Source organism: Saccostrea cucullata, unplaced genomic scaffold (assembly GCF_032062105.1).
Source record: "Saccostrea cucullata isolate Sc308-1 unplaced genomic scaffold, CSIRO_AGI_Scuc_v1 ctg758, whole genome shotgun sequence".
Lineage (NCBI taxonomy): Eukaryota > Metazoa > Mollusca > Bivalvia > Ostreida > Ostreidae > Saccostrea > Saccostrea cuccullata.
In genome coordinates, this window is record NW_026929349.1 from 1 (window position 1) to 288,358 (window position 288,358).

General features: G+C 33.2%; 13 protein-coding genes across 20 annotated transcripts; 4 read left to right on the forward strand and 9 right to left on the reverse strand.

Moving 5' to 3' along the window:
• Positions 1 to 6,304: 6,304 nt before the first annotated feature.
• LOC134280562 (uncharacterized) lies at positions 6,305 to 8,066 on the forward strand. The gene is made up of 4 exons (XM_062763003.1): positions 6,305 to 6,528; positions 6,680 to 6,931; positions 7,058 to 7,637; positions 7,804 to 8,066. Exons 1-3 carry the CDS (start codon positions 6,365 to 6,367, stop codon positions 7,629 to 7,631), a joined length of 990 nt encoding a protein of 329 aa, XP_062618987.1. The 5' UTR covers positions 6,305 to 6,364; the 3' UTR covers positions 7,632 to 7,637; positions 7,804 to 8,066.
• Positions 8,067 to 17,116: 9,050 nt separating this feature from the next.
• On the forward strand, positions 17,117 to 24,529 carry LOC134280569 (histone deacetylase 3-like). The gene is made up of 13 exons (XM_062763011.1): positions 17,117 to 17,233; positions 18,529 to 18,611; positions 18,871 to 19,013; positions 19,756 to 19,837; positions 19,994 to 20,106; positions 20,411 to 20,544; positions 20,815 to 20,895; positions 21,142 to 21,215; positions 21,710 to 21,774; positions 22,146 to 22,294; positions 22,839 to 22,918; positions 23,371 to 23,531; positions 23,949 to 24,529. Exons 1-13 carry the CDS (start codon positions 17,164 to 17,166, stop codon positions 24,016 to 24,018), a joined length of 1,305 nt encoding a protein of 434 aa, XP_062618995.1. The 5' UTR covers positions 17,117 to 17,163; the 3' UTR covers positions 24,019 to 24,529.
• A 1,348-nt stretch (positions 24,530 to 25,877) lies between these two features.
• Positions 25,878 to 64,789, reverse strand: LOC134280570 (spermatogenesis-associated protein 1-like). Of its 8 annotated transcripts, XM_062763012.1 has the most exons (16): positions 64,613 to 64,789; positions 54,767 to 54,873; positions 52,976 to 53,093; positions 47,585 to 47,638; positions 44,705 to 44,807; positions 42,573 to 42,710; positions 41,124 to 41,571; positions 40,628 to 40,889; positions 39,468 to 39,533; positions 38,596 to 39,219; positions 36,570 to 36,666; positions 35,497 to 35,622; positions 33,675 to 33,695; positions 31,826 to 32,004; positions 29,434 to 29,532; positions 25,878 to 27,173 (listed from the first exon to the last, which is right to left on the reverse strand). In XM_062763012.1, the coding sequence occupies exons 1-16, from the start codon at positions 64,679 to 64,681 to the stop codon at positions 27,024 to 27,026; spliced, it is 2,661 nt and encodes an 886-aa protein (XP_062618996.1). In that variant the 5' UTR covers positions 64,682 to 64,789; the 3' UTR covers positions 25,878 to 27,023. The 8 variants fall into 8 exon arrangements, with proteins under 8 accessions (XP_062618996.1, XP_062619001.1, XP_062618999.1 ...); XM_062763017.1 differs by lacking the exon at positions 42,573 to 42,710 and having other exon boundaries at positions 41,124 to 41,244; XM_062763015.1 differs by lacking the exon at positions 42,573 to 42,710.
• Positions 36,820 to 38,580, reverse strand: LOC134280572 (uncharacterized). The gene has a single exon (XM_062763021.1). It carries the CDS (start codon positions 38,065 to 38,067, stop codon positions 37,207 to 37,209), a length of 861 nt encoding a protein of 286 aa, XP_062619005.1. The 5' UTR covers positions 38,068 to 38,580; the 3' UTR covers positions 36,820 to 37,206.
• Positions 64,790 to 73,803: 9,014 nt separating the features above from the next.
• Positions 73,804 to 126,498, reverse strand: LOC134280563 (visual pigment-like receptor peropsin). Its single transcript, XM_062763004.1, has 6 exons — positions 126,236 to 126,498; positions 118,359 to 118,521; positions 88,551 to 88,678; positions 87,210 to 87,306; positions 77,380 to 77,602; positions 73,804 to 75,076 (listed from the first exon to the last, which is right to left on the reverse strand). Exons 1-6 carry the CDS (start codon positions 126,357 to 126,359, stop codon positions 74,807 to 74,809), a joined length of 1,005 nt encoding a protein of 334 aa, XP_062618988.1. The 5' UTR covers positions 126,360 to 126,498; the 3' UTR covers positions 73,804 to 74,806.
• A 13,191-nt stretch (positions 126,499 to 139,689) lies between these two features.
• LOC134280574 (ubiquitin-conjugating enzyme E2-17 kDa-like) lies at positions 139,690 to 144,369 on the forward strand. The gene is made up of 6 exons (XM_062763023.1): positions 139,690 to 139,854; positions 140,541 to 140,607; positions 141,450 to 141,481; positions 142,198 to 142,275; positions 142,663 to 142,768; positions 143,647 to 144,369. Exons 1-6 carry the CDS (start codon positions 139,831 to 139,833, stop codon positions 143,784 to 143,786), a joined length of 447 nt encoding a protein of 148 aa, XP_062619007.1. The 5' UTR covers positions 139,690 to 139,830; the 3' UTR covers positions 143,787 to 144,369.
• Positions 144,370 to 144,960: 591 nt separating this feature from the next.
• Positions 144,961 to 153,251, reverse strand: LOC134280573 (uncharacterized). The gene is made up of 4 exons (XM_062763022.1): positions 153,004 to 153,251; positions 147,881 to 148,080; positions 147,372 to 147,564; positions 144,961 to 147,017 (listed from the first exon to the last, which is right to left on the reverse strand). The coding sequence occupies exons 1-4, from the start codon at positions 153,224 to 153,226 to the stop codon at positions 145,132 to 145,134; spliced, it is 2,502 nt and encodes an 833-aa protein (XP_062619006.1). The 5' UTR covers positions 153,227 to 153,251; the 3' UTR covers positions 144,961 to 145,131.
• An 89-nt stretch (positions 153,252 to 153,340) lies between these two features.
• Positions 153,341 to 157,190, reverse strand: LOC134280575 (calcium-regulated heat stable protein 1-like). Its single transcript, XM_062763024.1, has 3 exons — positions 157,060 to 157,190; positions 156,693 to 156,815; positions 153,341 to 156,437 (listed from the first exon to the last, which is right to left on the reverse strand). Exons 1-3 carry the CDS (start codon positions 157,188 to 157,190, stop codon positions 156,263 to 156,265), a joined length of 429 nt encoding a protein of 142 aa, XP_062619008.1. The 3' UTR covers positions 153,341 to 156,262.
• Positions 157,191 to 165,084: 7,894 nt separating this feature from the next.
• On the forward strand, positions 165,085 to 180,278 carry LOC134280565 (uncharacterized). The gene is made up of 24 exons (XM_062763006.1): positions 165,085 to 165,106; positions 167,205 to 167,801; positions 167,952 to 170,989; positions 171,462 to 171,503; positions 171,628 to 171,759; positions 171,838 to 171,931; positions 172,031 to 172,437; positions 172,531 to 172,756; positions 172,954 to 173,045; positions 173,127 to 173,277; positions 173,595 to 173,951; positions 174,063 to 174,181; positions 174,304 to 174,534; positions 174,912 to 175,082; positions 175,246 to 175,406; positions 175,604 to 175,934; positions 176,017 to 176,407; positions 176,536 to 176,675; positions 176,800 to 176,938; positions 177,285 to 177,523; positions 177,641 to 177,818; positions 178,068 to 178,504; positions 178,913 to 179,171; positions 179,385 to 180,278. The coding sequence occupies exons 1-24, from the start codon at positions 165,085 to 165,087 to the stop codon at positions 179,903 to 179,905; spliced, it is 8,475 nt and encodes a 2,824-aa protein (XP_062618990.1). The 3' UTR covers positions 179,906 to 180,278.
• A 1,444-nt stretch (positions 180,279 to 181,722) lies between these two features.
• On the reverse strand, positions 181,723 to 198,530 carry LOC134280576 (polycystin-1-related protein-like). The gene is made up of 28 exons (XM_062763025.1): positions 198,412 to 198,530; positions 198,016 to 198,141; positions 197,600 to 197,727; positions 197,302 to 197,512; positions 197,037 to 197,183; positions 196,719 to 196,929; positions 194,021 to 196,633; positions 193,753 to 193,922; positions 193,494 to 193,664; positions 192,952 to 193,379; positions 192,459 to 192,809; positions 192,229 to 192,357; positions 191,873 to 191,975; positions 191,501 to 191,730; positions 190,987 to 191,226; positions 190,409 to 190,892; positions 190,013 to 190,176; positions 189,475 to 189,708; positions 188,313 to 188,486; positions 187,815 to 187,975; positions 186,789 to 187,647; positions 186,503 to 186,641; positions 186,062 to 186,288; positions 185,795 to 185,969; positions 184,665 to 185,345; positions 183,971 to 184,531; positions 183,250 to 183,745; positions 181,723 to 182,136 (listed from the first exon to the last, which is right to left on the reverse strand). The coding sequence occupies exons 1-27, from the start codon at positions 198,431 to 198,433 to the stop codon at positions 183,528 to 183,530; spliced, it is 9,357 nt and encodes a 3,118-aa protein (XP_062619009.1). The 5' UTR covers positions 198,434 to 198,530; the 3' UTR covers positions 181,723 to 182,136; positions 183,250 to 183,527.
• A 3,864-nt stretch (positions 198,531 to 202,394) lies between these two features.
• LOC134280566 (mucin-2-like) lies at positions 202,395 to 213,460 on the reverse strand. Its single transcript, XM_062763008.1, has 8 exons — positions 209,535 to 213,460; positions 208,243 to 209,432; positions 207,428 to 208,006; positions 204,161 to 206,998; positions 203,552 to 203,964; positions 203,275 to 203,342; positions 203,044 to 203,189; positions 202,395 to 202,516 (listed from the first exon to the last, which is right to left on the reverse strand). Exons 1-8 carry the CDS (start codon positions 213,458 to 213,460, stop codon positions 202,395 to 202,397), a joined length of 9,282 nt encoding a protein of 3,093 aa, XP_062618992.1.
• Positions 213,461 to 233,714: 20,254 nt separating this feature from the next.
• Positions 233,715 to 234,461, reverse strand: LOC134280567 (uncharacterized protein K02A2.6-like). The gene has a single exon (XM_062763009.1). It carries the CDS (start codon positions 234,459 to 234,461, stop codon positions 233,715 to 233,717), a length of 747 nt encoding a protein of 248 aa, XP_062618993.1.
• Positions 234,462 to 240,103: 5,642 nt separating this feature from the next.
• LOC134280568 (uncharacterized) lies at positions 240,104 to 248,347 on the reverse strand. The gene has a single exon (XM_062763010.1). It carries the CDS (start codon positions 248,345 to 248,347, stop codon positions 240,104 to 240,106), a length of 8,244 nt encoding a protein of 2,747 aa, XP_062618994.1.
• Between the last annotated feature and the right edge of the window lie 40,011 nt (positions 248,348 to 288,358).

Sequence of the window (288,358 nt, forward strand, 5' to 3'; positions counted from 1 at the left end):
CTTCCCCTGCCAGTACATAGCCTCTCCACAACAAGTCCTACGCGATGCCTCCACGTGGAAGCAGACGGATACTGGGCACTTTTTGTCCCAGGCTAAGTTCGCAAGGGTGTCTCAAAAGTCTTGGCTAGCACCTCACCTCAGAGAGTTGCCCACGTGGCACAGTGGTTAAAATCACAAATCAAGGAGTTGATCCTTATATCGGGAGTTCAAATCCCAATGTGGCACATGGAGACCAGTCCTTTGGATGAGACCATATAAACCAAGGTCCCGTGCCGCAGTAGGTGCTGGCATGAAAAAGATCCCTCCTTGCTCATTGGCCCTGATTAATGAGTTTAGTACAAAATTTGCAGCTTAATCTCCAACAGCAAGTGGTGGTATCTCCATATGAGTGAAAAATTCTCTAGAGGGACATTAAATACTGTATACAGGGAAATTTTCGCCCCCATTTTATTTTCGCCCCTTTCGCCCTTACCTCATTTGGGCGAATTTAAAATGGGGCGAAATGAAATTATACAGTATAATTTCTTTAATAAAACTATGATTGGGCGAATTCAAAATGGGGCAAAATTGTTTGCAAGTGTGAAAGGACGTAAATTAAATGGGGCGAAAATAACCCTGTATACAGTAATAAAACAATCAATCATCTTGGAAAGAAAACTGTTACATGTATTAGTCATTTTTTTTGTAGTGGTAGATAAAACTTTGTACCAAATTTCATTTAATAATATTTTTAAAAATTTGTCTTTTTTTACTTAAAAGATTCTTCAACTACAGCACTAATGGCAATTATTCCTGTAAGCTTAAGAGCATGTGAGCATGGTCTGAATAATTAATGCAAAGTGGCTGTATTTCAAATAAATGTAATATAAGACATGTGCCTTGGTTTACAATGGATCTTGGGGTAAAAATGTTCAATGATACATTCAACTGCATGTTCATTATTGATTAATGTATAATTGTTATTATTAGTTTTAGTTGTTATTAATATGAGTATTAAGCATGTGTCTAATGTGTTTTGTTGTATTTTGCAAAAAACAAAACAAAACTGGATCATGTTAAGTATGTTGCTGCAAAACTCCCCACCAAGACCTCATCTCTGCGCAAACGTGTATGAAAAGGTTTACTTCTGGAAGTGACATATAAGACCCCAGATGATTTTTGCCTGGAATAATTATCAGCAGGGGAATATAACTGAGGCGTACGTACTTTGAGAGAGATTCTGGGCATCAGTGCCTGTCACTAAATTTATTAGGCTTTTCCAGGGACCTATATGTCCCTGGCTTTCCCGTACGAAATTCAGAGACGTATTACGCCTGGATTTTTTGCAAATCCTGGCGTACAAGAGACGTATTCTTAAAAATACGGTTCATTTTCAGGCGTACACGTATTTTTGCCAGAAATACGTCTCCTTTTTTCCAGGCGTAAATTCTAAATCCGGGCGTATTTTCTACTTAGTCTCTTTGGCACATGGAAATTAAAACTTAGAAAATTTCAAAAGGCGTATTTTTTAAAATTCGGGTGGATTTTTCAACTTAGCCAAAAAAACTTAGTCAACTCATTCTCTTTTTTTTAAAGTATTGAGTTGCATAAGAAACATTTTTATTATATTATATAACTTAAACCAAAAAAAAACCCAAAGTATTGCATGATTGTATACATTTAAAAATATTGCATTTAGTTTGTTGCATTAAATATCAAAGCAATTATTTTTCATATATTAAACTGATTTTTTCTTTTGGAACTTTTTTTTTAGAACATTATCCCATGGACCTAAAATTTTGTCATTCCCATTTTTTTTAAAAATTGATATTATTTTTCTTAACACAAATGATTTCTATAACTGTAAAGTAGATAGTATATTCTTTGAACTTCATGATTAATTGTTTAGTCAGGCTATAAACATACATGTTATTACCATTAAATGTTTTTCTTATAAAATGATTTATATTTGGTACTCTTTACCCGTACGAAAGTTCGAGGCAGAATAGGCACGGCTTGGGCACGGCTAAGACACGGAATCCGCACGGGTTTTTAAAAAGCCGCACGGGTTCTGCATGTCCAAGACACGGACACGGCTTCCGTGTCTGAAAGTGAGGAATCCTCACGCGCAGAAACCTGTGTGGAGGCACGGAATCCGTGTCCCAGGGAGACGGTTTTTAACTAAGGCGGGTTTTGGTTCAAACTATTTATTTATATCTCACGGCTTTTTACTGAGCATGCTCAATCATAACTTCCTTTATTTGAATTTTAAATTGGAGGGATTCATGGTCATGAGCTAAGTCAATGTGTCTTTTTGCTCTATTTAAAGGATATTTAACTAATAGATGTCAGTTGGAATTGTATTTATGTCAGTCTGGGATAATTTATTCACTTTTGAACTAAATGCAGTAAGTGTAATCTAGAATAAATAAGTCAATTTTTCAATTTTCATGATCTTCCTGTACTGCGATGTTAACAATGAACATGATGAAATAGTTTAGGTTTATTTGAATGACTTTAGTTGGACTTTCACTAATCCTTTATAGTATATATTTTATGTGACATCACTGTGCTAGTGAAAGTTTTATTTAAATTAAATTCTTTCTCAGATTGTGCAAATTTAGCTAGTAGATTAAATTATAATTGAATATTGTACATTATCATTAAAATCTTATTAAAAACTAGCATGGATTGTAACTGATAAAGTTAATCTTTAACAGAAAGTAAATGGACACATTCATGTAAGATTTTTAACTTTTGAAATTCTAAAACTAAGCAAATAATGTAGAGCAATGTGAAGTTAATTTGGTTTCAGTCACCATTTTGGCATCCACAGTCTCTAAAGGCCATGACCTAGATCTAAACAAATGCACAGATCCCGTGACTCCTTATATGGTATACGACACGTTTTTTTTGACACGGGTTTCCTAAAACCCGTGTCTCCATATATGGAAAAGGACACGGGTTTCAGACACGGGTTTACAGAATCCGTGAGTCCATATATGGAAACTAGCACGGCTTTCTGACACGGGTTTTGTAAAACCGTGTGATCTCATTTAAATATTTCGGCCAATATCCCGTGCCGTGTCCGTGCCTCGACCACTTTTAGGCACGGCTTTCCATACATACTTTACATAGGAGCACGGAATGCTAAAGCACGGGTTTTTGGAGACGGAATCCGTGCCTGAGCCGTGTCTAAGCCGCCCGGACTGTTCGTACGGGTAGATACTCTGTTACATTACCATCAACTTTCACTTCCCTAGCCTAACCTGCTGGGATTGTGCTAATTCACTTACAGATGTGTTGAGCATGTTTAGGAACGACTTATCTGTGATGTTGTAAACCTAAGAACGGCTTATCAATTTATATCCGGTTTGTGTACAGCAGTTCTATTTCCCACCCCAGTATCTTTTTAATTCATATAATGAATACACCTTGTTTATACATTGATGAAATTTTATTTTTATGTTCTAGCTGTAAACAAAACAGCATTTTTCTTCAAAATTACAAATTGTACTGAGTAGAACTTCCAGAAGTCATAAAAGAGTTTAGCTAACTAGGGGGTTGTAAATAACAGCATCTGCATCCAAGTATTTGCGCCAATTTTAAACCACCAGGCAGGTCATGCCAAGAACAATGAGATTAGAGAAAGCCACAACAAAGCACAGATGGTGTAGAAGAGGTAAATATTTTGAAAACATAGCTTAACATTGAAACTTTTTTATCTATGAAAATAAAAAGACAGCTGCATTTGCTTTTGATTTGCAGAGCCAGATGTTAATGATTGAAAATTGGGTCAGTAGTATTTTGAATTACATAAATTATTCTTTTTCCAGAAAATGATTTACATCTAAATCCTTATCACAGTTGGAAAATTGATTGAATGATGAAATGGTCATAAGAGGAGGAGAAAAGATCTTGCAGTATTAAGAGTTGACCAGCAGCATAGCTTTCCATAAATGCAATAATGCCAGTGAACTGTAGCCATTGGAAGATTGCATCAGGAAGAAGATGACTGTTTGCAATGCCAGTTATAAAGCATTCAAACTTCTTTTTGTGAATATTTCAATCTATGAAAATGTGATTGGGAAATGTGATGTGAAACGTGAATGACAGAATTGCTCGTGATTTGCATCTTTTATGCCAATTTAGGAGTAAAAAGAATGGCAGGAGTACTCGGCATGATTCTCAAAACTGTGATTCACTGTGATTATTGGAATGTTTCAACTGTTTATTATAAAACTCAGCCTTGGATGTTAAAATGCTGTGAAACGGTTAATATATTCTAACATGTAACTGTGCTTTGAAAAAGTAAATGTAAGATTATGATTTTAAATTTTAATGACAATCCTTTAATTACTAATGAATCTCATTTACATTTTATCACACTGAAAAATATTAAGAAAATAAAAGTGATGTATGCTTAGCTTAATTTGTCTAATCTTTTTTAGCATATGTCTAGTCAAAAATCTTTGTACTAAAGTTGATTGTACATTTATATTCATGCTATAGTTGTAGCTCCCATTGCTGTAATATAATTAATATTTAATTCAAATCTATTTAAAGCAGGCGTATTTTTTTGTACGGGCGTATTCTTTTATACGGGCGTATTTATTTTGCAGGCGTATTTTTAAGGGTATGCTTGAAATCTAGGCGTACTTCTATTTTTAAAATTTCTAGACGTATTTTGAATTTCCAGGCGTACTCATTTGCATATTTCGGCCAAAAATACGTGAGGATTACGCCTCGTGTACGCCTGTATTTTACATTATACGCCTGGTTTTATATATTCATTTCAATAGAGATTTCCACAAGGATTTTTAGATTAAAATACGCCTGGATTTTTTTAAAAATACGTGACTTAAATTTCGTACGGGTTTTCAATTACCACTAAGGGTTTGATGTTAAATACGTCAGATAATTCATTGCCGAAACATGTTTAGAGCAGGTCCGAGGTATCTAATTGTTAATTTGTAAGCAATAAGCTTTTACCAAGTGCTTCTTCACTTTCAGTAAAAATCCAGTGGTTTTAAAATTTAGCAATGATGTTAAATTTATTTACCATGTAGTTGTGGACACTTAGTTAAATTACATACAAGTAAAAAATTTTAATTAAAATAAAAAGTGGAATATACCCCATCCCCCTTCTAAATCTTAACCTGAGTTCTTCTCCAAGCTAGCTGCATGAGCAACATAAAAAAGATAGTTATACTTGTAGCATTTTTCTTGTAGAAATATAATTTATTTATATAGATGCGCAAAAATGCACACACAAAAATTCATACCGTTCGTTTGGTTGATGGTGCAGAAAGATGAAGGTACGAGTATGTTGAAATTGCTCTGATATCTTGTTTGAAATTTAAAATTTATTCAAATAAGATTTATCTTCTTTCAATAACTGTTTAGTATCTTATATTTAAATATTTAATTCATAGTGTGACAAGTGTATTTGAATATTTAACCTATATGTTTTAAGTGAAACCTACTTGTATTTATTTTTTCCTCTCATTTTAGTTGATGTTCCTACCATCCCCCTGCCTGAGAGAGACTCACATGAAGAACCTGGATCTGATGAGGTTAATGTTTTTAAAACTTTATTAAATTCATCTCAGTCATATAATCAAAAGGCACATGTTTCCTTCATTACATATATATATATGAATATTAAAACTATTTGTTTTAAGTGAAACCTACTTGGATTTATTTTCCTCATTTTAGTAAAAATATATGTCGAATATTCAGTTTTTAAGTATACATACATTCAATAGTGAGAGACTCAAGTTTTATTTGAAATTGAATCTAGGAATAAAATTTGATGTGTGTGTGAAAAGTGTAACTATTATAAAATATTATTCTTTGATCATGCAATTAGTGTTATTATAACAGTGCTGAGTACTTACAATCAGCTTGTATTGTTGTAAGACACAGACTTGTGTTCTGTATATTATATATTAAAAATATATCAGGACATTAATTGGCTAAAATTTTATTTATTTGAATTTTTAATTTTTCTTCAGCAGATATTTGTTTAGCGTGATATATTAAATTTGTAGGAGTAATTTGTGTAGACTTTGGTAAGAAGATCAATTTATCTAGAACATACTTAAGAATCTTCTGAATTTTCAAAAACAATTTTTATTACATTTTGGATGTATACTTTTAATTTATTCTGTAAAATTTTAAAAATATAATTACTTTGCATTTACAAAACTCTGCCTGAAATTTTATTCCAAAACAATAACATAAAACATATTTTGACAGGAGAGGAACATATATATTTTACAGCAAAATGGGGCCGAATATTCGAATATCAACAACAATTCCTGGATACACAAAAGTGCTTGCGTTGGCCGACTTTTTGGTGACACTAAGAGACAAGGCCACAATGACCACAGCACAAGTTCAGCAACTGAAAGAACTGTGGTCAGCACTTTCGGAGTATGACAGGAAGAGGACAGTTTTCCCACCTCGGTTCTCTAAAGATCCAGTACAGGGAAGATTCAGACACAAACAGAAGAAAGTTGCTCCAGGAGTAAAGAGTATTGAGAGGTAAAAATCACACATTTATTAAGATATCTGTACCTTCATTTATATAGTGTGTTGATACATTAGAACTTGTAATTAAAAAAAATAAGGCAATTATGTAAACTTTTATTAAATGCACCTGGTCTGTGTGTACTAAACAATGAATTCTTTTAAGGGTGATTCTGGGCCCAAATCAAAGTCCTGCCCAGTGGCCAAACTGCAATCGCTACACTGAGGCAACTGTGGAAAAATTGCTCCAGATTTACCCAAGTGACCAGAGAAGAGATGGCAAGGTGGTTTTCACAAAATGGAATGCAGTCCTTGGGGCCTACCACAACATTAGGAAGACCATTTTGAATAACCACCTAGCAATGGAGTCAACAGATATCCAGCTTCCTCTCCTTAACAAAAAGACACTTCAGCAGTGGTAAGTTGGGGTCTTTCTTTTCAATACACTAACAGAAGTGAATCATAAGTTAGAGAAATACATTAACATTGAATTTAAAACATATTCAATTTGTGGCACTTGAATGCAAAATTTATATTTTTCCAGGTTCAATGAGAAGAGTAAGGAACAAGACAAGAAGGTCCTTCTCCAGGGACTTGTGCTGCCTACACCTACTATGACTGTTGCTAGGGCACCAGAGGCAGTTTCTAAACCCATGTCTCTACCTTCAGGCAGTACAGAACCATTCTCATTCCATGACCCACCTTCAACAATTGGCATGGCTAAATTGAAGAGCAGACCAAGGAAACCAGCTTCCACATTCACTCCTTCAGTGGCTCCTATTCTCCCTCATCCTACTCCTAGCAACCCTGGGATCACCTTTCAGTTGGTGATCCATAGTGGTAACTCTACAGTTTTGCTTCCATCCAGCCATATTCCATACTCTACAGAGCAGTACAGGAAAAGGAAACAGGAGCAGGAAGAGCTAGGAAGGCCAAAGAGGAAGTATGTAAGAACAACCACTGCAGTCAAGTGTGGAAAATGTGGTGAAGACAGGACCCTGCCAAACCATCAGCAGTACATGGGGTACCGATACTGTGCCAAGAAGGATGAAGTGTCTTTTAAAGATTGGAGAGAAAAGTTGCAGAAGAGTGGAGCAGCAAGAAAGAAGAAGACCTGAATATGAGTAGGTTTTTTTAATGTAAAAAGAATATTTGCACTTTTCTATTCCTTCCTTTTTGTATTTTGGAAATTTAAGTGAAAAAGAATCATATTTATAGTGTATGATAGGTGGTTGAAAATTTCATCTCAATTTGCAATTTAAAATGATATGAACTATTTTGAACTTACAGTAAAGAACAACATTGGACAGAAATACATGTATCGCAGAAAGGATTTACATTTGGTGGCCAAAAGTAGTATCCCAACTTAAACTCATGATGATTTGGACTATTTTGGACTTGTGCTTCATAAATTCTTGGGAATTCCTGGACTTAACATAAATGGTAAATTTGGTTAAAGTTTAACATGGTTTCACTTTACATTATTTTTGGACATATACTTTCAATTCTGAGGATATACAAAAAGGATCTACATTTGGTTACCATAAGGAAGTTTTTTTTTCAACCTATAATGATTTGGACTACCCCTTGTTATTCGGGACTTCCTGCAAAATACTTTGGATTCACAAAGGACAGGTAATATTTAACTTATGGCCAAACATGGGCCCCAAGCTGTTTTTTCTTTGCTTCTATTATTTACCATATTTTGAATTTCAAACAACATAATTTTTAGACTAACTTTTGAATTTACCATATTGTAAAACTTGTAATGAACAAAGAGTCTTTAATTTCGATTTCATCAAGGGTCACAACAAATTTGGGTAATTGTGTGAAACATGTTAAAATACTTGGAAAGTACAAGTAGTAAAGACTGTAAAGTAGCTATAAATGGTAAAAGTGTAGTTTGGCAGAAAAACTATTGTAAAAGTAGTAAGAATGAAAATAATGAGCATTTTAACAAAGTTTCATAGGATTGAGTGTCTTATTGTTCAATTACATTTAAATTCAAGTACCAAAAAGTCACTCTAAATAGAATTTTTGATACATATTTTAACACTTCTTTTAAGAATTTTTTTTAAATTTGCCATATTGTGAATTATTAAAGTAAAAGTTTTATATCTTAAGTTTCAATTTATAAAAGATTTTGGTACAGATCATTGTTTATATAAATTAAATTTTTAATATCAATTTAATATAATAATCATGATAATTAACTACAAATACATGTAATGTTTTCTTTCTTAAAAAAGAAATCCTCTCAACTTAAAAAGGTTACGATAAAATTTGGGACCCATTTTTGGCCATAAACTTCAAACAACTAAAAATTTTTAATGCTGCCTAATGTGTTGGCCACATTAGAAGGTTCCAAGCCCTTGCAAAAGCAGAGGAAAAATTTTTAGAATGCACTTTTGATTTAAACAACAACTTCATTGAAGAAAAAAGTATACATATTGGAGTTTTTGATCAAGAAATACTATAGTTGCACAAAGCTTTTGTAGTTCAATGGTAGAATACTTTCTTTAGACAGAAGGAGGTCCAAGTTCGAATCTTGGCAAAAGCCGCAACTTGGTAGAAAACTGGATAAAACTTCAATTTTCTTAATTTTTAGCAAATAATTATCATGTATGCTTTATTTTATTTCCATATGAAGTTAAACTTGATAAGTCTATCCTGCATATTGGTCGACGGGTGTACCCCTTTCCTTTTTTTCTCCTCCTTCCCTCTCTCTTTTTTCCTTTTTTTTCTTCCCCTTTCTTTTTCTTTTTTGGTTTGCAGGTGGTAAACTCATGGTTAGTGGGCTTAGCGCAGTAGGTAGAGTGCTCACTCCGTGATCGGGAGGTCGTGAGTTCGCATCTCGGCCGCGACCGACCTAGTCGTTAAAATGGGTAGCAACTGTTCCTTCGCCATGCGCTCGTCACTTTGAAGTGAGAGTTGTGGGTCCTTCGAATGAAACCTTAAAAACCGAAGCCCCGTGTCAGCGGCAGGCGTTGGCACGATAAAGATCCCTCACTGCTCAATGGCCCTGAGTGCCGAGTAAAGGTCAAAATTTGAAGCCCTTCACCGGCATACAGTGACGTCTCCATATAAGTGAAAAATTCTCAAGAGGGACGTTAAACAATATAGAATCAATCACAAAAATTCATTTTATTATTCTGTTATTTCAGGAAGAGTGAGATTATTTGATCTTGAATCCTTCTTTTGGTCAACACTAGTGTGTACAAAACAATGGAAGGAATTTAGGAACCCCATTTATTTTACAGAAAATTTAGAATCAAGAAAGTTTGAAGTGCTTATCTCTGAAGCAGCACACAGTTCAGATCATTTCAAAGCACTGATTAAAACACATTCAAGCTAGCAATGTTTTTGCTACACATTTTTAAAATCAAAAATCATTTTAAATATCCAAATTATATCAGGGTATGGGGTTGCCCATTCGGACACATGGGTTTCTCTACGGGTCTTCCTCCCTCACTGACCCCCTCCCACCCCCCCCCCACCCCCCACCCCTCCGCTTTTTTCTTCATTAGCTATTTTATGTATATGTATATGTATGTATATATCCCTTTTGTTCTAACCCACAACCCAAGAAATCACAACATCTTTAAAACTGCCAAACAATTTTTCCCTATTATTCAACAATCAGAAACATTAAGGGACCTTATTAAACCAGAGGATATACTACACAGCAGGCGTCAACCTCCCAATTTGAAAAAGATTCTTACCACTGCCAAATTTACATCGAACCCCGAGAAACCGATGGTTTCTAAGTGCGAGGATCCACGATGCGGAACCTGTCAATTTTTAAAAACCGGCCAAACCATTATTTTTAAAAACGGAATGAAGTTTGACGTTAAATCTTCTATGACGTGTAAATCTAAAAACCTTATATACTGTATGACGTGTCCTACATGTGAGGAAAATTATATAGGACAAACCGGAACCAAATTAGCCGATCGTGTTCGCGTGCACAAACAACAGATTAAGGATCCGACCATACGAAACACGCAATGTAGTGAACACTTTGATTCTTGTGGCAAAGGACATTTTTATATATTTCCTTTTTACAAAATAAAAGAGGAAAATGAACAATTACGGAAAGCCAAAGAACAATATTTTATAAATCTGTTTAAACCAAAATTGAACTGCTAAAAGGAATTTATATCAAATTATTTTATTATGTACATTTTATATAAAATGTCTCCATTATTGTACATTTATAATAGGCGCTTAACTTTGATCAGATGAACTGTAAAACTTTATCTGTGCGCCTCATTGAACTGTGATTATTATTACGTCACAATCATTATGTATAACGTTGCCTACATAACGTCACGAGAATGACGTCATAATGTAACTTGTTTACAATTTCAAATCTACTGATGAGCCCGCATGGGGCGAAAGCGCTTTAGATAAAAGTTTGAGTTTATCATTTGAATTTGGATTTTATTTTATCCCTATACCAAGGAAAAATAATTTTTTGAATATATATATATATATATATATATATATATATATATATATATATATTTGTTATACCCTTATAAATATCCTTCTATATATTTATTACTAATAAAAAGTCCAACAAAAGAAATGTTTATTACGTCGGTCTAACAATTTCACTATTGACCGGTCTTACATAAGAATTGTTAGACCGCAACGTCACTTGTCTGTTACGTCACAATTAATAATCATCGTTCAATATCGGCGACGCGAAAATAGCCGAAGTTAGGAGCTATTTTAAAAGAGTTGTTGCTAACAGCAAGGTAAGGTAAAAGGGAAGAGTATGTTTTGTGATGTATAATTTTTGTGATATAATAGATTTATAATTGATTTTGTTCTTTCTCAGCTTGATGTTTTATATTTACTGAAGAAGCCATAATTTTCCATATAAAATAATTGATAGTAAAGCGTGTATTGATAAAATTGATCAATCTTAAGTGAGCAGTGAAGGGTATAACAAAACAGTTATAGACTGGGATTCGGGCAACATATGATTTGTTGGACCTGAAGATGAAAATGTTGCCCTTGGCCTGCGGCCTCGGGCAACATTTTCACCTTCAGGTCCAACAAATCATATGTTGCCCTCATACCCAGTCAATAACTGTATAATATATATATATATATATATATATATATATATATATATATATATATATATATATATATATTAGAAAAAAATTGACAAGGCAACTATGTTAGTAAAACGTAAGCGCTTTCTTCATTATTTCTTCAGACGTTTTACATTTGAAAACAATTCAAAAATGTGACGTAATAACGTTACCTGTTGATAACGTCAACAACAATTCAATGACGTCACAATGCTTACGTTTTACTAACATAGTTGCCTTGTCAATTTTTTTCTAATATTAATTACCGGACACTGTGATATTTCTTTCATTTTTGGATATATATATATATATATATATATATATATATATATATATATCTCAGTGTTAAAAAACAGTGGAAATGGGACGTATTTGTGATGAAATAATGGCATCTTTTAAAAATCTTCTCGAGAACCACAGGGCTGGGAAAGATGAGACTCAAGTGAAAGCATCCTCAGTTAGTGTAGATTCAAGTTTGTTCAAATCATGATCCCCAGGAGTAGGATAGGACCAAAATGTGGGATCAAAGTTTAATATAGGGAAACATTGGAAAAATCTTTAAAAACTTTCTTCTCAAGAACAACTGGGCCAGGTGAAAGATGAAACTCAAGACGAAGCATCCTCGGCCCCCCCCCCCCAAAAAAAAAAGCTACATGCCCTCTTAGCGGACCTCTAACTTTGAGAGAATTTTGTTCTCTATTGAGAGTGGTTATTCCTTTTTGCTATTTACATGACAACAGTGTAATTCATAGTGCAATTATATCTTCAGAAATCACTTTCTTGTCTAACGATTAAAATGTATGAAAAACTTCAGTCAGCATTCGACTTAATGATAATTGAATTGTATTTGCTGACAAGATCATTATATTGACTATAGAAATAAAGAATTGAGAACTTGAAATGAGACTGCTGATATTCTTGTTTCTTCAACTTGTTTGTTAAAAAATGTGAGAAATGCTGTTTATTTACAATATGTTATGCTTGTAATGGGACTTAGTCTGGGCCCCATCCTTGATAGCTGCCAGTCTGTTAGTTTATTTAAAAAATTGTTGACAGAGTAGGCCCAGCTGGGAAATAAAAATTTGGGAAAAAGTTGGTACAATTTTAATTTTCTTAAATAATTTTTTATTGCTTGTCAAGTCTAAGTTTACACTTCACAATCTAAAGTTTAAATTTAAATATTTAAGCTATATATGGCGTATCTGAGCTAAAAAACAAAAATACGAGATTAAGCGTAGATTTACATGATATTTGGTATTTATGTTCAATTAATTTATTTTGCACACTTAATTATCCCCACGTTTCTATTAATTAAATTGACTTTAAACTGTATCTGATATTTATTTCCGACTTATTTTGATCCTAGTTGGAAATGAAATGGTTAATGTTTTAAATCTGTGCTATCTATGAAACAAGCGCAATTGAGGAAAGTCCTATCTTAATATGAAGCGTACGTAAAAAAAAAACAAACAAACAAATCGAAAGATCTTTTTAATTAGGGCCCCGCTTGGTGGGCGCTCTATAGTGATCAGTCTGTCCGTCCGTCCGGCTGTCCGTCCGTCCGAGATCTCTTGTCTGGAGCATATCTTCTCTCTCCTTGGCCCAATCTGGCTCATACTTCACCCGCAGAGTGCCTTTGGGTAACCGCTGTGCAGTGACCTTGAACCATGTTTCTAGGTCAAAGGTCAAGGTCATAGCAGACTTATATGTAAAATCCTTGTCCAGAGCATATCTTCTCTCTCCTTGGCCCAATGTGGCTCATACTTCACCCGCAGAGTGCCTTTGGGTAACCGCTGTGCAGTGACCTTGAACCATGTTTCTAGGTCAAAGGTCAAGGTCATAGCAGAATTTTATAAAAATCCTTGTTCGGAGCTAATCTCTCTCCTTGGCCCAAACTGGCTATTACTTCACTCACAGAGTTCCACTGGTCAATGGATGTGCAGTGACCTTCGTCAAAGTTTCTAGGTCATGGTCACAATTACCCTTTCTGTTTAGAATCTTTGTTTGGTGCATAATTTTTTCCCTTTAATTCCAGTAAATTTATATAACTGGGGATACAAGATAACTTCCATATATATCTGTAAATTCGCAATATCCTTGAAGTTGTACTAAATGACTTTTACTGTATTATTTTACTGTATTTTACTGTATTACACAAATGTTCCTCTTCAAAATAAACACTTTTAAACTACCTTACATTTTCATGTTCATTGTTGAAAGCAGGGCCCTTTGAGATGGCCACCATCTCTATATTATATCTAGTTTTAGTTAGTCTGAACTTATCAAAAATACTCCATTTATCACTTTCACACTTTGATTCAAACAGTCAAATTTTAAATAAATAAAACTTTTTACATTTTGAGAGTTTTTTTTTAGAATTAGAACTACTTCAAATATCCAAATTATCAAAAATGCCAAACCCGGTTTGAATTTTTTAAAACCATGTCACAAACGCTTTTGTTCACGCAAAAGAGTTTTGTTTTGCTGCAATAATGTAGCCTCCTCCTTTTTTTCGGAGAGGCCTACTCCAGAAAATATAAGATATGATGAAAATCGGAGAAAGCTACATCAATGCAGCTAAACTTTTTTATTTATTTAGAATATTGAATTAAATTGAAACAGGCAAAGTTTAAAATTCAAATAAGGTTTGGAAATTGAGAGCTAGTTTGGATATTTGAAGTAAAATTCTAAAATTAAAAGTGTTTTAATTATTTGAAATTTGAATCAAAATTCTAAATTTCAATAAATCAAAAACTTCTTGAACTTAAGAAGTTTAAGAGGCCATTAATTGTGGCCAAGCATTTACAGACTATATTGATTTCTTTAATTAGAAGTAAGAGCTCCATATAAAGATATACTAAAATGTTCATATTTTAAAACTAAAATGTGTGAATTTTTTTCTTTGCCAAATGATAGTTGACAGCTTAATTAGGATACCATTTCAAAAAAGATATATCTGATGGTTAGTTTAAAAATGAAATAAAAAGTGAGCTTGCTCATATCCAACGCCCCCCCCCCCCCAAAAAAAAAAACAAAACTTGAAGTGCTGAAATTGCTGAGAAAAATAAAGGAATCCCAATATCCTGGTAATATGCACATCTACACATTGTGTATTAAATATCTGCAAAGTTTGACGCAATTCTGTGCAGCGGTTTATGAGAAGTTGCGCTGACAATCTGTTCATTTCTATATTCAAGATATGGCCAAAAATATTCAAGTTGAAAAGTGCCGCAGAAAGTTCCAGAAAAATAATGGAATCGGAATTTCCGGGTAATTTGCAAATTAAACACTGTGTACTAAATATCTCCAAAGTTTGAGCAAATTCTGTGCAGAATTTGGCTGACAATCTGACAATCTGTTCATCTCTATATTAAGATATGGCGAAAAATCTAAGTTGAAAAGTGAGGAAATTCCAAAAAAAAAATTCAGAATCGGAATTTCTTGGTAATATGCACATCTACACATTGTGTTACTTTTAGCGAAATTCTGTGCAGCGGTTTAAGAGGAGTTGCGCTGACAAACTGTTCATCTCTATATTCAAGGTATGGCCAAAAAGCTAAGTTGAAAAGTGCGGAAATTCCAGGGAAAAAAAATTAAAGAATCGGGATTTCCCGGTAATATGCACATCTACACATTAATGTGTCCTAAATAACTGCAAAGTTTGACGAAATTCTGTGCTGCGGTTTATGCGCTGACAAACTGTTTATCTCTTATTCAAGGTATGGCCAAAATGCTAAGTTAAAAAGTGCGAAAATTACCATAAAAAATAAAGGAATTGGAATTTTCTGGTAATATGCACATCAACACAGTGTGTCCTAAATATCTGCAAAGTTTTACCAAATTCTGTGTAGTGGTTTATGGGGAGTTGCGCTGATAAACTTTTTATCTTGATATTCAATAAATGGCTAAAAATCTAAGTGTAAAAGTGTGGAAATTCCCGGAAAAAGTAATTAAAGGAATCCGTTCAATTTCCTGGTAATATGTAAATCTGCGCATTGTGTCCTAAATATCTACAAAGTTTGATCAAATTCTGTGCAGCGGTTTATGAGGAGTTGCGCTGAAAAAACAAAAAACAGGAATGACGAACTGACTGACGGATGTATGGAGGATGGGTCAAAAACATTATATACCTCCCGCAACTTGTTGCGTGGGGTATAAAGAGCAAAAGATGTTCATATGGTACTAATCGAATGTTAAGTGTAAACTTTCTGAACAACTGATATATTAAAAACTCTTTTGTGAATTATATATGGATATTAGAGTAAACTGTAATATTTTGAAACACTTAAGATTTTATAAAAACACTGTGAATATGTTTATATATGGAAATGATGCAGTGTTAAATGATATGGCAAAATTTTCTTTTTTAGCTTTTAAAGAGAGGAAAAAGTTCATTGAGAATTTAATACGTGATAATATATAAGCATAGTTTATATTTTTTCCATAATGTATATTTAAAATGAAATTGTAAATTTTTTGTAAAAATTTTTATAAATACAATAAATATCTTGATCTTATTAAAAACTCGAGAGTTTAAAATGCACAAATCATTTTTGAAAATTTAAATTTTAAATAAAAGGGGTAAAATATCTAAAATGTGACATTTTTAGAATTTTTAAAATTAAGATTAATTAATTTTTGTTTGAACTAAAATATTGAATTTCAATAAATAAAAATCAGTTCTAGTTTTTGAAATTTAGAATATGAATTAAAAAATGCCAAAACTCGAAATCATTACAGTAACTTGAATTCGGATTTTGAAAACATAAACATGATCATCTTCCCAAGTCCAGAGTTTCTGGTCCGCTCCGCTTCACATAATTTATGTGGAGCGGAGCGGATCAGAAACTCTGGACTTGGGAAGATGAAACATGATGAACTCTTAGGTCATTCAATTCAATCGGGTTAGGCCTTCCTCTCCACATGGCATTGAGACAAATCCACAGCACACATTTGAACTTGAATATTTAATATTTATCCCATAAAACACATATTAAAAGAATTACATTATTTGTTAAATATTACCTATAGATTGCAAGTAGAATATTAATGAAATAATCATGATAATTATTTATATTTTTAACTTCATCAAAATTCATAATCCAGATTATTTCTTTATCATATTTCATACTTGAAAAACTCAACAAAATCATTTGTTTTTTTTTTATTTTATTTTTTCATATTCATATTCTTCCTATAAACATCAAAATTGTGATTTATAAATGAGCGTGTTGTTGTTTACAACACAAGTCAGCCAGAGTTATCGTTCTTGTCGTAGGTCCGTCTAAGAGAAGAAATAGTTCCCCTTATCGAGCTTAAAAAAATACACCCTATAAATTCTTTTTATAAAACTTTTTGTGTATGTTATATATTTAGGACATGCTAAATCAGAGTATCACATCAGTTTTGCTGTATATATCCCACATTTTTGTATGTCTTCTCTAGGCCTTCAATTACCTGTAGGTCTTCAATTAGGCAGACCGGTTCGGGGAGATAATATAGACTTTTAACAAAAAAGCTTTCTCGGGTTTTCGTAAAGAAAATGTCAACAGACTCCCCTCCCAAAACTGTGGCTTATTTCCTTGATCCAGATGTTGGAAACTTTCATTATGGTAACAAAGACTTTAGAATTTCAAGAGTTGCTGCTTTTTTAATTACACAACACATCCTAAATTCTATTTTAAAAGGACGCATCTGGGTTTCAGATGTTAAGAATATTTCATGGGTTTGCACTGAGTACGAGGCAAGCAGGCTTAAAAATTTATACGTTATATTTAGATTATTAAATTGCAAAACCTTGATTATATTTCTTATAGCGTAAATGATTTTTACAGTGTCAAAATTTTGACATTTAAGGCAGATATGATACTGGAAAGTTGCATTACCAAAAGCAACATAGGTGTAGCTGAAATATGGTAATTTAGAATAAACATTATGAGATAAAGGAGGCCAGTGGCAGAAAAACAATGCTTCCCAGCCCACAATAGCCAGTATAAAAAGTTAAAGTTGGTTGATTAACGGTAGCCAGATAGCTCAGTTGGTAGAGCACCTGACCTGATTCTCAGGGGGCCTGGGTTTGAATCCCGGTTTGGTCCGCTGCAATTTCTCATCTACCATTAGAGTTAGAATTATTTAACTGACTTCACTACAGCTAGAATGCCTACCATATTCTGTACTTGTAATTTTGCCAAATATAATTGCAAAATCGCATGGAAACGATTTTAAAGAACAGAAAAGGATTTCCACTGAAAATAACTACAAAATTAATTAAAACAAACCTGTTTGAGGTTGTGTTTGTCTTTTAACCTATTATAAAGATGAAAATTCAACTCATTTTCTCAATTTTTTGTGGCTTCAAATTTACATACCATGTTGACTGGTATAACTCTCAATTGTTCACAGAGATGTACTGAATTAGAGTTATCTCCCATTTATTGTTAACTACATTGCCAATACACTATACACAATCTCTGAGTGGAAAAGCTGACTTACACCATGAAATGATATGAGCCAATCCCTGGCAGAGAGCAAATTTAAAAATGAATTGATTTAAAACTACAATTCCAGTGTTTAGATATTGCAGTGAATGAATAGAATTGTTTGAATTTCAATACCTAAAAAGATTACGATATTTTTCCGATGTACTTTTAGAAACAGGTTTTTATCCAGTCAAAATCCAGGAACATATTCTGACAGAGGCAATGTAGCAAACTAATTAATAAACAAAGCCTGATTGATTCTAAAACAAGTAAAATTCCAATTGAAAAGCGATCCAAAAGATAGGATTGAAGTAAGTTGTCTTTGAGTAAAAGTAAGAGAGTAGTGAAAGTTGAGGGTGTAGAAATAAGAAGGCCTTTAAATTGCCAGTATGTCACCTTTACTAATCCTTTCCCCTCTTTTTTTGTAGGGCCAGGGCATCCCATGAAGCCACATCGCATTGCTCTCACACACTGCCTAGTCTTGCATTATAACCTCCATGAGAAAATGGAAGTGAGTATTCTAAGAACTGAATGTAAACATATATTAAAACTTTTTAGATATTCTTATTAAAGTAAGAAGAATTCTAAGAGTTAAGGCTAAATTGAGTAAAACATTTAGAGTTTTTGGTAAACTTTACTGGACTGAGTTAAATATTTCATCTTGGCATTAACTTTTACCGGTACTCTAAATGCTTGACTTGGAGAAACTCGGAGAGTATCAGATGAATTATATATTGGAGATACTAATTCAAGGACAAATGTTCTAACAGATATACAGACCCTACAGAGCCTCGGCACATGATATGTGTAGATTTCATTCGGAGGAATACATTGATTTCCTACAAAGGGTGGCACCAAACAATGTCAGCAATTTTCAAAAACAACTCAGCATGTTCAATGTCGGGGATGACTGGTGAGTATTTATTGATACCTCTGCTATTATCTTTACACTAAAATAGAATAACTTAATTTTGTTTATATTCTCGCCTCTCATTTGTTGATTTCCAAAAAGGAATGCAGAACATTTTGTACAATCTTTGACGACCAGCTTAAAACATGCAATCCCCTCATTTCCAGTCCTCGGAATCAATGGAAAATTCAAGATTTAATAACTGTATCTTTAACTTCAAACACTTACTCGATCTTACCTCATGTAAACACACAACATGGCTGCTAGATCTATGTATCAGTTATTACCTCCCCTCGTTTCACATCGCTTCCGTTACTAAGGTTGTATTATTGCGCGGTAAATTTGAACTCGTAAAAAACAACACAATTTTACATCCAAAGTTGTTTAATTATTTTAAAATTAAATTATAAGGAATGAAATTCTTGGCCAAATTAAGTATAATCTGGTTTGGGTCAGTTTACGCTTTTTTATAATACGCTTGGCGGGTTATAAAGCGTAAACTGACCCAAACCAGATTATACTCGATAATTTGGCCAAAAATTAGAGTCATTCCTTAATTAACTAGGTCATGTTTATAAGTATGGGAATCAGGGACGAAAAATCTGGAATCACATTTAAAGTTAAAGGCCCTAAAAAAGATTTGAACAAAGAAAAGAATTGAGATGTTAATTAACAAAAATTCCTTTTAGTTATGTAGATACTAGTCCTTATGTATTCTTTACATCAAATTTATTTTCATTTTCAGTCCAGTGTTTGAAGGCCTGTATGATTTTTGCTCCATGTACACTGGGGCATCGTTAGAGGGTGCAGTCAAACTGAACAACAAAGTAAGCTACAAATAACAGCCAGTCAGCCCTCAAATTAGCATAAAGATGATTAATAAAATATTTTACATTTGTAGAAGTAATCAATGATATTTTCTTTTTGTTTTATATTTATGCTGGTTTGTCATTTGCTATGGAATTCATGCATTGTTTTTTCAGCATTGTGACATAGCTGTTAATTGGTCCGGAGGACTTCATCATGCCAAAAAGTTTGAGGCCTCTGGTTTCTGTTATGTGAATGACATTGTCATTGCAATATTAGAGCTTCTAAAGTAAGCATTTGACTTTCGTTGGAAAGTAAAAGTCAGGAATTTTGCTTTTGGTATACATGATTCTTTTAAGGTTTTATACGTTTGGTAGTACATTGACATAGTTTCAGAGAGGTTGCTTCCCTTGTGAAATTAAATACTTAAATGGTTTTCATAAACCATAATAATGATAAATGATTTAGATATCATGATTTACAAAATGCACCTTTTATTTAATCTAAATAATATTAAGTTATTTGTATCCCTTTTAGTCTATCATTAACATTTTAGGAATTTAAATTCACAATTTTTAAAACTCTCTCATAAGGTACCATCCTCGTGTTCTGTATATTGACATTGATATTCACCATGGAGATGGAGTACAGGAAGCCTTCTACCTGACAGACCGAGTCATGACAGTATCATTTCATAAATACGGAAATTACTTCTTCCCTGGCACAGGTAAAGGATCAGTTCTAAGGTTTTAACTGTCAAAAATAACAAGGAAAAGTCTTGAGAGTGAAATCAAATCAATATCCAGTATAAGATCTAATTAAAATTAGCCCTTTCATCTTGCTGCTTATATTTGTACTGTTACTGGAGAAAAATTAATAAATAAACAAGAGTGTGATGGAAGGGCTGTGATAAATTGGAGAAAATGTAAATTTTGAAGTACTGTAGTATAAATGTAAAGAGCAGAATAGATAAGTAATATGTAATGATGATTTGTAGGTGATATGTATGAGATTGGAGCAGAGAGTGGTAGACATTACTCTGTTAATGTGCCATTGAAGGAGGGGATAGATGACCAAAGTATGTACAATGAAATAAAACATCATGCTTTTTAAAACAGTTAATGTTTATCACAAATAATGTTGAAACCGTAAACACATTAGTTGAATAAAGTAATTTTACAAGATTTATTTTAATTTGATTTCATTTTAAACTGTTACAAGTATTAAATGGGAAAGACATGAATCTTCAAAACAGTTTCTTATGAGCTGACTTTCAAACATAAGTATTAGTTGTTGATTATATTTAACTTCATGTTTTCTGCAGCATACATTCAGTTGTTCCAGCAAGTAATTAAATCTGTAATGGACTTCTATCAGCCTACCTGTGTTGTCTTGCAAGTAAGATTGCTTTATCTCACATTGAGAGAGAATTTTTTTTTTGCTTAAAGAATTAGTCTTAAGAATTTTTCCAAAACTGTTAAGGCCATGCAAAGTTAATTACTTGGTTCTCAGGCCTTTTTTCAAGAAATATGATGAGGGAGGGAGGCATTTTTTTTCCCTTTTTTATTGCCCCCAAAACATGATGAGGTGATGAGGCAGCTTTTTACATTGTACAAAACCTCAAAAAATGATGAGGGAGGTGATTTGGTGTTTATATTTTATTGATTTAGCAATAAAAAGGGTCAATGAGGCACCCTTGGAAGAGATGAGGGAGGGCCTGAGAACCAAGAAATTAATTTTTTTTGCCTAAAATGATTGGCTGAATAGTGAATACACATTTATGTTACTTATTGAAATTTTCATGCATCCAACTTTATCAAATAATGGGTATAAATGAAGATCTTATTGTCAGTTTTTTCTAGTATAACTGATGAACTTGCATTCCATTCTAGTGTGGAGCTGACTCCCTGGGTAGTGATCGGTTAGGCTGTTTCAACTTGAGTATTAAAGGCCATGGGTAAGAATAACTTTCTGTAATACTTGTACTTGCGTAAAGTTAAATGCTATATACTTTCTGAATTTAAAAGTTAATTACAAAATTTTGATGATTTTAATTTCTGATAACCAACGATTACTCATGATTGCATTTATTGCTGATTTGTAAAATTCAAATCCATCTGTGACTAAAATTTTGTGACTGAGAAAACTTTCTTCTTTTAAAAATACACAATTGCGTAAATGGTTCATGGCAAGAAATATTTGTGTATAATAAAAAGAACTTCATAGATATTTCAAACTTTCAAAAATAATAAGGCCTGTTTGAGAAATGAATGTTCTCATTTGCTCTTATCCAGTGAGAATGTTTAAATCATGTGCGTTTATTTTTAGTGAATGTGTAAGAATTGTGAAGGAGTTCAACATCCCCATGCTGGTCCTGGGAGGAGGGGGTTACACCAAGAGAAATGTGGCTCGGTGCTGGACCCACGAGACTGCAGTGTTACTAAACGAGGAACTGAATAATGAAATTCCATATAATGGTATGTTGTTGATCTGATGGGATACCGTATAGCTGGTTATTTTAGTGGGATACTAATTTTGGCTTATTTTCGCATTTCGATGGTAGCCTGCTAAAATTATAATTGCTGAAATAGTCAGTACTCTTCTTGGTGTTCATCTGCAAAGAGCTGAATCACTGTCCGCTGAAGTAAATTATTCCAAAATTATTGGCATACCTTTTAGCAAGCAAAACGCCAAATTTTACACCTGCCAAGAAAACCTGCTATACCGTAATGGAGGAATTACTGTTAAATGTTTAATGTATCAAGTACATACTATATATGTTGAATTTATGAAGAAATATGTGCACATAGCTGTGAGAGAAACTTTTTTTGTGTGTATAAGGAAGAAACCTTTCTCATAATGCATAAAATATGCTTGCATGTCAACTTTTGTAAAGTAAAAAGTTATCTCCAAAAAACCTAAGGTTTGAACTAAGAAATACATTTACATTTTTGTAATTAACTAAATTATAGAAACTTATCCCTTATACTTGTATGTTATTATATTTTTTAATATTTTCAGATTATATTCAGTATTTTGCCCCTGATTTCACTCTTCATCCTGATGTATCAATAAAACAAGAGAATCTCAACACAAAACAGGTACATTTTTAATAGTCATTCATGATAAGGTTTACAGGGCATGCATGTATGTCAAATGAATATTATTTTTGTTTCCCTGGAAACATTTTTGTAATTTTCATATGGATTTTCATTATCTCAAATACCATGGATATGTTGAAGTGAGTTGGAAGGCCTAATTCACCATGTTTTTTAACCTAGATATTTCAAATCCTCAAAGTTTTTAGTTTGAGATAACGAGGTTTGACTGAAATTAAAAAATATTAGGTAATGTACTGTAACTCAAACTTCTACAGCGAAATCAACTCACATTTACCTGTAAAATCTTTTGATACACCTGAGTAACCTCGTGACCTAGATTTAAACCTAATTTGATACTTGTTAGACCAAATTGAATACCCTATTGAGCTATCCAGCCAGCTATTGAAAACTTTACTGGTATTTTGTAATTGGCTGTAATTCCTCATTAACAGTATCTGGACAATGTGAAGATAACAGTAAATGAACACCTAAGGAACTTGATCAACTCTCCGAGTGTCCAGATGCAGGACATCCCTCCGGATCTCCTCAGTCTTGAGAACACAGAGGAACACGATCCAGATATCCGGAATCACCAGGATCAGACAGACAAAAGGTCAGGAACAGTATAGAAAAGTTTTCATGATTTCATCTTTGCAAGCCAAAGGTTTTTCAGTGTGCTTTGCTTCCCACAAAACTTCACAGCAAATTACACAGCTAAAACTGGCTGATATGCTGTTTCTAACAAGCTTGATCCTCGGAACCAATATGAAGACTGTTTTGATGTTGCATTACATCATTTCTAACAATAACAGACAAACAGTCATCTATAAATGTATTATCTACCCTATGTTCTTGTACACTAAACACAGATTAAATTATATTACTTTAATTCTCTCCATTTTTGAAATCTGTGTGCTTTTGTTTACATCACCGTTTCTCATTTTTAATGGATAGCAAATTAATTTCCTGTACATCTCTTAAAAATTCATTTGAGGACTTAATTTTTTTTCTTTTTCCATTTTTTTTTTAGAATCGAAGCTAATAATGAATATTTTGATGGAGACCAGGACAACGACAAAGATGGCTTCCTGGATGTCTGACAAACCGTTGATATCTGAGAGACGTCAGATATCTAGAGACACTAAGGCAGCAGGAAGAATCTAGATGTAGATCACATGTCATCTGCCAACAAATACTGACAGGCAATTGAAAGGAACAGATTGCAGTGAAATGTTGGTTTTATTGTTGTGAACGGTTGGGTGTGTCATGGATGAATTTAAGACTAAAGTCTTGTCCGAGAATTCTCTAAGGAATGAAAGGACCATTGATCGGAGATGCAACTTTTTGTCACAAAGAATACTAGTAAATTAATTTATCATATGTGAAACTGTTAGCAGTAAATCATGTCATCATGTTCATACATGTATTATTTTTATGTGCACTTATATATATTGTCATAATTGTCTTGAATATGATGTAAGATTTTTATTTTGTTGTACTTGTCTTATTGAAGCAATTTTTATGTTGCAAAAGAGATTTAAATTTTTATGGAATTGTTATGGATCAGGTCATAAATCAGTTGATTCAGTTCAAGTACATGTAATAAATGTCTAAAATCTCAGCTTTTTTCCCATCATTTACTTGGTATGTGGATGTGAGAAAGATGCATATTCATTATTGCTAAGTCCTATTCCTTTGAACTGAAATGAGCAACAGTTTTGTTTAATTTTCACATATATGTGGCATTTATACCAAATTCCATAGTTTTCATAAATTTTGAGGAAATCTTGGCAACATCTCAGTACATATGAAAAATACACATTCCCAGTAATTAAAAATGAATGGAACAAGAGTTATGTCCCATCTGCTTGTGCTAGGAATAGTCAAAAAAAGAGTTGCTTTTCTTTCAACGTGTAAAATCCAACCACTTAGATGCAACAAACTTTTTGTGTTGCTATAATGTATAGGGGGCTTGCCAAGTTCAAACCAAAAATATTTTTCTTGTGTATTTTAACATGTATTTCTTTAAATCATCGCCGAAGTCCAGTTTGTTCATACAAGGGATATAATGAAATTCTTTTCCCACAGCAACCAAACCAAGATGTTGCATGTACTTCAAAGTTTGATTGCAATTTTGAAGGTCCATTTTGGTCTTTCTCCATATCTGATGTAAGAGTTCTTCAGAAAGATAACCACTTTTATCGTAAATCTGTTTAAAAATATTTTGATGTCTGAAGTGGTGAAAAAGTGACTTTAAAATCAAGAATTTCAGTATTTTTGCTGCCACAAAGCTGCAGAAGTGTATCTCTCTGGAAAAAAATGAAAGACTGGAAAGCTACCCATAGAGAAAAAAATCATGAAACCAAAAAATCTGACAGTTAATACTTATAATTATTTACATGCTCTTGATTCCGCAAATCAATATGCTACAAATCCCACTTCTGTCTCTTCTTAGCCCGCCCAGCACACCTAATCGATGAAACAATAGATTTATGTAGAAATGAGGCGTTGTAAATATATGCTGATCTACAGTAATTGTCATCTGCATGAAGCACATTGGAATGAATTATCTTGCCACCTAAATTGGCAGTATTTAAACAGGTGAAATATTTAATGGTCCCAATTTCATTTCAGGCCAAGGTTATTAAACCTTTGGTTTTGGGAATGTTTTCTTGTGGAAATACTAAAAGAATACACAGTTTATAATATTATAAGATAGCATTTAGAATATATGGAGAAAAAAATTCTGACTCAAGCACAATTTTTGTGTTCTCTGAGTGGCACTGTAACTCTCTGGTCAGTAAATATATTTTTTGAGCTACAGCTCAAGTTTTTCATCTAGGTGCCACGAATCATGCAATTGTTCATGTTTAGTATCATTGTCCTTCTTCCCATCCATTCAAGAAAAAGTACACAACTTTAATCAATAAAAGATTTATTCAATATGACAAAAGACTGGATTCATTTTGCCAAATACTGTCATTCAAAACATAGAATATAGAATAGGATGGAATTGTAAATAAATAATCTTTGTAGAAGACGGAATACAAGAAAATACTGATGTACAGAATAAAGCATTTATAATAAAATACAACACAAGGCATACAAAGTGATCTGTATAGATTTTATGATTTATGTATGTTCCTGGTCATTAAAAGGTTTGGAATTAAAATACATAACAAAAGAAAATTGAATGTATAAAATTTTAAAAAGATATACTAAAATGATCTCACTAGATGTAAACAAATAGAAGTTTGGTAAACTTGTATGCAATGGTTATAAATATATGAATAATAGGAAAGAAAAATCTTGATTATTTGTAACAACACAAAAAAATAACATCACAATCTTTCAAAACATGCAAGATTAAAGAAATGAAGAATCACAGTTTATGATGAAATATCACAGATCAACAAACAATACATACAAATAAATCAGTGAAAAAAAAAATAAACAAATTATAGCACAACAGAAACATTGATTACTTCACTGTTATACTACCAAACTAATGGAATTCTAGGACAAATTTAAGAGACACAGACTCTGAAGAATTAAAAAAAAAAAATTTCATCCAAATGTTGAATTGCACATTTTTTCTCATCCATATACTCAAAATGTGTGAGAGAATTCTGATAGAAGCACATATTTCTCCTTTATAAATATCTAATGAAAGACAAAAACTGAGGCAAATTAAGATAATTGAATCTGAAAAAAAGTAATAAACGCAAGTCTGTCTTTTAAATATGTAAGGCAGAGCGTTTTTTTAAAAGCTTAAACCCAGAATGCATGAAGTCTAGAAACCCTTTTAAACCCATTCCAGCATTTACAAATCTCAATATATATTTATCCATCTCTATATTCATTAAAAATATTTCATATAACAACTGCATACATCTTGTATACATGTACTACAAAATTTGGATAGCTTAATCTAACAGACCCTATGTATGAATATACAGTATATGACCTTCATTATAAATGATGGCATAATAAAAGAACCTTAACTAAAATTAACTTTGCTATTTATAAAGCTGAACATGTACATGTATTCTTTTTTACAATAATATCAATATATTAAGATATAATTTACGTCAACAAGAAATTGCTACGAATACGATGACGTCAGAAGGCGGGAATCGTGCGTGGTGGGGGTCAGTTTAGCCAACTGCTCTTTTCGACTCAGGGTCAGTTGAATTTTCTGTTGGGTCAGCTCTGCCCGCAGGGCCCGAAGTTCTGTCTCTGCCTGGTTGCGTAGCTGTAAAAATTTGTCAAAGAGAAAATGCACAAATTTAATCAATTATCCCACTACATCTAGATCTAATAGGTACAATTCTTAAATTGTATGTAAACTGAATTTTTTTAGTGACTGAGTGTCTTTAATGTTATGAATCATGAAAAAATCTAAAATTTGTGTTGAATTCAAAGAAACAGAAGGGAAAAAGGTGTATCTATGGCATTATACAGACTTGCTTGCATATCTTTACTAGATCCCTTTTTTTTTTCACTTCCACCCCCCTTTTTTCTGGAATAAAATTTCAAACTTCTGGCATGATCTTAATTTTTAAATCTAAAATTAATGGAAGTAAAAATTACTGGAAGTAAAAATACCTGATATTGTACACAAGGAAATTTTTCTTCACATTTTATTCTCATCTGTATGCATTTATCTTTGTATAATTATTCATTTTTATTTAAATAATATGCATTAATTCCCATTTACCCTGTAATTTTTTTTAACATGCAGGCAGATAAAATATTGTGTTCATGTTTATTTTCAAATGATCAAACAGAATTTATGACTTTATTATTAAATTTCTCACCATGCATACCTCATTAAAATTTATTGTGTATTTTTATCCAACAGCTTCAACAAAATGTGTTTAATTTATTCAATTGTCGATGTTCAAATGATAAAGAAATTTAACAATCTTTCCATCATGCTAGCTAGCAATAAATCCATAACTGAATTTCCAATTCCAATTTTACAGCCTCCTGGTTAAGTATTAATATTTCATCTTCTTTGCATGTTGTCATAAATTTACAATAAAATACACAAACTACCAACATGACAGACTGAGCTAAAGTATATGTCACCTGACCTTGAAAAAATTATTCATAATGTGAATGCAGTGGCTGGAATTTTGAACAAAATCTGAAAAATATTTGCACTGATATGCCAAAAATTACTGCAGCAAGCTGTATATCTGAAGATTAATATTAGTAAAAGCAAACAAAAAAGTAAAAATTGAAGTATATCTACCATATGATTATAACATTTTCCCTCATTTACCAAACCTAATTACAGGTATGTTACTGGAAAAACATAATCCCAACAATTTTCCAAAATTCTAATGGTTGAATCAGTGTAATGGTATTGTTTATAAGGTATTATGTAGAGTTATTGTCATCAAACAGAAATACTTGTTTTATTATTTCTGAACTCTCTACAAGAAGTTTAGAAACATTTGGGACATAGAACACCACTCCACTATATACACGTATTCATGAATGCCAAAAAGAAAATTCCACAAAACTACTTAATAAAATAAACGTGTATGACTTGAACCAAAAATAAAATCTCAGCCTGAATGTACTTAGAAGAAAAGAAAAAGTTAAAAAGACCAAAAAACGAAAGGAGAAAACAGAATTTCTAGTGATACACGGGATTTTCTTTTCTAACCTCTAGATATTAATATATTTGGTCTCCAGGGTTTTCTTCAATGGTGCGTAACTCTCTATTGTGTCTTTGCTGATAAAAAAGGGAAAATTCAGAACTTAAAAATTTTGAAATTTTACTCTTGTTTTTCTGTACTTATTTTTTGGATGGTATTATCCTAATGTATATCATGTTAGTGTGATTAATGAAACAAACACAAGTGAAATTGAATGGTAGAAACATTGTAAAAAAAAAATGTAAAAATTAAGAGGAAATACAATAGTGATAAACAAATTTTCTACTTCTGTTGTGTAACTAGCTGATATTAATCACAATGAATGTTTCATTTTTAGGACTTTTATTGTTTGAATTAGAAGACTGTGACAAAAATACAACTTTCACACTAGAACATCACAAATGTGTACATTTACAATGTTAAATATTGCCCCTCATTTTATACCTGACAACAAGAGCACAAGACAACATTGAAAGTGAACATGTTACAACATACAACATTTGGGTTCTATTTCACAAAAGAACATATGACAAGTCCAAAAAAATTTTCCTATTTCATAAATTTCACCAAATCCATCTTAAAAAAATATATTAAATAATCAACACGTTTTCTTTTTGGTCTTGTATATAAGTTCTTTGTAAAACAAAACCCAGGTATATTTACAGCATGCAGCAATAAAATGATGATACACGAATAAATGGGGATATAATTTAAGCCATAGATATAGAAATTCTAAAACTGGCTTCTTAGTTTTTTCCAAATTAAAGGAATGTAACTGAGGAAAGAAAAAAGGAAAGGTTGATAAATTCAGTGCCAGTGAATGGGGCGAGTCAGGTGACATACCTTCATCTCAGCTGTCAATTTCATCTTGGCATTCTCGAGTCGCCGCCTCATGTCGTCAATTTCATGAGTCAATCTCGTAGCTTGTATTTTATAATTATTCTGTAAAATACAAAAAAGTCGATAAGAAATACATTCTTTTATTTTTTTTTACTTCAAGTCAATAACAGTTTCAATCAATGATAAAATGACACATAAAAAACATTATTAGTAAATGAACAACAAATTAATAAACAAGCAAGAAAAATTTATCGTAGAACACTTCAAGAATATTTATATAACAGCTAGGAATAAAATTGGAGTTCTATTTTATTTGTGATTTATAAACATCTCATATAAAAACTCAAGAGAACCCACAAAGGAATTTTCCCCCACTTAAAGAAAACAAGAACATGTGGATAAATGTTTTACATTTAATAACTAATGATTAATGGCTGTCAATAAGTTTAAAAGTTTCTACAAGTGACCCTTGGATTCTCAAACACTAATACATCAAATAGAAAGAGATTTGTCAATGTGCATGTGTCCCTCAATCGTATGGAATCGAGTCTCAACTATAACTGATTTTTGTCTCAAGATTTGTCTCAAAGTTAGGCTGTCGTTCGAGGAATGTTTGAGAGACCAAAAATAGCTGTTTACAATAGAAACTGGTAGTAACTTCAAGAAAGTAATCAAAACTGACTGTCTTCCAATTATACAATACATTCAGCACAGTATGATAATTATTTGGAATTCCACAAATTTGATATCAAATTTTGTGTAGAGAATTTAATATTAAAGAAATGTTCTCAAATTATATAAAAACAATGCATAATAAAAAAAACTTGGCACTATGATATGCATCACATGGGAGATAAAGGGTATAAACATGGAGTCTATTGAACCCCATCCCCCTATAGGCCTAACCAAACAACTCAAAAAAATATATATGTATTCATAAATGGATTAATGTTGAAAATAATTGAAGTTCAAAAACTGTCTACAAGCGAAGTTTGAAAACATAAATTGTCACCTACCTACAAAATTTAAATCAAAATAAAAAAAAAAAATTCCCAATTGAAATGCAAGAAATTATGTAATTACAATTTCTGTGATGTAATTTTAGTACTGGGTCCTAATTCCAGTGCACTCTTCCCTTTTGTTTTTAAAATTTAAATGTACTTCAATGTCAAAATTCCGACCGAAGATTAGGGTCATTTTATTCTTTGGTCAGAATAATCTCTTGGTTTAAAAGTCTAATTTTAAACTCTTTAACCACTCTTAGATGTTCTGTTATTTAACAGGTCGTTACTTAGCTAACAGCATCTAGTTTTTGCATAGTGAAATATTGATTAAAAACAAATTGCTTTGACTAAAAGGTAAATTTTAATCATGTTATGTAAATGCGGAGTATTTGACAAGCAAACGCTAAACAAATTCACATATTAAAATTTTAGTGACTTTTCATGGGTGCTTGGCAAACTACTTATACACAATGAAATTTTCCAAACAAAATAAAAATTTACCAAAACCTGCTTTTTAAGTCAGACAAATACAAACTTTTTGAAAGACTTAAAAATATACAGTAAAACTCAGTTAGTACGAACACGGATATTGCGAATTCATGGATATAGTGAAATTATCTTAGATCCCCAGTTATATAAATTTAAAATATCGGATATGACTTTTTTAAAGACTTAAAAATATACATATATTAAAATTATCCAATACGTCATAGTATACAAGTACATGTATTCCAAACATACTTCTAAAATGCCCCCACCCTCATAAATCTGGATGAAAATCACACACCACTTTTAAAATATCCCTATACATGTACATAGCTTTAGTAGTAGTAATTAGGCCCTCTTCCATGCCTGAAAGGTTCAAATCGAACACTTTTACCAGAATTAGCCGGGGAGCGGTAATTTGCCCCACCGGTGGGGGAACCACTTTTTGGTGTAGAATACTCTGACCCTGACAAGATAGAAGGGGGTTGATATGAGCCAGGACGATTCCCCCTTCCATTTGGAGACCCAGCCTTTCCTGTAGAATACCCATAACCCGATTTTGAGGGAGGTTGGTATGAGTAGGGCCTATAAGCTGAATTGACAGGGCTATGATAGGCATTACCCTGATTGTAATAACTAGAGGGACGACTCGACTTTTTAGATTGGGGGGAGATGGGAGGGAGTTTAGGGCTCCCCATTTTCGGAGGAACTACTTGTCCATTGTAATAATTATTAGCATGATATAGTCTGTATTCCTGATAATACTCGGTGGTATTATTCGGCAATGCTCTCTGATACCCTTGTCTGATTAAGCTTTCCTCATAATTCTGATTGTACACGGGTTCTGGCTCTGCATTTCTATAAGGAGCAGAATAAAACTGTCCGGGTACTTGCTTGTCACCAACCTTTTGGGAAGGTTTTAAATCGCCCAGTCGGGTGGATTTCTCCTTAGAAGGTCCTTCCAACGTGTTCATTAATTTCCTATGAATGATGTCTAGTTCATGTCGTAATCTGTTGCACTGCTCTTCTAAGGGTGGCGTCTTTTTCTTTTCTTCGAAATAACGCTTCTTCCATAAATCCCTGGCTACAAGAAAAACAGAACGAGGAATTGAAATGAAATAGACATCAATAAGGATTATACTGCAAAGGTGTAAGAACTTTTGATACATAAATAATCATTTTGTATCCCTCTTACAATTGGGCATGTATTTCCTTTGTTCATTGTGCTCATAATAACAGGTTTAAGATGTAGCTATATTTTGTTCCCTTATCAGACGGATGGATTACTGATTTGTGATACAGGGTTGATCTAAAGCTTTGTGCGGCTCATCTTTGACAAAAAAATGTTAAATCTTGGATACGATCTGTTTCGTCTATCTTTCATGTTTTCAATTTCCTTTCAGGATTTAAAAACTATTCTCAACTTTTTCTATCTATATCATAATCTCTTGAACAATTTCTAATTTTTCATACATTTGACTTGATTTTTTTTTTCTTTCAAAGCCAGTCTATATCCGATCAATCTACCCTTAACACTGCACTTAAAAATCTACCTCAATCAAAAGTGCACATTATTTTACTAGCACATTCTTTGGTGGCCGTGGTGTTTGTGTTTCAAGAACAATTTACAGTTAATACTTATATAATGGGGGTAAAGTTAGAAGCAGCAATATATAATGCATGCATTCTGCTTTAAGACAGTTGTAACTCTACCATCAAAAATGCAGGCCAAAGATTCAATAAATGTATGCAAAAAGTAGGTTGAAGTTTAAGACTATTGATTCTTCAAAGAAATCTCCTTCTTGAATTAAGCAGGCTGAATTCAAATGATCTACACATGCATTTAATGCATAAAAGAAAAGATATTTTTACTGAAATTAGCTGAATATTTTTATTTTGGATTAGAACTGATTAGTTCAATTTTTCTATAAGCATACAACATTCACTTTGAAATATGCCAGAAGGAAAAAGATTGCAATTATCTAGTAAATGATCTCAAAACCTTTAAATATCACATACAGTAATGCTGGTTCCAGAAATGGATACATTGCATTTTAAATTTATTGTAATGATATAGACTGAACATTTCATATACTAATGGAATTATTAATTATTAAAAAATATCTAAAATTGTTTACATTTGCATTAGTATGTGTCTGACTGCACACAATTCAAATTTCAAATTAAAAATATTTCCTTTGGGTGAAAATTGATTGCACAATATGATACTCTCAGTTCCACATTGCTTCAAATGATTAGTCTAAATGGGTTGCTGTTCAATAACCAATTTAATTATCATTAAAGTTTAATATTGTGTAACTACTGACAATTCAATACTGATCCCATAGAGATATAGATATTAAACTGAGTGAAATTAATTCTCAAGAGAATATGGACAATTTGAAATGCTAATTGCTATTTAAAACTACAAAAAACATCAATATTTTAACCAAAAAACAACACACTCAGAGCAGAAAATGAAATGGAAATATAAAAAGATCACTTTCCTTTTTTAAAACACACCTTGAAATTTTCAGAAAATTGAGGTAAAGCTAGAATTCTTTGTTTCATTGTTGACTTCTCATATTCCACACAGTGCCTTATTACTTGATGTCTGGTTATAATTCATCAAATGTTACCAAACTTGGAATATTGGTTTCATTGCAGTGTGTGAGATATTAGTACTTATAAGTGTACAATATGAGAAGTTAATATTTTTGTTGCTGACATTTCATGCAGAGGATTTAACCTTACCCTCAATAATATTCATCTTGTCTGCAATTTGTTAAAGAAAAGAAGATAAAAAAAATTATTGGCTATTTCAAACTGACCAATCCACTTATTACTTTAGGAATGAAATCTCAGGTAGACATAATGAAATATTTACTTATGAAGAGCAAGGGATGTTCTACATGTTATATTTATTATATTATACTGAATGTTTTATACAAATACATATGTCCAGTAAACGCATTTTTTGGAAAACCACCCGTCGTCAAGCAATGTTGACTGTTCTTGGACATTGAAGATTCAACTAATTTACATGAAAGTATAATATAATGAAATATTAACTTGTGAAGAGCCAAGGGATTCTCTATACTTCCTGTTTAGTAAATTTGTATAACAAGAGGCCCTTAAGCCTTGAAGATCACCCGAGTAATATGAGTTCTAACACAGTTGCATCTGTGACTTTTTGGATCCATGTGATATTTATTTGATAGTTTACAACAACTCATTCATTAATCTCAATTATTTTTATGATAAAATGCATTTTCATAGATATAACTGCTTAATTTGTTAATAAACAATTTGCATACTGAATGTTTTGGGATAGTCAAGAAAAAAATTGTATGAAGATGGTTTTAAAATGGTTTTACCCCCTCCCCAAATATCAGTATATATTTAAAATATAATCAGAATTTGTTTTTCCTTTTGATAGATTCTATAAACCATCATTGTTTGAAACTGCTCCACCTATTCAAGGAAAGTTGTAAAATAATGTTTAAAACTTAAGAACACATAATTTGTGATAAAAGATGGGAACAGATTGATAACAATATTAATGTGGGTTACTGCAATAAAAAAAAGCATCAATGAATCATGATTTATGATTAATCCTCAGAAAGTCTGCATATATGTAGGTAGTAAAAAGAAGTACATCTACATGTAATCCCCAATTTAGCCTCTTGAACACTCAAATTATATTAAGTGTTTCTGAGTGCCAGGTGCCATTAATATAAATCTAAAATTGACTGCCATATTTGAAACGTAAATCTGTCTTACATTCATGGAACACTAGAATTTATTACAATGTACACACAATAAAAAAATTTAGATTACAGAGAAAATATTTATCTTTATTGCATGATACCTGACTCAAAAGCATATAGTACATGTACATATAATTATACAGGTAGCTTTTTACTTTTACTTTAAAATTTTTGTATTTGTGTATTAACTCTTTAAACAAGATATTTTACCATTTACAGTTAGATAAACAGAGTTAGTTTTCAATTATTTTTTTTAACCTTTTCACTGTTAACTAAAAATATCCTGATCTATAATTGCCAAGTTTGATATTGGATTTCTGTTAATTCAATATTAAACCTCTCCAAATCACTCAGCATAAAAACTTCTTCCTAGCAACAAATCATTTGTACATATTCAGCCTGCAAATATGGTACACCCAGAAATAAACAAGGCTTTGGACACTCAGTACACACTTAATCAGCAGATGTTGGCATGTTAACGACCAAAAACAATTGTTGTTACCTTGACAACCAAGCAAAGATTTCTTTGTCAATTACAAAAGCACACAAAAGGATTTCTGGGTAGGGATGGTGATAATTATTTAAACGTATTTAAACCAAAAATAAGTAAGGATAATGAAACATATACTACATGCAGCAAATCAAATGTGAAATTCTCAGTATTTTTTTTCCTTCAAAGAACTGAAAGTAAACTTAGGGAAAGGAGGCAACTTATAATTTACGAATTGGTAAATTTACACAAGGATTACAAAGCTAGCAATTTCACGAATACAGCTTTAGCATTATTTGATTTCTGTCATTCTTACCATGATTTCGCCGGTTTTGAGTTTTTGTCTGCATTAACTTGGCCTTTTTTACTAGTTCTTCTCTTTGTTTTTCAACTGCTCTCCTAGCTTCACGGGCTGCTTCTAATTCTTTCAATAGACGCTCCTCTGCAAATAATATTCAAGAGATTTTCTATTAAAGAGTATGAAAAATTATCTCAAATATTATTCCTGAAAATGAAACTGAATATGTGCAGGTTGTAATTGCAGTATGCACTTATAGCATGCAAAACTCATCCTGAACATAAAAAAACCATGCCCCATGCAGATTGAAAAGTGATGTCTATTTCTATGTTTACATAAAAGTAAGTATTAGATTAAAAAAAGTGATACCAAATATTCTGGGAAAAAAATTATACCACTGAGATGAAACAAATTCAAAGTGGCATATGTTTTAAATATTTATTTAATCTGAACATAATTTTTTTTCTACACTCTTTATTTAAGAGACAAAAACATATCATACTACATTGGACATTTTAGTTAATGAAATAGTTCTGAAAGACTAAATTGGTTTCTGCAAGAATAAATCTTCTGAATGGATTATCTTCTAGAAAAATTCAATTAAAGGAACTCAAGGAAGAAATTTACTGCAATCCTATGTTTGTCAATAAAGTTTCATCAATACAAGGCCCAAATTTATGTTCCAATGAGGAATTTACATGGGAGATTTAAATATAAGAACATATTTGCAACAAACAGGATAACAATGCATATTTATGGATTTATGGGTCAAGCTAGAGTTTCCTAAATTCATTTGATTCTGTTATCCTTAGACCTGTACAATTTAGTTCCTTGCACACTGGCTTTAACTTACAAATCTAATTTTGTGTACACATTGGACTAAGTGTGTGCAACCAAAACCAATGGTTTACGGAACCTCTTCCCAAAAGCATAAATTTCTCACTTATTTCTTTCTTTGTTTCTTGTTTAGAAAAGGATTTCTTGGAAACAATAACCACTGGAGACTCTACAAAAAGGTTCACATTGTCAAAGATACTTTTGACTGAAACCAATTTTCTCAACAAATTTTGGTATTCAACAAGGTGACCTACTTTCAGCTTTTTTGTTTTGCTTTGATGATTCTGTTTCATGGCCCTGACTTGAATCATTTATCTGAAGTGGAGGTGGTGAAGGGAATCTGTTCAGATCCTGAAAAAGAAAAAAAAATGAAATAATTAGCTGATATTCAATTAAACTCAAAACAGATTAAAAATTAAATAAAACATAAATATCTTTAATAAAAAATGCATACATAAACTAGTTAAATATTTATCTTGTTTTGTATCACTAATCCAATTTGATTTTATATTTAAGTTGTACACAATAGTGGAAAATACTCTCATATCATTCATTAAGTGCTTCTGTGATTCTGTTAATATAATGAACCATATGAGCATTAATGAAGTTGAATCTTGCTTTTCATGACATTTGTTGTTTTAATCACTGCAGTGGTACATATACAGACACACAATCCAAATTTGGGTGAATAAATATAAACCAATGTTAACTCTGAAAGAAATGTTTTAATGCACACCTTATGCTGAAAAGAACTGGTTAAATATTGTAATTTTTTTTTACATCACAGGAAATCACATTTCAAAAGTCATGCAAATTAAAACAAGTCACAGGTGATAACTCTGCAATGGTTTCCCAGTTCTGTGCTATTAGTCAGGACATTTTGTGCATTTTTCAGATTAAAACCTTAGGCTTCTTGAGTCTGTTATTGGAATCTGTTTTCTCATCAGCTCCAGTGTCACTGACATCCCCTTGGTAGCCACTGTTAACATTGGAAATCAGAGTGTCTGCCTCTGACTTCTCAAAGGAGGACTCAGTGCCAATCTTACTCCTCAGAACTTCTCCAGCCTCACTTCCACGATATGTTGACTTGGCAGGGTTTTCCACAGCTGCTCTCTCTGTTTCCTTTGCACTAGTGGATTCTGTGACAATCTCTAATTCAGGGTGTGTTGATCCACTTTTGACTCCATTTGCTGAATTTCTAGGTTCTTTTACATGATCTGACAGCTGGGCAGAAGATTGCAACCCTTTTCCCTCACTGGCTTCTGCTACAGTCTCTGTGATTATATTTGGAGTGTCTCTCTGATCAGATCTATTGTTATTAGTATTGAGGTCCTCTTTTTTATCCTCAGGCCTTCCTTTATCAGACCAGGACACTTCCTTTTTCTTCCCAGCAGACGACCTCTTCCCACGTCTCTCTGTATCTTCCTCTCTCACACTCTGGATCACAGAATTTCCATTCACCAGGGATGACCTCCTTTCACTGTTCTTCCCATTATTCTCAGTTTTATAATTACTATGACTATTGGTTTCCTCTCTACCAACAACTGATTTTCTGTCATTTTCAGCAAAGGTTTTGTGATTTTCAACAGACCTTCTGTCATTTTTGGAATTCTCAGGATTAACAAATGTCCTATCATTAACAGGAGGGCGGCTCCTGTGACTGGTTGCATCAGAGAGGTAGCCATCACTGCGAAAACTTCTCACACTTCTTGCATCCCAGTCATGGTCACTATGGTAACCATTATCACCCATCTTCAGTCTGTTTCTACGGTAACTTTCTTCCTCTATCGTTCGATTGGATGAGCCACTGTTGACCTTTACTATGACCCTTGGAGTTAACTTGCCATGAATTTCATCATTTATTTGAACCACTACATTAGAGTCTTTGAGAACAGGCTTGGTTCCCTCTCTTGGAAAATCATTTATGTGAGAAATTCTCCCAAAATTTTCTTCATATTGTGATAAAGGTGTATCGTCTATTTGGTTCCTGGCATCCTAAAGCATGATATTGTAAGCATTACATACTGTAGCTTTATATCATTTCAAGCCTCATCTCTGCATCTAATTAACATATTACACACTTTATTACATATGATACATGCATATTCATGCTGTTATACATAGAAAATATTGCAGTCTGTTTATTTTCAAAAATCATTCACACCTTTTTACATTAAAGAGGTATCCATGCATATTTATAGTTACAAATGTAGAATTTGCATGAATTGCAAAGAAAAGCAATAACATCTACGCATGCAATAAGTAAATCCCGTTTGTTACCGTTTCAGGAATTTTCAATCTGTCCTGACTGTAATTCATTGAATTTCCAGAATTTTGGGGATCCTTCTTTCTACCCTTATTATTGTAAGAATTTCCAAAATCTTTGTCAGTACCCCCAGGAACTTTCATTCTGTCTTTATGACTATGAACTGAATTATCGCTATATGGTTGACTATGATCGCTATGATAATTTTCTGAATCCTGATTAATCCCAGGATATCTATCTTGCTCTCTGTTAAAATTTCCTGAATTCGGATTTACCGAATGGTTTCCCCCTTTCCCTCTGTTGTAATTACCAGAATTCTGATTAATCAAAGGATTCCCTCTTTGCTCTCGATTGTAATTTTCTGAATTTTGATTAATTGAAGTATCTCCCCATTGTTCTCTGTTATAATTATCTGAATAATTTTGATCTCTTGTAGGGTTTCCCCTTTGATCTCTGCTATAATTTTCCGAATTCCGATCTCTCCGTTGATCTCTGCTATAATTTTCTGAATTATGATCTCTCCGTTGATCTCTATTGTAATTTTCTGAATTCCGATTTATCGAAGGATTTCCCCGTTTATTGGAATTCAATGAATTTTCAGTAAAAGCAGATGATGGACTCTGTTGATACTGTTTTCCCTAGAGTGGTATTAAAAACATTCACTTGTTACTACTGGAACTCCTCTCTCTAAGTTCAATATGTGTCAACAAGCATCATTAAATTCTATATAATTTAATTTAAAATTCTGACATCTAAATCAATGGTTATAAGCACTACATTATTGTCACCTGGTCAGAATTTCAATCAAATGACAGACACTTGATTATTTACAAATTAATGATTATTAATTTTCACATCAAACTCTGCATGCAATTGTTTGCTTTACCCGTGTTGTTGTTCTCGACCCTTCATTACTAGCGATGGGCGTATTTTCCGAACTAACTGTGGAAACCTGGGATATTGAAATTTTAGATGCAAGATTACACACAGATTATGGCATAATGAATTTGAGTTTTGAGACAATATGTTTTAACTATCATGACTACTGGTATGATAGGCCAATATTTAATGAACTAAGGTGCCTTTATGGTAAGACAAAAGATTTTTTCCACCATGTTAAATGACAATGGCCTTGAAAGTCTGCCGTATTGGATATTCAGGAGAGTATAGAATTGCCATGCCATGAATGGTTGTAGCATTGATATTAAACAAAATCTTCATTGAAAAGATTAATGTCCATATATTACAGCAGCGTTGTATGGGGCCTTACAATTAAATTGATGTTCATCAATAAGTATTTCCTCATAGTCAGACATAAAGAATATCCTGTTGCATTAAATGATAAGAAAAGGCACTTTAAAGTTTCTCTTATCCTTCAGATAAAGTGATTTCAGTCCAAAATCAAATGAAATAGGCACAAACTTTTACTCAATTTTAAGATACATGCGTCATTTTGTCAATAATTGGAAACCTAATGCCTGAGTGTCATACGAAAAAAATTGCTTGTCATTTCTGTAAAATAACTGTATCAGTCTGTGTCATGATGACAAAATATTTCCAAATGATGACAAAAAAATCTGCAAATTAAGTAGTTATCCAAATTATGTTCTACTGATGGACGACCTAACCACTGGGGAAATACCCTGTATAAGAAATCAATACCAAGATTACCAGGTAATTTTGGACACATCAAGGAGTTTACCAAGGTAGAATGGACTTTTTCTCTGAAAAATGCGATGGCATGATTGCATTCCAATTGACATATATCAACGAGCTTGAAATATTCTTTTTTTTTTAGGTTGATGCTGGAATTTCAAATTGATTATTGGGAAGTCACCTTTTTAACATTAATCTCAATGTTTCCAAGCCTTCGATTTTATCTGCCATTACCTGAACATTGGAGAAAATGATGGCACAATAAACAGTATTTCACTTTTTGCCATCCATGTTCAAAGACATTAGCATTTCCTTTAGATGAGAATGTGTCATTGGCCATTATAAAAATCCTACATCATCATTCCAATAAATCAAATCTTTCCTGCTCACCTCATCAGAACCTGTTAACTGTTGCTTTGGTATTCTATCCCTCTCTTCCTCCAGGCGATGCCTTTCTTCCTCTTCTCTTCTCCTCTCCTCTTCTTCCCTCCGCCTTCGTTCTTCCTCTTCTCGACGCCTTCGCTCCTCGTCCTCCCGACGTCTTCGCTCCCAGTCATCATCATTCTGATCCCCGTTTCTCTGGTGATCATCTTCGTTGTTAGGGTGAAGACGCTGATGAAGGTCATCTCTTCTGTCTTCTTCATGTTTCCTTCTACAAACAACCAGAAGACAAATTTCAACACATGTACTAATATATTTAATTTTTTTTTTTTGGCAATTTAACGTAATCAATGCAAATTATCCTTCAGATTTCCATTTTTCAGTATATTCTTTGAAAACGAAATAAAAAGATGGAGCCAGTCAAATGGAAACATTTAAAAATATTTATTGTCTCACAGAGAATGATACATGTAGAAGAAGCCATTAAGACAAAACATCCAATCACCTGTCTAAGGCATCAAAGTGGTCAACCGGTGAGTTGACGTTGATCCCTGAATCTTCGTTGGTGTGGTTGGTATAGGTTCCTGATGCTGGTTCCCGACTCTGGTCCGCTCGCTTTCTGTGATCTGTGGGAGTAGTGGAATACCTAGGAGGAGCCCGATGGGACTCGTCCCTGGGGGTTTGATTACGGGGGGTATGTTCCCTAGAGACCTTGGGGCGGGGAGGGGTTCTTGGCACGTTTTGGGGAGGGGGTGGGGTGTGCTTGTCTCTATTGGAGCCCCAGGAATCAGTTAATCGTTGGCTTTCTGCCTTTATGTCACCATTGTGATTGTATTCGACCCTGCGTGAGGGGCTGCGGCCTGACCTGATTTTGGGGAGGGGGGAGTAGTGGTATGGGGATGACTGATTATGCCTATGTTTAGATTTGTTGCCGGAGCGCCGCTCATCTTCACCTGTTGATAAGATATGGAGAGAAAAAACACAAATGTAACATCTACGGTGCAAAAGTTTACAGACTGGCAGAACACTGTATAAGGATATCAGCAACTATTTTCTATCTCATTTAAATTTCAAACACCTTGTATCATATTTTTTGCAAACATTTTGACCCAATTTTTTCGTAAATATAAGTTCAAACATTCATTCCTTTCTTCAGTCCATTTTACAGATACATATATACAGTAAAACCTGTCTAATATGAACAGCAATGGTTCCAGAGATATTAGCTGGACAAAACATTATGGATAAGACAATAATTTAAACAAAGAGTCTAGAAATTTACATCATAATAGGCAAGATTTCTGAATACACTGTACATAACATTTGGATTTGACAAGATTTACTGTATGACCAACAGATATTTATCAGAAAAATTTTAGTTCAATTCAGATAATTTGTAAGGTAGTTCTTGAATATCAGTTTCAAATGCTTTAATTTACATCCCCAATTAGCAATGTTCTTCATCTTTAACTTGCAAAAATTTGAAGTTAATAAGAATTTGTTGCTTTTCATAGATGATCTCATATTAATCCCTTTCTATTATTTCAAAGTTGCTGATATACTTTTACAACATAAGAATCATCAACAAAAAAATGAACAGTCAGACATTCCAACATCAAATGAATTCATCTCCAAGATAATACAGGGCTAGCAGATTTAAGACAAATTAAAACAGAGAGAAAAAAAATCAATTTCAAGAACAAATAAAAAATCTATACACTGAAAGCTTTTTTAAAAAGAAAAATTTCCACCTTGCATCTTGAAGATTCTTCATAAAATGTGGATCAATATATTAAAATCAATGTAATGTCAGATCAGAAATTATTTTTTAAACTTTGAAGAATGAAATATCAAACTAAACGAAATTTCCGTATAATAAATGAAAAGTTTAATGTTAAAAGAAGCAAACAAAATATGAAGCCTGTGCAAACTGGTTGACAAAGGAAATATGTACATATTTCTTGAGAGTTCATTTTCATCCTCCTTTGGGTCTCATCTTTTCTGAACTTTGCAGGTCGACTTTTCTCTTTTTTCGTTAAAATGGCCTTGGCCGAATCTTTTGGCTTGATTGCCTTTTTTACTTGTGAAATTTCTGGATAATCCAAAATTTGTAATTTGAATTATAATAAATTGAAGAGCAATTAACTTCTTTGTAATTAAAGTTTAAAATAAACATGAATATTTCAAGAACACATGTAGCATGCAATGGTGTAACAAAGCAAACTTTGTGTAAAAGTATCATTAATTATTCAACACAACACATAGTAACGGTGCCCACAATTAGGAATTTATTTCTTAATTATATTTTAGTGTAGAATGTTTTGGGGGACGAAAATAGAAAACAGGAGCAAGTTATGAATTTCTAATCTTTTTTTTTTTTTTTTTTTAAAAAGAATATGTTGTGAAGTTTTATGGGATTGCAAAGACTTTTTCCCAGTCAATTCTATGGGGGTGGGAAATGTTGTTTGCAAATAGGGCAGCTAAGGGACTATACATAGAAGTTTAATTTCCTTAATGAAATTATTCAAATTAGTACATCAGGTGAAAGATTTAGACTCCATCATGTTAATTATAAATTGATTTTGTAAAATTAACATGGAAATTCCATTAGCAGCAGGTTAGATTACAAAACCAGGAATCATATTCTAGCTAGCTTTTCCTGATCTTGTTGTTATTAAAAGGAAATATTGCTTTAAAGAATGGCAGATCCTTTGACAAAATCTCTTTTTTTTTTTTCTTTTAATTTTGTTTAACACACCCAACATTCCTTAGACCTGGTATCAGTAAAGCTTTTAAAAAATAAAGCACCATAAAGCTTGAAAAGACAGCCAATACTTGTATACTATTTTATGTAATTTTCAATAAATATTTCTAAAAATTTTCCAACATTACATGTGAGGTATATAATCTAGTTTATTTAAATACTCTTCTGAATATAAATTATGACAGATATATATAATATATATTTCTGATCATTGTAAAAATCAGTGCAAAATTAAGAAAAGTACTCAGTGCAGTTAAATAATAGTCTACGTGATGGACTCAGGGGAAAAAAAATTTAAAGTTGAAAATTCTTGTGATTGAAGAGTCTTTAAAAACAAGAAAATACCATTAAACATATTTTTCTTAGAAATTCAATTAAAGAATTGAGAATGTTGTCATGCCCTCTGCCACCATATATAGAGTAACCATTGACAACCATCACCATAGAAACTATTGAAATAAAAGGTTCTCAGACTGCCATGCCCCATAAAGTTTAGAGATGCAGAGCTACTTACAAGAAATTTATTTTTAAGGCCGCAAGTTCCCAAATGCTTCACCATGATGATGTTTATATGCATAATCAAAATGACATAAAATTAAACAAACATGGGAGGCAAATAAATGAAATTCATTAAAACAATGAACAATATCCATATGTGTTTGTCTTGAACCCAATGATCATTCAAACATGTACATGTATTAAAATGGTTTAACTCCAGGTTTTGTAAAAGAATCTGCCAAAGATATAACATTTCCTTTCAAACATTTTACTTTTAATTAGATTTTCAAATTTTTAAATTACACAAAATACAAGATATATACATGTATATACAATTTATGTTTATGTGTATAGCAAACATATCTATGTAATGCTCAAAACCCCTCTAACCAACTAGGCCTAAAACCATACCATTACACACAAACTTAGAATGCATAAACTAGCACACTTATAAACTGCCCTTGGAACACAATCTAATTGCCCATACCCAGGGGTAGGAAGGAATGCACATGCAGTGTTCAAGTGAAGGTGAGCAATTAAAAACATTTCAAAATAATTATATCAAAAATATATAATTAATAATAATTAATTCTACATCATTTCTAAAATATCAACAGCAAACGCTTGGTTAAAATATTAATATGAATGCAGTCATTATAATTTGAATAATTTGCAAAAAATGCCAATCAAAACGTTAAATTTTACTATAAACTGTTCATTGGAATATGTCTGTTAATTTGTGAACCTTTATATGAAAATCTTTGGATAGTACTGTCTTAGTGATATACGTACAGTGTATATTATGAAATGATTACGTTTCTTACTTTCTGGGTTTTGGGAGAAGGGTGATTGTGGCCGCGTCGACGTCCGACTGCTCTCGCGGTCATCTGGACTGACCTCTAATAAATACAACTCAGGGGCATAGGCCTGAAACAGTACAGCAGAGAATGACAAGATGGTGTGATGATAGAGTTGATATGATAGTGAAGAGGTGATGTTCACTATTACTTTATTGTGCTATTATGTCATCATCATCGCATTGTTGTATCACTGCTTCATCTTTAAATCCATATTGCATGTCATGTCATGGCAATATCATGCCTTTGACCCTTTATCGATAATCAATGTTCGACTATGCAATATTAAAATAAACTATATTGCCCTACCAAGATTTCAGAGAGATGGAAAATAATAATATAAAATTTTCTAGAGATTTCTCTTGAATTCAACAAAATTAATAAAATTTGCTTGTAGCATGCATGAAGTCTGAGCACAAAATGTCTAATTTCTTTTACGATAACTTTTTTCAAGAATTACCATCCATTATTCAGATAAGTAATAAACTGGAAACACCTTATAGAGCACAGCTAATTTAGTTAATTACATTCCCTACCTATACCCTGCCTTAAGTAAATTACATTTTGCTGAAAGGTAGTGCTAAAGATTTTTGAATACCATCAAGGTTTACACGTCTACAAGAAATTCTGAGCATTGCATGCCAGCATCTCACAAATTAAAAAATAAAAAAAATCTACATCTTAATTTCAGCTCTCTTAAAGCCTACAAAAGGAAATAAAGTATTAATCAAATCTCAATAAGATAAAATGGAAAACATCATTTATAAAGTAATAAAGCCTCAAAACATTTGCTCCGTAAATTAACAGGGGACATTACTCTTCCTGTCGCTATTTTATTTCCATTTATCAGGAAATAATGCACTTCCCAAAAATATCAAAGCTATCTTTAGACACAGATTTTTCTTTCCTGACAAGAAATGACCTTGCTGATTTTAGCAAAAGGTTAGCAAGTACTGTAGAACTTAAGAAATATTGAATATTCTATCAAAAAGATCAAGTGAGATTTAAAATGTAAAACTCGAAAACCCTGTGTGGTTAGAAGTCAAATATCTCTGTGTTGTTTTAAATCTGGACGGTTTATTCATTACAAAATATGCTTTACATCTACTTCCCTCAATTCTAAAAAAATACATTCTACAATGATAGCTAGAATTTACTTTAATCCTAAACCATAATATCTATTATCTAGGAATAGGGAGTTAAAAACTTCTGTTTGAAGTTTTAAATTCATTTTTAAATTCATTAAAAAGGATATTCGAATATAAATTCATCATAGTATACAAGCATCAAAAAGAAAAAAATATCTGGCAAAAACTGAAGTTTTATCAGAAATTGAATCAAATTCTAGTCTTTTTGGATTTAAGGTGTGAAAAATGTCTATTAAAATAATATAAATTCTTTAATTGACATTTAAAGGTATAACACGTCCATTTGGAATTAGTTTGTATTGTTGTACACATTTTTGTTTATGTATACATTTAAAGTCATTATCAGGAAATTAATTAGCCAAAAGTAATTGCTTTTAATGTTTTTCCATTAGATAATTATTATGTGTGGTATAAACAGGGTTATCATACTTAAATGGTAAGATGATTAATTTAGTAATGGAACTTTTGGGGGGAATTTTTTTAATTACAAGAAAACTCTTCAGACATTTTAAAATTATTTTAAGAATATGATTAAAGTGCATTTACAAAACTGTACATGAAATTTTATTCCAAAATAATGACATAAAACGTATATACTGCTTCACAAAAGAGTGAAGATATATACATGTTATAATGCAATTAAGATGTAACCAATTTGAATATATTGAAACCTAATCGAATATCAATAATTGACAATTTTGACATCCCTAATTAAAAAGGCAATGATATTTATCATATATGCTAATCAAAGTACCTTTTGGGTGAAAAAAAAACTTTTTGAATTTAATTAATATCTTTAGGGTTATGAAATAAACATTTAAAGATCACAGCTGATTGCACTGTGTAAAATGTTCAGATAACTGAAGTCATGCACTTGCTGTACCATAAAAACAAAAACATGCATCCCATATATGCTAGAATTAGTTTAAATTGCTTTTCAACTAATAAAGAAAAAAATCAAAGACACTAAGCACGTTTATTGAACTACCTGTTCAAAGCTCAAATAATTTCACACAATTTTAATGAGCACCAATTTGCTTGAAACCTAATTACTTGGCAACATCCAATATTTTTATTATTGCTAATCAATTTCTTAATTTTTACATCGCTTGATGAATTGAGGTTTTACGTAATGCTAATTTAGTACTAGAAATTTCAAAGATCTACACTGTTCTAGTGAGGCAAAATGACTGAATTGTCAAACAGGCAGACAAACAGACAGGATCATACAAAGAGATGATGGCATTTATCAACACAATAAATTTAGCATTAAATTAATATATTAAGTGATCACTTGTTCAATTTCCAAATTTTAAATATCTTTAAATTTTCTTTCTTTTTAAACCCATTGAACTACCCAGGCTAATGTGCTTGTCTTAGATTTCCAACTGATGGCAAAATTAACTTATTGAGAAATACTGGAATGCTCAAAATGAAGAAAATTATTTACAAATGTGGTAAACTTAAATACTTGAGTAAGCTTTTGGCCAACTTGCCATCTCTATCTTAGAGGTGGAAGAAAACTAATGTTTATATTGGGCTTTACATTAGGTTCTTAATTACAATCAACAACTACTTAGTAGATTTGGATCTATATATAATATATGGAATAAAAGAAGTCTTTGCCCTTAAATTGCCTTGTCCTTTTTTCAGGTGTCTTTACATTGCGTTAATTCATACTTTCTAGATCTTTGCTTACCTGAGGTGGAATAAAATGCTTTGCTTTTAACTGGTATTCTTGCTTTTGTTTTAACTGGAAAGAAGAAAGGATAATGATAATTAAAACATGGTATAAAACATCTTTTGCATAGCAAAATACTGAATCAAGAATAATACAATACCATATAATCCCTATTAACCGCCCCGTGCGCTTATAAAATTGCAAAAAGGGGGCGGTTATTTTGGTATTCTCTTTACAATATTTAATGTCATATTTTAACTTCAGAAAATCTTTTGAAAAAAAAAATAAATTCAAAGAACCACTTAAATAATATCTAACTTTACTGTAAGTGAAGATAATCCACCCAAATTATGCTAAATGATTCATTTTCCACCAAGAAATGAGATAATTATAGAGAAGTTTCATTATCACTATCTTAAAATTTTGGCAGACTTTTGATACGATTCTAGATGATTTTAATCACTGTACAGGGGGCCCTTATTTCCTGAAAATTGAAAAAGACCTTTTTTTTTAAAAGGGGCGCTTATAGGGACAGGGGCGGTTAATAGGGATTATACGGTAGTGAAAATATACTATTCATTTTGGTAGTATCTTGGATATATCTATCACTGAGAAGGTCAAGACATCCAAAAATTAATGCAATACAGTTAAACTTGGATATCTCAAACATTGCTAACTCAAATACCATGGGTAAGTTGAAGTGATCTGTAACTCCCAAATACCCTTTCTTTAATATATATTTTTACTTCAAATCTCAAATAATTGGATATCTCAAATATATTTCTTGGCCCCACCAATTCAGGGAGAATGATGTTTGACTGTACATCATGGTAAATGCATAGGAAGAATTTCTTGGCTTTGAACATAGGTCAAAACAATGCAGTATTGACTCTGTTTCATAATATGGCAATCTATTTCCAATCACTTCCTCTGTAGTAAACTTCTGTGTGATAACCATGACACAATAATTGTGTTCTATCAGAAATCTAACCCCTTATGCCACGTCTGCCAAAGTCAACAAATAAATCTCCAATGACGTCATATATAGACAAGTCAAACTCACACTTTATATACACTATCTTGTCAAAGCAACTAGAATTGATTTGATATTTTTTGTAGTTGCAGTGCAGTCATTTAGCAAACTTTATTGAAAATGTGTCAATTTTCTTCAAACTCTTATGTAACTGCTAATATCCTTTGAAGGGCCTGTTTGGTCCTTTTGAGAGAATGTTTGGAAAAGAACTTGAGAATTGAGCAAACTAAGCTTCATTTATAGAAGGGGAACCAATTTTATATCCAAATATGAATCCTTGCCAAATCAGAGCCTCTTAATGCATGTATCAAAGCCTTTTATAGGAGTTCTTGCCAAGGTTAAAATGTAATATATTACAACAGGGAAAAAAGTCTTCTACACAGTGTATTCAAGAAATCATAAAAAAGTTTAATGTGGCAAACATAAAAGTTTCTCATACATCACATTTAAATGCACCGTCAGGGACCAAATTTAATTTCTATAGATTAGTAAAGCCACATTGCATTAGTGAGTATGTTAAAAAATAATTTATGTTCAGACCTATACCTTTTAACAGATTGATTTTTTCAACCCTTACATGTCTTTACACTGTGAAATATCACATAAAAATCAGTTTTATCTTTGAAATATAATGGACCCTAACCAGTCATTTCAACTTTCCTGTAGTTAATACACACTATAGTTCGCAATGGGTGGATCACAAGGGAGGTATTCATGCAGCAAATGAAAGTCTGTCTGACAAAATGGATCATTGAGCCAGACACAATGTTTGGGTAGGCATTGTGTTCAACTGATAATACTTTTTTAAAACTTGCAATGGCTTTTGTATATAAAAACCTATCATAATTGCTGATCTTTCCAAAGCACTGTCATGCAAACAAGGGTAGATTTGTAGAAACAATGAGGTACTTAAATTACAGTGCGTTTCATCAAAATTTGCAACTTCAAGTCTGAACTTGATTCCTTTTTTTTCCACTGTACATGTTCTTTGACATTTTGATTTGTTACTTTTAACCTTTTTGCAATGCAAAAAAAACTTACAGCTGCAACAAAGTTTACAAAATTATTCTTAAAAACTTCTCCATTTATGTACATCAATCCCTAATTGTTACCCGAATGGTATTTTTTTTTTTTTCCTTCAATGCATGGCGAGCTACCTTCAATTCATATTACAATGCAATATCATCTGGCTCTTGCCCTATGTTACTGGGATAAAGTGGTATAATGCTTATTAGATAAAATAAATAGCGACTAGACATTTAATTATCGATTTAATAACACTTATTCATACGCAAAGCTTAGAAGATAAATATTAAAGATTTCAATGACAATAAAGACACCTTCACGATCCATTCAATATTTACATACAAACGGCAAGCACTATCAAAAAAGGGCAATTCGATATTTTTTGCTATTCAGTGATATTTGGGAAGTATCGTTGTTCCACTTAATTATATATATGTACCTATAAGTAAGGACCATTACCTAGATTCCTGGCAGGCTTAGTAATTAGAAAATGGCTATTTTTTATCTGAACAGACCGAAGGTTTTTGAGGTTTCTAAATACAGAGGCATACACCACTGTTTACGAAATTGACCAGCTTACTGGTGACCAATATATCTGTTTACCATTTATAAATTAAGTTTGGAAGTTTGAATTGTTTTTTTTGATTGTATTTTTGATTTGTTTGTATTAATACCAAATTAATAAATACTTTAGTTATATGGATGGTGGATCTAAAATATCACAAAGCATCAAGTTTGAAGAATGTAAAAATATTTAAAAGATTGCATTCATGCTTTATAATGGACGGGTCTTAATTTATAATGCAACCTATAGAAGAATGAAATGTTTGGATAACAAAAATCATTTCCTCAATAAAATTTATGTGTCATTATGCATAGTTTGTCATTCAGCCTAAAGATTTTTAGCAAAATCATCTTCAAACATGGATATTAAAACAGTGTAAAACAATAATTATTTTCTCTCTCAATGTACACAGCTAAAACATACTGCTAGAAGGAGATTTTCAGCAAATTTAGAAACATATTATGCTATAAATGACAAAAAACATGAAACCTACTGATCAAATTCCTATAAAACTCTGCCCAGAATTTCATTAATTGAATGACCAAGGGTGCATACCTTTTGATATACAACAGTGTGTCTTCTACAAGAGATAAATGATCAAAGTGGCAGACAGGTCAACCAATATATATATTGCATAAAGAGAAAGGATCAACCCAATGCATTGTGACACACTATAGGAACAGAGATCAAACCGCAAAGGTGGGTGGTTTGGGGGAATTATCATAGAATTTCTACGAATTCCATTACACCTGTGCAAATAATACCCTTTTTTATTCCAATCATCTGCTTGTCTACTTTCTGACATGAAATCATTAAATCAAACTGAGATCAATCATAGCCTCACTGTTTCAATTATAGAAAAAAAAGCTAAATTCAATATCAAAATTTTTACCATGTGAATTTATCATCATAACTAATGCAAGTTTATGTAGCCCCCAAAACATCAGGCTCTTGAGCTTTAGGTAACACAAGTGTTAAACAAACAAAGAACACCCAACTAAAGTGTATGACCCTACTGTAAATGAACAAGTTTACACATCGAACACTCCCATATTGATAAGCCCTCCAAAAACTAAATTAGACCTCTACAATTTTATACCCATATCTATATTCTTGCGTACAGTCGACAAATCATATCTGTTTAAAACATTGCTTGTAAGGTCTGTCTGTGACTAAACATTTAACAGGGTATCTAGAGGCATTAGTTCATAAAAACACCATCATTATCTTGCTTTGCTTAACATAAAATCTATCTTTAGAAGAAACAAGACAATTGACCAAAGTTTATCTTTAAAACTTTAGGCTGAAATACAGCCCACTTGTCTAGGTGTGTGTGTAAAGTGAGCATATATAAATATTTTCCTAACACTTTCTTGATGCAGTTTGAAAAATCACATGTTCCTTTCAAACTAACACTAAATTAGTTAGTGTGAATGTTTGAAAGGAATATGTAAAGAGAGATTTTTCACTGCATATGTGTGCAAAAATTAAATGCTATACATTTCAGCTAATTTATATACCTATAATCTCTGAATGCTCTCTAATTGGTAAATAAATCTGAACTATCTATAAACTTGACTTTTCTAGAACAACCTAAGAGATATTGAAGAAATGTGAAAACATGAAAATTGCCCCAAAAGTGATTTCCATGAAAACATTCTTATTTATAGATGCATAGACAATGTGAATTTATTGCACCAAGATCTTCAAAGAAATTTTGTAGAGGGCCTAACCAAATCAAGGCTTTGTAGTGACACAATATCCAGTATCAAAACATAAATCATTCAGTCTAATTACTAACAAAATATTTAACTGACCTCTTTCAATTACTACAAACTTAAAATTGAGAAGTTGGAAGCAGAGCTTGTGACCCCCTTCTGTGATCTCAAGTAGACACAGAAAGAATTTTATTAACAACCAAACACTGCACAATAGGTTAACCCTATGGCAGCGTGCCTCCCGTTAAGGGGGGTGTTGGTGTTACAATTTCAAAACGGTGCCTAGTACAACCCGTGACCGGGTGTTGACAATCTGAGAGATGACATTCTTTGTTTCCGTTTAATTTGATCCACTAGAGGCGGAATACATCTTCTAGTTGGAACAATGCTTCTCTCATTCCTAGTGCTCAAGATATTTGATCTGCAAGAGCACCTCGGTTTGATGATATCTATGTTTTTTGTAGTATACTGCCCATTAAAATTGTAATTTACCTTCAATATCTGCAAGACTCAAACGATACTTGAACTTCGATGTATTCCCATTCGTGATTTAATTTGTCAAAGAAAATTGAAAATCAACTGATTTTAATTTGTTTGCAGGCCAGAATTGGAAGAATTAGCTTTGGCATTAACAGTTCTGAATGCGGTCTTTAAACAATTTGCCTATAAAATTAGCATTCGTTCTCAGTTTGGCAATAAAAAATCCATTTCTTAGTTTAATTGTCTGCAAACATTTAAAGCCTCCACAATGATCAACCTTTGAATCAAACAAGGTTCAAAGAACAGATTTTTCCTGTACACCCAAAACAAACAATCGCAATACTAAAACCATCCTTTTCACTTGCACTTTAAATGTAATAACTGTACTTTTGAGAAATCGTTGTAAACATTGTTCGTGGGGGAAGGAAAAGTATGACTTAGAGGAAACTAACGACTTACCCTGGTGATAATGCGACCTACACTTTTGAGGAGGAGGGAGGGGGGGGGGAGGAAACGGACGACTTACCCTGGTGATACTGCGACCCACACTTTTGAGGAGGGGGGAGAGGAGGAAACGGACGACTTACCCTGGTGATGCTGCGACCCACACTCTTGAGGAACACAAAATCTCGGGGGAGCATCTCCACCCCCACCTGCTGCTCCAGCTCATCCCGGAGATCGTACAACACACGCTCAGGATGTACCCTGTAATAGACCATCTGATGCTCAGAATTCATAAACATTCTTAGAGGTTAACAGATATCTTATATTTTAAATTATGAAAAATGAATCAAGGAAACTGTGGCCATCCAGTCTTCTAAAGTTATAAGGCTTTCAAAATCCTTGGTATGAACATAGCTCTTAAAGACCCAATTTTTTTACCGTACGGTTACCTGAGGAGGGGGAGTGGTCCAAGTAACAGTGGTGTTATTTACCTGGAGACCCCCAATACCCAAGATGTCAAAAATCTGTGTATACGTAGCATTACACAGGAAGTCTGTGTCTGGTGATCAGGGTCAACATTCCATGTTTCGTGTCTAAATTTGAGTGAAACTACTTGAAATAATTGAAATATTTCAATAGAAAATTTATTTATAAATACTTTCAGCGATATCTAATGAAGAAAAAAGATTATAAAGAAATATCGTTTTTATATTTAAAAAAATGACAAATTAAAGAAAAGAACACAGAGTAAAACTACAAAGTAAATATATCTTTTTTTTAATTAAACTTGTGTAAATATCAAAATTTAAAAAAATAAAATAAAATATTCCATTCATAGGTAGGCCTATCCGTCGTGTGAACATGTACAATGTACCGTACCGCGATAGGAATATTGCCTACGTTCTGAAGTGTCGAAAATATTCACCATTTCCGGGTGTTCTTGTGTTTAAAATTTTTTAATTGTTTGCAAGATTTCTTTTAAGAATTGATCTTTGGCTGTATATATTCACTTTTTAATTTCGAATATTGGGTATTGACTGCAGATGTTAGGAAATTCGAACTAAAAGTTACAATCTCGAAACTCCTACAGCTGTTTCTGACATTTCAGAACTTTACAACGGAACATGGTATAGATTGTATTCATATATGCGCAGATAAAACATGGGATAAATGAATTTTTTATCCGTGCCGTTTGTGCTAAATATCTTTTCTTATTTATCATATTCCAATTTTAATCGGCAAATAGCGTTTCTGTGCACGGACTGGTCTAAATTCTACAACAGATATCTTGGACGACATAAAGTACAATATAGCCGTTGAGATTAAAAGCAAATATTTTAAGAAGTCATGTTTTAATTATCTACTCTCAACTGTTTTTAAAATAAAATTTTACCAAGATTCTTCTTTTAACCCCCCGTGTATACAAGGCGGCTACATGAAAGTGTTTGACGCGTGACCAGGCAATCGTTTTCAAAGGACAGAAACTCAGACTATCAGGAAGCACGGGTAGCTGCCCTGTCAATCAAATCAGAAGCTATTGTTTTTTTAATGATTGACAGGCGGTAAATTATTGATCTTGAACCAGGTAAATTTTGGGGGCGTTAACATAAAATTGGGTGTTTAACACAAAACAACATATGGTCAAACCTCACTGTTTTGAACACAACAGGACCCTAAAAAACTCAGGGAGTAAAATACTTAAAGAAAAAGCCGATGGGACTTCCTAATCTTTTCAGTATATCTATGAATTTCGAGATATTAGTGTTGAGGATAATGAAGTTCAACTGTACTAGCAAAATGAAACAGGGTAAAGACATCAAAACAACAACTATCTGCAGTATCCTGGATGCATGGAAATATTACAGTAGGCCGCTTTCGGTGTTACATGTTACTTGTGTCTGAACAAGAAGTTAAAATGTACATGTAAAGCTCACCTGATAATTCCTGCTGAGATCGTCTCTGTTACATTCTGATTTAAAAAGTTGTTATATCTTTCTCTCCATATCTCTGGTGGTACTATATATACATGGAGATCTACAAGCTGCAAAACAAAACAAAAATTCAATTTATACAATCCTTAGAAATAAATGCTTTTTTATGCCATAAATCACATTTAGCATTAACTTACATACCCTTGGGTGGCCAAGATGCTGAACTGGTAAGTTAAACAGCTTTTGCAAGATCACAATCATTATAAAAGAAATTCCAAGATGATGGAATAGTTATAATTAATTAAAATACATGCACATGTATCTGAAAAACCACCTCATCATGATCTTAATACTTATTTGCCATGTCTCTGCTCAAAACTTGAGAGAAAAAAAGTAATGCAAAAATGAATTGAAAATTCTTTTGAAAAATTCAGAAATATAAACTTGTTGTTTATCTGATGACAGTATGCAGTACCATACTTTTAAACTCAGAATTAGGTTACAATGTAGCAGCAAAAAAGGTCTCACAACAAAATACGAGATATGACAAGGTTTTTGTAGAGTGCGATGGTCTCAATTCCAATATAGCTTCCCATGTTCTCCAAAGGATTAATTATTTAAGTAAAAGTTTCTCACTTAATGAATTATGTTCATTAAAAAGTCTCCTAATAAAAGATTAAATATGAAATGGAACTTTTTTAAAAATCAAGTTGATTGTGTAGGTTTTAGTTAAGGTCATGCAAACCACATCAGAGTAGAGTTTCTTGAGTAGAGGGACTCAACTAAATATTAATTAAAAAATTGTTTCTGGTACAGAACTACAAAACAATTTCAACTTTAAAAAAAATGTGGTCAAGAGCTGTATATATTTTATTGGGTAATTCATTGATAAATAAGGTAACATAAAGTAAATCGGAAATAACAATACAAATTGCAACTTCTAGTTCAATTCTCATCCATATATTAATATCGTTGATAAAATTAATCTAACAGAAATAGTTATTTTCTTTCAGGTCTCATGTTTAAAACACCAGTCTAAAGGAGATCTATAAAACCAAATACTCAAATTACATTTAACAGGTTCTAAAAACCTTCAAGAAATTTTGGGTATAAAGTATTTGCATGTGGAAATTTAAATACTAGGTTAGGTTCTATGTGTAAATGAAGATTATCAAACAAAGTGTAACTATTTAAATAAAACAGGTGGGCTTCACTGTTGGTTTCCAAGTTACTTTATTTACAAAATAAACAATGGGTAAATAATCATTCAGAAGTTTTAATTTGGCAACTACCTACAGAATGATTAATTTTTTTAATGTCCTAATTGAATCTGAAGCTATAAAGTGAGAATCAACATCTGATCATATAGAGGGGTACCAAAAAAGAACTATTGGGTTAATTCTGTCAATTTTCCCCCCTGATTCTAAAACTGCTAGTTTCAAGCATAAGAGAAAGAATAATGTATATGCCCAGTTTATCATGGTACATGTGTAATTTATTTGATGTTTAACCTGTGTTAATCCAGTGAAATTTAAATGACGTGAATAAATACGTAAGCCTCTAAGTCTATTAGACCCTTAATCTGCATTTATACAAAAAGCTCTGATGTAACAAGTCTAGAAAAATTCTGAAATCATGAAGAAGTCATTTTGAGGAGTATATCACATGCTAGTGTTGTGGATAAATACAAGAGGCCCACGGGCCTTATAGGTCACCTGAGCATTTATGCAACAACTTTCCAGTTATTGAATTTGATTCCTGTTTTAAGCCAGATGCTATATGGCATTCACAATTTTGAAAGAGGCACCATTGATCATCATAACAATAGACTTAGCAGTTGCTTAGCTTGGTTACTGAATACCCATACGCAGGGTAGGGGGAACAAAAATGCATTCCAACTAATCAGTAATATTCAGCAATAAGCAGTACTGCCCCTAACACTGTGACATAAATCCCTGACCCTAGGTCCACATATTACACAAATTTTAAAAAGGCACCCTTAAAATTGCCTATCAAAAAATAAATAAATGTTTTATAAATACGAAGGAGCAGATTTCAAACAATTAATTCATTTTCAGTATATAAGTCTGAGAGCCCCCCACCCCCCATCCTTGACCCTGGGGCCTTGAAATTCACAATTCTGCAAGATTAGGGCCCTTGCTCATCATAACTATATAGGTAGTACATCTGCTTCATACCCAGAGACAGAGAAGAAAATTTTCAAAGATTTAACGTATTTTCACTATATAATCAATAGAGCCCTGCCCTAACACCAGAATCCCTGACCCTGGGGCCATAAAGTTCATAATTTTAGAAGAGGCATTCTTGCTCATCATAACTATTTTCTTAGTATATTTAATTCTTAGGAGCAGAGAAGAAGATTTTCAAAGAATTCATGTATTTTCAATATATAATCAAACGAGACCTGCCCTAACACCAGAACCCCTGACCCTGGGACCATAAAATTCACAATTTTGGTTGAGGCACTCTTGCTCATCATAACTATGCACTTATTTAATTTATTCAATACCTAGGAGCAGAGAAGAAGATTTTCAAAGAATTCATGTATTTTCACTACATAATCAATAGAGCCCCCCCCCCCCACCCCACACCAGAACCCTTGACCCTGGGGCCATAAAATTCACAATTTTGGTAGAGGCACTCTTGCTCATCATAACAATGCACTTAGTTAGTTTATTTAATACCTAGGAGCAGAGAAGAAGATTTTCAAAGAATTCATGTATTTTCACTATATAATCCATGGAGCCCCCCCCCCCACCTCCCCAACACCAGAACCCTTGACCCTGGGGCCATAAAATTCACAATTTTGGTAGAGGCACTCTTGCTCATCATAACTATGCACTTAGTTAGTTTATTTAATACCTAGGGGCAGAGAAGAAGATTTTCAAAGAAATCATGTATTTTCACTATATATAATCAATAGAGCCCCACCCTAACACCAGAACCCCTGACCCTGGGGCCATAAAATTCACAATTTTGGTAGAGGCACTCTTGCTTATCATAACTATGTACTTAGTTGGTTTATTTAATACCCAGGAGCAGAGAAGAAGATTTTCAAAGAAATAATGCATTTTTACTATATACTTATTTAGCCCCGCCCTAGCACTAGAACCCCTGACCCCAGGGCCATGAATTTCACAATTTCTGTAGAGGACTTAATGCTGATTACAATCATGCAAACAGTTTGACTGCTTGATGTCCAGGAGTAAAGAAGAAGATTTTTAAAGATTGCATTAATTTTAGTGGTTTTGGCCCCATCCCTCAGGCCCCAGGGGGGCAGGGATCATGAAATTCAAAATTTTTGTTCCCCTTCACCCATAGATGCTTTGTGCCAAATTTGGTTGAAATTGGTTCAGTGGTTGCAGAGAAGAAGCTGAAAATGTTCAAATGTTAACACACGATGGACGACGCACGACGACGGACGAAAACGGATAGCAATAGGTCACCTGAGTTTACTCAGGTGACCTAAAAACTTGGACTCAAAAGACATCATGCTAATCTGAAGTCTTCAAGTGCTTCAATCTAAGTTATAATAAAGGTGTGGAGAATATGTGTATGTTGATCATTATAAAAATCATTGAATGACTAAAGGCCTTGAAAATTTCTATAAACAAAATTAATGGACCAATCAACCTACATAGCTAATGTCTATATAAATGATAAATTGCTCTAAAGAGAATTTATCCTTTCTAAAGAGTCCAGTTGATGTTCTAATGTTTACCCAGAAATTAAGACTAATCTTTGGCCACTATTGACTTCTTCTGAATGTTTAATCATATCTTGAGGTATATATAAAAGTCTACTAAGAATGTTTGGACAAAATTTTTGTTCAATGGCTTAAGAACCTCAATCTGGACAAGGGCCTTGCTATTCCAGGACTATTCCTGACCAGGGAGACGGCCTTAAGATTACCTACTCAAGAATCATCTCTAGATAGATCCTGTATCTGTTCTCAGTACTGTCAAAAAGGCATCTTTATTCATTAATCATTACAAAATGACGGGGAATTTGGATTTTGAAAAGTTAATCACTAAATGTATTGAACATGTCTTCCCTGTCAAAGGTGTATACCCGAGTCTCTAGTTAATAACCAAAATTTATAAACAAATGCTTCAGGACTGATCTGCCAGATTTAGGGAAGGAACATGTATACCCAAAAATCTTAATCCTCATAGAAAACATCAAAAGTACTCCAAGAAATATTTCCTGAAATTGCTTTTAGTATACAAGTACCTCTGTTGACGAAGGTCTTTTGAATGTTTTATATCTTTCCATCAAACTCATGTTGGATATGACTTTCTTCCGAGACAATTATTTTTCCTTTTTCAAATTATCCTCGAATAATCTCCAAAGAACAAAAATCCCTTTTTTCACACTTATCCTTAACCTTTAGTGGCAAAAATGAGCACACATAGTATTTCCTTTAAATCCATACCAGGAATAAGGAATATATCACTTATCCGAAGTTAACACCTATAAAATCAGCAAGTACACACAGTTAAACTAGCCCTGGAATACAAAAGGCTTATGGTCTTTCCTTAATGGGTCTTGGTTGCTTGCTTTGCCCCACAATCATTGAATATAAAAATTTGATAGCTTTCCTTGTCTTAAAATACTTCTACACTGGAAATAGTGCCGGGGATATAAACAATGTTTGTATAAAAACACACATAATCCTGGATTCAGTTACGACTTTGTCAGATTCCAATACAGCATTTGCTTGTCCGTAGAAATTGAGCTTAGGATATATTGAAAAAAATTCCTCTCCTCCCTTGTATGTCTTATTCAATAAATTCCTGCTGGAACATTCCCCTGGCAAGCGAAAGCAAGCGCTTATTGATACAAAATCACCATTCACCTAAGGTATAGATTGCAATGTTTGTTTTTAGTTATATATGGGTGGATAAATGAAGAAAAAAAATCCAATGCTGTTAAACAGTTTGCTACTGGTGATAGTAATACTTCCACCCTTTTTCAAAAGAGAGTGAATGGTACCATTAGTCGAGATGGATAATCTGTTGGTTTAAAAATTCAAAACATACACTGGGTGCAAAAAGCAATGTGTAATTGAAGTATTGACAACTATATTGCTAATATTAAATAGTTACACAATTATAGATTTAATCCTCAAGATCAATATGAAGAATTTTTTTTAATGAGACAATGACTGACTGATTAAACATTCAACAGACCTGGCTCATTAAATATCGTATGAATAGAGAGATTAAGGATTTATCCTGTGCCAAACCTGTGAGGTTGTTTTGATTTTTAGGGATGAGTTCAAAAAACTTATTTGCTTCTAAAAGCACTCAGCATAATTTCTAATGGAAAAATGTATTTTGATGGTTATTTCAATACCTTAACACACAAATGTACAAGCACTGTGTCCTCAATTAATGAATACAGTAAATCTCATAGGACAAAAATTTCCACTCAGGGGACTTATTTTTCCAGAGAAAAACCCCATGGGCATAAAAACATTGTTGAAGAATATTATTTCAAATTAAACCCCCCCCCCCCAAGTCACTGAACCTTAATATCTGGATTTTCTGTGGGACTCGCAGAAAATTTTGATGCATGTGAGGATTCATTTAGATTGGAGGTTATATCATGAGGGAAAGTAGTTGGAACTTCATGCTCACTTCAAAAATTCAAAATACCAATTTTCAAGATACCAAAGTACAATTGTAATTTTCTTTTTTCCAGTGTATCTGTACAAAATTTTGAGGCTGAAGAGGCACAGAACACTACAGATTATTACAAAAAGGGCTTCCAGCTTCTGCAACTCTCTAATGGGAAGTTAATGGCTTGTTATTACTCCCCCTCAAAATAGGGTGAGTAATACTGAGCCATCAACTTCTCAATAAAGAATAGGATTCTGCATACCACAAATACAGATATGGAATCTGCATAGTCTGGAAGCATTTTATATAATCTGCATTTATTATCATTTGATTCTATTGCAGATGCACTATATAATTTCAAACATTTGAAAATTCAAAAAAAAAACAATTCATTGAACCATATTAAGTTTGTCTTTATTTTAATTTCATTTTGGCACTTAGGTACATGTACGATACCTTCAGAAGATAAAATCTCTAAAGATCCTGACCTATAGATATATTGATAAATTAATGCAAAGATCCTGTGACTCCATATGTGGTATGTCGCATCAAAGGTCCCAAGGGCTTCACTTTAATAATTATAGTTTCTGTATTTATTTCTTTGCACTCAAAGCTTTTTGTTCCATGCAATACATGCTGTTGTCAATATGTTAACTTTTTCCCCTAATGCTGGGTGCCTAGCTCATGCTCTTTGCAATCTTTTAAAATAAAAAAACTTCCCATAGGCCATAATAAAGATATTCCTAGATTCTCATCCCCGCCCGCCCCGATTTTATACCCCCGCCTCGATTTTTTTTATTTCTGTTTTTCTTCGTCTTAATTCTGATCGGGATCGGTATTCATCTACCATTCTACTTTCGTTTTAAATCCTGCGAAAGTCGACATGATTTTGACAGCTGAAAAGATGGTAACTGCTGTAATGCATGCGTATATATTTTAAACAAGGGTCATTGGTTGAAAAAGATTGGTGATGATGTGAAGGAAGAGATAATTGAACCTTTACTATGACTTTTATTCGGGGTATTGTAGATAAAATTACAACGATTTACCTGAGGTCAATAATCAATCTGCAAAATTGAAAAAATAAAAAATGTAAAATAAAAGCCGCCCGCCCGCCTCGATTTTTAAAAAAATTCGGATGAGAATCTAGCAATTTATTTATTATGGCCATACCATGATACTCTTTACATTATTCCTTTACATTCCCCCCCCCCCCTCCCAACAACCACCAAACACATTTCAATCATTGTGGGGTCAAGCTGCTGTATCATTGCCTATTTATTCCTTTGATAAAACTTAACAAACAAAAATATTTAAATACGCTTCTAATTTCAACAACGTTTTGTTTTACTCTAATGCACACCTCTGAGGCTTTAGATTAGAAAAGTTCACATATATAGTCTTCCCTCTGTGCATTCATTGAATTTCAACTGAGAGTCCAAAAAATCCCTTATATAAACTATAAAGGTGTAGAATAAAAAGGAAAATAAAAGGACCATAAAATTCTATATTTACTCAAAGAATTAAAAAATTGGAGCGATGAAGTGTGTCTTTTTTTTTTTTCAAAGCCAAAAAAATCTATGGACTTCTGTATGTCTTGATGACCACTTGAACTGATCCGAAAATTAGAATTTAAAGGTATACCAGTAAAATGTTTATCGGTTGCCATGGAACTTATGGCCAAAGGAGGACTCAGTCACCTTTTAAAGCAATTTACTTAATGTGGTATATGAAGTATTTTACTTTGTAAATGAGGCATACTAATTCCAGACACCCTTCACAGTGAAGTTAGTTGATGGTATCTGAAAATTAATCCTTCCCTCAAGGTCTTTTAAAGATTGCTTTTATTGAATTTTCAAACATCTGACAGTAATCTGTATGAATTTTAATTTTTTTTTTCCAAATAAAGGATACAAGTTTCTAATGGAACCATACACTGCTTATGATATCTGATTTCACAAGATTATGTATGTATGTCAAACAAATGAGATCTATATATCATATATATAAATCAAAGATTAAATTACATTGAAAATGTGAAGTTAAAAGCAAATAAGATTAACCTCATGGTCAAAAAATGAAACAGCAAGAAAATGAAAAGAAGCAAGTTCCTTCTGTATAAATTTGAAGCTTTGAGTAGGCTTCCTAAAATGGCATCTAATATGTACTTTATTTTGAACCAACAATTCCAACAGACAATTAACTTAACACTGAAAAAAGTTCTCCATGTGTCTGCAGAACTTCCTGGCAACCTTGGAAGTTAGAAAGCGGTAAATTATCTTTGAAATTCCACATTAAGTTAAAGGCAAAGATCAAAAATATTTATTGGGCATAAAATGACCATAAAATATTTTTTTAGTAAATTTAAGACACTAGATGCTGGCTTTGATCCCACATAGCCTGTGCACAGAAATTTACCTAAATCAAACTAACTTTGATTTCCACTGATCAATAATAACTTTATTAATCTAAAATCTCTCCCTTTCATGGGGTCCATGTTGGTCTATTAAATTTTCCAATAATTTATAATACTGCATCTTGTAATTTGAACATTTCTCATAATTGCTAACTTTAATCATCAGATTTTAAATCATGCACCCAAAAGTTGCAGAGAGAAATAACTTTTTTTAATGATTCATCACTGTTTTTGTAACATCATTATTTCTGAAATCATTTATAATTATAGACAAAAAATTGGAATTTAAATTAACAGTTATTGCAGTGAAACATCTGAACATTAATAAAAATGTTTATGTAAAAGTATTATACAAGACAAAATCAGAATTTTATAAATTAATAGAACAATTTATCATAGAGATTAATATCCTATTCCCTTCCAAGTAACTGAATATTTTTCATCACTTATATATACCGCTAAGCTGTTGACAGACAAATTAAAATGACAAATTACACTCTATATAAGCAAACTGTCCTTTCCTCACACCTAGAGATAGAGGAGAGACACTTGAAAATGATCCAGAGACCACCAGAGTCTATAAAATTAGTACAAATCTTAGCAGTGCACCACGGGAGTTTGCTTTGTTATTAAACCATATGAAGATTTGTTTAATTTCAAATAAAAGAAAATGCAGTTGAAATTTGGTACCTTGAACATCGATTTCTCAAGTACATGTACCAGTTATATGTCAAAGTGAGTTGGAAATCCTAATTTTACTTTTCTTCATGGGTTTGAACCTTAGTATCTGAGATCCTTGGGTATTGCTTGAAACTTTGGGGAGGGAGGGGAGGGGGTCCCATTGAGTTAGAGATAATGATAGAAGCTTGACTTTTGATGAATACAGAAATATGATAAATGGGATTACAGAATTAGATTAGCTGAAGATTTGTTTAATTTTGGGAAAAAATACATACAAATGTATAATAATAAATACAGAAACAAATATACTATATTATGCCTGTATGCTTTTACAGTCAACCAATGTAACAAAAAATTGTACAGACTTGAATGTTGACTTTGATATTTACTTCTTTTTAAAGATACAATAAAATATTGGGGTCTTAGACAGCTTTATTTGAAGGGAAATATTTGTTTTTGTCATTAATATAAAATTTATAAGTACAAATACATTTTTGATTCTTATAAAATGATGATCTGACAATATCAACATAATCAGGAACATAGCAATAGATCTCTGTCGATATCAGATTATCATTTTTAATATCAGAAAATTTTATCTGAAGATCGTTTGTAAATATGATGTCCTTCATAGTTTCCCATGCATGTTTGAACAAACATAAAATAATCTTCTAAGGAAAATTTTTACCACTACCAGGACAAATTTAATTAATACTGTATTATACGTATTTTTAAGGTTTTTGTTAATTTAAAATCCAAAATAGACTATAGAAACAATTCGTGTGCATTCTTACGCGACAAGCTGTTTTTTATTTAAAGCTTCTGTCAGGGACATTCATGTAACTAAGAATATAAACTGTGGTTTAAAAACGTGCATTTGAATATTTTTCTGAAGTAAATATATCTTTTAAAGATAAATAAAGAATATTTTCCTACACATATTTATTTACACGCTTTTCAACAACTTATAAATGGAACAATCAAATAATATGTATTCATTTAGCTTTAGTTTGATTACACCATGCTGATTTTTATATAAAGATTGCGACACAACATGCAAAGTTGTCAACAAAGTTTTTTTCAGTTTCGGAAACTTTTTTTTCTTACCTCTGCCGACGTAGGTCTAATTTCTCTACTGCTTCCTCGGTAGGAAGTGTATCCGTTAGGCCTACTCATCTTTTTAGCACCTGTCACATTCTGATATTCGTACTATCCATGCCGTATTTCACTCCATTTAAAACTCGTATGTACAGGTAGATAACCTATGCACGGCGTATTGTTTCCAAGTTGAGGTCACATGACTTCCGTTTGGTTACGAACACCAACGGGGGATAACTCTACCTGTAAACATGACATTTTCACTCGCGTAGGCTACTTGTTTTCTCCAGTCACTTTCACTCTCTTTACAATCTTTTCTACATTGCTTTGAATTTTAGGATTTTAAACATTTTTTCCCTTGTGCAATTTGTGCGAATTAATTAAACCTAATAGAACCTTGTCCTCCCTTACGGTGCAATACCAAAAGTGCAGTTTCCTAGCTTAAAAAATACCCAAAATTGTAGGTTTCAATATCATAAAATTGAGAAATATAATTGAACGGACCCAATTATGTTCTCTAAATAATATATTCACCATGTCGATCATTCATCATGAATGATCATTTACCAAGCCAAGGTACTGTAGCGGAAAAAGTTGCTGAAACGGGAATAGAAACAAGAGTTATTCCCCTTTAACCATACACAGAGCAATAAATAGGCCTATGCCTTTGATTTATTATTTTTATTTCTTGATTTAATTTACTCAAAGGAAAGAATGGTCTGTTTAGGGTGTAAAATAACTACTAGTATTTTGCAAGAAATTATCTGGTATGTAAAGGAATCACAATAACCCATTGTGCGATTTTATCTAATCTGTATATTGAATGATACTGGACTTTCTTATGTCTTACTAACTTGCTGAGCAATAAATGTACAAGGAAACAAGTTTGTATACACTGTACGATAAGTTAAAACTAAACTTTCTTTGGTACGTCTCGCAAAGAAGGTCAATGGTCAGGGTCAAGTGCACTTTTAAAAATTTTTCGAAAAATTTGAAAAATGTGCAAAACATAAAATCCCTATCTTTGACAGTTCTCGAGATACAAGATGTGACAGACGAACAACTAGACAGACAGACAGGTAAACTGATCCCTTAGTGCCACTCTGCTCTGCAGGTGACACAAAAATATCGCTAGCTGAGAGAGTCTCTACTTTATTTTGATATATGAACTGGGAAAGAGGGTAATATATAGTCAATTGTCAGATATTAGACTTTTATATAAGACAATTATGCATAAGGTGAGCCTAGCTCTTTGTATATGATAGTATAGTGTCATATACAACTTTTTTTTTAAATTGAAAATGCATTTTTTTAGAGGACACTAGTACACTGTCGCCTCTCATTTAAGGGTACATCGTAGGGTGATATGGATGTTAATTTAAAAAGAAATTAATTGAAATCATATTTACCCAAGGATACTTATCAAGTTTGGGTGAAATTGGTCCAGTAGTAAGGTAGAGGGGAGGATGAAAGTGTGAAGAGTTAACAGACGAAACAAGACGAACGAAAAACGGTAAACAGATAGACGGATCAGGAAAGCACATTTCACATTTTGGAGCAGTCAAAAAAGGAAAGGGACTGTTCAAAATAAAGCCAACAAGAAATGATACAAACAAAATTTTATTTGATCAATATTTTGCTCGTTTTAAAATTGACATGTCCTACTTTTCTTTGGGGGTTCATCACTCGGGGACCGGAAACAATAAAGATGTACTATAGACAATAAAATTTTATCACCACCAGGGTTAATAGTATTTAAAAGTATTACTGCAAAAACTAATGTTTTTTTCAGAATATCGAAATGTCATTTACCACAGAAGTTGCAAAGTTATTTAAATAATAAAATATATCTATATATCGGGAATGATAAAGAATGATGATATTCCTTATGCTGTGTTTTATGTAACCTTTTTCCAATAAAGATAGAAGATGATGAAATTGAACCTGCGACCAAGTGAAGTGCTAGAGCATCTTATTAGCATTTAATCTGGTTAGACACAACTATTTGTCTTCATTAATAGCAATGTTATTGAATTTGGCATGACGAAGGCGTTTGTGCTACAAAGATAAATGTATCTTGTGATTTTCTTGGTACATATGATACCTAAGTTTCTAGAACTCAATCAATATTTTAACCATTTTGTTTTCTAATACAAGATCTAGAATTGAACTGAAAGAAAATTGGTTAATCATTTACTTTTGTCATCTGAGTCTCCCAGACTGAAGGGAGTTATAGAAGATGAATCTTCTTTTTTTTTTATTGTTTGAAACTTTCGATTGTAAACATATTGGATGCTGAAGGCGCTTCCATGTAAACTGAGTTGAAGATCTTGAGAAAAAAAATACTGTAAGATTTTTCTTCTACAATTCAATTAATTAAAACCGTGTACCCGCATCATATCTGGCTTCATCGGAAGCTATGATTTTAAAACACAACTTAAAATTAAATTATCAAAAAAAAAAAAACAATTCCGCTTTAATATTATATGTCAAATATATCATATATCAAAAATATGCATAAGTACAAACTGTATATTGCAAACGTATGTTCGTGTATTGCATGAATTTACTTCATAATTTATTGAATATCAGAATCGTTTGGCTAACTTTTATCTATGAAATATACCATTCAGTTTTTAAGAAGTTAAATTAAATCTAAAAAAAAAAAATTCATTTTTTTTCCTACAGTGAAATTTAAGTTATATTTACTATGTATATACTTGTATATATAATTTCATCAGCGGATGGACATGAAGTAGTGTCGAGTAGATCGACTTACACAAATGTGGAGCATTATAATAAACAAAAAATAATCACCCTCGCAGTGATAATCAATGGAGATTGTACAATACCGGAAGTGGACAAGGTGGTCAAGTGTTCGGACAGAGAGAAAAAATATTGAATTTGTGGTTCTGTAGAGAGTCCCAGGGGTTCTGTGAGTTTATTGTATCTTAGCATTAAGACTTTGTTTTCAGCTGAACCTATTGATATTACTCATAAGAGGTTTTATGAAACTCGTGAACTGAATTGAAATTCGGCTTTGTTTTTCACGCTTCGCTGCACCACTGGTATGACTTGTGTATGTGACCAGTCCGGTCTGATCTATATATAAACACTGTGGTTGGTAAACTGTGTCTGTGTTTTTTTTACATGGATAACGATTCGAACACTAAACCTGACAAGTGTGATAACAAACGTAGGCGATCAGACATGAGTTCATTAGGCACGGATTCAGAACTATCTCCTAAACGATTGAATGATCATAATTCAAGTCCAATAGCACCTTCAAATAGACCAAATAGTGCAATTAGTGAACTCCAGGGTGTCCCTAAACATAATGTCAATAAAGATAAGAGTGAAGAGACAGTGCACACTCCAGGAAGAGGGACAAATAATCAACAGAATGGTCAAGGTATGCCCCAATATACTCCTACACGTGCATCTGTTCCTGCCCAACAGCGGATGCCACAATATCCATCCTATCCCTCTTCACCACCAGGCTTTCCCATGGGTGCATTTCCTGCATCTCCGCCCATAGATTACCAGATAATGAGTCAAGCTCCACCCTGGGCACAGGTTATGGTGAGACAGGTCAGTGACATTAAGATGAGAATGCAGAAACTAGATCAAATTGAACACGCAGTATTTGACACTCGAAATGCTCTAAAACATATGGAAAAATCTGTACTTGATCTCACAGACAGAGTCAGCGTATTAGAAAATAAATCCAAAAAGATCGAAGACTGTTATTCTTCTCAAAAATCACTAGAGAAATCAATGACCAAAATAAAAAATAATGCATCAAACCAAACAGAGATTATAACAAACCTACAAAACGAATTTGAGAAACTAAAATCTGAGAACGATAAATTAGCAGGCGACAATGCCAAAATCCAAGATGAACTTTTGAACATGAAATGTAATGCCATGAAGGATAATCTGCTTTTTTTCAACATTGAAGAAACAGAATTCGAAAACTGCCGACTACTTATCCAAAATATTTGTAAAAACAACCTGGGAGTTGGAGATGTTGGAATGATGCAGCTTCAAAGCGCCCACCGAATTGGGAAACCGAGTGAATCAAGACCCCGTCCAATTCTGGTGAAATTTAAGAACTTTCACGATAGAGAGGTCATTCGAAAATCCAGCTACAAGCTTAAGGAGACCAATTACAGCATAGGGGAGCAATTGCCACGGGAGTTTCGCGATCGACGCAAACTTCTTCTTCCACAATACAAGCAGGCCAAAGAAAACAATCAGAAAGCACACTTTGTTAAAGACAAATTGATCGTTGATGGGAAATTAGTAGCCCCACGTGAAACCTGCGTTGATGACGACGAATAGGGGTCACAGGGGGGTGATATCAAATGCCGAATATGGAACGTAAATGGCGGACTGGAAAATAAACTAAGTGACAAAAAATTTCATTCTTGCCTATTTGATTACGATATTTGTATACTTCTTGAATGCTGGATAACGGAACACTCCAATATATCTCTTAGTGGTTATTGTGTTCACGCATATCACAGAAAAAAACGTGTCAGAAATCGCACACAGGGTGAAGGAATAGTTGTACTAGTCAAGGACTCGCTTGATCAATTTATTAAAATAAATGAAATATTTTATGACACTATTGTTTGGATAAAAATAGATAAAGTCATTTGTTGGGATAAGAAAGATTTGTACATTGGGGCAGTTTATATACCACCCATTGATTCAAAATTTCATGATATTTACAATTGTGACTTGTTTACTACTCTTGACGAATGTATTACAAAATATACAGAAATGGGCAATGTTATAATTACTGGCGATTTCAATGCAAGAACTGGTTCATTATTAGATTATATTGAAAGCGATACCCTACACTCCGAAATTAATTATCATATCTCAGAAGTGATGACTTATATACCTGATATTGAACTCAATCCAAGATCAACAATGGATAATAAAATAAATACATTTGGTAGAAGGCTTATTAGCATATGTAAATCTTCAAATATTCGCATAGTTAACGGACGACATCCGTCCGATCCAGACGGAAACTATACCTATTGTGGCCCAAATGGGCGATCTGTCGTTGATCTAGTTTTAACAAATTCATTCAACAATATATCGAATTTCAAGGTTTGTAATTTAACCGAATTCTCAGATCATGCACCAATCAATTTTTCATTTCCGAGCATCTTAGGGTTTCAAAAACAGACAAACAATTCTAAAATTTCAAACCGTCTAACTTTCCAAAATTCTACCACAGTGAGATGGCAAGAACAATCCCAAATTCAAATGAGACGAGATCTTATAAACAACTTAGACGCTCTATATTCTTGTGTTGAAGATGAATTCGATGTCAACCAAATTGTCGATAACTTCAGTGAAAAATTAAGCAGTGTATTAGGGAAGTATTGTACAAAGAGTAGCAATTACTCGTGTCCAAAAGACAGAAATGCAGAGGATAAACCTTGGTTCAACCACAAATGCAAAGTCTTATACAATCAATATATATCTGCTTTAGAAGAATATAACAAGTTTCATAGTAAAATAAATTACAATAAGCTTACTAAAACAAAAGGTGAATACAAAAAACTTCAAAAGAAACTTAAAAATCAATACAAAAGACAACAAGGTGATATGGTGCAACAACTGAAGAAAAATAACCCTAAAGAATTCTTTAAACATTTTAGCAAACGAAAGACATCAAACTCCAAAGTTACCTTATCAGAATTTTTTGAACACTTTCGGAACCTTGCTAATGATTCAGCGACTACGTACATTTCGATTGCAAATTATATGGACACCGATAGCCCTGTATTTGAGCTCTTGGACACTGAAATTACCTCAAAAGAGGTTGAAACCTGTATACGCAGACTTAAAACAAACAAAAGCGCGGGAAATGATAATTTAATCAACGAATACTTTTCCGAGTTCAGTGACATACTTCTTCCTATTTTAAAGAGCCTTTTTAACAAAGTATTTAATTCCGGTATATTTCCTTCTTCGTGGTCGAAAGCAACTATTATTCCAATATATAAAAAAGGAAAAACGGATGACCCCGGAAACTATAGAGGCATCAGCATCACAAGCAGTCTGGGAAAACTTTTTACTTCAATCCTTAACGAAAGAATAATGAAATGGAATATCTCAGAAAATATTATAACTGATGCACAATTGGGATTTCAGGCTGGGCGTTCAACTACTGACGCGATATTTGCTCTTCAAAGTTTAATATCACAAAAGTTGAATAATAAACAACGTTTATATTGCTGTTTTATCGACTATAAAAAGGCATTTGATACAATCAACCGGGAAAAATTATGGTATATATTGATCAAATTGGGAATCACCGGAAAATTCCTTGAATTATCCGATGCTCTATGTTGATGTACGCGCCTGTGTCAAAAATGCAGGAGAGATATCCGAAAATGTAAATACCGGGTTGTTGCAGGGGGAAGTACTATCACCGATATTATTCAATATGTACGTTAACGACTTGGAAAATCATTTCATAAACGATAAATGCCCAAGTGTAGAATTAAGAGAACTAAATCTTTTTGTTTTAATGTTCGCAGATGACACAGTAATATTCGCTAACACGCCAGAAGAGTTACAGAACTTGCTTGATGCTTTACAAGGATACGTATCATCATGGAATTTGACCGTGAACACCGCAAAAACCAAAGTTTTAGTATTCAGGAAAGGGGGGTGCGTTAATTTTTCATGGACGTACAATAATGAAGTTTTAGAAATTGTCAATTCTTTTAATTACCTTGGATTATGTTTAAACTACAACGGTAAATTTAATGTTACGCAAAAGAAATTAGCTGAACAAGGTCAAAAAGCTCTGTTTGGTCTAAACCGTAATATTCAGAAATTTGAATTTAACGCCGAAACCCGCTGTCAGCTATTTGATACATATGTTGGCAGCATTTTATCGTATGGTAGCGAAATCTGGGGTTTTCATAAATCTCCAGAAATTGAAAGACTGCATTTATCCTTCTGTAAAAATACTCTTGGTGTTAAGCGCAATGCATGTACTTACATGATTTATAGAGAATTGGGACGATATCCACTTATTATTCAAAGAAAACTAAGAATCATAAAGTTCTGGTGTAAATTATTAAAAACAGAAAACTGCATTTTAAAATCGTCATACGAGTACCTGCGACATGATGCAGAGAATGGGCCGGGAACAAGCACAAGTATAAATTGGGCGCGTGAAGTAAAGCTTGAATTATTTAGGTTGGGTCAGGGAGAATTTTGGATTAATCAACAAGTAATAAACTCTGCTAATTTCATGCATATATATAAAAACAGACTACTAGATATACATCTCCAAGAATGCAATGCATTTATGGATAATTCGTCAAAATGTTTTTTATATAAGCACATTGTCCAACCTGACTTCTGTAAAATGCAACCTTATTTAACAAAACCTTTACAAAGTAATTTAAAAAAGCATATTTCCCGCATAAGACTTTCATCGCACTATTTAAACATAGAATGCGGAAGGTACCAAGGCAAAAGCAGAAATGATAGAATATGCGATGTTTGTGATAGTCATCAAATAGAAGACGAATTTCATTTCATTTTCCAATGTCCTAGATATCTAAATCTAAGAAAAAAATATATAAATGAGTATTATTACAAATCACCAAGTACATTTAAATTAATCCAATTATTAAGTACAAACCGCATATCTACTTTGGTTGGTCTAGGGAAATATATTCAACATGCTCTAACATTACGTAACGAATATTTATCAGGTTGACTTACATGTAAGTTCTCTATATTTATGTCTGTAATCTGTATATCAAAATAGCATGGTTGTATATTGTACTCTATCTTTGAATAATACTGTACTGCTAATTTCAAATTCATTATAATTGTATCATATAAATGATGATTGGAACTGTGGGACTGAGGAACACTTGACCTGGGGTTTTACCCCCCAGTTTAGACTCTTTGAGAGTCGATTGTATCATATGTTGTATGTATATTTGTCATTTTGTAAACTGATGGGCTGTATTGCCCAAAGTTGTATCCTGAATAAACTTATACAACATATTTTGTGGAAGTAGTCAAAACTGTGTCAAGATTACTGTCGGACGGATGGAAAGACAGACGAATGCTGGAAATAGACAATCTATGAGGCGCATTGATGGTATTTACTGATAAAAAGTGATATCACTTATTTGAATAGGTGATATCACATATTCACTTGGTGTTATCTCCTATTCAAATATGTGATATCACTTATTCAAATTATTTATGACATAACAACTGCTCCAAAGACTATAGGGTCCCTAAGTCTTATTAACTTTCACCTCGTTTTATAACTCATCGTTTTTGGAGAGAATGGATTACAGCTTCGCAATGCATTTAGTTTTAAGCACCCCGGTAGAACTTGTAGTTTGTTTTGCTTATGGATTATATTTTAAAAATTTACACTTATCTATCATGCATATTAGAAGAAAAATCGTGAAAAATTCTGGCATAAATGCTCCATTCAGAAAGTGCTCCAATTCACATTTAAAACTGAAAAGAGAAAATGTATGCTACTCTGTTACCCCAGCTGGGAAAAATTTATAAAATTTAAGTAACTAAACTTTATAGGATTTCAGAACATGGGGTATTTAAAAATTCTTGGACTAAAAAATAGATGAACACTGGGCAGTCCGAATTTTCTTGGTTCCAATGGAAATCTATTTAGATAGTGTTGAGGAAGGGAGGATTCATTATTTATCGTCGTAAGAAATGCAAATAGGTGATGTGTTGTCACATATTCGAATTGGTGATATTACTCATTCAAATTGAATAGGTAATACATGTATCACCTATTCAGCACGAATACTAGTAGGTGATATCACCTATTCGAATAAGTCAAATCATCTATTTGAATATATCTGACACAAAATGGCAATCAATACCAAAATGGTACCTCAATGTGATCAATAAAGCTCAGTTGAGCCTTTAGCGTAGGGAATCTAATAATGACTGTTCAAGTGATTTTTATTTTAACATCTTTATTCACAAAATAAATGAAAGCTGTATCAATAGGCGAAGTTGATTCACCTATAAATTTAAAAGAATAAACCTTTGTTTATACAAAATAGGTCTTTGTACATTATATAAAGAACTCATGTCCTTTTTTACTAACTTCATTATTTTTGTCCCTAGCTGCTTTATAATAGAAGTCGGGAGGGTATCCATTTTTTGTTTCTTTTGATTATTTTATGCTGGGTATGCAGCAACATCAGTATCATTAGAAGAACATTAAAAAACCCACAATACTGTAAATCACTCATTTTTCGCGGCACCTAATTTTCGCAAGATGGACATTTGTTCTTTATTAGAGAAACAAAATTTTCTCGAATCGTGCTTAATGCTCTATGTACATGTACATATGTAATCTTTAGCAATACTAATATGGACGAGAATGATTTTTTCGCGAGCACATTGTCTCGCATAATAACACCAAAATAAAGTTATCGCGAATAAAAAGTTATTTACAGTATTGTCAATGCGTAAACGTTAATGATTCGCAGATGATGACACTAGTCAACAGGGGTTGTTTGCTCGTCCAAATCACATGGTCTCATCTTTGGAATTTTCAGGGGGTCCATGTTTTCTGCCCTGTTCACAGATTCGTATTGTTTTGAAATAAAGTTAAAAGTGGCTATGTGTTGTAAATAGCGAGGCCACGCTCCAACTAGCACAAGCTAGTGGGACAACCCTTTAGCGCAGTCGGTAGAGCGTTGGATTTTAAATCTGAGGGTTGTAGCTTCGAGCCATAGTGTGGACACCCCCTAGCTAATCAGTCATATTGGCGCCCAACGTGGGGCGTCAAATGTTACGAGCGGGGAAAAATGTCGGCAGGACTGGGACTCGAACTCGGGACCTCCCGCCAACCATGCGGGTGCTCTAACCACTGAGCTACCGGGCCGACCCACCCAATCCCCGTTACAGTTTATAGGCTTTATCATTGTTCGTTGCCTTTGTCATCAAGTTTAAGGTCAAGGTCATCACAAAGCAACGATTAAATATGTACGTGTAATATATAGAAATTGAAGGCATCGTATAACATGCCTTAAAATGCATGGTGGATAAAAAATAAAAAAAAAATGTCTCTCTTGATTATCAGTTGCGATGCACAGTCAAAACATCGGCAGACGTTGCATTACTTGATGGTCCGATGCATACGCCTCAGCGTTGTGATATTCTGCGCATTGGAATACAGTCCAAGTCATTCACGTTCTTTTCACATAAAAGCGTCTTTTGGATGGCGATTCTGAATCTCTTGTTAATAATGGCGTACACTACCGGATTGTAGCATGTGGAGGATTTTGCGAAAACAGCTGGAATGACATGGAATAAGGCAGGAAGTGTACCCACTTCTTTTATCGATATAACGAGAAAGTAAACAGTAAATGGAGTCCATGCAACGAGGAAAAGTATTACCGCAACAACACACATCTGAAAATAAAGTGAAAACATTAGATGCTGTCATAAAACATTAAATTCAGTTATACCCAAACATTTTTTTTTATTTGTAATGTATTTAAACGTAATTTTTTATGTATTCATTTAAGAAATATTCTATGAATATGACTACTCGTACTTTCAAAAGAATTCCATTTTTTCTCCCACAAATTTGCTCAAATGGGATAAATCCAGATTTTGACAATAAGTCATGTTCTCCTATACATTGTTATTAAACATGGTACTGTAAAATCATATAATTTCGTATTGTCAGTTTTTCGAGAATTAGGAAAAAAGTATTGATTTGTGAGGATATCGTGGTCGGAAAATGTATGGCACGCCAAATTCACAAAATTGAACGAAACATAGTTTCACAGTCGATAAACTAGGTTTATCGGTTGTAAACAATAGTTTACGGACTGTAAACTATAGTTAAGGACGTTAATCTATACATATGGCACGCCAAATTCACAAAAATTAGCTAAACCTAGTTTCACAATTGATAAACTAAGTTTATCGACTGTAAACAAATTAACCGTAAATTAACCAACAGATTTAACTTAGTTTTTTTAAAACTATATTTAACGGTTGTTAACTATCATTTGGCAAATCCGTCTGTAATAAAACGTTAACAACAGATTTTGTTGATAAAATTTGATAATTTTTGTATATCTATATATTTAGCTCGTTAACTATAGTTAAGAGTTGTAAACCACAGTTTACAAATCGTGAAACTGTATTTATAAGATGGCGTGCTAAACCTAGTTTCACAATTGATAAACTAGGTTTATCAACTGTAAACTATAGTTTACAAACCGTGAACCATAGTTTACAATTCGTTAATTATAGTTTTCACAAAACTAATTTGTAAACTATGGTTTACAACTGCTAACCTTAGTTTATCTGTCTGTAATAAAACGTTAACAATAGATTTTGTTGATAAACATAGATTAACAATTCTGTAAACTATAATTTACGATCGTTAACTATAGTTTAAGAGTTGTAATCTATGTTTATCAACAAAATCTATTGTTAACGTTTTATTACAGACAGATAAACTTTATTTATCATTCGTAAACTATAGTTAACAACAGTTAAATATAGTTTTACAGATGAAAACTATAGTTAACGAATTGTTAACTAAAGTTCACGGTATATAAACTATAGTTTACAGTCGAAAAACCTAGTTTATCAACTGTGAAACTATGTTAAGCTCATTTTCGTGAATTTGGCGTGCCATAAAAATGTTTAGTAAAAATGCACATGAAGTTTTACATTTCGTGGTGGTCATTAATTCGTTTCAGAAAGTAAAGTAAAATTAAACACTGAAAACAAATATGCAAAACATGATTTCACAGTTTCACGATTTGTATCACATGGATTTAGATAACTGAGATATCATTATCACAATCTATTGGAAACATACCATATTTATCAATGTATAGAAGAAAATATCTCATTGTAAATATCCATGTCATTTATCCGTTAATTCAAGTTTCTTTAAAGTCTTAAAAACGGTTTTATAAAAGATTAACATTTATCAACTGTGAATATATGTTGGAGAAATCGAATTTCCTGTAACCATAAAAATGTTTAGTAAAAAACATGAAGTTTTCATTTAAATAAATCATTAATTCGTGCATGAAATTGTCATGAAAATAAAAAAATTGAAAATTTCACAAATTTTCACATGGATTTAGATAATTGAGATATCATTATCACAATTATTAGCATTACCATATTTAAATTAGAAGAAAATATCTCATTGTAAATATCCAGGGATTTATCCGTTTATTCAAGTTTCTTTAAAGTCTTAAAAACGGTTTTATAGAAGATTGACATTTGTAACCCATAAATATATTTTGGAGAAATCGAATTTCTTGTAACCTAGTATTCTCTATAAAAAATAGAAATTTTCAATTTAAACGAATTAATTTGTGCCTGAAATTGTCATACATAAATCTAAATTCAAAATTCAAAATTTTTGTATAGGACACTAACCTTAGATACCAATGCTTATTAGATTTGCATTGAATTACATCCTATACTTTGGTAATAGACTGCCTCATTTGAGACTCAGCAGTTAAGCCGAAGTAAATTTGTACATTTCTGTGCTGTTCATTTTCTAATGCTTCCTCCCTTTTATCCCAACAATCCCTTATTTCTATATGTGACGTGAAACTGTCACATCTTATTGAGACCGGCAACCTAATATCCACTCCTCTAATTAAGTCAAAAACTACAAAAATCCCAGCTGAGGTATATTTAGCAAAAACTATTAATTGGTTTAATCCTGCCTTTGTAATCTGTTTTTGATGTGTCCATTCGATGTTTTCCTGGGAACCACCGCCGCCAACGGCTTTGATGAATTGATATGTTTTCCGGTAGCTCACCATGATGACACAACACGGGAAGATGAAGCAGACGACAGCCACTGCGTAAACGAAGGAAACAAACGCTGCTCTTCCATGACACGTCCAGGATATCGTACAAAGCACACCGGTGTCGTCAAGATCATAACTAAAAAGAGAAAGTAAAATGAGAGATGAAAGCAATTAACATAAACCCTAAAAAATACTGGACCCAGGATCATGAAGCATTTTAAGCTGAAGTCCAAAAATTGCATACATGTATGCATCGTTGGAAACCCACGGGTGATTTCGTCTTTACTTATCAATGATGATAAGTAAAGACGAAATCACCTGTAGGTTTCCGACGATGACATGTATGGTGCTTATTACTTAGAAGGCAGTCCAAAAATAAAAATGCTTTCCAATTCTGTATCACTGTTTTCTGTCGTATGCAATCTAGAGTTTCATTCAGCAAGTTTTAAACATTTTATAGATAATTGAAATTCTGACTTTAAAATGCTAAGTTTGTTACATGATCTTTGGGCTTGATTTGTTACGCCTGGAAGCGAATAGCAGAAATTATGGACCTATCTAGCAAATTTACAAAAAAATCAGCTGTACAGCGTGTTCATTTAAGGAATCACTGTCTAGTTAGTGTAGTATGCCAGGGCATCAACGATAGTGGGAAACATGGCATAATTTGCGTAACGGCCATTGGGCGAAGCCCGTTATGCAAAAATTATCCCATGTTTCCCACTATCGTTGATGTCCCTGGCATATTCTCAAAACTAGACAGTGATTTTTTATATTTCCATTTCCATTGTGAAATAAAATTGTAGACTTAGACTTTAAAAAATGTAGATTAATAGATTTAAATCACATGAGGACTTCCATGCCAATTTCAATACTAGTAGTCCTCGCCAACTGACGTCAAACACAAAGGCAGCCGCACGAGATTTACATGCATATTTGGCCTCCTTAGCGTCAGACACAAAGACAGATGCGCACGAGAATTGCATGCTTATTAGGCCTCCTTAGCTCCCGACCTGTCGACCTGCCTTATTTACATTCCGGCAGAATTATCAAGAAATAAACTATCCCTAACTTTTAAAGAGTTATCACAGAGAAAAAAAAATTAGAATTGGAAATATTGTGAAATCAATCTCAGATGGCACTTATAGCACCAAGAGTAGTTGACAAAAAACATTATTTGTCTACAGGATGACAAAAATATTGTATGCAGAATTTATGTACTATTTTTTTGCACGGCGTGTATTCTTCTTGCTAATTATGTTTCTACAAAATTAATAGTATTGCTAGAATAGTTCTACATTTTATACAAGAGGTCAACTTATTTCTTTCTGATGGGGCATTATTTAGAATTAATACTTAGTATATTGATAACGTCATTTCAAATTTCAAAGTACAATTAATGTATTTGTACTCTGTAGATTCTATAAATGCTGATAAATATAGCAATATTGTGAGAAAACATCAGTTTGAGTGCAAGCACCAATAATAATTGAAATAAGCAATTATTATTTTTTTTCTGCACGATGACAAAACCATTATTTGTCTGCAGGATTTAAAATTAGTCCTGCTGAGCGTGTATCCTTCCTGTTCGTCTTGTTTGTTTCTGCTACATAATTGCTGGACTAATTCATCCTTTCTTTCCTTACTAGGTACAAATGAATTTTACCTACCGTCGATTGCTAAAGGACACAGAAAAATCAAAGGAAGCTTATTTGCGATTACAAAATCAGTAATATCGCGGGAAACTGTCTTTTAAGGCATTTACAATAACCCATCTGCCCCCCCCCCTTCTCTGGTGCCAAGAGGTACCAAAACCAAGTCGCTTACTATACAATACGGACAATTGTGGCCCTACCTTATCTAAAGGGGATATGATTTGAACAACCTTGAATCTACACAACCTGAGGATGCTTCTTTACACTATTGTTGTCACTTTGTTGTTTTTAAGAAGAAGATGTTTAAAAGTTCTTTCCTTCTTCTTCCTATTTAAACTTTCAACTTTTGACCCCACAATTATAGTTTCACTCTACACTTTGATTTGAAAAATAATTCTACGCTACTTGAGGTTGCTTTTGTATTGGTATGTCAACAATATGTCTTATCAAGGGTTTTGTTGTCATATTTACAGAAGATATATATACCAAAGAGTGAATGAATAAAAGAGTATAATGGTGGATGAGAACACTTTCAAAGGAACACATAGTTGATGATCAAAAGTAGAAATGAGTGTTTCAGGGAAAAACATAATGTAATAAGAGATTGCTATTTACATAAAACTTAATCATCAATATATGACCTAGTAATAATGATTTTTATTACAAAGTCTTTTTTCTTTCCAAAATTACGAACCTACATACAAATAAAATGTTCAAAATTTAATTTACGAAGGTATTGATTTGAAATTTGATTGAACTGACTGAAATGTGCAAGCTAATTATAAGTATGACGCGGTTTGCAATTATTTCATGTAGTTTTACTATCATAATAAATTCAAATCAAGTAAACAAATTTTGCACGAAATTTCCCCATTTAGAAAGCATGATTCTGTTATCAATACTTTGTTGTATTTGAATATTTTTCCTAAGGGAAAAGGCAGGTAGCCAGAGATGATAACTTAATAGATTAACAAACTTTTTTCACCTTTCTAGAATTTTATTTTCCCTCAAAGTAAAGAAAAAACATTATGTAATAAGAGTTCTTAAATAAGATCTCCATTTAAAATGTTTTTTTATACAAATATAAGATTTACATATAGTAAAACATAGTTATTGTAAAACAATAAAATTGTAGGAGATAGATAAATATTTTTAGTGAAAATGTGCAAATTAAAGAGCAAACCTTTTTTCCAGATATAAGTGTTTTATCGAAAAATTTATATTGAGAGTCCGGTTGCAGTATTGTCAAATAAGGGTAATGTAAGGGTAATACAGAAACTGAATTAAAAAAATGTTTTTTAAAAATATTTTGACCCCCACCCCCACGAAATAGGAATTTCGAGTTGTTGGTCCCCACCTTCAAAAACGATGCTACGTCACTGTACTCCTCCCTATATGCCCCCTCCCTTCCTTCTTAAATTTTTCAACAGTGGCTTGATAAGTTGTCAGGTTCTACTGTATAAAAATAACAAGTTCGAGAATAGCTAGGCATAAACATAGACACTTGGATCACCAGCAAAGAAGCAGCCTTCAGGAAGATTTACCTAGCTTGGACAAAAGCATTGTCGAGACTGAAGACAGTCTTGCTATATAATTAATATATTTATAGATAGATTATATACGTTGTGCTCAATCAAGACAAAATCTGATCGAAATCAGGTCCTAATTAGAGATTTCTACGTGAGTGGATAGAAGGATGTGAATACTATAGTACTCTTTTGCACAAGTTTTTCTATTTAAGGAATTTTAGATCTGTTATTATTTGAATATTTATTCTTGGAGAAAATGAGAGGTACCCAGAGATGAAAAAAGAAATAAATCAACTCATTTGTTTCAACGTGTCATTTTTTATTATTTTCCCTCAAAGTCTAAAAGAGATAGGATGTTTAGGTGATTTTTAAATAAGATCTCATTAATTTATTCTTAAAAAATAGAATTTTTTCATATTTATAAATTCAATTAAAAACATGGATATGGAGAGACATTTTAAATTCTATCAATTGTGCAAAACAAAAGTATCACACCAGAAGAGCATGCAAATTAAAGAGCCAACAATGCGTCATGTCCATTGTGGATCTGAGGTAAAATACTGAGTGGCAAATATTGACAAAAGCACTGATGCATCATTGTCGGAAACCTTACGATGCTTGATGCTACATACGTACGTTTAATTGATATATCTTTGCACAAGGTTGATCATCATACAAAAATACATTTTCACAGCAACGCCATATATATATTCTAGTATGAGAAAAAAGATTAAAATCATAGATGGCTTAGGAAACAAAAAGTTATATAGTTATTGCGTTCTCTTTCTCTTAATCTCTCTCTACATTTATTATTTGTTTATATAAATGCACGTATAGCAAAAAAAAAAAAAATGGGAAAACCTCAGTTTGCTTGCAAGCATCAAGGGTATAGTTGACAAAAACCATAATTTGTCTGCAGGATGACAAAATCATTAACCATTGGAGGATTTCGATTTAGATTTGCTGAGCGTGTATCCGTCTTATTAATCATATTCCTACAGTTTTATTACAGGACTAGAATACCACTTTTAAAAAATCATAACAACGTACACATCAATCCTGTCTGCCGTGGGTTGCTAAAGAACAAAAGTTATTCATTGCTTCAAAGTAAAAAAAATGAGTTTCATTGGCGGTAACAATATCAGTAATATATAGACCGGGGAACTGTCCTAAAGGCATTTACCTCATGCACGTAGCATTAGGGGCCTGCCTTCTTTTCCAGACATAATGTTTATTGAGATTCAGGTTGGAGTATTGTCAAATAAGAGTAATATAAGGGCAATACAGTAACTGAATTTAAAAAAAATGGTACTAAAATAATTTGAAACCTCTCCCATCCCCACAAAAAAGGATTTTTGATCATGAATTGTTGGTCTCCACTTTCAAAAATGATTCTACGTCACTGTACTCCCAATATGCTCCTACCTTACTTCTTAATTTTTTCAACGGCGGCTTGATAAGTTCTCAGGTTCTAATGTATAAAAATAACAAGTTCGAGTATAGCTAGACATAAACATAGACCTTTGGATCACCTGCAAAGAAACAACCTTCATGAAGATTTACCTAAAAACAAGCTTGGACAAAAGCATTGTCGAGACTGAAGACAGACTTGTAATATAAATAATATATTTATAGATAGATTATATACTGTAAGTGCACAATCAAGACAAAATCTGATCCTAATTAGGTTCTTATTAGAGATTTCTACGTGAGTGGATAAAAGAATGTGAATACTTTTTTTTTTTTGCTGAGACAGAGATGAAAAAAGAAGTAATTAAACTCATTAGTTTCAACTTTTCATTTATTATTATTTTCCTTCAACGTGAAAAAAATTGATGTAAAGAGGAATTTTAAAATAAATCTGAGAGGTCCCCAGAGATGAAAAAAGAAGTAATTAAACTCATTAGCATATATTGGGGGCACAGGGGGCGAAGCCCCCAACTGTTTTCGTGTATTTTAGAGTAAAACCAGGCACAATGATTTATTATTATTTTAATAAAGTATATCATACGTGAAAAAAATTGATGTTAAGATGGTTTTTAAATAAGATCTCTTATTAATTTTTTTTTTTAAGAAAAAAAAAATCATATTTATAAATCCAATTGAAAAATTGGATATGGAGACACATTTTATATTCTATCAATTGTGCATTGCCATATGCAAAAAACATAGCACACCAGAAGAGCATGCAAATTAAAGAGCCAACAATCCGTCATGTCCATTGTGGGTCTGAGGTAAAATACTGAGTGGCAAATATTGACAAAAGCACTGATGCACCATCGTCGAAAACCTTACGATGTAGGTCTAATTGATATATCTTTGTACAGGGTTGATCATCATACAAAAATACATTTTCACAGCAACGCCATATATATTCTAGTATGAAAAAAGATTAAAATCATTGATGGCTCACGAAACAGAACGGTTAAATCCTTATTGTGTGCTCTTTCCCTCCATATCTCATTTTATGATTTGTTTATAAAATGCAAGTATAGCAACAAATACGAGAAAACCTTAGTTTTCTTGCAAGCACCAAGAGTAAAGTTGACAAAAACCATAATTTGTCTGCAGGATGACAAAACCATTATTTGTCTGCAGGATTTAACTTTTGGCTTGCTGAGCGTGTATCCGTCTTATTAATCATGTTTCTACAGTATTATTGCTAGATTATAATGCCTACTAAACTAACTAGGTACAAACCAATCGTGTCTGCCGTGGCTTGTTAAAATAAGAAAAAAATATTAATGGCTACAAAGCAGAAAAAAAGAGTTAATTGCGTTTGCAGTGACAAAATCAGTAATCGTCCTAAAGGCAATCACCCTATCCAACCTATCCCCCTAAGTTCCCTGCTGCAAAGGGAAATTTAGACCAAGTCGACTACTGCATTCATACGGGCAGATCTTTTCAGTTGTGGGTGTTGTTTAGTTGTGGAAATGTGGGGGTAAGTTAGGAACACGCGGTTAGTAATACTTTGATTGATTATTTGTATGTTGTTTAACGTCTCTCGAAAGAATTTTTCACTCATATGGAGACGCCACTATTTGCCGGTGGAGAGCTGCATTTGTCCTATACTGCACTTAGAGCCATTGATCAGGGAGGGATCTTTTTCGTGCCAGTACTTACTGCGACAACGGTTCTCAATTTATACGGTCTCATCCGACGGACAGGTCTCCATGTCCCAAAGTGGGATTTGAACCCGCGGCGTAAGGATCAAATCATTTCTTCGCGACTCTCAAACCATCGGCCACGCGGGCGACAGTAATATTTTGAGAGGACAGTCAAATGTTTGCCGAAAAAAAGAAACGTACGTAAATAAGATTTGTAGTTGCCAGGCTTGCAAGATTTAAGTATACCGTTGTTTGAAGACCATCTATAAACCTAATTAGTTCGGTTTTTGTTGGTTTTAAAAATAACCAAAATAGAATATAAAGAAAACTAAAAATAACGTATGCAGTGAAAAAAATAATGGTCATAGTTCATATTTCCCCATGGTCCGTTTCATTAACCAATAAACATACCCTAAGTGCCTATGACCGATTTCAATATTGTTTTTATTATTTTAAATTTTAGATTTCTAAAAAAAAAATCACCTGTCTTATTTTTTTCAAACACCAGGTTCTTCATGTGCTTGATATACTCGAAAAAAGCTATTTTTAGCATATAGGTCACAGTCAAGGTCACAAGGTCATTAACCTTGGTGTCATTTCAAAGATTTTGATTAGAAGAATATGCATACTAAATATGAAGTCTCTACTTTTATCAAAAACACAGAAAAAACACTTGGCCACAGTCAACAGCAATGAGGCAAAATTCATGTAGATTTACCTAAGAAAAACAAGCCTTGACAAAAGCATTATTCTAGTCGAGACTGAAGACAGTCTTGTAATATATTTTTGATAGACAAATTACTTTTTTAAACCTTTGTATCTTCGTTCATGTCCCCCCTTTCAACCTAAATTTGACACAAGCAGAATCAAATCAAAATCAGATTATTTATAGTAGTATAGAGTTTTCTAGAGTGGATCAAAGGATGTAATTTTATTAAGATTAAGAAAGAACCATCAGATAAGAATAATGACCTCCATGCTTATTGATACGCATACTTTAATCACTAAAATAGCTGTACTGTATTTTATATCAGGCTTTATCCTGAGGCAATTTGAAAGTTTAAAACACCTAATATAGTATTGCCAGACTCGTATGAAGCAATGTAGTGGGGAACACCAGTCAACTCCCAAAAATTCGTTGGAACAAAAGACACCCCCGTTCCCAGGTTCCTTATTCCATGCATAACCAGGGAAGGTAGCTTAAGCGCCAATAGTAGTATCACTGGCATGGTAAATCTAGCAATGAATCTGGGTTCATACTAGTATGTATGTAGATCAATTCAAAAACAAGCTCCCAGAGGGAGATTTTCTACAAAGAACCAATTCTAAGAGTATCCCGGCTGACAGATCTCATATCAAGTTGGAGAAGACAAGATATTTTAATCTTATTTGAAATTGGCAATAGGATAGAATACGAAAATAGAAAATACTTATTAAAAGTCAATATGATCTCATTTCTCATTTTGTTTGCATACTTTGAAGAAGATTAGTTTGTATATATATTTCACAGACAGTCAAATAAAATTAGTTATTCCTATTAATCAAGTTCCCACTTTTGGAGTTTCAAATTTCAAATTTCATCTATGATACTGTGTAAAAGACTATTATCGCCCCGTGTTATTTTATTAGCCTTTTCACACTGAAAAACTAATTTTCCCCGTTTTAAATTTGCCTAGTCATTGTTTTGTTTGAAAAAAATATTCCGTGTTCTTTGAATTCGCCCAGTTTTATATTCATTCAAATATGGGTAGGACAAATGGGGCGAAAATAAAACAGGAGCGAAACTTGAAACTCATAGTCACAGAGGTACGAAAATGGTCTCTTCAAAAAGAAATTGAAATTAAGAATTTTCACGAAAGTCAAAATCCTCAGACTGCAATTTTTCAAATGAAAGTAGCCAATGAATGTATGTCTGTGCCCCCTTTATCCGTTTTATGGAATAAACCACGATTTTTTACTATTGGTTTTCAGCGCCAAATTTATCAGAAGTCTTTAAAAAGTACATCAACCCCTAAGTCGAGATAAAAAAAAAGTTGGTACCCATAGAAAGGCCATATCAACGGGAAATTCATCTAAAATACATGCATGATGCTTTGGCAGCAACTATTCAGAAAGTTAAAAACAAAAATGCTGGTACCCAAAGAAAAGTCTTGTCAAAAGGAATACAAACGAATGTCAAAGCCCTTATAACGACTATATAAAATTTATGATCAATGTTTTAGTTTGGCTGAGGTTTTTCAATTGTAGATTAACTTCAGGGTCATGAGGTAATTTTTTTTATTACATAAATTAAGGTCACTGAAAGGAGTATACGTATGAGAAATGTGGGGGCCTTAGAACAAACCGTTCAAAAGTAATAGTCATGGTTAAAGATACTCGGTATTTCTGGATAGACAAACTGACAGAAAAACGGAAAAAAATAAAAACCTTATGCCATCAAATCTCCATCATTAACATGAATATTTGTTATTAATATGCCTAAACTTAAAGGTTTCTTTTCGAATGTACAATGAAGCAGATTGAAGTGATAAAATTTGCCGATTGAATAGAACGTTTATGTGGCCTTTTTTAGAACTATGATTCTTATATAATGATACGCTTATTTCTCTAGAAAAGAAAAAAAAACACGTTCTAATAGTTCCTTCGAATACATGCAAAACAAGTATTCCATAAATATAATAGCCAATCAACACCTTATAAACGTGTGTTCGACCGATACATGTGTTATGGTAACTTTAGTGTATAAATACAATGAAACACATTGAAGTTGTAAGTAATATTCTTAGTTTGAATGGAAAGTTTGGGTGGATCTTATTCATGTTATTGAACGTCAGTTGTTACATAATGACACGCCCATTTCTTTAGATACAAGGGAAAAAAATAACGTCGCAAGGACACCCTTTTTTGCTTTTTTTCTCAAAATGAGAAATACTACAATGGAAATTTTATAAAGTTAAAAGAGCCAGTGAGAGACTCCCCAATTCTATAAAACACATATTGCACGAATATGTACATATTTATTATTTTGTGATTTTGTGTTGTTTAATGGGGTTACGATACCGGTCGAACACGCATTTTTTATTTACTCGGTGTTTAAGAATTAGGCGTGTCATTATATGACAACCAACAACCTAAAATTAGCGCAAAAAATTCAAGCGGAAAAATTTTACCACTTCAATGTGCCTCCTTGTAGGTACATATTCGTGTTTTACAAAAGCGGGGTTCCTAGCTCTCTTCTGATTTATAAAATCTCTATTTCAGTAAAAATTAATATTGCTAGTCGCAGAGAGTGGGGTTCTCCAAAGCATTATGACGAATATTTTTCTCTCGTTTCCGAAGAAATGGGTGTGCCAGTGTGGCAAATGACGTTCAGTAAGAAACACCTAAATATTCCACTCAAGCGAAAAAATTTTACCACTTCAATGCGCTTCATTGTACATGTAAATACATACCATCCCCATCCCATGAATGGAGCTGCAGCCCAAATCATGGAATTTGTCCATAATAATATGCTGACAATGAAGTAATGCCGCTTGCTAAATCTGCAATCTAAAAAAGACAGGAATGAAATAATATTTGGTATACTAAACAATTTACATATACAGTATATATGTATACACTTCAATATAAAACAAGTTGCCGTCCTTTAAAAAAAAAAAGACTACAATACGTGGACCATATGCATGTGTTTCTAACCGAAATTCAATTAGAAAATTTCTAGGTTCAGTGAATATTCATGTACATGTAGGTTCGTTCATATTTTCTACAATGACCTGCCTACTTTGACCGATAGTACTTTCATTGCAAAATTGTTCAATTTTATCTCTGATTAGCCCATACATGTAGTTTTGTCATTTTAAAAAATCGGGCTATTTTGATACATGTTACACATAACGGCTGAGACTTGACATCTGTTCTAGATTTATGAATACGAAAGAAATCTATCATTGGAAAAATAAATCTGACGGTACCCGTATTGCACAGCTCTATAGTATGCAGATATTTTTCGGAACCCTCCCCCTTTTTCCTCCTCCACTTGGATTGCTTCAGGCCTGTGTCAAGCTGTATTTGGATTGCTGTATATCAAATTATTTTGCGAGCCTTGATGCACAAAATTAATACCGGTGAGGACTTGTTCTGTCTTTTTAAACCTAGAACTATTCGTTGAATGAATTTTAAATTCAAGTTGTTAAGTTATCTATATTCTGCAAGTTCTTCCAACTTTTAAAAATGCTTGTGCCAAAGAATCGATGTTTAGTTTGCATATAAAAGTATATGTATAAGAGAGAAATTCGGATGTCCAAATATATAAATACGATATGCAGATTTAAAAGCGAGATTTGCCAATGAATGGCATGTTGTAATTCGAACAGGGCGAATCATTATTCTACGAGCAAGTTGTCTTATAGGGGCGAGCTCTCTAGCATTCTCGCGCATGCATAGCATGAAGTATGCCCATGGCATCCGGTTTAACCTCGCTTATATATTTTCTGCGTGGACCCCAGGGTCCACGCAACTATGAATTATAAAAGAAAATAAACAACAACAAAAAATAATCGGTGCCATTTTTGGATGCAAGTTATAAAAAAACAGTTTCAATTTTAATAGTGATTAAAACAAAAAAAGTAACAAAAAGAACAATAAAAATTTATTTAAAGGGACATGGACACAGACACAGAAATATGCTATAGCAACATATAAGTCATGAAGTCATGATATTATACAGAACATCTGAGAAAATATCAACCTCAAATCTGTGTCTATGTCCTTTGAATATCAGGAATATAGCTTACATAGTTCGTGTTTACAGGTGACAATGTAACGGTCGCTGCTTATTGCGGCCAGAAACGCTATGCTGCCAAATCCAAACAGCATACTGTTAAAACCATACCAGCGACAAATGTCAGCACCGAAAGGCCATCTGCAAAAGAAGAACATTGTATCCGTGAATGTACGAAAGGCCATCTGAAAAAGTACATTGTATACGTGAATGTACGAAAGACCATCTGAAAAAGTACATTGTATCCATGTATGTACAAAATGCCATCTGAAAAAGAAGTACATCGTATACGTAAATGTACGAAAGACCATCTGAAAAAGGAGTACATTGTATACGTGAATGTACGAAAGGCCATCTGAAAAAGAAGTACTTTATATACATGAATGTACGAAAGGACATCCGAAAAAGTACATTTTATCCATGTATGTACGAAAGGCCATCTGAAAAAGAAGTACATCGTATACGTGAATGTACGAAAGACCATCTGAAAAAGAACATTGTATACGTGAATGTACGAAAGGCCATCTGAAAAAGAAGTACTTTATATACATGAATGTACGAAAGGCCATCTGAAAAAGTACATTTTATCCATGTATGTACGAAAGGCCATCCGAAAAAGAAGTACATCGTATACTTGAATGTACGAAAGACCATCTGAAAAAGGAGAACATTGTATACGTGAATGTACGAAAGGCCATCTGAAAAAGAAGTACTTTATATACACTTGAATTACGAAAGGCCATCTGAAAAAAATTTTACGAAAGGCCTTCCGAAAAAGAAGTACATCGTATACTTGAATGTACGAAAGACCATCTGAAAAAGGAGAACATTGTATACGTGAATGTACGAAAGGCCATCTGAAAAAGAAGTACTTTATATACATGAATGTACGAAAGGTCATCTGAAAAAGAAGTATTTTGTATACGTGAATGCACTTGGAATGCTACAATCGTACTAACTTCTGATTTACTTGTATAATTTATTTTTCTCATTTTATTCCATGTAACAATGGACCAAAAGTAAGAGTCGCACTTTTTCACAAAAAAAAACTTTTTTAAATCAAAAGATTCTACTTAATAAACTGAAGTAAAGTACAATGACTATATTTCCGCTTTACCCCCAGTGTGTTTATAATATTATAATTTTATTGCAAAATTTTGACTTTAGAATCTCTTACGACAAATAGACGGAGACCAGGTCTTCCAAACAGTGGGATTCCATTGGCACAAATTCTTCTCCTTTGTTATCTGATCCTTTTTTTTAATAATCCTATGATCAGAGATTATTTTAATTAAAACATGAGCAGTTTAAACACATGCCAAGGTCTTCAAATCGGCATTTAGATACCGGTATATCGGCACTGTTTTATCATTTAACAATAGTTAATTTCATTTATACGTGGACTCGATAAAACCCAGTGAACTTGAAATTAAAGACATCACAGTTCTTCTACATCGGTTTCATATTTGTGCGTTTTTCAAAATACAGACAATAAAGGCAATTCAATAACGAGTAAACTGTATGACAAACGAAACGAGATGATTTTAACTTTTCCATCATCAACTTTCATTATTCATAAAGAAACACCCTGCTTTCACCTGCACATCACCTGCAACTTCACCTGTATCTCCCAACTTCATTGATAATCGAAACCATGCACGATTGATTTTTAAGCCTATGCCGGTTACTAACCGAAAAGTTGATGTTACGGGAATTTCAACCACCTCGTTTAATGTAAGTATTTCGCAGTTTCTGTCGTCGGAATAATGAACCTGTTGGCAAATATGATTTACTTAATCAATGGGTCGTATTTGGGCTAACTTGTTTCATACGATTTGTTCGTCATTTGAACTGAAAACTGAATTTAACTATACACGTTCCGTCTGCCTGAACTATAAAAGGGCTCAAGGCGGGTGTGATCAGTCACCTGGGGATGCTTACTCCTTCTAGCCAACCGATCCCATCTCTGGAATTTCTAAGGTACGTGTTAGTATTCTTTTCATGGTTATGTATTGTTTAAAGATTGTTTGAGATCTATCACTTTTCATCATCTTAATTGTTTTCAGTACATTGATTTATCAATAAAATTACGAGAGAGTTCTGGCTTTCATATACGTGTTTAAAACGAATTTTGTTAAAACAGAAGAATCTGGCAATGTTTCGGAAAAAGGTATAAGCTTGCAATTTCTCTGACGATGTATCGTAAGATTTGTTGAAAGACACTTTGCACAAAGGTTACCAATGTTTAGAGGCAGAACAAATTATTTTAGACAGTAAAGATATATGTGCCGAGATCGGGCATAGACCTCTATTTGTGGGTTTGCTCTCTTTCTTGTCTGGAAGGTATTGTCGGTTCTTTCACAGTCTCTGTATATAATATGACATAGAATATTACAGAAGAAATAGATACCTTTGATATAATATATTCTCGTTAATGAACATAGGAGTTTGACCTCTTTGTAGTTAGCTTTGTGTAGTCTCTCTACAAAATTAATATAGTTTTCTCTCCTAGCACCAGCTGATACATTGAAAGGAACTCAAAAATGCTTTGCAAAAAACTTTTAGATATGAATGAGTTCAATCGTGTCGAAACATTAAAAAATCAGAATACAATAGTGAATAATGCATGGAAAAAAGTGGTGAAATATCTTTCTTTGAAATCTGCATGAAAAAGGTCAACTTAATATTGATGCAAACAATCAAATCAGCAGCAAAGTCTTTCAATGTGCAAACATCAAATTTTCAAAAGAAAACAATACACTGGTTCTATCAAATGTTATTTTTTAATTAGATTTATTTATTTCAAGGTTCTGTAATCAGTGCTTGGAAAATCGTCTCGAATTGCTTTTATATTTTACACACTCCAATGTCGGACTTCTTGAACGATTTTCTTTATAAAATTAATTAATATCCGAAGATTCTATGACATTTGTGCTAGGCTTTCTGTTCCTTCAATGCAATACGATTTAATATAGACTGTCAAAGGAAGAAATGACACGTCATCCACTGCGTCATTAAAAGCGGCAGCAGTTTTATATCAAATGTCACTTTGTATAAAACTCCAGCATCAGTAAATTCTTCCAGATTTCAAAAGGAGTTTTCATTCTTTTCCATACAGTAGATTTCTGCAATTTTGATCGATAACGCAATAATTATAATTAAAAGGACATTTGTGTCAACTTTGACCTTCAAGGATTGACATGCTTAAAATGTTAGTGCAGATGAATTTCCACATATTGATGCCAATTAAGAGATATATTAAGGCCCCGGGATCATGGAAAATCGCAAGCTTAAATCAAAATCTCTATTTGATAATAAAATGTTGTAGAAGTCAAGCAGACCAAAATTAAGACATTTTCAATATAGCTTCTCCAAAGTGTTGTTATCTGTAAATTTCAAAAAAAAATTCCTGAATTCATGAAATAATATTTTATAAGCGATTGAAAATGTGACTTAAGGACAAGTTTGTTTCATGATCCTGGGGCCTGATTACCTGTGATATGACATATTTCTAAGATTGAAGCCAGAAGGGTATTTTGATATTTCTTTTCATTCAATTACTTTGGGAAATGAGATGAAAGTTTAAGCAAATTCATGGCCGCATACCCTGTATATACATTTAAAATGCCCTCTGATTTTAAAAACCTTTATCAAATTAGTATATCAACTAATTTCCAACCACTTCCCTAAAAGAACATACACTATTCACAAATCTAAAGTGTAATTCTCTTGATCAGACAGCTTTTTGCTGGCTATAAGTAAGATTGGAGGTTAAACGCATTATTCTGCTTTATCTCTTTCCCCTTCCAATGCCTGAACCAATAATACTAAAGTCGTTCAAAACATCCCAGTCTCACCCACAAGGGACGGACAAATAAGACAGTATATCACCATTACACAACATAGTCCTCCTTGACATCAATGCTTCTGGTCCAAAAGCCAAAAGTGCTCAAGCATTGCAATTCCATTACTGAACAATTGGTATTACAACCCTAAAAATAGTCAAACGATGTTCAAGCATTGAAATCCAATTAAAGACAAAATTGATACTCGATTCCTCAAAAAACAAAAACAAAAAAGTAAACGCATCAACATTATAGCATGACACCATCTTGACCGCTAAACAGAATGGATAAAACAAAAACAAGTTAGATGGCCGTAAATCTGAAGAGTCATGGTCAGGGAATGGGTCATTTAAAGCCTCAGTTGGCTAGTTACGCTTACCTAAGCCTGTGTTGAGTAAACAGACACGTTATCTAGGTACAAGAGCACACCTGTCCTTAATTTTCCTTTTATTTGACTTGATTGCACCTTTTATACCTTGTTCGTCCATTAATACAAGTCCTTTTCAAGGCATATGATCTTTAAATCTACCAAGTTCTTCGAAAGTCAAGAGCATGCTCCGAGTATAACTGATTTTTAAACCGATACAGGCTACTGACAGAAAAGTTGATGTTACAGGGATTTCAACAACCTCGTTTAATGTCAGCATTTTCTATGGTCGGTATGATGAACCAGTTAGCAAAAATGATTTATCAATGGGTCGTATTTTGGCCGACTTGTTTCATACCAGTTGTTAGGCTTTTGTTTATATACTGAAATTAACCATACTAAATGTTCCGTCTACTTGTTTAATACATTGGACTCATAGCGGATGTGACGTCAGGGGATGCTTACCCCTCCTAGCCAACCGATCCCATCTCTGGAATTTCCAGGGTAAGTGTTTATATTCTCTTACCGGTTTTGTATTGTTTCAGATCTATCACTATTCAACATCTTCACCGTTTTCAGTATAATGATTTATCAATAAAATTACGAGAGAGTTAGTGCTTTCATATCTTTAAAACGAATTTTGTTCAAACGGAAGAATCTCGTAAAATTTTCGGAAAAAGTATAAGTTGGCAATTTTTCTTACGATATATCGTAAGATTTGTTGCACGACACACTTCTCAAAGGCTACCAATGTTCAGAATAGAACCAAGTTCCTTCGGACAGTTAAGGTATTCTTACCAAGATCGGATACATTCTATTTCAAAAACACTTTTCTTGTTCTCCCTATTGCCTGCAAGGTATTGTCGATGTTTTCACGGCCTCTATTTAATATGACATAGAATATTACAGAAGAAATAGCTAAGCACGTTTGATATCAGATATTCTTGTTAAACAACATAGGAGGTAGAGCTTTATGTACTTAGCTTTGTGTAGTTTCTCTACAAAATTAATACAATCAGTTTTCTGTCTTGGCATCAGCTGTTACATTTAAAGGAAATCAAAAATGATTTGCTAAAAAAAACAAACTTTTAATCAAATCAGCAAAGTCTTTCAATGTGCAAGAATCATATATTCAAAAGAAAACAACATACTAGTTCTACCAAATTTAATTTTTTATAACCCCCGCTTGAAAAGCGGGAGAATATATAATAATCGGTATGCCCGTCCGTCCGCCTGTCTGTTACCCTTTGGGGTACCCATCTCTTATCCGCAACTCCTCTCATACCACTGAAAGAATTTTGATGAAACTTTCACAGAATCTTTATTGCATATTGCCATAGTGCACTTCTTATTTTACTTTTTGATCCGACACATATTTTAGGTTTCCTATAGCAAAACATGGACACTGGCATTATATTCTTATGGAAGGCGGGGGTATCATTCAGTGAGCTCATTGCTCACAATACCTCTAGTTTAATCTGAGTTGCTTTAATATCTTACTCCCATATCGGAGAGTACTTCTTGTTAGATTTTCTTTATAAAATTATAATTAATAAATATCCGGATTCTCTGTCATCGTTGCTGAGCTTTCTGTTCCTTCAAAGCAATATGATATAATATAGACTGTCAAAGGAAGAAATGACACGTCATCCACTGAGTAATTAAAAGCAGCAGGAGATCTGTTCCAAATGTCACTTCAGCACCAGTGAAATCTTCCAGATTTCAAAAGGGGTTCTGATTCTTTTCGATACAGTGGATTTATGCATTTTCGATCGATAACGCAACAATTAAGGATATTCGTGGTAACCTTGACATGCTTAAAATATTAGTGCAGATGCATTTCCACATATTGATGCCAATTAAGACAGATGTTCTGATTACCTGTGATATGACATATTTCTAAGATTGAACCCAGAAGGGTATCTTGAAATATCTTTTTTCCTTCAATTACTTTGGGAAATTTGATGAAATGTTTGGCAGTTTCATGGCCACATATATACATATATAATACCTATATAATAAGTAATATATAATAATTAGCCAGTATCGAATCAGTATAACAACTACTAGTAATTCCAAGCCCCTTTCTTTGTAGGAAACACAGATTTCATAACACAAAATGTAAATTTCTTGATGATCAGTGAGCTTGTTTTCTAGATGTAAATAAGAGTTACAAGAGCACACCTGTCCTTATTTTTCTTCTGTTTTGACTTGATTACACCTTTGATACCTTGTTCCTCCGTTGATATCAATTCTTTTCAAGACATAGGGTTTTCAGATCTACCAATTTATTCGTTTAGTCAAGAGCATGCTCCGAGTATGATTGATCTTCAAACTGATGCAGGCTACTGACAGAAAAGTTGATGTTACAGGGATTTCAACAACCTCGTTTAATGTCAGCATTTCGTAATTTCTATGGTCGGTTTAATGACCTTGTTAGCAAATATGACTTATCATTGAGTCATATTTTGGCTGATTTGTTTCATACCAATATTAAGCCTTTGTAATACTGAATTTAAAATTAATATGAAATGTTCCGTCTACTTGATCAACACATATGACTCACGGCGGGGATGAACAGTCGCCAGGGGATGCTCACTCCTCCTAGGCACCTGATCCCACCTCTGGAATTTCCAGGGTACCTGTTTACATTCTCTTCACAGATTTGTATTGTTTGAAGATTTTTTTGAGATGTATCACTGTTTATTATCTTCATCGTTCTCGTTTTCAGTGTATTGATTTATACAATGAAATAAAGAAAGGATTACCGTATATACTCGCATATAAGTCGGTTTTTTGTGGAGTTAAATTTTGGTCTTAAACTCTATGTCCGTCTTATAGGCGAGTCATAAAGAGATTAGTATTTTTCTGGACGCTGAAATTTCTGACAATTATCATAGAAAATGTCTGGATATATATGATAATCGATGTATTCTTAGATTATACATTAAGTTCAAGTATTTACATTTTTTATTTTTTTTTTTTTTTTTGTTTCTTATGAAAGCATTACTTATTTGTTTAATGATTTAACATTACATATCGGTTTCATTTTTAAAAAAAATATTAATTGAAACCAGGTTCAAACGGGAGGAACTCGTAAAATGTTGGAAAAGGTATAAACTTGCTAATTGGCTTACTTTGTATTGTAAGATTTGTTGCAACACACTTTGCACAATGGTTACCAATGTTCCGAGGCAGTACTAAGGTCGTTTAGACAGCAAAGATATTCATACCGAGATCAGGCATATTTGTATTTCAAAAACACTTGTTTTATTCTCTTTCTTGTTTGCAGGGTATTGTCGGTGATTTCCCAGTCTCTGTATCTTTAATATGACGTAGAATATTACAGTTATGTACCTTTGATATAAGATATTCTCGTTAATCAACATAGGAGGAAGATATGGCACGCCAAATTCACAAAAATGAGCTAAAGATAGTTTCACAATTGATAAACTAGGCTTATCGACTGTAAACTATAGTTAACCAACTTTAACTATAGTTAATAATATGTTAAACATAGTTTTCATGTGTAAAGCTATATCTACGGTTGTTAACTATAGTTTACGAATGCTAATCTAAGTTTATATGTCTGTAATAAAACGTTAACAATGGATTTTGTTGTTAAACATAGATTCACGTCTGTAAACAATAATTTACAATCATGAACTACAGTTAAGAGTTGTAAATCACAGTTTCACAAATCGTGAAACTATATTTATCACATCCTTAACTATAGTTAAAAGTTGTAAACCATAGTTTACAAATCGTGAAACTGTATTTATCAGATAATCTATGTTTTGCAATCGCAAATGATTGTTTTCAGTGTGAACTATAGTTTACGGTTCTGAAACATAGATTATCGTGTTAACTATGGTTTACAGATGTAAAATATAGATAATGTTGTTCACTATAGTTTACAGTCCGTAAACTATAGTTTACAACTGATAAACCTAGTTTATCGACTATGAAACTATAATTAGTTCATTTTTGTGAATTTGGCGTGCCATAGGAAGAACTTTTTGCACTTAGCGTTTTGTAGTTTCTCAACAAAATTAATACAATCAATTTTCTGTCCTAGCATCAGCTGTTACGTTGAAAGGAATTCAAAAATGCTTTGCAAATTATGAGCTTTTAGATATGAATGCGTTCCATCGTGTTAAAACATAAAAAGAATCAAATTACACGTAGTGAAGAATTTGTTACAAAATACAAAAGGATGTATAAAAATTGGTCAAATATCTTTCTTCAAAATCTGTATGAAAAAAGTCAAATTAATATTGATGCAAACCATCGAATCAGCAGCAAAGTCTTTTAAGGTGCCAGAATCATAAATTCAAAAATAATATTCTAGCCTTACCAAAGAACTTTATTCGGTAATAACCAATATTTGCCCCTCAAATCAAACTTTGATGGAGAAATATTCAATTAAGTTCTTAAACAGGGGAGTATATGCTGACTTCAAAGCACTGAATATTTTCATAAGTAATGACGCCATATTTACGTAATGACGTCACAAACATGACGTAAATTTCAGTTTTTAATGAATTTTACAGAAAAATGTGCATATTTTGTCGATATTTTGAGTAAAAGTCACCGAGCGCATGTGTGTTCAGGATCAATTTTTTGATATAATATGTAGAATGATAATATCAATGAAATATGTCAATATTGTTCCTGAACAAACTTGCGCTCTATAAATTTTAAAGCTAAAATTGTTGAAATTTTATCCATTTTGTCCACTTTCTGAAAGAGAATATAAAATCGGACTAGTTTGTGACGTCATAAAAACAAAAATTGTGAATACACTGCTTTGACACTATAATATTTTCTGTTCATTTATATTTCTCATACAATTTATTGAATTCAGCACATTTCAGGAAGTTTTCAAAATTTGATTTTTGTGGGGGCAAATATATGCAATATACCGCATATAGTTCTTAGATTCTTTTATTTGTTTTATTTATTTTACTGTTCTTAATTCAATATTTTGAAAACTCATATGGAGTTGCTTTTAGGATCTATATCTATATATATTACACAAGCCCATGTCGGGGAGTATTTGTAAGATTTTCTTCATTAATTACAAATTAATAACTGAAAATTCTATGTCATAAAAAGCACTGTGCTGAACGTTCTGTTCCATCAAAGCAATACAAAACCATATAGACTGTCAAAGGAAGAAATGACACGTCATCCACTGTACTATTAAAAGCAGCAGCAGTTCTATACCAAATGTCACTTTGTTTTAGACTGTAGCATCAACAATCCATCCATGTTTCAAAAGGAGTTTTGATTCTTTTCGATACAGTGGATATCTGCAATTCTGATCAACAACGCAACGATTAATGAAAAAGACATTGGGATTGGTTGGCATTGGTGACCTTGGCATGCTTAAACTTTTTATTGAAAATGCATTTCTACATGTCTATCCCGGAAAAAATTCTGTGATTGTCTGTGATATGTCAGATTTCTAAGACTGAACTCAGAAGGGTATTAGGATATTTTGTTTTATTTATAATTACTTTATGAAAATTTGATAGGAAAGTTGAAACGAACATATGGAGATAACAAACATTATTCAAGATCAAAAGTCCATAAAACAATACAAAACAGGAGCAGAGAAAACAAGGACCTCCAGAACATCAGAGATTGCATCAGGTGTCATGGAGGAGAACATGAAACAAATTCAGCAGCCACATATATACATAGATTTTATATACATATAAGATATTTTACTAATCTTAAAAGTCAGATAATCAAATCAGTAAAATAACTTATTCCCATCCCCTTCCCTTATAAAAAAACACATTTCACAACACTATAGTGCAATTCTCTTGATGATCAGACAGCTTGTTTGCTAGCTGTAAATAAGATTGGATGTTTAACGCATTCTTCCCCCTTCCAATGCATCATCCCAGTCTCACCCACAAGGGGACGGACAAATACGACAGTATACCACCATTTACAACATAGTCCTCCTTGACATCTTTGCTTCTGATCTAATAATGCTCAGTCTTATTATTGAAGAAGTTAGCATAAAAATTCTAAAAAAAAAACTAAAAAAAAAAAAAAACTCCAATCATCAAAAAAAAAAAAAGAAAAAAAAAGAAAGGAAAAGGAAATAAGAAACAAAACTTCATCAACAATCCAACGATGCTCAAGCATTGGAATCAATTACTGAAAAAAAATTGGCATTGCAATCCTTTCAAGAAACATAGTCCAACGACGTTCAAGCATTGAATTCCCACTATTGAAAAAAATGGTACCCAAATCCTTCCCCCAAAAAACCCCTCATCAACATTATACTATGACAGAATCTACAGAAGGGATTAAAAGTGGAGAAGCGAAGAAAACAAAAAGAAATCAGATAGAGGGAAGTGTAAAGAGTTAGGGGAAGCAGCAATTCAAAGCTACAGTTAGCTGCTTAAGTGTCGACGTGATTGCGCCTAATTTGATGCATACTGTATTCAGTCTGTTAACATCACTTCTTTTCAATGAAATCTTACACCTTCAGAATAAATAATAAATTAGAAGCCATCATCTTGCAAAAGGGTGTTAAACCAAATTTCTTTTAGGGCTGAATAATCGAAGGTTTACACTGTTAATCGTGATTCTTGGAATCAGGATAGAAGTTTTCATTATCAGGATCTCCGGAAAGCAGATCAGAAGTGTCCTTAAGGCCTAATCTAACGTTAGCTTCTGCTTCGGTGTAAGCATTCCTGGAATTCTTGCTGACAGACCGCTCATCCAAAAAAATTTAGTTTTAAACCTTGACAACTGAAAATTAACTTAAAATCCCAAACTGAATACTGGGTATTAAAGAATCTTAGTATATAGACATGTCACTATTGATTGAAATCTTTTAAAATAGGATGTCATTTTTGCTTATCAATACTTATAATAGAATTCATTTTTGCCTAAAAATGAATTTTTTTTTTTAATTTTATATAAAAAATAAATTTTAAAAAACGAAGTAAAATCACATCAACTGTTGCATGAAACACATAACCAACGTTATTATTATGATATTACATTTCTGAACGCAATTTCCGTTCATCCACATGTCAATAGCAAGTTATTCCCAATACTTTTATCACAAAAACAATCAATGACGACTTGTATTAACCGAACAATCTCACTTCGAGTTGATTCTCATCAAAATGGTTTGACTTTTTTGTACTTAGGCGCCAGGATTCAATAGGAAGTGAAGTTCAAGGTTGTTCGATCCTCCACACGTGTCTCGGTTTATCCGTTATTTTGAAGTCCTTTTACAAACCTGTTTTATGTCACATATTTCATATTCATCAAATTCATTTCCTGTATCCTTAATGAAATATCTGACGTCATTCTGCTTCATTTCATCAGATTTCATCGTTTCCTTCAAAATACAGTTAATTAACATCCTAAGTTAGGTCATCTATTGTTTTGTCCCTGGCCCGGTTGAATAATTAAGCTTCCTTCTTTTACACAGTTGCATAAAAAGGCGAGATTCCAGCAATCCCTACCAAGTCCTTATGGATTTCCTTTGTTGTTATGTACATCTTTTTTCTTTTGCCGGTTTTTTATGACTACCCTTTGATTAGGTCTCAAATGAATTAAAATAAATAGATCTTAGTTTCTCGAAAGGTGGTAGAATCTCCAAACAACGGCAAAAATGCATAAAACATGGAGCAATTTATTTATGAAATCTATGAACAGATCTTAATGGGACAATATTTCACTCAAGCCTTAAAACAGTCCATTCTTTATAATTGTTTAAATCGTGTTATTTTTTAAAAAATATCAGCTAATAATTGCAGCAAAACCACAAATACCCTTGATGAAGCTCGGAACTAGAGTCACCTTAGTACATGTACAGGACTGCATTGATTATATGAAACCTTGCTTTCAAGTTCATTATCACTAAAAGAAGCTCATCATTTAGAAATCATCAAAGAAAACAAGTGTGGTCGAGTGGTCGACTTCCGAGAAACATGTGGTGATGCTAGATGAATACGAATAAATAAATTTCGAAATGAACACCTTAAGTGTGCAAGCTATCCATCGATAAATCGATTGTTTTCTTTTATATTAATTGTGCAATTCATGTTTCATTTTTATAGAATAGAAACATGAATTGCACAATTAATATAAAAGGAAACAATCGATTTATCGATGGATAGCTTTCACACTTAAGGTGTTAATTTTAAAATCTTTTGAAACACTGACACAGACATTCATACATTGAAATGTCATGCCTGTGTAATAACATTTTTGAGACATTTTTCAAAAGTTTATTTCTTTTTGGATTTTTGTTTGTCAGCAATGACAACAATAATCCCAACGAATTTCTATTTCCAATCTCATTCGGTATTTCGATCATTCCTGTGATCATTGTTTTACATAAATCAAGCACAGAATAAAATTGAAAGAAAATAAGGTCTGGTTGTTTTCGATTGTATACTTTGTGCCTTGCAGTCGAAATCAAGTTTATTTCGAAGTTAATCCATTGACCTCAAATGACAAATACAAATCTTGTTCCGTATTTTCTTCTAAATTCCATTTTATATCATAAATTGAAATTGATTTATTTCTTCTCAAGACACAGTGGTTAATGAAAAAAGCGGAAATAACAAGAATGAAAGAGATAATTGCATTAGCAGAGTTTTTCGTCTGAAGTCTAAAACATTAGCAAGAGGCCCTTGAACCACAAAAGCCTACCTGACTACCTGACCATGCATTCTATTCTACAAATAACCCAGTGACTATTCTTTTTCTTTTTCATATAAATTCCTATGTAAAACTTCAACTTGGAATCAGCCATTGAAATCCCATTCTCGTTTAAAGTCATCGTTTCGTAAGTTCTATGGTCGATACAATGACTTTGTCAGCAAATACAATTTATTATTGAGTCAAATGCTGACTGACGTTTTTCATGCTGATTGTTAGTGCATTATTTATATACGGAATTTTTCTGTTATTTCCCGATCATGACAAGGAGCACACGGCAGATGTGACCGGTCAGGGATGCTCACTCCTGCATGGCACCTGATCCCACCTCTGATGTTTTGGAGGTCATCGTTTGCTCTGCTCCTATTTTGTATTGTTTATGGATTTTTGATTTTGAAAACTGTTTGTGATCTCCATATGTTTCATTCTACCTCAGTGGGTGAATGAACTTGACTCTATACACTACCTAAGGTTACTAAGCAAAGCTTTCCTGATCTTGAAAAGAGGATATAAAAAGAAGTTTAATGTGCATTCCAATGTAAATCTTTATTATCCTCTGTGACTTCACTATACACCCACGAGTCACAATTTTAACAAACTTCAATATACATTATCTTTGGGTGAATCCATGGAATAAGAATGAACATCATGGCTTTGCTGAACTTGTCAAAATGAAATCCTATGTTTTTGTACATGGAGATTTTTCTCATATAAATCTATGATTGCGCCTTATTGCCTGTGGACATGGCTTTGATTTATATGCTTCCATATGAATTGATCAATCATGGTTTTGATGTTCTTGAAAAGAAGATAATCGGAGACTTTTCCAGTGTAAAACTTTCATTGTCCATGATTGTACCATTCTCCTTCCTGGGGTCATTGTGAACAAACTTGAAACTACACTACCTATATATATATATATATATATATATATATATATATATATATATATATATATATATATATATATATATATATATATATATATATATATATATATATATATATAAATACATATCAGTATGACTGGTCATTGCTTTGCTGTTCTCGAAAAGAATACTTTTGCTTTACAAAGAGCCATGTTAAACTTGATTCACCAACAGTAAATAAGTTATTCTTTTTTTCTTGATTAGTTTGTTTTATGTGTTGGTGGTGGTGGGGAGAGTCCAGAAAAATTAGCACTCAAGTTTAAAGTTGTGTTTGGACGTTCAAAGGGGAAATCTGAGTTTTTAAAAACAATTTTACTAAATTTTTGCCCCCTGTTTCTATCGTCATATTGTTACATGTACCATCCTTTGAATGCGAATACAAAGAGCTACTTACATATAAGAAACATTGATCAATCTAAAAACACACACACATGCAAAAAAAACCCCAAAATAAACCGCAAATAGTACGAATCTGTGAACAGTGTATCAGACACCGACGCTTGAAAAATTTAAAGGAGGGATCGGGTGACTTTGAGAAGTAAGCTTCCCTTGTCGACAGGTCTCATCAAATCACAAGGACAGATAGATACATGATAGAGACACACCGATAAGGAATAATTTTTGTGATGAGTCTTAATGAGGCAAATTAAAAAATATCTACTATTCTAATGTGGAAATACTGAAAAAAAAAATGAAGCATTTATCAATATACTATAACATATGTCTTATCGTATGTTTTAAATCAAATTCCTTCATATAAAAGAAAAAAAATCAATTCTCACACAAATCCATTCTACTGACCAAGATTAATTTAGCTATAACGAAGTATATTCTTTGTGATTTCTCTCAATGCAATTTGCTAGGCAATAAGGAAGTCACGATTCGTGACATATCTGACAAAAAAAATTCATGAATTTTCATTGAAACCTGGATAGAGATTCTCGTTAGTGAAAACATATAATTGTAAAAGGCGCGGTAGAATTACAATGACTTTCCAATCTGAAGGACACTAACCTTTCTTGTCTTTATTAAATTAAGAAATTTTCTTAAGGGGGCCGACTTTGGTTTTCATTGCGCAATATTTCGCGCATCATAGTGAAATGAAGCGTACTTACTGTTTTAAAGCAACTTTTTTTTGATTAATAAAAGAAATTGTCTTAAGGGGAACTAAAAGGTTTTAAAATGTTATTACAATATTTATATAATGATTTTTAAATTTGAATTTAACCTTTCCAAAATACTGTGATTTTAATATAAAATTAACATTATCTGTAAGGCCTACTGGTCTCAAATTTTTATTTTACCACGATAATTACGAAAAACGCTGAAACGGCTCTAACGACGTCATTGCTTTTCGATATTTTAAGCAATGCACGACGCTGAAGAATGACACATGACTCGTTTATATGTTCGTAGACGTCCATGGAAATTAAACTAAAAACTGATGACAGAACATCAAAAGAAAGATACTAGCAATCTAAATAATGCTATTTTTTTTCACAAAAAAATTTCTGCGCTTATAATTCAACTGCACCGATATGTATTCATACCGCAATATGGAAATTTAAAGGTGCTTTGTGCATAAAAATTAACTTTGTAATATAATCCAATAGTTAATGGTAAACATTTTGAAATTTCACAATTTGGTGATTTTTTACAATAACGTTCATATACTTGACTGAAAAAAAAATCTCTAGGGCAAAAAATACAAAAAATATGGAAACAAGAGGCCCAGGGTCCACAGCGCTCACCTGAGCACATGTCTTACTTTTTCCTTCTAAATGTTCATGTACAGATTTTTTTTGAACAATTTAGAATCTACACTACCAAAACTGATTCCATTTTATAAATATCACTAATCATAGCTTTGAAGTACTTGAAAAGAAGATTTTAAAAGGTTTCCCTATATAACCTATGTAATAATTGTTTCAAATAAAAAATTAAATGACGTACATAATTCACTGAAGAACATAGCATTGCATTTGAAAAAAAAATCTCCAATAGTCTGGAATCGTTAACTGTTCACTATAATTATATACATGTTCTGGAGTAGATTTTTTTTAAAGCTAATTTTTCCTAATATATTCTATGTTTTGGTTTCGCCACTTTGGCCCTATATTTTTTCACTATTTCTATTTGAATAAATGTTTGCATCTACACTACCTGTCCTTCATTTTAACAAACTTGCATCTTTTTTCACATGCTGAGAAGAAGATTTTTTTTTTTCCTATATATTTATGTAAAACGAGGCCGAGTCCATTCGAGTGTGCATGACTTTGCACAGCTTTTTATTTTCATGCAACAAACTTGCGATCTACACCTTTCCAAAATACTGTGATTTTGATATAAAATTAACATTATTTCTGGCCCACTGGTTCTGGAGAAAAGATTGTTAAAGATTTTTCCTATATATTCCGAAAAACTTGAAACGGCCATTTTGGCCCCACTGTTTTTCGATATCATAAGCAATGAACAAACTTGAAGATCTACACTACCTTATATGTTCCACATGAGTTTCATCTTTCCTGGCTAAAAGCGGTTCTGGAGAAGAAGATTTTTTCAAAATGAAATTAATTTTTAACAAATTCATGATTTTTTTCACACAAAAAGGGCGTGGCCCTTAATTCAACAAACCGATATCCCCTTCACCCATACCTGTGCCAAGTTTGGAAATTTAAGAGGTATTGAGAAGAAGATGAAAAATGTGAAAACTTTGTAACAACAACAACGACGACGAGGACGACGACGACGAAACATTTTGAAATTTCACAATTTGGTGATTTTTTAGAAAAGCATATACTTGACTGAACAAAAATCTCTAGGGCAGAAATACAAAAAATATGGTAAAAATGTGATAATTTTGGGCTATCCTAACAAATTCCCATAGGGTCTAGTAAAATTTAACAACTTTTAAGGTGGCCCCTTAAGAGATCGGGTGGTAAACATTCGATTTTTTAATCTGAAAACAATATATATAACAGTAAAAATTATTTAACGAAAAATTATCAAAATCCCTAAGGTAGAAATAATTAGACTCGGCCTCGTTAAATGGGTCCGCGAAAGAAGTCGTAGAAGTGAATACTTTCTGATATGACAAGACAAGTTTTGTTGTAACAACATCTCTCATACGAAGCAGGAAGACAGACAGGGATGCAAAGTTTACATCCATGTAAGTGTAAATTTCAAATTTGTTCAAAATTTTCTGGGTACGGTTGAGCCACGATGAGCGATCAGAGTTTTACATAGGAAAACACAGGGGGAGGAGACATGAAAAACTTGAAAAACACCAAAGTCATAATTACCCGGTAGTTATTATTCATTAGAAAGCATCCTGGTTAGCTAAATTTAAGTTTGCCCCCTCCCCATCCCCCATGTAAATTTTAATACTGAACTTATTTTTGCTTCTCCAAGCCAGTGTGCTCAGGTGAGCAATGTAGACTTTTATCCTATCGTTTTTCAGTTATGGGAGTAAAGTTCAGTGTAATAAAATTCTAATTCACACGACATGAAAGGAGGTTTAAATTCTTTTCGTTAATTAAGAACGACATTCTTATTTGACTTCTGTGAACGGTGTCGACAACGGTCTTAGACCTGTTTCAGTTATCGCTAAAACAAAGAAATGATTTTTTTAAGCGGCGCCACAAACGAAGCATTAAACGGATGTATCAATTAAATGCCTGTGTATTCTTAAATCCAATGATTACTTCGATAATACTTGAAATGTCAGGATCTATAATCAAATACAAACCAAAGACGACGAAATTATTTTCAAACCTTGAATCTGGAATCGAAATGTTTTCAAAATAAAAATATGCTTTTGTTCATGAGAAGTTTTTACTTATCAAAGTAAGGAGTATCAAAAAGTGCAATTTCAGTTTTGTATAAAATGAAATAAACGAATAAGAAATCCGTTAATAAGATATGATTCTACATTATTTTAAGTTCAATATAGTCTAAAAGTTGAAAGAAATTGTCCATGTGAAAAAATTGTTTAATCATTGGTGTAAGCCAGGTTATTAAATTTGTCTAGATCATAAAATTGGAGTAAAAATTATGAAGGTTGTAAAATAGTGTCAGGGGATTAGTTATTATATACTATTTGTTACATAACAGATACATGTATCCACGACTTCATGCACGCTGAGATCAAAAATTTGTTTACTGTATCTACAATAATCGATTGAAAACACCTGGTACAGTTTCATATCAAGATCCTCTATTTCTCCAATTTTTGATAAAGCTTCCAGCTTTCAGTACTTAAGAAAACTTTGACTGAGGCATACATGTATCATTGTTTTGCTTTACTGACACAAGGAAATAATTCATGTAAAGGGAAATAAAATGAAGCCAACTTTCTGTTGAATGTAAAAAGGTCAAAAGATAACGGAGAGAAATCGATTTTTAAAAAAATTGGAACCAATAATTATTTGTGAACAAAGCACAAAACGGGCCCCCGGAAATTCCAAAAGTGAGATCTGAGGCCTGTTCAACAAAGCCAACGTTCGCGAACACTCGCCAAAATTCCTTATACCTCCAATAGAATTTGCGAGCGCTCACTCTGTTGAACAGGCTTCTACAGGTGCCTAGGGGGCGTGAGTATCCTGTTTTCCGGTCACATTCACCGTGAGCCCCGTATATATTGATCAGAAAGACGGAACATTCCGTAATCAAATTAGGCTTAAAAACAAAGACCTAACAACTGCTAGGGCAGCACATCAGCCAAAACACGGCGCTATTTATCAACAATGTTATTAAAACGACCATAGAATTTCTGAAATGTTGACTTTAAACGAGGATTTTGGAATCCCTGTAATACCAACTGTCCGAAACAGGTGATAGTGGACAAAAATAAAGTCTACCATGGAAAAATTAATACATCTCATTTGCAACATATTTTACTCGTTAGTTGGCCCTTACGACATATACATAAAACTCGTTTAGAACGAACACAGATATTGCGAATTCACGGATATAGCGAAGTCATATTGGATTCCCAGCTATACAAATTTAATGAATTTCTTATACGTTTATAACAAATTACGGATATAAATAATTTCATAATGAATAGTTATAACCGATATATAAATCGATACATCTGAATGTCTTAAATTGCAAGTCCACTGGGATATATCGATTCAACGTATGGAAGTAATTGCAGTAACTGTAAACTTAAATAAATTCATAATGAATAGATAATATATAAATTGATAAATCTGAATGTCGAGTTGATGAGCACAGCAAGTGTTTTTTTTTTCTCGTGTCATTTTTTTTTAAATTGTATTGTTTATATTGATATAATTAAGATAAATTCAAAAATTCTTTTTTATATCCGGAAAAAAGTCCTTAAATTTTATTTTATTAAAAATCAGACATGTTAGGAGTTTATCAACAATGATGAATTAATAACACATGCAGTCATTTACTAATGTATACAGCGTCCCTCTTTATTGAACGCTTTGTTAAGCTTTATGACTAGCTTTCATAAAGAGTTCTCGTGTAAGGCTTTCTGAGATTTCCCAATAGGCAAGAGCTAGGAGAGGGTGTTTTAAATAGCCTCTTCATTACCCCATCGAAATGTTATAATCTTTTCGAAGCCTTGCATCATATGATTGGATTTTAAAAGATTATGAATTTAGATATAAATGTACGGGTTTTTTTGTCGTCATTTTCAATATGTTAATCAAATGTTGGTTCCCCCAAAAAGAGAACTTTCTATCATGAATTAAAGACAAATTGATGTAATCGAGTTATTTATGTTTCAAACGAGAGAAAAGATTGCTACACGTATATACCAAAGTGTTTAATCATAATATAGTGACATTAAGGAACTCTTCTAACTATAAATCATGCATTAGTAAATTGGAATCTCATAAAGTTATTAACTATAAACTTTATCAAAAACATCATCATTATAACTCAAATCGAAATTATCCCAAAATAAAAATTTGCTTTTTTTCCGGAAAAGTTTTTACGAAGGAGTATTAAAAAGCGTAATTTCAGTTTTGTATAAAATTAAACAAAATCGTTTAAACGAATAAGAAATTCTTTTGTAAAAAATTATTTTGCCTTGATTCAAAATCATTACAGTCTAAAAGATGGGGAAAAAAATCGTGGTGAAAAATTGTTTAATTATTGGTGTCAGCTAGGTTAATATATTTGTCTAAATCATGAATTTGGGGCAAAATTATGAAGATAAATTCAGTATGGTGGAAGGGGATTATTATTTTTTCGTTGCAATACATATATCCTCGACTTTATGCGCGCTGAGATCAAGAATTTGTTTACTATATCTACAAACAATGATCAATTGAAAACTCCTGGTACAATTTCATATAAAGATCATTAATTTTTTCTTTTGGAGATCCGTGTTTGCTCTGCTACTATTTTGTATTGTTTTATGGACTTTGATATTGAATACTGTTCGTTATCTCCATATCCTTCATTTCTCCAATTATTGATAAAGCTTCTAGCTTTCACTAATAAGGAAAACTTTGGCTTAGGCATTGCATTGTTTTGCTTTGCTGACACAAGGAAATAATTCATATACAGGGAAATAAAGGAAGCCAACTTTCTGGTGAATGAAGATGGAGAAAACGGACAGTAGTCGATCTTAAAAAAAACTACAAACAATAAATATTTGAAAACAGAGCATAAAACATGGACCCTCGGAAATTCCCGTCGTGAGATCAGGTGCCTAGGAGGGTGAGCATCCTGTTTAACGGTCACATCCATCGTAGGCCCCATAATTATATATTGATCAGGAAGGCGGAACAATCCGTAATCAAATCAAGCATACATGTAGAAACAAAGACCTAACAACTGCTTTGCATCACGTCAGCCAAAACACAACGCTATTAATCAGCAGTCATTAAAACGACCAAAGAATTTACGAAATGTTGACTTTAAACGAGAATTTTGGAAGCCCTGTAACATTAGCTTATCTACCCAAAGCAGGTGATATCGGACATAAATAAAGTCGATCATGGAAAAATTAAGTCATTTGCAATATATTTCAATCGCTAGTTGGCCTTAACGACCTATAGTGAAGTAAAACAAGATGTGTCACACTCTGTCTTTAAAAAAATGCAAGATTACTGGGATATATCAAATCTGCATATCTTAAAATCGTCTTGGAAGTAACTGTAATAATTAATTGATAAATAATTTCATAATGAAAAGTTCATACAGTATGTAAATAGATTCATCTGAATGTCAAGTTGAAGAGCACAGCACGTGTTTTCTTTTTCTCATGTAAAAGTTTGTATAAATATATATAAAGATATAAATCCTTTGCTTTAAAGAAGCATTATCGAAAAATAAACAATTTTTTTTCTATATACCAGGTATATTCAGAAAAAAGTCCTTATTCTCTGTTTTATTAAATTCTAAGACGTTTTAGGACTTCAACAACAATAATGCATTTAATAAATCAATTATTTTGCTTCTAAATCCTTACAGCATCCCTATTTATTGAACACTTTTTAAAGCTTTATGGTTAGCTTTCATAAAGAGTTCTCGTGGAAGGCTTTCTGAGATTTCCCAATAGGCAAGAGCTAGGAGAAGGTGTTTTAAATAGCCTCTTCATTATCCTATGGAAAGCCTTACATTATAGTGTTGGAATAAGATTATTGAATTTAGCCTTACATTTTATGGTTGCATTCTAAAGATTAATATGAATTTAGATATAAATGTACGTTTCCTTGTCTTCATTTTCAATATGTTTCGGCAAAAGTTGGTTCATCCCAAAAAGAACTTTCTATCATGAATTAAAGACAAAATGATGTAATTGAATTATATTTATGTTTCAAACGAGAGAAACGATTGGTACATGTATATAGCAAAGTATTCAATCATAGTACAAGGAGCTCTTCTAACTATAAATCAAGCATTAGTAAAATTTGAGTCTGCCATTAATTTATCAATAATAAACTTTATCAAATATTAACTGGAATCGAAGTTATTTCAAAATAAAAACATGCTTTTGTTCATGAAAAGTTTTTTTTTCGTAGGAGTATTAAAAAGCGCAATTTTAGTTTTGTAAAAAATTAAATAAAATCGTTTAAACGAATAAGAAATTTGTAAGATTTTTTTTTTTTTTGCTTTGCTTTTCGTTCATTACTGTCTAAAAGATGGAAAACAATTTCCAGGTTAAAAATTTGTTTAATTTATGGTGTCAGGTTAATAAATATGTCTAAATCATGAATTTGGGGCAAAATTATGAAGGTATATTCAAAATGGTGTCAGGGGATTATTTTTTTTTCTCGTTACAATAAACTATTTGTTCTAAACAGATACTAGCATATGCGCGCTGAGATCAAGTGTTTGTTTACTGTATCTACAAACAATGATCGAGTGAAAACGCCTGGACAATTTCATAGAAAGATCTTCTATTTCTCCAATTTTCAGGGTTCTAGCTTTCACTACTTAAGAAAACTTTGGCTTAGTCATTGCATTGTTTTGCTTTGCTGACACAAGGATTCATATACAGGGAAATAAAAAAAGCCAATTTTCTGGCGAATGTAAAAGTTGAAGATAACGGACAGTAGTCGATCTTAAAAAAAACTACAAACAATAAATATTTGTGGACAGAGCATAAAACACGGACCCTCGGATATTCCAGGAGTGAGATCAGGTGCCAAGGGGGCGTGCGCATCCTGCTTACCGGTCACATCCGCAATTAGCCGAGAATATATTGATCAGGAAGACGGGTCACTCTGTAATCTAATTAAGCATAAAACAAGTAAATTTAAAGAATTGTGGTCCCCCTCTTTCGGTGTCTTTGTGGGTGAGATGTTATTTTTATGACATATTGTGCCTAATATGAACAGCCTATCATATGTCATTTATTTAGAAATTATCATTGAAAATGATTTTTTTTTAAATAAGGTAAATTGTCAAGGTCAAGGGGTAAGAGATCATAGAATGCTCGGAATTACCTTGTAACAGGTAATGCACATGTCATATATGAAAGCCCTATCTCTTCTTAATATAAGGAAGAAGATGTGTTTGTGAAACACTGATGACCCCGAATGGCAACATAACGAAGATTAAAATTTTCTTAAATGCAAATTAAATATATTATTACCCAAAGTATGGTTTTTCTCACAAGAAATACGATTGTGAAATACAAAATCCCTGGCACCACCTGTTCAAAAGTCGAGGATAAGTTTTTGAAAGGTAGGTCAAACTCCAAGGTGAAAGGGTCTGAGTCGTTGGTTTCTTAAGAAAGGTCCTGTCACAAGTAATACATATGTGAAGGATGAAAACCTAATCCTAACCGTTCAAAAGTTATGGACAAGGTTAAAGTTTTTTAAAAGTAGGTCAACTCCAAAGTCAATTTCAAAGGGTTAAAGTTCTTGGTGTCCAAAGAAAGGTCTTCTCACAAGGATTACATATGTGAAGTATAAGAGCTCTGGCCCACACCATTCAAAAGTTGTAGTCAAGGTTAAAGGTTTTTTATAAGTACGTAAATCTCCAAGGTCAAGGTCAAAAGGTCAAAGTTGTTGGTATCCAATGAATAGTCTTGCTACAAAAAATACATATGTGAAATATGAAAGTCAAAGTATCTACCGCTCAAAAGTTGTGTCCAAGGTTAAAGTTTTTAAAAAGTAGTTAAAACTCCAAGGTCAAGGTGAAAGGGTAAAAGCTCTTGGTATCCAATGAAAGGTCTTCTCACAAGGATTACAAATGTGAAGTACGAATCCCTAGCCCTTACCGTTCAAAAGTTATGAGTAAGGTTACGTTTTTTCATAAGTACGTAAATCTCCAAGGTCAAAAGATCGAAGCTGTTGGTATCCAACAAAAGGTCTTGCCACAAAAAATACATAATATTATGTGAAATATGAAAGCCCTAGTATCTACCATTCAAAAGTTATGACCAATGTAAAAGTTTGGAATTTTTGTTTAAAAGGGGTCAAACTCCAAGGTCAAGGTCAAAAGGTCAAATTTGGTTGTACCCAAGAAAGGTCTTGACACAAGGAATACACATGTGAAATAGGAAAGTCATAGCTCCACTAAATCAAAAGTTATGGGCAAAATTAAAGTTTTTGGGACGGACGGACAGAGGGACAGACTGACGGACAGACGAATGAGATTTAATGTCCCCTCTCTTTCGCGAAAGCGGGGGACAACAAAGACCTAACAACTGCTTTGCAGCATGTCAGCCATTACACGACCCTATCTATCAACAAAGTTATAACAAGCATAGAATTTTCAAAAAGCTGACCGTAAACGAGGATTTTGGAATCCCTATAACATTCACTTGTCTATCCGAAGCAGGTGATAGCGGAATATTACTACGCATTACACCAATAAAGTCGACCAAGGAAAAATTAAGACATCTTATTTGCAATAAATATTAATCGTTAGTTAACCCTAACGACCTATAGTCAGTAAAAGATGTGGCAGACTGTGTCTTTGATTGCAAGTTCACTGGGATATATCGAGTGAACATATTAATGGGAGTAAATGCAGTAAATGTTAATTGATAAAATAAATTCACAATGAATAGTTAATATATAAACTGATAAATATGGATGTCGTGTAAGAGCACAGCAAGTGTTTTCTTTTTCTCATGTAGAAGTTTTTGAATAAACATATATAAGGAGATAGAAATACAATAAAGCAAAAGTTTGCTTTAAAGAAACATTATCGAAAAATAAACATTCAAAAAAATTCCTATGATATCCGAGGAAAAGTCCTTATTTTCTATGATATTTAAGATGAAGGACATAATAATCAACAAAAATGCATTGAATCACACCAGTTATCAACTTCTTTGTTTCTAAATCCTAACAGCATTCCTCTTTATTGAACACTTTTTATGCTTTATGACAAGCCTTCATAAAGAGTACTTGAGGACGACTCTCTTAGATTCCCCAATAGGCAAGAGGAGATGGTGTTTTAAATAAGCTCTTTTTAGAAGCCCTACATTATATTGTTGGCATAAGATTATTGAATTTAGCCTTACATTATTTGCTTGAATTCTAAAGATTGTGAATTTAGATATAAATGTACATTTCCTTGTCGTCATTTTCCAATTAAATGTTGTTGTTTTTTTTAAAAGCTGATTTCTCCGAAAAAACGAACTTTCCTATCATGAATTAAAGACAAAAATGATGTAATTGAAATATATTATCAAATAAGAGAAACGATTACTACATGTTTATATCAAAATGTTTAATCATAATACAGTGAAATTAAGGAGTCCTTTCTAACTATAAGTCATGCATTAGTAAAATTGGAATCTGCCATTAATTTATTAATTATAAACTTTATCAAATACATCATCATCATAATAATAGTGAAATTACAGGAAGCAAATATTGCTCTCATGCGTCAATCAGACACAGAAGACGATGAAGATTACTTAGTAAAAGTTCGCAACCTTACGCTTAATATAGAACTGGAGAGTTTTCATAAGGGTATGCATTAGGTCAACGAACAGGAGGTAAAAGAATCTAATTTAGCAGGTTTCTATTCTAATGCAATCAATTTATTGCACCTTTCTTGCCAACTATCCCAATAAACACGAAATAAATACCTCTTCTCAGAAGACTAAAGCGACAATGATAAATGTTATCCCAATTTACAAATGGCTTTGTAATTGTGATCCATTTTCTTGGCAATTGAAAGGCATTGTTCACAAGTTTTACCTGACATTGAAGCACTAATATAATACGAACATTTTATATATACTAGTACTAAAATTGATTGCTTGGCTGGGGTTTCATTTACTGTTATAACCAAAGAATATTCAGTGGAATAAAGTTTTATTATTATTGAATATTTTAGAGTTTTGTTAAATAAAAAAGATTGTTTTCTGCACAACACAAGGTACACGAATTTTGAAACTTATGAAGCAAAAACAAACAATTACATAATTAGTTATTAATTACATGATTCAAATGCTTTGAGGTTATTTGATATCCCAAACATTAAAAAGCATGAAAAGGACAGTTTATTTTACTAACATTATCTGAATTTCTATCCTTGGAAGCTGGGTCGAATGAGTACAAGCTAAAAATAAAATAATTATCATTGTGTAACTAAGAAAAACAGCGCACCTGTGCGATTGAGATCGCGGGTAGTTTGCACCTACTTACTGCTCTTCCTTTATGTAGAAAATTATTAATTATCGGAAATTTGTAATGTACGTATCTATATTTCACAGACCATTGCTCTGCGGACAAGGTCAGGTCAGTATCGATGTCTATCAAAGAATTACACGCGCTTGCTCTTCGGAAATTTCTAACTAAAATTCAGCTTAGTTTAATGAGAATTTTTCAGAAGCAAAAAAAGTTATCCATTAAAAATGCTCACTCTATTAGAAATAAACACATCACAAAATCATTCACTCGAAATTAAAGCTTTCCACTTCTCATTTTCGAAATGAGTCCAGATTTCCTCTAATTTAAATCATTCAAAGGACCAGTTTCGATGTATCGGATAAGGCGAAATTCATAAAAATTGAAGAACACATCCATGAAAAACTTGTAATTACTCTTGTTAACATTTTCCATGCGTAATTATGTTCCCCAAACGAAGTTGGGGAACATATTGTTTTTACTCTGTTTCTTATTATTATGTTCCCCAAACGGAGTTTGGGAACATATTGTTTTTACTCGGTTTCTTATTATTATTATTATTATTATTATTATTCTTTTTTTTCTTCTTTGTTCTCCGGTACTTTTTTTGTCCGCGAGTGTTCTCAGAAACTGTTCACCCAACTGAGCTAAAACCTTTTTAGGGTTAATAGGTGTGTAGTGTAGGTGTGCAACACGAAGGTTATTTTGCGCGCATACGCATGCACGTGCGGGCGCGTGAAATGAGTGAAATGACGGATATACTTTATATAGCCATAACTTTAACATTTTCTGATGAAATATTTTAAAACTCATTTAATAAAGATATATTAATAGTGTAGATAATGTGACACCGTCAAATTAGCAAGAACTCACGCGCATGCACGTGCGCTTCGCTCTGGTTGGCTGCAACAAAAATCTCAATATCTTTTCAGTTTTTTGACGAAATGCAATGAAATTTAAAATGTAGGCATACTTTAGGATGTACTACAATATGATATATAACAATTGTCATGTAAACACGCGCATGCACGTGCGCTGCAATCTGATTGGCTTAAACTTTAAATGGCTATAACTCCCTTGTTTTTCAACGAAACAGTATGGGATTTAGAACATAGACAAACATAATGGACTCCCATAAGGAGGTATGGTCGTCATGCACATGCCATGCACGTGCATGCATGTGTGCTTTGCTGTGATTCGCTGAATCAAAAATCGCAATATCTTTTTTTAATTTTTGACGAAATGCTTTAAAATTTAAAACATAATCATGCATTAGGATGTCCTACAATATTATATATAACAGTTGTCGTGAAAACATGCGCATACACGTGCGCTGCAATCTGATTGGCTTAAACTTAAAATGGCTATTACTTCCTCGTTTTTCAACCAAACAGGGTGGGATTTAGAACATAGTCAAACATAACAAACTCCTACAAGAAGATACAGTCGACATGCACATGCATGCACGTGCGTGCACGTGAAATGAGCAAGATTACAAATACACTAGATTAAAACGTATTTTTTAATACTTTTGGATAAAACGCTGTAATTTCTAGTATATAAATAGTGTAGACAAGATGATATGGTCATTATGCACATGCATTAAAATGCGCATGCGTGCAATGCATAAATTTGAATATACTGAATATACTTCTGGGAAAACATTGTTATAGTCTAAAAGGCATAGAGTTCGTCTTATTTAATGAAGCTTACAGGGAATAAGGCACCAAAAGGGAGTTGGGGAGCGTTTCAACATCTGTAACGGTTCCCGTTACAATTAGCCCTAGTTATTATTATTATTATTATTTTTCTTCTTCCTGGGAAAATTTTGTCCACGAGTGATCTTGTAAACTATACATCCGACTTAGGTGAAACCTTTTTAGGGTCAGTAGGCATGTTATGTAGAGTTGCCGAACGAAGGTCATTTTGCGTGCACGTGCTTGCAAGAGCGGGCACGTGCAACACGTAAAATGACCAATATAATGTATACTGCCGTAACTTTTCTATTTTTTGATGAAATGTTTTGAAACTCATAATGTAAAGATATATTAGTAGTATAAACAAGATGACGTGGTCAGTATGGCAATATCTCACGCGCATGCACGTGCGCTTTGCTCTGATTGGCTGAAACTAAAGTCTCAATATCTTTCTTGTTTCTCGTCAAAATCATTTGAAATTTTGGACTTAGTCACATATTATGAAGATCTACAGCATGATATATAAGAATTTTCATGAAAACACGTACATGCACGTGTGCTTGCAAGAGCACGCACGTGCAACACGTGAAATGACCGGTTTAATTGATATAGGCGTAACTTTTTACATTTTTGATGAAATGCTTTGAAACTCATAATATAAGGATATATTTGTAGCATAGACAATATGACATGGTCAAAATACCAACATCTCACGCGCATGCACGTGCTCTTCGCTCTGATTGGCTGAAACTAAAGTGTCTATATCTTTCTTGTTTTTCAAAGAAATCTTACGGAATTTCGAACATAGCCATGCATTAAGATATCCTACAACATGATATATAGCAATTATCATGAAAACACGTGCATGCACGTGCGCTGCCATCTGATTGGCTTAAACTTTAAATAGCTATAACTCCCTTGGTTTTCAACTAAACAGGATGGGATTTGGAACATAGATAGATTTAATGAACCTCTACAAGAAGGTATGGTCACCATGCACATGCATACACGTGCGTGTACGTGCGCTGTAATCTGATTGGCTGAAACTTTAAACAGCTATAACTCCATTGGTTTTCAACCAAACGGGGTGGGATTCAGAACATAGATAGATGTAATGGACTTCTACAAGTAGATATGGTCACCATGCTCATGTATGCTCGTGCGTGCACGTGAAATGAGTTAAATCAAAAATACACTTGAATGAGCATATGTTTAAATACTTTTGGATTAAATACTTTAATATTTAGTATATCAAAATATATAGATTGTGTAGACAAGATGATATGGTCATTACGCACATGCATTCACATGCGCACGCGTGCAATGCTAAAATTTAAATGAACTTGGCATTGTAAATTAAAGTCTCAAATGCATAAATTTTGTCCTATTTAATGAAGCTTACATGGAATATGGCACCAAAAGGGAGTTGGGGAGCGTTTGGGGAACATCTGTAACGGTCCCCGTTACAATTAGCACTAGTTAATTTCAAAATTCAAAAGGTTAACGAAATTAAACCCAAATCCAAGCGAAATGAGAATCATGGGTTACCAAGATTGCCTTTTGGGATAAGCACCAGTTGTTTTTTTTTATAGTAGTTAACAATTATAGATTTAATTATATTCCTAACACAATGAGGACAAAAAAACTAAGAAAAGAATTAATTAAAGAATTGTAATCTTTTAAAATTTGTATTCAATATTTTCCATTTTATTGTAATTTATTTTTAAAAATATAAATGTGTATTGTATGTGACGTCGCCGTAATGATTTACAAATTATTTAGCCTACAAATTTCTACTTTAAGAAGGGATGCAAAACAGGTATTCGAGAAAAGTGTCGTCTGACCTTAAAAGAGTACATGTAATTAAACATTTTGGGTTTCATAAGGATGCAAGGATGCAAGGATGCAGCACTCATCAGTTCAGCCTATCGGACATAATGGTTTATGTACGGATGCTTTTACCCGATTTCCGCCGTATTAAGTAGATAAAACCCATCAACTCATCATAAAAGGGACACTAGTTCGTTACTAGTCCTATTTATAGCTGAAGGGACGGAGGTCAAGGTCAAGCAAACACGGCACGACAAAGCTTGGATTCAAACCGGCTTCAGATTGAGTGCATGAATAATCCTTTAGACCACTGAACCACATTGTCTACGTACTTTATGAAGTTACTGAGGCTACTTACCCATTATAGAAATGAGAAATTATAGAGAAAGGGAAAGTAAAGACTGTAATGGCTAAATCCGCCGCCGCCAAATTTGCGATGAAAATGTTGGCCGTTGTTCGAAGTTTCTGGAATCGACAGATGACCACAATGGTAATTCCATTTCCAATCAGAGATAAGATTCCTGAAAAAGAAGAGGTACTAAATCAATAAAGAAAATGGGAATTTTGCTCATATCAGAAAATATCCATTTAGAAAGAAAAAGCCTCCAATTCAACGTAAAATAATAGGTTAGGACCTTTTTTTTCAAAAACAACTTTGACCATGACCATTCCTGGATATAAGAATCTTTAAGTTACACAGCCACATGGTCTAGTCAAAAGCTTTCATACTCCTTTGTGTTGAAATAGTAATAGAAACGGTTTTGTTCTGTTTAGTGCTGTGTAACTGAAAAGAAACCTTGTGTCTAATGCTTCACCACAGAGTCACAAAATGTCAGTCCTGTCCAGAATTTAAGACTGTTTTCTAAACCCATATGACGTTATGAGTCTATTACCGGTAAACAGGTGTAGACTCTTTGCTTGACAGACATCAGAAAGTGAAAGAGTGAAAATGACCGGCAGATGCTTGTGAGGTCACATGATTTTCAACGGTCAAAGATTATGACAGACATAGGAGGATATGTTGACCGTTCATAATCATCATCGCCCTTTGCTTTACACACATCAAACTTCATCAAGGAATAGATGACCCCTTTTTTGTTATAAGGTTACGAGGTCATGGGTGAAACTTAAACACATATAAAATATTGATCACTCAGTATTTTGAGAACCCTTTGACAGATATCAAAGTTGATTCTCTTGTTTCTTTTAAGGAGTAGTTGACCCAAAGGGGAAAAGAGTCAAATTACTCTAGACATAGAAAAAATATCTTGTGCTCAATATTTTGGACTTTTTCTCAACATCTCTTTGTGGAACGTCGAGATCGGTCCTTCGGATGAGACTGTATAAACCAAGGTTCCGTGCCGCAGTAGGTGCTGGCACGAAAAAGATCCCTCACTGCTCAATGGCCCTGAGTGCCGAGCATAGGACAAAATCAAGTGATGGCGTCTCCATATGAGTGAAAAATTCTCGAGAGGGACGTTAAACATTATAGAATCAATCAATCAATGTCCCTTTCGAAAATTTTTTACTCATACTTGTCCGTAGAGGCCTCAGATTTTTACTTATGCAAAACACTCGGGACTATTGAGCAGTTAGGGGTCTTTTTCGTACCAGAAGAAACTTCTATGACACAGGACCTCGATTTATACGGTCTCATCTGAAGGACCAGTTTTCACGTCCCGCAGTGGGATTCAAACCAGCAATGTAAGGATTGACTTTACTCGAGTAGGCGCACCTACCACCGCGGCACGCGGGCGAACTCAATATTTTGAGAACCCTTTGCTAGGCAGATATTAAACTGGACACAGTTGATGATTTCTCCCCTGGAGGATCAAGTTGTTAAACCTTATGACTTGGAGACCGCAAGATCAAAGGTCAAGAGTCAAATTGGACATAGGAATTAGGGACATCAATTATTACATCGGTTTCTCCTGAAGAATCCTTTTTAAGTCAAAGTTTGAAGATCAAACAACATAGACACTCTTGAGTACCTTTTGCTTTACAGACATCATATTTTGTTATTCTGGTACCTTCTGAGAAAAAAAACTCTATCATGATATTCTTGTATATAGTGAGTTCTGGTAGAAGTATTGTGCTTCCTCCGTTACTAGTAAGTAAACAGTTGTTTTTCACTATCATTACATTCTTTAATTTAAGCGATTCCCTTTTGAATATATAAAAACCAAATGGATGGGGGTAGATACTTGTTTCTTCAACATTTCATTATCTTTTCTGGTCCATTTTCTTGGGAGTGATGGGGAGGCAGTTTGAAAATGTCGAAGAACTATATTGTTGACATTGGATAAGAGATAGATTTATATATTGATTCCCAAGATAATGTGTCGTTGGTCATGATTGATATTGTCGAAAACATATTGGTATATTGGTATGTTGTGCAAGCATTTGAATAAATGGGTTTTTTTCACTCAGCACAACTTGGCTTTACCATTCATTTAAATGCTTGGCTATATTGTTCAGATTTCTTCATAATAATCAGGTATGGGATTTGTGTTCCAAATACATTCTAAGATTGCAATTTTGACTGCATTAGTTCTAAAACCAACAGATGCTGAAACTGTAATTACTTTTCATAACTAAATTTACACTGTAAGTGATGAATATCAATATTTCTCCCTAAACTACTGAGTAAATGTAACATTGTTATAAGACCAGAGTAAGAGATAAAGTATGGCTTTAGTTTGCAATTGATCATTTCTACTTCTTAATCATTATTCCATAAAAAGCACGAAGATTGATTATACCAGTCAGTTGTAATATGCATTATGGATGTTAAGGAGGGACAGTTTTTCATCTTTTGGACATTGAGCTCGCAATATATGTGTTGCATGACGTTACATCATTTAAGAGAGAAATGACAGGATGGAATTAATGAAGAAGATTAATATAGTTTGTGTGATTGCGTCAAGCTTAAGAAGATTATATCCCTTGTCGGTGGTCAGGAAAGGACATTGCATGAGGGAAAGCCGACCTTTTTTAATAAGAAAGGTCGTATTTATAGAAAAAATTTCGATCTTTATTAATTAGAAAAGGACGTATTTACAGAAGAAAAGGTCGACCTCGATTAATTAGAAAGGTCGTTTTTACACAAGAAAAAGTCGCCCTCTTTTAATTAGAAAGATCGTATTTGTACAAGAAAAAGTTGACCTCTTTAACTTAGAAGAGTACATCTTCTTAAAGTAGCAATATTAAGTCATATTTTGCAAATGAAAAGTCGACCTCTTGTAAAGTAGGGAAGTCGTATTTGCATAAATCTTATATATAATTTATCAACATATTGCTTTTAACACAATAGTTCGACGGATGGTCTGAATCCTGTCAAGGCCTGAGTGATCGAGATAAAGGCCAGATTGTCACAACTTACAAATCGATATTGAAGCCCTATGAATATTATCTTTAACAAAAAATGGCTGACCGCCTGGACCACGTGATTTGCGCATGAGAAAAAGATTGATTCCTATGTTGTTTAACGTCTCTCTCGACAATTTTTCACTCATATGGAGACGCCACCACTTGCCGGTGGAGAGCTACAAATTGTGTTTTATACTCGGCATTCAGGGCCATTGAGCAGCGAGGGATCTTTTTCGTGCCAGCACCTACTGCGGTACGGAATCTTGTTTTATACGGTTTCATCCGAAGGACCGGTCTCCACGTCCAACAGTGGGATTCGAACCCGCGACGTAAGGATCGACTCCTTACTCATGGGAAGAAGAGGCAGGTGTGGATTAAAATTGTACGAAACTACTTAAAAAAATAATAAACTCAGAAACCTAATTTTATTCCTTTCAAGGGAAATAATTCCAAGTAATAATACGAGGTAGTTCGCGAACATTTTGATCACCCCTTTTATAATTTGTTTAAGTTAAGATCTATGTAAGTAACGTAAGTTACTTATCCCTGATATCTCGAATCCTCGGATATTTCGAAGTTTTCATGGTTCCGTCGAATTCGAGTCAACGAGGTTTGACTGTATACTAACGCACACCTTAAGTCACTGCATTTACAAAATTATGTTACTGTATTCTTTTTTGTTAAATCTTTGATACATACATTGTACATATAATATATTATATTGACGCACTAGTTAACTAATGCACTTGTTAGTCATTGCATATACAAAATTAATTTTTTTTTCTTCTATTATTAATTTCAAACTATGACGCATATTGCACATATAAGTTGACGCCTAACAAATACCAAAGTCATTGGCTCATTACATATACAAAAATTTTCTTTTACTTATCAAAGCATCTACGTCTAGAACTAGAGATATGAAAAAGAGTAAGGATTAAGTATTTGGAGGTTTCATTTTTAATTTGGGAGGTGTGAAGTTATCATTTACATTTACGAGCATACTTATGTCCATTTATTTTTTACACCTTTTTTGCAATATGAGTACCTTTTTCAGTAATTGAATAAAAGACAAAAATCTATTATAATACTATACTTTTTACTTATATCAAATCTCCGCAAACAGCATGACATTGTCTCCGAGTCCAGCCAGATCGAAGAGACATATATGTATCCTGTATTATGAAATTTCTGTAATGCTATGATCTAACTGCGTATACATAATGTAATTCAACTTCGTGCGCAGTAAGAATCTGATGTCTACGATGTCTACAATGGCTAATTATGAATGATGTACGTTGAAAGAAAGGAAGATTATGCTCCATAATAAGATTTGATATTAAGAGGCTTATAGTACATTTGAAATCAGATTGGCAAAATTCGGTCACCATTATCACGAACTATTTATAAAGACCGCGAGCACTGAGCTCACAAAATGATTCCCTGTTCCCATATGGTTATTATGGCATAGTACTTTTTATGCCCCGTAATCGAAGATTTATTTGGAATATAGTTTTTGTCCTGTCTATCCGTCTGTCCGTCTGTCTGTTTATTTGTCCGCAAAAAACTTGAACCTTACCCATAATTTTTGATTGGAGCTACTACATGGCTTTCATAATTCACATGTGTATTCCTTGTGACAACGCCTTCTTTTGAACACTGACATATTTGACCGTTTGAACTTGACCTTAGAGTTGACCCTCGTTTGCAAAAAAAAAATTAAAACTTTAAAAATGGACATATCTTTGAACTCTCATAGATCTCAAAGATATACATGTATATGTTTTTGATATTTTGACCTCCACCTTTAAGTTTGACAAACTTAAAAAAATACTTCTACCTTGGCCATAACTTTTGAACAATTAGTTCGAAGACCTTCATATTTTACAGATATATTCCTTGTGACACGACTTTCCTTTGGATACTAACAGTTTTGACCTTGGAATTTGATTTACTTTTGAAAAACTTAACCTTGGCCTTAACTTTTGAACAGTTGGTGCCATGGGTTTAATTTTTTCACATGTTTATTTCTTATGAATTTAAGGCTGTCCCGCGAGTAGTATTAATGTCTCTTTGATCTTGACCTTGAAGTTTGACCCACATTTTAAAAAATTTAATCTTGACCATTACTTTTGAATGAGTGATGCTTTGGTTGTCATATTTCATGAGTATAATTATTGATACAAGTCCTTTCTTTGAGTAGCAATTATATCTCTTGAACTTGACTTTGGAGTTTGACTTGCATTTGAGTAACTTTAAATTTCGCTAAAATCTGTCAAACAGGAGCATTACTATTTCACAAACACATCTTATTGCTATTGGAAACAAAACATAGATCTGTCCAATTAGATACTGCACATAAAAGAAGGTGCATATTGACAAATGCAATAACGTTTCCGTGAGTCTCTTAAAACTGTTTGGTGGTAAAGGAGAAAAAACGGATAAGAGACGAGTATTACTAATATTATAGAAAGAATGTCAGTGTCCATGTTTTGCAATGAGAAATCCCAGATATGTTTTCGATCGAAACATAAAATTTGAGGACACAGTGTCGCTATATGAAATAAAGTTTTGTTAAAAGTATCATTAAACTGCTATCAGTAGCGTAAGAGGAGTTGCTGCTACTCTTAAGTATCACGGGCGTGCTCTCCTTCCTCATCACTATACCCCGACTTTTAAATGGTGGGTATAAAGTCATTAAATCCATCATCTTTTGAGATTAACAAATGAATGGGGAAAAGAGAAGTTTTATTTGGTTCATGGTATATTTAAAAAGCAAAATATGATTTTATTTTTCGTCGCAGGACATGCGAATATACAAGAAATGATGTCAAGAAAGAGACGGTTAGACAATTTTATAAAATATTTCCCCTTTCCACAAAATTCTTGCAAGAATTTGACTGAGTTATAATGAGGACATTTTCTTCACAGTACAGATTCTTCTGAATATTTTTCAATATTTACTCTACTCAAGGTAGAGGACAACTGTCTTCCCTCAAATATTTATATATAAGCCATAACATTTTATGAAATGTTATGGCTTATAGGAAAATTGTTTAAATAAAATACATGTATTAAACTGATCTGACAATTTTTAACCAAAATCAAAACATGAAAAAGCCAATGACCTCTTTTGGTATTAACTCTGGTATTAACCTGACATTTTTGACGTCAAGGGTGCTATTTGTTTTATGTTTCTCAATATAATGGCCATTAAGAAATTGCTAATATAATTTCAGCTTTTATTGTCAACAGGAATGGTATGGAAAAATTGTTCATCGGGGAAATCCACACGCAAAGAAGATCTGTGTGCTATTTTAGGGTGTGATTTTCCTCAATGAAACATATTTAAATATCCTCTAAATACAATAAAACAATCCCCAAAAAGTGTAGATAATGTTGTTGGAGTTTGCACAATGATTGTTATGTCAAATACTGATGAAGTACTGATAAAGAATCAATACGCCTGTATGGACATCGATTTTTTACATTAATATTATTTGTTTTCTAAAAATAAATAGGTGGATTATAAAAGTGGATTATATATGTTTCCATATTTTCCCCCGGATACCTTAATTGAACGGCATTCCCACAAAAACTAAATTTTTATCCTGACCTTTCATAGTCATACTTTGGAGACCTACTCTGTTGCTTTTAATTTCCCACAAGGCGGACACATCTTCGATACTGGAGCGACGTTTTCATTACGGTAAAAAATAAATCAATGATTGTTTATAAGTGTAATCAAAGGAAGTTTTAAACTATCTATCGATTCTGTGTTTAAATTCAATCATTGCTACTGTTTAAAGTTATAAGATTTTACTTGTAAATTCGGTTAAAATGTTTCGTGTCAATATTCTCAAATGAATTGAAAATGAATTGCACCGTAGATGCCTTTTAAGCCCTTTACATTGATCAATACTATTATATTGTATTGTTTTCGAATACCCTTGTAAACCAGATGAGAGGCAAAAATTAATCTTAGTTTTAATATCAGAATACCTGTCAAACATCCACTTTTTATGTTTTGGAACGTAGATGTTTGTCCATCATATAACTTCAAAGTCACGAAAAATCTTATTTTTAAAATCGGAATAAGTACATTTGTATATGGGTCAATTATCCACTTTTTTCTGTTTCAGAACATCGATGTTTGTCCATGCATTATATAACATCAGATCGACAAAACAAGATATATTCGCAATTTACATGATTTCCCTATAAGCCATAACATTTTTATCTAAGTTCTATGCCTGTATAAAAACGTGACAATTATTTAATGCATTAAATCTCCATGCATTTTAAAAATCAATCTGTCTACTTTTGAAAAACTTTTTTTTTTCTAAACATACTAACATTTTTTATTATCAGTTTCGGTCCAACAGTGAAATACTAAATAGTTAAAAGAAATACAGTGTACTTGCATAGTATATATATCCACAAAATTAAAATTTTGCAGGTACGATTCAAAGTACTTAAGGGTCTTTAAATCATGGAATTTGGTCATGGTGCAAAGTTAATAAAAGTAATTAATTGGAACCTGTTCTAAAAATTTGAAGAAGAATCTCTGCGATATCTCGAATATCATGGATATGCCTTAATAATTTTGAAGTCCCAATATCCTTTATGTAAATTTGAAGCTTTATAATTCGAAACCCTGGATGTCTCAGTTTTCATCGGTGCCTTTGAGTTTGAGATAACGAGGTTTGACTGTAAATCAATGTTTTAGAAAAATCGATCAGGGGAAAATACAAAAAATAAATATCAATAAAATGAATTTCAAAAAATTATTTGTTACATATTGTTTTCCTTTTTTTCAAAATTTTCCTTAAAATAAATTGTAAAATAAATTTAAAAGAGGCTTACCGACAGCCGTAAGGTAAATGGCAATAATATTTCCTTGAATAGCTGACAGTTTCGGAGGGGTGAGAGACAATTCGACCATCGTTTCCGTTCCATTTGTCCAGGTAATATTCGAATAGTCCGTCATATCACACACCTCTTAGGCTCTTATCACGATACTGTTCTACACCAGTCGTATACAGTTCCTAAAATCTTCCGTTTCGTCGAAGAAGTGTCAATTATCGCTTTCCTAAACGAGAACATCGATCTTGCTGATGAGAGGGGGACGGTGTGAAGCAACTCCTTCCGTGGCCTACCTGTGGCAATAAACCCATTTTCCACCAAGCAACTTTAATTTTCAGTTTCAATTTTTGTCGAAGTAATTTGCGGTTTAATTAAATTTTATATACGCAGTGGTTTTTGTTTTTTTTCTCAAATCAAGGCAAACATTACTGAAGTAGCCAACACGTGGAAAAGGTATATAAAAGCAGAGCCTGAGACTCTGCATGTATGTTTTCCTTCATTAGGCGATGATGGATAATATTGGAGAGATAATTTGTCGATTATTCATAAATATACCACCTTTCAATGTTGAGCAAAACATTAACCAATACCTCTGATTCCTCTCGGAAAAAAAAATATCTGAGGTTGTCAATCAACAAATGTAAAATAGGTTTACTTTCTCTTCCTCATTTCCGGAGCCTTTTGGATAATCACAAAAAAAAAAACAAAACAAAGTTTTCTAATCGAACACAGGAAAGCTCTCTAAGATTCCTGTTTTAACTTCTACCTGAATAGTGATTTATTGCATACATTTCACAACCGATCATTATAAACTTTCAAAATGCAGTATGTGTTTTGAGATGTTCAAATTCTAAAAAAAACTAAATAATCCGATAGTAATTATTTTAACAATAACATCACATTTCTTCGTTTTAAATCAGAGAGAGAAAGAGAGTATATTTTTTGGTTTTAGTTTAAAATTTTGACATTCTGAATGCTCTAACAATGATGCAGGAACTGGTACAGTGAAGATGCTATATGTTCTCACAGGAAAGGGAAATCCCCCATCACTCCGTACTTGTCAGTTTGTCTCATTTTTAATTAATACAGCATAAAAGCAAGAACTATTGTAAGAAGATCACAAGCAGATCTAATAAGGATAGGACCTAGATTCAACCAGAGGTCAACGTCATTGGTGGTTCATTACCGAAGCAGTGACTTGATACTATGGAATTATATAAAATAATTATGACAAATCACAGTGTTTATAGAGGTAAAAGTAGTCACAACCTCACTTTTGTACTTTACAGTCTATAATTTTGAACAACTAATCACTATTAGTGACTTCCATTTGGATTGATTTTTGATCAATCAATTTATATGATTTTCCGAGAACCCCATTTTAACCGATATCGAGTTTTAAAAAAAAATCAGTGAGATGAAATGTTGGAATAAAGAACATTATTACATAATGTTCAAAGAATAAACAAAAAAAAAACAATTTTTTTTAATGAGATATTTGATTCGTTCCGAAATTCTGACAGACGAAACGCTTGGTGCACAGACTATCAGATTTCAGATTAAAACAAAACAAAACTGAAAACAGAACAAACACAGTTAAGTAACATAAACATGTAGCTCAAAAAATATTCAGAGGTGGGATTAGATGCCAAAAGAAGTCAGACCCCACCCCCGGCCATAACTTTTGAGTGGCTATGGCATTCATATTTCACACGTGTATTCCTCGTGACAAGACTTTTCTTTGGGTACCACCAATTTTGACCTCATGACCTTAACCTTAGAGTTTGACCAATTTTACCAAAAATACCACACTTTAACATTGACCATAACTTTTGCACAGTTGGTGCTAGAGCTTTCAGGCTTCACATGTATATTCATGGTGACAAGACCTTTCAATGGGTATAAATATTTTGTCCCACTTATAAAAAAACGTTAACCTTGGCCATAACTTTTGAACAGTTAGAACTAGGGCTTTCATATTTCACAGGTGTATTCTTTGTGACAAGACCATTCTTTTGATACCAAAAGTTTTGACCTTGACCATCGGAGTTTGACCTGTATCTAAAAAAAACTTTAACCCTCGTCATTAACTACCATAAGGGGACCTCAATGTTTTACAGACATTTCTTTTTAAAATAGAATTTCGACAATCATCTTTCTTTTGCCACTATTTTCAAACGATATTGAAAAAAAGAAAGCCGCAAAGACAGTAATGCATGTTCTTATAAAATATGTGCTTGGAATGCTCACTCTTCAATGGCACCCATTCACATTTATGTTTGAGTAACAAGGGTAGAAACCACATTAATTCTAAACCCCCAGTTGCTCCCAGAGTAATTAAAAAATTCAAAATGCACAACTACAAGACACACTCTGATTTTTATCAAAAATATTTTTCTTTTAAAAAATATTTACTGCAAAACCGTTTGAGAGTTAGGCTAAGGAAACCTTTTTTAGAAAACACCTAAACATCGTTTTTTTTAATTTTTTTTTCATAAATATCAGAATCAACATGTTATCTGAAACAATATTTCCAAGTCTTGCAAAACTGGCCCATCTTCATTCTGTTATATACGTACACTGTAGATAAGGAATTATTGCGAAAAGTGTGTAGGTGTACATATGTATGTCATTGTCATGAAACCTTCAGCTTCAGCTTTAAGCTAAGTTATTGTGTGTTTATTTTCAAAACTGCCAATTTTTCTTTTATTTTGCGAAAACTTAAATTATTGTTTGATTTTTAAACGAATTTGGTACTGGTGTTTGTTATTAATGTGCTTGCATGTTCACAATCACAGATTAGTTGAACAAAGCATCTCTGGTCATTAATAATTTCACAGATCTTAGAAGCAATTATTGTTCTATATATATCTCATACATATTTTAAAAAATTAAGAATTTTACTCTAAATACAAAATTCACAAACTAAATTGGATTTTAAACAGTCAAAGCTATAAGTATGTTTGTCAATCACCATTGAATTAAGCTCTTAACCCCTAAAAGGTGACGTCTCTATATAAATTTGTAAGATGTGTTTGTAAGTTTCATCAAATAAACTAAACTCTATGCATCTTAAACTTAAACAACGTTTTGGCAGCGTATATAGCAAATTTTGCATTTGCAAGTTTGCTCAAATCATTGTATCTACACTATTAAGTACTTAATATCAAGGCATTAAATCAAAAAGTGTATTTGAAAAAATTGTGTATAAAGAGGAAGGTCTTTTCTCAAGAAATACACCTGTGAAATATGAAAGCCCTAGTAATTTTTTTTTAAGTTATGACCAAGGTTAAAGTTTTTTACAAAGTATACTACTAAAAAATTTTAAGTCCCCAGGCAAGTTTTTGCTTTACCTCGCTCTTATATTGAATTATTTCAACAGTATAATTTAATAAGTATACAGGATGAAAAAAGTAGCAAAACTATTTTACGCACTTATTTTATTTCATTGAGGCATTTTAACACAATATGCAGAAACGTTAAAGCACCCTAGAATTAAAAATTCACAACGTTAAAAACAGCATTATACTCCATTCAAACGAATTCACAGCAAGACAACCGTTTCTCAAAGAGTTCACCCTATTTAAGAAAAATTCTTTTGTTGAAAGTTTTTTCCATATGGAGACTAGGTCGTCCTCTAGTTCCGCTAGATTCTGCTGCTGGAAAAGCTGTCTCACACTCCGGTCTATCTTCTTCCATATATGTAAATTAGGGTTGAGATTAGGATGACAAGGGGGCTTACCGAAAGTGCCTGTGCCTTGCTGACAATAGTTACATAATGTCTCATTACATGTATTCCCCACTTCTCCAGTTTGACATTGAGGGGAGGGTACTTCCGGTTCCGTTTCCATGGTTTTTTCCGAATAAACTCTAGTAGGATGATTTTGTTGTGTTTGTTGAAAATCTAGCGATTTCTAATGATTAAAAGGAATTCATGTATGCTCTGTAGGTTTTTCGGGCGGTAATTGTAAAGGTTTTAAGTAAAATAAAGTCAAATAGTGAAAGGAAACAGAACTCTCGTTGACTACGACATTGGGCCATTTCAACTTCACTTTCACATTGTTGTGTGCATGGACATACACCGCATTTTAATCAAACTTTTTTTCTGTTTTTCGTTATCAAGCAAAGATGGAGAACACATGGAAGTAAAAAATTTGTAGAATACACCTGAAAAAACATATGAAACTCGAACTTTATTTTTAACAAAAACGGTCACGTTTTGGCCTTGACAGGTAAGTATTGCAAATTAAAGGCAAAATTGTAAGCAACTAGTACATTGATGTTAAGGTTATGATTTAAAAAAAAATAAAAGTGGGGACTCAGAAATTTTGACAAGTATAGTTCAAACTCTAAGGTTAAGATCAAAAGGTCAATAATAATCATACAAATTGAAAGGTATTTCACAATGAATACGCATGTAAAGTATGCAAGCCCTAGCACCAACTGTTCAAAAGTTATGGCCAAGGTTAAACTTTGGGGGGGGGTGTATGAATTTAGGTCAAATTCCAAGGTCAAAGTCAAGATGTTAAAAAAGGTCTTGTCACAAGGAATACAAATGTGGAATATATGAAAGCCATAACCCCAGGTTATAGGCATTGTTTAAATTAGATAAACATATAAACAGACAGACAGACAGAATGACGAACAAAACAGAAACTATATACCTTGATTCTAGGATTACGGGAGCATATAATTATTTTTAAATGTGAAGCTAAACAACATACAACCAGTCAGTCAACCAATCAGTATTCAATAAAACTTGATGTGTATATTATTCAAGATAAAAGAGTCCCAATTAATTGGACTCGGAGAAAGACATCATAAGAAAAAAACAAGTAAAATATTGAAGCCCTAGCGCCAATTTTTAAAAGATATGGCTAAGATTAAAGTTTTTCAAAAGTAAGTCAAACTCCAAGTTCAAAATAGTTGATATCCAAAGGAAAGTCTTGTCACAAGAAATATACCCGTGAAAAATAAAGTCCCAGGTATATTTCTTGTCAAAAGTTGTGACAAAGGTTAAGGATTTTTATTTAAAAATTGGTCGAACTCCTAAGTCAAATACCGGTATGTTGATACCCAATGAAAGGTCTTGTCACAAGGAAACACATGTGAAATATAAATCCATTGTTTTAACCAATAAAAAAAATTATGGGGAAAGTCAAAGTTTTTTGGGGGGATAAACTGAAAGAAAAATAGGTATACAAGTAGACATGGCAAAAACTAAATAACCCTAATCTTTGATTACGGGGCATAAAAATATTTTTGCCCATAAAAGAACTTGTTTTTGTTACTTAACATTGCAACCACTACTGTCATTGGTGTTAAAATTAAGGCAGTAATAATGCCAATGGCAGACACAACAATGACACACTTGTCATACATTGATTTGTCATCTTTAATATTGGCCTTGGATACTGAGTAATAAAGTAGATATCATGTCCACGGTGCCATTTCAGTTCACACAAAGAACTCGTTTAGTTAAATATCATATCTGAAATGGTTTTAAAATAGCGATTAAAACACCACTGACAACACAAGATGTGTTTGTGAAACGCTTTATATTGCCCCATATGGAAACTCAGTGAGGCTTTAGCTTCTCAAAAGTATGTCAAATTGCAAGTTGAAGGTGAAGAGATAAAAATATTGATACCCAAAATAAAAGCATTATTACAAGGAGTACACCTGTGAAATACTGGTATAAAGGCTTTAAAATCAAATATCCAAAAGATATAACCAATGCTCAAGTTAATGGTCACGCTCCAATGTTACGATCAAAAGTTTGCATAATATATATTTGTACCCAAGGAAAAATTTTATCACAAGGAAAACACATGTGAAATCTGAAGACCCTAGCACCAAGATATAGATAAAAAATATAGCAAAGATTCATTTTTGGGAATTGAACTATGTTCAATCTCCCATGGTCATCACGCATTTAACATGCGCAGTAATTTGTGTTGGTTATATTAAGCCGAAAGCGAGGCTACTGTGTCGACCGATTTACTCCCATGATATTCAACAGAAAACATGCATAAACATCCGCCACAAATAGTTCATGTCATTTTCTCCTGAATTGATCTAATTTTCATAATGTAAGTAAATGTAATAATAAAGTAATCTTATTTTGAATATTAGATTTTGTTCAAAGTAAAACTAAATTATAAAGAACCTCAAAAGTTTTTCGTAATGGAACTCATTTTTAGTGCAGCGTCATACACTGAAAGAGATACGAACGACAACTCTACATACTGACGGCAAGCGGTAAATCTAGCTAGTCTTCCCGACGCCCGACGGTACCGGAATTTTAGCAATTTCTTTTTTACCCGTGCACAGAATTTATTCAAACTTTTCATTTTCTTGGTTTAAGTGAATTCCTTAATGCATAAAAACTTTAGGAAACATGCGTATTTATTACTAAATCAGCAGTATCACCTGCCAAAAGCGGTAAATCTAGTACTCTGTTATAAATGTTAAAACCAAAAACGGACACCGATCTTTTCGTAAAATCGCGATTAAACACGACAAAATGAAGTATATTTTTTTGATAAAAGGAAAACCTCATTTACATACCAGATAATTTGTACGCACACAAACTCTCACATATACCACTGTTTTTATGTTTGGTCATTAAATATTTGTTTTTAACTTGGTATTGCTTTTTTCTTCACAATATTAAAAAAGATTAAGTTCTGACGTACTCCATGTATAATGTTCGTGTAATTGAAATACATTTATATTCACAGAGAAGTTATATATAACAAACCTGTTAGCTCTTAAAAGGATGCTGTGTTAAAATCCACATTTTGTCAACACTGATATTATTCCTGCGAAACTGAAATTTTCATAACACATTGGTAAAGGTGCCGAGGAAAAATATATTACAAATATGAAGACTGTGAGCAGTGAATTATATAAATGAATAACCGCCTATAATATGAATATAATGGCAGTGTCCATGTTTTGCAATGGGAAACCCAAAACATGTGTAGGATGAAAATTAAAATAATTTGCTATTCAATGTCTCCGAATGTCTTTCTCAAGATTGTTGCAACTCAAAAAATCTGAAACAGTTGTCTGTATTTGAAATAATAATATTGTTCACTCACTTAACCTCCCGATCAAAGATTTTATTTTACACCATGTTCAACTCCCATGAGTGCTTTCAGTACTTTGATTTAAAGTTGAAACTTCAACGTCAATGTCAGAATTTAAAAAAAAATCATTGGTATCCAATGGAAGGTCTTAATATTCGGTACATGGAGTACATATTTATAATATAAAAGCGATAGCTCCAATCTTTCAAAACTTATGGTCAAGAATTTTTTTTAAGTAGGTCAAACTGTAAGATTAAGGTCATAGGGTCAAAAATCTTTGTACGCAATGAAAGGTGTTATCATAAGAAATCCATATGTGAAGTATGAAAGCCCTCATGCCAGTCAAACGTGGTGGTACTAATCCGTTCAATATTATTTCCAATCAGGGGTCCAAAGAGAGACAAGAGATAGTTACATTGTGCACAAGATGTGTTTGTGAAAATTTATGCCAACTGGCAGCCTATGGCGAAAGTTAAAGTCTCTCAAGTTAAACTTCCAAAGTCAAGAGATCAGTTTTTTGATGTAAAGTTAAAAAGAACTTAGCTCTACCTGTAAAATATGAAAGCCCAAGCATCAACCGCTTAAAAGTTATGGCCAATAGTAATTATGGGCAAACAAATGGTCAAATGGTACTGAAGGGAAGGCCATGTCAATGGAAATATTAGTACACATTTGAAATACTTAGGTGTATTATGGCCAAGGTTAAAGTTGTCAAAAGTAGGTCAAAGACCAAAGTCAACTCAAAAGGTAAACATGTTGAAAATGTTGTTATAAATGTTCATTTAAGGACTTGCAACGAAGATTTGTAAAACATGAAGACAATAGAACTAACTGTTCAAAAGTTATGGCCAAGGTTAATGTTTTAAACTCAAAGGTCAAGTTCAAAAGGTCTCATATATTTATATTCTTTAAAAGGTCTTAACAGAATAAATTTAAATACACTTCGGAAGTAAAAAAAAAATCCTAGCACCAAATGTTCAAAAGTTATGACCTAAGTTAAGGGCGAATTTGTTGCACCTAATAAATATTTGATCGAAGTATTTAAAGTCCAAGCATCAATCGTTTCAAGTTATGGCCAAAGTAAAAGTTTGGTATTTTCGTAAAAGTGTGTCAAACTCCAAGGCCAAGGTCAAATTTGGTGGTAGCCAAAAGAAGGTCTAGTCACAAAAATATGAAAGCCATAGCCCCACCCAATCAAAAGTTATGGGCAAGGTTGAAGTTTTTGCGGACAATTAGCAGTCTAGTCGAACCCTCAAACGGGGGTATACCCCCAAACGAGGCTTTTCCTTCCCTTAATGCAACGCGCGAAAGTCAAGAACGATAACTCTTCTTATTTAAAAAATATATATATTTTTAAAAAATCACAAACATGCAAAAATGATTCGTCTACACCTTTGTTTTCAATTTAAAAAAAATGATAAATTACTTTTCGTTTTTATTTACCTCATTTCTGAAGCACAAAACTTTGTTTACAGGACAGAGGAAATTCGAACGGGCACAGAAGAAAGTGTCGAATAATGATTAATAACATGTTCATTACACAAAATTTGTAATACCTGGGAACGGAATTATATGTAGTTTAACTTTAAACAAAACATTGTTTGTTTATTCATCCGTTTTTATTAAATTATGCAAAAAAATCTAGCTGTATCAAACCTGGTGGTTAATGCACAGAATACGCTAACTTTGGGAGAGAAAAGGTCTCGATTTTTGCAATAAACATATATTTTTTCGCAATACAATCTCTTTAAACATATTTAATCTATCAAATTTGAGTACATACAGAGCTACGAAATAATCCATCACTTTGCACGAGCATATTTTGTGGACCACACGTTTTTCCGTGAAAACGCCACTTTTTTGAGTGTCTGCGCATGCGCGTACCCCCGTTTGAAGGTACGGATTTCCTTCTTCCGTTTACCCCCGTTTGAGGGTTCGACTAGATAGATTAGACTAACAGAGGACGGACAGGGCAAAACTATAATTAAAGGCCTACCTCAGAATCTTCGATATGATTACAGGAGCATAAAAAGTCAAAGATAGCCAAAGAAATATGTAAACATATCCTTAGTTAGTGTAGAATCAATTTTGTTCAAACCATACCTTTTTGGATAGGTCAGGACCGCTTATGCATCAATCTGATTAAAATCATATTCTTTGATCCGCTCACATAGATCGCTACACATGGATCGAAGGATCTGATTTTAAATCAAATTGACGTATGCATTAAAACTTTTCACTCTTGAACTGATTTTTGTCACTCATGTGAGCTATGTGGCCCATGTGCCTTTTGTTGCCATTAGACTGACAGAGGACGGGCAGGGCAAAACTATAAAGGCCTACCTCAGAATCTTCGATATGATTACAGGAGCATAAAAAGTCAAAGATAGCCAAAGAAATATGTAAACATATCCTTAGTTAGTGTAGAATCAATTTTGTTCAAACCATACCCACCCTCCTTTTTGGATAGGTCAGGACCGCTTATGCATCAATCTGATTAAAATCATATTCTTTGATCCGCTCACATAGATCGCTACACATGGATCGAAGGATCTGATTTTAAATCAAATTGACTTATGCATTAAAACTTTTCACTCTTGAACTGATTTTTAAGCGCTAAGCGCGCATGCGCAAGCGATTTATAGGGTGTCTTCAGATTTTCACGATCTTTCATTCAACGCCCTCTACCGACCGCATATATCAGGGCTGCATTCAATATCATAGTTGTTAGTAAAGTTACACGTAGTTTAATATATGCTACATACCCATGGCAGTTGTTTTGAAAAGACAGCTCGTCTACCCATAAGATGTTAAAATAAATTCTTTTATACAATCATTACATTTATAACTGAAGTATGAAAAAAGCATGCAAAAATTGAATGTGTGTCACGAGACTTTACGATTAGATAAAGAACATTCCTTCAGTTAGTATACCGGTATATACAGCATGTCGCGTGATGCAAAGTGTTATCCAAGTAGGATATATAACAGGATTTCAAACTTAGCATAAATATTTATATTCTTTACATGTACGTGGCTGCTATTCTTGTTCAAATTTCGTATCTGTACTTAATATCCATCTAGCACTAAGATCTTGAACGCACCCCTGACGCGCCCTCTATAAATAATGATAATTATGTAAACAAATGGGTTCTATAATGCCTTTTCAAGGGCTGCTATTGTTGACCTAAATTATCTCCGTGGTGTATTATGGTTCTTTTTAAAGGTGATTATATATAAATTATATATTTTAATGTTGTATATTATGTTCTCAAAATGACGAACTATATTACGCGGAGTGATACATAATATAGCGCCGCTGAGCAAGTTATGTAACTCTACTGAGTGGTCTAACAATCCCCGACCCTCTGTCCGCTACTTTAATGTAGAGTTATCATAATAGGTGTTAATTAGTACAGTCGATATCAATATGTACGGAAATCCTGCGTTAGGGGATAAGGGTGGTTCTTATCTCTGAACAATATGGTGCGTATTAATAAGTATACTGGCAAACACTCATTATGTCACAAATGTACATGTAATCTCTGTAGTGGTAATTCGAAAAACTAAATGACCATACATGTTTATATATTGATACAAGTACCAATAAAAAAAGATTTATGCGCACGTGTATTTAAGTCTCATTAAGCTTAAAATTTAAATGAGTATTAAAAAATCAAATTGGAATTAAATCTTTTAGAAGTATACAGTGTAATTCCATAAAAAAAATTATTTCTTAAACTAGCTTTTATATTTAATTTGTATTTACATTTTGTAGTTTCATTACATAATTTTTCACGCCCTCTTCTGCATAAGCCTTTATTTCAACAATGTAACTTTTATACAAACGAGGATTTTTATTTTCACACTTGCATTACACAGAGGGCAATCAATTATAATGATTGCACAGCATCAAATTATCCTTTAGCGGTACAAACTTGAACGCATTTATATACAGACTATACTTGTTTTGTAGTTTTTATCCGTAACAAAATATTTTGATGACCAAAAAAAAATCCATTTCACTGAACGATTGGGTGTTAAAAAACTGAAGCATTTTAAAGTATTTTCGCCAAAATGAGTTCAAGAAAAATACGATCGAATTTTAATGTGATATTTTTTTCTAAGTAGAAGAGTACTTGATTTAACATTTTTATTTTAAAGAGAGATATTGACAAATCGGCTTCAAATGTAACACGACAAACAGAATGGCCAAACTTTTTTTTTTTAAATTTCGGTAAAAATAAATTATAATTCATGTGTGTGAAAGTCAGAGATGACGGATCACAGGTACAGGAATCCCCCTTCATATTGTACACTTGTAATGATTGTGTGTATATATTACAAGGTCCTATGCTAGGAATTTTTATTTTGTAAAAGTTTATTTATATAAATTATAACTTTATAAATATTTATGAAGAGGATTAAATATTAAAATATGCTAAAAACAGTTCAAACAAAATATTATGCCATTTTAAAAATCGTTTATTCATAATCCTAATACATTTTATCATTAAAGATGAACAAATAAAAAAATAATATCTCATTTCTCCCTGTACACTTTCAAACACAATAGATAGATCACCCCTGCGGCCGATGATAACAAATAAAGTCACCGACAGCCAATTTTGAATTTTAGTACGAATAATATTCTTCATATTCTTGAGAGTAGAATTATACATTGTTCAAAATTTCATTAAAAGGTTTTGTGTTCTCTACTTTACATTCAAGAGAAGGATATCAGCAACATTTTTGTTGTATTCAAAATTTTTTCCCCCCCCCCCCCCCCCCCCAACAAAAAAAAAAAACAAAACAAAGAAAACTTTCCAGCTAATGCAGAGTTTAATACTAATCTGAAATGAGGTAAGTCAGAAAAAAAAATCGGATGTAATATTGATAGCGAGCGCAGCGAGCGTCGCGAAGCGACGCTCGCGAAGCGAGCTCAATAGACTAACGTGTATGAGCAGAGGAAATTCGGATTGAAATCTGTACATACGTCAGCCAAATTTCTCCAATCGGCAATCCTCGGCTGACTCCGCTTCGCTCCATTCAAACCTCGGATGTGATAGGTGGAGGAATACGCATCAGATCGCTACATTTCTCCGCCGGAAACTGCCTTGTCACTCATTTCATATTTCGCTCTGCCTAAAGTTCTTAGAAAAGGTTTCTTGATTTGTGCAAATGCTCGTACTAATTACAACCAAATGTAAGTATTCTTTGAAAGCAAGAACACAGTGTTGGGCGTGCATCAAAGTAACTCGGATTTCAAAAGTATATTATTTGAAATGAAATTCAAATAAGATCACATGACTGAATCAGCAAGATGGAAGATCACCTCTCACGTCCGAGGTTATGTGCGAGGTACGAGTCATCCGAGGAACTCCGATTGAAATTTCTCTGTGCAACCTTCCCAGAATTCCTGCACTACCCAATGTCCTTTGCGCAAATAAATCATAAATAGTAAAAAATTAAAGGAACATTGTTTCTTACCGAAATCTTAACGAATTGATTTTGCCTTACCTTATTCAAAAAAATACCCCATGCCACAACACCGGCCTTCACCTTGCCCTTCGGAAATGATACAAATGACGTCACCGGAAACTAACGAATTTTGCCGAAGTTATGTCGGTTGCTTCCGTGAAACTCGGCTAAAACATAGCAACAATTTACATGAAAAGAACGATTTAATGCAATCTCTTTTTCATAAAACTAGCGTTTGCGTTCTCAGTCAACAGAACTTTTTTTTCTCATTCTGACGTCAGACTTTCGTCACTTCAACGGTTCGGGTATTTCCGATTTTGTCGGAAACTTCCGAGAATTTTCGAATTTCGATCCCGATACTTGGGAAATGATTTCTTTTTGTTGTTTTGTTTTATTTGTATTATTTCTTTTTCTTGAATGATAGACAGTACATGTGTAGGTTTATGATAGTAAATAAACTGCGCTAGACTGGTACCCTGACATTGGTACACTGGCGCAAGCGCCCTAAAAAACCAACTTGTAATTCCTAGCGGCAGCGACTGGAATCAAGGGCAGAGAACCAGTGCTATAAACTGCGCTCGCCCCAACGGTCACACCGTAAAACATATTATAAATTCAATTTTATCGCAGAAACCTGGATTCCAAAATGCAACACTTTGTTAATTTTTTTTTCATTTTTTAAGACTTTATTAAAGTAACAAAACTTACACTCGGTTTTATTTAACGTAACAGTCAAGGCGATCAAAAGGCAGGTTTACTTGAACCATGCTTAGCGCTTCCCAGTACTTTCGGTACTTTGATTGTCGCTCATGTGAGCTATGTGGCCCATGTGCCTTTTGTTGCCATATAAAGCGCCCTCTAGTACTGAGAGTGTGCATCAAGGAGAAGTAATTCATTCGGTAGTGTTGTAGCAAGACGGAAGTGTGACTCTGTGTTTGGAGCTTGGCCTGGTCAAGAAACGAGACATTGTCACGATTGTATACAATAATACATTCAATATATTGATCTGAGAAACACACCATGGCTTTGAAAAGATTATCAAAGGTATATGTTGGTATATTGAAAATGTGTGTATTAAATTGATAAGAAAAATGAGGGGAAACATTTATTTGTAGCGTTTGTATTCTAGGTTTTATAATTCTATTTTTAAGGGTCGATGTAACAACGTTAATCATTGATATTTTAATACCAAAGTATTCAGAGAGAGAGAAAATATGAGAAAATTAAAAATATATCTAGTGTTAAATGGAAGGAATTGTTCTAAACTTACATGTAGTTCTGTAACATAATCGTTTTATGAATGCACTGCTATGTATATGGCTGTTTCCTGGAATATCTATCGTGACTTCATTTTGTATTGATGTACATGTATACGAATTTACTTCCCTGAGTCAGTTAATGAAACAAAACATGTTATCGACTAAATTGATTTGCTAATGAACCTCAATTTTATTTCAAAAAAATAAATAATGCATTTATAGTTCTTTATAGTGCAGATTGTTTCACTTTCACTTCTTATGAGAAACCACGCTCTAGAATGACTCATCTTTCCTTATATGACATACAGATTATATATTGCATCTTATTGTATGTGTTAATTGTTTTGTGTTTTTTTAACAAAAATCTAAAGTTATTTGAATATATTATAAATGCACATTTCATAGCATTGTCACATGTTTAAAAAAATAATGTTCATTGAAGCAAACACCTTCAATATTTATTATTTTCAGGAATTGAAAGATATCACATCAGACCCCCCTGCTGGTTGTTCAGCTGGCCCTGAGACAGAGGGAGATTGTAAGCTGGCTACTTCATTTATTATTTTGACATACAAGGAACTCACAATTATGCATTGCACCATTGTGTTTATTTTCGCATTATGTGAGAATCTGAGCTCTTCTTTGCTCCATTCTTTAAAAAATTGTTCATTGGCTGTCTTTCTGATTGCTGATTATTTAAAACCCAAATTACATATACTTGACAACTGGTTCAGTGTTTTCCCTTTATTTCAAAGTAAAGGGTTAGAGATCAGTTGTAACAGGCTAGGGGCTGAGGTTTATGAACAAAATCCCTGTGGACCTTACAACAAATTTTTATTTCAAAGCGGCAATTTTGTTAATTGAAGCGGTCAATTTGGCCGCTAGCTGGTTCCTAGGGAAAACACTGCTGTTACTAAGTATTACGCAAAGGAAAATACAATCGACATCCAATTAAATCGTAGTAGGCTGAGCCAATATGATTTGAATCGTTTCAGCTTTTTGTGAGGTAGTACAAACTAAACTTTACAGAAAACTTGCACATGCTTGTTGTCTTTAATTTGACTCCGCCCCAGACAATTGGCTTTAAAAATGTCAGCCAATGGAACGAGGTGTTGCTTTATGTCGATGGGAATGTTTGTTTTAAATCAAGAGTGAAAAGAAACACTTTGGTGCAATGCATTCTAATGATGTAAACATGCCATATTTTGTTAATATTTGACATGGACATGGTTTTTCTCTCAGTTACAATATATTTTACAGTCAATGTTATTTAATGGAGAGAAAACCCAAGGATCCTAGGTCAAAATATGAAGTATATTAGCGAACAATTTTATGAATAACTCTACATTCTTTGGAATTATATTGATTTTTTTTTTTCAGTATTCAACTGGAAAGCATCGATACAAGGACCAGTAAGGCCATGCAAAGTTAATTACTTGGTTCTCAGGCCTTTTTTCAAGAAATATGATGAGGGAGGGAGGCATTTTATTTTCTTTTTTATTGCCCTCAAAACATGAGGCAGCTTTTTACATTGTACAAAACCTCAAAAAATGATGAGGGAGGTGATTTGGTGTTTATATTTTATTGATTTAGCAATAAAAAGGGTTAATGAGGCACCCTTGGAAGAGATGAGGGAGGGCCTGAGAACCAAGAAATTAATTATTTTTTGCCTAAGTTAATAATCAAAATATATATATATATATTTGATTGACATACCTGAATAGTTTTCAGAGTAGTTGAATTACTTTTTTATATTTCATTATTTGTATCTATATTTTTGACGATAAAAAAAATGAAGTCATTAGTAATTTCTTTCATAATATGTGAACTTCAAGTTCATTTGCTCTCTCAGAACCATTCTGAATATTTGATAATTGAGGACCATTTGAAATATTACAGTGAACCTAAATTTAAATAAGAGATACATATTGAACAAGTAAATGAAGTCCTAAAGCAAGTTGATGAAAGGTTGAAAAAAGAAATGTAGAATAAAATCATGTAGGAAAGATTAATCATGTTAATTCATATACTTTTTAAATAAACATTTTAAAAATATTACTTTTTTCTAAATTTGAGAAAGGGTAATGTAGAAAGTATATATTTACAAATAATATCATTATTTTTACAGGAAGATAGCCCATACCAAGGAGGACTCTATTTTCTAAAAATACAGTTCCCAACAGATTATCCTTTTAAACCCCCTAAAGTAAGTCTTTAAAATGTAGTAAGAAATTAAAAATAGAAATTCTCTAAAGTTTGTAAATAGTCATATATATCTTTGGTCATTACTAAAGATAAAAAGCATTATTTAAATCAAAATCTCTTACTGGATTCACAAATAGTAAGCAACATAGATTTTTAGTAAACATAATAACTTTACAGAATGTATTTTTAGGTAAACACATTTTTTAAAAGTAAACATGATAATTTAAAGAAAATTTGTACTTACAGTTTCATATATTGTGAAAATCAAAAATGAGCTTATTTAAAAAAAAAAATTATGAAACAAGTACATGTATCTTTTATTATCATACGTACCTATATTCATGGTGTAAAGAAAATATTCTTGATGCAATTGTTTTTTTTTGAACAGGTTTCGTTCACAACAAAGATTTACCATCCAAATATTAACAGCAATGGCAGTATTTGTCTGGACATTCTCAGATCTCAATGGTCACCAGCCCTAACTGTATCAAAAGGTCAGTGAATTTAAGTCTGTTTAGTGCTTAGCTGCAGAATTGTAGCTCTCTGCTTGAGAAAATTCGGACAGATAAAGCAGAGAGCTACAGATCCAAGCATCTTAAAAACCTTCGATTTACGCTGAAGATTTTTTGTCGCTACTTTAGGTATTTATTTTGTGTAGTTTAAAGTTTCTCTGGCTTTTAGAATGGTATCCTTTAATAAATCATATATTTAAATCTTATTTTTGATAGATTATTTACCTTTTATCGGTCCGAAACAGTCCTGTATATAGTTTTGTAATGTCAGTTTAAATGAGTTCAATTTCAACCTCCGTAACCACAAACAGCCATTTCTTAGCGTGGAAAGGTAAGTAAATTATCAGGAATTGAAGTTTAATGTATGATTAATGATTAAATACCATTTTTAAAGCTGAGGAAAGTATAAACTACAAGAAATAATACCCGAAATGAGTGACAAAAAATCGTCAGTGTAAATCGAAGGTTTTTACAACGCTTGGATCTGTAGCTCTCTGTTTTGTCTGTCCGAATTTTCTCAAGCAGAGAGCTACAGTTCTGCAGCTACTCAGTGCTTGACTTTCATCAACGCATTTCAATAATTCTGAAGTAAAGAGGTGTATAATTATATCCAAGATTTTATTATACCCCCTGCAAACAAAGTTGGGGGGAGGTGGATGAAGGAATCACATTTTCCAACTTGAATATGTCTGTGCAGTCTTGTCAGGGCAATGATTTAGAAAAAACACTGGAAGCACATACTTGGTACAAGTATTGCTTATAATCTAAGCTGTCCCCACACCCACCCACACACCCTCACACACATACGCTGTATGAATTAAACTGAAGATATTCTTATTTTTCAATCCTCTTATTTACAGTCCTGTTGTCCATAAATGCCTTGATGACAGACCCAAACCCTGATGACCCACTTATGCCAGAAATCGCCAAGATCTACAAGACAGACCAAGCCAAATACAACAAAATGGCTAGAGAGTGGACCAAAAAATATGCCAGTTAATGGACAGTGGACTAGTACAGCTCAGCTGCCTAGGATATAGACTTTGAACTGTGATATGAAAAAAAAAGCTTGTGGACGGTTGAAAGTATTCGTGTAGTCTTTTTTTTATTAAGTACTCAAAGTAACAGTGTTTACTTTAAATGCATGGTTATGTGTTGTCTTCTCTTTTTTTTTTGAAAGTTATCATTTCATTTTTTTCCACATTTTTCACTGATTTACATGATTGGTTTTCATGTGAACTTTGAATCTTTTTTTTTTTTTAAATTTGATCAATATTTTGTAGTTTTAAGAAAAAAGTGATGCAAGTGTATTTTTTGTGCATTTTTTGCAGAATGCCAAGATTTTCCTTGTAATTTTTTTTTTCGGAAAATACATGTATGTAGATTAATGTCACTGTCAAATTTATAAAGTATTTGAGTTGAGTTCAAGTGAACTGCATATTTTTTATTTTTACTTGTTTGTGACAAATTTGAATTTGCAATCAGGAAATTTTTGTTATTTGCTGAAAAAAAAAATCATTCATTTCTGCATAATACTGGTACTTAAATTATTTTCTCTTTATGCGTGTGTTTGTATGTGTAAAGATTTTTTTTTTTGAGTGCTTGAGTTTTTAGCCATGTTGATTTAATTTATTGGCACTGTGAAAGTAATCGATACACTATGATGCATGAAAATCATATTATGCTTGACTTTTCCTTTTCTTGCTCAAGTTAGGAAAATAGATGAGGGTGTATTTTCAAGAGTTCATATTAAATCTACTTCTGAAAGATTAAATTATCGGTACTGCAGTTTTATAAGATTAAAAAGAATTATTCTCATTACAAGAGAACTAAAAAAATCCGATAGGACAAATAAGAACAACAGTACATGTATACATGTAATGTTGAGGACCCCCCTTTTTGATAAGATTATTGAGAACCCTTGAATGAACCCCTCTGGTAAAAAGTTTGATATTGAAATATGGAATAAATTTTGTCTGTACAAGAATGTTTTCGGTAATATAATTGAATTATGATTCTGAGGAAAACAAGCATGTTAGTAGATCTTTAATTGTGTGATACATTTCATCAACAGATTACTGAAGTACTGAAATCCCTTGTTGTCATGATTAACTTCATTAAAAGTCATCAACTGAACAATGTGTTAGAGTTTGATTTTTCATTTATTTATATCTGTACATGTACAATTCCACTTTATCGGATATATGGATTTTTTTTTCTGACTTATTAAACAAAATGAATTGAACAGCTAGTAAAAGTAAACAGGAAGTATACTTTAAATAATATAAAGATGAACATATGCTTTAAATTCAGGAGCCAGCACTGAACATTTCATGGTGCTTATTTCAAAAATTACACTTTTCTTTGAATGCAGATTTTTTGGTAAATGTTAAAGCAGTGACGGATTTTCCATTGAGGTTCGAGACGACATGTTCTTTGCGTACAATAAAGTCATCTAAAGCCTTGAACAACCTCTCTTCAAACTCGACCATAGAAACTGTGGAGAAATTAGGCACTTCAGCTCCTACTGTTGGCTTTTTCTTATAATTCAGGAACGAAAATTTTTTCATCTTCCCAATAACAAATTCTGGTTCAGTCTTTTTGATTGTCTGCTTTTGCAAGATTCTCTCGAAAATAGATTTTCTACCTTTGCCTTTCGAGTCTTTCGGTCGTGTGAGAGCATCTAGGGTTTTCTGAACACGATAATACTTTCTAAGAATTTCGTAGAAAGCGGGTTTTTTCTTCTTCCCGCCTTTCGGACATTTAAGTTTTTCAAAACTGTACCGGAAGTTGAGTTTATTAGTGTCAAAACAAGTGGAAATTGTTGTATCGTCTTCATCAGATGAATCTGATTCTATGTACGATGGCGCTAGACTTGCTTTTCCCCTACTCTTTCTACCAGAAGTAGACTTAGCCTTGGCTATCGACTTCTTTGACCCCGCTTTCGAACCCGGTCTGCTCTCCTTCTTTCTAACCGACTTCTTCACGGCTACTGATTTAACTTCTCTGGGTGAAGCGCGGGACGGCGGAGACATGGACTTGACACTGGGAGTATCAGCCTCGGATTTCACAGAGAGGTTGCAAGACTGACCAGAAGGCGTTGTCAAAACTATATCTGGAACAGTGTTGGGGGAAATGGGTGATATTGTTTTAGGAGTGACGGGGGATATTGAAACCGATTTAGCTTTACTCTTTTTACGGTCTTTACTTGGTTTCTTCTTTCCGCCATTATTCAGAACATGATTCTCGCACACTCTGGAATCTGTCAAACCCCTGACTTTCACTGCCATTTCACCGACGGTGTCCTCAAACGTTTGAATATTTGTGATGACAGGTTTTCCTTGCTTAGGCACAACAGCAGCAGATGATACAGCATCATGCATCATGTGTGATCGGCTTTTGGATTCTTTGGCTTCTTTCTTTCCACCGCTGCCAAGTTTACCCAGCATCTCAAACCTCTTCTTCAAGTTAGTGTTGAGTTCCGCTGTTTCCAGATTCCGCTGGTGTAGGGCATCTTTTGTAAGATTGTATCTGTTGGCGACTCTCTTGCTCAATTGTTTGGAGCGGCGGTAGCGTGGATCAAATCTATCTTCAGATTCCAAAATGGTTATCAATCTTTCAAAACTTGGAACTTCTTGTATCAAAAATTTAAACTTGAAGGCTGGTATATCGGACTTTGTTTTATCTAGCTGAATATGATCGATATCAAAACTAGGCATGGGAGGAAGACTGGTGGTCTTTTTATTAGTCCAAAACTCTTCTTGTTTTCTCTTTTCTTCTCTTCTCTTTTGAAGTTCTACTTTGCATCTCGTTAGCTTTTTGGCCACAGATTCCTGCTCAATTTGAGCTGAGGGTTCTCGAACTATATCAGACAAATAAAATTCTTCACCGAATCCGAAGTCCTCCTCTTTCAACTCTATTTCTTCTGTGATGGTATCCAAATCATCTCCATAAACAATTCTTTCCGTGCATCTAAATTGCTTAAGGTTTGTGGTTGGTGGAAGGGTTCTGTAATCACTATCAGAGCTCGCACTGCTGATCTCTTTTGGAATGACCTCAAATGGTTGACGAATTGCTCTTTTTCCCTTGTCGCCCGATTTTATCCTCTCTGAGACCTGGCCTCGTTCTCGAGATGCTGACCTCCTTCCCTTTGGCGCCTTTTTGACTGGAGTGGTATGTCTGCGTTTAATGGCCGGTAGAGTTCGGGATAAAACCTTACTATCAAGGGAGGCTGAAAAGAATTGATAATTGAAATTTTAGGTGATATATCTATCAATATATGATCGATATCTAAAGGTTGGGGTTATTGATATCACCATTTAAGGAAATAAATCTAGAGAATAAGCGAAACATATCCCTAAAGTCATTCTTTGAACAAATTTGAGCCTCACTATGCGGAAATGTCTGTGTATTATATATCATGATATATTTGAACTTCCTTGTCTTGAAAGATGATTTATAATAAAGGGATTACAGAGCACGTTATATTTAGACAGATGTCGGTCAGATTTTAATCATAAACCTTAAATTTCATTTTAGCCAAACTCGAATAATTTTGTACTGCATTAAAGAAATATAATAAAACCTCTTCTAATTAACGGATTGAACTCCTCCTCTCTCTCGCTGGGAGGGGGAGATCTTTGTGAGGTCATTCCAGATGTGGTGGTGCTGGTTCCTGGATAGGAACTGCAGGTAGATCCATACTGGCGTATGGGTTCCACACGACGCCCATAATAAATGAACTCCAGCAAAAGGATTTCTTCTATTTCCCCACAGCCCTGCAATTTAACAAATTTAACCACTGATTAGATTTTTACTAAGATTCATCACTAACCGAGGGTTTTTGATCCGCTCAACCCCTCGCACTTGTTTTGAAGACTAAGGACTAGCAGATATAGGGTTTTTTTTCAAAAACTGAGCTCGATTTGAACAGAGAATTTAGTCTTATCAAAATTAGATTTATACTTAGTGTACGAGAGCGGATCAAAAGAACTCATCTAAATTTTATTCTTGGAAAGACAATGAATACAACTAACAACATTTATGAGATTGTTTTCAAGAAATTCTTTTTCTTTAAAAGTGTATTGATCAAACCTTTTCGTTTGCTAATTTATAACATCCCCGTTTTTCTCTTCTGTTTCTGGCAAAAGCAAAGGTTCGATGATGAACGATCATGTGTTTCTTTAACAGGATGTGGAGTTTTGTCTGTAATAGGTCAAAGAGTTGACCCTCGAGAATTCTTATCGAACACCCATGTTCCCATTTGTCAGAATACAGATAGTCCCAAAACTCACCTGTCGTATCAGAGAAAAGAACATTTTATTTATTTGAATATTATGATTTAGTATGCATTATTTCGTTTATTATATTGACATTTTTTTAAAATATATTCTTAACAGCTTGAAGTTTTAAAGAGACAAAAACTTTTAATATGTTCTAATAACTTCTAATAAACTGATTGAACTTCATGTAATATAAAAGCACATCCATAATGTTATAGTCAGTTGTGTATTGTAAATAAGTGTTTTTAAATATTGTAGGTAATATTTATTTCAGGTTTAAAACGGTTGACATTAATAAAATTATGATTGAATTATTTGTGTTCTTGTTATTTATATTATCTGGTAAGTTTTATAAGATTTGCATTTATTTAGAGATTAAATTATTTATAGCTACAGACGACCTCGGACTGTATGACCTTAAATTTTATGGTTCATTGCACCGCAGGTAGTTCGATTGGGTTACCTGGTTTGGCGGGTTTTTTTTTACTTTCCCGGTGGCACAAGTTCGTGCTACATCTATACGTAGTTGCCAGGGCAGGGTCGGCTATTACTTTGAAATTTTGCTCTACCTATTTATCTCTGTTGGAATTTGAAGGTAATTATTCTTTTAGTTTATTGTAGAGTTATTTTCTAAAAGTATTTATTTACGTAATTTTGTCATTTTCATTACTTAGAAATTTGAGGACTAGTGTAATTGTATTGTGTGCACACTGAGTTAATTGATTAGTTGTACTCAGATAAATTTTAGTATGTTTTCAAGTATTTATCATTTATTAAAGATTTCAAGAGTAATATATATGGAAAAGTTAATTTTCATGGTTCTGAACAAATTTTAAATGTATCGTAAAGTAAACACACCCTACGTTTTATACAGGACATTGCCCTATTGTCATAATGGCTGTATACTAGAAGAACACATATTTGGTAACAAACCTTTACACCTCATGTGAGGTAAGATTGAGTGTGTGTATTTGTTTATTTGTCTTCAATATGTATTTCATGTGTATGTTCTGCATGACGTACTATTTTCTTTTATGTTCGTTTTATTTTGATTTTGTTTCGATTCATTTTGTTTGTTGACAAATTGTATATTATTCATTATCTATTTTATCAAAGATTATCAGAAATAACTATTTTTCACAATTACGAAGTTAAATGATTTTATAATGGATAATTGTAAACAGCAGCAAGTAAATTGTAAAGTAAAGTGATTCTTGGCTAAAGATTACGGTTCAAGTATTGTACTTTATTTTGTTATTAATTTGACTATTTTATTCACAGGGTTTTCATTCATGTACCATTAATTGAATAAATCCTATCAACTTTCCAAAACGGACTCATTCATCTATACCGGATACCCGGTTACATTTTGGCGCCCACGTGATTGGTTGGAAGATCGATAGGTCAACGACAGGCATTCCGGGAAAGATTGTGTGCGACCCGACTGGTTTCCATACATTAGACAGTTTGTTTACAACTTCGACTTCCGGTATGCGGTCACATGGTGGAAAACACATGGATCCAGAGGTCTGACTTGAACTGGAAGACTGTGCCGGTATTTGTAAGTTGAACAGTTTGTTTATATGCGCGACTGTGTCGTCTACAGCGATGTAAAATGCTGATAATGTTTATTATTTCCTAATGACTGCCATTGACGCTGAAACACAACTTTGACTTCGTGTAAGACTCGCTGTGTCAGTGAAATTCAGAGCGGTGAGATTCGGACTTAGTTTCAGTCTCATGTTTTAACATTGCTTGACTTGCATTATAGATATGTACTGATTTGATTCATCAAGTTTTGATTGAATAAGCATCTGATTTTGACATCAGGTATTACTTGAAGTTACTTTGATAGACATTTATTTATTTGTTTGAAAAATGTGTACCCTTGTTTAATTTTTTTTTTATTTATCCATCTGTGTTGTTTCACTTGACCTCACCAGGGGTCATCAAGGTCAAGGTTGACCGGAAGTAAACATTTCTTGTTTATTTATTATTTTTTTCTTTCACTGAAACTTAGGTTTATTTTTTTTTCTCTCTTTTGTTTTAATATTGTTTTAAAATATTTGTGCTGCTGACAAATCATTTGTGAAGTCAATTCTTCGAGACCGCTTCTACTGGCCAGGGATGGCGAAGGATGTTGAAGAGTGGATTAGCCAATGTGGAAGATGTTTAAGACGGAAATCACTGACAAACCACAGAGCGCCACTGGTAAGTATAAGAACTTCAGCACCGTTGGAATTGGTCTGCATTGATTACCTCACCCTAGAACCATCCAAGGGAGGACAGCAGAATATCTTAGTCATTACAGACCATTTCACTCGATTCGCCCAGGCTATTCCGACCAGAAATCAAACGGCTAGAACAACAGCTGAAGCGCTTTACAACAACTTTATCGTTCAGTATGGACTGCCAGAGAGAATACATTCAGACCAGGGAGCCAACTTTGAGTCAAAGATAATTAAGGAGCTATGTGAACTAACAGGTACCAAGAAATCCCGCACTACATCATACCACCCACAAGGCAACGGGATGTGCGAGAGATTTAACCGCACTCTGTTAAGTATGTTGGGAACCCTGGAGGCTGAACAAAAGAAGAACTGGAAAAGATATGTAGCTCCTCTTGTGTATTTTTATAACAGCACAAAGCACGACTCAACAGGATATTCCCCTTACATGCTGATGTTCGGCAGAGATCCAAGATTACCTGTTGACATAACGCTTGGATTAAGGAAGCAGGCTAAGGTAACTGATTACATCAGCGACCTAAGAGAAAGGCTGGAATATGCACATCAGAAGGCTGCAGAACTATCATCAAGATCTCAAGAGAAGCAGAAGGAGGAGTATGACGTCAAAGCAAAAGGAGCCACCTTACATAAGGGAGATAGAGTCTTAGTGAAGATCAATGCTTTTGACGGCAAACATAAATTGGCAGACAAATGGGAGCAAGACGTTTATATCATCAAAGAACAACCTAATCCAGATATACCTGTTTTTACTGTACAAAGAGAACATGGAGGTGGCAGGAAAAGGACATTACACAGGAACTTATTACTCCCAGTGGGATATGTCAAAGAGAGAAGTAACACAGAGAAGAAACCAGCACCAATCAAAATTAGACCAGTCAAGAGTAGACCATTAGATACTCAACAGGAGGAATCCTCAGATGAAGAGACAGATATTTTAGTCTTTCATCCAGATGTTGATGATGGCAGCATTCCAGAGATGCCTGCGGAAACATCACAACAGGAGGAACAAGATGAACAAGATGTAGAGGATATGGCTGAGGATGCTGAGTCTGAAGGGGCCCCATCCCAAGCAACAGTTGTTGACGGGACGGACGACTCAGAAAGTAGAGAATCTCAGGTAGATGGTGATATGGAAGCTGAGACACAGGAGAATGAACCTGACAGTCAGTCATCACCTTCAAATTCACCACCAGAGGTTAGACGGTCTACCAGGCAGAGGAAACAACCAGCGTGGATGCGCTCAAATGAGTTTGAACTTACTCAAAGTATGAATGTGCATGATAAAGATTGGTTTCAGAAGATACAATGCGTTACCTCTCTATCAAAAACGAAACTTTTCCAGAACCTACAAGCGGACGCCGCCAAAGTAATTTTAGACATTTTGAAAACTCCCAATGACAAATGACGGGACGTCATTTTTCAGGTGGGGGGAGTGTGTTATAGTCAGTTGTGTATTGTAAATAAGTGTTTTTAAATATTGTAGGTAATATTTATTTCAGGTTTAAAACGGTTGACATTAATAAAATTATGATTGAATTATTTGTGTTCTTGTTATTTATATTATCTGGTAAGTTTTATAAGATTTGCATTTATTTAGAGATTAAATTATTTATAGCTACAGACGACCTCGGACTGTATGACCTTAAATTTTATGGTTCATTGCACCGCAGGTAGTTCGATTGGGTTACCTGGTTTGGCGGGTTTTTTTTTACTTTCCCGGTGGCACAAGTTCGTGCTACATCTATACGTAGTTGCCAGGGCAGGGTCGGCTATTACTTTGAAATTTTGCTCTACCTATTTATCTCTGTTGGAATTTGAAGGTAATTATTCTTTTAGTTTATTGTAGAGTTATTTTCTAAAAGTATTTATTTACGTAATTTTGTCATTTTCATTACTTAGAAATTTGAGGACTAGTGTAATTGTATTGTGTGCACACTGAGTTAATTGATTAGTTGTACTCAGATAAATTTTAGTATGTTTTCAAGTATTTATCATTTATTAAAGATTTCAAGAGTAATATATATGGAAAAGTTAATTTTCATGGTTCTGAACAAATTTTAAATGTATCGTAAAGTAAACACACCCTACGTTTTATACAGGACATTGCCCTATTGTCATAATGGCTGTATACTAGAAGAACACATATTTGGTAACAAACCTTTACACCTCATGTGAGGTAAGATTGAGTGTGTGTATTTGTTTATTTGTCTTCAATATGTATTTCATGTGTATGTTCTGCATGACGTACTATTTTCTTTTATGTTCGTTTTATTTTGATTTTGTTTCGATTCATTTTGTTTGTTGACAAATTGTATATTATTCATTATCTATTTTATCAAAGATTATCAGAAATAACTATTTTTCACAATTACGAAGTTAAATGATTTTATAATGGATAATTGTAAACAGCAGCAAGTAAATTGTAAAGTAAAGTGATTCTTGGCTAAAGATTACGGTTCAAGTATTGTACTTTATTTTGTTATTAATTTGACTATTTTATTCACAGGGTTTTCATTCATGTACCATTAATTGAATAAATCCTATCAACTTTCCAAAACGGACTCATTCATCTATACCGGATACCCGGTTACAATAATAATTCCCAAATCAAGCTCAATGTAAGTATTTTGATATAAGCAGTAAGAGAAACATCAATACTGACTGTAGGTAAATTTGTTTTTCTTACCCACTTGCAATTCTTGCTCTTTTCGATCTATATCACCGGAAAAACTGAGTTTTTCGCATAAAACCGTGGATTGATGAGGTTGGATAAATTCGCTCGGGTCAGTTTCATCTTTCTTCTTCTTCTCCAAAAAGGGATTAATCTTAAACCATAATCTTTTAACGTTATAATTCAACACATTCCGTGCTTGACTGTAAAAGAGATCGTGTCGTTCTTTATTCGACATCTTGACTTCTTTTTAACCAACAACTACTGTGACGTCATAATAGAACTGCGTTGACAAACGCAAAAACCGTGACGTCACAAACACTTTATTATAATATATAAAAAAAGAAACACATTTCTTGCTATGGTTTATTTGTTTCTAAGACAGAACCTACAACAGAATGCTACGAGCAACGTACATTATGGTTTTATTTAAATTATGCATATATAATACACATTTGAACCAAATTTTACAACACCCCCACTCTTTACATAACTTTTTTTAGTTTCACTCTAAATATTTATCTACATAAAGAAGAAAAAAAAACACAACAGGAAAAATATAATTCACTGTCGCAATTTGAAGTTGCATTTCTGTACATGTTTGTTTGCCCTCTCCCGACCGAATGACTACATGTAAAGGCGGCCCCGTCATTTTTTTTTAACCTCCAGTAAACATTTTCATTAAATTCATTCCATAGTTTATTCACCCAATTGGTTAGGCTATCATTTTAATTTTATATAAAATTATTTTAATTTCTGATTTTAAAAACTGTTTTCCCCTACTTACATACCCATTTTATTCCTGAGTCAGGCAAGGGCAAGCAAACTTTATTTTAGAAGATTACCCTTTTAACAAATTTTTGCTTGTATCTGACGTACTTAGTATGCTCAAAGAATGTTAAGATTATTTAGATCAGACTTAAAAGGCATTAAAAACATTGTAATGTACAAATGGTTCACTGCTTATGTTATTTAATGATGACTTTTAGCTAAATTACAAGAATACCTGTATGTCAGACTGTTTCTTCCCAAAACAAATTATGTAAAAAAAAAATACATGGTATACAAAAATACATACATATTCAGAATTGATCAGTGTTTCATTTTTCGCCTCAGTCTACATTCTTGTAGCCGAGAGTGCCCCCTCCCTTTTTTCCCTTCATCAATCAAAAAATTAATAATTAAGTTTACAATTTCCCCCTTAATTTCACATAGTTCTTATCTAGTACATAATTGTAAACATTATCCAATATCTTACACTATATGGCACAAATCTTTCTGGTCAAAGAAAAAAATCTAGATGTGAGAATCTTTTCAAATACTAGATATGAACTATTCAAATGCTCTTCAGACATTCTCAAGGCTTTTGGGTGATCTATAAATGAAAAATAATTCAGTAAATAAATTAATTAAGGGCTAAGTGAATAATCTTATTACATGTAAAAAGTTAATGCACCAAATAAAAATTTTCTTGTGAGCACTTCTCAGTTTGAAAATCATTGATTTCAACTGGGTCAGCTAGTATACAAAGCCTGTGTCATTTGAACAAATCTACCAAGAAATTTCTTTCTGTATTACTGAGTTTTAATTTTCAAGATTGTGAATGATATAATAATAAGAACAGGAAAACAGGAACAACACATGATAATATTTAAATCACTACATCATATATGTATGTAGAAAAACAAACACTACAATGCTTGTTCATTCAACATCTCTCTCTCTCTCTCTCTTTTGATGTACTCCAGCACATAACGTTTCACTAAAAATACCAGTATGTACATGTAGCTACTCTCTACAATAGTAACTTCTTTCCAAAAATTTAAATTCAAAATCCATACTAATATATTACTAATCAAGTTTTGCAAGTGCCACATTTTCTTCACATGACAAACAAATCATCTATAATCAGGTCCTAAAACAGATTTCAATCTCATTCAAATTTTAATAAAAATGTTCATTTCAAATGAGTTACATAGAGACGGTGGTTAATAGGAATATCTGAGGTTACAAGCTTTGCTACAATATTTTTTTTTTTGAATTCTGAATGAAACTTTGCAATGATCAATAAATAAAAAGAGTGTGTGTTTTACAGATGTCGGTATATTTTTTCTTTTAATGCTTTATATTCTGTACAGTGCACATCATCGATCATAATCTTGGTAATTACAATGATACCCTGGGTAGATTATTTCATCTTACAATGCTAGCTGAAATCAATAATTTCTAAGATATACTTGTATAAAACAACCTATTAGTATATACCAAAACAATTTGATAGATTTAAAGTTGGAAGAATAAAAATTTTGTCACAAGAACTGGAAAGAAAAATATACCAGTACTTTCTGTTATTTATGAATATTAACAGACTTTTGACATTCTTCCTTATATCACATTAAAGATTCAAATAAAATGTATACTAGTAACCTGTTAGACACAAAAAAATGGGAGAAAAGCCTAAAAGCATGGTGCATTTAATTTTATTAATATAATTAAGTAAAAGGCACAGTACCAATGTTTATGTATTTGAAAAATAAATTCTGAAATAAAATTAACAAATTCAAGTTGGCATTTACCGCTATATAGTTTATTGCATTTTTAAGGTACAAACATGTAGATATTGACAACTTATAATAAAAATCTATTTTTACTTTTTTATTTCCTGTTTGTTCGGTACTAACCATCTACAGAAATATACCAGGTTGATCTATTTCATTGACAACAAGGTGGATTATTTTGAACAGGGTTCTTCTGCTCAAGAATGATTATTCAAAGTATGGTTAATGAAAGGCGGCGGTCTTTAAATCATAGCTGTAGCACTAATTTACTATTAAACATACAAGTATATAATATCCCATATATGTACATTTTCAGATTAATTTTTATCAACCAAAACTATGCCCAAAAAAGAAATGTCACAAGATGAAAGTTCAGAAAAAAAATATTGCAAAAGGAAACTTTCAATAATTCCAATGATCAAAGAGCACAATTTGCATTTTTAATAACAAAGTTTACTATGGCACAACGCAAAGATAAAGAGAATGCTGTACATACTTAAAGAACAAGAGTAACAACAAATCTTGAAACATTGATATAACTGTACAATGAAAAAGAAAAAAATAAAATGGACCGAAAATTCTTTAAAAAAAACAACATGCGTTGGCTAGCAAGGTGCACATTAGGAGTAATTACTGTTCCAATGCATTCAGTAAATGCTGCAAATGATGTAGTGATGTCACATTCAGTGCCGGAGAATAGCTGTGGAGCCTATGGTTTACTTGGGGTGGGCCTCCAAATCTGGACTGCTATCCCATTTCTCGTGCGAGACGCCTGGTGCAAGGTGAGTAATTTTGACATGCACTGCTTGCTTCTTCTCCATCTTGGGGGGTATCAAGATCTCCTTGAAGGTAACTTCATCACCAGGCTTGGGGACATACTCTCCTTCAATACTGCAAAACAAATTATTTGTTAGGTAACTCTTCTTTTTATAAGAATAAATGATGCCTCATTTTGTGTAAGCCTGATACATTCAGACTGTTTTTGTAAATCTTTATGTTACTTGTATAATTATCAGCCCAAAAAAAAAAAGACACTGCTAAAATCTAAGAGACCCCCCCCCCCCTGCACTCTTTCAAACACACACCACTATCATCATGATCATAATGATAAGATTTCAAGAACTGCATGGAACATCACATACTTACTCAGAAATATGAACAAAGATGGGCTGTTTTGTTTCATCTGGTATAATAAAGCCATGTCCTTTTTGTCTACAAAAATCTTTTACTTTCCCTTTGTAGACTGGTCCAACTTTAGCCCTTTCTGACCTGAAAAATCATGACACCATAAGCCCTTTACTGGACAAAAATCAAGGTATGCTCCGTTTACCAATAATCAATAATTTTACACACAACTCAATCAAACTGTTAATATAATCATCTTTAAAAATACAAATAAGCAAAAATATGATTAGAATGAATTATCTGGAATGTGTTTACTTTCACTTTTCAGTCTCTAAATCTAGAAAAAAAGTCAAGCGCCAAAGTTAATAAAATGTAAGTCCAGACTTACTGAGAGAAAGTCCTATTCCTGCGAGTGGGCACCGGGCTGGGGACAAGGAAATGATGGTGATCGTTCGGTGAGCCGGAAATCACGGCGTTGTTCATCGCCTGAGTCTGGGGGATGTCCGAGGGGGAACTCATTCCTGGCAAAAGACATTATCACATTGTTATCACATTCTGAATGGACAATTGTCTGTGTGCGTTAAATTGTACTGTTGCTAACCACTAGATTTTAAGACTCTTTTAAGGCCTAATGTCTATCGACAAAGAACCAAACATATTGAAAGCAATGGATTTATCTCTTGTAAAGGACATGGGTGAACATGACGTGAGATAAGCCCATAGCGCAACAAACATGAAGGTGAAAAATTAAATCTCAATTATATAAAAATTTTCCTTAATATTTCATCTAACATTAAAGTATACTTTACATAAAATCTCTACAACTTGCACAAATTTCATGAAGGTTGAAGTTGTTTGCTTATGAAATATTATACACACACGAAAGAGAACAAAACGAGTCATTTTTTCACACTATAACACTATTTTTCGTTATGAGTGGGCATTTTTTTGAGAGTTAATTCAAAGTTTGCATACAAACATACATATATTGGTTTCCAAAATTATGGAGCAAAGACCCACTATACCATAAAAATATAATTTTATGACAAAACGTTCGTATCTTTTCCAAGAAATACTTGAAGTCCCATAAGTCAATGGTCATATCACAAGCATGATTTAAATGCCACACTTCATCAGAACTTGTGTAGCGTAGTGGTTAGCGTGCTAGTCTCAATAGAGAATGCAACGCAGGATTTTTATTGCCAGGGTTCGAACCCAATGGATACCACATTATTTTTTGTTAATAAAAGAATAAATTAATTCCTCACAACATTTTGTTTATCATGATTTCATAAAAACAATGATAAGAACTTCACTATAAATACTAAATTCACAATTTGATTATGATTTTTATATATCTGAAGCTAGTGGGCTTTCTGCACGCTAAGTTCACCCATCTCCTTTCGTGACAAAACCGTATATTGTGCATATGGACTAAGAAAACTTAAATCTTCAACCACTTTACCAATTACATATTTTTTGGATTATATCTGAAATTCAACAAAATACTATGCCATCTAAATCAGAAAGATAAAATTATGGTAGAATAAAAAGTGTCAGACTCTTTTTATCTTTTGTACCGGTACATTGATTTAAAAACAGCTAGCATCAATAAATCTCTCATTGTCTCAATGATACGGTAAATCAATTTAAAGACCTACTCTAAGCCTTTGCTAGACATAATTCATGATAATTGATGTGTTCGTGTTCAGTACATATATTAACTGAAAATTTCCTTATGAAACAGGAATTTTCCAAATTCATTATTACCACTGAACACAGCATTATCTCATTAAATCAGAATCATACATTAACTTATGGAGACAGTCCAAAGTAGCTTATCAGACTCCTTGATTAACATATTTATTCATTTGCTAAAATAATGAATGTGTTACAATTATCAAACTTTGAACACAATCCTGAATATTAAAGAAAAAACAGCAAAACTTTGAGAAAAAAAGAATAATGTAAGCTGCAGGAAGAAAAATTAGAAGAGGTCAATTGATATCATTGTTTGTTTCCTGTAATTTCAACTGAGTTATATGCAATCAATGCTTTGTTTTTCATTCATTTTTAGTGAATCTGCCAAAAGAGAAGTTTATGAATTAATTTTTTTTATTCTGATCAATGAATTATGGATCACTCAGATGAATATGCTTATTTCCAGTGTTTCGAATTCTGACACCATAAAATAAGCTAGAAATGCAGGGCCGACTGCTAGTAAAAGTTGACAGCCCTACCAAAAATCGGTTAGCCCAAGAAAATATTTATCTTTTATAAATTTGTTTTAGCAATAAAATTATAAATAATGTGAAATGGGGCCAGATCACCATATCTTCAATCCTGAACCTATAGACTGATGAATTCTACCCATTTGCTTGTTACACTTTGCTGCGAATACTATTAGTTGATTTGAGAGATTTATCACAGATCTAAATTTGAATTTATGGAAAATATTTACACGTCTAGCCGGGCGTCGATACATGCAAGTCTGTTTGCTCGCGACAAAAATTGTGCGTCTTTGGCAGTCACTGCATGGTTATTTCAAACACAGTTACACTGTTATATCATTATCAGTAAAACTTTGTTTTACTATCTATAGTCTATTAGATCATTTAGAAAGGGCTGGATTTAGCAACACAATTTTTCCCCACCAGTATAAACTAACATTTCTGTAAAATAATGAGGGAAAAATTAAATTATAAATAAAAAACAAAAAAACATTTTTTATGCAAGTTACAGGAAACATAAAGAATATGTTTTTGGTTTCATGAAGATGATGGATGTAGTTTGTCTTATATTACTAGTAGTGACCATTTTCACAAAATAATTTAAGTTTAAGATCAAAATTACACAGCTATGTAATTTCTTTGTTTAACATCTATGGACTTAAATTGATCTTTAAAAAAAATGGACTGCAATAACCTAACAAATGAACAGGATAAGTACTGAAAAATGTTCGACAAGTATTCACATACTGTGTATACACATTGTACATCACTGCACAGGCACCTGGCATATGCATAACCCTGAGAACAAAAGGTCATGATGTACTAATTTGATTTGAACAATCTTAAGTCATGGGATCAGACTGATAGTTAATTAGAATTCCTGATGTCTTAAACACTTGGCAATGACAACCTCATGATTCGCTGAACTGATTGTAGAAGGAGAATGATAGGTAATTTCCAACAAACAAAACGTTTTGGCCTGGTATGCATTGAAGAGAACATTGTCTCCTGCAGATTCCATGAAACTGCTGCCTCAGTATATGACTTACAATTATTATAGCTCTAAAATAACTTATGAGAGACAAAAAAATTATCAGATAGCAGTGTTAAAACATTCATGATAAGCTTGGTATTTTGATTATTGTGTTTAAAAAATCCCCAGAAGTTTGGGGAGGGGTGCCACATCATAAATGTGTCAGGTGCCTGTGCATCACTGTACTTGGCTTTTAGCAAGAAACTTAAAATTTCATTTGGCACATCCTCCACCCTCCTAGAATATGTTTTTTCTAGAAAAAATCAAACTGTACGTAATTAATCACAAAGTAAAGACGTTGAAGCAATGAAATATGACTCTATTCAAATACATTTTTCGTAAACTTATTTAAATGAGGAAATTCGAACTCATCAAGTGTTTGTGTCTTGTTCACCCCTTTTTAGGCTTAGAACACCAAGTAAAAGATTTTCCATAAATTCCTTAAATATCTAATAAAAGAAAAAGTTACTTAAAATAGTTAAAAGGACATTAAAAATGGGTGTAACTTACTTTTTTTTTATCTTCAATATTCCGTGCCAGTTCAGAAATTTTGATAAGTCGTACGTGAAATCGGTTTACAAGAGTCGATCCTTTGTTTATTCTACATTGTAGGTGCATAGCAACTGGATGGTGCTTAAGAAAACAGTTGACCAGTCAACATTATTAAAATACTATTTTGTTATTTATTTATTTTTAAAGTTACACATGTTTTTTTACGTTAAATTATAATGATAGAATTTCTTTTCTTTTTTTTCAATTAATTACCATATCGGTTCAACTGAATTTTATCAGTTTTTGCATTTTTCTTAAAAAAATGAATTGATTTTTTTCCTCATAGCATAAGATGTAATATACACAGCAAATACTCAGCACATAGGTCAATTTTGCTAATTGCTTAATTATAAAAATAATAGTTTTATGGTGTCAATATCACGGATAAGCCCCCCCCTCCCAATATACGTTTATGACTGGTGATACGATAGTTTTATTGATTATTTTGATTAACTATAGATTTCTTGCAAGGAAGAAAAGAGGATTTTTGGAGGAGGGGCGTGGCGTAAACTAATCATTACATAAAGGTACGTGCATTTCTGAGAGGGGTCATATATTTTAAGCTTCTGTCCTATTCCAGTAAGTATAGTTTCACAGGAGCTTGACGAGAGGACCCCCCCCCCCCCCGGATATATTCTTTCAAATGTGCAGAAGATAGCACAAGTTTAACATTCTGCGCATTTGTTAAGTTCCAATAACGTAGTATGTTATCAATATTTATCTTTATGTACGAGTCACTGAACTTAGGTCATTGACCTCGGTTTAAATTCATATCACATAAGTAAATATTTATTTTTTGGAAAAAAAATTGTAAAGTAATCTGTGATTCAACAGTAACACCACAGTGACGTTGCATCGTTTTTGAAGGGCCAGTTTGAGAAAAAAAAATTCAAAGAAAATTCTTTCAGTACGAAATTTTTCACTCAAACACTACAGTTCCCTTATTATACCCTTATTTGACAGTGTTGCAACCAAAAAGGGGGGGGGGGGCTTTAAACGAACATTTTCCATAGTAAAAACTTATGTCTGGAAAAAAAGAGGGAGCCCTTTTTTCCAGACTGAGCCCCCCCCCCTCCCCCAGCCCCTCTGATGCTACGTGTATATGAACACTGCAAGTATCTACAATGTACCAGGAAAATTAACTTGTTCGGCTTTTGAATTATGAAGGCTGTGACATTCTCATCTTCGCTAGCCAATTGTCTTCGACGACGTTGTAGAGTAGATCTCGGCTAGCCTGTGGCTAGCGAAGATGATTCTTTGCATACTAATTTAGCCAGATGTTGAGCGTATGAGATATGGGTGTACATCGTAATAATTTTTAAAATTTTGGACTTTCTTGCGTATAGAATTGGTTATCATTATAAAATTATGATACTATCATCTTAAAAGTGGTCCAATTAATGTCTTTTTGCGTCACCTCATTTTATTATACCCCCTCTTATAAAGTTGGAGGGTATTTATACCCCCGTTTGAAAAGTGGGAGAGCATATACTTTATAGCGATCGGGATGTCAACCTGTCTGTTCGTCCATCTGTTACGCTTTGAGGTTTCCATCTCCTCTTACACCACTGAGTGAAATATGCTATTTTCACAGATTCTTTGTTACGAAGTGCCATTGTGACCTCCTATTTTTCTTTTTGATAGTAACATATTTCGGGTTTCCCATAGCAAAACATTGACACTGCTACTTTTCTATAATATGAAAGGGTTAATGTTCTCGTAGCGCTCCATTCCTTAAAAGTAATGGAGCCGAGGCCCATTACTTTTAAAGAATGGGGTGCTACGAGTACATTAACCCGCATAAAATCCACCCTTTTTAATGTTTGCATTTATTGTTTGTTAATATATAATAAAGAATATTTAAATGATACACTGTAAATAATACATACAAAGTAGTACTGTATTCAATTTATATTTATTACACACTTAGTAATAAATACAGGTTTTTCGCATATGCGGTATGGCTGACGTCACAATAGCCGTCAATATCACACCAATAGTAAATTACACTACAAAAACAGTACTTGTGGTCATACACAATTTTTGGTGGGTTCATATTCTCTTGATTTTAACTTTTTGAAAATAAGGTTAATTAACCTTAATTTAACAAATACATGTAATAGATTATTTTTCAAATTACGGATCGAGTGCATTGAAATAGAAGTAGAAACAAACCCAAATCGTATGAGACAATTAATAGACCATGTACATGTATGTAAGAAGTCCATGCATGATTATTTACTTATTTTCTTCTCAACTTAATGCATGCTGTATTTTATTAGTAGAATTAAATATACAAAAACAGTACATTGTGGTCAATATCACAATTTTTGGTGGGTTCATATTCTATGGAAAATTTTAACTATATTTTGCAAAAAAGCACTGAAGTTATTCTAACCTGCAATGCATCATCGATAGCTTAACAAATACATGTAATAGCACATTTATTTTCTTTAACATGTTTAAGGTAGGATTCTTCTCTGGTTTCTGACTAGATGGAATATTCAAAGTACATTTGTTGATATGTCTTATATATTTAGATGTAAGAGATTTAAAAGACAATAGACCATCACAATTATACAACTTTAAATGTAAGTAAAAGTTGAAAACTGCTATGATTATTTACTTATGCCTTCAAAATTATTACAGAACATCGAATTTAGTTATAATTTTTAAACAATCAAAGAACGAAATTTTTAAATGTAATATATAATAAATAAACAAAATATATCAAACAAATAAGATTTTTCACACATACTAGAACTATGTTGGCTTTTAAATGCTTCAAATCTAAGTACAGAGGGCCAAAAATCCGTAAAAAGTGTTATTTCTCTCTTAGTAAACGATCAAAACTTTTAGTTTTTGTATCATTTTGTACCTTTATATGACAACTTTACTATATATGAAAATTAGAAAAAGTTAAATATAGGAAGCATATAAAAGTAACTAATAAATCCTAAAAAATTTAGAAAAGTAGAGGAAATTCGAATTAGCAAATATCCATTTTAAAAAGCATGTCAGTTTGGTAATATAATATTATTCTATAATATCTTTGCTATGCAAAAAGAAAAACATTCAATCTTTTGAATTACAAGTAGGGAAATGATTGGAAACAGTAATTTTTTATTCTTAATGTCCAGGAAAAAGTTAATGACCTTGACCTGACCTTGCCTCCAATATTAAACGGTCAAATTTAATCTCACTGATACAATCACTTGTGATATTGTCCTCTTGATTCTGTGAAAATTTCATTAATTTTTAAATACAAGAAATATGAGAAGAATCCTACCTTAAGTGAAAATAAAATTGATAAAATTTTCAAACTTCTTTCCTCGGTAGAGGCACAGGAAGGAGAAAAAGAATGTAACAAATTCTGTTTCCAATGTAATTTGCAACTCTCCATTCCTGAAAAATAATGGAGCGCTCAAACAAACTTTAAGGAGTGACGTCACAGGTGGATTTTACTGAAGGGTACCCATCTCTTATCCGCAACTCCTCCAATACCACTAAATAAATTTTAATGATCCTTTCAAAGATTTGTTATTTCTTTCTAATTACTATTATGCCATTGTGCACATCCTGTTTTATTTAGATCTGACACTTATTTCAGGTCGCCCATAGTAAAGCCTGAACTTTGCCATTATAATCATATGGGAGGTGGGGTATCATTAATTTAGTGAGCTCAGTTCTCAAAGTATATAGAGGTCTCTAGTTTCTTGCTGTTTTTCTTTAAATTTGTAAACATTTATCAATTGTTTTTCACTCATTTCTTTGCAATTATCTTGATAAATATAGATACATCCTACAATTTTCTTTGAGCAGATTATTATGTTTTTATCTCGAGAAGATTGTGCAATCTACTTTCTTCAGTAATATGTACGCCCCTGATACGAGTTACTGATTTTCTGCACACATATTGCATAAATGTTAAAATTTATGTTAACTATAATCCTTTGTACATTTATTTCAATTTTTTCAAATTTGTGCATATATCTAATCATCGTACTTAATTAATCATTAAACGCTACTAAACAAATTGAACAATTAGTGATTCTCTACGTATCTATAGTATCAATTTTACGTAAAAAGAAAAAAAAAGGAGTCAGCAATAAATATAATACCAGGTATGTTGGCAATATTTTTTTTTTGAAAGGGGGGGGGGTCTCCAACGTTCCTACTGGACTACTTAGCATAATTCAGTTGATATCCCAGCAGTTTGTCGAGGAATACTGAATATCAGAACTTGACTTCATTTAAATAATGAATAAACTTTTTATTACTTCACGAAGAAAATAATTTGCAAGCACTGAATAAAAAGTGGGCGGAAAAGAATTCAACATTTACAAAGAAATTGTCAATTAGTTTTAAAAAGTGGTAATTGGTAAACACGCGCACAGACTCAAATACACACAATATACTAATGAGCATGGCTTTCGTTGGCGTTTTCGAGATCAATTTCAATACACATTTACTGTTAAAATTATCAACAAAATCTGCAATCAGCGTTTACGTAATTTTTTCCATGATATATTTGAGATGTTTAACGAAAATTAATTCTGCGATCTTATTATTCTTACGTCAACCAATAACACTGACCATGGTACTAACCAAGAGTCAAGGTGACTAATTAAACATGCATAATTAATGAACAGGTAGAAAATAAAAAGAACCTGGCGCTCTTTATGATTCCCTGGTGTGCTCGAAATGATTTCTTGGCTTAATCAAATCTAGCCATTTCTTATCGATTTATTAAATTATTCAACCGTGTAGATCTCCCCCAAAGCTCTTTTAAGTTTTTCCGCACAAACACAGGAAACAGTTTTAAGAAAGTTCATCATAAGAAAGATTATGTTTTGAAATGAATGTAATTACGACAAGAAGACTTTGGGTTATTTTAACTTGTTGCTATATCACAAGTGAGTATTTTTTTCCTATATTTTTTTAAGATAAAAAAAAATGAATCAACGAAATAATTTATTTATTTTTATGCGTTGTTGAAGAATTTACATCGTTTTTGAAAGTGGGATTATAATTGACAATAATTTTATTTTTTTAATGATAAAAGATTTTTTTAAAAAAATATTGAAACGAAATTTAGTAATTCACTGAAACAATTTAAGATAATCCTCCGGTTCACATTGACAATACAATAACAACGATTTCCTGTATTTTTATACACTTTTAGACATTAAATACATGAAACAGCTTTAAGAAAAATATAATTATATAGTTTAATTCACTGTTCAAATATGTTATTTTCAACACAGAAAATGCATTAAAATGCTTCAAAATGATTTTTTCAAGTAATTTTGAACGAAGTGTTAAGGGCAAACGCAACATAGTTTTTTTTTAACTTTATTTTTTCATTTTTGGTTTGTTTTGTTTACATGTAGCTTATTTTGTTGCATTTATGGGGGAAAAGCGTTTACCTGGAAATGTGGTCACCTGAAAGTCGGGTGCAGGTGAAATAACTTGTCATAACTAATTGAATCAATTCAGAATTACTTGATATATATTGGATTCAGGGTAGTAACAAATTAATTTGATATCGCTTGGAAGGTCGGGCAAAGGTGAACATTACTTTTCATATCTAATTATATAATTCAGAAATAGATTTTTTAATCCAGTGCAGAAAATAATTTTCATCTGGAAGATTTCGGGCCGATTAACTTTAAATTAGTGATTTTTACTCATGTTGGAACTCAGCAAATCATAGAGATAGGAATAAATCATATTTTTCAAATACATAATACTAAAGTGAACCGTGAGCTCATATATTCTGCAGTCAACTTTTTTGACAAATAATCCCGTCGTTGAGTAGTTTTAACTATTTTTCATATGTTTTATCGCGTTTCTATCAGGTTGTTTAATCACACAGATTGTAAGGACATCTCAGTTTAATTTCTTGTTCGTCGGACATCTAATTAAAAAGAAAGGAGGAGCATGCTAGCGATTAATAAACCGAATGATATTACTTTTTCATAGGCAAAAAAAATTGGCAGAACACGAAAAAAAAATTGAGCGGACAACTATACTTTCTACTTTTTTTATTTGTAGAGTATGCAGATATAAAATAATAAAAAAAAAAAATAGAGCGAAAACAAAACACTTTGCGCTGAATTTTCTGGGTGCAGGAATAAGCGCGCGCGTATTTCTCATCAAAAATTTCTGGATGAATAAAAGATTCAACGAATTCTTATAAATTCATATGAAAGTATATCAAAATATACAATGGATAGGAATGCAGTAACAAAAAAAAAAAAAACAAAAACAAATTTGCCTAAATGTATTTCTCATCAAAAATTTCTGGATGAATTTTTACTTTAAAGCAAATTATACAAATACTACAATAGACATTTTGTTCAAACTATAATATTTGATGTAATACTAATTTTCAATATATGAAAGTATATCAAAATATACAATGGATAGGTACACAATGCATAAAAACATAACAAACAGTTTTAAATTTGCACAACTTTTTCTTTAATATTTTTAGAAAATGTTACATGCACAATCGATGTATACCTATCAATTGCAAAATCGGTTAAAAAATCAGTTATTCTACATTTTTTATTGTAATATTTCAATTTTAATATTGCGAAAAAAGTTGCATTTAAATCGTGATGATATATATAAATTATATTTTTTGCAAAGCTAAACATAATAAAGAAGAAGAGAATGTACATACTAAGTACGGATCATTTCATATTACAGTACTATCCAATTTCCATGTCCTAGCAAATGATGTTCACTTGACATATATGGAGGATGACGTCACTCTAATCACAGGAGTATCTCCAAAAGTTGGCTCCAACGTCAATTTCGGAATTTACCAACACTGGTGTCTAGGAAATATCAACAGATGCCCCAACGGTATAACCATCTCTTTCTTTCTCAAGCCTAAGCCAGCCAACGAAACCTCATCAGAGGTTGTCGTTATAACATCCGGGGGACATTCGTATTTTTCTGAAGGGTTTTACTTGAAGCAAAGATACGGTGATCAGTACGAATTCGGGATTTCCAAGTCTGAAAATGTATGGAAGCAGAGTTTTCGACTTCTCCCAAATCTATGGAGCCACATCTTCGCCTCGTGGAACGACAGTGCAGGGTTGCAGATCTACGTGGACAAACAACTCTTGAAAAAGGATGGACCCGAAACGAGGGAATACGAAGGGGGCAGTTTCGACCCCTTTTCCGAGATAGTTGTCGGACAGTACGTAGAAGGAGAAGCCATTGTAACTCAAGACTTGTTTGATGTCAAGAATATTGTCATTTATGATTCCGCTAAAAGCATTGAAGACTACCCTTTAGGTAAAGATAAATGTTGAATGCTACAAATAATATTCTAAAAAATAATAAAAATTGAAAGTTTTATGAGTATACATTCATAATATTTAGGAAAAAAATTACTTATAAGCATTAGTATGTTATGAACTTCTGATAATTATCAATCCTTTGCAGATGATCACAGCTATTACCTCGGATGTAGGCTACAAACAAAAGATGATGGTTCATATGTGGATTTCTCAGCATCTAAAAATGCGGTTAACGACTGCAGAGCACATTGCAATAGTCCAGTTATAGAAATTATCGCAAGTAAAAAGTGCAAGTGCATGGGTCTTGATGTTTTAAAGTTGGCTGTCACAGACGAACGATGTACTTCCGGGTCAGAGGTCAGCAAACTGTATTCTGTGTCGGGATGGACAACAAAGCATGACTATCTTATGTCAGTTACAGTGAAACCACTTCATAATCGGTCATATACCAAACCATTTGAAACTGTTCGCATTGAAATTGAAACAAACTTTCAAGTCTTACAAAATTTTCAAGTTCATTTTGGAGATGGTGTGATATTAAACACCAAACAGAGGGTTTTAAGTCATTTTTGGACTTCTGAAGGTGTTTTCAATATAAACATTTCCACATCAATTGGTCAAATATCGTTGACGGAATATGCAGACTTTGAGGTTAAAAATGTTGATGAAGGAATAGCTCCTGAAATGACAGTTGTATCGCCGACTCACTCAAAATCTCAATTATCAGCTGAATTTGAACTTTTGGTATTTGATAATTACGACACAAAATGTACTTTGTCATTCGGCGATGGAAATTATTTTAATAGACAACCCCAACATGGTTACCTTTCCGCAACACACCTAAACTATACATATACATCGTATGGACAATTCCTAATAAATTACAACTGCTCAAATGACTACGGCGAAACCAAAAATTCCACAGCTTTCATTTCCGAGTTATTTGACATTCCATTTTTATATCACAACCGAGATGACTCTTTTCTGTTCAGAATACATGGTCAGAAAAATTACCTGGAGACCCTCAATGTTGTTCGCAATCAAGAACAAAAAATAGAATCCACAGTTGCAACAAATGGAATTCTAGTGAAATCCTTAAATTTGCTACCATACGAAAACCTAATTACCATTAAAAGTGGAGACAGGGCTCTTATTAATCGTATTTTCTATGTACAACACCTGGTGGAGAAAGCAACAATAGCACCAATTAAAAGAAGCAATGCATGGCATCTTACAACGAATATTACTGTTGAAATTCCTGCCGGATTGGAAACGTTTATAAATTGTTCCCTTGGTATTGGCGAAAACTTTATGTTTTACGTTGCTCAGTCAGAAGAATCGCTGGGAGTGATGTTTGAAGTGGAATATCCTTCTCTCGGGTACTATCCTCTCATTGTGGACTTGTCCAACGACATTAGTGTCTCGCATGCCGAAGACCTGATATCAGTCGAGGTTCCCATAGTCTCCATGAAACTGACCACGAGTCAATTAATAGACAAAACTCTCCCAGTGGTATTAAATGTGGATCTGAATAATCAAATATTAGGACCAGATAAAGTGGATTTCTTAATTCGACATGGTGACGGAAAATTTGATGACGTCAGCTACAGAAGTCCGACGCAGAAATTCACAACTTTTCAAAATAAACATATATATGAACACTGGGGGATATACAAGATCTGCGTAACAGCAAAAAATCAAATAAGCGAGGTCTTTGAATGTGTTGAAGTCCAGGTGGGACAAAATCTTACGCATGTAGACTTACAGACATCCACCTCTGGTCGTGTTTTAATGAATACTTATGCAAAAGTTAACCTTACAAGCTATTCCGGATCTGACGTTACATACGAGGTAGATTTTGGTGATGAAACACTTACGTTTACAGATCGTCAACTAGAGAATGGTACTGTCACAGGAGGAGGGAGGGATACAAATACAGACGAAGAAAACCTTGAATCAAACAGTACGTTAAAAAATGCAACATCTCTAGAAGATTCCACAAACAGTACAAATATTATAGGAAGTGTTATTACTGCAATTATTGATACAATTTCTACAACTATGTCAACAACATCCAAATCGATGAAAGAGGAGACAACACCGACACCTGTTCGCAAGAAAAGGTCTGTCGATTCACCAAACTTCTATGCTGTTCGAGTATCAGATGAGGTCATAACTATTGGACATTGGTATTCAAAAAGCGGAAGATATCGTGTGAAAGTAAAAGTAATGAATGCCTTCTCCACGGTTAAGGCGGAACTTTGTCAAAGAATAATAGTTGATGATGTCGACGATAATACGTGCGAAAAGCCCAAAATAGACTTTGTAAACATCCAGTCTTCTTTTGCACGTCCTATACGAAGGATTCGCTCTGAAGAATTTAACATCACAGTTTCATCACAATCCTCCTGCGTATCGGATAGCCAATTCACGTACTCTTGGAAAGCTGAAAAATTCAACAAAGGGAAGAAGGAACCCATCAAAGAAATTTGTTCCATGGAATCTACCAATAATGTTTTGGTTATTCCGGCAGTGTATTTATCTTATGGTCTCTACCGACTAACAGTCTCTGTGGCTCCAATTGGCCACAGCCTTAGAGTAACAGAAAAGAATGTATTCCTTTCCATTGAAGCTTCAAACCCCTACGCTGAAATAGCAGGGGACAAAGAAACCGATTTCCTTATATACGCCAATGCAGTATTTGATTTGAATCCTTCTCGTGATCCAGATTTGGTGACAAACAACACAGCTGGACTGGAATATGATTTGCTATGCACAGCAAGAGACGACTTTGAAGAGGCGGATGGACTTCCATTTCAGCAGATAGAATCACGATCGACCATGATTTACCAAGATATTATTTTCCAAGAGAGTACAAACAACCCTATCAGGCTGTTAGACTACAAAGACTGCTTTATTAATGTTGAAAACATGACAACTTCTATTTTGGTCTTTGATGGACGATTGTCTTTCCCAGCGGAATATTTTGCTTCAGAGGAGTTTGTATTCAAATTGTTCGTTTCCAAAGAAGGTAGAATGAATTCAACGACGCAAAGAGTGAAGATCAAACTGACGAATTCCACGGACATTGCTGGTCAGCTGGACGCCATGGCAAGCATCAAGGACGCTGGTAGTTTACTTAGGGCGGTTGCCGTAGTATCTGGAGAGTTTCTGTCTGGCGGGGTAAGAAACTGTCAGTGCATGACTTCCTTTGTTATAGTGTCACCAGTTATCCTAATAAAATAATGTAGTTACCAATTTAATATGTACTGTATACAGGGTTATTTTCGCCCCATGTTATTTTCGCCCTTTTGCACTTGCAAACTATTTTGCACCGTTTTAAATTCGCCTAGTCATAATTTTGTTTAAGAAATTATGCTGTGTAATTTGAATTTGCACCGTTTTGAATTCGACCAATCAGGAAGAGGGCGATAGGGGGCGAAAATTTCCCTGTATACAGTATTATGAATCCATTTATTAGGAATATATAAATTAAACTGATATTGTCAAAAAGTGGAAAGTTTGGAATCAGCAATCAAATTTGATGTAAAGCTACTGCAAAGCTTCAAGTTACATATCTAAATACATACTAATATATACAACACATATACAATATCTGAATTATAAAATACTAAGTAATGCTTTCATTGATTAGGGCAATGACACCAGTGACGACAAAGAAGAAGAACTGACAGAGGTAAGGGTTTAACTTAACAAAATGTAATCCCGAATGCACGTGTAGATGATATTGTTTTTACTTTTATGAACTAAATACTGATACATTATATGCATCTCCGCACTTTCATAATTGTATTCCTTAGGTCCGTGCCTTTATGACAAATCTAATCGATAAATTAGCCGATAAGGCAGAGAATCTTGACCAATGTAAAGGAATGGCGAGTGCAGTGGCTGGCCTTACCTCAAATCCGGACCAGACCAGTTCTACCGCTAGGGTAACAATTTATTTGATGTCGGCTATGATGCAAATTGAAAATAATGATTGGTTTGATTTACAAAGTTCCATTTTGCAGGCGTCTGGAGGCAGTGCTGTAAATAAAAGTATGAGTACTATGAAAGGCAAATTTGGAAACGCAAATTATGATGCTGTAAAGGATGCCTCAGCAAGTAGGACAAACTATAAATTGTTTTGATTTGCGTGATATTCTACATGAACAATATCAATATGTTTGAAAATTTCTAACATATTTTTTATGTTTTCCTTAGGCGCTGTATCCGGAATGAGTAATTTGTTACCTATGGAAGATAAAGCGGAAGCAGCAGCAAAGAATCGTAGAAAGAAGCGAGAAGCATCCCAGAATCCCTCGCCTCTGGCAGCAGACAACAATCAAGAACTCGACTCATATGACCTAATAATGCAAGAAGAGGATGCAAATCTACACAGATTCTTTGACGATTTGTACGAATACGTGTTTATATTCAAAAAGGCCTTCCGACGAGCCATTAAAAATTTCTATGAGATAATGTGGGTTGACAAGGAAGCTTCTTTGGCCAACGCAGAGAACTTTTTTCGAAATGTCATAATCGAGTGGGAACCATTTGACGTGGAGAAATATTTGCTTAAGTATTGTAAACATGAAAAATCTCTGCTTGATAAAGAAAAGTTACAAGCAGTATGTATGCTTTCTTTTCTTCTCTATTTCTTTTAATAATTCAACATCAAACATATGTCTCGCAGCTTTAGAGGAAATTTCCACTACTTTCAGGATAAAGATGTTGCAACTGCCAGCACTGGAGCAGTTGATTCTATATCAGGACTATTGTTGAATAAGATGGAAACATCAAGGCGACGTAGACGAAGAAGATCGCTTCCTGGCAATGGAACACAAGAGGAAGCAGAAATAGAGGGAGAGGACAACCTCGAACAAGAATGCGCAATAAATGCCCCAGGAATGGGTCTTGGATTAAAAAACATAGATCCGGATCAACCAGGTTTGCACTTTAAATCATCATCTAGAAAGAGTTTTCAGATGCAAAGCTTAATAAAGATTACCGTTTGATGTTAGTTAATGTATTGTCTCGCACTGATTTTAGTTTTTAAAAGTTTCAAGATATGAAAATAAAATACAAATGTAATTAAAACATCGACTTCAATATAAAGATTTTTAATCATTTTGTTCTTTTTTTAGGTCCAGCACAAATGTCCTCAAGTTTTGGAAGTTTTGAGATACCAGAAGGAGTTTTACCGAAGTCTGCAGATGGCGAAGGAGTCGGCACTACTGTAAGTGCGTTTTAATTAAACTTGTTTCCCCCCGATTCATTGGTGAATATTTTCTTAGAACCTTTATTTTTGGTTTTATAGCTCGTCACCACCAAGAATAATCCAAAGACCTGGGGTTCTAATTCCAATGGAATTCAATCATCAGTCTTATCCCTTGATCTGTCCGGAAGTGGCGGAGGAAGTAAAATGAAAGTAAACAACACGAAGGCACCGATGAGACTTATGATTCAGGGTAAAATTAAACATTTTATGTTTCAATCTTGAATTCGGATATTGCTTCAAGCCTCTTAATCTTTTTGGATTCAAATGATAAACATTTAAAGATGAAGAAAATAAACATTTAAATCACGTTTTATTCGCGAAATAATTTTCGCGCAATCAAAAAAATTGCAAAAATTTTGTTCTCGCATTTAAAAGTATTCCATACGATTATATAGAGGAAAACAACAATTCGTGAAAATTATGTCTCGCTAATAAAGAGTCACTGACTATCTCGCGAAAATAAGGTTTTTTATTTGTTTTTCTATTTTGTACTTTGATTTCAAATAGGGAAAGCGGAAGATGTACCAGAGCCAAGCCAATGGATGTTGTGTGTTCCAAGGGGTGTTTCTCCATTTGATGCAACTCAGTGGAATAATCATCCATTGCCAATTACTGAGAATGACACAGCGCTCCACTTCCTGCTGTGGCCTGATAATAAAGGAGACAGATTCAATGTTTATTTCAAACATGAAAATCCGCCAAATGCTACACATTATGACTTCAAGGCTTCAATGCCTCACGATCCAAGCGATTTTCCTGGTGTTAAAGATCCACAAATATTAAATCAATTGATTCATACATTCTATCCTCCGCAAAATATGACGAAATTTAATGGTTCCTACTGGGTTAGCATTGGCATCGCAAGTAAGAGAATTTTCATGTCCTCGTAAGTTAGCATGCACATATATATATATGATTAGTTCTTGATACATGTGTACGTGTTTAAGCATACATAAATCTTCTTGCTTTGTGCAGAAACTGACGTCGATTTTGGAAACACTGAGACGTGTTTGAACTACTCAACACAGAGTTTTGTTCCAAGTTGTAAATTCTGGGATGATGAAACAGAGACATGGAAAGGAGATGGCTGCAAGGTCAGTTTCAAATTCGTTAAAAATCAGGAATGAGAAAAAGGTTTTGATGTATGTGAAAAAAATGCCCAGAACGTCCTCAATTGCTTGATTCCTAGTTTGGTATAAAAATAAATTCGTTGTAGGTTGGTAATGGAACAACAAAGTGGAATACTGAATGCTTGTGTACGCATCTCACATCTTTTGGTGGAGATTTTGCCGTACCTCCAAACACGATTGACTTTTCCAATGTCTGGGCCAAATTTGCCAATTTGAACGAGAATGCTGCTGTTTTCTCCACGGTTGTAGCCCTTATTGGTGTTTACATCATTTTGCTGATCTGGTCTCGGTACATGGATAAGAGAGATATTATAAAGGTACCAAGATTAATTCATAAGTTGTTCAAGACCTTTGAACATATGTTTTTTAATGCTGCCAAAGAACCAAATTATTATAAAGTCTACAGAAATATACCCATTTCGTAGAAATTTTCTCCCACTTGGACCACTATGCATAATGTAAAGAGAGAAAAATTATTGTTTGAGGGTAAATATAGTGAGTATAATGATAGATAAAACATTGAATAAGAGAAAAAATTCTATAATTGATAGTCCATTCTGTCCTCGTTAAAAACAAGTGGAAGTTTTTCTGACCAGTAAAGTCTTTATATGATTCCAACAATTAATATTTCGTGAGCTGAGTTAAATAAGTTAAATACCTACCTCACATTGACATTTTAAAATTTTGTCATCAGTGGGGAGCCACGCCATTAGAAGATAACCTTCCTTCAGATAACTACCACTACCAGATGACGGTACAGACAGGTGTCCGTAAAAATGCCTCCACAACTTCCAAAGTCAGCTTCATTGTCTCAGGGGAGAATGGTGATAGCGGTGTCAGAAGGTTATATGACGGCCATAGAAAGGTAGGTTATCAGGATTTCAGGCAGTGAACCAAGGGAAACAAGTTCATACAACTCTTGACTTTGCTGATACGTTTTCTTTTATGTAGTGAATATTCTTGAAACTTTTATCAGAAAATAAAGTACAGTGTTTAGCATAAAACATTTTACTTGTTTTTTCTTTAAGGAACTAGAAAGTGGAAGTATTTTGAACTACATCTGTAGCGTTGAGAGGCCACTTGGTCCTTTAACTTTCATGAGAATCTGGCATGACAACAGTGGTAGAGGGAAAAAGAAAGGTTGGTTCCTGGATCAAGTTCAGATAACAGATCTTCAGACTGGTGACAGGTATATTGAATGCAAAACAATGAATCATTTAGCTTATTTTCTATTATATATTTTTTTTTATATCTTCAACTTTTAGTAAAATAAATAACTTTTACATTACATGAAATAGGGATATTAATCCGAGTTCAATTTCAAATTTAAAAAATTCAGCGATATAAATTCTTCCAATTTTAAAGTTTGATTTTATTTCCCGCTAGATACATATTCCTGTGTGACAGATGGCTAGCGTTGGAGCAGGATGATGGAATGGTAGACAGGATTCTTCCTGTGGCGGGCTTGGAAGATCTAGTGGCGTTCAAACAACTCTTCAACACTAATGTCCGCAAAAAGCTCTCTAACGAACATCTCTGGTTTTCCGTCTTCTCCAGACCCACAAAAAGCAGTTTCACACGTGCACAACGTATTTCCTGCTGCATGTCACTCTTGTTCATGACGATGATTACAAATGCCATGTGGTTCAAATCTGATGATAATGCCAAACAATCGCAAGCTCTGAAAGTCGGTCCGTTGTCATTTACCGTTCAACAGGTATATGGTTACTAGGTGCTTAGTAACACCATTATTCATTTAAAAAGATTGATAGTGGTACAACTTTTTATTTCTTTTACAGTTCTTTGTGAGTTTTGCCAGTACAATGCTTGTGTTTCCTGTAAACTTCATCCTTATCACATTCTTCAAAAAATGTCGTCCAAAACAAAATGCAGTGATAGGCAAGCACCAACAACAACCCAAGCGTGGTAAATGGAAAAACGTCACAAACGGATCACAAATCTGGGGCAGTGCGGCAATGCCAAGTCGTTGGAAGAGATTCAAGGATTACATTTCAGATCTTGTGAATTTCAAGCAAAAGGCAAAGTATGGAGCAGACGATAATGATATAGACGAAGACGAAGCACCCAAAACAAGAATTGTTGGTGTCCCAGAAGATGAAAAGGAGAAAAAGAAGAAGAAAAAGAAGCCAGGAACTCTTCCGCATTGGTGTCTTTATATTGCTTGGGTTTGTGAGTATTTTCTTTGTGTTTTGATGTCATATATTCCTTTGCAAGGGACTATACTTTTTTTTTTTAAATGTGGACTGTTTTTTCTATCAAATGAAGAAGGCTAATCTTGATTTACTTTTTCCTACTAGTGTGTTTCCTAAGTATTACTGCAGCTGGATTCTTCACCATCCTCTATAGTTTAGAATGGGGCAAAGAAAAGGCAAACGAGTGGCTTACGACCTTCCTTTTGTCATTCTTCCAATCAGTTATAGTTGTTCAACCAATAAAGGTACATTTTATGCCGATGATATGAAATTCAATTTTACAAGTATCGTGGATTATTTTTGAAAAATGGCTGAAATATTGCTCACTCTGCGAGAAGATGAGTGAGGAGTCTAATGTTTTTTTTACAGGTCATGTTTCTTGTGGCTTTTATAGCCTGTATTTTAAAGAAGCCTGCATTAGATGAAGAGGATACAAATGAAGATTTGAATAACGTAATAGCAGCCCATGATGAAGAATTCATCGGAAAAGACAACGGGACTATAGAGGGTTTGTTTAAAAAACGTGAAATTTTATTTTACTTTTTTTCAGTATCTATATCCTAATATCCTCTCTTTTTACAGAGATTTTTTTAATCCTGAAAAATAGGGTAAAAAAGGCGAACAGGATATTTGTTTGAACTTGAAATTATATTTATTTATTCACTTTAAGTAGTATCTATATCTAAAAATTAAACCCTCTCTTTCAAAGGACTTTACAAAATCTTAGTGTTGTCATTGCAAATCAAAATTCTCGAAGAAAGTAAATATTTTATGAAAAAAAACTAACACCAAAACGTATAATAAACATAGAACAAATGTTTATGCATAAACTGTGCTATCCTCATCGATTTCAGAAATTGCAGCAAAGCGAAAAGAGGCAAACGCAGAATTCCAGCCTCCAGACCCCGCCACGCTAGAGGAGGCGAGACAACAACGCCTACTGGAAATAAAAATGGAAGAAGTTTTGAAGGAATTGACCGCTTATATATTTTTTGTTATTATTCTGTTCTTTTTGTCCTACCAGCAAAGAGACTCGGCATCTTATACGTATGCAACGACTCTCAAAAACACTTTTACTCACAATTTTGAATCGGTAAATAAAAATTTTATTCTCTTTATCAACAACAACAAAAGAGATATACTTTTTAATATAACAAATTACTATTGAAAAACAGGATTCTTAAATCAAAATTCTGGTTTTGTTTTCCAGATTTCTACAGTCGATCAGTATTGGGTCTGGCTTGAAACTAAATTCATTCCGTCATTGTATGCTACTCATTACCACAATGGAACCAAAATTAGGCGTTGGTGGGAGAAGAGGTGTATCAACGATATGACATCGAGACGTGTTGGTATTCCTCGCCTACGTCAGCTCCGTGTTAAACCTGGTATGTGATTTAAACATTTATATTGAACAGAATAATCAGTCATCAATTCCAAAGAGAGGTTGAAATTTCTAAGTTCATTGTTTTCCCATAAAAGCACTGACATGTACAGTCAACATTGGCATATTGAAATTCTGAAGATAAAAACTGCATGTCTCTTAATACAAAAAAAGAATTAACATTAACATTTCCAAGTCTAAATGAAGAGAGAGTAAAAGTTGACTTTTATTTTATAATTTTTTTTATCAATAGACACATGCACAGTAAATAAATACATGCGAACTTTGATACATCATTGTCGAGATGAGTATGGATGGTCGGACGACGACGCAAAAGTTTACCTACCAGGGTGGGTAAAGCCCGATCCCGACAATATTACAGAACTAGTAAAACCTAAAAATCCTGGACCATGGGTATATCAAAACTCTGTAAAGCTAGCCAATGCACCATATATGGCTACCATGTCAACATACAAAGGTGGAGGTTATGTATATATGTTTGAAAGGAACGTGGAAAGGACAAAAGCCAAACTGAATGAATTGAAAAACCTGATTTGGATGGATGCTCATACAAGAGCAATTTTTGTAGAATTCACCGTGTATAATCCAAACATTAACTTGTTTGGTTCCATGATAATGGTGATCGAGTTCATGTCCTCTGGAGGAGCAGTTGCCAGACTGGAGTGTAAGGTATGAAGCATCATAACATGAAAAAGTTGCTTTAAAATACTTTAATAAAAGGTAAATAAAAGGTTACATGAAAATGGCGAGGATAAAGAATAGGGATTAATATTAAAAAAAAAATAAAAACAAAACATTTTTGCTAGCATGGCATTAAACATGGAGGATTGATCGTTTGCATAGAAGAACTCGACGAGTCAAACATTCAGCGAACCGTTTGTATTGATTAGATATAGTCAGCATATTTCATACCGGCCGTATTCAATTTTATTACTAAACAAACAAAGGCCAAACAATAACTAGGGAATATTTCATATAAAAAAAACTCCATGATGGGTCAACATAAAGCCAAAAGAATTTACGAAATGCCTGATTTCGAATCAACTCAACTTTATCATTTTATATGCTACATTATAGGTGTTCCGGCTGTTGAGTTACGTTGGAGGCCTGGGCGTTATGGTTCTCATTGCAGAAGTCATTTATGCTATCTTCAGTTTGTATTTCTTCATACGATGTATCAGAAAAGTGAAGAAACAGAAGATGAAATATTTTAAGGAATTTTGGAACAAACTCGAATTTGCTCTACTCTGCTTCTGCATCTCTGTCATTGCTATGTATGCTTTGAAACAAATACTCACCACGTTAGCTATGAAGGCGCTACAAGATCCAGAAAAGGGTAAGGATTAATATTTTTATTTCTGCAAATTCATAAGTTCTTTTCTCCTCTTTCTTGATCGTACGAACTATATCTAAACAAAGTACATGTAGGATGTTTCGTGATAACATTTATTTCAGTCTAAAAAGATAGGAAAAAGAATATAAACAATTATTTTGTGATTGATTAGTACATGTAATTATTTTCTACAAAGTATGTATGTCTAATTTGCAGCGGACTACGTGAATTTCCAGTCTTTGGCTCTTTATGATGAAATGTACGGATTTATGTGTGGTTTTGTGGTATTCTTAGCCACAGTCCAGTTCCTGAAACTGTTACAATTCAATAAGAAGATGGGTATGTTGGGCGAGACAGTCCAGTATGCAACGAAAGACCTCAAAGTATTCAGCATCGCTTTCTTACTGTACTTTTGGACATTTACAGCAACAGGTTTCCTCCTCTTCAGCAACGCAATGATCTCATACAGCAATGTAGTAGGCGCAGCAGAATCCATGTTTGCGTTCACATTGGGCAGCTTTGATTTTGTTGCTATGCAAAGTGCGCAACCAGTGCTGGGTCCTTTATTTTTCTTCATGTTTATTCTGGTTGTGTACGTGGGTTTGATGAGTATATTTTTGACCATAATTGCCGATGCTTTCTCGACGGTAAAGGAAAACATGGAAGGGAAGCAAAATGAGTATGAGTTCATCGACTACTTTACAAAGAGATTTAAACAAGTTATGGGGTTTGCTTAGTAGTCACAGAAACCGTTCAGGGTGTCCGATGTTTAAAAAAAATCATTTTTCATTTTAAGAGGCTCTTTACAGACAGATTGTTGTTTTTATGTTGAAAGCAAACTAGTTTCTAAAATGAATGAAATCTCTCAATCTTTTTGTTAGATCTGACAAATTAGCAGTTTTAACATTAATGAATTCAAACATTGTACAATATTTGTAGCCAGATGTTTGATGAGGAATGTAATTTTTATATAACGTAGAATTTTGCTTTGTCGTTTACTTCATTATGAAAACAATTTTCAATTCTATTTAAAGCCTCAGTCATTTTTTTTATAGCAAACTGATTTGTTTTAAGAAATTAAGACGACCGGCATATTTGCTGATGAGACTGGACAATGATATTAGTATTATAGTAAATCTATTTACGAGGGTTGATCCAAAAGTTCGTGGAATTTCTTCATAATTTATTCATTTTTAGGTGGAATTGGTTGAAAATTACAAATGAAAATATAGACACTTGAGGAATATTTTAAATTAAAAAACATTTTAAATATCTTTGATAGTAACTCTGTGGCAGTTGCCATAGAAACGGTTGTTTGGAAATGCGGGGGAGACATTCACACGTTTATTATCATTTTAAAACTTAATATGTGAAATGAGAATACAACCGCCCTATGTGGTTTATAAAACGAAACTTATGTCATCATTACAATTGTTTGATCTTTTATAAACCTTTGTGTGAGAGTTTTACTGATTTTACTGGATATTTAGTTTATTAGTTGATTATTTATTGTTCATCTTGAAGTTGTTACACAGGTCAAATTTGTCATACGTTTTAAAAATACTATCTTAAACGCGTAGATCATTGATATAGGCTTGGGAAAATGCATTTTGTTACTGGTTTTCTAGTGGCATAAGAAATTTAAGAAAAATAGAACTTCCATGGACATTAGTTAAAAAAGTGGTCGCTTTTTGGAGGCTCTGTTTTAAGTGCGTATCCCCCTAGACAAATTGAAAGCGTTAATGAACGTTGTCGGCTGCCGTGTTGTTCTTGAAATTACTACTGAAATTGGAACATCATATAGAAAGATGGGTAATATTTGAAATATGAGAAAAAAATGAAGATAAGTTGGTTCTAGAGGATACTCAAGCTTTTCTTGAGAAAAACAAATGGAGAAATGGGTAGCATTTTGTAGAATTACGTAGTCAAATTGGATATTAGGGCGAGATGCTTCTATAACGTGACGTGACATATCTAACTTGACGTTACGTCGAAGTCTCCCCCGGGTTTCACAACTATCCATTTTCAGAAAGCTCGTGTGACCTTATTGGTAATTGGAAAGTGGTGAAATTTTCTAATATTGTTGCATTATGACTCTATATTATGAATATGCCTGTTTTTTGCTTTCATCAAATCACGATAAAATTTTAGAAAGAAATTCCACGAACTTTTGGATCAACCCTCGTATACATTTGTTTCGTTAATTTATTGAACTTTCATGCTGTTGTTGTATTTGAGGCCTGGAACTTCAAATAAAATTGAGTTTATCACCTGCAAATATATTTTCATTATTTCTCAATGACAAAAAATGAATATGATGAAATTCAGCGTTCGGTTATATGATTCTTCTTAATGAGAAAATACATCCTCAAATTTTTACAGCACACTGTCTATGTAATTCAGGAATTAATATTAACAGCAACTCAGTTGTAAACTTGCTGTTTTTCAAAGTTACTCCAATCTGATAATAATGAAAAACATATGAACTTAAAGTATCGCCCTCAAAACGCTAAGAAGTGATTTTTTAAAACTTTTAATGATATCTCAACTAGCAACAAGTTCTTGATTACTCTAACACAATTAAACTTCAAGAATCAACAACACATCTTTAAATGTTATAACACTAACACATGTAATGAAATAATTAAATGAACTATACAGAGTAATTTCAAGAAAATCGTTTCATTTTAAATACAAAAATCTGTCAGCTTATGTAACAAATTCATGAAAGAAAGCATATTCAGAACGGCTAGTGATAGTCATTATATTCATCTTAAAACAAATGTACATTTGACTAATTTTGAAATTTTAACACGATATAGAACATCGGAAGGTATGTGGAGTGAAATTGTTAAGACTGTAAATGGATACATATTGATAAAAATAAGATTGTAGCTATTTAAAAAAAATCTTCAAAACTGAACTCACTTAATATCGAGATTTAGGCATACAGAGGCATCGGTATAAACTAATTTTTAAACTGGGTTGCTTAGAATGGGAAAATTAACGCGAAAACTGTTCAAATTGGGAAAATTTTTAAAAAGGACCAATTTCGTTATTTCCCCAAATCAATGAAAATGAAGGGACCAAAAAGGGTCTGTGTTACAATAAAGTAAACAACTGTAGACAGATATAAAGAGTCGCACATTATTCAGCTGTTGTTGGATGATAAAAAAAAAAAAATGCCAAAAAAAAATTGCTATATATTTTGACTTATCATTATATAAAAAAAATATTTAAATGGCCATAATATTTTTTAATTGGATAATGAAAAATTCCAGAAAAAAATATTTAGTTTTATGGATTCATGACTGAAGTAAGGAAAAAAGTTTAAGTGATTAATTGGATAAATATGATTTTCAGAATTTTTTTGTCAATATATATTCCATTTGTGACTAAGAATAAGTGAACATAATTTTTTTTTGTATATTTAAAAAAAAAAATGCAGGAAAACACTGCTTAGTTTTACTTTACATTCATGACTGGAGTAAAAGATTTATAAATTAAAAAAAAAAATTTGAAATAAAATTTTGGAAATTATTTGTTATCTATATTGATTTTACTTTGTAGTTACATTAATCATATCAGATAAATGAAAATATATCTTTGAATAGGCCCATGTTGGAAGATAGAAAAGTAGGATGACAGGTTTTTTGCGTTTAGGCAAATTAGTCAAACCCTTTCTATTTTTAGATCATGCAAGGAAGTGCACAGTATTGTAACTTTTGTGTATAAAGATCACTGACAACTTTCATGATAGGTGCAATCCTTTTATGATCATTATAGGATTTAGGTGACTTGAATGAAACAAGTGATGTAAATTGTAATAATAACTAGTCACTAAACATCGTAGGTGATTTAACAAATGTGTTGCATCACTTAAATTTATAGCTCGATGATACGATCACACGTTGACACTTGTGGAGATTTTCAGACGTTTTGCAGGGAAACAAAATTAATATCTTACTTCTTTCTGAACTCTCTTAAATTTTTGTCAAGGATACGAAATTGGGAAAAAAAGATTCAGAATTGGGAAAATATTAAACGGACCCAAAAACAAGCCAGGAAAACCCCTGATAACTAAAGTAGAATGTTGCTTAAATGACAAACGCTAAGATTTTTAATTTTAAATCATTTTCTGGCGTCAACATCTTAATAATATTCAGATGAAACAGTCCTCTTTGTCTAAAAATTATAATCACAGACATTTTTTTCATATCTTGAGGACTAGATGATGTAAAACACACGTATATCATAAAGACAAACAACACATTACATTACATTTGTTTCCAATATAATTAATACAGATTGAATTTGATGAAATTAATCCCAAAATAAGATCATGGAACCAGACTTCGATTAATGAAGACTGATCGTCTGGTGTTTCATGGTTGGAAATAGTCGCGTGAAGAGGAGTTCTTTCGTGACGTCATCAATTTGTCTCGAGTTCATATCCGGGGGCGGATGGTCCATTTTTGATGTGTCATATTTACCCAGCTGTTCCAGCCGTTTGGAAATATCTCTTAGTTTTGCTTCAATGTCCTCCGCCTTTTCTTTTGTCTTTGCTTTTCCTGAACCTAAAAATGATTAACATTTTACATTACCATTATATTTTTTTGTTGTTGTAAAAACCAAAATAAAAAATGCCTGAAACTTAAAGTTGTAATCTATACCTGGAATATCATAAAGTTGATCATGAAAAACTTGTCTATCAATATATTCTTATCTCATCATTGAATTTTAAATTTTAGAAAAGTATCAATTTACCAATTTAAAATCTATATCAACTACTTAGTATTTACCAAGCATATATTTTCTTCTGACTTCAGCAAAGAATTTATCAAAGTCGACGCCAACCCAATCTTTGAAACGGCCCCAAATGAATGCAACAATTTCATGCTCATTGGATTGTTTGGAAACGTCAGATTTTACAGCCGAAATAGATTCGTTGAGAATTGTAACAAAAACATTTAACAAAACAATCATGATGCATAGAATAAATGTAAAAAAGTATATAGGTCCAAACACACGGTTGACTCTCTCCAAGGCTAGGTAATCAAAGTCTCCAAGGGCAAAAGCCAACATTGTTTCAATTGATTGGAACATATTCCTATACTGGAACATCTTTGGACCGAACATGATATATCCCCACGATGCGAACGCAATGACCACAATAATAATGACAACAGAGAAAGCTGAAAGTTCTTTTGTTGAGTACTTCAATGTTCCTGCAATCATGGACATTCTTTTGTTAAAGCGAAATAAGTGAAGAAGTTTAATGATGGAAACGAAAATCGTAAAAGCCATGAAATATCCGAAGACCTCGTCCCACATAGCAACTTTTTGAAAGTTGTAAAACTTGTCTGGAAGAAATAGAGAAGATTGTTAAATACAGAAAAAAAGTCCGTTTTAATCTATAAATATAAGGTTGAGAAAAGAAAACTTGACCGATTATTCTAATCATAAATATAAAAAAAACAATAAATCAAGATTTACCTCTTAGTTTCTTCACTGAATGCATTGCGAGTTGTGTTATCATGTGCCGGACAATGTACATCGATACAGCTACCACGGCACAAATCATGTTAAAGATCTCGAGACAATTCCAGAAACTCCTAAAGTACTTTTTTCTTTGCTGTTTGATAACTTTGACTTCTCTAACAATGAAGTAGATAACAATAGCCAGTGTGGAAAGCTCACAAAGCACAACAAATACCCCGTATCCTCCGAGATAAGAAAACAAACGAAATGTCTTCACAGATTCCTTTATCATCATCTTTCCCATCGTCGGCATCTCGAATGCGATGAATACGTTGGAAAACATATTAACATAAGGATTATAAACGGTAAATTCTATAAAAATTGCTCGGGTGTATTGATTGATCCAGTTATTCAACATTAATCCTTTGGCAATCTTCATGGCTCTTTCTCGATCTCCAATCAAATCAGCGATATACCCTCCTCCAGTGTATATACCGAATTCTCCAGAAAATGGGAGTCCAGCGTCATCAAACAGGGAACGATGCTTCCAGGGGTAGTTCATTAGCATAGTGGACTGATTGACCTTTGAACCCTTCCAGCCCTCCGTGTATGTTGCATCGTCTTCCATCGTCACTGACCATTCCTGACTGCATGTTTCGATAAATTTATACATCATTGGAACAGCATTGCATTCCTCTAAAATAGATAAAAATTACACATGTAATGTACTGACTGTTAATTAATAGTTTTTCATACTTATTGACTGGACTTGGGACCAATATGCGTGTAATCGGAACAAATTTTCGTTACGTCGTTGGCAACTGCTGTGGACTTGACTGTTCTGCAAATCATATTTTGTCCGAGATTCCACTCAATAAATGTTTTGATAACATTTGAATTGTTTCCAGTACAAATCTAGATTATTTTTGTCGATTTATACAAGAACCATTTCTAAAGGCATAACAAAATTCTAATATTGGTTAGTTTACCGAAGAGAACATTTATTACTAACTCCAATGTCAAAATAACAGACATCTCGTGGCGGCTTTTTTTAAAAAAGTAATTATGAATTATGCTTCCGAATGTTTGAAAGTAAAATCATTGCCAGTGAAACGTTCATAAAATAGTATGTAAAAACTTCAAACCTTGTTTCACGCGCTGTTGGCGAATTCGCACTGGACCAACCCTGTATGCCACCCTTGTTGCTATCATGCGTTTTTCGTTATCATCAACTGGCATGTTGTTCCATTGTTTTGAAATGTACAGTCTGGGTAGCAGAATTTCAAGTAACCAATTCCAGAAGTCTGGCACATGGCTTCGCTAAAAGAGAAAAAACTCTTTTAAGATTAATTCCCAATTTTTAATACTACTTTTTTCCCTGAAATTTCAATGTGAATTTAGGTTAATCTTACTTGGTTAACTTTGTTGATAGAAATGATATTGTCCAGCGCCTCTTTAACTTGGTAGGCCTTCTTGTCTCTGTTATGACTAGCCACCAGTACAATAAGTGCCACAAACACAAAATAGAAGGCGATCTCTCGCACAATCTCGAACATAGCAATCTCCTTCATTCTTTTCTCTCTGGCTTCGGCCAGTTTTTCTTTATCAGGTGGCTCAATTTTCAATGCTGGTCTTTCAGCTGTAATTAAGATGTCAAATTTAGCAATGAAAATTGAAGATTTGATTTTACACATGCACATCTACTAGATATACAAGTACAGTGTACTATATAATCATCTCCATGAGAAAATATTTTGTATACCATCTTATTTTAAAAGAATAGGCCTAACTTGATTTGTTTTTGTGTTTTATCATCAAAAATATTTGTATCATTTAATAGTTAATACACATACATTTGACAGGGTTCTTATAGAGGAGTTCTTCATCAGAAAGTAACTGGTTGTTCATCTGAGATTCTTCGCTTGTTTCTGTTTCCTCTTCAATGTCTGGTTTCTTGAGTATGATTGATAATAACATTGCAACAAGAATGATCTGGGGAAAAAAGAATCAGACTTACATAAGCCTTCATGTTATTGAAACATTGCAGAAAAAAGACCTTAGTTTTATTTTAAAAATTCATTAGTTTTATTCAGTCATATATAGTTTCTTTGCAATAAATCAAGTTGACAAGAACAGAACCTTAAATGGCTGGATCACTATCACAGATTCGCAAATGGACAAGAGAATTGAGGACAACCAGCTTAAGGATTTCTCTTTCCCCCACTCAATGCTGTATAAGAATGTTATAAATGAGGACAGTAAAGCCGAGATATAAACAAGTGTGTAAGCCACATAAACACACGAATGTGGAAGCATGAATTTCTTGGATTTTTTCTTGGAAGGTTTTATATGTGGGTTGCTAATTACAGCAATTTCACTGTTTTTCTTTCTTTTTTCTATCAGAGCAGAATCGGAATGCATTGAATAAGTACTGTTTGCACTGTCTGGTCGCAAGTATGGTTTCTCAATGTAGTCTTCTAATTTCGTTTCATCTGGAGGAGACCATGGTCGCAATTTAATTTGTGACAGAGCTGCCAGAGGCTGAACGTTCTTGCCCATGAACGCATTGGTAATCCTGTTCCGCTTCGGTTTCGATTTCCGGAACAACTGATCAATAATAATATTCACTGGCAAAACGATCATACTGCTAACAAAGCTTATGTATATTCCACTCAAAGAAAATTCAAAAGGTCCAAACGATAAGTATTCTTTATTCTTCACTTTATCTTCCGCTTGGTAAAACATGGCATTCACCATCAGAGTAGTCATGACAAGTGATAGAATGCAAGACAATCTCTGCACGCGCGTGAACGTGCTTCGATGAGGTCGACTAAATACGGAGATCCAAAGATGAGAATCGGTGAAGCTCTTTTTGGTTTTTGTCATGAATAGGTTTTGAAAGTTGGTCATATCCTCTTTACTTGCAACCGGAAGGAGTCTGTCAATCATGCCGTCGTCTTCCTCTACCGCCAACCAACGATTACATAAAAAGCAGTACCTGAAAATGCGCCATTACAAAAAATAAAATAAAAAAAACAGATAATACTTTAAGATTCCCAGGAATTTCTGAAATATCTATTCAAGATGAAGAACTTATTGATAAAAACATAACCATTCTAATTAAAGAAATATTTTCTATTAAGTTTAAAAATGAGAACTACGCACGTTTCCGATGTTTGAAGATCAGTGACAATAATTTTGCTGAGGTACCATCCCTGATATTTTCCTTCCCCGGTATTGTCATGCCAGATCCTTATAAAGGTTAGAGGACCAAGCCACTCAGATGTTGACAGAACGAAGTTGTTTATACTTCCGCGACCGCATGTCTAAATAGACATATAAACACTTAAAAATAATCTGGGACGCTGAATTATGTACATGTTCATTACCTATATCAATTAAATTGTAAAAAAAAAAAAACCTTTGATACTGGATGGAAGTTTACCAATCCGTAAGCAAGAATATCTATCACTGTTCAATCCTTTCTGAAGTGGATAACAGCTATATTATACTGATTTCATTTCACACATTTGAGATGTCATAATGGTTTTTTTGTGTAAACGTTATTAGGTCAAAAGGGAATTAATATACGAGATCAGAGCTTGATGTCTGAAATCATATACTTTTTATTCAACGTAAAAAAAAAATCAAGATGGTGCGTACCTTTATCCCCTTTTCATCTATAAGTTCCCTGACTCCGGTGTCTTGGGTTTCCCCAGCTAAAACAAAACTGATTTTAGATTTGGTTCCAGCTCCTCGTCGCATTCCTGTACAAACAGTTAGCTGATAGAAGAATTTGTCACATACTACGTTATCAGCCAGCGGTGCTATACCCCACTAAAAGGAGAAAAACAGTTGTCTTTAAGAGGTAAAAAAATAATTCAAATTTTACAAAATTGGTCCTTAATTTATGATTATATAACATTTATTAAAACTGTGAGAAATAACAACAAGAGGCCCATGGGCCACATCGCTCACCTGAGTAACTTGGGTGATGCAGATCTTTACCAGATTCCCCCTCTTGCTATACCTATCATGCCCAACAACCCCCTTCCCTTTTTTATTTTAAAACTTTAGAATCTACACTACCCAAGGATGCTTCCACATAAGTTTCAGCTTTCCTGGCCCAGTGGTTCTTGAGAAGAAGATTTTTAAAGATTTGTTTTATATATTTCTATGTAAAACTTGGATTTCATATTGTGGCCCCACCCTAACCCTGGGGCTCATGATTTTAACAATTTAATATTTACACTACCTAAGGATGCTCCCACATAAGTTTCAGCTTTCCTGGCCCAGTGGTTCTTGAGAAGAAGATTTTTAAAGATTTGATCTATATATTTCTATGTAAAAATTGGATTCTCTATTGTGGCCCCGCCCTACCCCCGGGGGTCATGATTTTCACAATTTAATATCTACACTAAAAAGGATGCTTCCACATAAGTTTCAGCTTTCCTGGCCCAGTGGTTCTTGAGAAGAAGATTTTTTAGTGACCCCACCCTATTTTTGTCTTTTCTTGATTATCTCCCTTTGTAAGGGGACTTGGCCCTTCATTTTAACAATTTAAGCTCCCCTTTACCCAAGGATGCTTTGTACCAAGTTTAGTTAAAATTGGCCCATTGGTTCTTGAGAAGAAGTCGAAAATGTGAAAAGTTTACAGACGGACGGACAGACGGACAGACGGACGGACGACGGACAAAATGTGAACAGAAAAGCTCACTTGAGCCTTCGGCTCAGGTGAGCTAAAAATAAAACAATGCAAATTTTAAAATATTTTTATATCTCTAAATTCATGTAATAATTTAACTTACATGAACAGGTATAATACCTTTATGACATCTCTTTTATCTTTATATCGAGCCCAGAATAATCCAACCGTGTAAAGGAAATACATCAAGCAAAGGACAGCCAGGACTGCCCAGTTGTCCCTCAGTTTCGATTCAAAGTCGTTAAAAACTGTCATGAAGTTTATTGTGTTTGGGGGAACGAAGAAATCAGAACCGAAGGACGTCAGATGGTTGCATAAGCATCGTGTGTAGTTAGAATTTGACAGGTAACTGACCTAAATGGATGGAAAAATGTATGGAAAAAATTTTGTCCTTTAGACATCAAATTAATGTGTACGTGTACGTACAATTTTATGTTTTTCATTTTTTTTCTACCTGCGAATTTTTCTTAAGCGAAAAGGCTAAGATATGTACGAGAAAATAGCTTAACCATGTAAAGTGTATAATGTATTAATAATAACCAAATTAAGTGGATATTTAGCAGAATTACTTTAGATCTTAAAATAATACTATTATTATTTTAAAAGATGCATTTTACTGTCATATCACAATATTTACAAGTTGTACCATGTCATTTACCTGACATCCATCTGAAACCCATTTATCAAAATAAACATCCCAATAGAAACATCCCGAAGTGACAAAACTGATGGTATAGTTCAGAAGATCCCATGGTGTTGTTATCCCATAGTCTGAGTAATAGTCGTCATAATTAGGGTATTCCTCCTCCTCTGTCTCATTGTCTGAAAAAAATTTGATTCATATATACAAATATCTGTAGCAAGCGTATTATATATGAAAAAGTAAGATCTAATTGCTTCAACAAAACCAACATTTATAATTCCGATTCTTAATCAAAATAAAATTCCACTGGATGCTCAAATATACTTTTCAGTAAAACAGTAAAATGATAGAAACAATCTTGAAAATGGTTCTTAAAAAAGTAGAATGTGTTTTGTTCTTATGAATACTTACAAACAGGTCGCACTCCAAGATAGTAGTTACCAATGCCTCGTTCTTGGACATACTCAGGAGAGAGAAATATTGTGTGTTCTAGTTCATCTCTCAAACTAGCATCCTCAACACTGTAGGCCAACTCTCTCGGAATAGTGAAGTTAGAATCGTAATCGTCTATCGTCGGCTGTCTACCTATACCTACATAACATTCTAACTTCGTTTCAGGATCTTCTGGTTTTACGATAATGTGAACAGAGGACATATTGGACCTAACCGTGAAGAAATGGTAAGACAATTTCTCCCTTGAAGTGAGTGGAAAGTTTATTTCTGATATTTTCAGTTTTGAGGAATCAACACTGATATCAATCGTTATGTTGTCATTAAGATTTTTCACAGCTATTTCTTGTCCATCACTGTCATACAAGTTCAGAGTCAGGACCGGTGTGTTGATGAATTTCGCTGAACTGTCCCAGACATATGGATTTGTTTTGGAACTCAGAACCTACAATAGATTTATTTCAGTTTACTTAATTATAAACAATTGGAATAAAGAATTTTATCTAACATACACAATCCATGTTTTTAATCTTACAAACCTTTGAATCTACGTATGAGGTGTTCTGCGATAAAATCGTGTCCATTTCGGGCATCTGGAATGATCCAGTGGATGTATCTAGTTGAGTGTTGTTTACAGCATTGACGGCCAGTCTTTCAGCTACTATTGTGAACAGCTGAGACTCTAGAACAACAGGTGGCTCCCCTGGGACACGGTCCTGAATGACGGTTTTGTAAACTACCTCCGCGACATCAAACACCTTAGTTGCCAATGTTCGAACCTGTTAATGTATATATGCATGTAAAATTGAATGGCTAGGGTGAAAATGTTTTGATTTGATTATATTTAAAAATTGATATCTTTCAAAATCAATTTCATTGTGACAATTATAATCTTTCAGCGCTTCAGTTTTATGATGTGGAATTTCAATTTGGATAAAGTTATTATGCAGTCAATGTTGGTATACAGTCATGTATCTATTTATGCAGCATAAGAAAATATGTCTAAATATTCTTGCAAGTTTTTGTGTCTCAGGTCGTAATAAAAATTTATACTTTTTGTTTTGATTCCAGTTTGATTTGCTCTGGAGATTTTGTTGTCCCGGGTGCCTCCGTGGTTCCGATGTTTGAGGCTGGTGTGGTGGTTGTGGTGGTGGTGGTTTGTTTGTCTGTGGAGTCACTTTGCTCCTCTTCCAGGAGCCCTTCTTTTTCATTTATCTTCTGAATCTCTGATAATTCTTCTCCAGTGGCAGCAATGATAACGGAGCTCAGGCAAGCCAGAATATCTTTAAAAAACACAACAAGAAAGTTATTCTTTTAATCATGTAACAAAAAGAGTAACGAAGGCCTTCCATTCTTCTTCAACTTTTAAAATTGATTTTTTATGGTTTTATAGAATTAGTAAAGACATTGAAAACCTTATTTTACCTTCTGCAGCACTGTATTTCTGAATTGTAGAATCTGTTTGCGATTGACTAACAATTTTCTGGAACGAATTAGCAACATCTTTCATCGCCTTAACTGCTAAATCCTAAAAGATTTAAATAAGAGGAGCATGAAATGATAAATGAGTAGAAATGATGATAATGTTTAATAAAAACTTCTCAATAGATTTTCTCCAGATGACTGATCTAAGAAGAGTGTTTTTATGCAAGATCTTATTTCATCTATGGGTGAAGGTCACAATTACAGTGAGTGTTCTCCATTCAATACTGATTTATTTTAGCATGTTGTTAAATATCTTAAGGCCTGTCTAGAAGGCTACTCAATTTATTTACTCTTACTTGAGATGTTTCAGACAACTCAGATGATTCGTGAGTGACAACTCTAAAGCAAAGAGCCGTTTGCTGTAAAGAATCCATGGTCAAGGACGTCGTCTCAGCAGACAGTGTTGTTAAGAGTGACTCTCTAAGCTGGAAATGTAAAGTTCAAAAACTCTCACTGAAGTTTTTTTTAAATTATACTAAACATCATTTATACTAAGACACCATATTTTACAAAATATGCAATATACCTGTATCCTTTTCTTCTTTTCTTCTGCCTCTTTTCTCTGTTTTTCAGCTTCAACTTCTGCCGGATCTAGAGTTGTTCCAACAATATATGTGGTTAGGTGTTCAGTTGATGTTGTTGATATTGTTGAAGTTGTAATTGTCGATGTTATTTTCAATGTCGTAGCTTTTGGAGTTGTGCTTGAAACTGTTGGCATAACTGTGGTAATATTATCATATTCTGCAGTAATTGGAAAATCTGACGAAACCTCTGTAGTGCCCGGAATGGATGTTGTTGATTCTGTCATGATACTTGTGGTAGTTGTTGAAATAACTTTGTCGTTAGATTTTATGACCGACGCTCTCGATATTCCAATCTATGAATGAGAACAAAGGTTGATAAACTTTCTTAAATGTCAGATATTTATCAACAAAGCATAAAAATCATCTGTGTTGACCAGAAATTTTAAAAGATTTTATATTTTATATCGAAAAACGAATTCCCTTGGAATACCTTACCTCTGTAGGGGAAGTATTAATCAGCGATGCTACTGCAACAATGACTTGTTTGGCCTCTTGTGTTTTCCCAGAAGACAGAAGATTCTCTAGCGTACTATCCTGTCCTGACGTGAGTGAAATCAGCTCACTTACTTCGTTTTTGATGATTGGTTTTGATACTTTCACACTAAGCCAAGTTTCAACGTATTCTCCGATTGGATTTGCTATTCGCACAACTACATCATGTAAGAAGTCGCTTTCCTCTGGACCAAGAGGGAATGTAGTGTCAGGAGTGTAGGGATCTGTGCCGTAGTACAGAAGCTGTGTGTCCAGACGACCACGAAGCTTCGACCAGAATCGATAAAGCAGACCTGCTCCTTTGCTGTCTTCTTCGCCAGGGTTGACCCAGTCATTACAGCTTATAATAAATTCCGTTTCCAAAGCATATCCTGCATAATTTAATCAGGTTTATAATGAAAATAGCACAATTTATACAATACTTTTCTTTCTGTTTAAATGGTATAAAGGTTATATCGTAATTAGTATTTAATTAATAATCTTACCAGAGGTCGGATTAATACCACAAGATCCTCCATAAGGCGGTAAATTTGTTATAAATTCATATTCAGTGAAACTCTTAGAATATCCATAGACACTCGCTGATAATCGAAGTCGATATGTCCTCCCTCCAGTTAGAGTGGACGATTTGAATACAAGAACAGACGACTTTGTATCTGTAAAATTAATCAAAATCTTCCTGAAGTATTTTTCAGACAAAAAGACAGAATATTATTTAATTAAAGGTAAATGAGTGTAAATTACCTGTAACCAAGAGCGAGTCCAATTCATTAACATCTTGAAACTCTCCAGACTCTTCAACCAATAAAGACCAATCATATTCAACTTTTTCGTACAAATTACACGATAAACACTTCCCTTGGACACTGAATTGACTTGAAGGATTCATTTTGGAATTACAGTTTTCCACACATCTGTAGTACAAGTTGTATCATAAATTAGAGTAATTATTTATTATAAACATTTACTACTGTATTAAAATGGAATTTTTTATAAGCAGAGAAACACTTACAAAATCTGAATAAGTGGAGCTTCTCCTTCAGTAACTTCGACCGTCTGTTGAAAGGTGCCTTCCCGAGTGTCTTTCCTAACATAGACCTCAAAAACATTTTTTGAATGAGGATCAAGGAACAATGTCGATACTTTGATTATCCCAGATGAAATAGGGAGTTTCCCTATGCCTGTACCAAAACATCCACTAAGTCTCGTTTGATTCAAATCCTCGTCTCTAGTTGGAATGGTCACGTAATCTATCACCGAAGGGAAAACCTCGTTTTCTTTTCGACATCTCCATTCAAAGGTGAAATTTGAAGTAGCTGGAGAATCTGGATCGTAAGTCATTTCATGTGCATTAAGTGTCAAATTTGAGTCATATCCAATGTTTCTTGCTGTTCCACCAGAAATTCGTACGACCAGTGGAGTTTTTGTAATGTTCAGATATGTGTAATGTTCAGAAAACATGCCCGGGATCCCAATCATGGAAACATTTAAGCTAATTCGGTAAAGACCCGGTGTAAATGTTATTGGTGGAAATAATATTTTGAAATGATCTGTGGAAGTGACATTTACATCATATGAACTAAACACTCTATTCAGATATGTATTACCCTGTTGTATTTTAAATATTTTCCAGTGATATTCAGGACCGCTAGTAGCAGGACAGTTTATCTCTGCGGAACTCTCTAAATTGATCCATTCTGATCTGTACATGGCGACAGGTTCGTCTATTCTTTGTCCACCACCGATGATATGAACAACAGGGTAATAACAATTGACACCTGTGATTACTCCTATATTACTGATACTCTGACTGGATACAACGTTAAAACCTGTGACCTTCACATTGAAAGTTCCATTTGTTTTGTACATGTGCTGATGGCGTATTTCGTTGGAGACATTCCATGCTCTGTATTCATAGTTATTTAATTGAGCTTTTTCCCTACATACATTCTCGCCATAAATGATTATGGTTGAAAAATCCCCCATAAACCAAAGATAGCAAGGGTTTGTTCCCGGGTTTGACAGCTTTAAGGTAAATGTCATCAGATCAAATGCCATCTTTGGACCGTTGTTTTTCAATGAATATGGATTCACAATTTCTTCAAGAGTAATACTGAATTCTTTATATTCAAAATACAAACCATTGCTAACGTTTACAGATATCAGGTGAGACCCCACATACTGAAATTTGTACATCACTTTGGCATCACTGGTTACGTATCCGTTTTCCGATCCAAATTTCCAAGTGTAAATGATTTCGTTTCCACTACTAACTACGGCTTCGAAAATAACCGGACGCTCCAGAGGAAAGATGTCACCGTCTGAGCCATGTCCATGATGCGTGGTTTCTGTCAAATCCGAAACTTTATAATATCGGGACAGTTTCAAGCCTTTTATTTCCTCCAAGACCTTTACTTTCACACTTTTTATAACGGAGGATACAAGGTTGCTGACGTTGAATTTTATTTCATAAACACCCATTTGTTGATAGCTGGAAGTCACACTTACCGAATGGTTTGAAACGACGCTGTTGGGAAGATTTACACTGTCCCGAATACCATTTCCTAAGTCGTATTGATACTGAATGTGAGATCCTACCCCGATGTCAAATTTAACAGTTATGCTTCCACCGACACTAATCGAAGTTTGACTTGTACTTATATAAACCTGTTCAATCTTTCTCTGGAAAGTTGTCCAAGTGTTGAAAGTCTGGTTCCCTAACTTATTTTTACAAAGCATCTCTATATCTGCTGTGCCAACATCGCTGTTATTTTGCCAAACAACTAAAAATTCTGTTGGTTTATCTTTATTAATAAGAGCTATTTCATCCATCTGCTGAAAAACGCCCTTTATGTAAGTGCTACAATTCATACAGCACGGTTCCAGCTCACTTCCGGTAAAAGATAACAAAAGTTTAACTTCTCCAGGTGGTAAGGCTACAACACTTCCGGTCGACAGAAGAAGATTATTTATAGGAGTTTCTACATGAATGTAAGGGGAGGTAATATTCACATCTGAATAGGTATTCACGATCCTCACTGAAACATTGTATTTTCCAATATTCGAATATACAAAGGGGTAATAATTTGTAAATTCGCCTCTCAATTTGTTACTGAGAACTGATTGTAATTTATTTCCGTCTCCATAACTTATGTACACAGTCACATTTGATCCTGTTTGAAAACTTACTTTTAAATATAGAGTGTTCAATGGTTCCGTGATGTACGAACTACAGGTAACTTCTAAACCGGAGATTTTCTCCTCAATGTAAAATTTTTCTTCTATCACTTGGTTAGTTCTTTCATTCGATATATTAACTCTTACAAATTTGTTTCCAACGCTATAGTAATGATCCACTGCCAAAGGAAGCGAAGAAGAAAAAACCGACATCGGCTTCTGTTGTTCAAATCCATTTCCAAAGTCCCAAGCTACTTTTATATTTCGCAAGGTTTTTGGTGTTCGAAGTTCAAACCTCTTTTGCCCATCATATGAAGCATTTGTTGACGTGTGCTTCAAATTCAAATTTTTTATATCATCAACGACTGCGATCATTACTGACTGTACTTCATGACTTATATCGTTGACTGCCAACACAGTTAAATTGTACATTCCAGAATCAGTATATCTGCAGTAAATAAAATTATATATGATCACATTTTTAATACATTCTACCTTTTTAATTAAAAAAAAAGAGAAATATATCAACTTACTTATGAGTAAAAACAGGTGCTGATAGAAAAGACAATATGTCACTATAGGCACGTCGCTCTGTTGAGCCATCTCCGTAAGAAATATTGTATGTCACATGGGAACCACGTGACAATCGAACAGTGACATTTGCAGACTCTGATACTATGTAATGAGTTCTATCTGTTTCCACTACTAGACCAAGGATAGGATCTTTATGTTGGTCACTTATAGCTGAAATAAAATGAGAAGTCGTGTGCTTTTACTTATATCATTGCTATAAAACAACTTTTACTTTTTTATTTTTCACCGAGTTCTCATCCATCACTAGTAGTTCTTACCAGCACAAATTCTTCCTGGTTTATCAGCATCTTGAGAAATATCCAGATATTGGGAGAAGCAGGTGCAATTATATTTTCCAGGTGTGTTTGAACAATTTGCATATTCGGAGCAGTCATTTAAATCCGTGTTCAAACATTCATCTACATCTAAACAAAAAGGGGAAATGTATATAAAATTATATTTAAAATACTTAAAGTGGTAAGATAAAATTAAGATCAATTTAACAATCAATTCCAGAATAATTCGTGTTTTTAAAAAAAATACCTGTCAAATTTAGTTCAGATAACTCAATTGAATATTGTTGATAAGCTGAGGTGGAATTGGCGGCAAATAGTTCAGTTTCAGTAGATGATAATATGACTTCTGGTTCATAATACAAATTGCCATGGGATACAATGCTTCCTGGTTCAAACATATAAAATGATGTTCCCAGATAACCTTGATGAATCATCGAGTCTAGTATAATATGATCAGTCTGAAAGAAATCGAATATTCATCATGATTTGGCAGTTTCTCTCGTTCATTGATTGGGAAAAAATTCAAAACAATTCTAAATACTTACTACTTGAGCGAGATTTCCTGCCATTGTTTTGAATTCATATGTGCTGGAGTCATTCAATAAGATTGAATACACAGCTTCACTTCCATTCACTTTCTGTACTCTCATGTCAAGATTATAAATACTGCTCTCTAAACAGGATATTTTTTTAAATTAGTAAAAAGAAAAGACAATAGTATTTGGTCTTAAAAGATGAGATGTCAATAAAAATGTCCTATAATGAAAAAAAACTTTTGTTTAAAGGCCATCTACAGTTGCTTATATTATATTGTGAAAGTTGAATACTTAAAACGTTTCTTTGTGTTGGAGTGGGTTATAAAAATTTTGGATATTGATTTACAGGCCAGCTACAGTTGATTACAGTATATCTAAAAAGTTGTATTTTTAAAATCGTTTGATTTTTTGTTGGAGTGAGCTACCTGTACAAGATTGAGGTCCTGATTGGAAGTAACCATTATAACACCTACAATGGTACGACCCTTTTGTGTTCATACAAGTTGATGTTACAGGACAGCTGTGGAGATCGCTGATACATTCATCCACGTCTAAATACAGAGAAAAATACTAACTCGCAATTTTATTTGAGTTCTAATATCACTATTCAGTAAACCATGCTTATAACGAATGGCCAGAGACGGACAATTTTGATTCGTTGTAAGCATAATTCATTATATCCGTTTATCATATTTATTTTAAAATTACGAAGAATGAAAATTAGTTTGTTGTAAGCGTCAATTCGTTAAAAGTGTGTTCGCTATAACCGTGTTTTACAGTAAACACCTACAATCACACAGGAGTTTTCAGTGTATACGCACCTTGACAGCTACCCTTTGTCATTACATAGCCTAGCTCACAGGTGCATATATAACTTCCATCGGTGTTTTTGCAAACCGAGTGCTCCGGGCACACATTACTTTTGCATTCATCGATATCTAAAAAAAAATAATGCTTATTTGAAAATTAATTGAAATGGAATCTGATGCAAATAATTCCTCATAAAATCAGGGGGTTTATCAGTCTTTGAAAATGATTGAGTGTGTGTAAGATTTTGCTTATAATACATACTGGTTAAAAGATTAAGGTATTCAAGTATAAGAGTTGACACCTACCAATACACGTCGCATTTTCCATCGTATAGCCAGCCACACAATTACATTGGTAACTCCCATCAGTGTTAGTACACACTGAGAAGTCTGGGCACATTCCGAGGTCACATTCATTAATATCTGTAAGTAGATAGGTAATAATGATTCCACTTTTTAAATGTACAAACAGAAACATTGTAGAGACAAGCAAGAATGAATAATATACTAAAACAATAAAGATGGTTTAACACATAGCCTACAAAAGAAACTGTCCAAACTTTAATGCCATTAGAAATTTATAAAATTATTTCGAAAAAAAAGATATACCAGTTTTTCTTTACAATTTTAGCAAGGAAAAATAAAAATTCTCTTACAGAGCAATGGCATCGTATGTTAGTTGCATAAGTGAGTTTAGATAGCGAAATCGTTTAATTAAAAGACATTGCAGAGAAGATGTACTATGCTTTCTTTCAGCTTTTTAAAACACCTAATATTCACTGTAACTGCGATATTTGCCATAATGATAGGAAATTATGATAGTGAAAAATTTTTGGCAACGTTTCTCCCAAAATTGTACTTAACAAATGTATACATTTCAATTTGAATGCCCATACCTGTCATAAGAGGCTACTACATGTGTTCGCTATAATATACAAGCTCATTCAAAGAATATGTTTCCTCAGCTTAAGGAAAAAAGACCATGAGCAGATGAAGAGTGGGCACATTCGAAAGTGTTACAGACAGACATAAAAACAGAAGGAGACGGACGGACAAACAGACCCAAATTAATATTCCCCACTTTCAGCGAAGGCTGGGGAGAAAAAGAAAAAGAAATGTCTTCTTATACATTACCTTTACAGGAATCCCCGGTGTCAATATATCCTGGAGTGCATGTGCACTGAAAACTACCAATGGTATTGGTGCACAAACTGTTCTCTTTACAAAGATTTGGTGTCATGGAACATTCGTCAATATCTTAAAAATATAAAGACATGAAACTTATTCTAAATGACTAAAATCTTTAATCATTTCACTTATCACATATAAAATTAATTATATTTTCTCGCTGTCTTATTTTCAATGTAAAAAATGTAGGCCATCCAATACGATTACGATAATTATATTGCTTTTTGTTATTTTGAAAACACTTTGAAAAGTTTTTGACAAAAAAGGGGAAATCACTTAATTCATTGAAAACACACTCATCGGACGGAAACTGCACAACATACAAAAAAGCCAACAAACTCCTCTGATCTTACAGGTATTAATATTGAATGAAAGCAGGTGTTTAAAAAAAAACAATGGTGGGCGACATTTTTTGTGATTGTCGTTTTTTTTTCGGATGTCGTTAATTTTTTTGCATAGTCACTTTTATGCTCATTCATCTGATAAGAGCGTTGACCTAGACAAGAATCGAAACATTCATCATAATATTGAACTGCAGATGAAAACTGCACTTTTCTACATGTTTATCAATGGAACGCTACGATCATATTTCACACAATTAACGATCATTATAACCATCTGTAACTGATAGTCCCCCATTTAGGTTCAGAATTTCTTGTGATAAATAGCCTTAAGTAATGAAAATCAATATTTATGAATATTACAAGATTAACAAAGGTATTTCTTTTCCCCAATAAATATAAGCTAAGAACAGTATAAGGAAGTATCGTTACCTTAATTTTTTTAGGATTTCTTCTTACCTACGCATTGGGTTCCGTTTTTTGCAAAACCAGCTTTGCAGAAACATATAAAACTTCCTAATTTATTTTCACAATTGGAATTTTCAGGACAAACATTTGTTAAACACTCGTTATTATCTGAAAAGATCAGAAAGAAAATACCATCAGAGTATTGAAAAACAAAAATAACACATTATTATAAAAATAGGTGACCGGTTTCATCAGACCTTAATTACTATCAGATATTAAGTTTTAAGTGAGCCTTTTCCTTTAAAGGTGTATGTTTCAGGAAATTTTATTAAAAAGATCAATATCTTTTGAATTTATTTTATTTTTTGATATAAAATAATTTTTTATATGTGGTTCTATTGAAATGAGTCCATTGAAATTAATATTACCAATGCAGACACCATTGCTGCTGACAAATCCTGTTTCACATGTACAGGTGTAGCTCCCTTCCGTGTTGTTACAAACAGAATGGTCTGGACAAACGTTTCCTTCACATTCATTTACATCTATATAACAAATGTGTGGAAAAAATAGCTCTTTTTACTATAATATCACACATTTTAATATTAATAAATAATTCATATTTTGCCCATTAGATGGGTACAGTGAACCAGGGTTAAGGTGCGCCAGAGGCGCCAGGGTACAATTTACTTTTGTCAAGAAAGACTAATTTTATATTAAGTTGTATGTTAACATAATCTGTAGAAAATTAGCTTTGATAAAGGATTCAAATAAGTGCCATTAGGAAAATCCATGACTTTGCTTCTTTTTATACTTAATTAATTAAATTAATAATTCCTTCCTGTCATTTATACCTATACAGAGGTCATTCTTCTTTGTAAATCCACTGTTACAAGCACACACATAACTGCCCTCCAGATTGATGCAGTTTGAGTTTTGAGGACAAACATCATTGATTAAACACTCATTGACATCTAAAAACACATCATCCATGTTTACTGTTATTTGAAATGCAATGTATATTATGAAAAATGATCATTGTGATCGTTTGATACATTTTACTTTTAGATACATTTTTCACTTAAAGCTTTACATTGTACATGTAAAATCAGTGGAAATTTTTCACAATTCCATTACATCACCTATATAAACTTAGAGAAGATTAACTCTTTATCTTTGATCATTTTCATTTTTTTTTTACAAAAGTTTTGTGTCTTCTTTGAAGGAGTTACCTTCGCATCTGTCTCCATTCAGGAAAAAGCCTGTCTCACAAAAACATGTATAACTTCCTATCGTGTTGTTACAGATGAAGTGTGTGGCGCACGGGAATTCTAGACATTCATTTACATCTAGGAATGAAAGAGAAACATTCAGTACTTTTGTACGAACATACAATTTGAATTTAACAAAATTATTTTTGAAAAGATTACAAAACATTTAAATTTAAAATATTAATCTAAAAGTTAAGGACTCTTTTTATTTGTGTTATTGTTTATTTTAAATGGCCTAAATCTGTCTACCTTTGAATTTTTTTTTTAAAAGGGGAAAATGAAATAATCCTGAAAAAAAACGATTGGAGGCCAAAATAATTATCTGAGTATCTTTCTTTTCGTCCTGTGTTTCCATTAATTGCTTTATTTTGCAAAATAAATTTTGCAACATACCACCATGAGGTCTTTATCTCAACTGTAACATTAAGAGTTGATTTATGGCAAATGATCTCCAAGAGTAATTTACAGACAAAGGACTCTACCTTGGCATTGGTTATTTCTGAGATCGTAACCTTCGGGACAGAGACATTGATAGCTTGTTGATAGACTCTTACACGTAGCCAAGGACGGGCATGGATTATCGAGACAATGGTCAATTGCTGGAAATCAAATTTCTGATATATATATGTGTAAACATAGTTACTGGTACATTTCCTATTATAGTTAAACTTATTAATATATGTCATAATAATTATTAATAATTTATTATTTAATTTGTATTTCAAATCCAAATACTTGTGAATCTAAAAAAAATATGCCTAATTCACACTTGTAATGAATTCCAAAGTCACAAGACACCAATTACCATATAACCTCTACAATATAAATTAAGTTTTTGAGAGATTTCCTCATTCTTACCACTTGTTGTAGTTTCAGTCTGTCCCAGTATGGTTTCAAATCCACCGTCAACTGAAAGAATACCTCATCAATTTAATCTTACTTTTCTATTTTTTTTCTGGTTTGATTCTTGATAAACTGTAAAAGAATACGAGAGAGTAGCAATCTATTGTAAGGCAAAAATCAATTTAATCTTACTAATTTTTTTCTAATGAAAAATATTTTTACAAATTTTTTCTAGAATAATATTTATTCCAAGATAGATATGCTTTTTTGATAATACTGATACATTAAATTAGTAAAATAAATGTGTGTTTTGTTATCAAAAGTAACAAAAAAGTGACAGTTCAAATTTCATGTTTTTCGAAATATGATCAAATCGTACATAATTAAAATATCTTGAAGTTTTATTTTGATTAACTAAATTCTAAAGTTGGAAAAACACTATATCTCGCACAATGAAAATCCTTCTTAGTAAAAAAAATATGTCAAATATTATCAAAGACAGTAATGCCTTATGGGATGTTCTATCCAGACACCTATAATATATATAGAAATATGTTTTAAAAACAACAAATATAGAAAGTATAATTTATTACCTGAGAATTGTGTAAACTCATCTTTAAGTACATATTGAGGCTCAAAGCTTGCATAGTAAGCACTGTTCAGCGTTGTTCTCAGATATGAAGCATCAAAATGTACATTTATCAAGACTACTTTAAATTTCACGATGAGACTGCCTTCCCTGTAAAAAATATATCTTTACCCTGAATTCTAAATCAAGCAATGTGTGATTCCAGTATTCTACAAGATATGGTTATAGTACTTACATAAAACCTTCTATCCTGATGTTGGCGATATATTTGGCAATCTCAGTATTAGCAAAAAGTTTCTGAAGCTAAAAAAAACCTCATATTTACTTGATTTACCTTTATAAATACTCTTTTGATGATTTCTGTGCTTTTAATTTGGTTTTAATCATGTTTATAAATGTACGACTTACACTTATTTTAAATAAAAATAAGATGTTTACATAAAAAAGCAGAACAATGTAACAATGTAACAATACCCATTTAAATTCAAATTAATTGGTCGAAAAATTCCTACCAAAGCTAATATCTCTTCAACTTTCCGCTGATAAGCGTCAGAAGTTGGATCGCGCAACGCCTCATCAAAATCTTCCTCAATCTTTATTACGCCTGCCACTTCATCTTCTTCTGCAATCACGGTAGGGGCCTTCGTCGTTGTTGTCGTCAAAATCCCCAGTGTTGTGGGCTTCCCGCTGTTAGCTGTTGTGGTTAATACATTGCTAACCATTGAGGTAAGGAGATTTTGTATCGTCGTGGGTTCTTCTTGTTTTAAAGTCGTAGAAGTGGCAATGGTGGTGGTGGATATAAAGGGCATCGAGGTGATAGAGGCATTTGTGATTGTTGGTGTAGAATCTGAGGTGAAAAAAGATTCCTTTGCTGATATTGTAGAAGCTTTTTCAGTTGTGGTGGACACATCTGGAGTTGCTGTCTCTGAAAATAGATTAATAACTATTCATTGCTAATCGAATACATTCAATTATTTTTTTTTTTACATTTTACACTTGAAGTAAGCAAAAAAGAATTTACATCTGAATCAATATCGGCTACAGTAATTGTCATGACGTACATAAATCGTGAAAGTTTATAATTCATTAAATATGAATTCGTAGGAACTTGTTTGATGTACCTTTGGTACTTGTAGTATCAAACAATTTTGAACTCGGAGTTTCTGAAGTCGAAAACCAATTTTCAGTGGAATAAGTTTCATTAGAAGGTTTTAGAGAGGCTTCAAGTATCACTGTTGTTATTGTCGAAAATTTCTGACTTTCCAGAGATGCTGATGTGGTATTAGTCGAGCTTTTGCTTGTTAAAATAGGTTCTGGTATTTTTGTTCCTTCGGACGTTTGTGTTTCGAAAGAATCGTCCTTCGTTGTACTCTCTGACGTTTGTGTTTTACTTGTTGAACTATCCGATATTGTAGATCCTGTATTGAATGTACGTATGCTTTCTGCATTATTTGTTGTTGTGCTATCCAGTTTTTCAGTGTTTGTTTCTTTAGTATTGGTTGGTTTGTAAGTTGTTGTACTAGAAATATCACTACTTGTTCCTTTATCAGTAGTAGCACTTTCATCTGTGGTTGTAGTAGGTGTGATATCCATTTGGGTTGTCATATTGTTTTGAATTTGTTCTATCTTGGTGGGACTTGTGGCTATGTTAGTTGTTGATGAATCTGTTGTTTTACTCTGAATATCAGTAATCCTGCTACTTATTGTTGTCATTTCATCTACGTTTGTCTCTGTCACAGTGGTCTTTGTTGGTGTTTGTGTGAGCGTACTATCAGTAGTAGCCATCATACTATCAGTATTCATACTATCTGTGCTGGCGTTTGATACGTCATCAATATTTGAGGTTTCCGTAACTGTAGATGTTTTAAATTTGACTGTTGAACTATATGCCGGTGTGGATGTATGCAATGTTGAATATGGTGTGCTAATTGAAGCTGTATTTTCATCAGCAGGTGTGTGTGTATCTGTTGATATATCGTTGGATGGTACAATTTTTGTCATTGTGTTCGTATTATGTGTGATGTCGGTCGATTGGAATTTAGGGGAGTTCTCCGTAGGTATATAAGTTGAATATGTTGTCGATGAACTTGGGACATTGCTTGATATATCCGTAGATAGAGTACTGGCAGCAGTAGATAAAGATGTAGTGTCTGACCCAAGATCTATATGGGTTGTGGATGTCGTTTTGTCTGTTGTTGGTATATGTGTGTTTGTAGCACTTGATAATGTTGGTGTAATTGAAAGATCTGCACTTTCCGAAGTTGTACCGTTTACAATATCTTCTGTTGTCTTTTCATAATTGTTTGTTTCGCCTGTTGGAATTTTTGAATCAAAACTAGTTGTTGTTGAACTTTGAACAGTGGTAGTTGGACTAGACAAATTTATTTTGGCTGTAGATGAGGGTGAATTTGCTGTGCTGAACTGATCATTTTCAGTTGGTGTTGTTAATTTATACACATATGTACTATCTTTACTTGATGAAACTGTGTTGTCACTTATTTCTTCAACCACAGAACTTCCGGTTGTTATTGCAGATAGAGTATTAGTAATGTCGTCAGAATTTGTTGAGTGAATCTTAGTTGTAGAACTTTCTAAAGAAGTTATTTTTCCTTCAGCAATCGAAGAAAGTTCAACATTTTCAGATGTTGTCGAACTGGCCACTGTTGTTTTGTGATTGTCAGTAAGAGGAGCAGAGGGTGTTGTACTCTTGGTATTTATGCTAGCCAAAGAACTGACAAATGATGTGTGTGATGATGTTTCACTATTAATTGGAGATGTCTTACCTTCAGTGGTTGAAATAGTCTGTTTATTGTTATCCATTTCAGACGAAGTTGAAGGGTAACTTGATGTACCATCAACGAGGGTCGTGGTTTCCGGAAAAGTTGTGTCATCAGTGGTAGTCTTTCTTGTTAGCATCATAGTAGTGGTTGAATCTTCTGGCACCGATATACTTTCTGTTGCACCTGATGTTGAAACGGGTGATGTAACATTGACTGAACTTCCACTATCTGTAGATGATTTACTTGTTGAGGGCATCGTGTTTGTATTATCTTCTATTGTAAAACGTTCTGTTTCTGTCGAATCAGTGGTAGTGGTTTTCATGTCTGTGATAGAAAATGCACTTGTAATATTATCATTCAAGAATGTGTTAGCAGAAGTACTTGTTTCAGATGCTTCTGTATTACCTCTGGACGTTAGCATAAAGGTATCCTCTTCTGTAGTGCTTTTGACCTTAGTTGCCAGTGTTGTCAATTCTTCTGTTACCGCCGTATGTTCTGTTTGAGTGGAACTTCTCGCTTTATCTGTGGTTGTTAAAATTAAACTTTCAGTATTGTTTATTGGATTTCTTGTAAAAGTTGTTGATGGAACTGTTGTTTTACTATCTGTGGTATCTGTTGGTCTGTTAGTTACTGTGCTTGTTGTTATATAAGGAGGATCTGAGGAAGGTAGTTGCATTGTCGTTGTGTATTTCTCAGACGTATCTGAAAAATTTAATTCAGCTGTATTACCTTCATTCCCGAGAGTGGTTGATGTGAAAGTCTTGGTTATTTCATCCTCTATGGAAGTTGTTTTGGGAATCGATATTGTAGAAGTTTCATCAATATTCCTGGTGGTAGATATGTCTTCTACCACTGGTGTGCTTTCTGTTGCAAAAGTCTCAGTGACATCAACAGAAGTTATTCCAGCTGAAGCTGTAGAACTATTTGAATTGAATTCTGGACTTATTGTTGTTGATTCAATTTTTGTAGATGTTGCCACTTTGGAAGTAATATCCGTAGCTGCCGTTTGTGGTGATGTTATCGTGTTTACTGAATCACTTTCTGTTGAAGTTGGGATATTACTAGTGGTTAACATTGCAGAACTTGTGAATGATTCAGAAGTTTTTATTTCATTAACAGTTGTGAGATCTTGCAATGTCATTGCTTCTGTTGAAGAGATGTCCCCTTTCTGTGTGGTCTCTGCAAAGAAACAGAAAGTTTCAGTAAAGTTTTCATTTCATTTACAATTTAATTTTATTTCAGTACTAGTGGTTTGTGGTTCAATATTGCGACTTAAGTTAAATGCAATAATCAGTTTATATGCGCTGGTAAGTAATTAATTTACTTTTATCATTTAATTAGAAAGACGGGTTTTAATTATCATTAATTACATCATTTAAAATGTTGCGTTTATTATATGCTACATTTTACTTAAAAGTTCCGATGTTGACATCAGTGCCACTAAATGAGCTTTTTGTTCATCTTTATAATCCATTGATCTGTCTGCAATTTGTAGATTTTATTTTTACACATTTTTCTAGCAGATCAGAATTATGGTTTGAACTACCAGGGGTATTTTTCAGAACTTTTTAAGCAATAAAACATTTCTTTACTTGATGAGTCTCTTACCTCCCATTAAATTTGTACTTTCCTCAGTACTAGTGTTTTCATCAGTGCTTGTTAATGTGGTCCCGTCGAAAGAATCAATAATGCTCGGCGTGTGATCAGTTGTTAACGTATTTGGAACTGTAAAAATTTCTGTTATGGTAGACTTTTCATCTGATGATGTAGTTGGAGGAGATTCTTTTGGAATTGTAGTTTTAGATTCCTCAGTCGTTTTATCAGACTGATTTATTATTGTTGTCAAAGTTGTAGATTCTTGTTCTTCTCTACGATTTGACTCAGTAGTAGGAATTTTTGATGCCGTCATCAAATCAGTTTCTGTCAGTGGTGTTGGGTAAGCTGTTGTAGCTTGTTGAATACTGAAAAGAGTTGACATGGCTTCATCTGTTGTTGAATCGACAAAAGTTGTGGTTGTCTGTGAAACATTTGTAGTTGCTTTTTCAGATGTACTTGATGTGTCTTTTTGAGTTGATGCTATGGTGAAGTCAATTTCCTTTGAGTAATTAGTTGTTTCTGTCGAACTTCTCTTTGAATCTACTGTTGTTGATTCAATTCCATTTGTCGACTTCACTGTTAATGTAGATTCTGTTAATGGCGTATTGGTTGATATTTCTGTTGATGCATTTGTTGGTGATTCAGTAAAAGTTGACGTTGAAAACATTTTTTATTGAAAGGTGGTAATTTTTAAATGAAAGTTTCAGTCATTAGTGCCTTTGTAGAAGTAACAAATTCTATTATTGTAGATGGGACATGTGTCATGTGGTTATTCATAAATATATTTATCATTTTTATATTTGTAAATATCGTTATTGTGTGCTTACCTTCTTTATTGGAATTGACAGTAGATTGGCCTTCCATCACAGTAGTCCTGTAAACTTCAGTGGGTATAGCAGTGGATGGTGGGATCTCACTCGATTTGTTCGCTGGTGCCTCGGTCGTAAAAAGGATTTCTGTTAATGTAGATGAGGCCCCTAATTCAGCTGTTTGCACCTCTACCGTCGATGATGTAATCGTTGGAGTATTTGTTGAAGAGAAATATACTTCACCGGTAGATTTGGTGGAAATGCTATCGTCGGATGTCGAAGCTGCTGTCGGCATTGGGGTTGTTGTTGTTGTTTCTTTCGACATTGTGGGTATCCAGGCTTCTGTGGAGCCAGTGGTTGTTAATGATTCCTTAAGCAATGTTGTTGCTTCTGGTTTTGTTGACTCTGAGGTTGTGGACTCTACGTTCGGTTTTTCTGTTGATATTGTGGTAATTGACACATCTATCCTTGTAGTGGTGTCTGGTGTTGTGGTGGTTGATGATTCTATGTTCGGTAGTTCTGTTGATGGTATGGTGGTTTGTTTATCTGTCTTTGTAGTAGTTTCTGTTGTTTCTGTTGATAGTACGGTAGTTGGTGCTTTTTTGATAGTAATGGATTCTGTTAATTCTGCTGATGGTGTGGAAGTTGATATTTCTATATTTGTAGTAGTTTCTGGAGTTTCCATTGATGTCGTTGCGGTTGGTTCTTTTGTAGTTGAAGTAGATTCTGGTGTTTCTGTTGATGGTGTGGTGGTTGGTGCTTCTATCGTTGAAGTAGATTCTGGTGTTTCCGTTGATAGTGTGGTGGTTGGTGTTTTTATCAATGAAGAAGATTCTGGTGTTTCTGTTAATGATGTGGTGGTTGGTATTTTCAATGTTGAAGTGTATTCTGGTGTTTCTGTTGATGATGTGATGGTTGGTGCTTCTATCATTGAAGTAGATTCTGGTGTTTCTGTTGACAGTGTGATGGTTGGTACTTTTATTGTTGAAGTAGTTTCTGGAGTGTTTGTTGATAGTGTGGTGGTTGGGGCTTTCCTCGTTGAAGTAGATTCTGGTGTTTCTATTAATAGTGTTGTCGCTGGTGTTTTTATCGTTGAAGTAGATTCTTGTGTTTCTGTTGATGGTGTGGTGGTTGGTGATTTTATCATTGAAGAAGTTTCTGGTGTTTCTGTTGATGATGTGGTGGTTGGTTCTTTTATCTTCGAAGTAGTTTCTGGTGTTTCTGGTAATAGTGTGGTGGTAGATATTTCTATCTTTGTAGTAGTTTCTGGTGTTTCCAATGATAATGTTGTGGTTGGTGCATCTATTGATGAAGTTGTTTCTGGTGTTTCTGTTGATGGTGTGTCGGTGTCTACATCTATCATTGAAGTAGCTTCTGTTGTTTCTGTTGATGGTGTAGAGGTTTGTATTTCTATATTTGTAGTAGTTACTGGTGTTTCCATTGTTGGTATTGTGGTTGTGGCTTCTATTGTTGAAGTAGATTCAGGTGTTTCTGATGCTGTTGTGGTTGTTTGTTTTTCTATCTGCGTAGTAGTTTCTGGTGTTTCTGTTGATGGTGTTGTGGTTGGTGATTTTATCGTTGTAATAGTTTCTTGTTTTTCTATTGAGGATGTCATAGTTGGTATTTCTATCGTGAAAGTAGTTTCTGGTGTTTCACCTGATGATGCTGTGGTTGATTCTTTTATCGTTGTACTAGTTTCTGGTGTTTCTGTTGAAAGTGTGGAGGTAGGTATTTCTATCTTTATAGTAGTTTCTTGTGTTTGCAATGATGGTGTTGTGGTTGTGGCTTCTAACGATGTAGTAGATTCTGGTGTTTCTTTTGATGGTGTAGTGATTGGTGCTTTAATTGTTGTAGTTGTTTCTGGTATTTTTGTTGATGTTGAAATTGTTGGTACTTCTATTGTAGAAGTAGTTTCTTGCGTTTCTTTTGATGGTGGGGTTGTTAGTGCTTCTATCGTTGTAGAGGTTTCTGGTATTTCTGTAGATTGTTTAGTTGTTGGTATTTCTATCTTTGTAGTAGATTCTGCTGTTTCTGTTGATGGTGTGATGGTTGGTACTTCAATCGTTGAAGAAGATTCTCGTGTTTCTGTTGACAATGTGGTGGTTGGTTCTTTTATCTTCGAAGTTGTTTCTGGTGTTTCTGTTGATGGTTTGGTGGTTGCTGCTTTTATCGTTGAAGTAGATTCTTGTATTTTTGTTGATGATGAGGTGGTTGGTGTTTTTACCATAGAAGTAGTTTCTGGTGTTTCTGTTGACATTGTGGTTATTGGTTCTTTTATCTTCGAAGTAGTTTCTGGTGTTTCTGTTGATAGTGTAGTGGTTGATATTACTATCTTTGTAGTAGTTTCAGGTGTTTCCGATGATGGTATTGTGGTCGTAGCTTCCAACGTTGTAGAAAATTCTGTTATTTCTTTTGATGGTGTGGAAGTTGGTATTTCTATATTTGTAGTAGTTTCAGGTGTTTCTGTTGATGATGTGGTTGTTGGTGCTTTTATCGTTGAAGTAGCTTCTGCTGTTTTTGTTGATGGTGTTGTGGTTGGTGCTTTTATCATTGTAGTAGTAATATCTGGTGTTTTCGTTGATAGAGGGGTGGTAGATATTTCTATCTTAGTAGTAGTTTCTGGCGTTTCGAATGATGGTATTGTGGTTGTAGCTTCTAACGTACTTGTAGATTCTGTGGTTTCCATTGATGGTGCGGAAGTTGGTTTGAATATATTTGTAGTAGTTTCTGATGTTTCTGTTGATGGTGTTGAGGTTGGTGCTTTTATTGTTGTAGTGGTTTCTGGTATATTTGTTTGTGTTGTAATTGTTTGCACTTCTGTTGTAGAAATGGTTTCTGGTGTTTCTGTTGATGGTGGTGTGGTAAGTTCTTTTAACATTGTAGTAGATTCTGGTGTTTCTGTTGATGGTGTGGAAGTTGGTATTTCTATATTTGTAGTAGTTTCTGGTGTTTCTATTGATGATGTGGTGGTTGATGCTTTTATCATTAAAGTAGTTTCTGCTGTTTCTATTGATGGTGTTGTGGTTGGTGCTTCTATCGTTGAAGTAAATTCTGGTGTTTTTGTTACTGTTGTGGTGGTTGGTTTTTCTATTGTTATCGTAGTTTCCGGTGTTTCTGTTGAAGAGGTTGTGGTTGGTGATTTTATCGTTGTAGTAGTTTCTTGTTTTTCTGTTGAGGATGTCATAGTTGGTATTTCTATCGATATAGTAGTTTCTGGTGTTTCACCTGATGATGTCATGGTTGGTACTTTTATCGTTGTAGATGCTTCTGGTGTTTTGGTTGATAGTGTGGTGGTAGGTATTTCTATCTTTGTAGTAGTCTCTGATGTCTCTAATGATGATGTGGTGGTTGTGGCTTCTATTGTTGTAGTAGTTTTTAGTGTTTCTGTTGATGGTAAGGTGGTTGTTCCTTCTTTTGTTGAAGAAGATGCTGGTGTTTCTGTTGATGGTGTGGTGGTTGGAAATTTTATCGTTGTAGTTGTTTCTTGGTTTTCTGTTGATGGTGTTGTAGCAAGTTCTTTTATCATTGTAGTAGTTTCTGGTGTTTCTGTTGAGAATGTGATGGTTGATGCCTTTATCGTTGTAGTAGTTTCTGGTGGTTCCAATGATGGTGTGGTGGTTGGTGCTTCTATTGTTGAAGTAGCTTCCGTTGTTTCTGTTGAGAGTGTGGTGGTTGGTGCTTTTATCATTGTAGTACTTTCTGATGTTTCAGTTGATGGTGTGGTGGTTGGTGCTTTTATCATTGTAGTAATTTCTGATGTTTCACTAGATGGTATGGTGGTTGGTCCTTCTATTGTTGAAGTAGACACTCGTGTTTCTGTTGATGGTGTGGTGGTTTGTACTTTCATTGTTGTAGTAGATTCTGGTGTTTCTGTTGATGGTATGGTGGTTATTAGTGTGATGTTTGTAGTAGAAACAGGTGCTTCCGTTGATGTCGTGGTGGTTTGAGTTTCTAATGTGGAAGTTATGTAAGATTCTGTTGAGGTTGTGGTGGTTGGTTGTTCTTTTGTTGTAGAAATTTCAGGCAGCTCTGATGATGTGGTTGTGGTTTGGTCTTCTATTTTTGAAGTAGAAACATATGACTCTGAAGGTGTTGTATTGGTTTGTTCTTCTGTCAAAAGAGTAGATTCCTCTGTGGGTGATGTTGTGGTTGGTGTTTCTATTTTGGTAGTAGTTACAGGCGATTCTGTTGATATTGTGCTTTCATATCCTTTCAATGTAGTAGTATCTGGTGTTTCTATTGATGATAGAGTGGTTGATACTTTTATTTCTGAAGTTGTTTTGATTGGTTCTGATGATGTTGTGGTGGATATCTCTTCTTTTGTTGTAGTCGTTTCTGATGTTTCTGTTGATGGTGTAGTGGTAGATTCCTCTATTTTAGAGGTTGTTAATTTCGGTTCTGATGGTGTTGTGGTGGCTTGTTCTTCTTTTGCTGTAGTACTTTGTGAAGTCTCTGCTGATGTTGCGGTGGTTGATAACCTTGAATTTGTAATTGTTAAAGTTGAATCTGTTGTTGTGATAGTTTCTGGTGATATTTTTGTTGATACATGTATTTCCGTTTTTGTAGTAGTTTCAGGTGGTCCTGTTGATGTGGTTACTGGTAATTCTTCTGTTGTAGTAGGTACAGGTTGTTCTGCTGTAATTGTGCTGATTGGTAATTCTGTTGTTGAACTGGTGACAATTGATTCTTCTGTAGCAAATGGCGTTTCTACTGCTGTACTGCTTACATGTGGTTCTTTTGTTGTTGTTGTTGTTTCTGTGGATTCTTCAGATGTTTCCGTTGTATCATGTGCCACAGTTGGTGTAGATACCATAGCTTCTGTTGTGCTTGTTGTTGTTGTAGATGATTTTGCTGTTGATGTGCTTGCTGAATTTGATGATAGGGTTGTAGATTCAATTATTTGGCTTTGATCTTCCTCTGTCGATGTTGCTAAGGGTTCGGTTGTTTGGGATATTGATGGTTCAGATAATTCCACTGATGTTGATAAAATTGTTGTTGAAGGCTCTTCAGATGAAGAAATAACACTGGGTTTTTCTGTTGATATTTCATTTATGGTTGATGTTGTTGATGTTGTTGAAAGTGTTAACAATATGTTTGATGTGGACTCTGCTTCATTTTCTGCTGAAGTTGTTTCTGTTGCCACTGAAGTTGATGTTTCTGTCATCTGTGTATTAGTGGTAAAAATATCTGTGGATGTTGAGGATTCAGTGGGTTGTTGTGTTGTCGTTGAATCCATATTTTGATATGTTGAAGTACTTTCTATTTCTTTATTTGTAGTTGACTCGGATAAAAATACGGAAGTTGAGGAAGTTGCTGAAAAAGAAGCGAAATTAAAACGACATTCTGTAAGTACATACAGAAAAGATACTTCTTGGTTTGTTCATCATATAGGGACTAAAAATTATACTTATTTATCATATAAGGATATTCTTTTTCATCAAATGCTTGAAATTTACTGTCCTTAATATTGATTAATCAATTGCTTACATATATATCTCTTACACTGTACGTGTAGTTATATATCAGTGAGTTGTCGTTTGAATTAATTTCATTAATAAAACATAACATACGCACATATTACTGGTGCAACAAATGTATTTTACAAGCATTTGCAATGATCTTGTTTACTGGTAAATACTTATGGTTAACCATTTAAATAATTTGTATTCGACCACGCAAAATCCATCTTTATACAAAGTGAAATAATGGACAAGGTCAAAGAATTCGAAAATAATAACACATGGAAAATACAAAAAGCACACTAAAAAAATGGGACAAAAGCACCCAGCGAAAGGATGATAATGGAGCAACATGCTTTTACCTTAACAATAATGTTTCTTGTCAACAGATACAATCACCAATCATTTTAATTAGCGGAAGATAATGACGTCTGAAATGGATTGTCGCACCGAAGAAACAAGAGCTCTCACAATCCTCTCTAGTTAAACTTCTGTGCTCTCCGATATGCAGATATAAGCAATGTCATAAAGGACTTTTTAACTAGATTGGGGAATTATTTTTCACGTGTTGTCATTTACAGAAAATCAAAATAAATGATTTTCTTGAAATTGACATGCTTGAAATTTGATTTTAAAAAACTGTTCATTTAATATTGATTACACAAAATGAATAATATTTATTCATTTCATGATGAATTAAATCTTATGAATTTCATGTAAGTTTTCATTTTCATTTTATTACTTATATCATTGAGTTTTATTTAACAATTTGTCCAGGGGATATTTCTCTGACCACCGGAAAGTGCAAAAACTTTGAGTATTAAAGACAAAAATTTTAAAACAAATCTTGAAAACAATTTTTTTCATGTTGCTGAGGTGAGCATAAAGTAAAAGAAACTAGTGCTAATTGTAACGGGAACCGTTACAGATGTTCCCCAAACGCTCCCCAACTCTTTTTTGGTGCCATATTCCCTGTAAGCTTTATTAAATAAGACAAACTCTGTGCATTTTTGACTTTAACAACGTTTTCTCTGAAGGATACCAATTATATTTAAATTTTATCATTGCACCCGTGCGCATGTGAATGCATGTGCGTTATGACCATACCATCTTGTCTACACTATCTATTTATTTTAATATACAATATATTAAAGCATTCAGTCCAAAAGTATGAAAAATCACTCTCTCAAGTGTATTTTTTAATTTCACTCGTTCCAAATGCACGCACGTGCGTGCACGTGCATGATGACCATACCTTCTTGTAGGAGTCCCTTATATCTATCTATATTCTAAATCCCATCCTGTTTGGTTGAAAAACAAATTATAGCCATTTCAAGTTTCAGCCAATCAGATTGCAGCACACGTGCATGCGCGTGATTTCATGATTTTTTTCTATATCATATTATAGGATATCCTAATGCATGACTATGTTTTAAATTTCAAAGCATTTCGTCAAAAAACAAAGGAGATATAGCCATTTAAAGTTTCAGCCAATCAGATTGCAGCACGCGGGCATGCGCATGCTTTCATGAAATATTCTTATAATACATCATGCTGTAGATCTTCATAATGTAGTTCTATGTTCAAAATTTCAAAGGATTATGACATGAAACAAGAGAGATATTGAGACTTTAGTTTCAGCCAATCAGAGCGAAGCGCACGTGCATGCGCGTGAGATCTTGCAGTTTTGACCATGTCATCATGTCTTTACGACTAATATATACTTATATTATGAGTTTCAAAGCATTTCATCAATAATTTAAATAGTTACGTCTGTATCAATTATATTGGACATTTTTTATTGCAAGCACATGTGCATGCACATGCTTTCATGATCAATCTTATATTACAGGCTGTGACCTCCCTAATGTATGACTAGGTTCAAAATTTCAAAGGATTGTATCAAAAAACAAAAAAGATATTGAAACTTTAGTTTCAGCCAATCAGAGCGAAGCGCACGTGCATGCGCGTGCGATCTTGCTATTTTGACCATGTCATCTTGTGCATACTACTAATATATCCTTACATTATACGTTTCAAAACATTTCGTCACAAAATAGAAAAGTTACGGTTATATCCATTATATATTGGTCATTTTCAGTTTTGCACGTGCGCGCTCTTGCAAGCACGTGCGCGCAAAATGACCTTGATTCCGCAAATCTACATACCATGCCTACTTACCCTAAAAAGGTTTCACCTAAGTCGGATGTGTAGTTTACAAGAACACTCGCGTACAAAATTTTCCCAGGAAGAAAAATAATAATAATAAGAATAATAATAATAAGAAACAGAGTAAAAACAATATGTTCCCCAACTTCGTTTGGGGAACATAATACAGAGAATAACGTAAAATCTTGTTTGGACCTATAAAATTCTAAAATATCAATATTATTCCATTTAATTAAAATACTCGCAATATCGTCTGGACTTACTGTTTTCACAAATCTATCAAAATGAAGCAAATTTCATTTAATCTAATGTACTTTGTCGCAATGAATTAAGTAATAATTTCTTTTCCTTAAGATTTCTCCCAAAATGGTTAAGTTGTCTCTTAAATATATCAAAAAGAGTAAAGCCTTTAGCAAAACTGTACATCTCGATATAACTTTTATTGAAGTTTGTTGAAATTGTTTGATTTTTAGGTTGTCTTAGATACTTTTCTCTTGTACAGACTCTAATAGCGCAGTATTTTTTTTTTGTATTTCAAGAACTTTCATAAAGCTGTTTAACACTTTCTGAATTCTTGGAAGAAACTTCCTGAGAAATAAAGTATCCATTAAATTGTACAATATAGCATTGTTTAAAAAAAGAACTATAGGGTTTTGTTGATAAAATTTCTCTGTAATGTATTCATTGCGAGCATAAAATAAACCTGTTTATTTTCGGATTTTTTTTCCAGTTTACTTACTTAAAATGTACTATTAATACTACTTAGTTTCCTAGTCTTGTTTAAGCATCATTCTTTCTTCATGGTAGAATTAATTAGCGTCATCTGTTGATATTACGCCTTATCGATATACCACGGTCCAAAAGAGAAATTCTTCCGCCATCTATTTCTGGCATTTCCGGTTCCAGCGTCTTGACCTATTTGAGGTTCTTTCTCTTTTCTCGCGATTGACTTCGTTAACTAACTAATGAGATCAAGTGTCAAATTATCATTTATTACACTCTGTAAAAGCTTAATGATAGCAAAAAAGTTATTTCTCTATAGATCTAAGATAGAATTCAGTGTGAAAACAACTTTTCTGATTGATAATCGAACACAATCAAACAAGTGATTAATATTCAGGTTAAAAAATAACAATTAGAAGGTGTTTATTACAAATTAGGAGGGCGTCAGTCGTGGAAAATCATCAAAATTGTTCAAAAATGCAAAATTTTACGTGCATTTTTGTGGCCTTTGAAGAAGAATCTTTCAGAAAGGTAAATGTCCGGAAGATTGACTAATTTGAATATTTCATTTAATACATGTAAGTGAATTGTTTTTTTTTTAATTTATAAACATTCTCTTTACTTGAAAAAATTGATCATTCTGTTTCGTCGTAAGAAAGCTTTTACATAAACGCTGTAATTTTATATTATCTATAAAAATTGCTCACTTTCTGTGAGGTCATGAAATACAATAATAATAAAAAAAATCAGGTGAAACTTTGTATGTAAATAAGCAGGCACAACCACGCTTCTGTATTATCTGATATAGTAAAGCTGCTTTATGCAATAAAGATAGCTTACTACCCAGGAGAAATATGACATTAAAGTTTTTACCCATGCTCTCACGTTAATACCAGGGCTATCACATTGACATAATAGTTTAACATTACCTATCAAGCTAGCATTATTTCCATGAACTAAATTGGGATAATGTGATTCATTATGTAAAACATCAGCCTTAGGTAATGAAATCAAAACATTATATTGCATAAGTTTACCTTCTTTACTGTGCTACAGCATATTCCAAAAGTGGATTCAAATGTGGATTCTCAAAAACTCACAGAAAATTTGAAATCATGTTTTTTTATCTGAAGACAAGTATCTGAATCTTATTCTGGTTCTGCGCACAAGTAACCAAAGATGATACTAAAAGGTTGCTGGAGTTCCCCATTGACAACATCTATACACCGTGTATATCCCAACATGCGGGGTGTATACTATGTTGTGCGCGGGGTGTATGCCTCCGAAGCGAGAGAAAGGGGGTTAATGTAGGTTCTTTGTCCATTTTCTCAACTTACGGATATTTTTCGCCAGAAAGCATTATCTAAGGAGTATATGGATACCTATGAATCCACTGGACACCTTCTAGTTTTATCAAACACCTCAACACAATTCCGAGGATCGGAGCAAGATTAACGCTACACTGTGTTTATGATCAAATATTACAAGAAAGATTTGCTTTATCATCACTTTTATATTATTGTTAAATACATGTTTACTATATAAACGTTTGTACACATTGTCTGTTAATAAAACAGTTCGTATATAAATATATTGTCGAAAAATCAATGTTGTGTCCGGGGTGTATGCAACATGTACGCGGGGTGTATACCCCATATTTTTCTTAGGATTGTTAGTGCGAAGTATCTATGGAAATATTATTTACACAGGTTTATAAGTGACAGGTAGTGTAGACCTTAATACTAATGCCGAACCAAAAAGTAAAGTCCATAAACATGATAAACTTAAATTACTGATGTATAAAACGAATTAACTAAATTTTAAAAAATCATAAGAATAAAAAAAAAATTAAATTCAAACATAATAGGCGCTAGATGTGCAAGGAGCGATTGTTATCTGAATTAATGCTACATTGTAGATGGTCTAAATCTACGTAATCATAAAATCTCTCCAAAGGAGGCCCTCGCCCCCCTCCCCAATCCCTGCATTTAGGACACTTTGTCCTTTCTTCAGATCGTTTTAATCTAAATATTTCTAATAATAGAAACACTACATGAATGGTGTATTATGAATAAATCTCTTTTTTTCTGCAACTTTTATGTTATCAATACATGTATTCTTAAGCATTTATGACAGTGATGTATAATCTTTTTTGAAGGGGGCATACCTGAAATAAAAAATTTGACATAAGTTGACTAGCTATAAAAATGGGGGGGGGGGGTTATCGAAACTCAAAACTCTTATTTCAGATGGGGTTGAAGGTCCCATCTTTTTTCAGCATTAATTCTCCTTTTTATTTACTTAAACATACTACATAATCATTGTTTGACTATGCTGCAACAAAGGGGGGGGCAACTTGACTTTCGATGAACATTTTCTATAGTGAAAAGTTGCGTCTGGAACAAAAAGGGGGGGGGGTGATACTACGTGTTTGTATGATATATTAAATTAATTTTCCTTTCAATTTTTGCAATATGTGGACTCTATAAAAATGCACATTTGTAATAAGGGACGCCTTTTTTCTGAGGGCATGCAAAATTGAAAAAAAAAACTGTTTTGGGTACAATTACAATTTCACGTTGACGTGTAATTAATATCAATTAATGTTCACTCCTCCTCTAATTTATTATCGATATACACGAAGTAAAGCCCCCCCCCCCCAAAAAAAAAAACATTACCTAAGACACAAAAATACCCTCCCCAAGCCCATTCTTAGAAAATATTACTCAGTACAAAACAACGCCTCAATATAAAACAAATAGTTTACCGCCAAATGTGGGTTCCTGTGGGCAAAGTACACAGCATATAAATACTACATGAAGGAAAACATTTTTTGCGGTGTTTATGACATTACAAAAAGCTAAATATTTTCAATAAAAGGGATGTGGAGATAACGAACAGTAATTAATATCAAAGTCCATAAAACAATACAAAACAAGAGCAGAGCAAACACGGACCTCCGAAACATCATAGATGGGGTCAGGTGCCATGGAGGAGTGAGCATCCCCTGCTGACCGGTCACACCCGCCGTGTGCTCCTTATCATGATCGTGAAATAACGGAAAAATCTGCCGTCAATTTAGTTATAAATAATGGACTAAAAATAGTATGAAAAACGTCAGTCAGCATTTGACTCAACGACAAATTGTATTTGCTGACAAGGTCATTGCATCGACCATAGAACTAACGAAATGATGACTTTAAACGAGACTGCTGATATTCTTGTTTCATCAACTTGCTTGTAAATAATTTTCCTCGTTTGAGAAATTGTCCATACGTAGAGCATGCTCTTGCGTATCGAATCAACTGAGATATATATACTCCGTATGCAGTACTGAGTATCATTTAAAAAATGGTGAAAAAGGTTAAACAGAAATTATGAGAAAATGTTAAATGTTCAAAATGATGCATGTGTGTCACATTTATTAAGGAATGACCTGAATAAGGTGTCTTTAAATCGAAGGGAGGAATTGTTGGTTATCACATTAAACATTTAAACAAAGCACCCTGTACATTTACTTCCATGTGCATGCAAAGACAAAAGTACGATGAACGTGTATCTTTTTTTTTCAGTAAATCGAATTCATGAACCTGAGGTTGTGCTATTATAAAACTGGTTTATGATTTAAAAAAATAAATATAACTTTCACAAAAAACAATTGTTAAGAAATTTTTTAATGATATTTCAGACAATGAATCTATAGAGTAAAGAGAGGGGTATACACCCCGCGTACAACATGTTGCATACACCCCGGACACAACACTGATTTTTCGTCAATATCTTTATATACGAACTGTTTTATTTACAGAAAATTTGTACAAACGTTTATATAGTAAACATGTATTTAACAATAATATAAAAGTGATGATAAAGCAAATCTTTCTTCTAATATTTGATCATAAACACAGTGTAGCGTCAATCTTGCTCCGATCCTCGGAATTGTGTTGAGGTGTTTGATAAAACTAGACGGTATCCAGTGGATTCATAGGTATCCATATACTCCTTAGATAATGCTTTCTTCCGTAGGCATATGCTTTCTGGCGAAAAATATCCGTAAGTTGAGAAAATGGACAACGAACCTACATTGACCCCCTTTCTCTCGCTTCGGAAGCATACACCCCGCGCACAACATAGTATACACCCCGCATGTTGGGATATACACGGTGTATTTGAAGACACGAAACCAGGATCACGAAAGAGACATAGACTTAAGTCAAATTTTCAATTATCTGCAAATTGTTTATTAATCATTGAATTTATCTCTAAATTTTCAGTTACCAATGGTTTTGTAAAGAAGTATTGTAGAATACTTGTATTTTGCTCTGTTTGTCGTCTACAGTATTTTAATACAACACAGATGTTTTGCCTTCAGCTCAAGACATTTCATGATCCTGAAGCCAGGATATAGGTCTTTCAATAAAGTCTTTCGATTAGCATGAATTACGTTCCTTAATTACTTTTTTTTAATAAAATTGAATATACACTTTGAAATGCATTGTATTTTACTAAAAGTGATCCAAAATCTTTTTTTGCAAATCGCATTACAGAATTATTTTTTTTAATTATGACGTAATACCGAGTAAATATGGTGATTACTATTCACATGAGGGAAACAGAATCATCCCCGTCGACTTTTGTGATACCATCAAAGCAGATAATAATTCAAACCAAAGTTCCAAATATCACAAGAAAACAAACAATCAAAATGACGGATCCAAGGTCGTCTGCAAATAATATTTAGGATATCTTGTGACAAAAGTGAGTAGAACTTACAGAAATGAGATATGGCAAACAAATGTTCATGATAAAACTATATACAAATCGACAAATAAAGATACCTGAATGTATATCAATATTTAATTTAAGGAAAATGGCAATATTGCGTTTCAGTCACTGAAGGATAATAGGGGGTCAAACGAGGTGAGATGTCAAATTGACTGTAAATATTTCACCATTTTAGTTAAAATGAATAATTAAAAGTAAACACGGAGAAGGCCAAAAATGACTAAATAAAGATACTAGTTCTTTTTTTTTATTTCACTTTGTGTGAGTATCCTTTGATAAATAAAAGTAATTTCTCCTCTAGATTAAGATTTTAGAAACATTAATTACTTAATAAATAAGCTTTTAAAAAAGTACTCTAAATCAATGTTTCTTTGAGAGACGTCGATACTAGTATTTATCTGAGCGAAATCCAAACAAAAGTGTTTTAAATATGTCGTAAAATTACCAATAAAGATACATCTTTTGTTTCTGAGTCGCAACGCAACTGACTATTTTATGTCATTAAATCGTAGTAACGCGTGTACTTTGTCTTAACCAAACCAAGAAATATATGCAAACGATAAGAATAATTGCCTTCATCGTCTGCCATTAATTCCATCATCGTAAGTGCCACCATGAAATATTACATTGAAATCAAATGTTATCGCAGCCATTCCATGCAACTGTACAAGAGTTCTGATATAATTAAGGAACGTGAATTGGATACTAATTAGCATAATTCTTTTTTTCTCAAGAGTTTTCCCTGATGATATTTAAATGCTTACTTGTCTTCTATATGACTCTTTTTTTTTTTAACTTTTCTATCGATGTCTCTATGCTTATATATTTTTAGACATTAAATTTTATTATCCTTCATGTTTCATAACTTCCAAAGCTAAAAATGTTAATATATGCCTCCTACATATGAGTCATTCCCCTGGCGTTTACATCATAGATTTTGAGTCCTAAAAATTTGTTTATCTTTAAAATAGTTTTTATACAATTGCATGGCAATAAAATATTTTTTTATTTGTTCAAAATACTCAATGCTTTTTGTTAAGTTTCTCATTACACTCGATTTAAATATGTCTTCAAGTTTGATGTTCATATCATAGTTTGTATATCTTTAAAATCATGTTTTTATACAATTGCATGACATTAAATTTTTTTTTTTATTTGTTCAAAATACTAAATGCTTTTTGTTAAGTTTCTCATTACACTCGATTTAAATATGTCTTCAAGTTTAAAAGAACAAAACCATTGTATTATTGTTGTTGTTGTTGTTCTTGTTGTTGTTATCATTTTATTCCATGTCCTTAAACAGTTTGTTCTTGCTACGATGAAAGCAATATGGTCTTTGTTTTTATAGCTTAAGAAAATAATGTGATCATCCTTGACCAAAAAAAATCATTTTCTCTATTGATAAACCCCGGATAACTTAATGTATAATAACCAGATACATGTGATATACAACAATTGTTATACATGTAGTTTATTTAGTTTTTTTGAATCCACAGTGTTCGAATTACAATGACCCGATTCATTTTTTTACCCCAGAAAACAATTACGTTTATATGCAATCAAAATTTTGAAAATCCAACATTGATGTTGCAATTTTTCCGAAAAAAAATTATTACTTTTTTGTATATGTGTTCTTACATTCCTTCTTTGATTAAAAAAAAGCATTCAGAGAAAAAGGTTGATTTATTAAACTCGACGTAGTATTTTAGTAGCTTAATTAACAACAAAAAATGCATTAAAACAATATTTCTGGACATTATATCAGCAGACTTGGCCTATATTCATTTTATAGCTATGACAGCATATTTTCGATGAATCATTTTTTAACCTATTTAAATCCTAACAATTTAGATAAAGTAATCTAACACTATTGAGCGGTTCCACCTTGATCTTCCTAACCGAATAAAACAAACGGATGCCCTTCTATGAGAGGAATCCAGTAATAACTCTTATAATGACTTGTCATTATATTTTTATGACAATGGGAGAAAAAAGACATTGGCATCAGCTATCTGTGCTGTGAGCTAGAACAGCTGATTATTAACATAAAAAGTCATAAAGACTTGGAACTATCAGAGATTCTGTCTGTTACAATTTTGACCTATTTGTCCTGAGAGAGTATATATTGATACATATCTGATCCTTCAAAATGACAATAGCATTAAGGTTTAGTATCTCTAGATACCGGTATACCGGTATATCTCTTTTTTTCAGGGTTCTGAAGTTTGATTTTGTGAAAGAGAATTCCGAACGCCTACTAACTTCCGCAATATGAAAACTACTCACCCAATTCTGTTGTGGTGGCTGGTTTTGTCGTAGTCTCGAGATCAAAATCACCTGTATGCATATAAAAAGATCATTTAAGTTTTCATCTTGGTATAATCAACAAAATTTGGTTTGAAAAAAATCAAAATAAGCTCTGTTTGTTTCATTGCTGCTATTGTTGTTTTTCAAAACTAAGAGTTATGCTTTGATTTTATTTGCAGGATTGTATTAGTAAATGTTTATGAAACTGTAAGTTGTTTTAACGACAACATCGTGAAATATGTTGATTGTCGTTAAAACCTCGTTTATTTTTTCCAATATTGATTAAGAAACCGGGTATTGGAAAAGTAGGCGGTATCACACATTTCATCTTAATCAAAATTGGCAATTATGAGCTGCAAAAGAACTATCCAACAAAACAAATTACTGGTAATGAGTGAAAAAGAAATAAAATGTAATGTGAATGATCAGATAGATTGAACCTTTACAGTAAGTGACAGTATTATATTGACAACTAGTCGTTTTCTTTATTTCCTTTCTGTGAAATTTATCAGTAATTGTTCGTGTTTATTTATACCCTTTTTTACGGAACAAAGAAAATGGAATGGGGAAAAACAGAAATTTGGTGTCGCACTGTTCGTGTGTCTTATCGTGTATTTACATGATTATTTTAATGCTCTTATTGATACACATTAACATTTCTATATCAATGAAGGTCAAAAAGGCATATAGTGATAAAACAAGAACACACTTTCTGTCACAAATGAGAGAATATTGTCTCTTTTTGTCCCCCGCTTTCGCGAAAGCGAGGGGACATTAAATCTCATTCGTCTGTCCGTCTGTCCTTCTGTCCGTCTGTCTGTCCGTCAGTCTGTCAGTCTGTCCGTCCATCACAAAATCTTTAACCTTGTCAATACCTTTTGATTGAGAGGAGCTATGGTTTTCATATTTCACATGTGTATTTCCTGTGACAAGACCTTTCTTTGGGTACCACCAAATTTGACCTTTTGACCTTGACCTTGGAGTTTGAAACACTTTTACACAAAAATTCCAAACTTTTACTTTGGCCATAACTTTTGAATGGTAAGTACTAGGACTTTCATATTTCACATATGTCTTGTTTGTAGCAAGACCTTTCATTGGATACCAATAACATTGACCTTTTGACCTTGACCTTGGAGATTTATGTACTTATGAAAAAACTTTAACCTTGGCCATAACTTTTGAACGGTAAGGGATAGGGCTTTCATACTTCATATATGTAATCCTTGTGAGAAGACCTTTCATAAGATACCAAGAATTTTGATCTTTTGACCTTGACCTTGGAGTTTGACCTACTTTTCAAAAACTTTGACCTTGGCCACATCTTTGGAACAGTAGATACTGGGACTTTCATATTTCATACATGTATTATTTGTGGCAAGACCTTTCATTTGATACCAACAACCTTGACCTTTTGACCTTGACCTTGGACATTTTTTGTATTAATAAAAAAAACTTAAACCTTGACTATAACTTTTGAATGGTAAGGGCTAAGGCTTTTATACTTCAAATATGTAATCCTTATGAGAAGACTTTACTTTGGATACCAATAACTTTAACCCTTTGACCTTGACCTTGGGTTCAGTGATGACTTCTAAATAAATGACATATGATCGGGTGTTCATATTACACACAATACGTCATATAAAATGACATCTCACCCAAAATGACACCGAAAGCGGGGGACCACAATTCCTTGAATTTGCTTGTTCCACACCTGTTACATTTTATTATTCATTCAACCCTTTTTATATCTTTTCAAATGAATTGTTTTGTGTTGTCGAAAAATTCTGCTTATTCAACTTTCATACTGAAGCTTCAAAATTTTCAAATTTTTTATAACCTTAAGAATTTTTTTCGGATATACAAAGGGGTTCTTTGCTAGATCAGCCTCTCAAATGCATCAGTAATACCCGGTACTAGACACATTCGATCATCCGTCATACTTCAAAATTCTTGTAGCAATTATAAGGACTCCATTAATAAATTTACCAAATTTACTGTTGGTTGCATATTAGATTTGAATGTCTTATCATTCTCCGTGCTTGAAACTTTCTTTTAACTTTTTAAAGATGCGACAATGCACAGTACTTTTTCGTTTTCATCAAATATCGATATTTTTTCTGAAACCAGTGACGACCATGCAATCGCTTCCAGTTCGTCTTCTTTAAAAATATTTGCATGTCTGGTGTTACTTTCTTCGCAATATCCGCTTGTTGCATCGCCCTCCACTTAGCAAGGTACAGCTATAATCATTTTACATGCGCAACTGATATAAATTTAGCATTGCACTTAGGTGTTTTATAGTCTTGGCGTCTTTTAAATTGAAAAATCACTAGAAGAACTTTTAGAATAAAAGGCTCGGATTTTTATTGGTTCGCCATAAATTGAATTTTTTGTGTTGTAAATTAAAACAGCCTCTTTAAAAAGACATTCGGCATATGAAAATAACTTTTAAAATTAAAAAGATATTTGTCTAAAATCAAATGTCAATTCTCAAACAGGTGATGAATTGTCATAATTATTACGACCAATACTAGCATATACACATTTAACTTTTTTCATACATGAGATAGGCAGTAGCCTTTTTATCATAGAAATTCAATAATGTGATAGCTACAGCACTGACATCTGTTGCCATTTCGCAGCGCAGGATCCAGAACAAAATCATTTTTGCGAAGGTTACTCTTCAGCTACTACAATCCCTCTCTTTGGAAACATCCCCAACACCCACCACACACACACACACAGTCACACTTATACATACCAGATATACAGACACTTAGATAATTATACCAGTCATTATTATGTTCCCCAAACGAAGTTGGGGAACATATTGTTTTTACTCTGTTTCTTATTATTATGTTCCCCAAACGAAGTTGGGGAACATATTGTTTTTACTCTGTTTCTTATTATGTTCCCCAAACGAAGTTGGGGAACATATTGTTTTTACTCTGTTTCTTATTATTATTATTATTATTATTATTATTTTTCTTCTTCTTCTTCCTGGGTACTTTTTTGTCCGGGAATGATCTCGTAAACTATACATTCAACTAAGGTGAAATGTTTTTAGGGTCAGTAGACATGTTATGTAGATTTGCGGAACGAAGGTCATTTTGCGCGCACGTGCTTGCAAGAGCGTGCACGTGCAACATGTGTAATGACCGATTTAATTGATATAGGCGTAACTTTTTTTAATTTTTGATGAAATGCTTTGAAACTTATAATATAAGGATATATTAGTAGCATAGACAATATGACATGGTCAAAATAGCAAGATCTCACGCGCATGCACGTGCGCTTTGCTCTGATTGGCTGAAACTAAAGTCTCAATATCTTTCTTGTTTTCTGACGAAATCCTTTGAAATATTGAAAATAGCCATGCATTAAGATATCCTACAACATGATATATAGCAATTATCATGAAAACACGTGCATGCACGTGCGCTGCAATCTGATTGGCTTAAAGTTTAAATAGCTATAACTCCCTTGATTTTCAACCAAACAGGATGGGATTTGGAACATAGATAGATATACTGGACTACTACAAGAAAATATGGTCACCATGCACATGCATACACGTGCATGTATGTGCGCTGCAATCTGATTGGCTGAAACTTTAAACAGCTATAACTCCCTTTGTTTTCAACCAAACGGGGTGGGATTTAGAACATAGATAGATGTAACGGACATCTACAAGAAGGTATGGTCACCATGCTCATGTATGCACGTGCGTGCACGTGAAATGAGCAAAATAAAAAAAAACACTTGAATGAGCGTATCTTTTTAATACTTTTGGATTAAATACTTTATTATTAAGTATATTAAAATATATAGATTGTGTAGACAAGATGATATGGTCATTACGCACATGCATTCACATGCGCACGCGTGTAAATGCTAAAATTTGAATGAACTTTGTAAACTTCTGGGTAAACGTTTTTAAGTCTCAAATGCATCGAGTTTGTCTTATTTAATGAAGCTTCCAGGGAATATGGCACCAAAAGAGAGTTGGGGAGCGTTTGGGGAACATCTGTAACGGTCCCCGTTACAATTAGCACTAGTTATTATTTTTCTTCTTCCTGGGTACTTATTTGTCCGCGAATGATCTTGTAAACTGTTCAGCTGATGTAGGTAAAACCTTTTTAGGGTATGTAAACATGTTATGTAGATTTGCGGAATCAAGGTCATTTTGCGCGCACGTGCTTGCAAGAGCGCGCACGTGCAACATGTAAAATGACCAATATAATTGATATAGCCGTAACTTTTCTATTTTTTGATGAAATGTCTTGAAACTCAGAATATAAGAATATATTAGTATTATAAACAAGAGTAATTGGTCAAATTACCTTGAACGCACGCGCATGCACGTGCGCTTTGCTCTGTTTGGCTGAAACAAAAATCTCAATATCTTATTCGGTTTTTGACAAAATACTTTGAAATTTAAAACATAGTCATGCATTAAGATATCCTTCGATATGATACAAAATGATTTACATGAAATTACGCGCATGCACGTGCGCTGCAATCTGATTGCCTAAAACGTTAAATGGCTATAATAACTCCCTTGGTTTTCAGCCAAACATAATGGGATTTAGAACATAGATAGTCTTGATGGACCCGTACAATGAGGTATGGTCATCATGCACATGCATGCACGTGCGTGCACGTGCAATGCGTATAATTACAAATGCACTTGTTTAACGTATTTTTCATATACTTTTTGATTAAATGCATTGATATTAAGTACATTTAATTTAAAATAAATTAATAGTGTATACAATGATATTGTCATTCCGCATATGCATGCAAGTGTGCGCACATGCAATGCAAAAATTTGCTATATACTTGGTATACTTTAGGAAAAACGTTGTTTAAGTTTAAGATGCATAGAGTTTAGTTTATTTGATGAAGCTCAGAGGGAATGAAGCACCAAAATGAAGTTGGGGGAGCGTTTGGGGAACAACTGTAACGGTTCCCGTTACAATTAGCACTAGTTATTATTATTATTATGTTCCCCAAACGAAGTTGGGGAACATATTGTTTTTACTCTGTTTCTTATTATTATTATTAAGGTCTTCCGTCTTCACGGAAGACCTTATAGTGATTCTATTGTTTCTTATTATTATTATTATTATTATTCTTTTTTCTTCTGACCAAATTTTGTGCAGGCGATTTCTCGTAAACTATTCGGTGGATTTCAATGAAATTTTCAGGAATTATAGGTCATTATATGAATTTTATATAAAATTCCGTTTTTTGGAAAATTCGCTACCAGTGCCAAGTTATGGACAATTTCCTGATTTTTAAATGCAATTTTGTCTTCGAATGTTCTCGAAAACGGCTCAAGATATTAACTGGAGACTTGTTAGAGATGATAGACCATGAGTTATAGATGTGCAATTTTGCCTTCGTTTGCGTCGTCAGTACTTCCGGTTGCTACAGGAAGCGAATTTAAAAATGTGCAGTTTTTCAACTTTTTTTGTTTTTGAATATTTTTCTTTGATATGATTAACGTTATTGGAGACCCTACTCAAAAGGCTTAATATATAATTTATTTGAGAATTGATCAATCCATACACTAGATATTCGCATTAAAAAATCTGAAGTGTGTCCAAAATGGTGGCTGTATCCGTAAACTCTGCCATTAAGCAAGTCAGGTTCTAGAAGGTCAGCTGAGCGTTTGGTTGAACGAAACTTTTACTAAAAAGATTTATGAAATGTAAAGAATTCTTTGGATTGCCACATCGCAATTACGTTGGCATTGATTATAGTTTTAGGTTTACAAGTAACAGCTATTTAAAAAGCTTTTGCCGCAAATCAATCAATATCTGCATGATAAAGTGAAACCTTTTGAGCAATACTTTTGTTTTAATATATATTGCGTGACAAAAAAATCTTGATTTTATTTAACTGTTATAATAAATGTACTGCTACACTGCAATTATTACCTAAGAAAACTCACTTTGTCTGCAAGTGAAGTGATCAAACTCTTCGATTTTTGATTTTGAGCTACTTATATTGTAACACATATTATAAAATCTGTTAAAATCATTCATTGTAAACATTCTAAAAATTGATATAATTAAGTAACATTATATAAAAAGTATACAGAAGTTACTGTATGTGTGTTAATTATTTTTTTTTTTTCTTAAAAGGGGGAAAGTCCACTATCATATATTGAGAATGAACTAATAAATTCACTACTTGTGTGTGGAAATAAAAAGATTTTGCACTTGTTTCACTGCTTTAGCCTGTGTGCATCGGATAAGATATATATTTGTTCATGCATCTAAATAAACCATTTTTTTGAAATGCGTTGTTTATTAAAAGGACTAGTCCATTATATTTATATTTACCAACGTCAATTTAAAGATATATCAAAAATCATTTTTTTTTAGTGTTAAATGTCTGTATACTGTATATTAGCGATATGCTGTTTTAGACTGAGATAAAACAAATCATTTGTGACAGAATTTCTGAAACATCAGAAGGTTAAAAGGATAAACTGCAATTCCATTGGATGTAAAAACCACTTATTCATAAAAGAACAATAAGGAAAAGGCGTTTTTAATTTACAGTGACATTTACGCGAAAATATTCATTTCAAATGTTAAAGTATTTTGTAAATCAGATTGCCAAAATCTAGCCTCTAGGTATGATCTATTAGTTTCGGATTAAAAATATCATATCATTATACACTGACGCCGTGACGTAAAGGCAATGAGGTTTCCTCAAAATTAATATTAAAATTGCTTTTATCTGCATCTCAAAGTAGAATACAAAATGATTAAAAGTGGAAATACGACCATACAACCTGTTTTGCACCAGGGTAACTTAACCTAAACCATGGTTATAAGTAATAGCTTTTCAAGAAACTTTTTTACTTAAATTCAAAACAATCACTTTTATATATTTCTAACGCAGAAACTTGGTTATATTTTCCATGCAGGCCAATAATTTTAAATGAATGGAAAAGATCCATTCACACATAGAAAACACAAAGATTGTTTTTAATAAAGGTGATATGAATATTTTTGTAATAAATGCAAGTTATTAAACATTAATGATATCAGATTCCTTGATCGTCGGAGTACGAGAGATTTTTTTTTTTTTTTGAAAAATTCCAGTCTTTTCATGAATGTGTAACTAAAAGGAAGCGTCCACTTTGGGGGTGTACCATTGAAAATCTTATCAAATTCACTGCTTTAGCGTGTTACTTTCGTATACGATACAATATTTGTACAATGTGATAAATAATACTTTCTAAAGATCGAAATCTAGGCTATAAGAGCATTCATTTCCAAGTTTTCACGGCCATTAAATAGAACATTTTAAAGGAAAACCGTTAAGAAGATTTTTCAAGACTATGAAACGAAATAATGTAAAGTGAAAGTCATTTCATATGCCTATATTGGAATTCAGGAATAACTAGATGCTGTCATGAGACAGTAGTACTCGCACTAAGGTGTTTGCCTCTAAGTGCACATTCCTTCAAATTGGGCTTTACCAAGGAAAAAGTCAATATAATTCAATAATTTACATAATACATGTATTCATCAAATTTAGCATAATATGCTCAGGTGACCATGTGACCCATGGGCCTTGATCTTATAGGTATTTAATATTCTTAATTCATTACCAGTCTGAAATTAAACAACAGAATTTAATTAATGATGTAAATTAGGTTTGATAAAGGGGGGGATATAAATTTTTGGCCCATAATTGGAAATTTTCTCATATAATCAACAACAAATAATATTATTCAAATTAGTGTAAAGCGTTTTTGATGAATTTTTCAAAATGTGCATAACTTTTTCTTATATATTTTTTGGCAGAAACTCCTTGAAAGCTGCCATAAACCCAATCAATTTAATCACACCCCCCCCCCTCCCATCCACACACACAAACACACCCTATTTGCCTGTTTTTGGAAATAGGCCTAGAATGGCAAAGTTAAGGTAAAACATCTTTTGTAAATGATAATCTTAAATTTGTTCTTGTACTATACATGTATCTGAACACCTGCATTCACAATTGGCTTGCGTCACGTACCGAACTTAAGTACTAGTTTTACCATTATCATTTTCAGATTGCCTGCACGTGCAGTGTGGTGTAAACATTATTGCATGTATGTCAGTAGGAATTATTTCATTTTGTGTTTTGATTGGATTATATTTCATGAAAAAGGACTATGACAGTCGGTAAGTACAAGTTTTGGTATAGAGTGTGAAATTTCGAATGGTTAGGTTAAAGGTTAAAGGATTAAAGGTCATCCGATGCTACATTCATTCATGAATTTTTGAAGAGTTATCCCCCGTTATCGACGTTACATTCTGACACAAGATCCAGAATTTTTTTCCTGGGAGGGAGAGGGATTTCCAAACCAGAATTTCACGGGAATAAAAAAAAAGAAGTTATGGTGGGGTCTGTTTTCTAGGGTTTAAAGCATCCAAAGTCATTTTTATTTGCTTCAGTATATATAATAGTCCTGCAAATTCTGGGGGGGGAGGGGGAATCTCCCAATCCATTCCCTGTCCCTGTAATGACAAATGATCACTGACTCCTAAATAGTCCAGGAAAATTTTCCATTTGACCATACATAATTTTGTTTCTTGTGTAATTATGTTGTGTAAATTTAATAGTATAAAGGTTTATATGAACCCCTGGAGGTCATCCCAACTCTCCCCGTCCTAATGAAATAGAAATGTAAATCACAATATGACTGCATTAAATTAAATAAAAGTGCATCAATGATAAGATTGCTTGACATTTTATTCATGAATTTGTGTCAACCTACATGTATTTGTATATATTAACATTTTTTTAAGATCATGCAGACGACATGTTCCTCAAAAATATATAATTTTTTCTAAGAATTTGTCATTGAAGTCTAGGTACTTATAAACAAATTTCCTCACAAAAAATTAGGGTACCTTACCAGACATTTGGACAAGATACCAAAGGGTCATATTTCTTATATGACTCCTACTGGTAATCTTCTGATTGACCTATATCACAATTTTTGGTGTACTTACATTAAGAAACATTTTGAAAACAATTTAGATTTCAGAAGAGAATAACAAATCTGAATTTTTTTTTATATAATATAAAGAGATACAAAATATTTATTTTAGGAAGGTGTCATCTGACATTAAATGTATAAAAACTAGTAGTTTGCATACATGAACAAACAGGGGTCTGTGAAGGGGTGAGGAGAAGGATTGAGTTAATATCTCTTTGCGTCTTAATTTTTTAGTTGAAAACTCCTTAAATGAATGTTGACCTCAAATCTGACTTATCCTCATTATTTTTAAGTGGTGGTGTCTCCATATATGAGTGAAAAATTCCTGAGAGGGATGTTTAACAACAAACAAATGACATAAAAACACAATATTGTTTTGTGTTAAGAAATATATGCAGGGAATTTTTTCCATCATAAATCTTCTTCTCAAGAACAGCAAGGGCATTATTGTCCCCCATTTTTGGAAAAGGGAGGGGACATTAAATCTCATTTGTCTGTCAGTCTGCCCTATAATCTTATTGACAGTATGTGCATCTGTCACAATAAATTTAACCTTGGTGTTGTGTATTGGAACACACTAGTATAGTAATAAAGAGTAACAACAAGTGTGTATGGCAAGAACTACTTTTTAATTGAATGAACATATATAACAGTGAGAACCAATAACGTACACATAATACATGGACATAACATTCCTCCCTCTTAAGTTTTGAAGTAAAATTTACCCCTTTACATTAATTCTTGTGCCTTGCTGGTACATAATGTAATTCATGGAAACATATTACAACATACAAATGTAAACTACCGTACTATACATTTAAGAACAAAGCATTCATAGCAACATATGTACAAATGAGTAACTTTTGTTTCCCTGTGATACCATGAGGATTATTATGCCTCAGTCTGCACTAGTATATCACATTTCACCTTAAACATAATCAGCAAGATGTTTGGGCGGTTTCCTGACACGACTCGGATATCTTGGTTCAGGAACTGCTTGAGTAGATGGCATGGCACAGTCATCATTGGATGGATGCGAAGGACAGGGTTCTGCATTGGACACAGTTGAGTTCTGTTTCGCAATGTTTGACTTCACTGGTTGTTGACTCAGTCACAGCTGTGTTACTAGGTTGAATATGTAAGTCCTCCTGAATTGGCACACTCGAAGAACGCAACTGATCAGCGTGTCGTCTCCATGTGACTCCAGGTGTTACTTCTACAGAATATGATATAGGTCCAATCAGAGTTGTCACAGTTCCGGAAGTCCACTGAGAATGATCCTTTCGATAGTCAGGAACAGCAACAGAATCTCCTGGTTCGAATTTACGTAACACACTTTTTCTTGTTTCGCGCACTTCACACTGTTTCTCCTCTACTTTCCTCCTGACATCTGGTTTCATGAGATCTAAATGAGATGGTAAGTTTCTGCCCATGAATAGTTTTGCTGGACTTTCATTTGTTGTGCACTGTGAAGCGTTACGGTAAGCCATAAAAAAATTGCTGAGTTTCTTCACCATGTTACCACTTTCCTTTTTACTCGACTTGAGACTCATCTTGAATGACTGCACAAATCTTTCTCCTAAACCGTTAGTACTGGGGTAATAGGGTGCTGAGGTTATGTGTTTTATATCGTTTCCTCTGGTAAAATTCACAAACTCTTCTGAAGTGAATTGAGGTCCATTGTCACTTACAATTTGTGATGGTAAGCCATTACATGCAAAAACGGTACGTAATACATCTATGGTTTGGGAAGATGTGGTAGTTTTCATAGGTATCACCTCAGGCCACTTAGAGTTAAGCGTCAACAATGACTTAGAACATTGAATTGAGAAACGGACCCGCAAAATCGATATGGATCCTTTCCCATGATCTAGACGGCCATTCCCAGGGGTGAATAGGTGCATGCGGCAGGTGGTGCATGCTTTACTGCCTGACATCCAGCACAGCTCTTTGTCAAAAGTTCTATATCTCGATCTATCCCTGTCCACCGAGCATGACTTCTTGCTAAGGTTTTCATTTTAACAACACCAATTTGACCTTGATGTAGCTCATCCAAAACTTGACTTCGCAGTGACGGCAGAATCACAACACGTATTCCCCACAACAGACAGTTCTGATGAATAGTAAGTTCACTACGGCGCGTAAAGTATGGATCCATCTCCTTCGACTCTGAATTTGCACACCAACCTCTGGACACATTATCGTAAACTGTCGACAAGAGGTAATCACGCCTTGTTTCACGTTGGATTGCTTCAGGTTTGATAGGTAGATGTTCCAGTTGACTGACATGCAACATCTCCACTTCCGTTTCCTCTTCTTTGTCCACTAATCTGCTACCCTCACATGTGACAGGTAAGCGGGACAAACTGTCAGCATTTCCATGTTTCTTTGTATTCTGTAGATTATATCATAGTTGTGAATCAGAATGTCACACTCACCGACACAGTTTATCCGAGTAACTCATACATTTATGTGTATTATAAGGCTTGAAAACATTTCTCGTCGCCAATGTTGTGTATTGGAACACACTAGTATAGTAATAAAGTGTAATAACACGTGTTTATGGCAAGAACTACTTTTTAATTGAATGAACATATAACAGCGAGAACCAAAGTTATGTACACATAATATAGTTCCGGAATACCTGGACATAACGCTTGATCATAACTTTTGAATAATAAGAGATTATTAGGGCTTTCATATTTCACATGTACATTATCACAAAGCTTTCTAAATATACTATGATTTTTTAACCAAAGTGAGACCTTGACCTTAAAGTTTTACCTTAACTTTCCAAAAAAAAACATTTTAAATTGATCATTTTGAAAGAGAAAAGATAGGGCATTCAAATTATACATGTATATTACATGTGAAAAGACTTTTCTAAATATATCATGACATTTTTTACTCTGTGACCTTGACCTAGAAGTTTAACCTACTTTTGAAAACGATTATATTTTATTGATAACTTTTGATTGAAAAGAGATAGGACTTTCATATTAGACATGTACATTACCTGCAACAAAATGTTTCTAAACATGCTATAATTTTTTTCCCTTTTGACCTAATTTTCAAAAATTGACATATGATAGGGGTGCATATTTGACACACAATCTGCCATAAATTATGGCATCCAATTCACTAAAACACAGAAAGCAGAGGACCACAATAAATCTTTGAATTTGTTTGTATAATCTTGATATGGAAACATCCTCATATAATGTAGATTCAAGTTTTTTATGCTACGCCATCATGATTAATTAAGAATACATATATATAGTTTTTGTCATGTTTATCCACCACCCTTCCATCTGTCTTTCCATCAGGCTTAAAGAAACTTTTTAGATATTTTTATCAAAGTTCATATGTTGATGCATACTGGTGTAAACTATCCAACTGCAACAATATTTTTTGACTTTGATTTTTCCTTTGACCTTCCCTTAACTTTTCTTTAAATTAGTGTTTAGCTTTTAATATTTTAAAGAAACAATTCAAGTTGTGTAATGAAACTTCACATGATGATAGATACTGATGTAAGCTTTACAATGCTTCACACTTTTTTACCTTGACCTTTACTGTGACCTTGACCTCACTTTTCTTAAATTAATGTCTAGATCAGTTTTTAATAAACAATTCAAGATATATTTATCAAACTTCATATGCTGATACATACTGCTGAGAGCTATTAATGCATCAACTTATTTTGACCTTGAATTTTTGTTTGACCTTGACCTCACTTTTTAAAATATGTGTTTATCTAAGTTTTAAAGAAACCATTAATAAATTATATTTTTATCAAACTTCATATGCTAATAGTAAATTCATACTGATGTAAGCTTTTCAACTACAACAACATTTTCCAACCTTTTCTTTAACCTCTCTTTCCTCAAACAAAGTGTTAAGCTCAGTTTCATTAAATCATTCAAGATATTTTTGTCAAACATAATATGCTGAATTGTACTAGTAAGAGCTATTCAACTGCATCAAAAACTTCACCTTGCACATTCCTGTGACCTTGACCTCCCTCCTCTTAAATTTGTATTTTGCTTAGTTTGAAAGAAATATTTATTTAAGACATTTTTATGCTTAGCATGCACTTAGACATAATTTTTTGAGAATTTATTATCTATATATACAATTTATTTAGATTTTAGTTTCAATTCTAAAGAAACTGTTCAAGATCTTTTTATCAAACTTTATTCACTAATACAAATTTTCATGTAGCATTAGTAATATACATCCGGCAGGACATTCATGTCCTATAGACATATTTCTAGATTTTCAAATCATGATATCTCAAAGTCTATAGGGTCAGGCCACAATTAGGGATCAAAGTTTTATTTAGGAATAGAAGGAAACAAATCTTCAAAATTCTTCTTTTCAAGAACAATAGCATATGATTAATGTGGAAACATTCTCAAGAGGTGTAGATTTAAGTTTGTACAAATCATGACCCCCTGGGTTAGGGAGGGGCCATTTTTTTCCTGTCCCTTTTTGCCATCCACATGAAAATGCAGATTTTTAAACCATTTTACACATAAACAAAACAAACCAATCATTTTCCAAATGATTATGGTTTAAAGCTATTAATGCAAAAAATATTAGGGATTAGTTCTTGAAAGCAGGGTGATTGTACATATCAAATATTTAAAAAAAAAAAAAAAAAAAAAAATTCTACCCCTATTTGACCATCTAATTTACTACAGCCCTTTTGCAGTAGAGTCCAGAAAGCTCTAAATTTTGCCAAATTACTGGGGGCATTGATTACAGTAGTGACAATCGAATGATTTGATCAATTTTATGCCAAAAGTACAATGTATTGCCAAGAATTGAACCCTGATTGTCAAAAAAACAAAGTTTAGAATATTTTATCAGCTTTAAAATGTGATGATTTTCAATGAAAATTTAATGAGTAGAGCCCGCTTAGTTAGAAATATCATTGACGTTAAAAAATGTAACATATTGTAGGATTAACATTAGCTTCTCTCAAAAATTAATTAGGCTGGTTCAGCGATTGTTTAGCAAGGTATATTCTACCAGGAATTTTTACTGACATCTGTCTTTTTAACTTCTACAATGATTGATTATCGGCCACAGCAGCGGGTGATCTATTTGTGGTTTTTCAGAAAGTGCACATGGGGAAATGAGAGGTTATTTTTTTATTAGTTTAATAAAACAATTCTTAAATGATAACAACTAAAAATTATGAGTGAAATGTTTTAAAAACTTGCTTTAAACATATTATTAATTTCTAATATTATATTTCAATTTCATTATCATTTCTCATCAGATAATTGATAATTTCTGGTTATATAAAAAGAGTTTACAATAAATACTCCCCAGCCTGGGAGTGCGTATGATTTGAAATGAAATCGACATGATTTCTGAAAAATAATGAAGTCGTAAAAGTGCATGGTGAATAGGAATAGAAAAGTTTTTCAACTAGTAAAAAATGGTTTGAATATGATCTACAGCTGCAAATGACACAAAGATATTTTTTCTATATTTTGCACCGTGGATTGCAGCATAGCCTACTCTGCAGATACCATATGGGCATTATCAGTGACCAAGATCAAGGGTATCAGCACCTGGTTCATCTTGAAAGGCCTACATCTTCATTTTGATGACAAGAAATTCTCACTGACTTTTTTTTTTACATTGGTGAATCTATTTATGAGCAAATTCAGTAAAATGTCTATTTATTAATTGAATTTTAAAAATTATTCCTTTTGCTTTGAAGACAGCTTAGATATAAAACTGATTCAACTATTTCACCTTTGAAAATCTTGACATGCTTTCCTTGCATGGACGCTTTTAAAATTGTGAAAAAAAAATTATTGTTAAATTTTGTTTGCGGACGATTTGATGCTTGGCATCAATTTTACTGTGTTGCATTGTATTCAATAGCACATTTGCAGCCATCCAACAGACGTTTCCTACCTCCATCGCGAAAGAGTTCCGCTAAGTTTAGTAATCGCGATATCAATTAAGTATACTGGAAACTTTTGGCCTTTTAAATTCTGAAAAATTGAAACTGCTAGGTTTTAGATGATAATGCATTAAATATAATATACCACCATGATTTGTCAAAACTGATGAATTTTCTAGCTAGCTCTTGCACGTCATTAATTCCGTCATTTTCCCTTTATCCTGAAAATTTCTACAGTAACAGCCTACCTTTGAAGCTATCGTTAAATATTTCATACAGAGTGCAACCTCTGATCTGTAGTGTGCATTTAAGTATGAAATAATTAAACTGTTATTGAAGATTGCAAAACATGTTTGTAATCGATGCTACCATATTAATGATATTTTCTCTCTTCGTTAAAAGTACTCGATAAACAATTTGTTTTATTTAACATTCAAGAACATAATAATTTTACAAGACTGTTTTCTATCACCTGAAACCTCTATGGGACCATTTAATGCACTAAACTTACACATGCACAAGCTTTAAATTTTATTCTCTCTTTAATTGGGTGATCTAATAAGAATTACACTTTAAAGATTGATATATCAGTATCTATATGAAAAAGATACTGACTTCGGGAAATAATTTTATAGTTTTTACGATACTTTTATTGAGAATAACTTTTCAGGAATAACCAGAAATCGGACCAAGTTACTCTGTCTCTTTATGATAAATGGGACTTCTGTTTGAAATTGAAGTGCTTATGAATATTACCGGTTATCTTGATATCATATCCATTATACGGTTAGTACTTCTATATTCTTTTGCAGTTTGTACTTTCCTCTGAAACCTATAAATGAAATGTATATGATTTTTAAAAATGTTTTTATTTCTAGTCTTGCAGAAAATTAATAAATATATTCCTAGAATGGAACTTGACAGCAAACTTCAAGTTGTTACTTCCTCCCAGATATATGTATATGATTTCAATAAGGCGACTATTAAGTTAAAGCCTAATTTCAATTTCATATAATTATAATAATTTTCATTCGAAATAAAATTTTCTCTAAAATTTTCATCTTAAACTTTATCTAGGTAGAACAAGTGTTTGGTTTATCTGAAATCTTTTCTGATCAATATAAGCAAGTTTAAATTGTTATGTTGATTGAGTAGCATTTTTTTTTTTAAAAAAAAAAAAAAAAGGATTTTTATTCGCCATGTCTATAAGTTTATAACTCGACCCATCAGCATTTGACTCAAGTGATATCTTGCTGATCTGCATTTTTTTTTCTCTTTGTCAAGATATTAGCATTGTTGTATCAGATTTATTCTACATAAAATTGCTATTAAAAAGTTTTGATTAAAATTATAGTATTATTTAGGCAAAAAAAACATAATAAATCAAAAATTAAATTTATAAAGCTGATGAACGTTATACAAATAGATAGAGAATGAATGTCTACAGAAATGATTTTGAGTTGAAAAATACACAAAAATTATCTATTCTGTTCTTAAATGTACGATAACAGCGTCATGATAGCTGTAATAGACTGGCATGATTTCTACACTTGCTTCGATCTCTTCTGTTACATATACATGATCCAGAATAGTGTCACCCTCTGTTGTTGCAAAGTTAACTTTCTGCTTAAAGCCATTGGTCTCTAACATTCTTTGAATTGGTCCTTTCAGTTGCGCGTCTTCATTAAAATCTCCAAGTACAAGGCATTTGGAATGCTGCACTTTAAAGAAATCTACAACTTTCTGCAGACTTTCTAAGAAAAATCGGACACTCAGAGTACTTGGTCGGTATATAAGAATGATTACAGTGTTCTCCTCATAAAGTTCTACAGCCATTCCCTCAATATTAGTTTCAGGTAAACCATTAACTAAAGCCTTTTCCTTTCTCTTCTTGTAAACACCAACACCTCCTCCTTTTGCTGTACGAAGTTGAGCAAATGTGTCCATACTTTCATCATAAGACTGCTTCCTTGTAATATGGTTCAATTCAAAGTCAGGAACTTCAAAGTATTTCGTACTTTCATTGTCTGTCAACCATGTTTCTGTTAGACATATAAAGTTTGCACTAAGAAATCTGGTATCGCTTTTAAGGTCTGGAAAATGTCCTCTTAAACTTTGCACATTGATTAAGACAATTCTCTTGAATTTTCCTATTTCTGCTCCGAAACTGATATCATTGTGCACTAGGATTAATTTCTCCATCTTACACAGTGCTGATTTTACGTCTGGGTTTGCATAAATTTTTTTCTCCAAAGCATTTTCATCTCTTGTTTCTATGAATAAACCATTTTGTGAAGTGACACGACTAATTGCAACATATGCCTGTCCAGGAGCAAAAGTGCGATCTAAATTAACAACAACGCTGTTAGTTGTCATTCCTTGAACTTTATGTGCTGTGCATGCCCATGCGAGTTTCAAAGGAAACTGGTGTCGAACAAAATTCTTTGTATTTTTCTCTCTGATATCTTCTTGTATTCTTTGAATCAGAACTTCGTTGCCACGTGCTGTCCTTTTTCCTAGGAGTCTCCCAATATCTTCACAATCAAAAACCACTTTAATTCCTTCTATCTTATTTCTTTGCAGAGTTGTACCAAAATGAAAATCTGAAATATGCCCCATTGCGCCATTAACAAGTCCATCTTCCACATTGATATTTCTTGTCAGCATCACTTTAGCATTCACAGACAACAGCAATGAAGTTGAAAGACCATCTGTCCTTGTCCTTAGATAAGGTTTTTCTCGTAATGTCAGCTTTCCTGTAGTTTTGTCTTTCTGATAATCTTCAGCAGCTACCTCTATCAATTCTCCACAACTAGTTTGCAACATCTTGAGATTATATTCATTTGCCTCTTCGTTTGTAGGATACACATGCAGCACTTCGTCTGGTCCATCTCTTATGCACTCTTTTAACATTGTTTTCGCCTCTTCTGATAGTGGTTCTTCAATTGTTCGAACCCGTAGTGAATTCAAAACTGAAGCAAATGCAGCATCCTCTCGTTGTCTCATTATTTCATCCAACTCAATGATTTTGAAAAAGTCTAACCAGTAGTCAATAGGATATTCTGCATTTTCTTTGTACAATATTTCCGCTTTTCGTTGTTTTACAGGAGGCAATTGAAAGAAATCTCCAACAGCTATAATCGAAATACCACCAAATGGTTCCTTACATTTCTTGATCTGCACCAGGCGTTCGTGAACGTAGTACAAAAGTCGTTTGAAAACCATTGAAACTTCATCAATGACTAAAATCTGCAGAGATGCTAACTTTACTCTCATTGCACTCAAAGTCTGTTCCTTCAGAGGTTCGTAAGGAATAGGTAGTGCTTTGGTCAAAGAAAAGACATGGTGAATTGTATTTCCCCCAATATTGAAAGCCGCTGTTCCAGTAAAAGCTGTGAGAAGAACTGACAAATCTGAAGGAGTTAAAAGTGTTTTTTCAAAAACCCTTGAAGCTTCATACTGTATAGTCTTGATCAGGTGACTCTTACCTGTCCCTGCACCACCGGTGACAAAGATATGTAATGGTTCTATTTTCTTTCCAGACACTTTCTTTAAACACCAATCACGAACTAAATAGAAAATCTGCTTCTGTTTTTGATTTAAACTTCTCAATAAAGGAATAATTTCTTGTCTTGAGTTAGAATTTTCCCTTATATGATAGATCATGTCTGAGCAACCATCAAGTTCAATTTCATGCGTAGTCTCTGGTTCTCTATTTTCTGATTGTTCTATTGTCCTCTTTTCTTTTAGACATTCTTCTCGATTCTTTTCAGTTTCTGGACAAAGGTTTGCCCAAGCATCTTCAGGTTCACCATAACATTCTAAAGTTTCCTGTGCATTTTCAAGGGCATCCTCATTCTTTGAAAAGATACTACGATTATTTTCCACAATATTTCTCACTGATTGTAGTTTGTTTGCAGTTTTCATATTGACAAACCCATTTTCATAAAAAGTCTGGTGTAAGTCGAATCCAGGTGGTTTCAGCTGATCTTGGGTCACATATGGAAGAAACAATTGTAGTATTGATTGATAATACTTTTCTGGTACATTTTCGGGGTTGAATCTTGGATATCTTATTACGGCTGGCTTTCCCCTTGTTCTTTTCTGAATGTATCCATTTCCATTCTTCAATTCAAAAACAGTTTCTTTTTCTCCCTGAGGAATCTGAGATTTCGCCAGAACACGATATTCAGAGCAAAATTCCGCAAGGCACATCTCGGGAAAAGGATGTGAATCAGGTCGACTTTCATATCTCTCTACTACATTTGTCATCCAGATGCTGTCGTCATCATCTTCAATGTCAACGTCATTTTCATTATTTGATTTTCTTTTCATTTGTGCAAGAGGTTTACTTAACCGGGTTGGATTTTCCCCAACAGGAACAAAAGTCACCTTTCTTGAACTTTCTTTCATTTTTAGATTGCAGACTCTATATACTGCTTCTTGTGCACTGACCTCTCTATGATTGAGATAAGCTGATCCAATTTTTTTCATCGTTTGACGAGCATTTAAATTCCCCTCAGCAGATTCTATTTGAGTTTGTTTCAACAACATTCCCATTTCCCGTTCCGATTTTGAAATGTAAGAAATAATGTACACAATACAGCTAAATGGATCAAGTATGTACTGAATGTCCATGTTAGCATCCCAGCATTTCAGAAGGCAGGTGTTGTATTGATTTGTCCACATTTCATCTGGATTTCGTCTCAAGATAGTACTTGTTTTTGCCGATAATAGTCTATGTGCTTTTTCATATAAATCTTGAGATAATCCCATATTCATGAACATTTCCTCAGTAGTTTTGCATTCATTCTCATCATTAAGTACTTCATTCCAAACATGCAGCAAGATATCTTTTGCTTGAGATTTACAGAACTTTCCGTCAGTCTCCGTGTCCTTTTCCTCTTCCTCACATTGTCTTGTAATAAATGTTCTTTGCGACGGCGGTCTTGGAAAATTGAATCTACAATCTGTTCCCTTTTTCTTACATGATTTTGAATGATTCTTGCTATGCTGCTGAACACCTAAAACAATTCTCCGGAGTTCTGAGTCATCATTTTCAGAAGGTAAAGCACATGTGATATATCTATCGATGAAATCACAAACTGTTTCCTCGTCATCCTCGTCAAATTTCGGTGCATTTTCAACCCAATACAAGCAGTGCATGTGTGGAGAGCCCCTTTGCTGGAATTCTACTCTTACAAAATAATCAGTAACATTGCCTATTGGTTTTGATGGTGAGAGTATAACATGTCTTTGAAACATATGGAATCTATGTTCAAACATTCTGGCCACAGTAACTGGATTACTTCTCAAAATTTCACTCTTTTCTGACCAGTCTAAATCAGTAGGCAATCTAGAATCATTATCATGATGCAATATTGATCCAATAATTTCATTCCATCTGTACTCTGCTGCAGAAAAAGAGCAAAACCATGTTGGAATACCCAACTGTCGTAGCATAGCAAACAGATCTTTCTGAGTAGTTGACCAATATGCAGGTGTTCCACGAATGGGTTGCATAAAGCGTAAAGCCTCATCATTCCTCAGCAGTTTGGAGAGTATGTCTGGATTTTGCAACATTTCAGATGTTACTGCTTTTCCACCATCAAGCTTTGATAAAGACTTTCGTACTGAAATCTGTGTTTTTTCAATTACTTGATTCAATTCTGACATGTACTGTGAGAAGAAAATGTAATTTGTGTCTTTAGCAAATCTGTTATCAGAATTCATTAGTCTGTTGTTAAAATACCTTGATAAGGTAATTTTCACGTCTCGATGTTCATTCCAAGAAAAGTTGCCACTTGGAAATAAATGAGGAAATGTCTTTGCTTCGTTTCCCTCTTCTTGCAACATTCTGATTGGATTTTTCCCTTCACCAGGTGCTATATTGTAAACATCGTCAAAGTAATGATCAAGAACTTCTTGTGCAATATCCACAGGTTGTAAGCATGTATCAGTAACAACTTCTTGGTTATTATCTCTGTCTTCTTCTTTCATTTCCTCGTCTACAAATTCAGTTGACTTATTTGATAACAAATCATTTTGGTCATCATTTTCTTCCCATGTGGTATTAATCCCAACATCCTTATACCATCTGTTCTCTTTCTTTAAAAATTCAAGAGCCATATTAATATGATTTGGATTAACAAACTGGTATTCAAAATGACCCTTGTAAGCTAATTTTCGTTTCAGCTTAACTCTTAACAATAAATTGTCATTCTCATTTCGGGGTAAACTTGTTGCCTTTTGCACATTAGACGGCACACACACAACAGGTCCATGTACATTTCTTTGACCACCTTGGGGAAGAGCCATCACTTTCATAAATGGAATATGCAGGGCAATGAGATGTTGCTCCAAACTGTTTAAATTCTTTAATTCACTTGGAATTTCTTCTAGTGACATTCGATTTACAACTGCCTCTGCTGGTGTATTACCACTTAGTATTTTTCTGTGACAAGTAAAACATATCCACAATGATGACTGTGGGCAATGCATTGGACAAGACAATGTACAATCATGAACATATTTCTTTTGTATGCAAATCTGTGCAATATCATTCACCTTCTTTCTTTCTTTGTACATTTCAAGTCTACAACCTTGGACTTGGTGTTCAAATAATAAACGATGACAACAGCAACATGTGTACTCTGGGCCACTTCTTACACTTTCTTTAAACAATTTCACAACTTCATCTTCATCTTCCAGTTTTACTTTCAGAGCACGTCTCTGATTAAGAACATTCTCTTTCTTTTTTCTCTTCTCATCTGCACTCAAATTATATTTTCTTTTCCCAGCAGTCTTTACCTTATCTTTGTGTTCTTCATTATTTTTGTACTTTTCTGTACTCCTTTGTTTAACATCCATTCTGTGAACTTCATCATTCTTGTACTTCTGTATGCTTCTTTGCCTGACATCCATTCTGTGTACATCATCATTTTTGTACTTCTCTGTACTCCTTTGTTTAACATCCATTCTGTGTACACCATCATTCTTGTATTTCTCTGTACTCCTTTGTTTAACATCCATTCTGTGTACACCATCATTCTTGTATTTCTCTGTACTCCTTTGTTTAACATCCATTCTGTGTACACCATCATTCTTGTATTTCTCTGTACTCCTTTGTTTAACATCCATTCTGTGTACACCATCATTCTTGTATTTCTCTGTACTCCTTCGTTTAACATCCATTCTGTGTACACCATCATTCTTGTACTTCTCTGTACTCCTTCGTTTAACATCCATTCTGTGTACATCATCATTTTGGTACTTCTCTGTACTCTGTTGCTTAACATTCATTCTATGCACTACATCTGAACCATATTTTTCAATGCTTGTTTTCTTCTTGTACTGTCTATACAGATCATTTGCTATGTATTTCCTTTTGCTAAAGTTTTTGCTGTATTCCATAACTTTAAACCTGTGTTCTTTGTTACAAGTGTATTTTTTCAAACTCCTTTCTTTTACCTTTGTTTGATACGCTTTGTTATTCCTGTACCTATTTCTTCCATCTGCTAATGCTTTTAATCTAAATCTAAGGTCTGTCTTGTACTTCAATTTCGCTGCTCTTGATTTCCTTTCCATGTAATCTCCATTCCTTAGTTTCATTTCATGACTTTTACATAATTTCTTCGTAGATGAAGTAATGCGTACTGCCCTCATGCGGTTTCGATTTATCTGTTTTTTTCTGTACTCTTCGTTCCCAACAAATTCATCAGATTTCATTGAACTATCTGTTTCTTTTCCTGCAACTGTTACCACTACATTATAATGATTCTGATTCTCGTGATCTAAATAAATTGACCCTAACGACTGAACATTTGTCGTTGGTTCTATCAATCGTCTTGAATATGTGATCCAGTGATTCTCTGTATATGTATGTACATCAGTACTCAAGAGATGACAAAGTGCAAGAATTTCTGTTTCAGTTGCCCATGAACCATCTTTTGACATATCTGTTAAAGACAAGTGATTTTTAACAGAACGTTCTGCAGGTCTTACAAAGGTTTCAAACAATTTTGTATTGTGTAGCAGATGTTGACACACTGCAGATCGTATCAGGTAATGATAATCCTCAACTCCAGTCAAACAAAATGAAATGGCCCTGAAGAAACAATTTCCATCCCTTTGAATTTCAATACAGCCAGTAGGTGCACCTATTTCTTCAACATGACAGACATCATTATCAACTTTGTTGGACTGTGGTATTCCCATAATTTCACAAAGCTGGTTTTTCATACTGCTAGATAATGGCAAGAAATCAATACTCTGACTTTCACTGCAAACAAATTCAACATCATCATCTGCAACTGACTGACAACTTTCATTTAAAGTGTTTGCACTTTCTTCAAAACTTTGATTAGACTCTCTAAGTTCATGTGAAACTTCTGTCTGCTCATTTTGAAGACAATGTTCATCAGTAGATGATAACTTCCTAACTGAACAATCCACACCAGTTACTTCACATTCAATAATTCCACTAAGTCCCAATGACAATGCTAATGACAATACATGATTGTATATATCATAAACTGATTGATACAGTATCCTTGTACTCTTTCCATTAAAAGCCATATTCCCTAATGATGATCTTGAATGCGAATCAAATGTAAAGTAACCATCTGATGTTTTCCCAATCAAAAACGTATTTCCACTGAAACACATAAAACACCCACTTGTTTCTCCAAGAGCAATCTCCAATGCATCTAAAATTGAATATGCATTAAAGTCATCATAGTTTGGCTCTATTTCAGACAAATTTATCAGGCTACATAAAGATTCATGTGCTTTGAACTCAAACATTGTGTTAAAACACTCAAAAAACTGGGGCAATTCATCAACTAAAAGGTATCTACTAACAATGGTTGAACTACGCTGCAAGTATGTATAAAGCTCATCACCTGTTGTTAACACTTTATTCATATCTGGAGTTTTCCATTGTTTGGCATTCTTAATTTTGTGGTAAGCTAATGCTGTTAAGCAGTTTGCAACACATTGTGTTCCTGCATTTTCACCAAACATAAAGTCACCCTGATGAAAAGAACCTTGAACAGTTACCTGAGACATTGTTACTGGATCATCATCAATAAAACATGCATACTCAGCACCATCCAGTCCACCAGTATGTGATCTCTCAAATCTGCAATCTGATTTATTTCTCTCATATACATTTTCTATATTCTCATTTTCATCATATAAATTCCTTTTAGTATCCTTTTTAGATCTCGTTCTTTTAATCTGGTTTGCATCAATCAATCTCCTGCTGGACTCATCCCCCTTGGAGGATGACATATCCAGCTGCGCCTGACCTGCTGAGCCAGACACGTGCACGGTGTCCGGCTCAGGTACCCTCGCTGGAGTACAAACCCACGGTGGGGAGTCAGGGGACGGTGCCATGCCTCCGTTTCGGGCACACAGACGACTTCCCTGAGAAGATGCGTTACTCAGGGCAGTTGGTTGCATTTTCTCGCGAAGAGAGGCCTGCAACCTGGCCAAGGGTTTTCCCTCAATAGGCGGCAACCCTATAGAGCCGTGCCCCAGAAAGTTACTGGGTGGAACTGAGACAGCTCCATCTACTGCCCCAAAAGGGACAGTAGACTCTGGTGGTTTATCATCAGGTTGGGCATCTGATGTGGGGAGGGTCTTCTCCTGCCTCTGTTCTCTCTTTCTTAGTTTGTCTTTGAGGCGTTTTCCTCGGCCAGAGTTGTTCTTTCTCTTTACCATCTAAAAAATTATAAAATTATAAAAAGAAAACCTTTCTCCGTGTACAAAGCATTGAGAACATCACTTATTTCAATCAGCATAAGGGAAAACAACAAGAGGCCCACAGACCACATTGCTCACTTGAGCACTGTCGATAGAAACAAGCAAAATCAATTCAGTCAATGCATAAGTCCTCCTAACCCTAAAAGAGATGTATAGTTTTCACAAATTTAAATCTAGGCAAACTTGAATCTACACTAATTTAGGATGAGTGCATTTTTTTCTTTAACTCTTTTTTCCCTATAAGTTTGAACTTTTATTGTGGTCACATCCTATCCCCTGGGGTCATGATTTTTTTTACAAATTTACACTATACCTGATGATGCTTCCATAAAAACATAACCAACCATGACTTTGCTGTTCTTGAGCATGTTGAGAAGATTTTTCCTAAATATTCCTATGTAAAACTTTGACAGTCCACTGTGACCCAACCCTTACCTAAGGGGGGAAAGAAATTTGAATAAATTTGAATCTACCCTAACTGAGGATACTTCCATATAAATATGACTAACCATGACTTTGCTTTTCTCAAAAAGATGATTTTCAATATGTTCCTGTATATTCCTATGTAAAACTTTCATCCCTATTGTGGTCCTCCTCCCCGGGGGGATCATGATTTGTACAATCTTGAGTCTACACTACCTGAGGATGTTTCCATATAAGTTTCACTTTTCCTTGCCCAGTGGTTCTTGAGAAGATTTTTCCTATATATATATATATATATATATATATATATTCCTATGCACAACTTTAATTGTCAATTGTGGGCCTGCCCTATCAACAGGGGTCATGATTTGAAGAAACTTGAATTTACACAACCTGAGGATGTTTCCATATAAGTTTCATCTTTCCTGGCCCAGTAGTTCTTGAAAAGAAAAAGACGGCATCAATTGTTCACTAATTTTTTATTATCTCCCCTTGGAATAGGATGTGGATTTCATTTTAACAAACTTGAATCCCCTTTACCCAAGTATACCTTGTGGTGAGATTTGGCTCAGGTGAGCTAAAAACTCTGACTTGTAATATGAATTTATCCTCACAAAGAACTATATGCGGTATATTGCATATATTTGCCCCCACAAAAGTCAAAATTTGAAAACTTCCTGAAATGTGCTGAATTCAATAAATTGTATGAGAAATATAAATTAACAGAAAATATTATAGTGTCAAAGCAGTGTATTCAGAATTTTTGTTTTTATGACGTCACAAACTAGTCCGATTTTTATCCTTTTTCAGAAAGAGGACAAAATGGACAAAATTTCAACAATTTTAGCTTTAAAATTTATAAAGCGCAAGTTTGTTCAGGAACAATATTGACATATTTCATTGATATTATCATTCTACACATTATATCAAAATATTGATTCTGAACACACATGCGCTCGGTGACTTTTACTCAAAATATCGACGAAATATGTACTTTTTTCTGTAAAATTCATAAAAAACTGAAATTTACGTCATGTTTGTAACGTCATTACCTACACATGGCGTCATTACTTATGAAAATATTCAGTGCTTTGAAGTCAGCATATACTCCCCTGTTTAAGAACTTAAATATATCTCCATCAAAGTTTGATTTGGGGGGCAAATATTGGTTATTACCAAATAAAGTTCTTTAAGTAAAAAGTAACTTAAATGAAAGGCCCATGGGCCACATGGCTTACCTGAGCACTGTTGCTACAATAAATAAAAAATCAATCTACTATTGAAAAAGCTTAAATGCTTTGGTAGTCCCAACTTACCCCTAAAATTAATGGTAATTACATAGCGAACCTATTTTTATATTCATATGAAGCAGAATTTGTGTAAAATCTTATGCATGAAAAGAAGAAAACATTTGCTGTGGCCTTCAACTTGATATTTAGATATATCGAAGACATATTGTCAATTAACAATGGTAAATTACATTCCTACGTGAATACGATATATCCTGGTGAGCTTGGGATAAAAGATATCACAGAGTGTGACACATCTGTTTCATACTTGGATATTTTACTTGAAAAAGACGTTAGTGATAATGTAACAACCAAGCTATATGATAAACGTGATGACTTTAACTTTTCTATCGTCAACTTCCCTTCCTTATGCAGCAATATACCTGCATCACCTGCACACAGATTGTATATTACTCAGTTGATTCGATACGCAAGAGCTTAATTGCTATACATATGAACAATTTCTAAAATGAGGTAAATTATTGTAAAGCAAGTTGATGAAACAAGAATATCAGTTGTCTCGTTTCTGTGGTCAATACAATGACCTTGTCAGCAAATACAACTTATCATTGAGTCAAATGCTGACTGACATTTCGCATACTTATCGTATTATTTATATGCTGAATTGACGACAGATTTTTCTGTTATTTCCTGATCTTGACAAGGAGCAAATGGCGGGTGTGACCGATTAGCAGGGGATGCTCACTCATCCATGGCACCTGATCCCATCTCTGATGTTTCGGAGGTCTGTGTTTGCTGTGCTCCTATTTTGTATTGTTTTATGGACTTTGAGATTGATTAGTGTTTGTTATCTTCACATCCTTCTTTGATTAACTGTGGCTTTTTTCTTAAACTTTCCCCCCAGAGTTCACAATTTGAACAAACTTTAGTCTAAACTACCTGAGGATTTTTCCATATAAATATGACCAATTATGGCTTTCTTGTTCTTGTGAAGAAGATTTTTATTAAAATTTTTTCCTATATATCCCTATGTAAAACCATGATTATCGATCATGGTCCCACCCTACCCATAAGAATCATAATATAAATAAACATGATTCTACACTACCTGAGGATGCTTTTATATAAATATGACCAATCATGGGTTTGTTGTTTTTGAAAAAAAAAATTCTTAAAGATTTTTACTATGTATTCCTATAAAAAAAACTCCTGCATTACCTGAGGATGCTTCCATATAAATATGACCAATCATGGCATTGCTGTTTTTGACAAGAGAATTTTTAAACACTACCCCAGAATGCTTCCACATAGGTTTCAGCTTTTCTGATCCTGTGGTTCTTGAGAAGAAGATTTTTAAAGATTTTTCCTATATATTTCTATGTAAAACTTTGATTCCCTATTATGGCCCCGCCCAACCCCCGGGGGTCATGATTTGAACAATTAAGAATCTACACCACCCCAGGATGCTTCCAAATAAGTTTCAGCTTTTCTAGCGCTGTGGTTCTTGAGAAGAAAATTTTTAAAGATTATTCCTATATATTTCTTTGTAAAAGTTTGAATCCCTATTGCAGCCCCACCTTACCCCCGGGGGTCATGATTTGAATAATTTAGAATCTACACTACCCCAGGATGCTTCCACATAAGTTTCAGCTTTTCTGGCTCAGTGGATCTTGAAAAGAAGATTTTTAATGACCCCACCCTATTTTTGTCTTTCCTTGATTATCTCCCCTTGTGAGGGGTCTTGGCTCTTCATTTTTACAATTCAAACTACTCTTCACCCAAGGATGCTTTGTACTAAGTTTGGTTAAAATTAGCCCAGTGGTTCTTGAGAAGAAATCAAAATTGTGAAAAGTTTACAGATGGACAGACAGACAGCAAGACAAACAGCTGGACGGATGACGGACAAAATGTGACCAGAAAAGCTAACTAAGTGAGCTAAAAATTCTGAAACTCTAATTTGTCAAGAAATCATAGTAATTTGAGATAATAATATTTTGTCTTGACAATTTCATAACTTATTCTCAAAGATTTGTATATCATTTTGTTTAGCATTATGACATTTTAAGACAAGAAAATTTGAACAATTCTGCATAATTCAGTGAAAAAATCATAAGAAAGTGGGCGCTTTAGATGGGGATTCGGTAGGAACACTGGCAGATAAAAAGAATAAAAATTTATCATTGAATTATACATTTTTTTCAAAACCTACCCATTGACTGTGTTGAAGATAAAAGGGAAAATGTTCGGATAAAAATGCTTGATTTTATCTGAATTTGTACCCTTTTAAAGACGTTTTTCATTAATTTTGTTATTTCTAGGTCTTCGCTCCATGAATTTGAAATGCGTTATCAGTTTATTTTTAACACTAAAATTTATTCCAGCTGTTTAAACAATAAGCCCATGGGCCTTATAGCTTACCTGAGCATCATGATACAACTTTCAAACAATTGAATTTGGTTTGTGTTTTAAACCAGAAGCCATGAAATTCACAAGTTTGAAAGAGGCACTATTGCATCATAATTATACACTTAGCATACTTATTCTAGTTACTTTTTACCAAGAGTTAGATCAGAGTAACAAAAATAAAATTCATTTCAACTTTATAACTAGTCGTGCACCCCACCCCACAGGAATCACTGACCCTAAAGCCACATATTTCAAAATTTTGGAAATTTTATCATAAATTTTATTTCATCATAAATGGTTGATTAATACCACAGAGCAGATTTCGAAGCATTATTTTATCTTTACACTTTGAACTGTAACCTCCCCCCCCCCAACCTCCGATACAGGAGGAATGGAAAACATTTTCAAAGAATTCATGCATTTTCAGTATATATAATCAATAATAGAGCCCCGTCCTAACACCAGAACCCCTGATCCAGGGACCATCAAATTCACAATTTGGGAAAAGGCAACCTTTTTCATCATAACTATGTACATAGTTCATTAGTTTAATACCCAGGAGCAGAGAAATTTTTTAAAGAATCAATACATTAATATATTTTCACTATATAATCAATAGAGCCCCAACTTAAAAACAGAACCCCTGAACCTGTGGCCATGAAATTCACAATTTTCAAAAGACACTTTTGTTCATCATAACTATGTACTTGGCTAGTTTGTAAACCAGGAGCAGAGGAGGAGATTTTCAAAGACATTTCCTAATGATCTATATAGCCTGACCCGAACACCAGAACCCCTGACCCAGGGGCCATGAATTTCATAATTTTGGTAGAGAACTCAAAGCTGATTAAAATCATGCAAACAGTTTGACTGCTTGATGTCCAGGAGTAAAGAAGATTTTTAAACATTGCATTAATCCAATTGGTTTTGGCCCAACCCCTCAGGCCCCGGGGAGGGGGGGGGACCATGAGATTCACAAGTTCTCCTTCACCCATCTATACTGTATACCAAATTTGGTTGAAATTGGTTCAGTGGTTCCAGAGAAGAGGCTAAAAATGTTCAAAAGTTTACGACCGATGAACAAGGTAGGACAAAAACAGATAGCAATAGGTCACTGGAGTTTACTCAGGTGAGGTAAAAAAAATGGAGAGATGACCCAGAAATTTCAAAATCTAAACTTTTTCCATTTTGTTTCTGGGAGAAAATTTACAAAGTCCAAGTGTATAAGACTGTGGCTTTAAATAATGATTTGTATACCTAATGTATGAAGTGTCCCTGGTATCTAGCTACATGTGTTTGCCCCTGGACTCATGTCACTTTGTACTTAACATTTTAGGTTCGAATAAGGTGAAGTGAATATATTTTTTTTTCTTCAAAATATTCATATGGGAGTAAATAATTACTCTTTGAGTAAAGTTGCAAAGTATATTTTATAAATATTTTAAATTTTTTTAGTTCACAATGTGTTCACATTCTGTCATTTATAGTGTTGTTCTACAAATGTACGTATAGATACATCTACATATGTACTTCTTGTAAGTAAGTATGTTACACCTTATGAAAAAATATTGAATATACATGTATTTCAAAAAATAGCATGCAACTTTTATCTTTCTTTTTAAATCAATAATTTCAGTGCAGTTGAAAACTGAGCATAAAAAAAATATTCACTATATACTGGTATTAAGATACCGTATAAGTGGAAATTTTAGCGAGACACAAATTTAGCGATTTCTACCTAAAATCTGGTATTTTTTTTTAGCGAGAAGTAATTCTAGCCATTTTAAAATGCTAACCAAAGAAGCTATTACAAATAATATGCAATTAATTTTAAGCGATATTCAATTTTAGCGATCTAAGCATCCTCCAGACCTCGCTAACAATACCAAAAATTAAATCTTCGCTAAAAATTCTACTTATATGGTATTTAAAAGAACATGGTGCTTGGACATTAAAACCTGAATTGTTTCGTGTTAATGATTCCTGCCGAATACCAATCTACTGTGCCCACTTTCTTTAGTTAAAACTGATTTCACATCATAATTTATAAAAAAGTAGTTTATTCAATGAAGTACAGATGTGTGCCAAAAGAGAAGAATTTTTTTCTCTATATATTTTTATATTGAAAACAACATTTGGTAAAATCACTGACAAATTCTCCATTTTCGTCCATTTTCATTATTTATTTCATTAGTTAAACCAGAACATGTGTAGTTATCTTTCTTTTGTAAAAAGATAATTAATTTACATTTTTTTTTTACTTTTTCATTGTTTTTGGTAAAAGATAGCTCATCACTTAACAAATAATTTCTAAAATTCATGTTGCACTTGAATTACAATATTTTCAAAATATGGATACTGATCAGGTAAAAACTGTTGTTTTTATTAACTACATGTACAACAATTCAACATATCAATAATTTTGTGGTAAAATCTGTCAAAAATTGTTGCCATATACCAGTGATTTTACAAAATGTTGCTTTCAATGAAATATGTACAGAAAAAATAAAATTATCTTTACTTTTAGCACACATCTGTATATAGTTTGAAAATGCCATTATGTTTCACTTATGGCACTGCATGTATCCCAATTGTATTAAACAGTAATGTGTATTTCATTCAATCATTGATAAAAAAGACAACTATAAGTTTAGATAAATCTTTATTTATAAGCGACTCCGAAAACACATCCATCATCAACTTCCATGTAGCACAAACTACTTCGCTCACCATTAGGCTGTTCAAAATGGAGTGAAGGAAATCGAATCAACATTGAGAAAAACACGAAATACTTACGGTGTAAAGGATATATTGATGAAAGACCCTTTCTTATGTTAACTTTTCCAAGTCTTGAACAATACCACCACAAATCAATTAAGACGGCGCAAAAATACAGTGCAATGAAATGTCTTTGTAAAGCTCCTTCTTCCTCTCTCTGCAGACGTAAACAAAGAATGACGTCAGTTCCGAGCGGCACGGGGTAAATATAGTTCTGCAACTAATGTGACTAAAATGGGTATTGAAATGCGAGCCGGGTCGGGAATTTTAAAACGGTAAACAAGATTTTTGCTAATAACTGAAAATACTCAATTATTTATCATGGAACTTACATTTCAATGTAATTAAAAACAACAAAATATGCCTTTGCTGAGAGTTTCAAATCCAAGTAGTACCCTTTACATTGTTTGTCGCCGGTTGTCATTTTTCTGGTGATTAAAATGGGTACTGTAGTTAACCTGTTTCATATATTGTTCGGTTTTGCACTTAAAATTAACCCAAAAAAAAAAATCGCGGTTTTGTGTGTTAGAAAAAAAAAAAACAAAAAAAAATAAATTGTGGTTGTACGTGCTAACTTGATTTTTCAATGATGCAAACTTCTTTCATTTCCAGTTTTTTGACGTACAACAATACAACACTACATTTCCCTTATCATTTTACTGTAGTAGGAAGTGGGGGGGGGGGGGGGCTTTCAATGAACGTTTTCAATAGTAAAAATAGTGTTGGGGAAAACGTGGGGGGGGCAAGCACACACCCCCCCCCCTCTGTTGCTACGTGCCTTTAATTTTATATAGAATCGAAAATGCCAACCTCGAGATACTTTGAAGCAATGCTCCCCAATGGCGTAATGGTACGCGCTTTGGATTTTCTCGCTGGCAAACCAGGTTCCTTCCCACATATATCCGATTTTTTTTTATCACTTTTTCATTTTGATATTATATTTTTCTTTCAGAATTAAACGGACGGAAGACCTCTCGTTGCTCGCAACGAGTTTCTTTTCTAGATTATTATAACTAAAGTCTCAATATCTTTCTTGTTTTTTGATAAAATCATTTGAAATTTTGAACATAGTCATACATTAGGGAGATCTACAGCCCGTAATTAGAGAAATATCATGAAAGCATGTGCATGCACGTGTGCTTGCAAGAGCTCGCACGTGCAACACGAGAAATGTCCAATATAATTGATACAGACGTAACTATTTAAATTATTGATGATATGCTTTAAAACTCATATTAGAAGTATATATTAGAAGCATAGACAAGATGACATGGTCAAAAAAGCAAGATCTCACGCGCATGCACGTGCGCTTCGCTCTGATTGGCTGAAACTAAAGTCTCAATATCTTTCTTTGTTTTTGACGAAATCCTTTGAAATTTTAAATATAGGCATGTATCAGGATATCCTACAATAAGATATATAGCAATTATTTTGAAAACGCGTGCATGCACGTGCGCTGCAATCTGATTGGCTTATGCTTTAAATAGCTATAACTTCCTTGGTTTTCAACCAAACAGGATGGGATTTGGAACATGGATAGATATAATGGACTGCTACAAGAAGACATGGTCACCATGCACATGCATACACGTGCATGTACGTGCGCTGCAATCTGATTGACTGAAACTTTGAACAGCTATAACTCCCTTGGTTTTCAACCAAACGGGGTGGGATTTAGAACATAGATAGATGTAATGGACTTCTACAAGAAAGTATGGTCGCCATGCTCATGTGAGCACGTGCGTGCACGTGAAATGAGTAAAATCAAAAATACACTTGAATTAACGTATTTTTAGTACGTTTGGATTAAATACTTTGATATTTAGTATATTAAAATCTATAGATTGTAAAGACAAGATTATATGGTCATTATGCACATGCATTCACATGCGCACGCGTGCAATGCTAAAATTTGAATGAAATTGGTACACTTCTGGGTAAACGTTGTTAAAGTCTCAAATGCATAGAGTTTGTCTTATTCAATGAAGCTTATAGGGAATATGGCATCAAAAGGGAGTTGGGGAGCGTTTGGGGAACATCTGTAACGGTCCCCGTTACAATTAGCACTAGTTTCAATAGTAGTTACAATCTGTGTTTCGTTTTGAAATACGTTCTCAAACACTATTGATAAAACTATTTCCATAATCGTCGAGCATGATAGTCTCACATGTTGATAACCATAATACTCATCGATTCGATGTTTGATTTCAATGAAACCAATGTAGCAACCACTAATGATAAAACGCCGCTTAATGATACAAATAGCATTAAGCGTCACAAATGCAGAGAAACACTGACTCTTAATAGACGCTTAATAGAGAAACATCGACATCTTACGAACGTTACTCTCCCTAACTTCTCGTATCTCGATTGTTTTCTCTAGACCAGTGATTGTACCCATATAGATTTTAAAATCGGAAAAAATAATTATATGTGTATATAGAACGGATAGTATTTTTACAACTTTGTATTTGAAAATTGCTCATGTCAAATTTTATGTAATCACTTACAATGTTTTAAAAAAGCAAACAATTAGAAGAAAATACACCATGATACTTGAGACGGATAAGGAAACACGTTTGTCATGCGTCAGTGATTTAACGTATACAAACTACTCGTATTATACGCCTTGTTCATACGGGGAAAGGTTACTTTTTACAGCTTGAAAAAAAAACCGTGCAATGAAGTGAATAGGTAGTGCGCTTTTATAAAGTGTCTTGTATTGAGAGAGAGAGAGAGAGAGAGAGAGAGAGAGAGAGAGAGAGAGAGAGAGAGAGAGAGAGAGAGATATTCTTTTTTAAATTTAATAAAATATCACTTCAAAGAAATACAGGAGCATTCATAGTAGACAGTATCTTCCTAGATGATGTATTAAATTGTGATCTAACAAAATTATCTTGGGCTGCTTTTATTTTATATATATGTAACAGGCCTGAAGCATGCAATTTCAGTAGGGGGGCACAACCAAAAGTTCAGAGTTACTACCAGGGAATTACTTGGGTAACCAAAATGAAAGATTTTTTTTATTGAGGGGCCACAAGTATACAGTAGCTAAGTTTTGTATAATATTACATTGTTTATTTATCGACTTCATTAAGCAGGGGGGGGGCTTATCCCCACCCCCCGACCCCGTTCCTATATACGACCGTGTATACATGTATGTCTATTTATATGTGTGGATTATAAGAAAATATGCATTTATGTAGGGTGGTGCATTTTTCTTAGTAAAGTTTCTTTGTCTTAAAAATATGCTCCACTATGTCATTGTTTGTTAACCAAACATTATTCATCAAAATATAAATTAGAAGAAACACTTTTGACCACACACAGAGTTATTTTGACTGAAGGTCCAATATATATATAAAAACTATAACTGAAATTATAACTTGGTTCATTTGTAAGGAAAAAATATATTAACCATCCTGTTGTAAAATTAAAAAAAAAAGATTGATTACAGAATACCGACAAAAAGATACCGGACATTTAAAAATGTGAATAATATAAAAACGTAGTTGTCACTTAGCTGTCTTGGCATCCTTCAAAAGTATGTGAACACATAATATAATTATGCTTATCACAAGTGCTTGTAGGCCAGACAATCTCCCTGTACCCACCTCCAATATACATATATACCGGGTCCCAAGATATTCAAATTTGTCTTGTTTCATAAATTAACCGTCTAGTACATATTTACAATGTATTTCATATGAAAAATCCAAAAAGTACATAGAATTCACTTTTTATTTTTAAAAAAAAAATCATGCCCGTAGTATCTTAAAAATCACCTCTTACTTTTTAACTGCAGGTATCAATTTTGTATGTTGTAAATTGTAAATGTTATTAATGAAAGAAAGCCCCCCAAAGAAATCTTTGGATCCGGATAGATATATATTCTAGGGGTTGGGGGGGGGGGCATAGATCCTATGGTGGCATGCTTCTATGGAATTTGCTCTCATATATCTTAAATTATGTCAGAAACACAATTCACTAAATGTCCATTTTTGTGCCGACACCCCCCTGCCGCTACGAAAGTTGGGGATGTTTATTTCGGTCTGCCCATTCGTCTTATAATTCTGCCAGTCTGTTACACTTTTGTTTCGAGCAATATCTCGAAAAGCTTTTGAGCTTTTACGGTGAAATTAAAAAATAGCTTTGGGTCTGGGATTTTTTTTTGGGGGGGGGGGGGGGTATAGTCCACTAGCATCTGTGAGAATTATATAAAGATTTTTAAGATACACCTTTGTACATGTTGTATGAAGAAGCTTTATCAACTGACAAATTACGAACGGGCACCCCCTGGATCAATGATATGGCTATAATTGTGTAATGGCTGTGTATTAAAGCCATATTAATTTTATTTTTCGCAGCATACAGTATTTTGAACAAGAATTTCTTAAAAGTTTTGGGTTTTTGCAATTTAATTCATAACTCCTTATTGTCTCGATCGCCCTTCGTAAAGTACCCCCCCCCCCTCGACCCCTACTAGATCCGCACATACTATTATTTTTATTTTTTCATGCCACAGATTGACTTTATTTGAATTTTCTTCTCATTTCCCTTCTCCTTTCATTTCCTTTCTCCCTTGAGTCCGTCGGATTGGACGTTAAATGGTACCACGTATCAAAGATAACAACCCCCTTTGCACGTAAAAGGTCGTTTTTCTGGTTTTCGAAAAAAAAAGTAGGCACATTTTGGGACCGCCAGGGAAACCCAAAAATTTCAAAAATGATCATACTTACTTAATTTAATCGCCGAAATATGACTGAAATATTGCCGACTCGGCGTTAAACAATAATAATCAAACAATCAATCATTTCCCTTCTCGAACCCTTTGCTCGTTTAAATGTCCATTGAAATTTATTGTATCGCCACGGTAGCGACTACGACAAGACGTGGCTTTGAGGTATCTTGTGGGGATTTTATCTATCGAAATCCCAATAAAATTGAATAATCCAACCGTGAATACAATAGACTACAATGACTGATCCCTGTTTTTGGTTACGTTCGTTCGAAAGATGTCGGTGTTTCTCTAATGAAACAAGAAAATATTGACATAGCCGACGACTAACGATACACACTAGTGTATCATTAAGCGTTGCAGTTGCAACCTTTAACAGGATAGGAGAGAATACTCGAAATCGGGTATTGTCCGTGAAATTGCTTATAATACTCGATATTAGGGTATTGTTGAATCCGCGAAATCGGGTATAGGAGGTAAGGAGGATTAATGTGCTCAGTACAACAAATACCCGTGGAGCTCAGTACATGTCATGATCTGCACACAAAAAGGCAAACGATTTGCTTTACATTTTTCATAATGTTCAAAGTATATGCATCTTCCTAATGTTCATTCTTAACACAACAGAATTGTAAATTATCAGAATTCGGGAATTTATAATCCACATCAACACGACAGACATGAACAATTTGTAAATAAATCAAATTATACGGAAACACATTTCACAGACAATATATGATGCCATGTATAAACAAGGGATTTTTTTATCGTATCTAATTATGCGTTATTAATTACTTTCACATCCATCTGGTGCATTAAATCTAATTTATTAATGTATAAATAATTGTAATGATAAAAATTTCTCAAATTTCGGCCAAAAAAAAAACCTTCCTCTTTTTTGAAAATCTTTTTTTTTTTTTTATCATTCATACATATTTGCAGAATATGTCTTGAAACATTTAAGCATAGACAGTGATAGTTTCAGGAATACAGTTTATGAGAGGACATAACTGTTGATCGTTTAATTTCGCTGAGTCATCAATATTTTACCATTTCTTGGCGACTTCAAAAGGGGGGGGGGGGCGCTAAAGGTTTCTTGACCACCTCTGACAAAACAACCTCGACTGTGTTCTACATGTGTCCAAGAGACTTCTCTTTGAATGTCACGGTCGGTTAAACTCAGTTATATATTTTTAATTGTAGGGAAGATTTATTCATCAAATAAAAATCATAAAGGTTAACAAAAAGCAACCTGTTATTTTCTAACACAATATGAGACTACGAGTAACTACAATGTAGTATTCATGTTTATTTTTATGCCCCCGTAAACGAAGAATTTTGACCCTAGGTAGTTAGGGCTAATGCTTTCATACTTCACATATTTAACTCTTGTGACAAGACCTTTCATTTGATAACAAGAACTTTGACCCTATGACCTTGACCTTGGAGTTTGACCTACTTTTAAAAAGATTTAGCCTTGGCCATAACTTCTGAACGGTAAGGGCTATTGCTTCCATACTCTCCATAAGTATTCTATGTTGCAAGAGCTTTCATTTGATACCAATTACATTGACCTTTTTACCTTGACCTTGGAGATTTTTGTACTTATTAAAAAAAACTTAAACATTGGCTTATTTTCAAATTTCACAATTGTTTTCCAGTGAGAATACCCTATACTTTTGTTACCAATTAATTAAATTAGCATTTAAGAAAAGCTCAATCTTTACTATATTGCCATACGGGGGCATCAGTGTTTCACAAACACATCTTGTTTAAAACATTTTTACGCCCCCGTAAACGAGGTTTCGGGGGTATATAGTTTTTGTCGTGTCCGTTTGTCTCTCTGTCTCTCTGTCTGTCTCTCTGTTTGTCTGTTTGTCCGCAAAAACTTTAACCTTGCCCATAACTTTTGATTTAGTGGAGCTATGACTTTCATATTTCACATGTGTATTCCTTGTGATAATACCTTTCTTTGGGTACCATCAAATTTGACCTTTTGACCTTGACCTTCAGGTTTGACCCACTTTTACGTGAAAATTTTAAACTTTTACTTTGGTCATATCTTTTGAACAGTGGATACCAGGACATTCATACTTCACATATGCAATTTTTGTTGGAAGACCTTTCATTGGAGACCAACAACCTTGACCCTTTGACCTTGACCTTGTAGATATCCTTACTTGTGAAAAAACTTTAACCTTGGCCATAACTTTTGAACGATAAGGGATAGGGCTTTCATACTTCATATGTGTAATCCTTGTCAGAAGACCCTTTATTAGATATCAAGAATTTTGACCCCTTGACCTTGACCTTTGAGACTGGCCTACTTTAAAAAATGCAAACATTGACCATAACTTTTAAATAGTTAGGGCTATTGCTTTCATACTTTACATATTTAACTCTTGTGACAAGACCTTTCATTTGATAACAAGAACTTTGAACCTATGACCTTGGAGTTTGACCTACTTTTTAAAAAATTTAACCTTGGCCATAGCTTCTGAACGGTAAGGGCTAGGGATTTCATTCTCTCCATTAGTGTTATATGTTGCAAGAGCTTTCATTTGATACCAATTATATGGACCTTTTGACCTTGGAGATTTTCGTACTTATTGAAAAAGCTTTAACATTGGCTTATTTTCAAATTTCACAATAATTTTCCATTGAGAATACCCTACTTTTGTTACCAATTAATTAAATTTGCATTTAAGAAAAGCTTTACTATGTTGCCATACGGGGGCATCTGTGTTTCACAAACACTTCTCGTTTCACTATAGATGAGTATTAGGAAAAGTTATTGCCATGAGTAATAAGTATCATATTAGATAAAATAGCTAAAAGAAAACTATGACATATTGTCTAGAACCAATCAGATAGTGCGTTGTATTAGCATATTATAATGAGGTATAAGATTGCGATTAAAAAATATATAGAAGGTAAAGAGGTAAAATTTACCCTGTCTATCAAATAGAATAATAAAGAAAGGAAGTGGCTACAATTTTTATGAAATTTTAATGTCCGATGAGGAATTATATCCCCCAAAAGTAAGACAAGAGTTTCCAAGGCAATTGAACACTCCATTATTTTAGTTTGTTCATTAACATGTTCATAAACGTAAAAACTATAAAACTTGACTATGTGATTTATATTTCAATATGACTGTACCTCGATCTATATTGAGAAATTCAATGTATTATAAGCTCATGAAAAGATGTACACATTTGACTTTTATTTACCCCCCCCCCCCCCGAAAAAAACCCCCAAGAAATTCCTGTTCATATGACTTCTCGCTCTCAATTTTCACACAAATGCATAAAAATAAAGGTAAAATAGCATATCTTGTATCGATTAAATGCAACCAAAAATGTTACCGTGTCTTTGAATAAAAATTTCAATGCTCAATTGACATAAAAAAAGATACTCACCTTCAATTAGCTATTTTCAACCTGTGTTCCCGTGGGTATTTATTTAATCTTATTTTATTTTCTTCTTTATAATAACGTTGGTTTTCTATTATGGCAGATATATACAATTATGACTCGCTTATACTGTACTCTCTTACTGTTAAGAATAATTTATATTTCACGTGAAGGGGACGCCATACATTTTTCAGTAAAAATACATAACACGGCGTAAGTCGTTTAATTTCTTCAAAGTTTCACATTTTGTGAATAGTGCACAAATTAGAAAATTAAGTATATGGAATACTTTAATGGGAAATATAGACAAACGAAGTGTAGTTATTTGTTTTTAGAAATGATATTGAAAAATAATAACGCTAGTGTGTCCTCTTTGTTACCCCAGCAGTGTTTGTCGTGTGATTTTAAACTTATTTGACAACCGTATGAATTATGTTTAAAAAAAAATAAACCCTCAAGATACTGATGTACAAGTAACAGTAACTGGCATAATGCGCCGTTGCTTTATTCTTTAGTTTTTTATAGAAAGTTGCTCGGAATACCCGATTTCGCGGACTCAACGATACCCCAATATCGAGTATTATACGCTATTTCACGGATAATACCCGATTTCGAGTATTCTCTCCGACCTGTTTAATGCTATAGGATTTAGGAATATCTTGCAATATCTAAGAGACACACACATCCTCCTTTCCTATACAATGAAATATCATTTGCCAAATCATTTATATATCTTATACACTGTACATTTTTTTTAAAAAACAAGGGAAATATTGATGCGAAAATTGTGTTCACGAGGAATGCGAGGTTTTTGCTTACCACAGTGTGAACTTTCAGGACTCGGTTCTCATTAAGCAACTCTCAATTGTATATCAACGAAGCCAATATTTCTATCAGTTTTACTTTTTTTGCCCTATTGTTTCTGACGAAGGTCCTTCGAGTACTAGTTTTGAACCTGTTTTGAGAGGAGTTCTTGATATATATTTTTAAATTGTGAAATCAAGGATACATAACAATATTCAATATTTTGTCAAAATAAACACTCGTCGATTTTCCTTTACAAAATATCGTCACTTTTTCAACTCGTCAAATAACCGTCTTTACAGTAAATAACAATTAAGTTTAACCAGAGGACATTATAAAAAAAACTGCGTAGATCTCGATTTAAAAAATAAATGGCAAGATGAAAGCTAAGACGTAAAGTCAAAGTTAAATCAGCCCAATGCAATTTGAGATCATTTTGATTTAAAAATGTTTGTGAATTCTTAAAGTTTCCTTTCTCGGTCAGTAGTTAGAAGACCGGAAACAATGAGTGCGTTATTTGAGCATGGTTAACATCAGTTAATGTTGAAACTCATCCGTCTAGATTAATTTAAAGGGAATAAAAGAAGTTAAAATTTGGGACTGTAACATAAGTCATCCAAAACATCGACCGTTATAATAAACACCTCTGAAAAGACTGAATTGACATTCACCTAAATCTACAATACATTTACATACAACTTAACCATTGAATGCATAATATATTTAACGAAATTAGTTCAGCTGTCAGTTAATTTATTTTATTAAGTTTCATTAGCAATGAAAGTGAAAAAAAGATAACAATAAACATATCCTTTGAGACCCTTTTTTGTGATGCAAAAACTAGCGCTTTACTTAATGTTTGATCAATGGACTAGATTAAATTTATAAAGGGTGACAAACATCTCAATGCGTATCAACATGTAATAGACGATAGAAAATAAGAGAATATCACTATACATGAGGAAAATAAGAATACTAGTTGGAATATAAAAGGCAGCAGTCATGACATCATGTAATAAGACTATGATGAAATTGGGTTGAAAACTATTTTTTGTGCTATGGGTTCGTAAATTGAAATAATATTGTACATTCTCCTTTCGCAGAGGCATACATAAGAAATATAAGGGGGAAGAGTTCATCAACGGGTTGTTGGTCAGTCGGTAGCTTTATTCAAAAAAGGGGAAGAGTTAAAGTGATTTGCATTCATAAGTTAGACATCCACCCCTATAAACAAAGTCATCCACATAGCTGTATATATATTTAGAGAAAACTTTTTATGTGTCATCGGAATTTAAATGTTCTAGATGTAGGGAATAACCGCAATTTTAGGCAATATCCTCTTACACTCTAAGAGGATGTTTAAATATTAATTGGTCTCCAATCTCCAAGAAATTTATTCTCTGTATCGTTAAAAGTCTTAACTAGTATCAATATCAGTCGCAGAAGGATAATACGTATGCTCAAATAGGACCTTAGGTCCCCTGTGCAGTTCACGTCTATCGGACTTGTTTACTCCGCTACAAAATGTAGTGCGTTGCATACGTAAAGTGAAAACAGAATAAATCGTACTACTGTGAAGCCTTTACAGTTAAAAAAAAACCCATATTTTTTTCTTTGTCAACGGAATAACCATCTGATGGGTATTAGAAAAGATAGTGTTGGGGGGAGGTGGACAAACGTTAACTGTAATATTATAAGTTATATGATATATATGACTTTAACATATGTGGATTACGTTGGGTGACCTGTGGTCTCCCCTATGATTTTACTATTCCATGTAAGGTTATAGTATCTATTTAACACAATGCCTAACCTCTGATCTCCTTACTAATAGTAAGCTACTCAGAGTGAACGACATCCAGTCTCTGCATTCGCAGATTTCTAACAAGTAGGGGAGGAGGATTTGAAAGTTTTATTTATTTAATGTAGTTTTGATTGGTTTATAAATTTGATGTATAAATGCCAGGGAAAGAGGGAGGAGAACTCCAATCCCAACGTTCACAATACAGGGTAAACATTGTTTTGTAAGATAAATAAAATCAGAGGTTTTCTAAATAGTGTTAAACTGATGAGGTCGGCTCTTGAGACATGACCTCATAAGGAAGACAAAGGACACATAAAATAATTTTTAAACAAATAATGAATCCATTTAAATTAAGGATCGGTGGAAGGTCTGAGCAAAATGAAGAGGTAGGGGATGATAGAGGGCAAGATCTTCCTCCTCCCCCTACTTGTTAGAAATCTGCGAATGCAGAGACTGGATGTCGTTCACTCTGAGTAGCTTGCTATTAGTAAGGAGATCAGAGGTTAGGCATTGTGTTAGATAGATACTATAACCTTACATGGAATAGTAAAATCATAGGGGAGACCACAGGTCACCCAATGTTATCCATATATGTTAAACTCATATACATGTATATCATATATTTTATTATATTGCAGTTAATGTCGGTCACCCCCTACTTATCTTTTCTAATACCCATCAGATGGTTATTCCGTTGACAAAAAAAATCTGGGTTTTTATTTTAACTGTAAAGGCGTCACAGTAGTACGATTTATTCTATTTTCACTTTACGTATCCAACGCACTACATTTGTAGCGGAATAAACAGGCCCAATAGACTTGAACTGCGCAAGGGACCTAAGGTCCTATCTTAGCGTAAGTTTTATTCTTCTGCGAATGATTTTTATACTAGATCAGACTTTTAACAATAAGAAAAGAGAATAAATTTCTTGGAAATTGGAGACTAATTGATATTTAGACATCCCCTTAAAGTGAAAGAGGTTATTGCCTAAAATTGCGGTTATTCCCTACATCTAGAACATTTAAATTCCGAGGACGCATAAAAAGTTTTCTCTAAATATATATACAGCTATGTGGATGACTTTGTTTATAGGGGTGGATTTCTAACTTATCAATGCAAATCACTTTAACTCTCCCGCTTTTTTGTACATAGCTACTGACTGATCGACAACCCGTTGATGAACTCTTCTCCTTAATTTTCTTCTGTATGCCTGTGCGAAAGGAGAAAGTACAATATTATTTTAACTTACGAACCTAAAGCATAAAAAATAGTCTTCAACCCAATTTAATAATAGTCTTATTCCATGATGTCATGATTGCTGCCTTCTATATATATTCAAACTGGTATTTTTAATTTAATTCCCCCCCCTACGTTTTGTGTTTATTCCCCTATTTTCTATCCTCTGTTATATGTTGATACGCATTGAGATGTTTGTCACCCTTTATAAATTTAATCTAGTCTACTGATCGAACATTAAGTAAAGCGCTAGTTTTTGCATCACAAAAAGGTCTCAAAGTACATGTATATGTTAATTGTTAATTTTTTTTTTACTTTCATTGCTAATGAAAATTAATAAAATAAATTAACTGACAGCTGAACTAATTTCATTAAATATTATGCATTCAATGGTTAAGTTGTATGTAAATGTACTGTAGATTTAGGTGAATGTCAATTCAGTCTTTTCAGAGGTGTTTATTATAACGGTCGATGTTTTGGATGACTTATGTTACAGTTCCAAATTTTAACTTCTTTTATTCCCTTTAAATTAATCTAGACGGATGAGTTTCAACATTAACTGATGTTAACCATGCTCAAATAACGCACTCATTGTTTCTGGTCTTTTTACTATTGACCGAGAAAGGAAACTTTAAGAATTCACTTTTAAATCGAAATGATCGCAAATTGCATTGGGGTGATCTAACTTTGGCTTTACGTCTTAGCTTTCATCTTGCCATTTATTTTTTAAAATCGAGATCTATGCAGTTCTTTTATAATGTCCTCTGGTTAAACTTAATTGTTATTTACTGTAAAGACGGTTATTTGACGAGTTGAAAAAGTGACGATATATTTTGTAAAGGAAAATCGACGAGTGTTAATTTTGACAAAATATTGAATATTGTTATAAATGTATCCTTGATTTCACAAGTTAAAAATAAATGGCAAGAACTCCTCTCAAAACAGGTTCAAAACTAGTACTCGAAGGACCTTCGTCAGAAACAATAGGGCAAAAAAGTAACACTGATTGAAATATTGGCTTCGTTGATAAAGAATTGTACGATGGCCGATATCAGCCTGTACAAATTCCGACTGCTTTTAAAATTTGTACATCTAAAATGTACATTGACATGTACATTTTGCAATGAAAGTGCACACTTTGTGCTCTTAACTTTTGTCTGTACAAGTACATTTTGCAATGACAGTATACACTTTGTGCTCTTAATTTTTGTCTGTACAAGTACAAAAACCATTAAATATGAATAAAATTGGACAAGGCACTGAGAAGATGAGTTCTGCAATAAAAAGGATGCAAAATATTAAAACAAAATGTAAAAATTACTGAGGACATTAGATCTAAAGTTAAAATTTGTCTTCTTTTACTGAAAAGAATGAAATTTCCATAGATTAAAATCACCTCCCACAAACATTTTTTGCACAACTAATTGCCCCCATCCAACCCAGAAAATGATGACTTTATATATAGTTTACACTCCTTTTTGATCAAAAGTAAAGGAAAGTTGCAAAGGCAATTATATGAGTAAGAGTCTAACCATAATATAACGTAAGATTAAATTGTGACCTCAACTGTAACCTTTGACCATCATTTGAAAAACTATAACATTGCGTTTCATAAAGTGTTCAGTAATTAATCATAATACAATACTTTTCTTTAAACAAAAGGTCCTAAGTGTTTACACCTTTGCTACCTTTAAAACATCTTACAAGTGTATATCACGTCTACATCCCACCACAAAATTGTGTTATCATTGGTGGAATAGTATTTTACAAAACAAATATTGTTTTCATAATAATTGACCAACTCTTCCCCGTTGTGCAGTTTTATTCATATCTAATGGTTTTTCGCCGACCAGGAATTGTAATTAAGAGCATATGCGTTTCAACAGCTCACGTTTTGACATTTGCCTTTTTGCCATTTTGTACATGTACGAGGGTTGTACAAAAAGTTCGTGGACAATGACGTTTTTGTTAAAATAAATGGTTCTATATGCATCTATTGTATATCAAAATATTTCTCATGAAAAAATAAGTCAGAATGATTTAAATTTTATTGATGAAACTTAATATTTTTGTAAAAATCGGGGTCTTTAAAGATCGCAGATTGTGCGCACGGACCAGTCTGACGTAACGCTAATTTCATTATAACGTCAAACATGTGGATTTTGACTTATCGCATGTTCATGGACACACATTACATTTCTTTTTTAAGGCGCAACGCACTTCGAAGTGCTAGCAATAATCTTTAAGGATAGATTATAATTTATTTAATTTTTAAAATTCAAAACAATGCACACAAATTTACGAGCGTCATCTAAATAAACAGTTTCTATATCCAAACTGAACAGCCCAGTCCGACGCTGCGCTAGATTTATAACAACGTCATGAATAGAAATCTCCATTTACAGTTAATTACATATATTTTTAAATTCTTGTAGTGACTTCGAATTTGTACACACTGTTGAAAAATCGTATATACGAATCCCAAATTGATACATTCAATATATGTCAATAATTTTGAGTTGTTTTAACAAATATTTTGTCTCTTACATCGTTTCAACCGTTATAAAACTTAATTTTTTTGACCGGATACTGCCCCGTGCCGACGGGCGACGTCACTTTTTCTGTTGAGTTTTGACACGTACTTGCTAAGGTTTTCTTTGTGTATTTTCGTTGTCTATATAGTAAGGGATATTTAAGATATCGTAAAATGATAATAACTTCTTAATTTGTGTTACATAAAATTTTTATTAATTTTTGACTTGTTTTATATAGAAAATAATCATTTTAATCCGAACTCTTTATATCAGAGTTTACATCATTTAACCTTGGTCCGTGCGCACTATCTGTGACCTCTAAAGACCCCGATTTTTACAAAAATATTACGTTCCATCAATAAAAAGTAAATCATTCTGACTTGTTTTTTCATAAGAAATATTTTGATATGCAACAGATTTATATAGAACCATTTATTTTCACAAAAACGTCATTGTCCACGAACTTTTTGGACAACCCTCGTATAAACGTTAAGAGCAAAACGTGTGCACTGTCATTGCAAAATGTACATGTCAATGTACATTTTAGATGTACAAATTTCAATAGCAGTCGGAATATCTACAGGCTGATATCGGCCATCGTAGAATTGAGAGTTGCTTAATGAGAACCGAGTCCTGAAAGTTCACACTGTGGTAAGCAAAAACCTCGCATTCCTCGTGAACACAATTTACAAGCGTTTCGCATCAATATTCCCTTGCTTGTAAAAATGTACAGTGTATAAGATAATATGGAATAAATTGCTGTTTTGTATTTTATTTTTATCATACGAGACTAATTGCTCGAGGTGAAAAAGAAGCACAAGGACATATATAAATGATTTGGCAAATGATATGTCATTGTATAAAAAAGGTGGATGTGTGTGTCTCTAAGATATTGCAAGATATTCCTAAATCCTATAGCATTAAAGGTTGCAACTGCAACGCTTAATACTAGTAATACACTAGTGTGTATCATTAGTCGTCGGCTGTGTCAATATTTGCTTGTTTTATTACGCGTCAGTGTTGCTCTGCATTTGTGACGCTTAATGATATAATTCTTTCATTAAGCGGCAATTTAGCATTAGCGGTTGAGAATGTCAGCTATTAGTGCAATAATTTATGGCATTTAACGTTGCAATTGCAACGCTTAATGCTATTTATATCATTAAGCGGCTTTTTATCATCAGAGTTTGCTACAGAGCAATACTTCTGAAACGCATATGGAAGCATCCGGAGATTGTATAAATACTGAATTGTTAAAATCATGAACAACATTGTAGATAGGGTTTGGTGACATTTTCATTTTTTATTTCATCTTTTTTTTATTTCGCCATTTCTTTTCTTCTCCTGAAATTAGTCGAAACTTTTTTTTTTCTAATGAGATTTTTATTTCTTTTATTATTAGTTAGACCATATTATTTGTAGAATGAAGGCTATAGAGATAATTAACAGTTTTCAATGTCAAAGTCATGCTGCATAAGTTATTGAAATTGACGATGAGAAGATCAAATCATCATGTTTATCATAGAGCTTGGTTGTTACTATTAACGTCTTTTTACAAGTAAATTATTTAAGTATGAAACAGATATGTCAGACTATGTGGTATCATTTATCTCAAGCTCACCGGGATATATCGTATCGACGTAGGAATGGGAATTGCCATTGTTAATTGACAATACGTCGTTGATATATATAAATATTGAGTTGAAGGCCACAGGGAATGTTTTATTTTTTTAACACTGCAGGTTAAAATCAATCTTCTTTATCTTTCACAGCTCTTCCAGCATCCTTTTACATTGAGAAACCGAGTTCACTTGTGAACGAGATAACAGTGAGCGGAGCGGATCAGCTCGAACTTGAGTCTGTGGCAGTGTGTGTTTATCCACTGGAAAACAACATATATCTTCAATATATGATTAAAGTATGTACATGGTCAGATCATACCTGAAAATGAAAATAATACAATTCTTGTGGGGAAACTTGATTGAATTTTTCCCTTGGCGGTAAGCAGTGATAAAAGTTTAAGGCCAACTGAGAATAAAACTATATAACAAACGGAGAAACTTATGAATCATAATCCAATTCAAAAGGAAAAAATCGCTCTTAATAAAATCTGTAGGGTGTCATTATATCGCTGTGGGTTCAGTCTTCTTCACGTAGAGTATACTGATCGTAAGGAAAAAGCCACTTTCTCTACAAGCAAACTGTCATTTTCCAATCTGATTAAAAGCAGTTCCTTTGATCCGCTCACATAGATCGCTACCCAAGGATCTGAAGAAACCCCATTCGGGGTCATCTCCTGGTGGCCTTTGAATTATCCAATCAAATGTTTACTTTGGAAAATTGGAAAATATCTCGGAATTCAGTTACAGAGGGGAAAGGCCCGATGATACACGAATGGAAAAATCGTGACCTAGTGTCTGTAGCCTGTCAAGAAAGGTACCACAGTCTTTTCTGTACAGTAATTTAATAAGTACTTGCTTTTCTCTTGAAGTTTTAGCTCTTTGTTTTGTACAAACGATAAGTTGAACTATGTTCACTCTGCCTTAGTCATCACACATTTAACATGCGCAGTAATTTGTGTTGATTATATTGAACCGAAAGCGAGGCTACTGTGTCAACCAATTTACTCTGATGATAATCAACATAAAACATGTATAAACATCCGCCACAAATAGTTCTTATCATTTTCTCCTAAATTGATTTATTTTTTATTATTTGAAATGTAAGTAAATGTAATGATGCAGTAATCTTATTTTGACTATATTAAATTTCGTTCAAAGTAAAACTAAATAATAAAGAATCTCAAAAGTTTTTCTTAATGGAACTCATTTTTAGTGTAGCGTCATCTATAATGTGGATATAATGGCAGTGTCCATGTTTTGCAATGGGAAACCCAAAATATATGTAGGATAAAATTGGATGAAAATGTAATAGAAGGTGCACAACGGCAATATGTAATAAAGATTCTTTGAAATCAGTGATGTAAGAGGAGTTGCGGAAAAGAGATGGGTATACCTAAAGCGTAACAGACAGATCGACAGACATCCTGATTAATAAATACCCTCCCACTTTTCAAGCAGGGGTTATAAAGAAAAGGACTAATGTAGGCAGGCAAGCATTATGGCCCATGCAATTTTTTTTGCTATTCAATGTCTCTGAAAGTCTTTCTCAATATTGCTGCAACACAAAAAAAAAATCTGAAACAGTTGTCTGTATTTTAAAAAAATAATATTGTTCACTCACTTAACCTCCCGTTCAAAGATTTTATTTTACACCATGTTCAACTCCCATAAGTACTTACAGTACTTTGATTATTAGAAAGGTCACTAGGAGATGACCCTGAAGGGAATTTCTTAAGATCCTTGTGTAGCGATCAATGTGAGCGGATCAAAGGTTCTGATTTTAATCTGATTGGTCATTTTCCTACTTTCTATAATTACAACTTGACGTTATTTTTGATGTTGAATATAAAGGGAACATTTTTCGATTGTGAAAAATGACCTACGATTATTGTTCCATGGGGTCTTTATTCGTCTTTACCCTGAGACAACATCCCGGCATAGGTTGATGAACTCTTAAAATATAATAGGTGCAAAAGTTTGGTATACGAGATGTAGATTCATAACCAAATGAATTTAATTTCTAACTTTGCTTGTTGTACACATGTATATATTTTCCGTTATGCACTGGTGAGAGAGAGAGAGAGAGAGAGAGAGAGAGAGAGAGAGAGAGAGAGAGAGAGAGAGAGAGAGAGAGAGAGAGAGAGAGAGAGAGAGAGAGAGAGAGAGAGAGAGAGAGAGAGAGAGAGAGAGAGAGAGAGAGAGAGAGAGAGAGAGAGAGAGAGAGAGAGAGAGAGAGAGAGAGAGAGAGAGAGAGAGAGAATTAATTTATTATTTGTTTCCTACATGTAATGAAAGCAATTTGAGCTGCAACTTTGATGTCGGAATTTTTTGTAGCAAAATTGTAAACAACTAATTCAATGACAGAAAAAAAGATTGTTTATAAACTTCTGTTGTTCATATTTTTGATGTAAGAACTATTTATAAGCTTTGTTTGAATCAACATTACATTATTGTCGTCCTGTACAATAATGATTTCTTATATAATGCTGTATATTCGATTGTACAGAAGTATTTCTTCTGAAACAATTTAATGATTTTTTTTTCGTCTAATTGATAGAAAAAATTAAATTACATATGTACATACAAATTTATCATTATAACACATTTAAATAGCAAAAAAAAAAAAAAAAAAAATTTAAATGCAGCTCATATTGTTTTCATGTAATTTTGAACTATGAACTACACTGATTTCATATTTTAAAGATAAGTTGTTAGAGAAACTTATTATATTACAGGGGGACAACACATTTAATTATTATATGAAGAAAAGTATTGAAATTTTAAGTAGCGGTAGACAGTCAAACTGCTTGGATCATGAATTTGTCGTTACTGCAAGAATAAATTTATTGGAAATTGATTTTGATGGCTTGACCATTCACTTTCAATTCCAATATAAAACAACTTTTGGCTATGTACAGAATACAAGAAGAATGATCACTGCTGTGTTTAAAGGTATAGAATTTTTATTATTTCAAATAACATACTTACTCTTCAATACAATATACGCATATGTGGTTTTTTTTTTAGCGAAATTTAAATTAATTATTGGGATTGTCGAGATTGTTAAAATTTAATATCGCTTACATTTCAATCCGCATCTATGGTAAAAACATAATTGCTACAAATGTTTCTTGCTTAAATCTATAAACCATTTTAAAAGAATAATTATTATTTTTTTATACCGCTAAATATACTTTCCTAAATGAAAAAGAAAAGAATAGACAAAGATATTTGAGGCTTTGCTTTGAATGAAAAAGAAAAGAGAGCTAAGAAAATTACTTTTTTCGTGTGTTATTTGCGGTTCTTATTGCCAAATTAAACAACTGTAAACTGAATTTTTTTGGCCGCATATCAGTAGAGGTGATTTAATCGGAAGACATAATAATTTATCAATTTTTCAAGGAAGAAATTTAAAGGGACATGGACACACGCACGATACGATAGGATACACGCACGATACGATAGTATACACGCACGATACGATAGGATACACGCACGATACGATAGGATACACGCACGATAGCACAGGATACACGCACGATAGGATAAACGCAAAACACGATAAACGCAAAACACGATACACGCAAAACACGATAAACGCAAAACATGATAGACTTGTTAAACGATCTTCACGATAGGATAAACGCAAAACCTGATAGGATTGTTTCAAAATGCGGAACGTTTTCTGACAAGACGAAAAGATTATTTTAAATTAAATTCAAAGATTAAAGATAATTTAAATAATAAAATTTTTTAATTTAAATACTTGCAGAGCTCAAATCTAAACTATAAAGTACGTTAAATTATTATAAGGAGAACTTGAGATCTCTGTGGTAATTTTATAAAAGTTGTTTATTAATATTAAAAAGATTGACAGTGATTAAATGGATTATTATGAAATGGAGACTGTATTTTTTTAAATTTCTTCTCAAGGGTGTGAATTTTGAAACTCTATAAACAGATTTATTATTTATGAAAAAATATACAATTAAATTTTATATCTTATAAATTTATTTACAAGTACCAAGTTATTTCACGGAAGAAGTTTATGCAATAAATTAAATATTTGTATTTAATGTCTAAAGCGTACAATCTGCGATGTATCCAAAAATCGCAATTAAATATTAATATCTTAGAAAAAAATACAAGTAGAAGACCGGCCGAAAGAAAGGTTCAAAGAAAACGGCTTTAACAAAATTAATAAATTTAACATGATAGATCTATCAAGAACTAAACAGTTCAAGAAAATTAATTTCCTGAATAGAAATCTAAAGAATTGTTAAAATAATGGCGCTCTGCATTATTACATGTAAACTGTGTCATGAGAATAATTATGAATCTGCTACAACTGCACATGTACGTTTATCACGCTAAGCTCTGACTTATGTACATGTAAACATTATATATCAGATACTTAAAACCTCGTATTTATTAACGAACATTGAATGGTTAAATACTTTTTTCTTTACAATACAAAGCAGAAAAAATAATTAGCAAATATTAAAAGAGTGAAATGCGACTTTTCCGACTAAATAATTATAAATCATTGCCATTAAACTCTGTGTGTACTGTTTCTAATAATAACAAAAAATAGGATTAATTCGAAAAATGAATTATTAAACCTTAAAAATTATTTTAGACTGACCCGGTAATCTCATATGAGGCATATTTGAAGGGCGGGATGTTGAAAGTCCGTAACCAATTTAAAATTAGATAAACAAGATCTAACCAAAAAGCCAAATATAATATTGAATTCTATATATATACATTTGTGGTATCTCTCCATTATGTAAACATACAGAGAGAAAATATCTTCAATATTCTGTATGAAGTTTGTCAGAGGTCAGACGTCAATACGTGACCTAATCACACGGCGCAATAATATCTACCGGTACATAAATTATAAAATGACCTGCTCTACTCGCTTTTCATGTATAAAAATGAACAAAACAAGCAAGTAAAATGATAATTATTTTATTTAGAATGTAAACAATTTTCATACAGTTTTTGGGCTATCGATTCAACCTGTGTACATGTAGAGAAACCTAGGAGCCTAGAGTTTGTTTACATTTTTCTTCACTTTTGTCAGCTGCACAGTCACTAACGTTCATCCTTATTTTTGGGGGTAGACCTTTGGTTAAATTTCAATGATAAACTTTTATTTCATCTTTAAATTTTACTCACGATAAATGTGTAAATCTTTTGAAAATTATCATCGCAATCATGCCATGAACAGCTGCCAAACGCCTCGGCGTTTTCGTAGTTCCATGTAAAGCTGTCGCCAGTGTCTCCGTGTTTATCAGTGTTTTACGATAAGTATGCCTTTACAATGAAGCGAATTGAAGTGGTAAAATTTTCCGTTTGTATGAAAAGTTCTGAGTCATGTTTTGAACGTCAATTATAACATAATGACACGCCCATATTTTTAGAAACGAGAAAGAAATATTCGTCGTAATATTTTAGGACACCCCATTCTTCGCGACAAGCATCATGAGTTACACTGAAATGGAGCTTTAAAAAATTAGAAGAGGGAGTTAGAGACTCCCCGCTTCTGTAAAACACAAACTGCAACGAATATGTGCATATTTTTGAACTTATCATGTTAATTGAAGTTACCACAACACATGTTTCGGTCGAACACGTGTTTAATCGGTGTTTATTTAGATCCTCAATTTGATTGGCTATTATATTTATGGAAAACCTGTTCTACAGGTATTTGAAGAAACAACTTTACCGTTTTATCCATTTCTAAAGAAATGGGCATGTCATAAGATGACAATAAACACTCTAAATATAGCTCAAAACGTTCCATTCGAACGGAAAATTTTACCACTTCAATGCGCTTCATTGTAGTTACTGAAACCGTAGAATGTTTTTGATCAAATTGCAAACTAACTGGCTCGGACAAGTGTCTCAATCCATCGGATCCATGCATCCCTTTCCAGCGACCGAAATTCCTCCAACTTTTATCATCAAACTTCGGAGGTGTTTCTTGTGTCTTTTCAGCATCGATTATCATTTTTCACGAATAAAAATATTCCTAGACAACAATCTGTTCACTATTACTGATCACAAGTGGCCTTTCACAAAATATTCCCTTCGAAACAGATTCCTTAGACTAATGCATTCGAAGCGTGACCGCCATGCAAGCCGATTTACACCTTGCGTCATTTTTCAAAATCTACGACGGACGGTTAGTGCAATAATTTAAATTCGAAAAAATTCAATTGTCCGACTCAAATGTATATATAAGTAATAAATAACAAGTTTATAAACTTCAATGGGAATTGAAGTAGGTCGGTACGTGATCAATCTTCTGAGAAGGCCTTCGGCCTTCACGGGATTTGATCACGTGACCGACCCACTTCAATTCCCATTGAAGTTTATAAACTTGTTATTTATTTCTTAAATAAAGTTATATATGTATGGAATGAAATCGATTAATACTATATAAATTGATTCGGTGTATTTACTAGTCTTGCATGGTCACGGCGGAATCAGACGATTTCTTTTGTTTTATTTTTATAGTAAGATACCGTAAAAAAATAATGCGAGCTAATTTTCATAGTTTAGAATGTTAGAACTATTTCATCCGTTTCTACGATCAATGAAATTGTTTCCTAGAATTAATTTTGTCCGTATTATGTAGAAAACCCGATGATCCGAAAGTGCATGTACCAGTATTTAATTTAAGTTCATTAAAAGACTTATTTACATAAACATAATGGAAACATTGTACGAAATGAAATAAATCAGCGAAGTGAGTTTAGGGACTTCATTTCATTAAATTGACTTATTTGAATTTTTATTTAACATTTAAGCAATGAGATGATTTTTTAATCCATAAATTGTACAATTATTTAATATATTTTGAATTAAATCTTTGATAAAATTATTCAAACAAGTTAGAAACAAAGTCCCGAAAATAAGTAGATGCGTTTCATTAGAACCAGGTAATATTCGAGGTTATTAATTCAGTTGACCCCAGGTGAGAAATCAGTACAGTTATGTTGACGGTGATCACACACACGGGCCGAGGTGTCAGTTAGGGGAGAAGGGGGAGAGGGTGGTTGACCGCACAGGAAGACAGTGTGCTAATTAGAGAGCTACACATACGTGTCAGTTTTCTGATAAGGAAAGGTCTTTGATTTATTTTGATTTTTGGCATCCCGATGGATTGTATTTTCAGTTTATTTCCACGCCGAAAAGGTAAGCTGTTAAAAACATCATGTTTTCCCTGTATATATTATTTTTATGATATCTAATGCCAAAAAAAGTTAATGAAAAACTTCCATTTTATAGTAACAGCTATGGTGTGATAAATTGGGTAGAATATTTCCATGCATTATATTTTATAATTTTGATTATCTATTATTAATTTAGACATATATCAAGGAATTTATAATTAGCTTTAAAAAATAAATTTAAAATTTGAACGTATACGGCAAAAATCGTTGTTAAAATCATCTAGATCAATGTCTTATGTTTTATTATATTTCTAACATCAAAACTGTTAATCATTGTGCATACATGCAGATCAGAGGCGTAAACATATTCCTAACGTTATCAGACGATAAACAAGGAAAAACAGATTGCATGAAAAAAGATACATATCTATATCCTGCTTATTATTTATTTATTTGCTTTTTGTGTACGCGAACATCGTATCTTACCAAAAATCATTCTCCGGTAACTCTGATTCATTTAGGAATATTATATTAATAGTATTTAATTTTGACAAAATAAATAATACAATTCAATAATTCAAAAAAAAAAAAAAAAAAAAATAGACCTGGTGATCGATCTAGCTATAATTTCATTTCCGCAAAATAGAGTTACTGTTTAAATTTTGACAATCACTCTCTGCTTTACCATGTTATAATTATCTTATTTATTTATTTAATTATTTAATAATAAATCAATTTATTCATTCATGAAATACGCTATTAATTTTTTTTCCTTCTACGCTTTAATATTTCTTATATTGATGAAAAAGAAAGGGAGAAAACTTTATTTTCTCTTTTTTGGTTGAATTAATCTTATTTTTATTAACAAAACGAAAAAAGAAACTCGGAATAGCTCAGTAGTTTCTTTTGTATAGTAAAGAAAAAAAGCGAAGGTTTCCGAATATACACGATACACGCAAAACACGATACACGATAGAACCTGATAAACGATCTACACGATAAACGCAAAACACGATAAACGGAAAACACGATAGAAAACGCAAAACCTGATAAACGGAAAACACGATACGATAGGATACACGCACGATACGATAGGATACACGCACAATAGAACACGATAGAATTGTAAAGAATAACGATGCGGGTACTGTATTCTAAATATATTTTCTAAATGTTAACAAATGTTTAATGAAGAATTTAATGTTCTGTTTCTCCTTTGTTATTCAACAAATGATGATCAAATTTTTGCTTATCTTTAAAATTGCCTTATTATATTAGAATCGTAAACATTAAAGTTGGTTTAACAAAATTCAGTTAAAAATGTGTCCATGTCCCTTTAACGAATCTAAGCCAGATTTAACTCTAGCACATCAAAATAGTCAAAATCACAGAGCATGATTTTATATATACAATTGTACTTGTAGATGATCCATGCCAAGTTAATCCATGTCAAAACGGAGGAACTTGTGAGGTGTTATCAAAACAGTTTTTTTGTAAATGTCCTTCAAGTTTTAAAGGGCAACTTTGTAAAGAAAAAGGTAACAATCTTTAAGACATATGTCATTATGAAAAAAACACTTACACATTTCAAACATTAATAATTTCGAATACTTCAAACTTGAAAAAAAATCGAAGCAGAACAACCCGTCAAACAAATGAAAGCCTGTTTTTTTCAATTTATTTCAAAATTTGGAATCCCCCCCCCAAAAAAACAAGAGTCCTATCGACCTTATAGTTCATCAGCGCATTAAGTAACAACTTTCCAACAATTGAATTCGGTTCGTGTTTTAAACCAGTGGGTATGACATTTACACAAAACAAATAAATATATTGCTACTAAGTACTAATCAGTAATAATCATCAATAATCAGAAGTGCCCAACCCTACAGGCACCCCTGGGAGCACACATTTCACAATTTTGGAAAAGGAACCCTTGTTCATCATAAATCTTTGATTAATACAATGGAATAGATTTAAGAGCATTTATTCATTTTCAGTATATAATTAAAGCCCCCTCTATACAATTTGAAGAGACACCTTTGCTTTCCATAACTATATAGTTAGTTCACCTGCTTAATACTAAGGAGCAGAGGAGAAAATTTTCAAAGACTTAATGCATTTTCACAACACATATTTTATATAGCCCCGCCCCAATACAAGAACCCCATACCCTCGCGCCTAAAAATTCACGATTTTGGAAGAGGCGTTCTGGTTCATCGAAGCAATATACAGTATGTAGTAAGTTTGATTAATACCAAGATGTAGCGGAGAAGATTTTTAAAGAATTAATACATTTTCGCTATCTAATTAAGTTAATCAGGCCCAAACATTAGAAGACCTGACCTTGGGGCATGGATTTCACAATTTTGGAAGAGGCGCCGTTTCTCATAAAAAATATGTATATAGTGAGTTTGATTAATACCCAGAAGCATAAAAGAAGATGTTCAAATAAATAATGGTATTTCACTATAAGATTTATATAGCACGCCCTAACACCAGAAACCCTGTCTCTGGCAATGATATTCACAATTTTGGTAAATGACTTAATGATTATTACAATCATATCAACAGTTTAACCTTATGTCCAGGAGAAAAGAAGATGATTTAAGATTGCATTAATTTTTGGCTTCGGCTCCACTCCTCAGGTCCCAGGGGGACAGGGACCATTATTTCTTGTATTTTCTTTCCCTTCAATCATTAATGCTTTATGCTAAAATTGGTTGAAACTGGTTGAGCGGTGAAATTTCAAATGTTCGACGAAGCGCAACGCCCGACGCATGGCGACGGACGAAAACAAGTGGCAAAAGGTCACCTGAGTAAAATCAAGTGCAGGCATGGGCTAATCGTAATCGGGTAATCGTAATCGATTTTAATGATTACTTTTGTCAAGTAATCGACAGTAATATGTAATTGAAGAGATTTTCGATTACATGTACATGAAATCGTAATTTAATCGATTACAGCTAAAATTTCCAATGTTATTACAATTACTTTTTCGATTACTTTCAATTACCTTATACATACACACACATCTACTTTATACATGAATATTATTTTGTAACATCCAGCCAGTCATACATGAATATAATCTTCAAACCACCGAGTGATATGTTTTGATTTCCTAACTTTTATAATCATGATTATAAAAGTTAGGAAATCAACTCATATCACTGGATGGTTTGAATATTCAATAACGTGAATAAAGTTGACCAAATAAAATCTATGTGCTTTCATATATATAAAAATTATCTGAAATATAACCTACATAGTACTAGGTACTGTATGACCTAATAGAGAAATAAGAGGAAAATACTCATATCACATGTACTTGTGTTTTAAATTTGCAAAATCATATCGGATTCCATGTTTTCAGTCCAAATTCACTTGTTTTGTCAATGAATGTCTGTATTTTAAATGAGGGGGGGGGGGGTATTAGGTGACACTGTGTTTATCTTGGCTAATTGGCTGGGATATACTTGACTGCAGAAAATTAAGGAATGTTTTTTAAGTTTTATGTGAGTTATTGGTGTGTGAATCACACAGACTTGTCACGTAGGCATATTTAAAAAAAATGCCTACGTGCAAGTCTGTGTGATTTCCACACCAATAATTCACACAAAAAATTAAAAACATTCCTTATATTTACATTTTACATGTTTAAAAGCAATTCAAATATACTAAATATTTGAATTTATCGCTTCCCTATATTGTTACATTTTACTACTTCGCTGTAGCCTCATTGTGACGTCACGTTAGCGCACGTTTCTCCGTGTATGTTTCTACGCGTGAGTATACTATAGGATTAAACGTTCTTTTTTCAGAATTTATCGATGTGTAAACTCTGCCTTTTTACTCACAAACTGAATAAAAGTGCGAAGCACTTTTATGTAAAGTTTGTGAGTAAAAAGGCAGAGTTTACACATCGATAAATTCTGAAAAAAGAACGTTTAATTCTTATAATTCCAATATTACGATTTTTTTTAATTATTAAAATTATTTCTCTTTGAGGCCGCCATACAATCCGTTATTTTGTACGGCGTAGGAATACTTTATGCCGCAAAGAAACGTATACAAGATTTATAGATAAAATTCAACTTTATTTGTCAAAACAATCAATAATTAAACTTATAAAAACTCATTGAATGTTGTTTAAGTCAACAAATATCGTAAATACGCGAATTCTCCAAAATAATTCGTCCTTGACCATGGCCATGTTGACGTCATGACGAAAGTTGAAGACCGACGACGTTCTCGATTTGCTCTGGTTCGTTCAAAGATTTAGGGAGAATATGGGATCTGTAGGATGTAAATATATTATTTGATGCTGAAAAGGCAAGAGTCTGAGGTACGTTTCTTTTCCCTATCACATTACGATACCAACTGAGTTGATATGGAACATCGAGAAAATGACAGCATGATCAACGATTTCAAAATATTTCACACTCGTGATCCGACAATGACATAAACATAATATTCCCGTCTGTCAGACCTGTTTATCTCCTTTTCATTCATTAATTCATTTTTTTATAAGTTTCCTGTAATCATAATTTAGCTAAAACGGACTAGAAGTATCTGTTTTCATTGTTTTTACAACAGTCAAGAAAGTAGTTCTGGTTGAAAAATTCATCGATGTGTAAACTTTTTCTTGAATTTGTTCTCGTCCAATCAAAACACAAGGAATCGATAAATAAAATTAAGATTGGAATTATACAAAAATGGTTTTCAAATCAATTTCACAGTTGGCTTACTAGAAAAACACAGCAAATGTAAATATTGAGGCGTGAACTGTGAACTTCATAGTATTCTATGATTAATAGCTCCACTGTATAGACAAACAAACTTATAGCTCTCAAACCAATTATTTCAACACAGCAAGAAATTGTGCTACTAGTTATATTTAAAGCTACATTGATTTTACATGTTTATTTATTTTTTATTCGAGATAATTAACAAGAGGCCCATGGGCCTTATAGGTCACCTTAGCATCATGCAACAACTTTCAAATGATTGAATTTGGTTCATGTTTTAAGCTAGATGCTATGGCATTCACAATTTTAAAAGAGGCACCATTGCTTATCATAACTATACACTTAGCAATTGTTTAGTTTGTTTACTTAATACCGATAAGCAGGGTAGGGGAACAAAAAAGTATGTCAACTAATCAGTAATATTTAGCAATAATCAGGAGTGTTCCTACCACACATGAACCCCTGACCCTAGGTCTACACGTTGCACAATTTTTGAAAAGGCACACTTGTTTATCAAAAATGTTTGATTAATACCAAGGAACAGATTTCAAACAATCCATTTTCAGTACATAACCCCCCCCCCTTCCAATTTTGGTATCCCTGATCCAGGGGCCTTGAAATTCACTATTCTGGAAGAATCATAACTATATACATAGTTCATCTGCTTATTACCCAGGAGTAGAGAAGAAGATTTTCATAGATGTAATGTATTTTCACCATATAATCATTATAGAGCCACATCTTAACAACATAACCCCTGACCCTGGGGCCATAAAATTTACAATTTTGTTAGAAGCATTACTGCTCATCATAACTATGTCCTTAATTAGTTTATTTAATACCCAGAAGCAGAGAAGAAGATTTTCAAAGAATTAATGCATTTTCACTATATAATCAATAGAGCCCCGCCCTAACACCAGAACCCCTGACCCTGGGGCCATAAAATTCACAATTTTGGTAGAGGACTCAATGCTGATTACAATCATACCAACAGTTTGACTGCTTGATGTCCGGGAGTAAAGAAGAAGATTTTTTAAGATTGCGCTAATTTAAGTGGTTTGTGCCCTACCCCCAGGCCCCAGGGGGACAGGGACTACAAAATTCACAATTTTTGTTCCCCTTTACCCATAGATGCTATATGCCAAAATTGGTTGAAATTGGTTCAATGGTTTCAGAGAAGATTCTGAAAAAGTGTAAATGTTTATGCTACGTTCCCACTGTCGTGCGGTCAGTTACGCTCGGCAAGATAGATCAATCGTAGTTGATCGCGGAGTTTTTATTGAATTTTATGCCAAGATACGAAGAGATGCGTATAGATGCGTTTTCATACGTTTTGTTACGCTTTTATGCGCTATGCCCCCGATGGATAAATTTCATGTGATGCGATCTCTGACGATCTGACTACCGTTCGGATAAGATGAATTACGTTTCAATAGGATTATCAAGATTTAGTCGAAAAAGGACCTCGATCTGTCACGAATATCACGATTCGAGTTCTCGATTAGAAAGGATCTCCTACGTTTTAATACGTACTCATACGATATAATACGTTCATTGCGCTCTCTTGCGCTAATGTACGATAGAATAACACGTTCATTGCAATGTTTTTCACGATCAGGATCAAGATAGAACACGCTTTGAGCTACGATTGTACCCCGACAGACATATAAAAATATGGTTATACTGAGTCCATTATATTTTATATCTTGAATTTAAACAAAACATAAACATACAATCAATAATAATAGCAGAAGTAAAGGTTGATGACAACTTCATAAACGTGGTGTTTGTAGTGTAACTATGGTCATATGTTATTGCTGTCAAAGTAGAGTAAAAGAGCAGTATAACTATCTCTTATCTTTTTTTTCACTGATGTTGCCTCTGATCGAACGGGTTCAAGTTCAAAAGAAGATAGGAACTCCCCTCTTTCTATTTTGTACCTGTTTTATGTGGCATCTTTAAAATATTTTTCCAAAACTCAGACATTTTTTTTCAATCGGGAAAGAAACGCGTTCAATTTTCCCGTTATTTTTGCAAGCTTTTAGTACTCGTAATATAGCGTGATTGTCCGCAACAAAGCGTTAACACTCTTTTCTAATGGCGTTTACTCTCATATGTCCGTATCAAATCGTCTTTGAGCGGGAAAGAACCGTGTCAGCACGTGAGCAGATGGCCACGCAAAGCGTCAAAGATAGTGACAGAACATGAGATATCGCAACAAATCGCCATTCAGCGGGATATCTGTCCTTTGCGAGATTGATCCCGATGATCACGATATACAAGCCAGATTAGTTACGTTTATATACGATGCAGCTGAGGTTAGTTACGATGTAATGCGATTTGCTGCGATGATAACGATTAAAATCTAATCGTGTTAATCGTAGAAAAATTTTTGACAGTCAAAAAAAATTTCACGATCAACACGATAGTCACGAGTGAACACAAGATTTGTTTCGGTTTGATACGAGAACTACGATTTGTCCACGTTCGAGTCCCCGATCTCAATCGTGGCGCCAATCGTGATAGTGGGAACATAGCATTACGCACGACGCACGACAGACGACAGACGACAACGGACAAAAAACAGATAGCAATAGGTCACTTGAGTTTACTCAGGTGACCTAAAAATAGGGATCGTGTTTATATGCATACGTCCAACATTCGGAATATCCAAATACTTGTAAATCACTAAATAATTTCTGCAACAATCAAAAGTTATTGAATATGGAGAATATATTCCATTTAATTTCTGTTTTCAAGTTGTTACTTAAGGGTGAAAGAAAATTGAAAGTAATCGATTAATAATAGATTACCTTGTTTAAAAAAATCGATAACAATCTATTACAGGACAAAACTGACTAATCGATTATTAATCGATTAGACAAAATTCCTCAAAGTAATTGATTATTAATCAATTACATTTTTTTTTTTTTTAAATTTTAATAATTTTATTAATCATTATGCAAAACCCGTTTACAATTCCTAACTAACCCGGGCCAGGATAGTTAGTATAACAAAAAAATAGAGTAACATATATTTAGTTAAAGCATTTCTACAAATGTCACCATCTTATTTTTATACATGTGAGTTTTTGTTGAATTCAGTAAAATGTTCATATTGTTTATAATATTTGTTTTTACATAGGAATATAACAAATCTTCTGTTTCAGTTTTGTTCTGAACTCTACAAAACATTTTAAATTTATATATCTTGTATGCTAAAAAAGAAACAAAAGTATTTAAAAATTGTATTTTGGAATTCCGTTCAAAATAAAAACCTAGGACGACATGTTTCCACTGTACATCAAAATTTAACACAGAACTCAGATTTTTCCATAGTATATGAACATGATCACAATCAAAAAGTAAATGTTTAATATCTTCAATTTCATCACACATATTACATAAAGCAGAAGTTCTATATTTGCATTTAAAAAAAAAACTGTTACAACACAATATATTATTCAATAATTTATAGTTAAATTCACATATTCTTTTGTCATAGATGTCTTTAACCTTACTTCTATATATATCCTTCCAACTCTCTTGAGCAACAGAAAATAATTTTTTATACATTAATTGATGGCTTGGGGCTTTAAATTTCTTACAGAGTAAATTATCGTAAAAAAAATTACATTTTTTATCTTCAATACAATATACACCATTTACAAAATCAAAATAACGCTCCCCTATATTCTGTATGCATGCACAGCAAGTCATATTGAATCTTAAAGATTTTTTATAGATCGCTGTTTTTAATATTTTGTATTCACACATCCAATTTGATTTTTGTTTCAAATCATCGGACAATTCTTGTAGAGTTTTAAATTTTCCATTTTTATTAAAAAGGTCTTTAACATGTGTTATCCCACTTTTGATCCAATTTTTAAAACATAGTGTTTTGTTTTCATATCTAAACATATTATTATTCCATATTGGTTGCTGAGCAAAACTTACATTAGACAATTTAGTTTCATCGACGTATCTTTTACAATCATTAAAACTGCAAAATACTTCTTTATAAAAAACCGACATGTTTGAAATGATTTTAAAGTCTGGGGATTTTGTCTCCGATAATGATAATAGATAGTTGATATCAATATTAAGACTATTTAAATATCCTCTTATTATTTCGCCTATTATACAATTTTTATCTATCAAGTATCTAGCCCATGCCGCCTTTAAGGCCTTGAATTTCAATTCAATATCTATCACACCTATACCTCCATCTTCTTGTTTTCCGATCACAGTATCTCTTTTAATTCTATCGCGCTTATTCCATATGAAGTTAAATATGCTTCTCTTAATTTGTCGAATATGTTCGGGATCGGGCATTGGTAATATTGAACCCATGTATATAAGTTTTGACGTAGCTAAAGAGTTAACGACACATGATTTCCCAAAAATAGTCAATTTTCTTTTTTTCCACGATTCAAAGACTTTTTCCATGTTTTGAAAAGTCTTTAGCCAGTTCAATTCATAACATTGAATTTTATTATGGCCAATGTGTATACCTAAACATCGAACAGCATCATTTGTTACATGTATGCCGTCTATGTTAGTGTATTTATCTTTTAGACTGCCCAATAATATACATTGTGTTTTGCTTATATTGACCTTTGAACCAGCGTGTTTACAAAAATCATTAACAGTCTTAACTGCAACATTCAAAGAAGATATATCTTTTAAAGCCAATGTGATATCGTCTGCATGCTGAATATTTTTAATATCCCTTTTCATGTTTAAAACATTAATACCCTGTATTTCATTGTTATTTTTAATTTTTAAGGCCAGTATTTCTGCCACAAATAGATACAATAGAGCTGAAATAGGACATCCTTTTCTGATACCTCTATTCATGCTACATGTTTTAGAAATCCAACCATTATTTTTAATTCTGAATATTGGTTTATTATATAGAATTTGGATCCATTGAAGAAAATTATCACCGAAGTTAATTTTTTTTAGAACTTGAAAAAGAAAATTCCACTCGACTGAATCAAAAGCTTTTTCAAAATCTAAAA

Coding starts and splice junctions, on each gene's coding strand:
- LOC134280576 (XM_062763025.1), bottom strand. CDS start 198,433: ATGACAAAGGGTAGCTGTCAAG. Junction 191,227..191,500: donor AACTGGAATCAAAACAAAAA/GTATAAATTTTT, acceptor ATACATTAACAG/GTTCGAACATTGGCAACTAA. Junction 187,976..188,312: donor TAGATGAAAAGGGGATAAAG/GTACGCACCATC, acceptor ATGTCTATTTAG/ACATGCGGTCGCGGAAGTAT.
- LOC134280563 (XM_062763004.1), bottom strand. CDS start 126,359: ATGACGGACTATTCGAATATTACCTGGACAAATGGAACGGAAACGATG. Junction 88,679..118,358: donor ATTTCTCATTTCTATAATGG/GTAAGTAGCCTC, acceptor CTTCTTTTGCAG/ATGGCCTTTCGGTGCTGACA. Junction 87,307..88,550: donor CACCTGTAAACACGAACTAT/GTAAGCTATATT, acceptor TGTCTTTTTTAG/ATTGCAGATTTAGCAAGCGG.
- LOC134280570 (XM_062763012.1), bottom strand. CDS start 64,681: ATGAGTAGGCCTAACGGATACACTTCCTACCGAGGAAGCAGTAGAGAA. Junction 47,639..52,975: donor TGGGTCGCAGCATCACCAGG/GTAAGTCGTCCG, acceptor TCTTCTTTCCAG/TTAAAACAAAAGCAAGAATA. Junction 29,533..31,825: donor ATTTAAAACCTTCCCAAAAG/GTTGGTGACAAG, acceptor TGTATTTTACAG/AATAATTATAAAATACAAGC.
- LOC134280569 (XM_062763011.1), top strand. CDS start 17,164: ATGTCAACAGACTCCCCTCCCAAAACTGTGGCTTATTTCCTTGATCCA. Junction 19,014..19,755: donor TTCAATGTCGGGGATGACTG/GTGAGTATTTAT, acceptor TTTCATTTTCAG/TCCAGTGTTTGAAGGCCTGT. Junction 19,838..19,993: donor CAGTCAAACTGAACAACAAA/GTAAGCTACAAA, acceptor TTGTTTTTTCAG/CATTGTGACATAGCTGTTAA.
- LOC134280573 (XM_062763022.1), bottom strand. CDS start 153,226: ATGTCGAATAAAGAACGACACGATCTCTTTTACAGTCAAGCACGGAAT. Junction 148,081..153,003: donor AGAGCAAGAATTGCAAGTGG/GTAAGAAAAACA, acceptor CTGATACGACAG/GTGAGTTTTGGGACTATCTG. Junction 147,565..147,880: donor ATAAATTAGCAAACGAAAAG/GTTTGATCAATA, acceptor GTTAAATTGCAG/GGCTGTGGGGAAATAGAAGA.
- LOC134280565 (XM_062763006.1), top strand. CDS start 165,085: ATGGTACTAACCAAGAGTCAAG. Junction 174,182..174,303: donor GGAAAGGAGATGGCTGCAAG/GTCAGTTTCAAA, acceptor AATTCGTTGTAG/GTTGGTAATGGAACAACAAA. Junction 177,819..178,067: donor TCAGCTCCGTGTTAAACCTG/GTATGTGATTTA, acceptor TTTTATCAATAG/ACACATGCACAGTAAATAAA.
- LOC134280575 (XM_062763024.1), bottom strand. CDS start 157,190: ATGAGTTCCCCCTCGGACATCCCCCAGACTCAGGCGATGAACAACGCC. Junction 156,816..157,059: donor AGGAATAGGACTTTCTCTCA/GTAAGTCTGGAC, acceptor ATGATTTTTCAG/GTCAGAAAGGGCTAAAGTTG. Junction 156,438..156,692: donor ATCTTTGTTCATATTTCTGA/GTAAGTATGTGA, acceptor TTTGTTTTGCAG/TATTGAAGGAGAGTATGTCC.
- LOC134280566 (XM_062763008.1), bottom strand. CDS start 213,460: ATGGATTCAACGACAACACAACAACCCACTGAATCCTCAACATCCACA. Junction 209,433..209,534: donor GAAACACCAGAAACAACTTC/ATCAATAGATGC, acceptor AACACCAGAAAC/TACTTCGAAGATAAAAGAAC. Junction 203,343..203,551: donor TTGAAGAGATATTAGCTTTG/GTAGGAATTTTT, acceptor GGTTTTTTTTAG/CTTCAGAAACTTTTTGCTAA.
- LOC134280572 (XM_062763021.1), bottom strand. CDS start 38,067: ATGGGTGATAATGGTTACCATAGTGACCATGACTGGGATGCAAGAAGT.
- LOC134280568 (XM_062763010.1), bottom strand. CDS start 248,347: ATGGTAAAGAGAAAGAACAACTCTGGCCGAGGAAAACGCCTCAAAGAC.
- LOC134280567 (XM_062763009.1), bottom strand. CDS start 234,461: ATGAAAACTACCACATCTTCCCAAACCATAGATGTATTACGTACCGTT.
- LOC134280562 (XM_062763003.1), top strand. CDS start 6,365: ATGACCACAGCACAAGTTCAGCAACTGAAAGAACTGTGGTCAGCACTT. Junction 6,529..6,679: donor GGAGTAAAGAGTATTGAGAG/GTAAAAATCACA, acceptor AATTCTTTTAAG/GGTGATTCTGGGCCCAAATC. Junction 6,932..7,057: donor AAAAAGACACTTCAGCAGTG/GTAAGTTGGGGT, acceptor ATATTTTTCCAG/GTTCAATGAGAAGAGTAAGG.
- LOC134280574 (XM_062763023.1), top strand. CDS start 139,831: ATGGCTTTGAAAAGATTATCAAAG. Junction 139,855..140,540: donor CTTTGAAAAGATTATCAAAG/GTATATGTTGGT, acceptor TATTATTTTCAG/GAATTGAAAGATATCACATC. Junction 142,276..142,662: donor ATCCTTTTAAACCCCCTAAA/GTAAGTCTTTAA, acceptor TTTTTTGAACAG/GTTTCGTTCACAACAAAGAT.